The sequence below is a fragment of the Nuphar pumila genome, chromosome 12, assembly GCF_984573655.1.
Source record: "Nuphar pumila chromosome 12, dmNupPumi1.hap1.1, whole genome shotgun sequence".
Taxonomy (NCBI): Eukaryota; Viridiplantae; Streptophyta; class Magnoliopsida; order Nymphaeales; family Nymphaeaceae; genus Nuphar; species Nuphar pumila.
The window spans coordinates 57,080,167-57,368,524 of record NC_143260.1 but is presented as its reverse complement, the minus strand read 5'-3'; the positions used below and the strand labels follow the sequence as shown (position 1 = coordinate 57,368,524).

The window sequence follows — 288,358 nt, the reverse complement described above, 5'->3', positions numbered from 1 at the left end:
CAAAAGGAAGTCTGAGTCGGAACCCGAAACTTCAAACAAAAGATAAAAGGGGAAAACCCGGGTAAGAACTCGGATCTTCAAAATAAAAGATGAAAGGAAAACCCGAGTTTGAAAACTCAATTTTTCAAAGAAACGATTGGTCCAATACGACCATTGGATCCAAAAGAAAGTCCGAGTTGAAACCCAGAACTTCAAACAAAAGATAAAAGAGGAAAACCCGAGTCAAAACTCGGATCTTCAAAATAAAAGATAAAAAGAAAACCCGTGTTTGAAAACTCAAATTTTCAAAGAAACGATTGGTCCAACACGAGCATTGGATCCAAAAGGAAATCCGAGTTGAAACTCGAAACTTCAACAGAAAAGATAAAAAGAAAATTGAATAAAATTGATGAGAATTGAGGAAATTATATAAAAAAATGATTCAGGTTTATTCCTTAACCTAAAAGGGAAGAAGGAGATACCTCGAAGGTCGAGGTTCAGATTTATCCCTTAACCTGAAAGGGAGAAAAAAGAATACCTCAAAAGACGAGGTTCAGGTTTTATCCCTTAACCTGAAAGGGAAAAGAATAAAATTGACAAAATTGATAAAAGGTTGATAAAGAATCAACAGAATTAATAAAAATTGATAAAGAATCAATAAAATTGATAAAAAATAATGAAGAATAAATTTTTTATAAAGAATTGACAAAGATTTGATGAAAATTAGAAAAATTGCTGAAAAATTGATGACACTTGAAAGACGATGAAAGACTTCAGGATTATCCCTTATCCTGAAGGAAGAAGAACCTCGCGGAACAAGGTTCAGATTTATCCTTTAATCTGAAAGGGAAAATTCAGGTTTATCCCTTAACCTGAGTGAGAAACGAATAAAAATTGACAAAATTGACAACATTGATAAAAAGTTGATGAATAAAAAGAATTAATAAAGATTGATATAGAATCAATAAAAATTGATAAAATTGGTAAAAAAAAATGATAAAGAATTGACAAAGATTGACAAAAAAAATCTGGTAAGAAATGATAAAATTTGGTAGAAAATTGATGACGCTTGAAAGATGATGAAAGACTTCAGGACTATCCCTTATCCTAAAGGAAGAAGGACCTCGTAGGACGAGGTTCAGGTTTATCCCTTAACCTGAAAAAGAAATTCAAGTTTATCCCTTAACCTGAGCAGAAAAAAGAATAAGAATTGACAAAAAATGATAAAATTGATGAGAAATCAATAAAAAATGATAGAAATTGACAAAAATTGATAAAACTGGTAAAGATTGACAAAAGATTAATAAAAATGGCAAAATTGAGGAAAAAAAGTTTGTTTGATCCTGCCTGCATACAGGGTTTCTGAAAAATGATTTTTTATGAAATAATAAAAAAATGCTCCAGTATAACGGGGAGGGAAGATAATATTTGAAAAAAGAGCTATTTGAGGAAAATAGGAGAACTTAAAAATGGGATGTTTAGAAAAAGAATTTTGGAAGAAATTTTGACAAAAGAAGGAATCAGGTTGACAATTTAAAAATGATATCCCATCACCAGGGATTGGGTCGTCACAACATTTGCGACAATTGTGTTGTTCCTCCGTGGGAAAGAATAAACAACTAAAATATGAAGAAAAGTGCTATTTTGAAAAGAATATCTCTTGACAAAAAGAGTTTTTTATTGCAAAAAAGCAAAGAATAGAATCATAAGATATACTGAAAGATAGGAAGAAAGAAAAAGTTTGAAAAATAGATGGTAAGATTTAAAATTTTGAAAAATTGCAGACAGGATCAACAAAGAATTTGAAGAAATCAAAAGAAGAAAAAAAAATACACCTGAGTTTTGAAAACAAAGAGGAAATTTCGGATAATATACCCACGGTTTTTAGAAAAGTTAATATGTAGGGAAATACAAGAAGAAAATGAACATCACATAATCATAGTTGTACAAACAAGGATGCACAAACAACACTCCCTAAAAGCTGACTCTAAATGCAATATTTGAAATGACCTGTAGGGCCTTAATCCTAACTCTAAGATTTAGATCATCTGATTCTGATCAAGATACGCCGATATACTCAAGCCGAAGCTCGAAGTACGTGGCATAAAAATTTGTTCAGTTCTAAGGTAATGACTTCCCAACATCCTTGAGCACCTACCGATATATTTCAGACTATGGCCCTTAAGTACGTGATAGGGGGGCATTAACCCAAATAAGTGGTCCAGTTGTGAGGCTCTCTCTCAAAGTATGGTTTAGTGAGACAACCCAGTAACTTGAAGACCGAGACAATATAGGTAGGGACGTTTTTGAAAACATGCTCAACATGAAATAAATCAGATGGCTCTATTGCAGAGTCCTAGAGAGATAGAATTTTAATAATTAAGAAGCATACACTTGCATACATTGTTTTCATTCAATCCCTAGAATTTTAGGAGAGTTATATTTCAGACCTAAGTCTAAGTGAGCATGGATAGATCTCCTCAATATGGTCCTACCAAACAATACTTAAATCCTATATGCATTATGTCAGCTGGGACAGAGTCTACGCGCTTAAGGTTTGCATGGAAATGAAGCTGACATTTGTAGAATAAAGACTTAGATAATATCAAAGCAAAGCAAAGGCACAAATTCGATCGGACAAAGACAAGTCCCATCTCGGTCGCCACTTCTGTGATCATTGCAAAATTTTTCCTCTTTGTTCTCTCTTTTCCTGTTTAGCCTCTATTCCCTTTTTGAAGGGGAATAAAAGATAGAAAAGAAGAGAGAAAGGAAAAGGAAGAAGAGAGAGGAACTCTTTTGCAAGGGTCTCACTTGACCTAAATTTTAAAAATATTTTAAAATTACACGCCTTCATTTGTGAAAATTTGCGAGAAAAATGGAGAGATGAGATTCGCTCGTCGGTACAAGGTTCGACCGTTCCTGGCGCCTTTACCAGGGGTAATCGAACCAAGGATCGAACTTATGCCTTTTGCTTTGCCTAAATATTGTCTAAGAAATTATTCTAAGTCCAAGAATGCACAAAGAATCATGCTTGTGTAATGAAAATGCAGAGATGTATGCCTTTGAGAAGAATAATTCATAAGTTTTAGGATTTTTCAAGTGATTTTGAAAATATTTTGAAGAAATGGTTTTTTGAAAGTTAAAGATTTTGACTTGGAAAAAGTTAGATTTTGAATCTAACTTAAAAATAGATCTAGAAAAAAAGACTTAGAATTCTAAGTCTTGAAATAATAAGAGTTTTGAAAATAGATCTTGAATTGAAGAAACGAAGAGAAAGTGAATTGAAACTAAGATAGATTTGAAGAAAAAATGAATTTTCAAAGTCAAAATGTACTTTGAATTTGAATTTTATTCTCAAGAATCAATTTTGAAAAGGGATCTTTGATCTTGAATTTTGAATTCAAAACCTGAAACAAGAATTTGAATTGAAAATTGAATTTAGACTTAGAAAAATAGATTTGAAAATGGAATTGAGTTTGGAACTTGGAAATCGAATTGGAAATCAAATTGGAAATCAAATTGAAAAATGAAACTGGATTTGAAAATCTGAATCCAAGATAGAATCAGATTTGAAATCTGGAATTCAAGATGAAATTGGATTTGAAATCTGGAATCCTAGATGAAATTGGATTTAAAATCTGAAATCCTAGATGAAATTGGATTTGAAATCTGGAATCCTAGATGAAATTGGATTTGAAACTGGAATCCTAGATGGAATTAGATTTTGAAATCTGGAATCCTAGATTGAATTTGAAGATAGATCTGGATTTTGAAAATCCAGATGAGATTCGAAGATGGGTCTGGGCCTTAAAAATCTAGATGGGATTTAAGAATGAAATTGGATCTTGAGGATCCAGATAGAATTTGGATTTGGATTCAAGAAATCCAGATAGAGCTTGAAGATGGATTTGGATTTGAGAAATCCTGATAGAACTCGAAGATGGATTTGGATTTGAGAAATCCTGATTGAATTTGAAAGTGGACTTGAATTTAGCACTAATCTTAAAATTTTGATCCTTTAATTTCAAAGTGATTTGAAGATTAAAAACTCAGAAGATTTCAAAATAACTTAGGGATTTGGGATTTTGAAGTGAAGAATAGAAGAATAAACTTGATTTAAAACCTGAATTTTTGAAATCAGGTGACGAATATGGGATTTCAAAGTTGAATTGAACTTTGAAATTCGATCTGAAATATTGAATTGAATTTGAAATTGAATCCTGAAAATGAATTTAGAATTTTAAAGTTTGAATTGAACTTTGAAATTTGATTTGAATTGGAAATTGAATTTTGGATCTAGAAATGAATTTGAAATTTCAAAGTCAAACTGGACTTTGAAATTGAATTTTGAATTTTGAAATAAGACAGATTTGAGAATAGAAAGATGAATTTGAATTTATAAATAAGAATTGAAGATTGATCTGAGAAATGAGAAGATATTTGGAAAATTATCTCAAAATCACTTGGGTTTTTGAAACACATTTGAAATGATTTGGAAATAATGATGTAATTCTATCATAAATGATGAATGAATTAAAAAGTATTTAAAATTGGGCTTTGAAGAACATATTTCATTTTTTAGGTGAATTGAAATAAGATTAAAGATATAATACATTTCTGACTATGGTCATAAAATGTATCATAAGATAATTTATATTTAAATTCAGATGAAGAATAAAACACATTTTTGTGCCTTTTTAGAGTTTGAAATGAAATTAACTCTCAATATATCCTGGCTATGGCCATTGATATATATATTTGAGTTAATTTCAAGTTAAACTCTGATAAAGGAAGAAAAATTCAGAAAATATGATGATTTTGAAAGAGATCCAATGTTATTCCATAAAAGATAAAAATCCTAAGCATTGTCCACATTTTGACTATGGCCATCAATGTGGGTCATTTGCTTAGGATTAATTACCTCTTATTAGAATGGTGCACGTGTCATTCGTGTTTCACCATGGTGGATTTTTGAGAAATAAAAAAAAATGAAACAAGTAATATTTACATGCTCATACATTCTATTCTAAGTATGGAAATGTAAAGTTCTCATTAATGTCTAGCTATATTACAAGTTTTGAAAAAGTAAGATTCCTAATCTAAGGGAGAAAATAATACTTTCCACTGATCTCCTGCAAAACATGGTTAGTATAAAGCGAAATGCAAAAGAAAGCACATGAGAAAAATGAAATGTTAGGACCCAACAAATATATAAGAAGACATACATCAAGATATATATGGGAAAAAGTGTATGATATCCTATGCTAATGAAGTTTAAAATGCATATGTGATGCATTGAACTGGTAAGAGAATACATATTGTAATGCATATATTTAGAAGTGCTTACAAAACATGTGGATGCAAGGCTATCATTAATAAGAAATGAGAATGAAAAATCCAATGGCAGGGTGTGTGTGTGTGTGTGAATGTCGTGGTGTATTAAGAAACATGAAAATGTTATGCTAATGAAAAGAGGCAAAGTGGGTAAGATGCCCTATAGTTGGTAAAAAACGAAATGATGTACATGTAATGGCTAATGTAGATAAACAGTAGATGCTCAAATGTACATGACAGTAGGTTAATGGGGCTGCTGCTTGGAGTTTTTACAGGGATTGACTACCGCAGGTGAGTGGAGATATGTACTTTCAATCACTTATGATAATTCAGGTTCAGGAAGAGCCTGTTCTTCCCTTTCTTTCTTGGGATCGAAAGTGAGACAAAGGGGCTCCATCCATTAAATGAATATTAATTCTGGAGGATATAACAACGAAAGGGATTCGCTCGTCGGTACAAGGTTCGACCGTTCCTGGCGCCTTTACCAGGGGTAATCGAACCAAGGATCGAACTTATGCCTTTTGCTTTGCCTAAATATTGTCTAAGAAATTATTCTAAGTCCAAGAATGCACAAAGAATCATGCTTGTGTAATGAAAATGCAGAGATGTATGCCTTTGAGAAGAATAATTCATAAGTTTTAGGATTTTTCAAGTGATTTTGAAAATATTTTGAAGAAATGGTTTTTTGAAAGTTAAAGATTTTGACTTGGAAAAAGTTAGATTTTGAATCTAACTTAAAAATAGATCTAGAAAAAAAGACTTAGAATTCTAAGTCTTGAAATAATAAGAGTTTTGAAAATAGATCTTGAATTGAAGAAAAGAAGAGAAAGTGAATTGAAACTAAGATAGATTTGAAGAAAAAATGAATTTTCAAAGTCAAAATGAACTTTGAATTTGAATTTTATTCTCAAGAATCAATTTTGAAAAGGGATCTTTGATCTTGAATTTTGAATTCAAAACCTGAAACAAGAATTTGAATTGAAAATTGAATTTAGACTTAGAAAAATAGATTTGAAAATGGAATTGAGTTTGGAACTTGGAAATCGAATTGGAAATCAAATTGAAAAATGGAACTGGATTTGAAAATCTGAATCCAAGATAGAATCAGATTTGAAATTTGGAATTCAAGATGAAATTGGATTTGAAATCTGGAATCCTAGATGAAATTGGATTTAAAATCTGAAATCCTAGATGAAATTGGATTTGAAATCTGGAATCCTAGATGAAATTGGATTTGAAACTGGAATCCTAGATGGAATTAAATTTTGAAATCTGGAATCCTAGATGGAATTTGAAGATAGATCTGGATTTTGAAAATCCAGATGAGATCCGAAGATGGGTCTGGACCTTAAAAATCTAGATGGGATTTGAGAATGAAATTGGATCTTGAGGATCCAGATAGAATTTGGATTTGGATATCAGATTTGGGTTCGAGATTGGGTCAGAAATAGAAATTGAATCTGGATTCCAGTGAATCCGAGAAATGAATGGATTTTTGATCAAAAGTTGACCCGATTATTCAGAAGATATGGGTCAGGGGCAAAAAGGGAATTTTTGAATTTTTTGAAAAATTTGGGTTGTTCACACTGTGGTACAATGTCTAGGCTCTTAGGCATGCAGATCAACCTCCCCTGTGCACTCTTAGCTCCAAACGAAGAACAAGAGGGGGTTTGCCGACATAAGTGCGAAGAACACACATAGCACTCTTTTTGTTGATCGAGAAATGATATTACAAGGCCTCACGATAGCAATATGCATGTGTAGCCTATGTGTGTGGCTTGTTTGAGGCTTGGAACATGTACATCTCCAAGTCGTGCATGTCGATACACTATTTTGGTGCTCACAGTAGAGAAGTGATGCCCTTATCTTATTGAGCATAAGTTCAACATATAGACATATTATCAAAGCCTCAAATACTTGTTGGGGCTACAGATTACTTCCATTAGCCAGCAGAGATGGGTTGCGAAGCTCATGGGATATGTCTTCGAAATCCAATACAAAAAAAGCTTGGAGAATAAGACAACTGACTCATTATCTCGACAATTTGAAGATGCATTGACTTTGCACACACTTACCATAGTTGAATGTAATGTTTGGAGTAAGACATGTAATGCCCAATTGGACCATAGTAGAATCCAAAAAGTGGTGTGTGAGTTGAGTAATAACCCAGATAATCACCCTAATTACACAGTTAGAGGTGGGGTCATGTTCTGAAAAGAATAGATCTATTTTTCATCGGAGAGCGATCTGATCTAGGATCTTTTATACGAGGTACATGACATGCCTAATGGTGGACATTGAGGCATGTCCTGATTTGTGGTATGTGTGGCTAACAAGTACGAAGGGATAAAGTCATCCAGGCTGTTGCAGCCTTTGCCAATTCCTGAGCGGGCATGGTTGGATATATCTATGGACTTTATGGAAACCTTACCCTTATGTGAGTGTAAGGAGATTGTTTTGATAGTGGTGGATAGGTTTTAAGTATGCCCATTTTTCCAGATTGCCACGAGAGTATACTACCTAGTTGGTAGCAAAGCAGTTTATGAGTCACGTGGCAAAACTCTATAGATTGCCCAAAAGCATAGTAAGCATTCAAGATTTGATCTTCTTAAGCCAGTTTTGGTACACCTACTATGAGTTGAGAAGGATAAAATTGAACTATAATATCGCCACCAGCCTCAGATGGATGGGCAAACAGAGATCGTGAAGAAGGCTATAGAGACTTACCTTTGTTGCTTCGTTAGAGACCGCCCAAACAAATTATACAACTTTTTGTCATGGGCATATACGCCTACAACACTAGTCATCACTCTTCCAAAGAGATGATTGTTTGAGGCATTATATAGGTTTTCTCCCTCATCGATTGCTACATATGAGCACGGTTGTGTTGCATCTCTCAAGGTGGACCGTGATTTGAAAACGTGAGATGATATTCTTGCCACACTAAGGCAAAATATCGCAAAGACCTAGCAATGCATGAAGTTAATCTATGACAAATATCGTTCTGATTGGTGTTCGAGGTAGGAGATTAGGTGTTGCTAAAATAGAAGCTAGAAGTCAAAAGAGTCTCCTAGGCCTAGAATATCATAAACTCTTACCAAAATACTATGGACCGCACCAGGTTGAAAAGTGGGTAGGTGTGATCATCGCAAAATTTTTCCTCTCTTGTGATTTCTCTCTCTTCCTTCTCTTTTCCTTTCCAACCTTTATTTCCTCCTTTTTGAAGGGAGAAAACAAAAGGGCAGAAAGAAAGAGAGAAGAGAAAAGAAAAAGAAAAAGAAAAAGAAAAGGAGAGAAGAGGAATTCTTTTGCGGGGTCTCACTTGACCTTAATTTTGAAAATATTTAGAAAAGAACTCACCTCCGTTTTCGAAATATTTGCGAGAAAACTGGGAGACGGGATCCGCTCGTCGGTACGAGGTTCGACCGTTCCTAGCGCCTTTACCAGAGGTAATCGAAACAAGGGTCGAATTTATGCCTTTTGCTTTGCCAAGAATTTATCCAAGGATTTATCCTAAGTCTAGATGCACAAAGAATCATGCTTGTGCAATGCAAGGATGTATGCTCCTTTTGAAAATGATTTGAAAAATTCCCAAGTGTTTCTGAGATGAATCTGATAATGGAGTGAAGAAGATGATTTCTAAAGTTCTAAGTTTTTAGAATAATCAGAGCTCAGGAAAGTAAATTTGGATCTTGAGAGAAATGATCTTGAAACTGAGATAAAGAAAGAAGAAAGGAAATTTCAAAGTCATAAATGGACTTTGAATTTAGAAGTTTGAACTTGGATGAATATTTGGAATGGAATTGAATTCTAACTTTGAAGTTTTGAAATCAAAATATGGGAAATCTAAATGGAATTGAGAAAGAGAATTGATTTGAAAGTTGGAATTTCAAGATGAAATCTGAATCCAAAGTCTGGATTCTAAAAATAGAGTTGAAATTCAGGAGGAGATTGAATTCTGGATTTAGAATCCTAAATAGGAATTGGTTTTGAATATTGGGATGAAATGGAATTGGTTTTAAGAATTGGAATTGGGAATAGAAGTTGATTTGAAATCGGGAGTTCAAGATGGAATTTGAATCCAGAGTCTGGATTCTAAATAGAGTTGAGATTTAAATTGGAATTCTGGATTTAGAATCTGAAGTAGGAATTATATCTGAATTCTAGGATCCAAGATGAAATTGGATTCTGATTTTAAAATGGATTTGGATCTAAGATCTGAGATCCAAAGGGGAATTGGGTTCTGGATCCTAGAATGGAATTGGATCTGAAATCTGAGATCCAAAGTAGAATTGGGTTCTGGATCCTAGAATGGATTTGGATCTGAAATCTGAGACCCAAAGTAGAATTGGGATCTGGATCCTAGAATGGATTTGGATCTGAAATCTGAGATCCAAAGTAGAATTGGGTTCTGGATCCTAGAATGGATTTGGATATGAAATCTGAGACCCAAAGTAGAATTGGGATCTGGATCTAACTTTGAATTTTAAAATTGATTTGAGAATTTAAACTTTTGAATCTATAAATGAATTTCAAAGTCAAACTGGACTTTGAAAATGGGATAAAATTGATAATTTGAAATAGAAATTGAAGGAGAGATATTCACAATCACTTGGATTTTTGAAAAAGGAATTTCGAAAATATGATGCCACTCTATCCTAAGTGATGAATGAATTTAAAAGATCTGAAATTGGATTTTGAAAAGCTACTCTATTCTTTAAATAAATTAAAATGAGGTTGAAGATATAATATATCCCTCACTATGGTCATTGAATATATTATATAATAACCACATTTAAATTCAGGTGAAGAATAAAATACATTTTGGTGCTTTTATAGAATTAAAAATGAAATTAACTCTCAATATACCCTGACTATGGCCATTGATATATATATTTAATTAATTTTAGATTAAATTTTGATAAAAGAGGAAAATATTTAAAGAAAATATGATGATTTTGAAAAGGATTCAGTGTGGATCTAAGGTTATTTTGTAAAAGATAAAAATTCTAAGTTTTGTTTACATCCTGACTATGGCCATTTATGTAAATCATCAACTTAGAATTAATTACCTCCTACGAAATGGTGCACGTGCCATTCGTGTTTGCCATTTATGAGAATTTGAGAAATAAAGGCAAAAAATGCATGAAAAATAAGCAATTCATGATATTTACAATGCTCATACACTCTAATATAGTGCAGGAATGTAAATTCTCATCATAATCTGGCTATTACATCATCTAATTGGAATATACGTTAATCTCAAAAAGGGAAATAACACTCTTTATATACTTCCTGCAAAAATCAGAGTTAGTGCAAAACAAGGTTGCTGATATGAGGCGAAATCTAGATATTATGCTCGTGTCGAATAGGAAGTGCATAAAGACATCCATCTACATATATACATGGACACATTAACTGAGGATGAGGATGAACCGAGAAGTAAAGATGAGGATGTAGAGGCTATGAGAGTCACTACTCAACAATAAGCAAAGACGTAGTAAAATTCAGATGTAAGAAACAATTAAACTTAGTTATAAGACTTAGATATAAAACTCAAATGTAGAACAATAACTATAACACACTACCTAACACACTCAGTTATTGCTAATCATACCCTAACTGTTAACATACTAACATAGTGTACTAATATATACTAACTACTAATGTGTATACACTGCTAACAGATACAATACTAACACCCTTTGTTAACTTTCAGCAATATAGACTATTAACTGCTAATGCTAACACCTATTCGCTGCTAATCATGATTTCCACTGATTGCCTTAACTACACACCTACTGATAGCCTAACTGCAGACACTATAACACACTGTCTTGACACTGATAATACCAGCACTCTATGTTACCACAAAACATTTTAACAAATGCTAACACACACACACACACACTATAACACAAACTTACTATTTAACATACTGCTAATACACCCACCTTTACTGCCGATGCTCACTATGCTGGCACTGTACACATTATGCCCTATCAGCATCATGCTGGAAATATAATTATTAATCGCACACATTTATAAAGATCGACACACAATACTAACAATACACACACTACGCAGATTGATGACCTTGTATAATGCTAACACACTCTGCTGACGCAGACTCATTAATACTAACACAGATTAACTGCTAATGCGCCTACTGACTGCCAAAGACTAAACACATTCTGTACTAATGTTCAATACTTAGCACTAAACCACTTAATACTCAGTTATGGCAATCGAATTCTACTTCCAAACTCAAAGGTAGCACAATAAAGCTCATGTGTAAGAAAACAATTCAAATGTAAAACACAAATATAATACATATTAAAATCTACTGCAAAACTTAGATGTATCAATACCAAATGACAATTGGTTGTGAATGCGAAATGGGCCCTGCTGAAGAATTGATCATCAAACTTATTTCTGGGGGGTATGAGAATTCAATGAAGACAGGATATTGAAATCGAGTTGCTGACCAGAGATGTCCCTTGTAAATCTTGAAACCCTTGTAGACACTTCTTTGTAATATAACCAGCCAGTGGCCATTCTGGAATTTTGAACTACCTCATCGATCAGTAGCATGTGGAGAACAAGTTGCTTGATCTGAAGCAACCATTGTCTCCAAAACCAAAAAAAAATTGATCCCGACACATCGTGTAACCTATATGCAATGTTAAATAAAGTCCTCCAAGCCTGTACATTCCTTTGCAGTAAGGCCCATGCTATCTTTTTGATCAGATAAGAGTTCAAGGCCTTTTGACCCAGAAGACATTATCATACTTTTCCTTTTTTTTTTATCATCAGGGAAATAAATTCACACAGAGATATAACAAGAGTTTCAGAGATTCTACAACGTGGAAGACTTCACATACCTGAGTGAATACTTGATATCCTTTCAGAATTTCTAAAATAGTAACTCATCTTTATGATCTCATCAAGATAAGGAGAAGAGTATCCACACAGATTCCATAAAGAGTATACATGTAGCCTTGCTGTGGAGGTTTTGCTTCTTTCAATTGGCGGAGAAGGGATATAACAAAGTATTAACGCAATGTAATGCACGGTTGCAGTAGGTAAATAATAATAATAAAAAAATGCACATAAATGAATTAGTTGGAAGATGTAAATCAACATACCTTAGCAAAACCGATATACAGGCATGAAATTCACGGATTAGCTTGCTGACGTATTTGATTTGTGTGCTCATTTGGACAATAGTCAATTAAAGTTGTAGTGGGTAAAACTTCCACCGTTAAGTCTTTTTCAGAAGAACTCACAGAAAGGAGCATTTTAGGTAATATTGAGCCTCCTCAATACTTCTCTAGGTACTGACTCACCATCATGATGTTCCTGTAAGCAAATACAAGGGACCCAAATCCACTCTTTCATCCTCTTTACCCAATACCTCTCATATCTACACCAGAACTTGGGGATGGCTTCTTCATCGTAATGTGCTGTAGGATCTTTATCAAAATCCCCTTATGATCTTACACATATTTTCCAGATTTTCCCCCTCGTCATGGTCTGTCTCCCCAGGTCCCAACTCCAGTAAGACAGGAATCCAAAACTTTCTCCAAGTGGCTTTTCTATTCATCTGAAGACTTGATCTCTATTTCCCTAAGGTACCTCACATATTCCCACCTCTTGGATTTACTGAGCTTTTCAGGTGGAAAGGGATGCAGGTGAACATATATGTTGATGCTCATGGATTCAAACGCCATAACAGACACAAGGTATAGAACACACATATTTGACATTAATTTAATGTAATTGACATAAATACAATATCAGATCAGAATGCTAATAGACACATGATAAGACAAGAACAAACAAATAAAACATATAGAGATAGTCGTGCTGCTAAGAAAAAAAATTAAGTGATTCGAGCAGAGAATTTGATTGCAGATCAAAATTGGACCTCTTCTTTAAACAAGGGAGTTCACGACCAATGGGACAATTTTCACAGGAAATCGGGGAGCTCCCATCATCAAACTTTTCCAGTGGGGTTAGAGAGAGAGTCTTGGATGACTCAGCTTTAGTGTGTTGTTACTGAGGGATACCGATTTTCCACAATATTGTTTCGGCCATCGCATGGCATGCTGGTCACCTCTTTGATATAAAGGATAAGATGCTACCAGTAAATCAATGGACATAGGTGACACAACCAGACCTGATGCAGAGGCGATTATGATGAGAAATGCGAGTGCTGGTAAGTGTCGAGCTTCACAGAAACCCACAAGGGAGGACCCAAAGCATGGTAGCAGAGGAATAATTTGATAAAATGAATACAAGAATTGTAAAATAGTAAAGGCATAATCCAGTATTAGTAATAATAACAGAGAAATGCAAATCGGAACTGAGTGCTATGATACAGAGAAGTACGAAACTAATAAAACGTATGAATAAAATATTTCATAGGAATCTATGAATGATGCATTTCCACAGTGAATGTAGTGATCGGTCAAGGCTGAACTACCAAGAGAGTTATTTCATAGGAACAACCATTCAAAAGAAAGAAAAAAAAACTTTCATATACCGAAGCAGAATTAGAACAAATAAATTGTGAAAACAAAAGAAGAGAAAATCATGAAATGCCTATTGAACATCAAGAATGCAGGTCATTCAATGACATCAATGCCATGATGTTAACGCAAATATGAAGCTATAAAGCTTGTATATCTGCAGTTTAATGATAATGTTGATTCAGGTAGAAATAGATAATCAAATGCCAGAATCCATAGTGCCAACGAGAAACAGAGCAAAACGACCGGTAAAACAGGAAATTAAACACCAAGAGCAGAAATCGTAATGTATACAGGGCATCCTAAATTCACAAGAGAATTAAAACGAAAGTGAACTGGAAGATTAACAGAAAAATTAGGTTGGGATTCAGATGAAACACATAAGGATATTGAGCTTGACAACATAAGCAAAAACCCAATGAAATTGCAGATCAATGAAATAAACCAAACACAAAAGGTTGTTGAAACGTGATCGTTCCTTTTTGCTTTAGCACAGAGATGGGTTGATGTTGCGCAGGCAACCTCAACACCATCAGAAGTGCGTCAATGGAAGCTTGAAGCAGAAAACCAAGAGAAAAATCAGGAATGTAAAAGGGGAGGAGGGAGATCTATCTTTACCGTAGATAAAGCTGATTCTGGTTGAAAAAGGGAAAAACGGCCTTGCTGGACGCTGTTGTCACTGGGGCTTGGTGATTGCTTGCTGTAATCGGTCTCCTTCAGCCTGCTCTGGTCGTTGGGATCATCGACTTCTTTCAGCTGTCGCAGATGAGAAGGGTGAAACGAGGAAGAGGGGAAAAAGAGGCAGAAAAGGGGCAATGGTGGAGAGTTGAAGATGCGTGAAGAAGAGGGAATGCGGGATCCCTCTTTCTTTCTTCACGCTGAATATTCTTTTGACGATGAAGAAGAAAGGAGAAATGGGGGAAACTGAACGAGAGGTAGAAGTAATGGGGCAAGAGGTCGTCGATTCAGAAGAAAGGAAGAAGATGTAGGGGTAAAAGCAAGTGGAGGGGTGAAAAACGAATGGGATGAAGGAGCTCTGCGTGCCTCCTTTTAAGGAAGGAGAGGAAGGTTCGTGAAGGTCCGTTGGAGATCAAAGGTGGAGGATGATCGGGTTTCGGTGGTTCTGCAGGAAGGGGAAAGAGGTGAGAGTGAGGGGGGGCGGCTTCCTTTCACCCCTTCTTCGCTTACGAAGGGTTTTAAAACCCTAAAAAGAGTTTTTGTAGAGGAGCCCCTCTAATTTTTGATATTTTTCAAAGAGGGGGCTTCTGAGGCTTTTAGCAAAATTAATTTTCAAAAAGACTCAAAATCATTTGCTTTTTCTCAAGTTTTTCCAAATTTTTTGGTTTTTTGTGTTATTTTTCAATTTTTTGCATTTTTAGAATAAAATCCTAAAGTTTTATGAGGAACCAAAGATCAAAACTAATTTTTTGTGTTTTTGTAAAAATATTTACAAAAGGGAATTTTTCTGAGAATTTAAAAGCTATTTTGAGAAAATTTCTTCAGAAATGGGTTTGGATCCGGATTTTGAGGAAATATGGATTTTAAGCACTGGGTTCGGCTCCGAAATCGATTTTGAATGAAATTTGATCCAGAAAATCCGAAGAATAACTGAAATATAGCTTTGATTTTCTCAAAAAATGGGGTCAGGGGTAAAAGGGTCATTTTTGCAAATCTTTGAAAAATTTGGGGTGTTCATAGTAGGGAAGTTAGCCCATTGTCTCACACTCCTTGAAGAAGAAAAAAATCATGTCTTTCATGCATCTTGCCTCAATCAATTCCATGGCAAGTCTCCAACAATTGTGGATGTGCTCCATGAAGATGATTGTGAGCCCCAACCTACCACCATCCCGAAGACCAATAGGCTGTAAAAATATGATTGGTTGATGCAGAAGCATCTAGTTGAGTTAGATCATGACGATAATGATTTGATAATATAAAAATGAGAATTCAACCTGAAAAGGAGGTTTCCCAACTTTGAACCTTAAAGTTGACGTCAAAACCATTATTACAAGATCTAAATGCCACCTCATCAAGTCAAAGGGTCTTCTCAAGTTAAAATGGGGCACAAGGACGTGATATGATTGCTTATATAGCTTATCTCTAAGAAAAAAAGTCAAAGGATACAAGTCTATACCAAAATAAAGGAGAGAAAAGCTAGTGGAGCATAGGAAGGTCAACTTGAAATGATGAGAAGAAATGCAAGTAGGCGACGTCTCCTACTTTCCGAAAAAGGGAGAGATAAAGATAGAGTCCATCAATCATGCTTTCCTTTTTTAGTTCTTTTTTTTATAACAAGGCCAAGATGATAATGCCTAGTTGGGATATGATTAAGGAAGGACTCTTGTTAGTCCAACTGAACCCCTTTCTAGTCTAGTTTTAATTGTCAATTAAGACCTATTTTGGCAGTTAAATAGTGTATGAGTTATATGGGTTAGATTTTAATTTTGAATTGGAGCTGAACCCAAACTCAAGCCAAAATCTATAAATAGAGGCCTGGGGTCCTCTTGTTAGACATGAAAATTTAGAATTAAGAAACCCCTCTCTCTCTCAAACACTCAAGATTTTAAAACCAAAAAAATTAAAATTTAAAAATTTTCTTCTTCCTTTTTTTTTAAAAATCATCAGCCGAAACCTTTTTAACTTTGGTCTAAAACCTTAGGTGGGTTACAGATCATATAATTATGATAATATTGAATTTAAGGTAGATAACATTTTTCAAAATAATTAAATTCCATAAGACAGTAATTTACAATATATGGGATAACAATAATGTTTTCTCAAAATAAGTAATAAAATTTATACAAAACTCAATTCTAAAAAAAAAATGACCGACTCTCGACGCTACCACAACTTCTCGCAACCACTTTAGTAGACTATTCCATACTTGTAATTTTGCAAGGGTCAATATACACAAGCCCCCACTAAGAATACAATGACAAAACATACGTGCATAGAAACAAGTAGACATGAAATATCATTCTTTTCGTGTAAATAAGCAATTATCAGTGCAAATAAATAATTGTAACATAACAATTTAATATCATATGTAATAATCTTACTCATACATGTTTATTCAATTTATGCAGGACTTATTAGTGCAAGTGAAGCGTTAATAGTAAGCATGTATAACTTATAATTCTTTTATTTATATTTTTCTTTATTAGATGATGCATGTCATGCTTTAATATATGCACAATACACTTTTGTTTCTCTTTCATAATACTCTATGGGTACAACAAACACATTATCCAGATTAGAAGCATGACCCAGAGGGTATATTAAATCAATTTGTATCTTATTACTCTGGCCTTACTCATCTTTTCTGGTTCTAGATGAGAGACGATCATGTTGAGAGAGATTTCACACCACCCCAACTTGATATATTAAAATTTCCTTTTAGCTAAAACAATCTCACTACCATTCTACAACACCAGTAACAGTTAAACCCTATCTTTGTAGCTGAGAAAACAACCCTTCGTACTTAATAATATCTCACAGAGTCTAGTGTATCACTTACTCTCTTATTGTAAGCTACAAGAGAATTAACATATGCATTATTTATCATTTAATTTAATTCCCTTAACATACTTCCATCAGAAACAAGCACATATGCTTTCAATTAACCCATCATAAGATTCTCAACTACCATTTGAGGCACTAACACATCATAGTTCAGTTGACGGTACTCAAGGTCATGAGCCACCCGTTTGGGCTCAATCATTAAATTGATCTCATATAAAAAGAAATAGTCACATAATACAATTCTATCATTGTGCAGTTTAACTATTATGCAACACATATGTATCATTCAATATGCATTACACCATTCATCATATATGCATTATTCAATATTCATTACATCATTTATTATGTATGTCATTATACAATTCGCAATTTATAAAATTTTGTTTTTTTACGCTCGTGCATTATCAAAATTTGTTTTTTGATTTATACACAAGCTTAAAACAAATATGATTATACAACAATTCAAAAATATGCATATTCAAAAACCTAAACTACACAAAATACACATACATGAATATGCTCATAAAACTTGAACATATAAGTACGTTTATTTAAAACATATTCAAAATACTCACGTGTGTATATGATCAAACTTCTTGAACACATACATATTTTTTCTCATAAAAATTCAATGCATGCATAAATACATATATTTTATTGGTAAAGAGTGCAACACAAATCAGTTTCTAAATATATATTATCTATACAAAGATGAAATTCTTAGCATGAAAAGACTATCGTTCAAGCACCTTAAGTCTAAACATATACACTAAGTCACCGTAAACCTACCTTGTAATGTAGGATTTTATGAGAAACAAAAATCTCAAAAATACCCTTGAGGATTTTCCTCAATAGGTATGACATGGATCGTGCTTTGTTGACCATCCCAATATGGGCGAGGAAGTGTGTATTTGCCTCAAGTCGAGAGGGTGTTGTGTGTTCTCCCCGGAACACAAATTTGCGTGTTCCGGTGTGTACAGAGACCCACGATAATTCATATGCCAATGTTGCCCACAATGACTTTATAATAAAATAATATATAAAAAAAGGTAGATATGCTTTTGACAGAAATGTCTTCCTGTAAGATAGATATGCGTTGGACAAAAATGTCCTCCCACTACCCGTATATAGATTTGCATGTTTCGCCTTTGTTTTTAGCTTGTGTTACAACACATGGCCGCCTTCTCGTTTCTGCCTTGTGATAGATAGAAAATTTTTCCGATTTCGTTCCTACCTCGTGGAGATAACTATAAATTGAATGACTGGTTCGATCATTGGTGGGCGTCATAGGGGGATTTATTGGCCATCTCTTTCTACAGTCTTCTCTTCTTCTTCGTTTTTGTTAGGCAGTATGGAAAAAAGAAATGACGCATAAACATTCCAACAAGTGCCAGTAAAGCGTGGTGAGTACCTTTCCATTTCATCATGCTATTGTTAAAGAACGTATGTCATCGTCAGTGTCATTAAGGCATTGTTTTGTTATTACAGGTAGATTTTATCATTTCGACGGTTGGAAACTTGAAGATATTTGTAAGGCAGTGGGATATATTGACAAGAATGCTTGGTTACAGATGCGAGCAAGGGCCTCTACCCCATCCAATATCGTTCATTCACTCAGTATATGAAATATAACGCAAATTGCGGTTGTAGTAACATGTATATCGATTTGTGCGATATTGTTTTGTTTGTTAATATCGATTTGTAATATATTATGCTGAATTGTCGTATATCGATTTTTAAGATATTATGTGTTTTCTAGTGTTGATTTGCGAGATATTATTTTGTTTGTTAATATTGATTTGTAATATACTATGTTGAATTGTCGTATATCGATTTGTAAGATATTATGTGTTTTCTAGTGTCGATTTATGAGATATTGTTTTGTTTGTTAATATCGATTTGTAATATATTATGTTGAATTACCGTATATCGATTTGTAAGATGTAATGTGTTTTCTAGTGGCAATTTGTGAGATATTGTTTTGTTTGTTAATATCTATTTGTAATATATTATGCTGAATTGTCGTATATCGATTTGTAAGATATTATGTGTTTTCTAGTGTCGATTTGTGAGATTATTTTGGTCGTTAATATCAATTTGTAATATATTATGTTGAATTGTCGTGTATCAATTTGTAAGATATTATGCTGAATTGTCGTATATCGATTTGTAAGATATTATGTGTTTTCTAGTGTCGATTTGTGAGATATTATTTTGGTCGTTAATATCAATTTGTAATATATTATGTTGAATTGTCGTGTATCAATTTGTAAGATATTATGCTGAATTGTTGTATATCGATTTGTAATATATTATGTTGAATTGTCGTATATCGATTTGTAAGATATTATGTGTTTTCTAGTGTTGATTTGTGAGATATGGGTTTGTTTGTTATTATCGATTTATAAGCTATTATGTTGTTACTTTGATATTGTGATTCATTCAATCATTTCTTTGACTTGCTTAACTAATCGATAGTCGTTGTTATATGCATCTTGAATAAATCGTAGTAAACGTATGCACTGGTTAACGCAAATTGATATTTTGCTCATGACAGTGTTGAGCATATTAACTAGTTGCAGTGAAGATGATGTATCTCAATTATTGGAAAGTCATGGGGCAACGAACATTCGTACTATTGATATATTTGAAGAAGTAAATATGTGCACTAATGATGCACATGATAAGAAGGGTGCAAGCATTGGATTAACTCTTGACTTGAATATTCCAGCAGACGAAATGCAATTCGCAAATGAAGTACACGATCATGACAATGCACTTGACAAAGGTGTAGGCACCTCAAGTCTACATGATAGTACACTTGACTTTGTTCCCGTAGAAGGAATGCAATTTATTAATGAGGAAGCTGCATACAAAATTTACAATGATTATGCCTTAAAACTTAGCTTCAGTGTTAGAAGGTATTCTTGGACAAAAAATGCACAGGGTGTCATGGTGAGAAAGGCATATGTTTGTTCTCAACAAGGTTGGAAGAAGTCAAGTAGAAATCCAACAAGGAGCAAGCCAGATTCAAGATGTGGCTATCCAGCGAGAATGGTGTTAAGAAGACTTTTGAATGAGAAATATGTAGTTCGTACTTTAATCAATGATCATAACCATGAATTAGCCGCTTCATTTATGACTTCTATGTTAAGGTCACATCGTAAAGTAACTGAAGCGCATGCTGCAATTGCTAAAATAGCTGATAGTGCTCGCATTGCACCAAGGAAGACATATAATTTGTGCGCACGTAGATGGTGGTCGCGAGAATGTACCATTCACACCTATGAATCTAAGAAACCACTTGAGAATGAAGAGGTCAGACAACATGAAGAATGGAAGAATATGTTCTTTGGTTGATTACCTACAGAAGCATTCAAGCAATGACCCTAGTTTCTTTAGTGCAATGCAACTAGATAAAGATGGGTATGTTGTGAATATAGTAGATTATGAATGCTTCAATGATGTGCTTGTTTTTTATACGATAATGAAGATTAATACAGAACAATGGCTATTTGCGCAGTTTGTCGGAGTGAACCATCACTCACGGAGTTGCATATTAGGCAACATTTTTTTGTATGACCAGACCAAGGAAACCTTTGAGTGGTTGTTCAGAGTATTTACACAGGCAATGAATGGAAAACACCTTGAAACTGTACTTGCAGATGGTGATCATGAAATTGTAGCTGTAAAACCCACAAAATTTTGATAATTATCAAACTAAATAAATGATAAAATCCTTTGAAATAAATACGATAAAATGATATAGAGTCGATCCAAGTGGATCTTGAAATCCAAACTGGATCAACTGGATCCAGTATCTGGATTCAGATACGATGAATGAATTCGGATCCTGGATGAATCCAAAATCCAATTAGAATCCAATTGGATCTAAAGGGATCCAAATAGGGTCAAACCATAATTAAGATCCATAAATGTAGTTAGAAAGTTCAGAAGATTTAAAATATAATTATTATCCAACTCATATTTGAGATTCATCGAGAATCAATTCGTATATAAGAGAATTTTAGTTGCAAGAATTAGCAACTAAAGCGGAGTTGGTGCAATGGTCAAGATGATGTACTCACAGGGAAGAGAACCCCGATTCAAATCCCCTTGTGCGTCGAGCCATTTTGACAAAAATATTTTTATTACTTTTGCTGAAATTTGAAAAGACCTTAGAACTTCTCATTTAAGAGGGCTTAAATGAGGAATGACGTTTTTCAAGAGGGTGGTGGCTGACCGATTTCCCAAGTTGGAAAATCAATAAAGGACATTGAAGAGGGTGAGAAAAACATTTTGGGAAGACCACCATGCCCACGATTTTAGAATTGGGAGAAGGAGTCTTAAATGAGAATGGCGGTTCCAAGGAAAGAAAAAAAATATAAATGTTATTTTTGGAAAAGCCGCCAAACAACTATAAGAGGTTAAGTAAATTTATATTGCAAGAATTTGCAATGAAATAAGAAATGATATACTGGTGGGGCTCGTTACCCCTTAGGTTGAAGATCCTTGGTTCAAAACCCCCTGTGTGCCAGGGATACCTTTTTACAAAAAAAAAACGTTTTGATTAGATTTTTGAAATCCGAAATAAAAATCAACGTGGAGATAAATGAGAAAAGGTCGACCTTCTAAAAATAGAAGGTCGAACGGGTGGGCTTCATTGGGAGTCCAACCATTCAGTTAGGAAAGGAGCCTTCCTTCCACCATTTCAAAATGGAAGGGAGGAGTTTCAAGAAAATTTTAAGAGGGTGCAAGTTACAAAGCCACAATAATGAGGTGAGTTATTGGAAAAAAAAATGGAAACCCATAAGGGGTTTACAAAAAAATGAGTCTCAAAAAGCCTCTTTTTCTTTCTCTCCCAATGTACCCTTGTCAACCGAGTTGCAGCCTTCTCCTTCACTTTTTTTTTCTCCACCTCCATTACTTCCGGCGAGAAGCTTGCATGAGCTCATTCAACGCACAAACCACCATTGATTCCGACGAGGTGTTAGTGTGGAAAGACCGAACGTCCACCAGGGAACAAACCATTCATCTTCGGATTCACATCTTCGGCAAGGTGAGGGCATTGTATTTTTATGCATGTGTCGGTGCCATGGCATAAGTATGGTGTGGATCACCTTGTTACCGGCCATGCTTAGGGCTGAAGTAGTCCAAACAGAAAAAAAAATTAAAATATATATCATACCACCTTGAGATGATCTAAGGATCGATCCAGCACTTAATGGAATCACATATATTTATATGCTTTATGATTTTTTTTATATAAAAGCATGGGCCTGATCACTTGATCACAACACTTGGAGGAATCATATATGTATTTTCTGCACATATGTATGTTGTTGAACAATGAAATAGTAATTTAAAATGCTGGAATGTTACATTTATATGTGAAATAAATGTATGTCGGTGTGATCATGAGACTACATTTTGTGTGGGCTTATGACTTGATAAATGCAGAGGGTGTACATTTAAATATGCAATTAGCTATGTGAATGTGCTCCCAAAGAAACGACATTTCATGTGCAGCTGACATTAGGCAAAGGTTGGCATATTCATAATATTCACACGAATCTGGATATTTTCTGTGCATACAACGATATACCTATTCACGTGACTATAATCAGTTTTGTTATTGTTTACACCAATGCTTATCTATCAGATTCTAGGGAATGCTAAATTTATGTTCGTCCATCTATCAGATCAGTAGATGCATGATGGCTAATTGGGAAGTCTACAGAATAGTAGACTTTACATGAAATAAGTTTGCATGATTGACAATTTGCATACCTGTGTTTGATAAAACGTTACTCATATGGAATGACCATGTGTAAAGAATTGGTATTTAAACATGTCTTAGTTAATAGCTGATTTTTAAATAACAAAGATGACTCCTTATCAAGTCAATTCATCGTTTTAATCTGTGTGCAAAACCCATTCACATGTTTTGTTCTTGACCAAATAATAAAATCAGATTTAAATAAAAAAAAACTGGGTTTGTTAAGTAGCATGGAGCCAAATGACCCCAATGAAATAACCTAAAACCTTAAGTAATTCCAGATTTTTGCCAAGTCATGAAAATTGCTTATGGATAGTTTCTATGTAAGGTTTGCTTGCCACATTATCGCTTCAAAAACATAGACACGTGGTTAAGGTATGATTGGTTCTGTTTTTCATTTTCACACTATTGAATCAAGTAAAAGGACTTTTGAGTTTGCATAGGTCAAATGCCATTGCGAAATACTCTATATCTTCTTTCCTTGAAAAAAAAAAGGGGGTTTCTTATAGAATTTTCTAAGGTATTCCAATAGCTAGAAGCTCATGCTAATGGTTTCACCGTACAGGTTACATCAGACTCTCTTGCACCCTACGATGTATTTGGTGGCTGGGGATTTATTTTTTGAAGTCGGTGGGTTAAATTAGTTAGCAAAACCACTAGTGCCAACATCAAATCTAGTATGAATACGGTTATTTGGGCTTGCTGACCGAACCGACTGCTAAAGACGGGCAGCCTAGTGTAGTCGTTATGCTGTGTTAAGTAGTGGTAACTAGTGTTTCACCTTAGTGGTGCATCCAACAGGATATGTTGACACGAGTCATCTCATCGAACTCGAGTTACCAATAGGGTACAATGCCTTATTGTTTTGCCATGAGTAGACAAAATAAATATAGAAAATGAAAATAAAAGGAGGGCAGCTAAGTACGAAAACAAGTTCTTGGTTTCATTGAATGAGTTGGTAATATTTGGATTCCTGTAACGGACCGAAGAGATCTATAAAATCAGATATGGGATCTGAGGCTGCCATCTGGTTTGTGACCCTACCCGTCAACGTATGCCGAGTGGCTATGAACACAAATCTACGATTAACAGTTTGCAAAACAAAGACTTAATGCGGCCTTTTAAATGGAAAATGCCGGAATTCGCAAAATCTAAATCTTATGCATGTCCTCGTTTAATTCGATAAGCTATAGAAATATAGAAATACGAATAGTTTTAGAACAATGTTCTTTTCATTTTCTGAGTTTGTGAAATATAAAAAAAAAAAAATAATAATAATAATTTTACATGATGCTTTTCCTTTAAATGATATAAATATTTCATTGGAAGTTCGTGACTATGCTCATACTCACCTTAGGTCTTAAACTCACTAAGGTAGTTAGACATTGGTTATGGCACACCTCACTGCAGTGCACATGTCTCAATATTATAATGATTGTATAATCTATTCAAGGAGAAAATGTTATATGTTGATGATTATGGCAAGTGAACGAGATAGCAATGATATATATATATATTCATATTGTCTACAGTTCGGTATGTGGCCTGTGTTAAATGCAGTTGTTTGTTATAATTGCAATCACAAAAACTACAGTGGCATGGTAGTATAATATTGAAGGTATACATACAAAACAGTTGTGGTGCCATATGGACACCTATGATGCTATGTAAATTGCATATAATTGAATCATGACTGCATGTTATGACACGTTCTGTGCTAATTGATCTTCCTTGCAGAACACACTACTGAAGTTATATGACTCTTCATTCATTTTTATGTCTTCACGTCATTTCACATCCTGCCCATTTTTAAAAATCATGCTCAAAGAATATAATAAAAAAATAAATTACATTGCGCATTAATTAAAAGACGTTGTTTCATTTGCTAGTATCATCGAAACAATGTTAGTTCGTGTAAATGAATGACACGTCGCATAACATCAGTAGTGTGTCAGATGACGTTTCCCTAAACTCTAGACCCTAAACTAATGTTATGCGACGTTCCTTGCTCTTAAAGAAAATGCTATAAATAATAAACCCTAAACGAGTAATCGCTTAACAATTGAGCAAACCTAAGTACAAATTGTAGTAATTTCATAATCGCTATACTGACTAATCGTTATTACATGAATCACTATACATAATAAACTCAAAACTAGTAACCGCTATACGATTTAGCAAATGTAAGTACAAATCGTGGTAACTTCATAATCACTATACCTATGAATAGCTATACTAAGTATTCGCTATCACAGGAATCACTATAAATAATAAACCCTAAGCTAGTAATCGCTATATGATTTAGCAAACGTAAGTGCAAATCAAGGTAACTTCATAATCGCTATACATAGTAATCGCTATCACAGGAATCACGATACATAATAAACCCTCCAGTAAGTGCTATATGATTTAGCAAACGTAAGTACAAATCATGGTAACTTCATAAATCAATGTTGCTTCAAACGTACAAGTCGCTGCTTCGAACATTCAAATCGTTGTAGAAATTGTACCCTACATAGTACATATTGTTGTAACGTTTGGAATACATAAGCAAAGGAAACTTGTACGATTTTTCAAACTTAAGTTTATGTAGTCTTATCGATTTTTCAGTGGCACTTTTGTGTTACACTTTTAATGAAAGAATTATATAATTACAACAAAGAATGATAGAATTACAACATAGAATTATCGGGATACCCAAATCACATAATATGTTTATTCACTGACACTTGACGACTCAGATGGACCTACAAATCATCTCTTTCTTTCCCTTGGTGGAGTCTCTTTATTCGGTGGTCTCTTCGTTCTCTTGATCTCATTAAATCTACTGGTAATCATCTCTACCAGTATATCATATTGTGACCGCATTTGTATCTCCAAATTATTGGTCAGCTTCCATAACTCCTTATTCTCCCTCTCCAGCATCACAAACCTTTTGGCAAACACTACCTTCTCCTTTGTGAGTTGTGTTTGCTCCTTATTGTGTATTGCAATAGAGTGAATCGTGGTATCCGTCAAAGGGACACGATGGACGTTACATCTATGCTGGAAGACGACATACTTGGGGACAAGAGTGACCTTACTTTCAGGTTGCTTCTCCTCAATCTATTGATTTTGACGCATGGGTTGCCAATATTGTTTCGAACAGTTGGGGTCATATTGTCATTCTTTATAATCATATGGTATGGCACGAACACCCCAATTGTTTCAGCTATCCAATTGTTTCCGGAAGCGTTCGTGCCAATTCACGTTCTTGGCCCCACCACTATTCATCTTCCTTCTCAATACCATAGACACTTTTGGTATCAACTGTTCCAAGCCAGCCTGTAAGAGTACTCGACTACCATGCTGTAACTCGGTTTTACATTTGCTAAAAAGCTAAATATCGCAGACAGACAATCTCGCAGCCACAACAACAACCTCTTCTTCCTCCTCCTGCTTATCTCCATACGGTCTTCACACAACCTGTACAATCAAGATTATGATTTAGATATAGACATAATTATCCATGCAAAATGCTGAATGCAATAACAATTTGTACTAAGGAAGACAAAATCCTAAAGCAATGATTACTTAAGAATGCTAAACATTACAACGATTTACGCTAATGAAAGTTAGATGCTAAGGAGATAATAATTTATACTAAGACAAAATTCTAAAGCGATGATTACTTAAGAATGTTAAACATTACAATGATTTTAAACTATTTACCTCATTTAATTGCAAACCATCTAAAATGAACTAAGCATTTTCCTCCTTGATATTTATTGTATTCCATTGGTCAATCTTTAAAAAACCACAAACCGCAGGGCCACACTGAGGATGCAAGGCAACAATATGCTCCCACGTCTAGGCCTAAAAAAACATTATATTAGTAAGACTACAACCTTCAATGAGCTTAGTCTACAAGTACTAAATATGTAATAAACAAATACCTGAACAAATGGCCAAACCCCCCCGACGGTTTTCATACCGTTACTTGCACGGTAAAGTTAATTGTACAAGTGTGCGAGCATAGGAGCACCCCATGCCCAGTTGTCGACTTCATCTAAGTCTTTCAGAAACTGCAGCCACAAGTAACTTATTCTAAAACCAGAACAATCGAAAATAAAGTAAGTCTAAAAAAATAAAGAAGGAAGCCGCGCAACTCTCGGTCAGCTGCTTCAGATGCACGTGCAGCGGACCGGCCTTCCCATTTATTACAGAAAAAATAAACTTTCATCGATGAGGAATTGCTTCCACCAGAAATATACTCACGGCATTCCTTTATCGACATTCCTAGAAGGGTCGTGCACTTGTCCCATGGGTAATAGTTTAAATACCGTGTTAGGACAACACTTTCATGACACTTAAGACCCGTAATCTGTGCCACATCTTCTAGGGTCATGGTGATCTCAAAACCCCTAAACTCGAACATGTTCGTTTTATGGTTCCACTTAGTCAACTTATTGACTAAGTGGGTCATGGTGTTCTAGCAATTTTCAAAATAATGTTGGTCCAGAAGGCCACCGAAGTGCATCTTTCATAATCGGTCTTTCTGATATTCACTCAACTTTCTGTACCACGACAAAACTACAGGCCACTGACACCGGCCTTTCAGCTTTTCACTTGTTGCTCTCCTTCTTTTCTGACCTGCATGTAACATAAAACATCAAATCACAATTAGTCCCATTATACATAGTAATCACTATAAATAGTAATCGCTATACATAATAATACCTATAAGAGTAAATTATGGCCGACTGGAGCGATTTGCATATCAAATCACTTTTAACAAATGTCATTTCATTTGCTCATATTATCGCTATACGATTTAACAAACTTAAGTACAAATCATGGTAATCTCATAATCGCTATAATAGTAATCGCTATACAAAGTAATTACTATACATATTAATCGCTATACAAAGTAATCACTATCGCAGTAATCACTATACATAGTAATCGCTATACATAGTAGTCACTATCACAGTAATCACTATACAGAGTAATCATTATTCATAGTAATCGCTATACAGAGTAATCGCTATACATAATAATACCTACAAAAGTACATCACGACATACAATAGCGATTAACGTACCTTGGTCACACTTTTCTCCTCTTGATCCCCTCCCTTCCTCTGCTTTTGTATTATTTCCTTCCTTCGCTCCTTCACGTCCATCATCTGATTTTTTCTTTCTCTTTTCTTCCCTTCCTCCAACTTCTTCCTTTCTTTTTCCTTCTCTTTCTCATCCTCATTCTCCTTCCTTTGTCATTCCTTCTCTTCCTTGTCGTCTTTCTCCTTCCTTTGCCTTTCCTTCTCTTCCTCATACTGAATCTGCTTCCTTTGCCTTTCCTCTTTCTTCTTCTTCAATTGTATTTGCTTCTCTTCCTCATCCTCCTTCTTTTTCAACTATCTTTGCTTCTCTTCCTCCTCCTTCTTCTTCTTCATTTGCCTTCGCTTCTCTTCCTCCTTCTTCTTAATCTTCTTTTGCTTTTCCCTCTCCTCCTCCTCCTTCTTTTGCCTTCGCTTCTCTTCCTCCTTATTCTTTCTTTGCTTTTCCCTCTCATCCTCCTCCTTCTTCTTTTGCCTTCACTTTTCTTCCTCCTCCTTATTCTTCATTTGCTTTTCCCTCTCATCCTCCTCCTTTTGCCTTCACTTCTCTTTCTCCTTCTCTTGCCTTCACTTTTCTTCCTCCTTCTCTATATGATTTAGCAAATGTAAGTACAAATCATGGTAATTTCATAATTACTATACTGAGTAATCGCTATTACAGGAATCGTTGTACATAACAAACTCAAAACTAGTAATCATTATACGGTTTAGCAAACGTAAGTACAAATCATGGTAACTTCATAATCGCTATACCTATTAATTGTTATACTAAGTAATCGCTATCACAGGAATCACTATAAATAATAAACCCTAAACTAGTAATCACTATACGATTTAGAAAATGTAAGTATAAATCATGGTAACTTCATAATCACTATACATAGTAATTGCTATACAGAGTAATCGCTATCACAAAAATCGCGATACATAATTAACCCTAAGTCAGTAATTGCTATACAATTTAGCAAACGTAAGTACAAATCATGGTAACTTCATAAATCACTATTGCTTCAAACGTACAAATTGCTGCTTTGAACAATCAAATGGTTGTAGAAATTGCACCCTACATAGTACATATCGTTGTAATGTTTAGAATATATAAGGAAACTTGTACGATTTTTCAAACTTAAGTTTATGTAGTCTTGTCGATTTTTCAGTGGCACTTCTGTGTTACACTTATTAATGAAAGAATTATATACTTACAACAAAGAATGATAGAATTACAACATAGAATTATCGAGATACACAAATCATGTAATATGTTTATTCACTGGCACTTGATGACTCAGATGGACATACAAATCGTCTCTTTCTTTGCCTTGGTAGAGTCTCTTTATTCGGTGGCCTCTTTGTTCCCTTGTTCTTATTAAACCCACTGATAATCATCTCAACCAGTGACCCAATTTGTCTCCCTAAATTCAGCACGTCCTTCCATAACTTCTTATTCTCCCTCTACAGTATCACTAATCTTTTGTTGGACAATACCTTGTCCTTTGGGAGTTGTGTTTGCTCATTATCGTGTACTGTAACAGAGGGAATTGTAGTATTTGCCAAAGGGACATGATGGATGTTACATCTATGCTGGAAGACGACATGCTCGGGGATAAGAGTGACCTTACTTTCAGGTTGCTTCTCCTCAATCTATCGATTTCGATGCATGGGTTGTCAATATTGTTTAAAATAGTTGGGGTCATATTGTCGTTCTTTATAATCATATAGTATGACATGAACACCTCCTTTGTTCCAGCTATCCAATTGTTTCCTGAAGCGTTCGTGCCAATTCATGTTCCTAGCCACATCACTATTCATCTTCCTTCTCAATACCACAGGCACTTTTGATATCGACTGACCCAACCTAGCTTGTAGGAGTACTCGACTTCATATTTGCTAAAGAGCCAAATATCGCAGACAGACAGTCTCGTAGCCACAACAACAACCTCTTCGTCCTTGTCCTCCCCATCTCCATACGGTCTTCACACAACTTGTACAATTGAGATTGTGGTTTAAATATAGACATAATTATTCATGCAAAATACTAAATGCGATAACGATTTGTACTAACGAAGATAAAATCCTAAAGCGATGATTACTTTAAGAATGCTAAACATTACAACGATTTACCCTAATGAAAGTTAGATGCAAATACAATAACGATTTGTACTAAGAAAGACAAAATCCTAAAGTGATGATTACAAAAGAATGTTAGACATTACAATGATTTACGCTAATGAAAGTTAGATGCAAATGCGATAATGATTTGTACTAAGGAAAAAAAAATTCTAAAGCGATGATTACTTAAGAATGCTAAACATTACAACGATTTACGCTAATGAAAGTTAGATGCTAGGGAGATAACGATTTGTACTAAGGAATTTTAAAGCGATGACTACTTAAGAATGCTAAACATTACAATAATTTTAAACCATTTACCTCATTTAATTGCAGACCACCTAAAATGAACTGAGCATTTTCCTCCTTGACATTTATTGTAGCCCATTGGCCGATCTTGGGAAAACCATAAACCGCAGGGCCACACTGAGGACGCAAGGCGAGAATATGCTTATATGTCCAGGCCTATAAAAATAATATATTAGTAAGACTACAACCTTCAACGAACTTAGTCTACAAGTACTAAATATGTAATAAATAAATACCTGAACAAATAGCCAAAAACCCCTGAACGTTTTCGTACCCTTACTCGCACGGTAAAGTTGACTGTACAAGTGTGCGAGCATAGCAGTACCCCATGCCCAATTATCAACTTCATCTAAGTCTTCCAGGAACTGCAACCACAAGTAACTTATTCTTAAATCAGAACAATCAAAAAATAAAGTAAGTCCGAAAAAATTAAGAAGGAAGACGCAAAACTCTTTGTCAGCCTCTTCAGATGCATATGCAGCTGACCGACCTTCCCATTTATTATGGAAGAAATGAACTTTCATCGATAAGGAATTGCATCCACCAGAAATACACTCACGCCATTCCTCCATCGACATTCCTAGAAGGACCACGCACTTGTCCCTTGGGTTATAGTTTGAATCTTGTGTTAGGACATCACTTCCATGACAATTAAGACCTGTAATTCGTGCTACATCTTTTAGGGTCATGGTGATCTCAAAACCCCAAAACTGGAACATGTTTGTATTATGGTTCCACTTATTGACCAGGTGGGTCATGGTGTTTCAGCAATTTTCAAAATAATATTGATCTAGAAGGCTGCCGAAGTGCATCTTTCGTAATTGGTCCTTCTGATATTCACTCAACTTTCTGTACCACGACAGAACTACATGCCACTGATACCGCCATTTCATCTTTTCACATGTTGCTCTGCTTCTCTTCTGACATGTCTGTAACACAAAATAACAAATCACAATTAGTCTCATTATACATAGTAATCACTATACATAATAATACCTATCATAGTAAATCGTGGTCGACTGGAGCGATTTGCGTATCAAATCACTTTTAACAAACATCATTTTATTTGCTCGTATCATCGCTATACGATTTAACAAACTTAAGTACAAATCATGGTAACCTCATAATCGCTATACATAGTAATCATTGTCATAGTAATCACTATCATTGTAATTGCTATCATAGTAATCGCTATCACAATAATCACTATATAGAGTAATTGCTATACATAGCAATCGCTATACAAAGTAATCGCTATCGCAGTAATCGCTATACAGAATAATCATTATACATAGTAATCGCTATACATAGTAGTCACTATCACAGTAATCACTATACAGAGTAATCACTATACATAGTAATCGCTATAAACAATAATACCTACAACAGTACATCACGACATACAGTAGCGATTAGCGTACCTTGGTCACACTTTTCTCCTCTTCATCTCTTCCCTTCCTCTGCTTTTGTACTTCTTCCTTCCTTCTCTCCTTCGCATCCATCCTCTGCTTTTTCCTTTCCCTTTCCTTCTCTTCCTCCTCCTGCTTCTTGCTTTCTCTTTCTTCTCTTCCTCGTCCTCCTTCTTTTTCTTTTGTCTTTCCTTCTTTTTCTCGTCCTTCTTCTCCTTCCTTTGCCTTTCCTTCTCTTCCTCGTCCTCCTTCACCTTCCTATGTCTTTTCTTCTCTTTCTCGTCCGCCTTCTCCTTCCTTTGTATTTCCTTCTCTTTCTCGTCCTCCTTTGCCTTTCCTTCTCTTCCTCAACCTAAATCTGCTTCATTTGCCCTTCCTCTTCCTTCTTCTTCAATTATCTTTGTTGCTCTTCCTCATCCTCCTTCTTTTTCAACTGTCTTTGCTTTTCTTCCTCCTCCTTTTTCTTCTTCAATTGCCTTCCCTTATCTTCCTCCTTCTCCTTATTCTTCCTTTGATTTTTCCTCTCCTCCTTATTTTGCCTTCACTTCTCTTCCTCCTCCTTATTCTTCTTTTGCTTTTCCCTCTCCTCATCTTCCTTCTTTTGCCTTTGCTTCTCTTCCTCCTCCATATTCTTCCTTTGCTTTTTTCTCTCCTCCGCCTCCTCCTTTTGCCTTCGCTTATCTTCCTCCTTCTCCTTATTCTTCCTTTGTTTTTCCCTATCCTCCTCCTCCTACTTCTTTTGCCTTGATTTCCTTTGCTTTTTTTTCATTATCCTCCTCCTTCCTTTGCTTTTGCTTCTCTTTGTCATCCTTCTTCTTCTTTTTCATCTTACTTTTTCCTCATCATTCTTCGTTGGATTATCATCTTCAATATCTGACGAATTAGGCTCCGCTCTATACTTTACTAGAAATTTCCTTTTTTTTATCATTCTCAATCATCATTATTCTGTAGTACGCATCTAATTGCTCATACAAAGCATATTGTTCGACAATTTCGTCAAGAGTCATCCCCTCTAACGATGAAGTGTTTCTTTTCTTACGAATGCAAGCCATTGGTAACCTGCACAACACAAAAACATCATTGTAAGATTTAGCAAACCTAAGTACAAATCATGGTAACTTCATAAATCATAAAAACACATGGTTACACGAAACTCACCTTGATGGCAAAGGGTGCTCCGGCGAAAGCAAACGACGGTAAAGATTTTTGTGAAACATTTAGGGGGAAATATTGCGAGGAGCTCCTTTTATAGCAGAGGAGTTTAATGCTTATGGGACCCGCCAAAGATTTTAGAATAAAACAACATATACCTTTAAGTGATTTACGTTTTAGGCGGTTTACGCCAAAGATCAAATATTATACAAATTGATATGAAAATTCTCGTTGATAGCTTATAAATCGATATACAGAATCAACATACAAATTGAAGGTTTAGGGTTTAGGGTTTAGGGTTAAGGGTTAGGGTTTAGGTTTAGGGTTTAAGGTTTACGGTTGGGGTTTAGGGTTTTAGGGCTTAGGATTAGGGTTTGGGGTTTAGGGTTAGGGTTTAGGTTAAGGGTTTAGGGTTTAGGGTTTAGGGTTTAGGGTTTAGGGTTCAGGGTTTAGGGTTCAGGGTTCAGGGTTTAGGGTTTACGGTTAGGGTTTAGAGTTTAGGGTTAAAGGGTTTAGGGTTTAGGGTTTAGTAATATATTAAGGGTTTAGGGTTTATCATTAGGGTTTAGTAAGATATTAAGGGTATAGGGTATAGGGTTTAGGGTTAGGGTTAGGGTTTGGGGTTTAGGGTTTAGGTTTAGGATTTAGGTTTAGGGTTTAGGGTTAAGGTTTAGGGTTAGGGTTTACGGTTTAAGCTTTAGTAATATATTATGGGTTGAGGGTTACGGTTTAGTAAGATATTAAGGGTTTAGGGTTTAGGGTATAGGGTTAGGTATAGTAATATATTATACGATATTTGTACCGATTTATAAAATATTAAGTGCTTTCTAGTATCGATTTGTTAGATATTTGTAGTATGTAATTGAAACTTGTGTGTGAGGAGTTTATATTGTAGCGACATGGGGTGGCCATTTGTGTGTTCAAATCGTTGCTCATTTAGCAATTTCTATGGAAATCGCTTCAAAGAGTCGTACCTATAATTAAATAGTTGTCACATGAATCGCTATCGTCAACAAGTATAAATCGCTATTGCATCAAACGTATAAATTGTTTCTGCCTTAAACGTACAAAATGTTGCTTCAAACATACAAATCGATGTAGAAATCACACCCTTCATAAGTACATATCGTTGTAACGTTTGAGCTTCAACAGTAAACATCATTGTACAATTTAGCAAACTTGAGTACAAATCTTGGTAACTTTATAAATCATAAATAACTACTGCATTAAATATATAAATTGTTGCTGCTTTAAATGTATAAATCATAAATCATAAGTTGCCTCAATGATTTGCCTTGCTTACAAAAATTTGTGTCATTCATTTATAAAAGAAACGTCGTTTCACATCCCGCTCGTTGTCCAAAATCGATATCCTTATGAGACCTGAATTTCGGTTGACGATTTATGCGATTTATGCAATGACGTCTATATCGGCCACAACGATTTGTCTTTGTATAGAAAATATTGGAATAGTAAAACTCAAATCGCGGTTGTAGTAACATACTATCGATTTACAATATATTGTTTTGTTTGTTAATATCGATTTATAAGCTATTATGCTAATTTTTTTTATCGATTTGTAATATATTATGCGATATGTATATCAATTTATAACATATTATGTGTTTACTAGTGTCGATTTGTAAGATATTTGTATTATGATATTGAAACATGTGTGTGCGGCATTTACATTGTTGTGTGATTGCGGTGACGATTTGCGTATTCAAATCGTTGTTCATTTAGCAATTAAAATTAAAATTGCTTCACAACGTCGTAGCTGTCATTAAATCGTTGTCACGTGAATCACTATCATCAACACACATATATGATAAGTCATTTCTTTTATTGGCATGGTAAATAACAACTTGGTGCATAGTATAGTGCGATGCAACTGACGATCATGACAGATAACATGAAGAATGATGTGCATATAGATTTAATTTTGCATGGTCGGCAGGAAGAAATCATTTTGCCTCATAAGTGCGCGTAGTTTTCATTCTCCTTCTCCTTCTTTCTTTGCTTTTCCTTCTCTTCCTCATCCTTCTTCTTCTTTTTCATCTTTAGTTTTCCTCATATTTTTTCGTTTGCTTTTCATCTTCAATATCTGATGGATCAGGCTCCGCATAATAAACATCCAACAATTTGTTATTGTCTTTTTCATTCTCAATGTTCATTATATTTTGGTACTTTATATAACCCTCATATATATCGGATTGGCGGATGATTTCTTTAAGAGTCATCCCCTCCATCGGCGAAGGCTTTCTTGTCTTACGAATTATAGTCATTACTAACCTGCACAACACATAAATTTAACTGCATCATTATATGTTACAACCGCTTCCCCAAGTATATATTATTACAAATTATCATATTCGTTACACAATCACCAACATTATAAGTCATCGCAATATTTAGCTTCATAAGTTAACATCGTAGTACGATTTAGCAAAATTAAGTACAAATCAAGGTAACTTCATAATTACACATCGCTACTGCATCAAATGCATAAATCGTTGTTGCTTCAAACATACAAATCGTTGTACAAATCACACCCTTCATAAGTACATATCGTTGTAACATTTTGGCTTTATAAGTAAACATCGTCGTACGATTTAGAAAACTTAAGTACAAATCATGGTAACTTCATAAATCATAAATACACATGACTACTACTTCAAACGTATAAATAGTTGCTGCATCAAACGTACAAATCGTTGTAGAAATTGAACCCTTCATAAGTACATATCATTGTAAATTATAAATTGCTACTGCATTAAATGTATAAATCGTTACTGCTTTAAATGTATAAATCATGAATCATAAATCATAAATCGCTACTACTTTAAATGTATAAATCGTTGTTGCATCAAACAAATCGCTACTACATTAAATGTATAAATCATTGTTAAATTCAAACTTGCAAATTGTTATAGAAATTTAACATTCATAAGTACATATCGTTGTCGTGCTAACTGTTTTTCGACGCTCAGAAGATGGATAAGTGCAAATCAATTTGTTTCAGTATAAAAATATGTGTTATTTAGCATGAATAGTACAACCAGTTGTAAGATTTAGCATTCAAATTTATAAATCGATTTGTTTACATAACGAAACCATACACAAAACTCACCGAAAGGATACAATTTTTGCTAATCCGATAGTGGAGGAGAAACACCTAGAAGGTAGATGCAGTCGATGGTGGCAACGGTGCTTCGACGACAGACGACGACAAAAAGGGGTACTTCGACGACAGCAGACGGCGACAAAGGGGTGCTCCGACGATAGCAGATGACGACAAATGGTGCTTCTGCGGCAGCAGACGATGTCAAAGGCTACATCATCAAAGGGAGATCCTGTTACAACAGATGGTGCATCGTCAAAGGGTGATCCAGAATGTTTAGGGCAACATATTGCGAGGAGCTTCTGTTAAAGCAGAGGAGTTTACTCCTTAAGGAGAAAATGATGATGATTTTAACCCTTTTTGGCAGAAGAACATTTTTGTCCTTTACTCAAAACATTGTTTTATGGTGCTAATGACGGAAAAGGGTACTTAAATCTTTGCAAACACATCGGACTCCGATGCTAAGTGATCCTGACACATACGGGGAAATGAGCCCCACGTGCTTACATACGTGGCACTCATTCAGACCCAAGAACACTCACCTGCGTGTTCCGAGGGAGAACATATAACCTGCTTCGCCTCAAGGCCATGTTGTGAGTACGAAAATGTGCGGGTGCAGTATCATACTGTGATGCGGGGCCGAAGATGACAGCGGTGTGGGTGGCACCTAAGCTAACACAAGCGGGGGGAGGAGGCAGCTCCTCCGGCACTTGGTTGGGCCTCACTCCATCCGGCTACGAGGGAAGGGAAGGGTCGCTGTAATGGTGGCCCTTCTCATCCGATCAGCTAAAACCGAGGGCCACTCGACTGGGCCGGTCCCGCGGGTCAGGCGAAGTCTGGGCAGCTGAAAAATCAGAGAAAGAGGGGAGTGGTCTGCTGTCAGCAAAAATGAGAGGAAGCCAACGGTCAGGTGCTGCTGCAGCCACCAAAAAACCAGCAGCAACCAATGCTGCTGCTTTCGGTGGCTGAAAAACAAGGAGGAAGAGTGGAAGTCGACGGCCGGTGCTGCTGCTGCTTCTGCCACCACCAGAAAACTAGCAGCAGTCTGGTGCTACTGCTGTCGATAAGAGGGGGCGACATATGGTCTGTCGGAAAACCAAAGGAGAGGAGGGCGATGGCTGAGGGCAGGCATGGGCTGGTGGTGATGGCGGTGTTCGGCCACCTGCAGCACAACAGGTGGTGGTCGCCAAAAAACAGGGAAGAGGGAGGCGAATAGGGTGGTGGCAAGGCATAGGTGCTGGTGGGGGTTAGAGGAAGGGAAAAGAAGAACGGGTTGGTGGGAGCTAGGTTGAGAAAAGGAGAACGGGAGGTGAGAGGAAGCGTGAGAGAGAGAGAGAGAGAGAGAGAGAGAGAGAGAGAGAGAGAGAGAGAGAGTTGAGAGTGAAATAGGGAGGGGTATAAACAGGTGAAAGAGGAGGGGGAGGGGGGGTTGTTCAATTTTTATTTTTAAAATTTTAAACTTTTTGATGGGTTTAGATTTGGTGAAGCTTATTTGGGATCAATTCAATTTTATATATATATATATATATAATGAGATATATATAATGAGATTCATTTAGGTATAGAATGGACTCAAATCTTATGTATTTTAGTAGGATCTATTTGGGTCTCAAATGGTTTCAAATCTTATTTAATTTAGCGAGATTCATTTAGGTATCAAATGGATATAAATCCCTTCTATATCCAATTTAAATTCTAATATGAGTCTAAATCATACCTAAACCATTAACGTTGACTCATTTAATTCGAATCATTTAGAGATCCATATAGTGCTGATCTAAAGTCTCAAAACTTGTAATGGGTTCATTTGAGTTTGGATCCTCTCACAAATCCAAACTTCTAGTGCTAACATTAAGTTTGTGTGGGTTGATCCTCTTAGATCTTCATTGAGATCCGGATCCAAATACCTTGTACAAAACCTCATAAGATTTTTAATTAAATATTAAATAGCTTAAATAATTATAAAAATATTAATTAATAAAAAATATTAATTAATTGACCAATATTAGCTAATTAATTTGCCAAAAATGATAATTAACTAAACTAAATAACATAATAATTCATAAAAAATCCTCTTTTATTTATTTAAAGATTCTAAAAAAAATAATGAATATTACACACACTCTCAATCTTTTCCCTTTCTCTTCTCCCACCGGTTCACGTGAGGACCAAAGCCTAAAGGTTGGTCAGTCACCCTCTCTAAAAAGCCGAAGTACTTTGACGTCAAGGCAAGTGTGGTCTTGATCTCTCGATGAGCCAACAGTTGTTCCTTCATTGTAGATCATGTGACACCACTCTAGAACATGAGAGACTTCTCTCTAACCTCTATGCTACATATGTGTAATTGATCCCTAACATTAGATATCAGCCTTAGCCTAGCTCTTATCTATTTTCTTGGATCATAAACCTGAAACAACCTCGTATTGATAGACCGTCCTACCCATTGGATAAATTTGACAACGCTGGACAGCCATCAATAACATCACAGGCCCCATGGGTGCTGACCCTAACACATGTAACCCTTAAGACCATCATATTCAATTCACTTGAGCCTGTGCTAAAAAAATCTGGTGGATACAACACTATTTCGTTAACATATTCTTGATTTAGACAATTAATTCCACTTTATGATTTTGCTTATTAATCACAACTAAGAGTTTACATGCTCAGGTTGACTGATTTTTGTCCTAACTTTTGACAGTTCGCTCAAACAAGCCCCACAAGCTAATCAGTTTTCGAGTCAGATGGGATTAGTTAAAACTGAAACTAGATCCTATTAACTTGAAATCTGACATTTACACTTATTCAAATTTGGATTTGGGTTCTAATTGGATTCAGATCTTAGCAGGACTTTGACTTGGATTCAGATGCAAAATTAAGTCTGAATCTAGCTATTAATCGAGTTCAACCTCGGCCTCAGGATTCGACCAATCACATTCAGATTTAGGTAGAATGTTGGATAATATCTGATCTGTTGACATCCCTATAATGCCCTAATGATAGGATGACTAATTTTAGCTAAAGGAAGAAAAAGTAGAGATCCATTTGCGAAAAACGCATAAGATATGGACGTTCTTCTCAATTGCCCACAAGGCATGCACCATTTTGCAAAAAACTCAAGAAATGAAAAGATGCCGCAATACTTTTGCTGGTTCCACAAATCATGTAGCAACCAGTTAGAAAACACACACCTATATATATTATATATATATATATATATATATATATATATATATATAAGAGAGAGAGAGAGAGAGAGAGAGAGTATCGTCGAACACACAAAGCGTCCGATAAAATTCAAACACTTTTCTTCTGCTGATTGTGCAAGATCAACGACAAAAATGCTGCTCCTTTTCTGCCCAGACTTTTACTGGTGGTCGTGACCGCTGCTAAAGATCAAAAACTCACAAAAAAAGTGAACGGACGTGTGCCAAGCACGCCCAACCAATGTTTGACGAGAAGGGCGGCTGATGTTACGCCTCTCTCTCTCTCTCTCTCTCTCTCTCTATATATATATATATATATATATATATATATATATATATATATATAGTAGGGCATATCAGTGGATGACATAAGTCGTCCACTATTATCGGAAGCACGTGATCAACAGCAGATACTAATTTTACACAATTATGGCCTTTAACAACGGTTTTCAACCCTAAAGGTCGATTTTCTGTCCAGGTCTTTAGTTGTGGTCTAAGCTAAAGACCCTAAAACACAAAAAATCGATGAATGAGTGTTGTTCGACTTAAGCCATCCAGTATTACACTTTTTCCTGTACATATATTGAAGGTACAAAACTATATGAAACTATTGAGCTGAAATTCATAGGTTTTATAGTTTTTTTAGACTAAATCTTATGGATGCAATCTACCAGGTCTCTTTAATGGCGAATGAGTTTTGAATCATATGTGACACATAAGCAAGTTTTTCAAGTGTTTCAAAATTAATGGTTCACAATGTACTAGAATCTCATGTCTCAAAAAATTATATTTTTGGATCGAAATAACACGATCCAAAATCTGATCCTTAGCAAACAAACCAAGGTATCTATGTGGCCAGATTGAATTGATAAGGCTTGAAATTATGTTTTCCAGCTCAATAGTTCATTATAGTCTTGTGCCTTCAATAACACCAATATATATATATAGAGAGAGAGTAATGTGTTGGCGCTGCCCACTTTCTAGTTCTACCCAGTTCTGTCCCTCTCAAAATTACATTTTTTGGTATTTTTTCTCACATCTAACACTATAGATGTGATCTAGCTATAGGTTTTGTTTAGTGGAAACGGCTTTTGGATCACTGGAATCTTGGAATCTGACTAAAATCAATGGCTATGAAGGTACCAATTTTTCTCCGTTCATAAAAACATGGTTTTTTTCGTCGAAAAAACATGATCCAAGAGTCAATTCCCACTAGATCGAACATGCTAAACACATCTAACAGTTCAGATCTATCATAAAACATTTTAAAACCATAGGGGCAGAACGAGAAATGAGGCTTAATATGTTCACTTCTAATATATATATAATCACTAGAATATGTGAACTAAAAATATAAGAACTAATGTGTGAACCGTGATTTTCATGGATTTTTGTTTTTTTCTCTTGAATCTAACCATACATATGTCATCTGCATGTTTGGTTTTATAAGAACCCACTTTTGAATAATCCGATTTTGATGTATAAAGGAGATTTTTTTAAGGCTTTAAAATCAATAGCTAATAATCTTCATAAATATTTAAGCATTAAAAAATCATCTTTTTATCGAAAATACATGATCTAATGGTTGATTCATAACAAAAAATCGCCATGCCAAGCACATCCACATATTTGGATTTGCAAAAAAGGTGTTGGAAATGTCCATATTTCCAGTTCTCATATTCTGGTGACTCTCTCTCTCTCTCTCTCTCTCTCTCTCTCTCTATATATATATATATATATATATATATATATATATATATATATATATATATATATATATATATATATATATATATATATATATATATATATATCAAGTAATGGGTAATCGATATACGGTAATTCAACATAATATATTACAAATCCATATTAACAACCAAAACAATATCTCGCAAATCGATACTAGAAATCGATAATTCTTTGTTGTAGTTCTATAATTCTTTGTTGTAAATCAATTATTCTTTGTTATAATTCTATAATTCTTTGTTATAATTCTATAATTCTTTGTTGTAAATCGATAATTCTGTGTTGGAATGTTATAATTCTTTGTTGTAATTCTACAATAGAAATCATATTATAAATATCATAAAAATTGACACTAGAAAATACATAATATCTTGCAAATCCATACACGACAATTCATCATAATATATTACAGATATCGATATACGACAATTCAGCAAAATATATTACAAATCGATAGTAACAAACAAAACAATATCTCATAAATCGACACTAGAAAACACATAATATCTTACAAATCGATATACGAAAATTCAACATAATATCTTACAAATCAATATTAACAAACAAAACCATATCTCACAAATCGATACTCGAAAACACATACTATCTTATAAAAGCGATATACGATAATTCAACATAATATATTACAAATCAGTATACGGTAATTCAACATAATATATTATAAATCGATAGTAACAAACAAAACAATATCTCACAAATCGTCACTAGAAAACACATAATAACTTATAAATCGATATACGACAATTCAGCATAATATATTAAAAATCGATATCAATAAAGAAAATAATATCTCACAAATCGACACAAGAAAATACATAATATCTTATAAATCGATATACGATAATTCAACATAATATATTACAAATCGGTATACGACAATTCAACATAATATCCTACATATCGATATATGACAATTCAGTAAAATATATTACAAATCGATAGTAACAAACAAAACAATATCTCCCAAATCGAAAATAGAAAACACATTATATCTTACAAATTGATATACGACAATTCAGCATAATATCTTACAAATCGATATTAACAAACAAAACCATATCTCATATATAGATACTAGAAAACACATATTATTTTACAAATCGATATACGATAATTCAACATAATATATTACAAATCAATATTAAGCAATTTTGCATAATATCTTGCAAATCAATATAAGGCAATTATGTATAATATATTACAAATTGATATACGACAATTCAGCATAATATATTATAAATCGATATTAACAACCAAAACAATATCTCACAAATTGACACTAGAAAACACATGATATCTTATAAATCGATATACGACAATTCAACATAATAATATATTACAAATCGATATTAACAAGCAAAACAATATCTCACAAAAATCGATATAATATCCTATAAATTATAAGATGTGTCAATTTACAAGATATTTGTATTATGATTTTGAAACATGTGCCTACAAAATTTATATTATTGTAATCTGGATGCTTGAGGTGGCGATTTTCGTATTCAACACATGTGTGCCAGGTTCATAATTTTGGTTTATGGATCAATGTGAATTTTGTACACAGTCTTACAAAATTTGTTACAAATGTTTGTATACAAAAAAATTGGAAATTGAAAGTTGAACCAAAAATTGCTCTCTCTCTCTCTCAACAGTATAACATAACCCTCTTCACATTATCCTTGAGAATAGTACATGTTTAAAATGACTTTCTCTTACTCCTAGGGGCCTCGCGTCCTTCGTAGCTTTCTAGGTAATCTTACAGTCTGGGTTTTTGTATCTTCCTTAACTAGAAAATCCTTCAATTTTTTGCATAGTTCTGTGCAGAATCTAGGTATATCTTCCTGAAGAAAAAAAAACCCGAAAGTCAGACCAATATAAAAATGTAGTCACCAATAATATAGGTTAATAAAACATGTTTAAGTGTACTACATACATCGGTGAATTCTGGTGCTCATCCATAGTATATTGCTTCAATATACTTTATTACAAAGATGACATAATCGACACCATTATTTTGTAAAGGAGCATCCTCTGCAACGTGAAGCCTCCACAGGCCAATGTCGACACCCAATGTGACGCCCCAAACCCCGACCTTGTAAAAACCTTTGGTTTTTGAGCAAAAAAGTTTTTTTGATACACAGAGTGAAAACAACCAGCGAAAGTACAGGAGGAAAATAGGGATAAAACAAAGGCCGCAAGTCTGAGCGAGCCACAGTGAGAAAGTTAATCCACAAGTCAAAGCAAAATACATTTCATTACCATGATGTTTACAAATTTATAAAAGGAGACTAAGTACAAAAACGAACAGTCTCTCCAAAAATAGAGGAAAACCCCTCAAAAAATAGAGGAAAAACCCTTCAAACCCCAAACCCAGAAAGAGCTAGGATCTGCTGCGAAGTGTGGGTCTCAAGGCTTTTGTCGTGCGTCGTCGTAGCGCGCTGCATCTACTCATCACCTGTATCCACATACAACAGGGTCAATACTTTTGCGAGTTGGTAAAACGAACCATCCATACATTATCATTTTTATGGAAAAGCAGAAGGTAAACAACATGCTACAAATATGCTAAGTACCAGGCTACAACTAGCATGATGGAATAGTTAGAAACATTTAAATAAAGGTACAAGTGTGTGTCAAGTAGGTGCACGTGCTACAAGACTGTAAAACTACAAAGCAAGTAACAGTGCAACAACTAAAACAGAGCAGAAACTAACCAACAGAGTGTAGCAACTAAACAGAAGTATGAGCAGTGCTAGAATAAAATAAGTAACCAACTATTGTATGCCAGTATGTTTAGTTAGTACTTATGTTCTTCTGATTACTCCTTCGGGTACGCAAAGAAAACCTCTCATTCTGTGAAACATGCACCCGACGTCTGTTATTTAATTTCTAATATGATAACCAGGGATGCTACAGATCGAGTCAAACCACCTGCGGGCAACACACAACTAGGAGAAACCTTTCGCAGGGGCAAAGGATTGTAATCCGTACTACTGCAGTAACAGAGATCCCTAAAGAGGGCAAATCTTGACCTCCCTAACTCTGAGTGACTGGAGGTCAGAGGGCTCTGTGGCTCTTTGTGATCATCGCAAATTTTTTCCTCTTTCGTTGTTTCTCTCTCTTTCTTCTCTTTTCCTTTTCCAACCTCTATTTTCCTCCTTTTTGAAGGGAGAAGAATAAAAGAGACAAAAAGAAAGAGAGAAGAGAAAAGAAAGAAAGAGAGAAGAGGAACTATTTTGCGGGTTTCACTTGACCTTGATTTGAAAATCTTTAGAAAATAACTCGCCTCCGTTTTTGAAAAATTTGCGGGAAAAATGGAGAGACGGGATTCGCTCGTCGGTACGAGGTTCGACCGTTCCTGGCGCCTTTACCAGGGGTAATCAAACCAAGGATCGAATCTATGCCTTTTGCTTTGCCTAAATATAATCTAAGAATTTATTCTAACTCTAAATGCACAAAGAATCATGCTTGTGCAATGCAAAGATGTATGCTTTTTTTGAAAGACATTTTTGAAAATTTCCAAGTTATTCTGAGATGAACTTGGTAAAAGAATGAAGAAATGGTTGAATCTAACTTAGAACTTGAAATAGATCAGAGGAGTTCTAAGTTTTTGAAGTAAATCAGGATTTGGAAGAATAAATGAGAAAGGATGACTTGAAGTTTTGAAATGAAAGGAAATGAAATTTCAAAGTCAGAAATAGACCTTGAATTTGAACTTGAATTTAGGAAAGGAAATGAATACTTGAGATGAAATCGAATTTGGATTTCTGAAGTTTGGAATGGATCTGAGATAATCAAATGGTATTTAAAATAGAAATGGATTTAGGGAATTCAAATGAAATCTGGAAATGGAATTGAAATCTAAAATTGAAATTGGATTCCGGATCCTAAACAGAATGGGATCCGAGATTTAGAATCCAAGATGGACTTGGGTTCTGGATCCTAAAATGGAGTGAATCTGAAGTCTGAGATCCGAATGTAGAATTAGGTTCCGGATCCTAAAATGGATTTGGATCTAAAGTCTGAGATCCAAAGTGTGATTGAATTCTGGATCCTAAGATGGATTTGGATCTGAAGTCTGAGATCCAAATATAGAGTTGGGTTCTGGATCCTAGAATGGTTTTGGATCTGAAGTCTAAGATCCAAAATGAGTTGGACTCTGGATCCTAAGATGGATTTGGATCTGAAGTCTGAGATCCAAGGTGAATTGAATTGATACTTGGAAATCTGGATCCAAGTTGAGACTAGGATTTAACTTTGGATTTGGGTTATGAAAAGTCCAAATAGGACCTTTAAAGATGGATCTGGGTTTTTTAGAAAACCCAAAAATTAAGCTTTGAGATTCAAATCCAAATCTTGATTGAAGATAGAGGAGGTGAACTTGATTTTGAAATCAGAAGATAACTTTGAACTTTGAAATTGAATTTTGAATTGAGCTGGAAATTTGAAGTTTGAATATAAGATGATTTTGAATTTCCAAAGTCAAATTGGACTTTGAAATTGAAGCTTGAATCTGGAGTCAAGAATTTCAAAGTTAAATTGAACTTTGAATTTGATTGGAGTTTTGAATATAGAATGAATTTGGAATTTCAAAGTCAAATTGAACTTTGAAATTTGAATATAAAATGAATTTGAAATCCCAAAGTTAGATTGAACTTTGAGATTTAAAAATGAAATAGAATTTTGAAAATTGAAAGAATGAATTGGATTTGATAAGGATTGAAGATAGATTTGAAGAAAGTATTTACATTACTTGGAGTTTTTGAAGAGGGAATTTCAGAAATATGATGCAGTCCTATCCTAAATGGTGAACAAATTTAAAGAATTTGAAATTGGATTTAAAAAGCTATTTCATTCTTTAAATGAATTTAAAATAAGATTTAAGATATAATACCTCCTTGACTATGGTCATTGAATGTATTATATAATAATCTATATTTAAGTTCAGGTGAAGAATGAAACACATTTGGTGCTTTTATAGAATTTAAAATGAAATTAACTCTCAATATACCCTGACTATGGCCATTGGTATAAATTTTGAGTTAATTTTAAGTTAAATTCTAATAAAAGAAGAAAATATTTAAGGAAAATATGATGAATTTTGAAAACGGGTCCAGTGTGGATCCAATGTTATTTTGTAAAAGATAAAAATATTAAGTTTTGTCCACACCCTGACTATGGCCATTGATGTGGATCATCAACTTAGGATTAATTTACCTCTTACGAAATGATGCACGTGCCATTCGTGTTTCACCAATGTGAGATTTTGAGAAATAAAGGCAAAAAGCATGAAAACAAGTAATTCATGGTATTTACAATGCTCATTCATTTTATCTAAAACTGGAAATGTAGATTCTCATTAAGATCTACATATTACAACACATAAAATTTTTGAATTTACAACTCCAAATAATGATATTCTCCATATATTCCCTACAAAAACACTTGGTTAGTATGGAAAATAGAAGAGTAATGGCATATATCACATGGATTTCGGAGATGAGATACTCATATACCTACCTTGTGCTTAAAACAATATGGATAATCTATGATATGGAAGGATAACCAAATGGGTTTACATATACATATGTATATGTATATATATATATATATATACATGTATATATATATATGTATGTATACATATATATGTATAACATGGAGGTAGAAGAATACTACATATAAACAAGGTGCTGCAGTGTAGCTGCTAATGTCTACAGAATTGTAGCCTGTTGAGGTTAAAACCTTGGGGTATCGGGAACTGTGTGTTGGCTGGGAATTGGGAATGGTGAAGGCAGGTGATAAGACCGTGATGGCTACGGATGCAATAGTATAACGATATTGCATATGTAACAAGGTGTTGTATGTATTATCCACAATAAGAATATATGTAATGGAATTGAGTCAACAAGGAGGGTGTTTGTAGATGGTACAGGGGATAATTGAAGTGGCAAAGTATGGCGGGTGGTAAGTAACCGAAAGAATAGTGACAGCAAGGACTGAAGATAAGTGCGGCAGTGGTGAAACCACCATTACCTTTATAATGACATGATGGTGATATAGTGCAGCAGGGGTTGCTGCAAGCAGGTGGCTGTAAGAAATTACAACACCTGCTATGGAGGGTGGTTGTAGGGCTATGTATGGAGTCATATAGTAACAGGATAGTTGCAGGAGGTATAATAAAAGGGAGAGTGTTGAGACTGATAGGCTGTGAGTGTTTGTGGCAACTGTGCATATGGTGAGAGAATGTGAGCTAATGATGACAGTCATAGGTGAGTTTTAGTGAGATGGTAGTGAATAGTGAGGTCGGGCTATAAGGGGTGGCTGGAGAAAAAGTAAATGCTGGAGATATAGCCAGCTATAGTTGAGACATGTGCTATATAACAGGTGGCTGAAGTATTGGAAGTACCACAGTAGATGCACAGGTGGTAAGGGGAGGTTTAAAAGTAAAAAAAAAAGAGAAATCTATTTATAATGCATGAAATGATTAAAGAAAATATAATAGCTACTGTACCTATAAAACATTTGATATTCCTAACATAACATAAAAAAAATGATAAAACAATAGAGACATAAATATGTGGAATAAATTAGCATAAGGATATGACCATAGAGCATCCTACTGATAAAAGATACCTGGAATTTCAAAGGGGCTGAACACTGTGAACTTCTCCTGGTAAACATTACAAGACACAAGAGTTAGCATTTTTAGGAACAAAGTTTAAAGAATTTCATTGATAAGCTGGTGGATAACTTCAGTTAATGGAAATTCCCTTAGTGAGAATCCGGTCAAATTGGTAGCGCCCATGGTTAAAAGGCCTTATCCCTTTTAGATGAACGATTTTCTGTGTAATCGCTACTCTGATGCTCATGATTTTCCTGTAAAGTGGTTCACAGCCAGAGTGGGCACAATTGTACTCGCTGATGGCGAGATAACTCCTTCAGTTCATCAAGTGGAACATTTTGGGATAGCCTGGACTTACTTGATCAATATTAAGCAGAATTTATCCCTGCAACCTTCAGCTCTTAATCAACTTAATGTCTTACATGAGAATTCAATGTTCTCCCTGCAACCCTCAACTCACCTTTCAAACGAAGGCCTCTAAAGGTTGTATTGTATGTAACAAAGCTGGACATAATGTCCTGATATGAGATGCTGGAAGTTAACATATATGATGGACAATGCAATGAAGAAGGCTGATAGGAGAGCTGAGGCTGAACTTTAAGCAACTGGAAGAATGCAAACAGATGATGGAAGTGGGGAGTGCCAAACAATAGGAATTGTAGTGCAAATCATGATGCAGATGCAAAACGTAGATGATATGTTGATGACACTATGGAAATTGAATCACAAAACATAAATGAATGAACAAGACGATGAAAAATGGATAGTATCATGAAATATAACAGAACTATTATCTACTGTGCAGGGGATACGTTGTGGGTTAATTACCTATTCTCCAATAGTGGCAAGCTGGTATGCAGGGGATGGGACGATGACTGCAAGTGCTGTGACAATAGGGATATTGTGAAGAGATAATATCCCTACTAAGGTGTTTTGGCAGATAGTGTGTGACACGAAAATGGGGGAGAATCGAGTGATGCAGATTCTAGTCATTACTAAACTTATCCAATGGATGAATGAATCTTACAATCATCATCCTCCTTAACAGAATCAGGTGGGGTCGTTGCTTGATATCCTTTGGGCATGGTTGACGCAGTGGTTTGCTCAACACAATTGCTGGAAATAGGAATTCATCGAGTGGATATGACAAATGGGGATAAATTCGAGGCATCAAGGTTCTATAACTGTAGCTGGATATCAACTTCCGTGAGAATTATGAGAGAGCTCAGCACCAAATGAGGGCAAGACGCTCAGTAGTGAAATCCAATGTAAATCTCATTTAGGTTCATCGTGACAAAATACATCATTACAAACGTGAAATCTGGCAAGAGATCGACATACAACCCTTCTTATAAATCAGACTCAATGGGGTTGCAGAGTATTGAATTGCTATTCAATATATCAATATAAGATGAAACGGGATGCAGTAAAAAACACAAATATAACGAAAAAAAAATGAAAGATTAACAAGAATAACTACAACGAGCAAGAGGAAGAATACAGGGATCTAATAAAATACGAGTTTAAAAGTAGAATGAGAGTGAGACACTGATCATAACTACCACATATGAATCTATGATGATACAGATCAATATACGGGATGAAATTTAAAGCAAAAAAAATGCAACAAGATTAAAACCGAAAATGAATATTAATAGCTACTTATCACTAACAAAAAAAAAGGGAAAAAATAAAAAAAAAAATTTGTTGGGACATGGGATCCCATTTTTTTTGTAGCACAAAGATGTATTGGGATTGCCATAGGCAACCCCCCATCATCCAAGGTGCGTTGATGGAGTTCAAAGCAAAAAGGAAATCCAAAACTGTAAAAGGGAAGGGGGTACTTACTTGTGGTTCTGTTACCAGAATAATCGGCTTCCTTCGGCCAGATGGGAGAAAACCAGAGACAGGAGAAGAGGAGGAAGAGGGAGAAGAAAAAATTTTGAAGAAGAAGAAGTGTCGATGGTGGGGTGAAGAAACGGGGGGGGGGGCTTCCATCGACTGCTGTGTGCCCCTTTTAAAATGGGAGAAGGAGGATTCGAGAGGTAGTTGGTTAAAGATGGAGGGAGGAGAACCCAGGCGATGGTTTTGTTGAGAATCAATGGTGGGAGGCGAAGGGAGGCCGTTGCAAATTTCCTCAAATTCCCACTAGAGGATCCCCTTTCAAGATTTTTCTAAAAAGTGGCTTTTGGTTTTTAAAAAAGAGGTTTCTTTTTGAGAAATTTTCTAAAAAAAAAGTTTAAGATGAGGTTTTTAGTAAAGGTTAACTTCAAAATGCTAGAAATTATTTGTTTTTCTCGTAACTTTTTCAAATTTTTGGGTTTTGTGTTATTTTTCTATTTTTTTGTATTTTTGGAATAGAAAACTAAGATTTTAAAAGAAAACTAAGTTTTAAACACTAAATTTTTGTATTTTTCTGAGAGATATTTACAAAGAGTATTTTTCTGAGAGTTTCAGACCATTTTGGAGAAATTTCTTCAGAAAGTGGGTTTGGACCCAGGTTTTGAGAAAATGTTCGAGTTTTGGAACTCGAATCAAGGAATACAACGTAATGGATCCAAACGGATGTCGGATGGACTGTTCGAGCTATTTAAAGGCTATTTTTGGTATTTTCTATAATTTCAATTTAAAATTTAAATAAGGAGACTCAGATTTGGATCTGGATAATGGATCCAGATCCGAAATCAATTTAAACATATGAAAATGAATTTAATTTCAATAAAACTAGAGAAATGAACTGGAATTTAGATTTAAAATGACTCATTTACTCAAAAAATGAATTTAGGGGCAAAAAGGAAATATTTAAAAATTTTGAAAAATTTGGGGTGTTCACACTCTTCGAAGAACGTGTTATAGTAACGACATGTCACTCGGGGCTGTATCATTCACCCTCTCCTTAGGTGACCAAATTGTGAATGGGGCGGGACATGTTTGTCTTATTTAGGCTCATTCTTCAAGTCGTACCTCCTCTCGAGGTAATTGTGCCTCGTGGTCCCCACGGGGTATGTAAATGAGGACTTGGTCTGCCCATTCACGTGTTGAACCCCACACGGCCACCACAAGCACATCGCCTGTGAAGACGATATCATACCATTTTTATTTTATTCCTAGGGTGACACAATACGTGAGCACACTCTCACGAACCCGGGCCATTGCCTGTAGACTCCAATCGAGTCCCAGAACCTCAACAGGTCACAAGTGTTGTACCCTACAGTGTTTTTAGTTCTTTTCAAGTGTATGTCACGTCGAGTGTAAAATGAGCCTCTAGTGCATCGCATACCCATCGATATACAAATATGAGTCAAACAAGAATATACTCGACAACCAAAACCCAGTGACAAATGTGTCAGGATATGCCAACGTGCATGTGCGAAAGCAGGAAAACCACAAAGTCGTAATTTCGCACAAGTATCGTGTTGTGAGCAACGTTACGCCAACCAGTATGTAAAGTGACACAAATCACTATTTTTTAGCACCACGAGGCTCAAAACACATATATAATAGCTATTGTACATGCGAGGGGTGTTTAGAGCCTTGAATACGTATTTTTCCAAATACACATATTCTAAACCTCGCATTACGGCAAATCTCGCGTAACAAAGCCTTCTGTGAAGGTTCTTCGTGAAATCGATAGACGCAAGTGTCGAGAGCGAGATCTAACATAATCCCCTACATGTGGGAATTACGTTAGCATATCCAATTGCGTAGCTACACTTTGCCTGCGCAAATGGGGCCCGAACAAGACTGAGTGTCGGAAGGGTCCGACGAAAATCAGAGAAATACACGCAAGCGTGTAGCGCGACTCATGTCTCGAGCTCAACCACCTCGCTGCCACGATGGGGGCAGCGGGTATGAACAATCGAAGCCCAAAACTGCAATGACCATGTTGCTTGCAAGCGACAATTCTCGCTTTAGGGCTAATTTCTCCGTTTATTGGCTAGCGACACGAAGGGGCGGTTGCTGCCACCAGTGAGTTTCCATGGGAAACTCAATGGGTGTCCCAACAACCCCTTTTGGAGCCCGATAGTGGCTCGGACCAAGTGTCGGGGTTCTGCTCGTGGCTACCCATGGGTAGGCTAGGTGTCGGGTGCCATAGCACTCAGTGCCAACCTTAACGCCAAAGAGGGAAATCAAGGCCCGCTGGGGGCGGCTGCATGGCTGGGCCATTGGGCTCCTGCCAGCCTTGGTCTTCATCCCAGGTGCAGACCAAGTGCAGCCAACAGCCGCACTGGCCCAAGTGGCCAGGATCCAGCCCACCTAGATGCACCAACACCCGGCTTGGACCAAGGCCCCGAAGTGGGCTCGGTTGGGCCAAACGCCTAAATGGGCTGGGGTAAACCATCTCAGCAGGGTCTGGTCCTATCATGGCCAGACACAACTGGGTCAAGGGTAAACCACCCTCCTGGCGTGAGCCCTGTGGGCTCAGCCCGGGGCTAGCAGGCCGAGCCTGCACCCAAATGGGATTGTGATAGCCCCAAGGAGTCACCGAATGAGTCCAGCGAGCTGACCTGGCCTGGACCGTGTGGGTCCAGGCCCTGTCAGGCCAAATGGGCAGGGTAGCACACTGAGGTGTGCTACCCCTTGGTCTGACCCAGTCGGGGTCTAGACCGGCCCATCCAAGCCCCCAATGCGCCACCTAGCTGGTGCGCCCACAACTAGCCATGGTGCTTTGAGCACCCAGTTCCAAAGAGTTGCTCAGCAGCAAAGAGCAAAAAAGGAGAGGGGGGGGGGTGCTATAGACCGTGGGTCTATGTCTCTTTGTCTGACCCAAATTTGGGTCCAGACCAGGTCGGGTTTAGTCGACGCCCCACCAAGTGGGTGCGCCAAACTGAACCCGGGTGCTAAGAGCACCCAGTTTGCCTAAGTGGTACAACAACGGGGAGGGGGTTGACCCTACCCAAAGGAGGTCTCCCAGATGGGTCTGGGTCCCTCCGTGGCTCAGACCAACTGGCCTCCACAGAGAGTTGCAGCAGCAGCCTAGCGCCCAATGTCAAGGTGGCGCCCAATAAGAGCCCGGACTGACCCGCCCATGGTTGGTCAGGGGCTTTGCTGCTTGGGTAGCAGCAAGCCCAAAAGGGCCATGGGGCCCAGCGAAACCACCCAAGGGCCTGGGCTGGCTATGGAAGAGCCCAGCAGCCCCCAGAAATCCAGCCCCCATCAAGGGGCATTGCTAAAAAAAAACCACACTTATATATATATATATATATATATATATATATATATATATATATATATATATATATATATATATATATATATATATTTGAAATGCTACTGAAAGGCTGCCATTTCCCGGCAATTTACAGTTTGTTTCGGCAAAAGTACCAAACATACGACTCGTGGGGCTATTCATTAGCTTTTCACAGAGCCCAAGAAGTCCAAGTTTCGTCAAAGGGTTGAGAAGATACAGAGGAAACACCGGACGTTATCCGGGTCGTTTCCCGACTGCTGACGAAGCAAGCTATCTGAGAATAAAAGGTGATTTTTCATGGCTCTACAAGCCGAATCAGACGAAGTTGTAGAGCTTTGTCTGAACTTTCTGAAATGTCTAAGAACACTCTGATATGACACGTATCCAGGGAGATACACTTGTTTTATCGAAGGGTTCTCTGATGCCTCGAAAAAATGAGAATGTAACGAATTAAAAAGAGAAAATTTGTGAGAGCCAATAACAGTGAAAAACATGGATTCATAAACATGGAAGACGCGAGGGAAAATGAAAAGGAGCATAGGGCCTCCACCCAGCATGTTTATGGCTTGAAGCCATAGCGAATCGATTTGCACCTTACAAGTGCAAATCGATCTTATGCATATGCTTTACCCGCAAAAGATGGAAATGAGATGGGGAGGTAACTCACCTTGAGGTGGAAGGGAACTGGGGCTGGGAGCTTCTCAGCTGGAGCTGTACCACACCTACAACCAAGGTGGAGAAGAAGAGGAACACGGTGGAGGGGAAGAGAGGAGGAGGAGAGAGGGTGTTGACCCTCTTTCTCCTCTCTTTTTCCACTTAAAAAGAAGGAGAAGGTGGACGTAGGGTTGGGAGTAAAGGAGGGGAGATGGAGGGTCCTCCTCAATCCCCTCCCTAATCCCAGCAAGGAGGTCAAAGGTTAGGTCAAGGGGCTGACCCTCCACCCACTCCCCTTGATTTAAGGTGAGTGGTTGGCTTTGACTTTTCAAAGCCAACCCTCCAAGCCAAAACCGAGTTTTTTTTTTTCAAAATTCATTTTTTTTTAATCCATTAAAGGGGGGGGGGGGGGGGGGGGTAGGGGCTACCCCTTAAGGGGAGCCCAGCCCCCAAAAAAAAATCATGGGTCCATGCCCACCCACTTTTATAAATTCCACTTTAAGACCTCTAAGTTTGCATTTTGCAAACTTTTCAAAAATTGCCTTTCCAAAATGAGTTTTTTTGAAAAGTAAATTTGTTTTTATTTTTAAAACCTTGAGCTGAGGTGGGGCACATGCCAACCACCTCTTATAATGCCCAAATCCAACCTCCATTTAAAATATTTTGAAAAACCACCTCTTTGTTCTAATAAATTTACAATCTACTTTATGAAAAAAAACAATTTACTTGTTATTTAAATGGATATGTTTGCATTAATTTTAAAACTAAAATTTTAAATTACATTACATAAATTAAGGTCTAAATTATAATATTATATATTTAAATTTCCAATTTCGATGAATTTAGACCTCGCTATGACTCGTATTTACCGATATACCCCTTTTCGCCAAATTCCAGGAAATAACAAAGATTTTTTCTCGTTTGGGTTCCAAATTAGGATTAAACCTAATTAGATATAATATAAATCTAATTTACAAACATCAAGGTTCAATTCATCGCAGTTTACCCTGAATTGTCTTATAAAGCGAATCTACACGATTCAGAACCTCAGAAAGCCATATATGCCAAATTTACGAGAAATTTTTGCGTAGAAACAAGGAATTTCAACACTGAAACATATATCAAATGAAATTCTTCAGAGATACAGTGGGTCTTACACCCAACATGTCTTTAAAAAATACAACCTGTGGTTTATGCAAAAGCAAGTAAATTCTGGGCCACAATACAAGATACAACAATCTTAAAGATAGAAACTTACCCAATGTACAATGTCACGGTCTACACCAATGTCATAGTCCAAGGAGTTTTATAGCCATATTTTTTATTCTCGTACATCCAACATGTATAAGATTCAATGTTTTTCCGATTGACATAATGTAGGAATCAATATCTGCAAAATCGATTATAAAATATCTTAAAAAATAGATATGAAAATGCGTACTGATACCATAAAAATTGATGTTAAGAATCAGAACAAGATCTTAAATAGATTTAACATCTTACAAATCGATATGGTCACAAACCTTTTCACTTGAACAAAAGTCTGCCATTTGGTCATCGTTATCCCAGTATTGTATTTCGTCTAGAAATCCAGCCGCATATGGCATTCGAGAGACAATACTCTGTCTAACAGAACAGTAATAATAGTAAGTTTAAAACATGAAGGTACATTAGTAAATAAAAAAAGAAAATAAACATATAAGATAACCAATATACCATAAAATAAGGGGTGATGATGTGGACCGACATGGTTGTTCCCTTGCTTTGAATATACATGACAAAATCATGTATAGTCTGTTTATAACAAATATGCACTTGTTAATATATATACCCATGGCATACGTATATGTATAACTGATAGTGGTTTCATACGTACAAAATTATTGATAGTGTGTCCTTCTGCAAATTCATCTTGCATCTGATCGATGTTCTCTTTGAGGACTTTGTTGAGTTTTCTGGCACCTTATTTTGTAGATGTTGCACTGAAATTAGCTGAATATTCAGTAAAATAATTGTAGCATTATATTCAGTAAACGAACTATAAACGACATAAAAAAGACAAAGCATGTTATAGGAATTGAAGGTACCCTTTTTTGTGGACGTTTGACTGAATCGTAGCGTCCTTCTTCGACATCGATACAGCTTTTGCAACGAAGGAGGTTAGAGGAAACATCGGTTTTTCTATTTGTTGCTCACGAAGCAGGTTATAGGAAAGGCTCTTTTTCTTCTTTAAATGAAATGTCACTTGTTCCATGCTCTTAAAGAAAATGTCATGTGTTCCTTGCAGAACACGCCGCTTCATTCATTTATTCTTCATGTCGTTTCACATCCCGCTAGTTTTCAAAAATCATGCAAAAAGAATATTAACTAATAAATAAATTACATTGCGCATTAATTAAAAGACGTCGTTTTATTTGCTAGTATCATCAAAATGATGTTAGTACGTGTAAATGAATAACACGTCGCATAACATCAGTAGCGTGTCAGATGACGTCTCCCTAAACTCTAGACCCTAAACCCTAAACTACTGTTATGTGACATTCCTTGCAACTAAAGGAAACACTATAAATAATAAACCCTAAACCAGTAATCGCTTAACGATTAAAAACCCTAAGTACAAATCGTGGTAACTTCATAATCACTATACATAGTAAGCGCTATTACAGAAATCACTATACAAATTAAAACTCAAAACTAGTAATCGCTATAGGATTTAGCAAATGTAAGTACAAATCATGATAACATCATAATCACTATCACAAGAAACGCTATAAGTAATAAAATCTAAATCGGTAATCGCTATACGTTTTAGCAATAGTAAGTACAAATCATGGTAGCTTCATAGTCGCTATACCGAGTAATCACTATTACAGGAATTGCTATACATAATAAACTCAAAACTAGTAATCGTTATACGATTTAGCAAACGTAAGTACAAATCATGGTAACTTCATAATCGCTATACCTATTAATCTCTAAACTAAGTAATCGCTATCACAGGAAATGCTATAAATAATAAACCCTAAACCAATAATCGCTATACGATTTAACAAACATAAGTACAAATAATGGTATAATCGCTATGCTGAGTAATCGACATATTAAGTAATCGCTATCACAAGAAACACTATAAGTAATAAAACCTAAGCCAGTAATTGTTATACGATTTAGCAAACGTAAGTACAAATCATGGTAACTTCATAATCACTATACATAGTAAGCGCTATACAGAGTAATCGCTATTACAGGGATCACGATACATAATAAACTCTAAGCCAGTAAGCACTATATGTAAGTATAAATCATGAAAGAATTATATAATTATAAACCTAAGTCTATATAGTCTTGTCGATTTTTCAGTGGCACTTCTGTATTACACTTATTAAGGAAAGAATTATATAATTACAACAAAGAATGACAGAATTACAACATATAATTATTGAGATACACAAATCACATATGTTTATTCACTTGCACTTGACAACTCAGATGGACATAGAAATCGTCTCTTTCTTAGACTTGGTGGAGTCTCTTTATTCGGTGGCCTCTTCATTCCCTTGATCTTATAACACCCACTGGTAATCATCTCAACCAGTGACCTAATTTGTTTACTCAAATTCTGTACGTCCTTCTGTAACTCCTTATTCTCACTCTCCAGCATCGCTAACCTTTGGTCGGACAATACCTTCTCAAGTTGTGTTTGCTCCTTATCATGTACTGCAACAAAGGGAATCGTAATATTCACCAAATGGACACGATGGATGTTACGTCTATGCTAGAGGATGACATGCTTGGTGACAAGAGATAACTCACTTTCAGGTTGCTTCTCAATCTGTCGATTTCCATGCATGGGTTGCCAATATTGTTTGAAATAGTTGGGGTTATATTGTCGTTCTTTATAATCATATGGTATGGCATGAACACCTCCTTTGTTTCAACTATCCAATTATTTTCTGAAGCGTTCATGACAATTCACATTTGTGGCCCCACCACTATTCATCTTTCTTTTCAATGCCACAGGCAATTTTGGTATCGACTATCCCAAGCTAGCTCGTAGGAGTACTCGACTAACATGCTGCAACTCGGCTTCACATTTGCTAAAGAGCCAAATATCGCAAACAAATAGTCTCGCAGCCTTGGCAACAACCTCGTCGTCCTTGTCCTCCCCATCCTCATAAGGTCTCCACACAACCTGTATAATATAGATTGTGGTTTAAATATAGATATAATTATTCATGCAAAATGTTGAATGCGACAATGATTTGTACTAAGGAAGACAAAATGTTGAATACGATTATTAATTAAGAATGTTAAACATTACAATGATTTACGGTAAAGAAAGTTAGATGCAAATGCGATAACGATTTGTACTAAGAAAGATTAAATGTTGAATGCAATGATTACATGAGAATGCTAAACATTACAACGATTTATGGTAATGAAAATTAGATGCAAATGCGATGATGATTTATACTAAGGAAGACAAAATCCTAAAGTGATGATTACTTAAGAATGCTAAACATTACAACGATTTACGCTAATGAAGGTTAGATGCAAATGTGATAATGATTTGTACTAAGCAAGACAAAATCCTAAAGCAATGATTACTTAAGAATGTTAAACATTATAACGATTTACGCTAATGAAAGTTAGATGCAAATGAGATAACGATTTGTAATAAGCAAGATAAAATCCTAAAGCAGTGATTACTTAAGAATGTTAAACCATATAACGATTTACGCTAATGAAAGTTAGATGCAAAGGAGATAACAATTTGTACTAAGGAAGACAAAATCCTAAAGTGATGAGTACCTAAGAATGCTAAACATTACAACGATTTTAAATCATTTACCTCATTTAATTGCAGCCCATCTAAAATGAATTGAGCATTTTCATCCTTAACATTTATTGAAGCCCACTCGCCGATCTTGAAAAAATCACAAACTGCAGGGCCATATTGAGGACGCAAGGCGACAATATGCTCCCACATTTAGGCCTACAAAAATAATATATTAGTAAGACTACAACCTTCAACGAGCTTAGTCCACAAGCACTAAATATGTAATAAACAAATACCTGAACAAATGGCCAAAATCCCTCGACGATTTTTGTACCCCTACTTGCACGATAAAGTTGTCTATATAAGTGTGCGATCATAGCAGCACCTCATGCCCAGTTGTCGACTTTATCTAAGTCTTTTAGGAACTGCAGCCACAAGTAACTTATTCTTGAACCAGAACAATCGAAAAATAAAGTAAGTCCAAAAAAATAAAGAAGGAAGCCGCACAACTCTTGGTCAGCTGCTTCAGATGTACATGCAGCGGATCGGCCTTCCCATTTATTACAAAAAAATGAACTTTTATCATTGAGGAATTGTCTCCACCAGAAATACACTTACGTCATTCCTCCATCATCATTCCTAGAAGGGTCGTACAATTGTCCCTTGGGTTATAGTTTGAATCCTGTTTTAGGACCGCACTTCCATGACACTTAGGACCCGTAATCCATGCCACATCTTCTAGAGTCATGGTGATCTCAAAACCCCCAAACTAAAACGTGTTCGTCTTATTGTTCCACTTATTAACCAGGTGGGTCATGGTGTTTCAGCAATTTTTAAAATAATGTTGGTCCAGAAGGCCGCTGAAGTGCATCTTTCGTAATCGGTCCTTCAGATATTCACTCAACTTTTTGAACCATGACAGAAGTACAGGCCACTGACACCGCCCTCTCAGCTTTTCACCTACTGCTCTGCTTCCCTTCTGACCTGCCTGTAACACAAAATATCAAATCACAGTTAATTGCTATATATAGTAATCGCTATCGCAGTAATCGCTATACAAAGTAATCGCTATCACATTAATCGCTATCGTAGTAATCACTATACAGAGTAATTGTTATACATATTAATCGCTATACATGGTAATTATTATACAGAGTAATTGCTATTCATAGTAATCGCTATTAATAGTAATCACTATTAATAGTAATCACTATACATAATAATACCTACAACAGTACACCGTGACATACAGTAGTGATTAACGTACCTTGATCACACTTTTCTCCTCTTCATCCCCTCCCTTCTTCTGCTTTTGTACTTCTTCCTTTCTTCCATCCTTTGTGTTCATCATATGCTTTTTTCTTTCTGTTTCCTTCTCTTTCTCGTCCTGCTTCTTCCTTTCTCTTTCCTTTTCTTCCTCGTCCTTCTTGTCCTTCCTTTGTTTTTCCTTCTCTTCCTTGTCCTCCTTCTCCTTCCTTTGTCTTTCCTTCTCTTCCTCGTCCTCCTTCTCCTTCCTTTGCCTTTCCTTTTGTTCCTCGTCCTCCTTCTCCTTCCTTTATCTTTCCTTCTCTTCCTCGTCTGCCTTCTCCTTCTCCTTTCTTTGCCTTTCCTTCTCTTCTTCATCTTGATGCTTCTTCCTTTGCCTTTCCTCTTTTATCTTCGTCATTTGGCTTTCCTTCTCTTCCTTCTTTAATTGTTTTTCCCTCTCCTTCTTATTCTTTTTTTGCCTTTCCCACTCTTCTGCCTCCTTTTTCATTTGCCTTATCCTCATTTGCTTTTCAAAATATTCATGCTTCATCAGTTGCCTTTTCTTCTCTTCCTCCTCATTCTTCTTCTTCAATTGCCTTTTCCTCTCCTCCTCCTGTTTCTTCCTTTGTCTTTCCTTCTCTTCCTTGTCTTCCTTTTTCTTCCTTTAATTTTCTCTCTCCTCCTCCTCCTTCTCCTCCTTTTACCTTCGCTTCTCCTCCTTCTCCTTATTCTTCCTTTGCTTTTCTCTCTCCTCCTCCTCCTTCTTTTGCCATCGATTCTCTTCCTCCTTCTCCTTATTATTCCTTTGCTTCTCCCTATCCTTCACCTCCTCCTTTCTTTGCCTTGATTTCCTTTTCTTTTTTTCATTATCCTCCTCCTTCCTTTCATTTTGCTTCTCTTCATCATCCTTCTTCTTCTTTATCATCTATACTTCTTCCTTATCATTCTTCGTTGGATTATCATCTTCAGTATCTGACAGATTAGGCTCCACTCTATACTTTACCAGCAATTTCTCCCTTTCTTTATCATTCTCAATCTTCATTATTTTGTAGTACACTTCTAATTGCTCATACAAAGCATATTGTTGGACGATTTCGTCAAGAGTTTTTCTCGCTGATGATGAAGTGTTTCTTCTCTTAGGAATATAAGCTATTGGTAACCTTCACAAAACAAAAACTTACCGAGACGACAAAGTGTGCTCCAACAAAAGAAGATGAAGCATTAGAATTTTTGTGGAACGTTTAGGGGAAAATATTGTGAAGAACTCCTTTTATAGCCGATGAGTTTAATGCTTATGGGACCCGCCAAAGATTTTTGTCAGTTTACATTTTTGGCAGTTCACGTCTTATAATAAAAGATTTTATAATGACGTCGTTGTTGAGCACAAAGATTTGCCTTTGTTACAAAAATATTATCATAGTATAACACAATTCGATCATCAAATATCATATAAATCGATATGAAAATCACTATTGATAGCTTATAAATCAATATACAGAATTAGGATAGAAATCGATATTTAGAATCAAGTCAATATCTTAAATCGATATTAAGAATCAAAACAATATCTTAAATCGATATGAAAATTTCTATTGATCTCTTAAAAATTGATATTTAGGATCAAAACAATGTCTTAAATCGATATTAGGAATCAAAATAATATCTTAAATCGATATTAAGAATCAACATAGAAATCAATATTAAGATTAAAAATAATATCATAAATCAATTTGAAAATTCGTATTGATATCTTAAAGATCGATATTTAGAATCAAAACAATATCTTAAATCAATATTAAGAATCAAAACAACATCTTAAATTGATATGAAAAATTCTATTGATATCTTAAAAATCGATATTTAAAATCAAAACAATATCTTAAATCGATATTAAGAATCAAAACAATATCTTAAATTGATATTAAGAATCAACATAGAAATCGATATTAAGATTTAGAACAATATCTTAAATCAATTTGTAAATTTGTATTGATATGTTAAAAAGTGATATTTAGAATCAAAACAATATCTTAAATCGATATTACGAATCAAAACAACATCTTAAATCGATATGAAAATTCCTATTGATATCTTAAAAATTGATATTTAGAATCAAAACAATATCTTAAATCGATATTAAGAATCAAAACAATATCTTAAATCAATATTAGGAATCAACATAGAAATCGATAGTAAGATTCAAAAAAATATCTTAAATTGATATTTAGAATCAGAGCGATATCTTAAATCGATATTAAGAGTCAAAACAATATCTTAAATTGATATGGAAATTTCTATTGATATCTTAACAAACGATATTTAGAATCAAAACAATATCTTAAATCGATATTAAGAATCAAAACAATATCTTAAATCCATATTAAAAATCAGCATATAGATCAATATTATGATTCAGAACAATATCTTAAATCGATTTGAAAATTCATATTGATATCTTAAAAATCGCTATTTAGAATCAAAACAACATCTTAAATCGATATTAATAATCAAAACAATATCTTAAATCAATATACAGAATCATGATAGAAATTGATATTGCGAATCAAAACAATATCTTAAATCGATATTAAGAATATTATGCTGAATTGTCATATCGATGATTAATATATTATGCAATATGTATATCGATGTGTAAGATATTAGGTATTTTCTAGTATCGATTTATAAGATGGTATACCATGTATTATCCATGATCTACACAATGATGTCTATATCGGCCACAACTGGATAAAAATCGCAATTGGCGTGAGTACAAATCACGATACAATTGCATGGACAAATCGTTGTCTCATCTAGCCTTCAAATTTACACATCGTTATACACATCATTTAGGATTTTGGGTTTAGGTATAATGTTTAGGATTTAGGTTTAGGGTTTAGGGTTTAGGGTTTAGGGTTTAGTAAGACATGACACAATTTGTAATATATTTTTCCATATGTACATCGATTTGTAAGATTTTATGTATTTTGTAGTGTCGATTTGTATGCTATTAGGCTAAAGTTTCATATCGATTTCGTTCACAAAGAAAGAGTTTTGGGATGAATCCATTTTCATGAATCGTGAGCCACAAAAATAGTATTGTTAATATTTTTTTGCATCACCATTCATGAAAATGACTTCATCCAAAAAGCATGTGAAATCTGCTTAATAATGTATCTTTCACATCACATGTATAAATCATTGTCTCATCTAGCCTACAGAGTTACAATTTTGAAAGTCATGTTGATAGCATCATATAAATTGATATGGAAAGTCTTGTTGATAGCTTATAAATCGATATACAGAATCAGCATATAACTCAATATTTAGAATCACAACATATAAATCGATATTAAGAATCAAAACAATAACTTAAATCGATATCAAGAATCAACACAAAAATCGATATTAAGATTCAGAACAATATCTTAAATCGATTTGGAACACTAGTATAGATATATATAAAACCCTACCGACATGACCCGACCCGTTGTCAAGGTGTAAAACACTAGTCTATTTAACCTCAATTCCTTTTTTTTGTGGCAGCGCAGTTTCTTCTTCTTCTTCTTTCTCCTCCGCCTTTGTCTTCTTTTTTTTCTCCTTCTTCGATATTTCCGTCAAACGCATATCTATCTTTTAGAGACTCCCATTTTTACAGAAGAGATCACCAAAACATCCATAGTGTTCATCATCGAGTTCATTTCCTTCTGCAAAGCGATTCTATGTGTAACTGCGGATACATCCTCTCCAAGAAAATAAGCTCGTTAGTAATGGCAGCCCACTGCACCATTTTCCTCGGGCTGAGGCTGATAGAGACTCCAGCAGTGCACTCTTAAGAATATGCTTCACAAACTTCAACTCAGGCACTGAGCCCTTGAAGGAGCCGATGGGCTACATCATAAGTCGCTTTTACGTATTTGTCTTCGATATACTTTATGACAAATATGTAAAAGAGATTTATGATATAGCCCATCGGCTCTTCAAGGGGACAGTGCTTGAGCTAAAGTTTGTGAAGCATATTCTCAACGTGCACCATTGCTCGAGTCTCTATCAGCCTTAGCCCGAGGGAAATGGTGCAGTGGCATGCCATTACTAATGAGCTCATTTTATTGGAGATGATGTATCTACAACTACAAATAGAATCGCTTTGCAGTAGGAAATGAACTCGACGATGAACAATACAGATGTTTTGGTGATAGCTTCTGTAAAAATGGGAGTCTCGTAAAGATCGATATGTGTTTGACAAAAATGTCCTCCCATAAATAGCTTTCCATATTCCCGCACCTGGATTGCATTAGAAGCTCATCACTAATTTGGATGTGGGTTTCATACTTGTGATGATATATGTTTTCTTTCTTGATGATGGTCATGTATTGTATCTAAGCCAAACCATTGGTCATGATGTATTGTATGTAAATTCTAATATTTTTTGTATATGAATGCGGTTTTAAATCATGTGGATTTGTAGTTACAAAATTGCGGCGAGAACAATATGTGTTTGTAAAAGCAAATGCGCGATAGCACGTGGCCTTCATACGTCATTGTGTAAATCGTGATGGTACGTGTCATTCACTTAGACAAAACTGATTGTCTAAAAGACAGTTGTCATTGTGTAAATCACGATGGTATAACGATTTACACAATGACCTTTATGTCGACTACATCTGGATAAAAATTGTGGTGCATGAGTACAAAGCACGTTAGTGCAAATCATTTCAGTTGTGTATCAAAATTTATGCAAAGTGATTCATTACTAGTAGAATGCTTTTACGTTTCATAATTCACTGTTTCAGATGTTTATTAACTCAATTGTGTAAATCGTGATGGGAACAACTCGTAAAAGCAAATCAGTGGCATTTTCACTGTACACAATGTTAAACAATTGTTTGATTTTTATTTACGAACTCCGATCATTATAACGATTTGTTCAGTGACAACGGTTTAGTCCATTTTCCTTTGTTACAAAAATAATGTCATAACATCATACAAATCGATATGAAAATTCTTGTTGATAGCTTATAAATCGATATACAGAATCAACATATAACTCGACATTTAGAATCATAACAATAACATATAAATCGATATTAAGAATCAAAACAATAACTTAAATCGATATAAAAAATCAGCACAAAAATCGATAGTAAGATTCAGAACAATATCTTAAATCGATTTGGAAATTCATTTTCATATCTTAAAAATCGATATTTAGAATCAAAATAATATCTTTAATTGATATAAAGAATCAAAACATTTTCTTAAATTGATATGGCAAATCCTATTGATATCATAAAAATCGTTGTAATGTTTAGTCAATTTGCCTTTGTTACAAAAATATTGTCATAGTATAACGCAAATCAATGATCAAATATCATACAAATCGATATGGAAATTCATGTTTATAGTTTATAAATCGATATAACGAATCATCTTCATAATCAAGGGTTTTGGTATAGGATTTAGTTTATAGGTTTTATATCGCATAATATATTACAAATCGATATGAAATTCAGCATAATAGCTTATAAATCGATATTAACAAACAAAACAATATCTTGCAAATCGATAGTATGTTACTACAACCGCAATTTGCGTTATACTATTCCAATATTTTCTATACAAAGGCAAATCATTGTTGCTTACATAGACGTCATTGCTTAAATCACAAACATCACAACCGAAATTCAGGTCTCACAAGGCATATTGATTTTTGACAACGAGCGAGATGTGAAACGCCGTTTCTTTTACAAATGAATGACACATATTTTCATAACAAAGGCAAATCGTTGTGGCGATTTATGATTCATGATTTATACATTTAAAGCAGCAACAATTTATACATTTAATGCAGTAGAGATTTATAATTTATAAAGTTACCAAGATTTGTAATCAAGTTTGCTAAATCGTACAATGATGTTTAATGTTGAAGTCCAAACGTTACAACTATATGTACTTATGAAGGGTGCGATTTTTACATTGATTTGTACGTTTGTAGCACCAATTTGTACATTTAAAGCAAGAACCCTAAAACCCTTAATGCCTAAACCCTAACCCTAAAACCTAAAACCTAAACCTAAACCCTAAACCCTAAACCCTAACCCATAACATAAACCCTTAATATCTCACTAAATTCTAAACCCTAAACCTTTAATATCTTACTAAACCCTAACCCTAAACCCTTAATATCTTACTAAACTGTAATGTTAAACCATAAACTCTTAATATATTACTAAACCTTAAATCCTAAACCCTAACCCTAAACTCTTAACCTAAACCCTTAATCTAAACCCTAAACCCTTAATATCTTACTAAATCCTAACCCTAAACCCTTAACCTAAACCCTAAACCCTTAATATCTTACTAAACCCTAACTCCAAACCCTAAACCCTTAACCCTAAACCCTAAACTCTTAATATCTTACTAAACCCTAACCCTAAACCCTAAACCCTAAACTCTAAACCCTTAATATCTTACTAAACTGTAATGCTAAACCATAAACCCTTAATATATTACTAAACCCTAAACCCTAAACCCTATCGATTTGTAACATATTATGTGTTTGCTAGTGTCGATTTGTATGATATTGGTATTATGATATTGAAACATGTGTGTGCGGTATTTACATTGTTGCGTGATTGCGATGGCGATGTGCATATTTAAATTGTTGTTTATTTAGCGATTAAAATTGAAATTGCTTCGCAACGTCATAGATATCATTAAATTGTTGTCTCTTGAATTACTATTGTCAACACACATATACGACAAGTTGTTTCTTTTATTGGCACGGTAAATAACAACTCGATGCATAGTATAGTGCAATGCAACTGACTATCATGACAGATAACATGAAGAATGATGTGCATATAGATTTAATTTTGCATGGTCGGCAGGAAGAAATCTTTTTGCCTCATAAGTGCACGTAGTTTTCATTCTCCTCCTCCTTCCTTTGCTTTTCCTTCCCTTTGTCATCCTTCTTCTTCTTCTTCTTCTTCATCATCTTTAGTTCTTCCTCATCTTTCTTCGTTTGCTTTTCATCTTCAATATTTGATGGATCAGGCTCCGCATAATAAATATTCAATTGTTGGCTTTTCATCTTAAATATACATAATCATTATGACAAATTGTTGGATATTTATTATGTGGAGCCTGATCCATCAAATATTGAAGATGAAAATCAAACGAAGAAAGATGAGGAAGAACTAAAGATGAAGAAGAAGAGGAAGGAAAAGCATGACAAAGGGAAGGAAAAGCAAAGGAAGGAGGAGGAGAATGAAAACTACGCGCACTTATGAGGCAAAAGGATTTCTTCCTGCCGACCATGAAAAATAAAATCTATATGCACATCATTCTTCATGTTATCTGTCATGATCGTCAGTTGCATTGCACTATACTATGCATCGAGTTGTTATTTACCGTGCCAATAAAAGAAACGATTTGTCGTATATGTGTGTTGACAATAGTAATTCATGAGACAACCATTTAATGATATCTATGACGCTGCGAAGCAATTTCAATTTTAATCGCTAAATAAATAGCAATTTAACATCACATGTATAAATCATTGTCTCATCTAGCCTACAGAGTTACAATTTTGAAAGTCATGTTGATAGCATCATACAAATCGATATGGAAAGTCCTATTGATAGTATATAAATCGATATACAGGATCAGCATATAACTCAATATTTAGAATCATAACATATAAATCGATATTAAAAATCAAAACAATAACTTAAATTGATATCAAGAATCAGCACAAAAATCGATATTAAGATTGAGAACAATATCTTAAATCAATTTGGAACACTAGTATAGATATATATAAAACCCTACCCGACACGACCTGACCCGTTGTCAAGGTGTGTAACCCTAGTCTATTTAACCTCGCTTCCTCTTTTCTGTGGCAGCGCAGTTTCTTCTTCTTCTTTTTTCTCCTCCGCCTTTGTCTTCTTCTTTTTCTCCTTCTTCGATATTTCCGTCAAACGCATATCTTTTTTTTAGAGACTCCCATTTTTACAGAAGAGATCACCAAAACATCCATAGCGTTCATCGTCGAGTTCATTTCTTGCTGCAAAGCGATTCTATGTGCAACTGCGGATACATCCTCTCCAAGAAAATGAGCTCGTTAGTAATGGCAGCCCACTGCACCATTTTCCTCGGGTTGAGGCTGATAGAGACTCCAACAGTGCACTCTTAAGAATATGCTTCACAAACTTCAACTCAGGCACTGAGCCCTTGAAGGAGCCGATGGGCTACATCATAAGTCGCTTTTACGTATTTGTCTTCGATATACTTTATGACAAATATGTAAAAGAGATTTATAATATAGCCCATCAGCTCTTCAAGGGGACAGTGCCTGAGCTGAAGTTTGTGAAGCATATTCTCAAGGTGCACCATTGCTCGAGTCTCTATCAGCCTCAACCTGAGAGAAATGTCAAAGTGCTATAGGATCGAGGCAATGAGCACTAGAGGGGGGGGGGTGAATAGTGCTTTATATAGCGTCTTTGGAATTTTAACGAATTTTGAGATTCATAAAGCAATCACACAAAGAACACAAGAATTTATCCTGGTTCGGTCTTTCCCGACCTACATCCAGTCCCCAAGCAAAACAGGCTTGAGATTTCCACTATCAACCTTGTGTAACTACAAGATCATACACAGACCAAATCCGGTCCCACTTTCAGTAACAAACCTGAAATTCCACTAGAGGGGGGGTGAATAGTGAAATATGATAAAGATCGATAAAATAAAATAATCAGGCAATAAGGCACAACACATAAAACACAGAATTTATACTGGTTCGGTCAATACCCAGACCTACATCCAGTCCCCAAGCAAACCACTTGAGCTTTCCACTATAACATCCGAGTCACTGGATAAATAGTACAACACCCTCTTCCTCAGAGGTCTTCTTCTCTCAACAGAGAAGGGGCACACCCTCTTCCACAGAGGTCTTCTTCTCTCAACAGATAAGGACAACACCCTCTTTCACAGAGGTCTTCTTCTCTCAACAGAGAAGGGCACACCCTCTTACACAGAGGTCTACTTCTTTCAACAAAGAAGGAATACAGTGAATAACAGAGTTACAATACTTCCTATAGAACCTTCAGAATGATATGAATGCACGAATGAAGGATTCTCAGAATGTTCTGTTTGTCACTCAGAGGATACTCTTTGTCAAAGAGCTGGACTTGACTTTTTCTCTTTTCTTTCTTTTATTTTTCTCTTTCTTTTTCAAGGCTCTCTTTTCAAATACTGAATAGAATTTTTCTCGTTGTAAGCTCACACGTCTATTCCATTCCATGTTGAATAGTTTATTTGAGTGTGTTTATATAGCTTTTAAAAAAGTAGTCGTTACATTTTGAAATCGTAGCCTTTTTGAAATGTGAAATGTTATGTCATTTCAAAAACATCTTTTAGAGAAATTCGAGAATGCCTTTTTCCATAAAAGTAAAATATAGGGTACACTAGTCGTTGTAATATTTTAGGTAATACATATTTTATGTAAAAAGTCTATTTCTTACAATAGTATATTGAACGTTGGATTGTAGTTTTGTCTTTATTCTAATTAATTATTTGAGGTACATAAGTACTTCTTTACTTTAAATGAGTGTAAGTACAATGAGTGCTTTGAGATATTTTATTTGTACATAGTCATGTCAAGTGTTTTCTTTATGTTGTGTTTTTCAAAGTCTTCAGAGAGAATGAGGACTACAAGAAGGTCGACATTCTTGAGAAGGATATTTAACAAGGATTTCTTACAGGAGGTATTTAATGCTTGTACTGAGAGAATGATGACTTCAAGTAAGTCGACATTCTATGGGTTTGTAGAAAGGTAACTAGAGTCTTTATCAAAACCTTTATTATATTTGTTTTCTTTGTGTAGCCGATTTTCTTGTTTTGTCTTTTACCCATATTTAAAATTATTTCTTTAAAGAAAATAACTAGAGTCTTTTCAAGAAACATATTATATTTGTTTTTCTTTATGTAGCCGATTTCATGTTTTGTCTTTTTCCTACATTTCTTTTCATGTTGTCTTGTATATGATGTAAGGTACAATTATTACATTTTGAAATAATGTCAAAATACCTTTTTCATAAATGGTTGTAAGAAGGTACAATTATTAGTTTTCAAAAAGGAGCTTTTTGAAACTATCGTATACTTTTATGATATAGTTTTTATGAATGAGTATGTAATATGCAATATGCATGTTCCTGAAGATTCTGTTACATATGACTCTAAAGAAGAAAAAATCTTCATCTTGAGGTAGCCGATCTCTTCAGTTGATCTTTAGGAATGATGGCTCATCAAGCTTTTTCTTCAAGGAGTATGATTGCACTAGTTGTACTTGAACAAGAAGTCTCCATCCTTTTTGGGTGAGATATCCTTGCATCAAATACTCGTTAGATTTATGACAAAACATATTCAGTCATAATATAACATTTTTCAAGAGGACATATTATCATAAAATCAAATACGACAGTGTATCATATTATGTGACATCAAAACAGAGTTTCTCAACATTCTCCCCCTTTTTTATGATGACAAAATATGCTCCCCCTGTCAAAAAGACATTATGCATAGAAATAATAATATGATAAAATATTGAAAAATGTTTAAAGAGAGTATTTCTCCAATAATGGAGACAGGTTTTCTGACCCTTTGTCATGGACAAAAAGGAAGGGATCAGAGTAAGAGAGTTATTACAGACCAAAAGTAATTAAAAGTTATTACAGACAAAAAAAAAATAAGTTTATCCCGAAGGTGGAGGATATTGATGTGTTCGGTTGACTTGATCCGACTGGAGGGTTCGTAGAGTTTGCTGCAACGAGGCTTGACAGCGAAGAATACGATCCTGAGAGCGCTGGACATCCATCAGAGCAGGGAAGTAATTGAAGGTGGATGTTGGATCTTCTTCATCAGAGTCGGGTATGTGCAGGGACCTTAGATTGAAGGTGGTAGCATCGAGGACCTGAGAGGGATGGAGGATAACTTCGTTGTGAAGGGGTACTTTGAAGTATTTGAGAATGGGAGTTATGAAACACCCGAAAAGAAGAGGCTTGAATTTCTGATAACGAATAAAAAGGTTGAAAAGAATGGAGGACCAGTTTATCGGAGTAGATGAGAAAATGGCGTAGATAAGGAGAGAGATTTTTCATGGAACCAATCCCTTGCGGGGATGCTTGGGATAGATGTTGTGGAGAAGAATCTGGGCAAGTAATTGAGCATGAGGTTGGAGATTCCTCATGTGCCAGGGAAGTTGATGACAGTTGGTGCAGAGGAGAATTTTTCGAAGTACCGATCGTTCGATTGGTACTATGTTGTTGAGGTCGGTGGCGGTGGAAGGTAGGTTTAGAATTCTACCTAGGTCGGAAGCATCGAAAAGCATCAGCTTTCCTCGGACTTTACTGGTGATTTTAGTTTGTTCATGATCAGTGGAGAAGTTTGTATAGAATAGTCGAACTAGTTCAGGAAAATAGGCAGCTTGGGATGAAGATCCTAGTAGATGTTTGAGTTCGGGGAGATAGTTGTCTAGGTCAAATAGCATGAAGTCTTCATAGTGAACTAATTTTCCTTCATGAATGGGTCGAGAACAAAGTAAGTTGTAGTCATGAAAAAGACTTGGATATCTAAGATCTGCAGCAGTGATTGCAGAGGTTGAAGAGGAAGCCATTGCAAAAGGAAGTTGAGAAGGAGTTTGAAAGTATGTAGGAGGATAGAGAGCTACGAGTGGTATTGGTGAGGAATGAACCAAACGGTTAAATAGAAGAGAGAAAATAATTGTGACAATAATTGAATGGCAAAGGAAGTGAAGGATTTTTAGATTGTAGTTTGAATAAGGAAATTCGTGAGTTGTAAGTTAAGGGGCTTGTGAATGACAAATCAAATCAATGGTGGAAGATAGTGTATCATATTGGTATGTAAGTTAAGAAGGACATAGATTTGAACAAATATACTATGGGAGAGTGTATCGAGTAGTGAGAAATGTTATGAATGGAGTATGGAGTGACATATTGAAGAGAGTGAAGAAAATAATGGCCTAATAAAACAAACAACTTTTACTACATGATATTACTTGATATGGAAGCATTCCAAATTTGTGAAGAGTGATTTTGGAATAAGACAAACAAAGATAAGAGAGTGAGAGGCAATAATTTGTTATTTAATAAGTATATAATTTGATATGTGTGAAAAAAGAATGACTAGACATAAAGAAGGGTGATACGGATATGTGGTTTGAAAGATATGACATTTTTGAAGGAAAAGAATGCCTTAAAAAAATGTGTCATGATTAATGTGTCTTCACATTTGTATTGTTTTATGAGTATACGTAAAGATGAGAGGGACATACTTTGACTATAAAAAGTGATGAGACAAAAAGATATTTATGAATGAAGAGTAATAATTGTTTGTATAAGAAATATTTTTATGGATATGCGTGGAAGGAGTGAGAGTAGTCATAGAGAAAAAGTGAGTTGACATATATGGATTTTCGAGTAGGATAAGAAGTAATAAAAAATCATGATTGATAAAGGACATAAAGTTATGATTGATATGAATTATTGTTTATTTGATAAACATATTTTAAAGAAACTCGATTTGAGGAAGTTCATAGTTAAGTTTTAAAAGGAGTCACAAACTCGGTTTGACAAGAATGGAGACTCAATTTGTATGAGAGAGAGAGAAAGTACTAAAGGTACTCAAGAGAATAAACATAAAAGACAAGATTTTAATGGGTCTCGATTGGAGAGAAATATATGAGAGAGTCATGGTCACGGATGAAAAGGAGCTTCGTATAATGTAAAGAGAGAGAGAGATAAAAAGGTGATACAAAACGTACTAATGGGTGGAGTACAAGTGTTTTTACAATACTTTTTGTAAAAGATGTAAAACATGAAGAGATGATAATAGATAGTTCTTTAGGCTATGATATAAAAGATGATATAGTAAAAATGTACGTGAGATATAATAGTGTGTACGTAATATATGAGATATCACATGATATAGTAAAACGTTTATGTGAGAACATAGTAACTAGATCTTTTGGAAGAAGGTAAAAAAATAATCATCCGATTTTAACTAAAAATTTAAAAAGCAAGATTTTTCATCAACTAATTATGTCATTATGTTGAAGGTGAATCAATTTATCGTAAGAGAAGTTTTCACAAAAGGACAAAAATAATAAAGGAGTTATGAGATGAGTGATGTAAACAATGTCATGATAGCTTTTAATATAATTAGTTTTTATGGATATGAGTGAAAGGAGATAGGACAAGAAGTCATAATGGGTGTGTACTTGAAAAGATGACAAGTTGAAAGACATAAAGAATGTGTCTTATAAGATTTTTAAAGTGTACGTGAATATGGAAATCTAGTTTGACTAACAAACATCGACAAGAAGAAGAAAACTTTTTAAAATAAGATTTTAACAAAACTTATTATAATAAGTGTGATTAATTTATAAGTCACTTAGTTTGCATATTCCTAGTTCTCTTCTAATTCGTGTAAAGTCTTCATGTTTCAATGGTTTAGTGAAAATATCTGCTAACTGTTGATTAGTGGGTATGAATTCCAGTTTAATTATTTTGTTTAAGACTTGTTCTCTTAAGAAGTGGTGTCTTATTTGAATGTGCTTAGTTCGTGAGTGTAAAATAGGATTTTTAGATAAGTTTATAGCACTAGTATTATCACAGAAGATAGTTGTATTTTCAAAATTTAAACCAAAATCTTTTAAGGTTTGTTTCATCCAGATAACTTGGGTACAGGCTAGGCTAACAACAATGTATTCAGCTTCAGTAGTTGATAAAGATACACAGTTTTGTTTCTTACTGAACCATGATACTAGTGAGTGCCCTAGCATATGATATGTTCCACTTGTGCTTTTTCTATCAGATTTACTTCCAGCAAAGTCAGCATCGCTGTATGAGATTAGATCAAATGTAGAGGATTTTGAATAGAATAATCCAAAATCAACTGTGTCTTTTAAATATCTCATTATTCTTTTTACAGCTTTAAGATGTGATTCTTTTGGATTTGACTGAAATCTAGCACACAAGCAAACACTAAACATAATATCTAGATGGCTAGCAGTTAAATAGAGAAGTGATCCTATCATACCTCGGTATACCTTTGTATCAACAGACTTACCATCTTCATCTTTGTCCAAAACAGTAGTAGTGCTCATAAGAGTAGATTTTGAAACAGTTGAGTTCATGTTGAACCTCTTCAGAAGTTCACGAGCATACTTAGACTGATTGATGAAAACTCCATCCTTGGTTTGCTTAATATGCAGTCCAAGAAAGTAGGTGAGTTCTCCCATCATACTCATTTCAAATTCTTTCTGCATGGACTTAGAGAATTCTTCACAAAGAGTGTTGTTAGAGGATCCAAAGATGATATCGTCTACATATATTTGAACAATTAGGGTATGATTATTCACTATTTTTACAAATAATGTAGAGTCTGCTTTGCCTACAGAAAAACCAGTTTTTAACAAAAAGGTTTTAAGTCTATCATACCAAGCACGAGGTGCTTGTTTTAAACCATACAAGGCACGTTGGGTTTGAAAACATGATCTGGATATTGTTCATTTTCAAATCCTGGAGGTTGTTTTACATAAACTTCTTCATTTATAAAACCATTTAAAAAAACACTTTTAACATCCATTTGATACCGTTTAAAGTCCCTATAGCTTGCATATGCTAAAAACATTCTAATAGATTCAAGTCTAGCAACAGGAGCAAATGTTTCATCAAAATCAATACCTTCCTCCTGGTTGTATCCTTGAGCTACTAGTCTTGCCTTATTTCTTACAACATTACCTGTTTCATCTAGCTTGTTTCTGAAGATCCATCTTGTCCCAATGATTGGATGATCCTTTGGTCTTGGTACAAGATCCCAAACTTCATTCCTTTGGAATTGATTCAGTTCTTCAGTCATGGCTAGCATCCAGAACTCATCGATGATGGCTTCATCAATCTTCTTTGGTTCAAGTTGAGAAATGAAAGCCATGTTTGCAATCTGTTCTAGCTGAGCTCTAGTTTGAACCCCCTTTGTCAGTTCTCCCAAAATCTGCTTTTGAGGATGATCTTTGATATCGACAAATGTTCTTTGATGATCATCTTCATTAGACTTAGCTGTGTTATCTAAAAATAAATATGTACTTTCAACATCATCATCGTTAGTTTGCTTATGAACAGATTGATCAATAGATTCACAAAAACTAACATGCATAGATTCTTTAATAGTATTATAACTCTTATTGAAAACTCTGTATTCTTTACTATGACTTGAATATCCTAAGAATATGCCTTCAACGGATTTAGCATCAAATTTATCCAGGCTATCTTTTGTGTTTAGGATAAAGCATTTACATCCAAAGACTTTGAAATAGTCTATTCTTGGAGTTCTGTCATAGAATAGTTCATAGGGAGTTTTATTTAATAAGGGTCTAATGAGAACTCTATTTGTTATGTAGCATGCAGTATTAACAGCTTCTGCCCAAAAAGATTTAGCAAGATTATTGTGTTGGAGCATAGTTCTAGCAGATTCCTGAAGGGTTCTATTCTTTCTTTCTACTACACCATTTTGAGGTGCAGCTCTAGGAAAGACAAAGTTATAAAAAATACCATGCAAGTTCCAAAAATTTTCAAAAAGTTCATTTTCAAATTCTCCTCCATGGTCACTACGGATTTTAACAATAGAACAACATTTTTCATTTTGTATTTTTTTACATAAAATTTCAAATTGACAAAACGTATCACTTTTGTTTTTCAAAAATATTACCCAAGTAAATCTTGAGAAGTCATCTACAATGACAAAAACGTATTTATTGTGATTATGACTAGCTACTCTAGAAGGACCAAAAAGATCCAGGTGGAGAAGCTCTAGAGGTCTTTTGCTAGAAATGATATTTTTTGATTTAAAAGATGATTTGGACAGTTTTCCTAATTGACATGTATCACAAAAATAATCCTTTTTAAAAGATATTTTGGGTAACCCACGTACTAACTTATTTTTAGCTAATTTAGACATGTACTTAGAATTTACATGACCCATTCCCATGTGCCATAAATGTTGAGAGTCATTATTAGCTATAAGGCAATGTTCTGTGATGTTTTCTAGGTATAGTTCATATATATTATTTTTTCTTATACCTTTTAAGATGATGTTTTCATTGGTATCTGCTATGAGGCATGCATCATGATTAAAGCTAACATTATAACCTGTGTCACACATTTGACTAATACTTAGTAGGTTATGTTTTAAGCCTTTAACAAGGAGAGCGTCTTTGATAAGAGGTTTATCTATGTTACCAATATCACCAATGCCAATTATCAAACCTTTGTTGTTATCTCCAAAGGTGACGGTTCCTTCTTCTTTATGATGAAGAACAACAAAAAGGTCTGGATGTCCTGTCATGTGCTTTGAACATCCACTATCTAGTATCCATCTGTTCTTCTTGTTTGGAGCCTGCAAAACATTAAGTAAAATTTCTTTTTGGTACCCAATCGGGTCCCTTTTTGTTAGACCTTGGAACCCATATCCATTTGGATTTGGGTTTGTCTACAACCTTAGAGGAGTTAAAAAAATTAACATTATAATACTCCTTATTTGGTTCAGACGAACTTTTCACAAAAGTGGTTTTTTGATTCATACAAAAAGGCTTGTTGAAATGAGAGTAGCCAATACCATTCTTGTAGAAAGAGACTTTTTGAGAAGATAGGAGTTTATCCAAGTTCTCTTTTCCTTTAGTAAACTTAAAAACCGTTTTCATAAGGTTTTCAGTTTTACTTTTTAATTCTGAAATTTCTACTTGCAGATTTTTAGTCTTGAAGCTAGTAGAAAAGATTTCAAAAGCAATAAGAAGATTTTTCTTTTTCAACTCAAAGTTTTCACTGCTGAGTTTTTCATTTTTCTGGGAAAGCTCTAAATTTTCAGATTTTAATGTTTTATTTTTGGAGCTTAATTTTCTAGATTCTTTAAATAGTTCTTGAAAAGCATCTAGAAGTTCTTCAAAGGAAAAATTAGAAATTTCACTTACAGAACTTTCGTTTGCCATGAAGCACATGTTTGCAGTTTCGGCTTCATCATCACTTGACTCTTCACTGGTGGATGGTTCTGAGTCATCCCATTGAGCATGCAGAGCCTTTTTCTTGAAGAACCTCTTTTTTGGTTCCTCGGTCTTGGATTTTCTTTTGAGAAGGGGACAGTCACGCCTTAAGTGACCTGGCTTATTACACTGATAGCACATGGGATCTTCCTTAGGATCTTTTCTTTCCTTGTGCTTGTTTGGAAGCCGGTTCCTTCTCATGAAGCGCTGGAATTTTCTGGTTAGTAGCGCAATTTCGGATTCTTTATCTGAGTCTTCATTCTCAGATAGAGCTGGGAAAGCTAGAGTTTTCTTTATTGGCTGCTCTTCTTCCCTTCTTTCTTTCATGTGGACTTCATAGGCCATAAGATTGCCTATTAAGTCGTTCAAAGTAAGCTTAGATAAATCTTGAGCTTCTTCAATAGCTGTAGTCTTTTTCTCCCAATCAGTTGTGAGAGATTTCAAGTTTTTCTTCACCTTTTCTGTCTGGGAATATGTTACACCCAGAGATTTCAGATCGTTGGTGATGTTGGTGAATCTGGTAAACATCTCTGTGATGGGTTCATCTTTGTTCATTTTGAACAACTCATATTTTCTAACAAGAGATGAGATTTTGGCTTCTTTCACTTTGTTTGTTCCTTCATGAATAACCTCCAAAGAATGCCAAATATCATATGCAGATTCACATATAGATATTCTATTGAATTCGTTCTGATCAATGGCACAATATAAGACATTCATAGCCTTTGCATTTAGGTTTGCCATTTTCTTTTCTTCATCAGACCATAAGTTATAGTCTGCGGATGGAGATGTGTATGGATGCTCAACAATTTTCCATACAGCAAAATCTATGGATTTGAGAAATATAGCCATTCTGCACTTCCAGTATCCATAGTTGGAGCCATTGAAGAAAGGAAGACGAGATGCGTGTTGACCTTCAATATCACGAGCATAAGAGGTAGATGCCATTTGTGCTAGAAGACTTGTTATGTCGAAACCAGCAGACCTGCTCTGATACCAAATGAAATTCCACTAGAGGGGGGGTGAATAGTGAAATATGATAAAGATCGATAAAATAAAATAATCAGGCAATAAGGCACAACACATAAAACACAGAATTTATACTGGTTCGGTCAATACCCAGACCTACATCCAGTCCCCAAGCAAACCACTTGAGCTTTCCACTATAACATCCGAGTCACCGGATAAATAGTACAACACCCTCTTCCTCAGAGGTCTTCTTCTCTCAACAGAGAAGGGGCACACCCTCTTCCACAGAGGTCTTCTTCTCTCAACAGAGAAGGACAACACCCTCTTTCACAGAGGTCTTCTTCTCTCAACAGAGAAGGGCACACCCTCTTACACAGAGGTCTACTTCTTTCAACAAAGAAGGAATACAGTGAATAACAGAGTTACAATACTTCCTATAGAACCTTCAGAATGATATGAATGCACGAATGAAGGATTCTCAGAATGTTCTGTTTGTCACTCAGAGGATACTCTTTGTCAAAGAGCTGGACTTGACTTTTTCTCTTTTCTTTCTTTTCTTTTTCTCTTTCTTTTTCAAGGCTCTCTTTTCAAATACTGAATAGAATTTTTCTCGTTGTAAGCTCACACGTCTATTCCATTCCATGTTGAATAGTTTATTTGAGTGTGTTTATATAGCTTTTAAAAAAGTAGTCGTTACATTTTGAAATCGTAGCCTTTTTGAAATGTGAAATGTTATGTCATTTCAAAAACATCTTTTAGAGAAATTCGAGAATGCCTTTTCCATAAAAGTAAAATATAGGGTACACTAATCGTTGTAATATTTTAGGTAATACATATTTTATGTAAAAAGTCTATTTCTTACAATAGTACATTGAACGTTGGATTGTAGTTTTGTCTTTATTCTAATTAATGATTTGAGGTACATAAGTACTTCTTTACTTTAAATGAGTGTAAGTACAATGAGTGCTTTGAGATATTTTATTTGTACATAGTCATGTCAAGTGTTTTCTTTATGTTGTGTTTTTCAAAGTCTTCAGAGAGAATGAGGACTACAAGAAGGTCGACATTCTTGAGAAGGATATTTAACAAGGATTTCTTACAGGGGGTATTTAATGCTTGTACTGAGAGAATGATGACTTCAAGTAAGTCGACATTCTATGGGTTTGTAGAAAGGTAACTAGAGTCTTTATCAAAACCTTTATTATATTTGTTTTCTTTGTGTAGCCGATTTTCATGTTTTGTCTTTTACCCATATTTAAAATTATTTCTTTAAAGAAGATAACTAGAGTCTTTTCAAGAAACATATTATATTTGTTTTTCTTTATGTAGCCGATTTCATGTTTTGTCTTTTTCCTACATTTCTTTTCATGTTGTCTTGTATATGATGTAAGGTACAATTATTACACTTTGAAATCATGTCAAAATACCTTTTTCATAAATGGTTGTAAGAAGGTACAATTATTAGTTTTAAAAAAGGAGCTTTTTGAAACTATCGTATACTTTTATGATATAGTTTTTATGAATGAGTATGTAATATGCAATATGCATGTTCCTGAAGGTTCTGTTACATATGACTCTAAAGAAGAAAAAATCTTCATCTTGAGGTAGCCGATCTCTTCAGTTGATCTTTAGGAATGCATGGCTCATCAAGCTTTTTCTTCAAGGAGTATGATTGCACTAGTTGTACTTGAACAAGAAGTCTCCATCCTTTTTGGGTGAGATATCCTTGCATCAAATACTCATTAGATTTATGGTAAAACATATTCAGTCATAATATAACATTTTTCAAGAGGACATATTATCATAAAATCAAATACGACAGTGTATCATATTATGTGACATCAAAGCAGAGTTTCTCAATAAAACCTACTGAAAGCAAACAACTCCTTTAAACCAAGAAGTCCTTTCCTTTTACAGAAAAATGAAATAAGTAACAACTTACAAACAACCTATGAGCCCTTCTTATAAATGCAAATGAGATGCAATTGGCTTTTGAGGTTGTTGAAATACTCAACTCACGAATTCACTGTCTCTCAAAGGAATTTGAGTGAAAAAACTGAAGTGAAAAATATCAAGTGAGTAAGAAAATGAATATGAGTGAAAAGCAAAGAGTAATTCGATTGGATTGCATTGCTTTTGAGTGTGGAATGCACTCATATTTATAGTTGAAAGATTTCATACGTTGAGGGTATGAAAGGGTGCCAAAACAGTCTATTTTGAACAATCAAAACGTTTGAAAAATGAAAAGACATGCCTTTTAAAAGTTTTAGGAAAAACGACAAAATTAGTCGACTGGAGAAGTAGTTAGTCGACTGATAATTAACTATTAGTAGACTGACAGTTATCGTCGGTCGACTAATGTGTTTATCAAGCCGTTTGAAAATCTAAAGTTTTGAAACTTAATCGACTAGAGAAAAAATTAGTCGACTGATAATATCATCAGTAGACTGAAAAATCTTTAAGTCGACTGCTGCTAAATTTTTCTGAAAATACATGTTCTGTCCGGTCGACTGATAAAATCATTAGTCGACTGCTGCTAAAGTTTCTAGAAAACAGACATTTTGTCCGGTCGACTGATAAAACCTTCGGTCGACTAATTTGACAAAAATGACATTTTTCTTAGAAAATTTTGGTGCGAAAGGATTAGTCGGCTGGTGAGTCTATTGGTCGACTAATAAACAAGAAAAATTAAATAAAAAGTTTTCTAAAAAGATTTTCATGAAGGGTTCTTTTAGAAAAAAAAAATTAAAGACTTTTTAGGTGAAATGCAATCGAAATATGTACTCTAAGTAAGGCTCTTACAAGAATCTAAGACTTTTAATGAATTTTACATTTGCACACTAGTCTTCAAAGATTCTTTATCGAATTCTTCAATTTTTGTCATCTTTTTTCATTGCCTAAGCTGAAATATAGTTGATTCACTTGTTCATCATCAAAACCTTGTACTTGAAATATCATGTACGACTTCATTGTCGTAACAAAATGGTGTAGTGGCATGCCATTACTAATGAGCTCATTTTCTTGGAGATGATGTATTTGCAGCTATAAATAGAATCGCTTTGCAGTAGGAAATGAACTCGACGATGAACAATACAGATGTTTTGGTGATAGCTTCTGTAAAAATGGGAGTCTCGTAAAGATCGATATGCATTTGACAGAAATGTCCTCCCATAAATAGCTTTCCACATTCCTGCACCTGGATTGCATTAGAAGCTCATCACTAATTTGGACGTGAGTTTCATACTTGTGATGATATATGTTTTCTTTCTTGATGATGGTCATGTATTGTATCTAAGCCAAACCATTGGTCATGATGTATTGTATCTAAATTCTAATATTTTTTGTATATGGATGTGGTTTTAAATCATGTGGATTTGTAGTTACAAAATTGCATCGAGAACGATATGTGTTTGTAAAAGCAAATGCGCGATAGCACGTGGCCTTCATACGTCATTGTGTAAATCGTGATGGTATGTGTCATTCACTTAGACAAAGCTCATTGTCTAAAAGACAGATGTCATTGTGTAAATCGCGATGGTATAACAATTTACACAATGACATTTATGTCGACTACATCTGGATAAAAATTATGGTGCATGAGTACAGAGCACGTTTGTACAAATCATTTCAGTTGTTTATCAAAATTTATGCAAAGTGATTCATTACTAGTAGAATGCTTTTACGTTTCATAATTCACTATTTCAAATGTTTATTAACTCAATTGTGTAAATCACGATAGGAACAACTCGTAAAAGCAAATCAGTGGCATTTTCATTGTACACAATGCTAAACAATTGCTTGATTTTTATTTACGAACGCGGATCATTATAACGATTTGTTCAGTGACAACGGTTTAGTCCATTTTCCTTTGTTACAAAAATATTGTCATAACATCATATAAATCGATATGAAAATTCTTGTTGATAGCTTATAAATCGATATACAGAATCAACATATAACTCGATATTTAGAATCATAACAATAACATATAAATCGATATTAAGAATCAAAACAATAACTTAAATTGATATCAAGAATCAGCATAAAAAATGCTATTAAGATTCAGAACAATATCTTAAATTGATTTGGAAATTCATTTTGATATCTTAAAAATCGATATTTAGAATCAAAATAATATCTTAATTTGATATTAAGAATCAAAATATTTTCTTAAATCGATATGGAAATCCTATTGATATCATAAAAATCGTTGTAATGTTTAGTCAATTTGCCTTTGTTACAAAAATATTGTCATAGTATAACGCAAATAGATGATCAAATATCATACAAATCGATATGGAAATTCATGTTTATAGCTTATAAATCGATAGAACGAATCATCTTCATAATCAAGGGTTTAGGTATAGGATTTAGTTTATAGGTTTTAGGGTTAGGGTTTAAGGTTTAGTAATATATTAAGGGTTTATGGTTTAGCATTACGGTTTAGTAAGATATTAAGGGTTCAGGGTTTAAGGTTTAGTAAGATATTAAGAGTTTAGGGTTTATGTTAAGGGTTTAGGGTTAGGGTTAGGGTTTTAGGGTTTAGGGTTAGGGTTTAGTAAGATATTAAGGGTTTAGGGTTTAGGGTTAGGGTTTAGTAAGATATTAAGGGTTTAGGGTTTAGGTTAAGGGTTTAGGTTAAGAGTTTAGGGTTAGGGTTAGGGTTTAGGATTTAAGGTTTAATAATATATTAAGAGTTTATGGTTTAACATTACGGTTTAGTAAGATATTAAGGGTTTAGGGTTAGGGTTTAGTAAGATATTAAAGGTTTAGGGTTTAGAGTTTAGTGAGATATTAAGGGTTTAGGGTTTAGGTTAAGGGTTTAGGGTTTAGGGTTTTGGGTTAGGGTTTAGTAAGATATTAAGGGTTTATGTTAGGGTTTAGGGTTTAGGGTTTAGGTTTTAGGGTTAGGGTTTATGCATTAAGGGTTTTAGGGTTCTTGCTTTAAACGTACAAATTGGTGCTACAAACGTACAAATCAATGTAGAAATTGCACCCTTTATAAGTACATATAGTTGTAATGTTTGGACTTCAACATTAAACATCATTGTACGATTTAGCAAACTTGATTATAAATCTTGGTAACTTTATAAATTATAAATCTCTACTGCATTAAATGTATAAATTGTTGCTGCTTTAAATGTATAAATCATGAATCATAAATCGCCACAATGATTTGCCTTTGTTATGAAAATATGTGTCATTCATTTGTAAAAGAAACGACGTTTCACATCCCGCTTGTTGTCAAAAATCAATATGCCTTGTGAGACCTAGATTTCGGTTGTGATGTTTGTGATTTAAGCAATGACGTCTATATAAGCAACAACGATTTGCCTTTGTATAGAAAATATTGGAATAGTATAACGCAAATTCCGGTTGTAGTAACATACTATCGATTTGCGAGATATTGTTTTGTTTGTTAATATTGATTTGTCAGCTATTATGCTGAATTTCCATATCGATTTGTAATATATTATGTGATATGTATATCGATTTGTAACATATTATGTGTTTGCTAGTGTTGATTTGTATGATATTTGTATTATGATATTGAAACATGTGTGTGCGGTATTTACATTGTTGCGCGATTGTGATGGCGATGTGCGTATTTAAATTGCTATTTATTTAGCAATTAAAATTGATATTGCTTCGCAGTGTCATAGATATCATTAAATTGTTGTCTCTTGAATTACTATTGTCGACACACATATACGATAAATTGTTTCTTTTATTGGCACGGTAAATAACAACTCGATGCATAGTATAGTGCAATGCAAATGACGATCATGACAGATAACATGAAGAATGATGTGCATATAGATTTAATTTTGCATGGTCGGCAGGAAGAAATCCTTTTGCCTCATAAGTGTGCGTAGTTTTCATTCTCCTCCTCCTTCCTTTGCTTTTCCTTCTCTTTGTCATCCTTCTCCTTCTTCTTCTTCTTCATCTTTAGTTCTTCCTCATCTTTCTTCGTTTGTTTTTCATCTTCGTTTGCTTTTTATTCTCAATGTTCTTTACATAACCCTCATATATATTGGATTGGTGGATGATTTCTTCAAGAGTCATCCCCTCAAACGGCGAAGGCTTTCTTGTCTTACGAATTGTAGTCATGGCTAACCTACACAACACATAAATTTAACTGCATCATTGTATGTTACAACCGCTTTCCCAAGTATATATTATTACAAATTATTACATTCATTGCACAATTACCGACATTACAAGCCATAGTAATATTTGGATTCATAAATAAACATCGTAGTACGATTTAGCAAAATTAAGTACAAATCGAGGTAACTTCATATTTACAAATAGCTACTACATCAAATATATAAATCGATGTTGCTTCAAACGTATAAATCGTTGTACAAATCACACCCTTCATAAGTACATATCGTTGTAACGTTTTTGCTTCCTAAGTAAACATTATAGTACGATTTAGCAAACTTAAGTACAAATCGTGGTTACTTCATAAATCATAAATACACATGACTACTACTTCAAACGTATAAATTGTCTGTGCATCGAACCCACAAAGCGCTTCTTAAAACGTACAAATCGTTGTAGAAATTGAAGCCTTCATAAGTACATATCATTGTAAATCATAAATTGTTGCTGCATTAAATATATAAATTGTTGCTACTTTAAATGTATAAATCATGAATCATAAATCATAAATTGCTACTGATTCAAACGTATAAATCGTTGTTTCATCAAACAAATTGCTACTGTATTAAGTGTATAACTCTTTGTTAATTTCAAACTTACAAATCGTTGTAGAAATTTAGCCTTCATAAGTACATATCATTGCCTTTTACGACTCTTGTTTGAGTATGGAAATAGGTGCTATTTAGAATGTATAGTACAACCACTTGTAAGATTTAGCATTCGGATTTACAAATCGATTTGTTTACATAACGAAAACTTACACAAAAATCACCTTCTAGGACACAAGTTTTGCTAATCCGACAGTGAAGGAGAAACACCTAGAAGGTAGATACAGCCGATGTTGGCAACGGTGCTCCGACTAAACTCCGGTGGCAACCGACGATGGCAAAGGGTGCTTAGGCGGCAACAAACGACGACAAAGGGTGCTCTGGCGGCAGCAGACGACGACAAAGGCTACATCGTCAAAGGGAGCTCCTATTACAGTAAATGGTGTGTCGTCAAAGGGTGATCCGGCACGTTTAGGGTGACATATTGTGAAGAGCTCCTGTTAAAGCAGAGGAGTTTACTCTTTAGGGCGAAAATGATGATGATTTTAACCCTTTTTGGTGGGAGGATATTTTTGTCCTTTAATTGAAACGTCATTTTATGGTGCCAATGGCGGGAAACGGTACTTAAGTATTTGCAAACTCTGGTGGGAGGACATTTTTGTCCTTTACTCAAAACATTGTTTCATGACGCTAATGGCAGGAAAGGGTACTTAAGTCTTTGCAAACGCACCGGACTTTGATGCTAAGTGATGCAGACACACATGGGGAAACAAGCTCCACATGCTTACATACATGGTGCTCATTCAGACCCGAGAACACGCACCTACATGTTCCGTAGGGGAACATATAACCTGCTTTGCATCTACACAATTAAATCCAACGTTAGGTAGCTAGATCCATGCAAATATTACTTCATAATAGTTGCCAAAGCAGAAAGCAGTATGGAAGTCAGAAATGAGAACTAGTCATTTCAAATTTTTAGAGGATTTGGAAAGTGGAAAGTGTGTAGAAAGCAGTATCAGAAATTGTTTAGGAAGCGATATGCAAAATCATGTGAAATATTGATAAATTGATGGAAGAAAGAAACTTTAAGAAATGAATATCATTGTAAAATAACTATCCTATATAAAATCTTTATATCATTTACTTAACAGAGTAACTCACAAATATACATTCAACAAAAGTATAAAATACTCAAAAGGAATAACTTACTACAGTTACTTTGGACACCAAACATTGAAATAATAAGAAAATTTATGAAACAATTTATGCATACTTTGTCACATATATTTACAAATCTAAAAAATTTTCAATTAACCATAAACAACAAAAAAAGAAGACAGCTATGTCACACGGACTCTTCTAATGGATAGAGCTTCCTTTGTGTTAGGTGAAGTCAACCACATTGAGGTCCATTTACATCCAAAAATAGATTCAGTTAACCCTAATCAAGTATATTTTTATCTATATTATATATATAAATACATAAAGACACACAAATACACATAATGTTAACTTAAAACTGTTAATATATATCGTCCCCGCACCCGGCACCCAAGTTTTTTAAAGTACCACATCGCTGCATCCACACCCGTACCCGCACCTGCATCTATGTGATATAGGAAGACAACTATTATGTGATACTTTTGAACAATAAAAATATTATGTTGAGTATAGCATTTTTTATAGATCTATACTTGTCAAATGATGTCTAATGCCAATCTAAAATAAAACATCATGGAAATTAGGATTTCCATGACTGGGAAACAGGACTCCTGATGGCTTCCGTTTCCGCTTCCTAGGAATTAGGGTTCCTACTTACCCTAACACTTTCAGTAACTATGGTACTATTGTATGCTGTCATGGTCTGGACTCTCTCTCTTATATATATATATATATATATATATATATATATATATATATATATATATATATATATATATATATATATATATATATATATATATATATATATATATATGCGTCAGGGGGATGACACACACGTGTCAGGTGTGGTAGCTGCAGGGGCGGGTCCCGACCCAACCCAAATTTTTTTCTAAGTTTCTTACTGTTGTTTTTCCTTTTTTCTATAATTTCCCTCATTTCATTTATTGTGTTTATTATTGCTAGGTGTTTTATATTTTCATTTGACTATATTTTGTGTTTGCATTCCTAACCATTTTTACCATTTCATGACATTATATATATATATAGAGAGAGAGAGAGAGAGACTATTGATAACATGGTCTAAGTGCACGTACTTCCTTTATAGATGTTGAATCTTTTCTGATCTAATAATTGTGCTACTTTAGATGTAGAATAAAAACATGCATTGCATTTATGAAGTACTCATACTTTTACATTTATTATGGAAGGTTTCTAAAGTTTCATGCTAATAATTGCAGTGCATGTTTTTTATACATTATCACAACCATTGGATCAAATAAGTTCCAACAATCTAATCACAGAGTAGGTGTGTCTGGTGCACCGTATCATTACTAATATATACATATATTTATTATATATGCATGCATATATGTATATGTATATTATAGAAAAAATATATGTGCACACACACACTAGTATATATGTGTGTGTGTGTGTGCGTGCATGTGTGTGTATGTATAACTTTATCTTCATGAAAAAAAAATAGTAGATTATGATACTATTGGATATTGGTACACAGGACTGATATGGGACCTTTAATTTCTAAAATGTAAGAAAGAAAATTGCCATTTATAATTGACTGCCCATCTCCTTTGAAGGCTACCTATAATTGGATCAATATTTCGCAAGGCTACGGTGGAAGTTGATGTTACATGTTAAGTAGCCTATGACTTTTATTTTGATCATGAAGCCTTTTTTTGTTGGATGCCAATAATATCACCTGTAAAGGTGCTTAGATGCTTGATTCTCCAAAAACAAATCTCCATAAACTCTTGCTCATCTTGTTTCAGCTAAAATAATTCATGTTTTCATTTATTTAGTAAATTATTTTTCTAAGTACCATATTAGGCATATGCCAGAAATGATACTATTTGTCTTTGTCCATGAGATGATCTATGTAACGACCCCAACTCATACACCTTAAAAGTGCAGATTTTTTTTTTTACAAATACGAAAACAATCACTTAGACCTGGGGCTTTACAGTTGAAACACAACTACTACCACAAGAGATCTTATACTCATCTTTCATACCAAACCAAATCAAACCAAACTTTATTTATTCAAATGTATAGAGTCTAAGACATAAGTAAATAAAAGTAAAGAAAGCAAAAGGAAAGAGTCACACCATCCCAAGAATCTGCCTTGCAGTCATGTAGTCCCCTCATAACTCTTCTCAAAAGTAATTCCTCTCAACTAGGCATCTGAGGTTGTGAAAAATACAAGAAGTAGGGTGTTAGAATCCAAAGAATCTTGTGTACTAATCCCTCTAATGAATCAAATAAGTAAAAGGAACATAACTAAGATTCATGCAATATTTTAGAGGAACACATTTATAACAAATTCATAATTCAATTAACTATTCATGCAATAGGAAACAATTATTAAGTATGAAGGAACATTTAATAACAACAGGGATCACAATTTAAGCATTAAAGACATTTAACATGCATTAAGAAATAACATCATGCATTCACCCATATATTGCAGTTAAGGGAATAAGTAAATATGCATGATCTAATGCATAGCAGAAATATAGATGATTTTAGTGCAATGCATGAATAATTTATTATCTTAAATCAAGTTTTCTTTTATATCCATGTCTCTATTAGGATGCACACACATTTTGTAACGACCCCAACTCATACCCCTTAAAAAGTGTGATTTTGTTTTTAAAACCATTGCAGAAATATTCCCAGAGACCCAAGGCCTTTACAGTTTCACTCTCCATTGGATAACTCAACCAACCATAAGGGGTTTTATATTTATCATCCACACCATAGCAAACCAAAATTTTATTAATTAAGAGATAGTTGTCTCGAGACAATTGCATAAAGAAATTCAGAGTGCATAAACAATTGAATGTAAAGGAAATGTAAAGAAAAGCAGAGCCACGTTGTCCATCTGTAAAGCGATCTAGCAAACGTGTATCACTCGTAGCTCTCTTAGAAGTGAGTCGCTTCATTAATCCCCTGTGGCTGTAAAAACTACAAAAGTAGTGGTGTCAGAATCCAAAGAATCCTGCGTACAAGTCTCTCTAATGAGTCAAATATGAACAAAAAACATAAATAAGATTCATGCAATATTTTAGAAGGACATAAATATAACACATTCATAATTCAACTAATCATTCATGCAATAGAAAATAATTATTAAGCATGAGAGAATAATTAATAACAACATGGATCACATTTTAAGCATTAAAGACATTTATCATGCATTAAGGAACAACATCATGCATTCACCAATATATCACAGTTAACGAAACAAGTATGCATGACCTAATGCATATCAGGAATATGCATGATTTAGTACAATGCATGAATAAATTATTATCCTTTATTAAAGTTTCATTTTTATATGCATATCTCTATTAAATGCACACAATTTAAGTTTCTCTTCTTAATTACTATTACCCGTCGATACTCAAAACGGGTAAGAATTTCTGAGGTTAAGTAGGGTTCCCATGGTAACTTAGCATACAAATTGTATTTTATTACTAGGTTCCAATCTTAGCCATCGACCGATATAAGTAAACAACATCATCCATCAAAATATTAGAAATCAACATCTAATGTCGAGACACCAGGAACATCAGCATCCACAAGTGCCACTTTTCTTGGTATACCAAAACAATAATTGTGTCTACATACCACCCTCAGGCAAAGTGACAGACTCTCCCTAAAACTGTTGCCAAGAGAAAAAACCTCAATATTGGGTTCAAGGGTAATCAATAAAGCACACGAAGTTTTTGTATCATCGTGGTCTCCCAAAACCAAAACTCTAAGATTCTCATTCTTTCGACGAGAGATCTCAGAATGTATATTACATTGTTCCTTTATTTTTATTTGATTGTTATTATTTTGTCTCTTTAATTTGTAATTCAACATGCAAACAAAGACAATAACTCGCATCTACCTCTACGAGAGCCATCACGGGACTCTCGCCCGTGAAAACACATAGAACAGTGCAATGCAGTGCAAAATATTAATGTAATTTTTATGGTGCATTAAAATAAATAAAGGAGCAAACCACAACTCGAGGCCCACCCGGCCCACGATGATTCATTTCAATCAGCGATGCACCATACGCAAAAACCATAATAGTATGCCATAGATGAATAAATTGCATGTTTTCTAAATGCATATTCATATATATAAATTTTTAACTATACACATGATACAAAAATATTCATACGCATGTTTTATTTTATTTCATATGATGGTGACAAGTGCACGCTCTCATTTGATGCACATATTCAAGTCAACTGCATGCTTCCATTCATTATGCATAATTATATCAATAGCATACTTTCCCTCAACACTCATATTCATATCCAATGCATGGTTTCATCTAATGCATGTGTTGAGGTCAAATGCATGCTATCATTCATGAGCTTTCTTAAGGTAAACAAGTGAACAACCATGCGGTGGTACATGTGCCCAAACATAACAATTTAATGTATGCACATGCATAAGATGTAGCCTTGCACTATTGCTTTAATTCAGCGTAATATATCAAGTATAGGAAAGTGAAACATATCATTCTTTACATGCATAAGGCTGAATAGCAAATCTGGAAAATTACAAGCATAACTGCAAGTTACAATGGCTAATTCAACCCTCACTTACGCATAAATTGAGGATACAGTGTATTTATAAGATCCATAAACTAAAATTTTGCATCCAAAGAGTGTTGGATTGGTGTCAAAGTTCACTGGTAATAGACATGGATACAACTGGCTAATAGAAGAACTCAGGAAACACAACTTTCACCTTATCCTTTCAGTAACACATCAGATAAAAGTAGCAACAACAAAAGTAGTTGCAAAAGCTCAGGAAACATCTACCAAGTAATAACAAAATTGAAAATCATAAAGCATCATTGTCTATAGGAGAAAAAGTGAATCATCTGTCACTTATTGATGATGTTAGTGTCAATAGTCCAGAAAAAGTGAATACTTAATTAATTTGATGTTGAAAACAAACACCAAGAAACAAAAAGGCCAGCAAACAATATTCAGAAGTATGCCTCTCATTAAAAACAAATACTGTGAAGAACACAAAACTGGCAGTAGTATTAGCAATAAGTAGTCAGAATAGTTTCCAATGCTCGAAAAACTGAAAGAATCATATGATTCTGATAATATTTACAGGTAGAAGCATAAGGGTGCAAAGTCTGTTAAAAAAAAACACGACTGAATGCACTTTATATATATATTAAACAGATATGGCCTAGCCTGCTGGGGCTAAACCCGAACAATACTCGATCGACTATCAGTCGACTGAGGTTCTTAGAACAAAAATTACATATATATATATATATATATATATATATATATATATATATATATATATATATATTGCAAACAACACCCAATATTACTTTTTCTTTCTTTCTTCTTGAAAGACACCCAGCTGCCCAGCTGAGCCTACTTGGCTGGGACTACAAGGTCCTTCAGGCCTGGGAAATAGGCCTGCCAGCACATGCTTAGGAGTTGCCGAGGTCTGGGCCGGTCTGACCAGACTACCCACTAAGTCTGTTTTAAAAGTACCTTTAAATACCTCATTTTTTTGTATAAAAGATGGTCCCACACACCCATGTGGGGTCTGTGCACCACGTGTCAGGGCCTGGGAGTCCCCTTGACTGGCTACCAGCCAATCCGTACCATATAGAAATTTTATTTTATAATTATATTATTTTTTAATATATAGATGTGCCCAACCAACACATAGTTGGGCTGACATGAATAGCCAAGGCCTGACAGGTCAGCCGACCCCAAGGTAGCGAATAAGTGCCCAGCTGACTGGCAGTCAGCTTTTTTTCTTTTTTGAAAAGAAATCCTGCCCAACCGAACCCACTCGGCTGGACTCTGTTAAGCCTGGCAGGGCGGGCCAGCTGATCTGATTCAACTAAGTTGGCTGCCTTGTCAGGGTGTGGCCAGGTCTGGTCAGACCTGGTCAGCCAAGCTACTCGGTCGGTCGGCCCGCCGACCAGACCTGCCTTGCAGTCCCTATAATATATATATATATATATATAACCTGACAGCTGCCCTGCAGAGGCATTTGTGCTAGTTTGCCCTGCCAAAATAGGCCAACCAAGCCCCTCTCGACTGGGGTGTCAGTGCGCCCACCAATGACAGAAAGAAACATTAATACATATGATTGTCGATAAGCTCACACTACAGAAATTTCTAATATGAGCATGCATGTATAAATGAATCAGGATTCTAAGCGTGCTTTCATATGAACCTAAACCTTCTAACACAAGTAATATGTATATTTAAAAATCACATATGCAGGCATGTCCATACTAACTACTACAAAAATATTCAAATTCACCATTTTAACGCACACATAGGGATCATTCCACCATAAGTTCACATGCATCTAACCGCCCATAGCATGGACCTACCATGGGAATCGATTTTTCATCAAAAGCACCCTCTAAGTAATGTTGTTATCATAAATAAAAATTCTGTTTTTGGATAAAAGAAACTTACACAAAAATTTATTTAAAAAAAAAGGTGAATGAAATCGAAAACTAATCCATGGAGGAGGATCTATGAACCCTCTTTCATGTATTATAGAGTAGGCATGTGGATCTACTCATTTTTTTATGGATTTACATCTAAATCTTGCATGAAAACCCATCCATATTCAGTTTCTCACTTATTTTCAAGAGAGAAGACTCATACCTTTACAAAAATCGAAGAAAAATTGGGACTAAGGTGCAAAAATGTGGGTGGTGAAGAAGATCCTCCTCCTCCTTTACTTCTTCCTCCTTCCTATCTTTTTTTTCTCTTTCTCTCTTTCTTCTTTTTTTTCTTCCCCTTTCCCTTTTTTTTCTTAAATAGAGTGAGAGAGAGGTGACACCCCTGGAGAAGGAGAGTTTCTAATATGTGAAACTCTCTCTCTCTCTCAAGTTTCTAAAATTTTAAAAATTTCCATGTTAACTTTTTTTCAAAACTTTCCAATTCTTTTAAAAGTCTTTCTCAATACTTCTCAAACCTTCTTACGTAAGTAGGAAGACTCCTTTAAGAAGTCTTACTCAGCCCTAAAGTGAAATTCGTAATTAATATAATATAATATAATATAATTAATTATTAAATATTAATTAATTAAAAATTATCTAAATGCTTCCAAAAATAGCCAAATTAACCCAAAAGGCTTTTTAACATTATTAAACCCCAAATTAAAGCTTTTTATTGAATTCAAATCCAGGAAAAAATGTTGGGCTTGGATTTGGATCTAGATCTAGATCCAAAATCCAAACCCATACCAAAACAAAAATGGATCAAAATCTGGATTAAATTCTAGATTAAAGTAGGTCTTAAATAAGATTCAAATCCATAATAATTTGGATCATAAGCATTGGATCCAATCCGATCCAACTCCGAATCTAGTTTGACAAACTGCTCTTTTTAAAAAAAAACATGAATTTCGGGCCAACAGAAACTCGAATTTGAAAAAGTAACCTACAGTTGCGTTCAACATTTAGAAACGCATCCAACGACATATTACACAAATATCAAATTTTTGCCCAAAAATAACTCAAATTTTGCTTGAATTTAAAGGTCAAAAATAAAATTATTTCTTACATTTTAAATAGCTCGTTTAGGCCTAGTTGATAAGACCTGGGCTAAGCCTGAACTCAAAAGCATTGGTTTAATATCAAGGTTCAAACAATTTTTCTTCTATACTTAGCCAAATTTTCAACAAACTCGTAAAATGATTAAGTACAAAAATACGTGACATTACACATTTAAGTTCTGTTTTTTATTATTATCATTGCCCACGGATACTCAAAACAGGTAAGAATTTTCAAGTTCAAGTAGATTTTTCAGGGTAACTTAGTATACAAGTTATATTTTATTATTGAGTTCCAAACTTAGCCATCAACCGATATCATCCATCAGAACATTAGAAATCAACATCTAATGTCAGGACATCAGTGACATCAACATCCACAAGTGTCACCTTCTTGGTATACCAAAATAACAACTGTGTCTACACACCATCCCTAGGCAAAGTGACAGACTTTCCCTAAAACCATGGCCAGGAAAAGAACCTCAATATTGGGTTCAAGGGCAACAACAATGCACAAAGAGTTTTAGTATCCTCACGGTTCTCTAAAACTGCAATATCCAAGATTCTCACACTAAAGAAGGGACATCAAGAAAACGTAGATTACACTATTCTTAAATTCTTTATCTTGTTATCAATTCATCTCTTTTAATTCACAATTCAACATGCAAAATTAATAACATAAGCTTGCAAATTAATATGCCAAACTCTTCACGGGACCACAGTCTGCGACAACATGAAATAGTGCAATAGGAACAATAATATCACATTTGACTTTTGCAATGCATTTAACAAAGAGCAATACATGATCAAGGCTCACACAGCCCAGGATGATCCATTTGATCATCAATGCATTCATATGCAAAAATCATGAATAACATGACAATATGTAATCCTTCCACATGCTTTTCAATGCATACTCATGCATGCAATTTCAGAGATGTGCGTGAAACAATAAAATTCATATGCATATGCATGAATTCACACATATCAGGTTAAATGCATGCTTCTATTCAATACACATATTCATGTCAAATGCATGCCTTCTCTCATGAATCAACAAGTGAACATTCATGTGTTCGTGTATACGTGAATCACACATTAGTTCATGTATATATATACATTTAAAACAAATTTCATATTGCATAATCCTTAAGCACGATACATCAAGTCAAAACATGTGAAAGCTTTTATTCATAACATGTATTAAATCAATCATACATGCACATAACACAAATCTGGAAATTAATATGCATACTCAATTTGCATTCCAGATTTAAGCAACCATTAGGTGTCAAAATGTATTATTATTATTATTATTATTATTATTATTATAAAACCCACCTACCCAACCCAACCCACTCGACTGGGCCTATAAGGCTCGACAGGCCTAGTAACCACTACCAACACCTGTTTGGGTATTGTCCAGGTCTGACCAGAACACCCACAGATTCAGTTAAAAAAAAAAACTTTAAAACTTGTTTTTTTTGTAAAGAGCACACAACCCCAGCCGAGCCCACTCGACTGGGACCCGCAGGCACAAGTCAAGCCTGTCAAAAATCGGCCTGACGAGGCCTGGCTGCAATAGGCAGGTTTGCCCAGGCCTGGCCAGTCGAGCTAGGCTCGGCTGGTTAGCTGGCCCGACCATAGTGCACAGGAAATATTACAATTTTTTTTTGTTACAGATTGTTGCCCAGAACATAAAGCCCTTGTTGGTTAGTGAACCTGCAAAGCACTATGCAGTCCTTCGAGCTAAAATCAACATGTGATAAAAATGAAAAAAAAAGAGGCGCCACTACTTTTGCAGCAGAAGAGCCCTTTGCAATGCTTGCATGGTTTGCTAATATACGAAAAAGTCCTGCAAATAGAGCACATAGGAAAATCATGTGCCTCTAAAAGGATATCAAATACGTTCTCAATAACTCCAGCTTTTACCATGTGAAGTTAGGAAAAAGGCAAGCATACAATTATTATTAAAGAGAAGACCAACAAGAGGAATCACAGCCCCATGGACAATAACAAGTTCTGCTAAGTGTTCATCAACCAGTAGCTTATCTAGGGCTCGGACTACTGCAAGCTAAGCAGGGTTGAACTCAGCAAGAAGAAGGGACATAGGAGGTTCCACACAGTGTGCTACAGCCAGTGCGGATCAAATTCATGTGTTGCCAAAAAGGACACAACCCAAATGAACCTAGTAGGCCTATCATGGCTCTGCCGGGTCTGGCCAAACAAGGCCAAATGAGCTGAGGTCGACTGGTCTGGTTGCCGGACCAAGAACCCTAATGTTAAATGCATGCGACAACACTTTAAGCATACAAAAATTTAGTTCATACAAGCATGTATAGGTTTACATAAATTATATACTTTTCTATGCATAAAAACATACTATGCAACTTAGCTTTTTGCATGCACATACCAACATACACTCCAAGCGTACATGCATGTACTTATTCACAAATTAAGATCATGTGCATATTCAGATTTCTCAAGTGATATGCATGCATATGCAGAATTTAAATCTAACAATAAACCACCATCCAAATACTTCTTCAATAAGATATTCATGACACATCAAAACTATCATAAAACAAGCATGTAACAAGCTATAGTTATCATGAAATAAATTTCAATTTTAACAAATAACAAGCATGTACAAAAAATTTATTTTCGAAAAGATGAAAAGAATCAACAATACAACCATGGAGGAAGATCCATGAATCATCCTCCATGTGTTTTTGAGAAAACATCCATATAAATACTTTGTTCATGGATTTTCATCAAAATATTACATGAAAATCGAATTCATGTTCTTTTTCTCATTCGAAACAAGAAAAAGACATGTACCATGTAAAGAAAAACGATGGTAGATATTGAAAAATGTGGGTGAATGGCTAGAAAAGATCAAATATCCTTCTCTTCTTCCCCTTTTTGCCTCTCTTTTTTTTACTTTATCTCTCCTCCTCTTTCTCTTTTCTCTTTTTTTTTTGAAGTCTTTTTATAGGCCCTATAGGAGAGGACACCCCCCCTTCTCCAACCCATCTAAAAGGGCTGGAGAGAGAGAACTCTCGTGAAAATAAAACTCTTTTATATGAGTTTTTTTGAAAATTTTAAAACTCTTCAAGTTCGACCATTCAAAATTTTGTTAAAAAAGAACTCTTAGTCTCTCAAATCCTCTTGAACTCTTCCATAGGTGTTTAAAGGCTCTTTCAAGAGCCCTAAACAAACTCCAAAATAAATTTTCAGAATTGCACTAAATTAATTAATTAATTAATATTAAATTATAAATAAATTTCCAAAAGTTTCCAAAAATTACCAAAATAATTTGGGAGGCTTATTAACATAAATAAACTCCAATTTAAAGGTTTTTGATGAATTTAAAGTTAGAAAAATCGTTGGGCATGAATTTGGATCTAAGATCCAAATTTATATCCGAAATTCAAATAGGTTCTGAACTGGATCAAATTCAGATTAATATGGGTCTTGGATAGAGTCCAAATCCATATTAATTTGGATCAAATCCAGTCTGATCCAAGTCCGGACCCGAACCGACAAACTGCTCAATTTTTAAAAAAATATAATTTCCGGTCCAACCGTAGCCCGAATCGAGAAAAATAAAATATCGTTGCGCTCAGAATTCTGAGACGCATCCAACAACATATTATACAAATACCAAATTTCGAATTGTTCCCAAAAATAACTTGAAATTTAATCAAATTTTGCTTGAATTTAAATGTCGAAAATAAAAATTTTTCTCACATTTTAAGTGGATCGTTTAGATCTAGTTGATGAGACCTAAGCCAAGCCCAAACTCAAAAGCATCGATTAAAAATCGAGACTCAAACAATTTTTCTTTCAGACTTAGCCAAATTTTTGAAAAAAATCTCAAAATGGCTAAGTAGAAAAATACGCGATATTACAATCTATATTACTTATTTCTGTTAAATTGTCCAATATGTCATGGTTTTGAAAGCTGACAGTATATTATTCTAGATATTACTTGAGATATTTTACGACATGGACACATCCATTGTTCTTTCAGTCGCAATGGTTCCTTTTTGCTCTTTCCCAACTATTACAATTTTTTGTCGAATGTTTGAAAAACTTCTTATGGAATGAATCAAAGTGGCTTAATTTCCTTTGGAGCATTATGCTAAGATACTTTTTGAAACAACAAGAGGAGGTTCTAGCATGTCTAATGCATTTTTCATATGTGGTTTTCATGGCAATTCATTGTGAATACTGACTAAACAGGCAGAGCGCAAATTGTAGAATAAACATGCCCCCGTAGGTATATGAAAAACTCGAGGAAAATATCTGCTCAGCTGTATATGCTGGCAAAATATTTCATGTGTTCTCTCTATGTCAAATTGTGCAAAGTTCATTAATTGGGCAGTAGCTAGGTTGAACATTTAATCTTAAGATGTCTATGACGTGCAAGGAGAAGGCAGTATGTTTCACATCTTTATGAGGATAAAGCTGCTAAGGTTCTAGTTGGCAGTGCAGTTTGTGTAAGATGGTAGACAGATCTGTGTCTTACCAAAGAAATGACTGGTTGTCTTTAGAAAATGAGGATGAGTGCATCCACGGGTCTAACTTTCTTCCGTAGATAAAGGCAATTCATGCTATACCTTTCTATTTTCTAAAGGTAAATAATGGTGATTCATAGGGATATTTGTGGGTTTTTCTTTGTTTTGACAATTGTAAAGAACATTTTTGTCCCATATATATTACGACCACTGAAATGGGTCTTCCCATTTTTTTTCTTGGCAAGCTGGGGCTAGACAGACCCCTACCAGATTACAAGCATCAATTACATATCAATGGGATCTCTCCGGATCCTATTATCTTTAAGGACCACCATCCTTGCCAGACTATGAGCAGAAGTGTTACCTGATTTATCCACCCATCTACATTGACATCTCTTTTTTTTTATAGGCAAGCTGGGGTTAGTCAGACCCCTACCAGTTATACAACTATACCATTGGATTTTGAACCTGCAATGTCCCAACACAAGGTGACGTGCACTAGCTGCTCCTGCCAGAGGGAGCCCCCGTTGGTCTACATTGACATCTCTTGAAACTAAGCAACTTATCTACCAGATGTACCTTGTTCTGTGGTTGAGGGCCCTACCTTCAATTATGTGGTTCACAACATCTACCACATCTTTTCTAGAGGATTACAATAGAAGGAAAAAAGAAAGAGAGAAGGGGGATGCGGATACTGCTTTTAATAATGTTGTAACTGATTTGGTACAATGATTGCATTCCCCCCCTTTCTTTAATACATAATATAAAACATAAGGGAAAAAACTAGAAACAAAAAATGAACATAAAATACATAACATTATGTGGACCTGGATCAAACATAAATCTGGATCTAGAATTCAATATCACATCCTATTAGCTTCCCTCAGGTTGTACATGGAGAGAATCATAGACAACTTACTTTTCAAATACCACAACAATTGTTTGTTTAGCCCCTTTGTGAACAAATCTGCTACTTGACAATTTATGTCTGAACAAACTTAGTTTTAATTTCACCATTTTTTATCTTGCTTTTGATGAAATATTGGTGTATTTTGATATAATTTATTCTTTCACGTTGATGTCATGAAATGACACAAATCCCAATGCACTTTGAAATATGAGCCAATAATACAATGTAGTTAAATATGCATTCACAATAGAAATATTCATAGAACATAAGACTTAAAAATAAATAATTTAATTAAAGATGAAATTCAAATAATAAAAAAAAATAAAAAAATTAAAGAAGTCTTACTATAAACACTCAAAACCTAAAAGTCTACCCATCACTCTCTCACTTACAATGTCACACGCTCACCGATATTTATAGGCCCAACAAAGAGAGAAGAGAGGGATTAAAGGAAAGACAAAGACCCTAGTCCAACGACTAGAACTCAATCAACCTAGGTTGACCAAGGGCTTAGTCAACCTAGCCCTCCATATATATTATATATGATATATGTATAAATATAAATATATATTCATAATTCATATTATATATATAGTATAAACTATGAATATATATATATATATATATATATATATATATATATATATATATATATATACTAATGATATGTTTATCTTAAGACCCTCCCTAAAACTTACAATGACTCACTATAAGTTTGAAATTACAAATGAAGAAACCCATTACATAAGATGTCTCCATGGACTTCATCAAGTTCTTCCATTTGGTGCTTCTTTAAGGGGTTCTTAATCATTCACTCTATAACACAAATGATCGTCAATATCATTAATACTTGAAAAACCTGCAAGACCTAACAAGAGCAATCTAATAAAAAATAATTATACTTATATAAATTATGGAGAAAGGATGGTTAAACGCATAATAGTATTTTTCAAAAATCATTTGAAGTAAGAACTAATTTTGAAAAATCATTAATTTCAAATACAATAGTCATCTAATAGATAATTAATCAAAAGTTCTTAATTCATAAGAGAACATAATAAAATAATATTAAGAGGGATACAAGCAATAGTAACAATAAAGACATCTCATGAAAATCATGCATTCATATATCTATTAATGAATTTTCCAACATCATCAATATCATAAAGAAGCAACTCATAAAAGATGATAAATTATTTTCACATAGCAAAAGATACAAAAAATGATTGTCATTATTACAATGATCAATTTTAGAAGCAATATTAGTCATATAACTAAAGAAAGTTACTAATGGACCAATTTTAAATAAGTAAACTTTCAAGATCACATGTTTAGAAACAGTCAAAAATACAAATAGCAAATCCATAAAGGGATTACACAAAGCAAAAAAATTACACAAATAATAGTCAACTATGGGACAATACAACATTTTAATGAAAATAATCACCAAGGTGCAATATGTACATACAAAAAGCCACAAAGGTCTCAACATATAATAAGCATCATGCCAAATCATTATTTGAACTTATGCATAGTATGCAAGACAATTAATCATGGAACAAATCATGCAACTAAAGCATATTAAATGCAAAAATGCATGAAAATATTTTAATAATTATTTCTCATACAAGAGCAAATTAGTTTAAAAAAATTACGAAGAGATTTAAAAATTCTACAATGAATTATATTAGCAAATGTTAACACTAGTTTGACCACCATAAGCAATCACCTCACTAAATCTCCAATCCTAAAAAATCAAGTGTATCAACGACTAGAACAAAAGCATAATCTCAATACCACTTATGGGCTAAACAAACATAAAAAAAGTGTGAATAAAATCTCTTGTCTACGTATAATGATACTCAACATGAGTGTATCAGCTATTAGAACAATAGTACAATATCACTTATAGGCTAATAACCATCTTTTGTCTACATATAATGACACTCAACATGAGTGTATCAGCTACTAAAACAATAGTGTAATCACAATGCTACTTATGGATTAAACAAACACACAAAAGTATGAATAAACATCTTTTGTCTACATATAATGATACTTAGCATGAGTGTATCAGCTACTATAACAAGAGTATAATCACAATGCCACTTATGAACAAAATAAACACACAAAAGTATGAATAAACATCTCTTGTCTACGTATAATGACATTCAACATGAGTGTATCAGTAACTAAAATAAGAGTATAATCACAATGTCACTTATGGGTTAAACAAATACACAAAAGTATGAATAATCATCTCTTGTTTACCTATAATAACACTTGGATACGAGGCATAACAAGAAGAAACAAGAGAGGTGAGAGATCTTGTAACGAGAAACAAACTAATGCCATCAATAATGATTTTAACAATCTTTCGAAGCTCCATGATTTAAAAAACATAACTATCATAACAAGATATCAAGCATCCAATGGCCATATAAACAAATGAGTGTTAAAACACACTCATAGAAACTGAGGTCAATCACTTGCCTATACTGGCAAGATGACATGAGGTGCACACACTGAAATGAATGTGCACAATCACAATGCCAACAAAGACTACACAAGTACACACACAATATGATCACTAGAGATCAATAACAATCTCACAAAAGAGATATAAAATCACAAAGAACACAAAGAGAATAAGAAGCTTTTGTATATCACAAATATGCTTTGAAAAGCATATATGAAAAGGTTACAAAGTGCTCTATTTATAGAGCTTTTGTATGCAACAAAACAAGGAAGAGAAGAGGCAATCCAACTAGTCGTTGGACTGCCTCCAACTGTAAAAAATATGACCGTTGAGAGCAGTCCAATGACTAGTTGGACTGCTTCCCAACAGTTCTTTACAAAAGACAAAAAACAAAATAAAAATAAAAGGACCTAACTAAATTACTATATAGTCTCTAGTGACCGATATTTTATAAAAAGACCAAAATGCCCTTGATATACATATATATATATAAATAAATATATATATCAGGTATATATATATATAATATTTTAACACTCCTTAAAATTATGGTGAGATCACTGAAAGTTTGTTAATAAGAAATAAAAAACATGGTAGAGGAAGAGCTTTGGTAAAGAAATCCGCAATCTGAAACTCAGATTGAATATACGATAAAGTAATCATTCCCTTCAAGTATTTTTCTTGAACATAATAACAATTCATCTCGATATGTTTTGTTCGTTCATGAAATGTATGATTGTTGGCTATATATATGATACTTTTGTTATCACAACATAACTTTGAAGGTTCTGAAACATCAACACCCATATATGAGAGTAAGGATCTCATCCACACGACCTCGGTTGTTGTTGTAACCATTGCCTTATATTTAACTTTTATGGATGATAAAGACATTTTTTGTTGCTTTTTACAAGTCCAAGAAATGAGAGAATTACCTACAAACACACAAAAACCCATAGTTGAGTGACGGTTATTGGGATCTCTTTCCTAGTCAGAATCAATACAAGCAATAAGATTTAAAGATGATGAAGATGATACAAATAGTCCTTTAGATATAGTTTTCTTGATGTATCAAACTATTCGTAACACAAGACTCATGTAAACTGATATAGGCACATGCTGAAACTGACTTACAGTATGCACAATGTTTGGCCTAGTAGTAGATAAGTACATTAGTGATCTGACAAGTTGCCTATAAGGAGTTGGATCATCTAATAAGACTCCATCTTCAGCTCTCATTTTAGCATGTATCACTTTAGAAGTATCAACATATTTTGTATATGTGATTTCTGATCACGTAACAATATCAGCAACAAACTTAATTTGAGACAAAATGTATCCTCTTGACAAATATGCTACTTTAATACCTAAACAATATCTAAAAAAAATCAAGGTCAGTCATATCAAAAGATTTCTTAAGCATAATTTTAATTTCTTCAATTTCCTTCTAATCATTCCTAGTGATGATCATATCATCAACATATAAAAGCAAAATAATAAGTGAGGTACCTATAGATCTTACAAAAAGAACAATGTCATTATAACAGGACTTGAATCCAAAATCCAGCATAGTTCCACTAAAACGATCATATCATGCTTTAAGAGCTTGTTTAAACCCATATAAAACCTTTCAAAGACAAAGAACCATTCTATTTTCAATAGTTAGACCAGGGAAGGATTCATGTAAACTTCTTCATTTAAATTTTCATTTAAAAAGATATTTTTAACATCTAACTGATATATAGGTCATTTAATAATGGATGCTATTACAACTAGAGTACTAACTGTAGTCATGCAAGCTACTGGAGCAAATGTTTCTTCTTAATCTATTCCATATTCTTGGAAATAGCCTTTTGCAACTAATCTTGCTTTATATCTTTTTAAGGACCCGTCACTTTAAATACCCATCTACATCCTATTGTCTTCTTTTTCTTAAGAAGATGTTGAACTTCTTAAGTATGGACTTTATGTAATGCATTTAATTCTATTTTCATAGCTTCTATTCATTCTTTTATGTCTTTGGCTTATTTATAGTTAGATGGTTCATGATATGAATGAATTGTTAGAAGACATGCCTTCTAGTTTGGAGAGAAGGATTCATAGGAGACAAACCTATTTGAAGGCCTATGTATTCATTCAAATCTTCTAACACTAAATTCTTCAATATTTGTTGGTTGATTATACTTCTCAAAAGCACATGGATGCTCTCCATTATCTCGTCGAGAGTATTGTATAAGATCATGAGTTGATTCTCGTTCTTCACTTAGTCCATTATTTGACTCAACATTATCACTATCATCATTATCAATAATTTCATTATTGGTCTTAGGTAACAAATCAAACAAGAAGGCATACTCAGATTCTTCCTTAGGTTTTTTAAGATCAAATCCATTTTCATTTTCAATAAATGTTACATTTCTAGAGACAAAGTTTATTATTTTTGGGATCATAGCATCGATAACCTTTTTTATTTTCGACATATCCAAGAAAAACACATTTTATAGTTTTAAGAGAGGGTTTGTTATATTTTTCAAGAAGCACAAAACATTTACATCCGAAGACCCTCAATCTTTTCAAATCGAGAGAAATTTTAATACATCCGAAGACATCCTATTTATTAAATAGATCGTGGTGAAAGCGGCATCAACCCAAATATTTTTTGAAATTTCTTTTGAAATAAGTAGAGTCCTAGTAGTTTCAATAATACGACAGTGTTTTATTTTGAAAATACCATTTTATTGGGGGGGGGGGGGGGGGGGGAGGGGTCCTAGGACAAGATTTTTGGTGGGTGCGTTGAGGAGGTCAATGTGGTGGGTACGGGCTTGGGTATCATCCACACAAGAGGTATGTCACTAGGTCGGATTGGACTTGGCTCAAGACATGCTAACTTGAACCTTTTTCCTTAAAAGAGGAGGAGGAGGAGAGGGGAAAAAAGAAGAGGAGGAGGAGGAAGAAATGAAGAAGAAAAAGAAGAGGAAGAAGAGGAGGATGAAGGAGAAGAAGGCAACAATGATAGATTGGAAGTTGGTATTTGCTTGGAAGGAAAAAGAAGACTAATTTCTAGATTAAGATCTTGTAATAGCCCTGATGAAATTGAGAAGATAAAGAAGAGAAACATAGTGACCACCAGCCTCCAAAGAAAAGAAAGAAAGAATAGGTAAGCTAGAATAGAGATGCCTTTCCCAATTAATTTGACTTATTTATAGTTCATACAAGAAATGAGGTAATCTCACATAGCCTGATAATCTACTTAGTAATGGACAACAACTATATATGGCCTCTAATCTAATAGAATCCCAACTAACTACTGATCTGAATTTGTTATTTCAACCGTCTTCAACTAACCAATTCTCTAACTGAACCTCCTACTAACTGACTACCTTCAGCTGCCTTGAACCTGGAGACTTCCCTCAGGTTTTGTCCACCTTGAATATCTTCATCTCTATCAATTCCCTCCCCCTAAGAGTGACCTTGTCCCCAAGGTCAATTGCAGGGAATTCTATTACAAAATCAGCATAATCAGCCTAAGCTGCATCCTCCATTTGATGGCCTTCCCATTGGATGAGAAGTTGAGTGATTGCCCCATTGTTCCTCTTAACCATTCAACTTCAAACTTATAAGGGGGCCTTTCTATAACAGGGATAGGAAGTGGCCAGGGTTGCACCACAAGATCACCATGCTTCCTTTTCGGCTGAGATACATGAAATATAGAGTGATTTTGTGCCTCAGGAGGAAGTTCAAGCTTATATTCAACATCTCCTACCTTCTGTATGATCCTATAAAGCCCATAAAATCTTGCACTCAGCTTGTGATTATAGCTATGAACCACTGGTCCTTGGCAATAAGGTTAGACCCACTCATCTTAAGAAAATTCTTTCTCTAAAATGATGGTTAAATACTATATTTTCATGCAATATTGTGCTCGTTGGAGATGTATTTTGAGCTCTGCTAAGATCTGATTTCTTTCACACAAATCAACTTCCACCTCTTGGATTCTAGCTGTACCTGAAACATAGGATAAGAGAGGTGGAGGAGGGTGACCATAAACAACTTCAAAAGGTGTTATGCCAATGAACATATGGGTTGTTGTCTTATACCAATACTTTGCCCAAGGAATCCACTTAACCCAATGATGTTGCTGCTGATAACAGAAACACTGTAGATATGTTTCTAGGCAACAATTTAATACCTCAAACTGTCCATCAGAGAGGATGATATGTTGGGATCATATTCAATCGGGTACCCATTAAATTAAACAACTCTTGCCAAAAGTGGCTTGTAAAAACAATATCACGGTCTGAGACAATAGATCTTGGAAAACCATGTAATTTGACAACATGAGAAAGGAATTCACTAGCCACAATCGTTGCAGAATACGGGTGTTTTAGTCACATAAAATGACCATATTTAGAAATTCTGTCAACAAGAAGAATAGAGGATTTGGGGTAGGACAGTGGTAGGGAATCGATGAATTCCAGAGCGATTTATGTCCAATTCTTGTCCTGTATAGGTAATCGTTGTAGGAATCCGACAAGAGGCAAAGTTTTATGAAAGCCTGAATGTTCAGCAATTGGAGAGTCATGGGAATTATGTAGGACCTTGGAGCTGAAAGGTGAACTTGAATATAAAAGAATCTGTCCCTTGTAATAAAGAATGCCACCCTTGTACACATAAAGCTCTGAATTTAATAACCCTTACTGTCATTGCAGAATGAGTGTAAGAAAATGAGAATCAAACTGATATACATTTTGCATTTTTGAAAACCAAGCTGATTCTAACAGGCTCAATGCATGTAAAGTGGTAAACTCAAGCATCCTTGATAAAGCATCATCTGCTTGATTGTGATGTCCTGCTATGTACTCAAACTGGAAGTCAAATCCCATTAACTCGATGAGCCACATATGTTGAGCAGGAGTATGAATCTTTCATTGTAACAAGTAACGCAACCCTTGATGGTTGATCTTAATGATAAACTTTCGACCCAGTAGATATGATCTCCATTTAGTCGCTGCAAAATAATGGCTTCCATCTCATTTTCATAAGTAGAATAAGTTGCTTGTCTACTTGAAAAAGCCTTACTAAGGTAGGCTATTGGTCTGCCCTTCTGCATTAAGGCGGCTCCCATGCCAATGCCACTAGCATCATATTCAACAACAAATGTTTTATTAAAGTCGGGAAGAGCCAATAAAGAGGTAAAAGTCATGGCCCTCTTCAAAGTATTAAGAGTATCTTATGCACTACGATCCCATATAAAGTTCTGATCATGCTTAAGGAGCCTAGTTAATGGGGCTGCAACTAGGCCCAAACGATAAATAAATTATCAGTAATAGCTTGTAAGGCCCAAGAAACATTGTAATCCTTTCACTGAGGTAGGCATAGGCCAGGATAACACCGAATTGATCTTTTGTTTGATCCATATAGACCCCTTGAGCAAAAATTATGCACCAAATAATCAACTTGTTGGACTGCAAACTTGCATTTAGAATACTTGGAATAAAATTGATTGTAGGAGAGGACTTGGAGTACTGAATCTAAATGTTGCAAATGTTGTTGAAAATCTTTGCTGCAAACCAATATATCCTTGAAAAAAAAAAGCAAATTTTTTCGTAAGAACGGCTTGAAAATATCATTCACGAGAGATTGAAAGGTAGACGAGGCATTAGTAAGACCACTTTTCATGCATCTAGATCTGATGGTAACCGGATCTTAAATCCAACTTAGAAAAATAAGAAGAACCATCCAGTTTGTCCAATAAGTCATCTATTAATGGGGTCAAAAACTTATATTTAATTGTTTGATTTAATGCCCTATAATCAATGCACATCTGCCATGAACCATCAGTTTTCTTGACAAGGACAAGAGAAGAATAAGAGCAGCAGCTTGGCCGAATTAACCCACTTTGCATGGCTTCTTACGCTAGTCTCAGACACTAGAGGTCCTCGGTTCGAACCCGGTCTCAAACACCAATTTGATAGATTCAAAGTTGGTATTTGCTTGAGAGAAAGAAAAAATTGGTTTCTGGATTGGGATCTTGTAATATTCATGATGGAATTGAGAGGAGAAGGACGAGAAAGATGATTTCGAGGACCACCATCCTCCAAACAAAAAGAAAGAAAGAAAGAATAGGTCATCCAAAACAGAGAGGACGTTCCCAATTAATTTTCACAGCTTATTTGTAGCTCATACAAGAAATGAGGCCATCTCACATAGCCTAAGAATCTACTTGGTAATTGACAACTGTATATGGACTCTAATATAACATGATACCAACTAACTACCTTCAGCTGCTTTGAACCTGGTGACTTCCCATAGTGAGTCCGTCTTCTCCATCTTCTTGAATCTGTTCATCAGAGAGAGAGAGAGAGTTGGGGCAGACAAAGGGTTGTACTTGCGCACCACCGACCCTCTTTTCTTATTGATTAAGAAAAAGAAACTTTTTTTTCATGTAAAAACAATATGGATTGGGTTTAGATTATAACTCAACCCAAATCTACTTAATAAAATATAACATATGGATTTGAATTAGGTTGTAATTTACGCCGAAACCCATATTCTGTATATTTTATTTAATATATATGCGTTTGAATTTTCAATCAATCCATATATATATATTTATATATCACTATAGTTTTAAAATTGCGGTGTCGTACTCTCGTATCCGCCGGTACCAGAACCGGCACCCCTACCCATGTGACAGGCTTGAAATATAAGCTCGGCTCGTTCGCCAGGGGAGAGAAAGAGTGACAGATGTCAAGATATTGAAAATTTTTATTTTCGATTTAACACGGTTGGTGATAACCGAAGTTAATTTGGCGGACATTTATTTTGGAAGTTACCAACCTACCGTTTATCGCCTGGTTGAGTGGTAGACTGCCAAAAGCTAAGTAGCCAACTTGGGCCACCGGGTGACGCCAATTCCATCCACAAACCGCCTTCCCAAACGCAATCCGATTTCTAAGGGTACACACCCAACGTCTTTTGTCTTTTCTCCTCTGTATTCATCCGCTTTCCTTTATTTTTTGGTATAACTCGGAGTTTCCACGCACTCCCTACTCATACCCCTCTCTCTGCCGATGTCTGCTTCTTCTGCCTTCTTCACGAGCCCCACTTCTCGTGCTCGAGCAGTGAAATCGAGAAATGGGTTGTTGGTGAAGCCGTTCCTTGCAGGTGGAAGCCCTAAGAAGTCGTCCTTGTATGATGGATTTCTGAGGAATCCAGTAAGAATTGACAGGAGATGCATTCTCACGGGTTTCAGGCGTAAAACTGTCATGGAATGGCAGGATTGCAGGTACCCACGCTCATTTTTTGGTTTTCTTGCCTACCCATTTCTTTTTTTTCCTTTTAGTTTTTAAATTTTCCATCTTGTCGTGTGAGAGTTTCATGAGGGCCAGTGTGTTTCGTGATCAATTTGTAGGTTTTGGGGTTTATTTTCTTAGTCTGGTTATGTTGGCATACTTCAATCTTCAAGGAACAGCACTAGGGAAACCGATCCGTTCGTCAGCAATCGAAGATAATTGTATACCATTGTAGAGGTGCACTAAAAATGTGTCACGTAGTGTGTTGAAACTTTAAGTTCTGAATGTAATTGATGGCATCTTATTTTCCAATAAATGTGGGACTTGAGTTTAATGTTAGTTTTTTTTTCTATAAATGGATTACATGTAATATGGGTTTATCTGATCGAGAAGGATTGTGGTTTTGGGTCATGCCAGAAATTGGCGGTGTTGAACTGCCTCTCGGTTGTTAGGATTGGACAGACACATTTTGTAGATTTAATCAAGCTCGTTGGTTTTGATAAGATGTAAGAACTTCTATGTTCATTTTCTAGAACTTTTTTTGGCCATTATGTCCAGAAAGTATTAGAAAATTAATTACTTTAGGATTTTGGAGCCCAAAGTATGACCTTTAGGAAAATAGTTACGAACCAATTAATCAAAAGTTTTCGGCCCCAAAATTTAGTTGCTCGCTTCTATTTCCATTTAATTTCCTTTTGTTTAAAATAAGAAGGAATACATGATAAAGGAGAAATTTAAACAATAAAAGAAAGGAGGGAAGTGAGGAAGCACTATTGGATCATGGATGATGTTCATGTCTCTCTTTGTTTTCATTTCCCTTTTTCCCTTTTTAAGCTTTGAAGTTTTACTCCGCCATCATGAAGACCGTAGGTATGGCAGGCTGAGCCAGTACGACCAGGTGTTCATGTTGGGTGCGGTTTCTTCGGGTTATAATTAAAAAAAATGTTAGGAGTTGGAACTTTGTACATATTAGAGTTTTCATTTGGTTTCTTGACAAAAAATAATAAGGTGTGGTAGTTTTTATTCATTCTTTATAGTGAAGCTGGAGGATACCTGAGACCTGCCTGCTAGACTAAAACAGGTTTACATCCAACCATCACAGTTAATCTCATTTACGCTAATTCTGTGTATTAATTTCTTTCTCTTAGACCTTGTACTTACAATAGCTTGTAACAATGGTTCCAAATTGTCACGGATCCAAGAGTGAATCCTTGCACATTCATTTGTCATATGCATCTTTATCCATTTCCATTTGTTGTTGCATGATATATATATATATTTGTCTCCATGAACTTTTCAGTAAATTATGATACTATGAATACAAGGAACTTATCTGTGACCTTTTATTTGTAAAATCTAAGAAATAAAACAGCTGGTTATAGTTGACTGGAAATTTCCTTTGAAGGATACCTATAACTGGATCAACATTTATGCAGGGCTATGGTGGAAGTTCACGTTCCTTGTTCAGTAGCCTATGACTTTTATTCTGATCGTGAATCCTTTCCCCGTTGGATGTCAATGATATCATCTGTAAAGGTGCTTAGATGCTTGATTGTAGAATTATTTCTCTGTAAGCACCTGCTTATCTTGTTTCAGTTAAAATGGCACATGTTTTCAATTAATCAGTAAGTTAAATTTCTATGTACCATATTAGGCATATGCTAGCAATACCAACATTTTTCTTATTTGTCTATGTCCATGAGGTGATCCATCTTCGTTATTTCTAATAACATCTCTAAAATGTCATGGTTTTGAAGCCAGAAACAGTGTATCACGCTAGATTTTGTTGTATTTTGTCTATCCAGAGTTTTAGACAATTCCCTTGATGTATTTTATGTCATGATGTATCTAGTACTAATTTTGATTGTAACGCCCCAAAATCGTGGACTTGAAACCTTTTATGAAAAAGGTTGAAAGCTTTGAAATCGATTATTTATCAGAGTTTGAAAAAGAAGTTCAGCGGAAATCATGTTTAAAATAGCAAGTCCCTAGACCTTGGCCGCATCACAACGCAAACTCCCCTTTATAAACCGATTTGCAATTCAAGTATATATTTTATTGAAATGAAAAGAAGAACGAAGTTTTGATAACAGTTTTAGTAATCCAGAGTTTTAATCAGAAGAGATGCTTTCAAAGAAACTTTTATACCACATTTACCAAAAGTGTCCTCAGGAGCGTAACGTCAGGGAAAGGGCCTTGCCTTGAACGCATCACGTCATCGTGCCATCGCAAGCTGTCTCAACCTGTCCACCACCTGTCCATGAAATGGGTCGGTCTCACAACAGATTAGTAGAGGTGCAAAAGACAAGAAGGTACAAATGCTACAATAAACAAGATATTCGCTAGATCAAGCAGGAAAAAGCAAGACTAGCAGAACTAACCAAACGTGCGTGGAGTAAGCAGTAAGGACCATAGTGTTAAACAAGCAACAATCCAACTGAATAAGACAAGCATTCATAACAATGCTTGCAATAGATACAAGTACCATTGGATGACTTAGTCCATCGGCAAGTAGCTACATTAATTGTGATGCAGGAGTTATTGCATTACAAGTAATTCATAAGCTACACATGATAAACAATCATACGGCAGCGGTTATATCACAATATGTGAGTAGCTTATAAGACAAGTAGTTACATCAGTCCTAGTTGCCACTAATTCGTAGATTATGAGCTGTATGCAATCACATCAATCATAAGAGACGTACGCCAACGAATAAACATTTAACTAGTATGAGAAGCTAGTTATTACTAAGCAAAGAACTACGTAAGCAGTTTAACCAAATAGAGTTACGCTTCGATAGGCGTGCATAGCTCAACGAGTAGCATACTAAACTACTGAGCAAACAAGCAATCAAGTCACATCACAACACACATATCTCATAATCATGTGCATTAGTTATATCTTGTTCTCATTATGACCAGGCCATTGTGGGTACGTGTTAAAATATGTGTACTCATACACATATGTTGAAATATAATCCTTAGATGTACATATATATATATTTATATATATATATATATATAAAGATACGTATACATATATATATGTATATGTATCTCTATTTATATATATAAATATATATATTTTATCTTCCTAAAATACCCTCAAGGGTATTCTTGTAATTTGTTATTTTACGCATATTCCAATTGGAATATACATTGTAATATTTCATTTAATTTTCTGTTTTTTATTTTTTAATTTTCGTATTCGTACCACATTGGGGGCCTCCCAATAGAGACGTTGGGAGCCCCCAACGGTCACAAATGTGACCGTTGGGGGCTCTCCAACGTCTCATTTGGAGCCCCCAAGGTGGTCCCTTTTGTGCTTATAAATAAGGGCTTGCCCCTTTGTATTCTTTACTCCTTGGAGGAGCTTATGCTCCATTGTATAGGGTTTTTACCCTCTTCTTCCTTTTTCTTCAATAATATTCAACTTATGACTTTAAGTCATATTTACCCCTTTTATGGGTTTATGTATTAGCACATGATGTGCTTGTGTTGTTCCCTTGAGTGCGTATATTCGCACTTCATATGCATGTGTATGGGTTCATTATTGAACCTAAAGTATTCAAAGCCACTTTCTAACATGGTATCAGAGCAAGGTCACGATGAGATTGTCTCTTGGTGCAACGGAAAGCGTGGTGCTCAAGAAATGGTGAAGTATTCATTGTTCCTCTCTTTTTTTAGAAGCTTTCGGTATGTATCTCTTTTCTTAACATATTATGCATTATGAAACTATTTTTTGTATATGTAGTGTTTATAATAGTTGAATCACTTCTTTTCACATTTCGCATGTTCAAAATTTTTAAAATATCTCCTTTTAAATTTAGTAAACTTGTTTGCTATTTAAATATATAATTCTTGTTTAGATGTTTATCGATTACTCATCACATATAAATAGTAATTTATGTTTTTTAAAATTGTCTTCAATTATGTGGGATTTATGATGTTTACATAAGTATTTCATGATTGACCTATAAATTAACTTTTAAAAATTATATATGATTTCTTGATTAATGATTTTTGTTTAAAAACTCTTTTCTCTAATATAAAGTCTAATTTGTTTTAAGTTTCTCTCTTGTTTATGGATTTTAGTGCATTCTTTTTGAAAATCTTGATATAATTCTTGTATAAGAATCCCTCACATCTAAATCTTTGTTATGAATCCTAAGTAGTTCTTGTTAATGATAACTATTTATGAGAACTCCTAAAGATGTTTCAATGTTTTTGGTTTATTTAAAGGATTTTTGAAAAATTGTTTGTGATAAATAGGTTGTTCGAACCATTGTAAAAGATCTTTTAAAAGAATTTCCCACACTATATAGAATGCATAGTGTATCTATTGCATCCTTTGGTATAAAAGATTTCATTTATTTTTTATTTTTCTTCTAATGATGCAACTTTATAAACGTATTTGTTTGTATTTTTCATATAAGGTTTCAAAACCTCTTGATTGTATCTCTAAGGATACCTACATTGGCCATAATATGGTACTCTTTGTCTTAAATTGCATTTATCAAGCATTTGCTTTCATTTTATGAAATACATGCATTATTGCATGTTTATTATTGATACGCTTTTTGCGTATTTTGTTCAAGTGTTGTGAGAGTGCTTTCGTGCACTTCTTTTATAAAGTATTTATGCTTGTATGCATATTGTCTATTCATACACATTTTCACATGGTACTATCTTTTCAATAAAGAGATGTTTTTATTTCTTTAGGGCTTGTGTTTGTTTTTTAATGGACTTGTAAGATTGTTTCTTTTATCATTCCGCAATATCTTGGTACATGTCCTAAATTTGCACATTTAAGATTATTGCCATTTTACATCTTGGTATACGTATAATTGCAAATTATAAAGGCTTGATTTGTTTCTTGGATTATTTCTTTCTCACACATGACATAGCTTAAATATTTCATGTTGTGTTTATTAAAGTTTTTTTTTATATAATGATCATGATTGAACATAATTTCGTATATATGCAACATTATTGTTATATGGCATATTGTTGTGATTAATTATGTTGGACCTTTGAATCAACCCTCTTTGTAAAATCACATATTTGGAAAATGTTTTCCCTAAGAGTTCATTGCCTTTTATGGCATTTTATCTTCTATCCATCACATGTTATATGATGCATCAATCCTTTTTTATGGCCTTATTATTATATTAGAGATGGTTGTTGAGGTGAGTTATGGGCACCTTGTGTTATGTCATTTTAGATTGTCCACTTGTCATATTATAGATGGTGATTGAGGTGAGTTATGGGCACCTTAGGATTCTAGAATGATTTGGTATATGATCTCTAATTATGAGTGTGTCACTCGTTTGTTTTTAGCCATTGATTTTATGGATGCTCTTATTTATATATAAATGTGATGGATATATGATGTTTGAAACTTTAAATGTTTTAAGGTATATTAAAATCAAGGTTTTGGGGATTATTACCCAACCTTTTATTGTTTATGAATCTTATGAGTGCATTTGCACATTTGTGTTTTGTGCACAAGTATTCTTGGTGTGTGTATATTCACACGTTTATTCCAAAATATTGTTATTGTGGGTATTCTTTTTGAAGAATATTGTTTTATTGATTCAAGGTTTTATTTATATGTTTGTTATTACAAGTTTTATTGCCTCAAAAGTTTTCTCCTTTTATAACTCTTATTGTAACGACCCCAACTCATCCTCTTTGAAAATGCAGAAATATTTTTTTTTTCTAAGAGTTGCGGAAAACTTCCTAGAGACCTGGGGTCCTTACAGTTCCAATTTCAGTTGGATAACTACACACCACAAACAAACTTACATTTATCATTCATAACCAACCAACTGAACTCTTTTATTCATTAATCAATAAGAGTCTCATATTCAATGTTAAAAGTGAAATAACAACTTGCAGAAAATAAGAACTAAAAGAAAATAACAATATAGCCACTCTGCCCGTAAGTGAAGCAATCTGAAGCAAATGTGACCCTCGTGTCTCCTCAGAGCGAGTCAGTTTCACTGATCACCTGTATCTAGGAAAAACCAATAAAAGAAGAGGGTCAGAAATCCGAAGAATTCTACGTACAGGTTTCCCTAATGAATCAAATAAGAAAAAGAACATAAATAAGATTCATATAATATTTTGAGGAATACGGTTATAATCAATTCATAAGACAATTAACCATTCATACATAATTAAACTAAACATTAAGCATGAGGAAACACGAAATAAGTAACATTGATCACAATTTAATCAATAGGGCAATTAAATGCAAAAGAGATCAACATCATGCAATGATCAACATAAACAACCAAGTGAATAGGTAAACATACATGAACTAATGCATAGCAAGAATATGCAGGATTTATGTGCGATGCATGAACCCTTATTATCTTTCATTTAAGATCCCCTCTTTCTATATGCATGACCTATTAAATGCACACAATCCTTAAGTTACTCTTTTTAACTTATCATTGCCCGCGGATACACCAAACGGGTACAATCCCCGAGGTCAAGTAGGGTTCCCGGGGTAACTTCACACACAATTTGTATTTTATTACCGGGTTCCAAACTTAGCCCTCGACCGATATAAGGAAACAACACCATCCATCGGAACCTTGGAAAACATCATCCAAAGTCGGGGACACCAGGGAAAACAGCATCCACTGGCGCCACTTTCTTGGTATACCAAACAACAACAGCTGTGTCAAAACACACCACCCTCGGGAATAGTGGCAGACTCTCCCTAAAACCGTGGCCAGGAGAAGAACCTCAATATCGGGTTCAGGGGCAACAACACACACGAAGTTTTTTGTATCCTCACGGTTTTTCCCAAACCGCAACATCCAAGATTCTCACGCCAAAGCAGGGACATCAAGGAGAAAGTGAATTACACTGTTCTTTATTCTCTTTTATCTGGTTATTAATTTATCTCTCTTACATTTGCAAATTTACATACATAATTAATAATATAAGCTTGCACATCAGCATGCTAAGCTTTTCACGGGTCCACAACCCGTGACAACATAGAACAGTGCGGTAAAACAATAATATCACATTTGATTTGTTGCAATGCATCAAAATAACTAAAACAGAGAACAACTGGTTCTCAAGGCTCACCCAGCCCCTAATGATCCAATTTGATCATTACTACATTCATAAGCAAAAATCATAAAGAGTATGCCATTTATGCATTCTTTTCACATGCTTTTCATTGCGCATTCATGTATGCAAGTTGTGTATGAAGCAAAAATTTCATAGCATAAGCATAAATTCACACACCCACGTTATATGCATGTTTTCATGACATGCACATACTCATGTCAAATGCAAGAGTTCATTCATGAATCGATCAAATTAAAACATACGAACAACCATGCCATTTTGACCCTGCAAAAGCATCTAAATTCCATATGGGTCTATGCACAAGTACACTCTCTTACAACAATAATTTAGAACAAGCATTTACTTCCCATGTTTCGCGATGCATATTTGTGTATGCAAACTTTTGAGTTATGAACTAGACAAGCTTCATATGCATGTGATCACATAATCATGCCAATTAAATGTCTCTATTCGTGAATCTTCTCAAATAACCAAGTGAACCACGATGCAATGTACACACATGCATAAGATGCAGCCTTGTGATATTAATTTAATTCAACATATTATGTCAAGTAAATGCATCTGAAAATAATCCATTCTTTAGCCTGTAGATGGCTGGTTTAATACAAGAAAGCAAATTCTGGAATTTGCATGCTAAGTGGGTCTTTTGTTTCAGATTCGATCCAACGCAAGGACTATTCCTATTAGACAATTTCCTCCGTAACAGTGCAGCCTGCCATACCCATTACAACAAAAGCAATATGTTAACTGCACCCAACCCAAAATGAAGACACACCGAGCCCAAAAATCATTGTCCAGCCGACATGTAATCAGCTGGGGCTAAGGCCGAAAATGCCCAGCCTAATGCACTCGGCTGAGGCTCCACAACCACCAGGCTCAGCCCCTATTAGCTTCAGGTTTAATTAAATGTCTAAAATGAATAAGCTTTAACAGTTTCTAAACTAAAAATCAAAATTTCAATACATTATTTAGTTAACCAAGACATATCAGAGTTTAAAATGGATGAAATCTCGATTCGTTCTAACAAATCAGGTTCAAATAACTGATTCAGATTGATATAATAAATTTGGAGTAAACTTTATTAACCCCCCCCCCCCCCAAAAAAAAAAAAAAAATCCCCGTCAGTATATATAGCCATAACCAGAAGTTCGAAATCAATTTAATTACATGCTTTGAAATACACCCAGTTAATGAAATCTGGAAATTTAGGAAACACCACATGTATCTTAAAATTTTGAACAACTGCCTCAGCCACAACTGGGTCTAGCACACCGCCAGACCCACCCAGCCGACCCAGTTGGCTGGGTCTAGTACACAGCCCAGCCGACTTAATACCTGGGCCCTATTCATAAAAATTTATTAACTCTGTTTTTTTTTTTCTATTATTGCTGACAGCATACCAAAATCCCAAAAATTTGCAGAACAACAGGTATGCTTGCATAACTCAAACATACTCAGGTTTATAAAGTTCATAACTTACGTTCGCCCATGTTTTTGGCTTTATTTCCAGATTTACAAGCATTAATAATCCCTAATATGGGTTTTTCATAAGGATCAGAACTACTAGCCTGCACATACATAAGAAAGTCAATTTATTTTTATTTTTATTTTTATGGATCCAACCTTCTGTTTTAATGTAAAAACACCACTACACGAGTATTATTCCGCAATAGCATAAAAAAAATGAATACACATGGATTTCATCCATGGATCCTAGAATAAATGCTTGGATTTACTCACCCACATGCTTCCACTCTAAAATACTTCATGGAAATCGAATCCATGTTCGTTTTCCTAACTTAACCCAAAAGAAAAACCCGTACCTTTTTAAGTTTTTCCGGCGATCTTTCCGGCGATTGAAGGCTGCAGTCGCGTGGGTAGGGCTGGTTGGGGTTGCTCCTTGTTGCTGCCGTGACAGGGAGCTCGCTGGAGGTCGGCGATGGTGGGTGTGGGTTGTTGTAGCTCGCCGGCAACCTTCTACCCTCCGGCGCACGCACACAGACAGAAAGAGAGAGGGACGAGGGAGAGACGAGTGAAGAGGGGCCCCTCTCCACTCCCTTTTATTGGCCAAGTCACCCCCCCTCCATGCCGAGATGGGGGGAAGATCGGTTACGCCCTGCGTAACCCCCCCCTGCCCCTTTCCTGATCGTGATCGGGGTTAGGGTTCTCTCAGAACCCTAACGCCTGCTAAAAATATCGGGCAACTCTTATCGGGTTGCCTTAATAAAACCCAATCTTCCCCCCTTTTAATCGAGAGGGTCGGGTCCGGGTCTGCGACCTGCGGCTCGGAATCCAAACCCGACCGTAACTTTGGACCCTTGCCTCCCATTTGGTATGGATCTACAGATTGGATCCACATGGATCCAATTGTGGATCCCCTAAAATTACTTATATAATATATATTTTTATATATATTTAATCTTGTATATGAATATATAGGGTATTTTACCTACATCCATATGGATCCTATATGGGTATTGGATCCGAAATGTGGATCCCAAGCCCATATATACATTATATACGTAGTTATCTCTTGAATAATTCGCCTAATTAAAATTTTTTCACTTATGTAAGTACATATATGTTTTACGAGATAAATATATATATAAAGACCCCTTTATGGGTCCCGGATCCGCGACTTGGATCCCAGGCCCAAATCACATAAGTTTTAAAAAAAACGTGGTTATTACACTTATCTAAGTGTTATCATATGTAGATAAGAATTTTATTACACCTTTGTGTGTTGGTAGCCCTTTGTTGACTTTGTTTATCTTGGTCTAGTAGCTAAACACACTTGTCTTGAGTGTTATCGTATGTAGACAAGGCACGTTGATTCACACCATGGTGTGTGATCTTTAGTCCATGTTGGCATTTGTGTCCTTGTTCTAGTCGCTGAGATGTATGCCCATGGTTGGCTTCTTTCACTCAATTCAAGTGTCATTTTATGTAGACAAGAGATGTATTGTGTTTTTAGCCCATGGTTGGCTTGATACTCTTGTTCTAATAGCTGAACATATTTGGTCTTGAGTGCATTTTTACGTAGACAAGAGATGCTTTTGGTCCATGTTGGCGTGTATTCTCTTGTTCTTATCGTTGATACACTCATTTCAAGTATTATTACATGTAGACAAGAGGTTCTTTTGCACACCTTTGTGTGTGTTATTTGGCCTTTAATGACATTATATTTATATTCTTGATCTAGTAGCTTATACACTTGATTTATGGGTTTTGGAGGACTACTGAGGTAGTTGCTTGTAGTGGATGAACTACTATTGAAAATTGCAAAAATTTCATTCATAACTTGTGTTTTTAAGTAAATCATATCCATGATATGTTTTTAAATCAAATTGATATTGTAGCATTTAATCTATATATTAAGTGCTTATAGTTTTTTGGCGACTTTTTGATACTCAAAATGAGTCTTTTGTCTCAAATGATATTCATTTTTGAATCTAGGGTGAATGTTTTAATATTCTTAGTCAAATCATGCTTCTTATTTATAACATTTGTTTGACATAGATCTTCTCCCTGAAGATGTGAAAAACTCTATTATGCGTGTTAAATATACCTTTATAAAGCCCTTCTTATTGAAGATCATATTCGTCATGCCTTTGGACATTTGTATCCGTGTTCTTTTAAAAACCTTTTGAACTCTTGTGTTCATTTTGACTAAAGTATGTTTGGAGCATGTTCATTAATGATTTCTTTAAGTGTTAATTCATTTTATGATAGTAAATGCATATGCTCATTATAGCCTTTTAGGCCCTCATTTAATAAAGCATATGTAGCTTATGCCTCTTCGTAGGCTTATTGTGGTGTCCCTTAGTGGACCATTTTGTTATTCTCCATTATGGGGTTGTGTTTATCCAATGTTGGACCTTATGAATGCATTATGCATTCTTCCAATTCGTTTCCGCTCACTCTTTGACATGATATTTGTTTTTTGAATCTTTGGTTTTCTAAATTTTCTTTTCATACTAAAGTAATTATCCTATTATGCATAAATTTTGCACCTTGTTAAGAATGTTCCATTTGAGTAAAGTGCAAAGATATTTTTTACTTGTTCTTTGTTGTTATTCCACAGGATCTTGGAGATAGGACAAAGAGAAGTACCCTGGATGGTTCGAGAAATGTGTTCACCATTAAAAGACAATTGGAGGAAGGCATTTTCAAGTTTCAATTGCATCATTGTCGAAGCCTCTTGGAGTCTTCCCTTTTTTTTTTTTCAATCTTTTCGTTTCCCCGCAAAGATTGAGGGGGGGTGTTAAAATATGTGTACTCATACACATATATGTTGAAATATAATCCTTAAATATACATATATATATGTATACGTATCTCTCTCTATATATATATAAATATATATATTTTATCTTCCTAAAATACCCTCAAGGGTATTCTTGTAATTTGTCATTTTACGCATATTCCAATTAGAATATGCATTGTAATATTTCCTTTAATTTTCTGTTTTTTATTTTTTAATTTTCGTATTCGTACCACATTGGGGGCCTCCCAATAGAGACGTTGGGAGCCCTCAACGGTCACAAATGTGACCGTTGGGGGCTCTCCAACGTCTCATTTGGGAGCCCCCAAGGTGGTCCCTTTTGTGCTTATAAATAAGGGCTTGCCCCTTTGTATTCTTTACTCCTTGGAGGAGCTTATGCTCCATTGTATAGGGTTTTTACCCTCTTCTTCCTTTTTCTTCAATAATATTCAACTTATGACTTTAAGTCATATTTACCCCTTTTATGGGTTTATGTATTAGCACATGATGTGCTTGTGTTGTTCCCTTGAGTGCGTATATTCGCACTTCATATGCATGTGTATGAGTTCATTATTGAACCTTAAGTATTCAAAGTCACTTTCTAACAGTACGCACGGGTACGCACAAGGCAAAATGTAGAAACAGTCGAGATTGATTCGGGGGTCCATTATCCTATGTATTTTATTATACCCCGAATGACTGACTGAGTCCGCTCCTAAGGGGACGACCAATAGTCAAGCGAGTAAGTTCCCAAAGGCAAAACTGGGCCTATGGATGCATCCATCTTCTGCAGAAGCGCCAGACAACTACCACCCAGGATAAATATGGTAGCCCAATTTCTCCTAACCTGTGATGACTAGGGAAGCCAGACCTTTGCCCATAATAGCCATTAATGGCCTGTCCATCGGAGTTTTGTACCATCCATCCTCTCTCTTGATGAACCATCCCGAACAGGCACGACGGGGGGTTTCTTAACCGCCGTCCCATTCTACATGCTTTGGTCTTTCAACCCAATCGAGCATCTTGCCTGTGAAGGTGCATAATTATCTTTATGTGAATTAAACGCGCCATTGCGCATTCGAGGCAACCACACACCTCTCATCCCACTCACCACAGTACGCAATGTACCTGTTCAAAAGTACAACCACGATGAGAGGGGTAAGGATCTCTTACAGGAAATCTCCCAATACATCTGCGTTACAGAAGTCCACAGTGAACTCATTCAAGTTTCAACTTATCGTGCTCAGGTCCTTTAGACAATCGCAAGCATTTTGCCTATTAGGCGAATATCAACATAACAGGATTTAGCTTAATTTGTCAATACACGTTTTGAGGTCACTATAGACCTTTCGTCCTGCTCTTCGTAGTTTAAACATATCGTACGTGACTAAGAGTACAACTACAAGAGGAGGAGCATGGATTCCTCATAAGAAATCCAACAACAATAATCTCGTGAAAGTAGGAAGTGCGCCAACTATCTTGGTTTGACCAGAAAGCCTAGAAACTAGGTCTCTCATCAGAGGTGATGTAACGCCAATCTAGCGATGGCGCAAGTACCTCAATAGGATTCTCGCCCTACTCGTGCACAGGCTCCTAAGCAAGGTTATCTGAGTCGTATCAGATAGGCGAACTGAAGTGCATAAGTGTGTGTCGTGGCTTTTAAGACAAGTGGAACAATATACACTATACACTCGAAACTGCACTTAGGGAGTGCAAAATGACAAGGGGCAAACCCGTGCACATGGTAGTGTCGTGACAAATCGAGGAGCAAGACTCGATGTGCAAAGCTGCACCTTAAGCGTGAAACGCACAAGCCACACACGAGGTATGAAATCATACCTCAACCATCGAGACACACAAGCAGACAACTATGTAAGCAACTCACGGGGTATGGGATCCTATCCTGACTAAGCAAGTGCAAAAGATGACTCACGAGGCATGGAGTTGTACCTCGATAAAACGATAACCGTAAGCAAGTAAAAGAGCAATACAACAGAGATAAGAATGCATGCATGAGCAAAGCATATGCACGAAGTGCAACAGCAAAGTAAGGACGCAGCAAAGTAAGGACGAACAACACATACAAGAAGTAAGTGCAAAAGCAAGCACAACAGCAACAGGAAGGTAAGGTACGAACAACAGAAGTAAGTAGTAAGGCCATGACGCATAACGCGCGGGGCAACAAGAGTAAATGCAGAAAGTAAAGATGCGAGAACGTAAAGGAGGACCAGGATTGCATCCTGGAGTAAAAAGGTATACATACTATACAAGTAAATGCCATGGCGTATAAAGCGCGGGGCAACAAAAAAGACAAGACTGAAAGTAAATGCCAAGGTGCATAAAACGCAGGGCAACAAGAAAGTAAAGTACCGAAAGTAAAAAGGACAAGGATCGTGAATCCGCGTCTTTGAATATAAATACATGAATTAAAAGCCTAAGCACATATAGCGCGACGACAATAGAAAAGAAAGTGCAAGAAAAGTAAAGAGGACAAGGATCGCGAAACTGCGTCCTTGAATGTAAAGACATACATATATATTTTATACGTATACATATATCATCCTCTTTTAGTTATCTTTTCTTATTTAGTATTTATCCGTTCATTGTCCTTTTACGCAAGAATCCCCTACCTTAAGGAGTTGCAGGTCCTCGTACGCCTGCGGCATAGGTAAGCGCAAGCTCGAGCCACGAAGGCGAGCTGGATCCACCGTTCAACCTGGAAAACTTAGAACGTTAGTATATCTCGTAATATAAACGAGAAGCAGGTCTGGTAAGACTTGCAGTGGTACCGAACCCCCGAACACGAGAGTAGGCAGAGAGCTCAGCTCACTGCAGAAGAGGGACAAAGGCAACAAAGCCTCCTGCCTGCAGGAGGCAGAGGCAGGTACTCTGCATCCTGCAGATAAGGGTGCCAGAGGCAGGGGCCTCGGCCCTGCTTGGCAACCGCAGCAAAGGCAGGGAGCAGGAGCTCCCTGTCTGCCAGAACAGAGAAAGGCAGGGGAGGGAGCAGAGGCTCCCTGCCACACCTGCCACAACAAGACAAGGGGGGGGGGAACACCCCCTTTCAGAACACGAGACAGGCAGGGGCTCTGCCCGTGCCGACAACAAAAACAAGGCAGGGCAAATCCCCTTGTCAGAGAACAAGCAAGGTGCAGGGGGCAAGCCCCCTGCTCAAAAACATGAAGAGGACAGGGGGATTTCACCCCCCGCTGGGAAACCAAAGGAGGCAGGGGGTAGAACCCCCTGCCGAGAAGCAACAGGAGAGTAGGGGGGCTCCGCCCCCTACCGGGACAACAACTGAAGGCAGGGGTGCCTCGCCCCCTGCCGAGAAACAAAAGAAGGCAAGGGGGGGGGGTGCGAAGCCCCTTGTCGAGAAGCAAAACAAAGGCAGGGGGACCCCTCCCTCTACCGAGAAACACAAAGCAGGGGGGGCGAAGCCCCCTGTCGGAAACAAGATGGGGGGTAGAGGGGCAGAGCCCCCTGACAGAAGACCACAGGAGGCAGGGTGCAGAATCCCCTGCCAAAAACAACAGAAGGTAGGGGGCTTTGTCCCCTGCCGACAAACCAGAAAGAGGCAAGGGCAAAGCCCTTGCCGGAAAACCTACTAGAGGCAGAGGAGCAGAGCCCCCTGCCGGAAAGCTGAGCCGACACAGGGAGCGAAGCTCCCTGCCGACGATAGGAAAGAAAAAGGAGAAGGGGTTTTACCAGAGGGGAGTCACCGGTGTTTCGGGTTACCCAGCAAGGGTCGCCGATGTGAGAACACGAGAGAGGCAAGGAGGCAGTCGGGAAAGGGGGACTGTCGTTGATGCTGTCGCCAACAACAACAAAGGTGGGGGTCGTCGACAACTCTGGCATCGGGGGCTCTGGCGCAGCCGACGAATGAACGAGAGGAGAGCAGCGACAGTGGTGGTGGCGTTGTCGCCTGGCGGCAACGCTCATCGATGACAGCGAGTCGGGGGAGAGGAGAGGCCGACGACTCCGGCGTCGGGGTTCTGGCGCAACCGACAGCTAGACGGGAGGTTGGCGGCAATGTCGCAGGTGGCCGTCAGCCGATGGAGGTTTCTGGAGAGCATGGGAGATGGTCGCCGACAGTCGAAGGTCGTCGACGACAACGATCGTTGACGTTTGCAGCACCCGGGACGAAGGCGGTGGCCGACGTCGGTGGGCGCAGGGAGGGACGGAGATGGGAGAGGAGAGAGAAGGGCGAGGGTTTCTACCCCTCGCCCGAGGCGGTTGCATCTTTTAAATGACGCAGGTTCTCAAGGATTTGAGAACCCGGGTCCAGGTCATGCTCGGGTCCGGGTCGGACTCAGACCCGGACCTGACACGGCGGACCGAACATCGACACATGTCTGACACGTGTCTGACACGAGTCTGACGCGGTTTTTTTTGTTTAACAGTCTTTACATCCTACCTCCCTTAAAAGAATTTCGTCCGCGAAATTTCATAAGAAGGTGATCTGCCGAGACCGCAATCTAAGGGAATAGTATTGATTAGGATGGACGTGCGTGTGAGCTCCAAAACACATAAGCTTCTAAATGGATCAGGACAACACATAATAAGTTTCTGAGAAAGGTTCAAAGCCAACAACTTGATTAAACAAATGTATGTGAGATTTCGTTAATGAACTTGTTTTCGCAAGAGTTTATACGAAGCCACAAAAAGGGGTTTAGCAGAAGACTATAAGAAAGGTTTATTCGTTATCTTTTACTTGATTTGATATGGATGAAGAGACACAACGAGTCATTGCTCTAGCTGGTTTACGTTCCTTGAACGGGGTATCTGAATCATCATCAAGACGTCGTTTGTCGCTCTCACTATTTCTAACAAACTCTTCGTCCTAAATAACCTTGATTTATTCTCATCTCTCAAGGCCTTACGCGGCCAACTGCCACCTATTACGACTTACTTAGGGCGTCATACTTTCTCAGAAAAGCCCGCCCTTCCATAGAAGGTCCAAAACATGATCACGATAAAAAATCAATAAAGATCTGATTCTCACATCTGAGTCCAATATATAATCATGCTAAAACAAAACGACAAATCTATAGATTCATAATTGGCTATAACCCTAACATCAAAAGATCATCACAACTCACCATAACTTTTCATGATAATAAAAAATCACAAGTTCTGCGCCGGATCACTTGGTCAGGGAAATGTACGACCTCACAAGGAATTGCCGCCCTAGATGGTATACCTGGTCTTGGACAATACACTTTCTCACAGGAGTTCACCGTCTTTGTGGTTACCCGCTCTTAGACAGTGTACTTCCTCACAGAGATTCTACCGCTCTAGTCGGATTACCAGATCTTGGCTATACACACCCTTACAGATAATCCTTTGGGAACTCAATCCTCAAAAAATGGCATATTCACTGAAAATCATTGTGATACACACATCAACACAAATGACCGCTCTCAAGGTCGATAGCCACTTCTGATTTACAAGATCCACGTCGGATCACCTGGTCTGAGAAATATACGACCTCACGAGGAATTACCGCCCTAGATGGTATACCTGATCTTGGACCATACACTTCCTCACAGGAGTTCACCGTTTTTGCGGCTACCCGCTCTTGGACAATATACATCCTCACAGAGATCTACCACTCTAGTCGGGTCACCTGATCTTGGTCATACACACCCTCACAAGTAATCCTTTGGAGATCAGGTCCTCAACAGATACCACACAGTGATACATGCATTAATACAATCGACTGCTCAGAATAATTGATTGCTCTTGGGGTCAGTAGCCACCAATATGGGCACAAGTATATATACCAGTAATATGCATCGTATCACTTCACAAGGCAAAACAAAACACAAAATCGCATGTCCTTCCAACATGGTTCCATAAACCATAAACATATATTAAACTTAAACATTCATCGCATGCTCTTGATAATTCTTATCACGTGGCATATCAATCACATCATACAGAAGCATTTTACACTACGCATCGTATCATTGCCACAAGGAACATCGCATTCCTCAAATAGGACTTCAAAGCATGCGTAATCAAAGCATGAGTCTATACACATGAGAACACACATAATATATTATGAATCAACTAAACATCAACATATGTAACTCCTACATAGTTCAATAAATTCACAAGATTCAAGTTATATGTGCATGTAAGATAATTCAAATCATTGCATCTATCATATGCATTCTCAATTCTTACCTCAAAGCACATCGCATCTGACCTTTTTAGCGTGAAACTTACACACATATCATCAAGACATTTTAGTCCAATATCTATGATACTCGTCAATCATGCTATACAGGTATGATAGATTCACACAACCAATCATAATACAACCCTCTGCAACACAATTATGTTGGTGTGATGTATCCTTCAAAAACTATCCGTTTGTAGTCTTGAGGTGTCATTCCTCTAAATAGTCTAAACTAATGATTTATAGGCGTATAAGTCAACCACCTAAGAGTTAATCATTTGTAGACATAGCAAGTCAACTACCTAAAAACTAATCAGTTGTAGGCGTGACATGTCATTCACCTAATAAGCATCATAATCATAAAGATCCCAGGGACACCAAGGTCATACGTAATTTCGTCGATAAGCTTTTACTTAACAAAAATACGTAACAAAACACACAAAAAGTCTTAAACTAAGACTATCAAAATATCTATTCAACGTTTTCTATGTGTTCTTGTTGCTGTTGCTGAGGAGGTTGGGGGTGTGCTGCCCTTTCGCTAGAGGTCATCGACCTTCTTCTTGCGACAATCATGGATAAAGTGGCTCATTTTGCCACAATAAAAACAATCATCAGAGTCTCGAGGGCATGGCTGTCCACGATTGCATCTCACATATTTTGGGTTTAACGGTCGTTGCGACTCATTTTCTCTACCTTATTTCTGTCTTTTAGCAAGTCGACGCTTGTCATCATCACTATCTTCGGTAGACTTTTTGTCGCGACCCTGATTAAAGTGACATTCTTCAGCAGAATGACTCACCTTTCCACAAAAACACAATCGTCGGAGTCCCGAAGGCACATTTGACTCGAGAGAGCATGAGGGTTAACAATTCGCCCTAGGTTGGTGATCTGGCAACTCAACCCATCAACCTTATGATCCAAGTTCTGGACCATTGCTTGGAGTTGTTCAACTGCTTCGGTTAATGCATCTATAGATTTGATCCGTTCATTGAACGACATCTAAGCAGAAACAAATTCTTTAATTAAAATAAATGCAAAAATAATTCAAGAGAAACAATACTCACAGTGCGATGCATATGCCGGATGATCAAGGATTACCGCTTTCCCTGTCGCTCTGATACCAAAAGTTGTAACGCCCCAAAATCGTGGACTTGAAACCTTTTATGAAAAAGGTTGAAAGCTTTGAAATCGATTATTTATCAGAGTTTGAAACATAAGTTCAGCGGAAATCATGTTTAAAATAGCAAGTCCCTGGACCTTGGGCGCATCACATCGCAAACTCCCCTTTACAAACCGATTTACAATTCAAGTATATATTTTATTGAAATGAAAAGAAGAACGAAGTTTTGATAACAATTTTAGTAATCCCGAGTTTTAATCAGAAGAAATGCTTTCAAAGAAACTTTTATACCACATTTACCAAAAGTGTCCTTAGGAACGTAACGTCAGGGAAAGGGCCTTGCCTTGAACGCATCACGTCATCATGCCATCGTAAGTTGTCTCAACCTATCCACCACCTGCCCAAGAAATGGGTCAGTCTCATAACAGATTAGTAGATGTGCAAAAGACAAAAAGGTACAAATGCTACAATAATCAAGATATTCACAGAACTAGCAGAACTAACCAAACGTGCATGGAGTAAGGAAAACTCTAGTAAAGCAAAGCTAAATACAAGAGCAGTAAGGACTATAGTGCTAAACAAACAGCTATATCAGTCCTAGTTGCCACCAGTTCGTAGATTACAAGCTGTATGTAATAACATCAATCATAAGAGACGCACGCCAACGAATAAGCATTTAACTAGTATGAGAAGCTAGTTATTACTAAGCAAAGAACTGCATAAGCAGTTTAACCAACTAGAGTAACGCCTCGACAGGCGTACATAGTTCAACGAGTAGCATACTAAACTACTGAGCAAGCAACCAATCAAGTCACATCACAACACACATATCTCATAATCATGTGCATTAGTTATATCTTGTTCTCATTATGAGTAGGCCATTGTGGGTACACACAAGGCAAAACGTAGAAACAATCGAGATCGATTTGGGGGTCCATTATGTTATGCATTTTATTATACCCCGAATGAATGACTGACTGAGTCCGCTCCTAAGGGGACGACCTGTAGTCAAGAGAGTAAGTCCCCAAAGGCAAAACTGAGCCTATGGATGCATCCATCTTCTGCAGAAGTGTCAGACGACTACCACCTAGGATAAATATGGTAGCCCCATTTCCCTTAACCTCCGATGACTGGGGAAGTCGGACCTTTGCCTGTAATAGTCATTAATGGCCTGTCCATCGGAGTTTTGTACCATCCATCCTCTTTATTGATGAACCATCCCGAACAGGCACGACAGAGGGTTTCTTAACCGTCGTCCCATTCTACATGCTCTGGTCTTTCAACCCAATCGAGCATCTTGCCTGTGAAGGTGCATAATTATCATTATGTGAATTACACGCGTCATTGCGCATTCGAGGCAACCACACACCTCTCATCCTACTCACCGTAGTACGCAATGTACCTGTTCAAAAGTACAACCACGATGAGAGGGGTAAGGATCTCTTGCAGGAAATCTCCCAACACATCTGCTTTACAAAAGTTCACAGTGAACTCATTCAAGTTCCAACTTATCGTGCTCGGGTCCTTTAGACAATCGCAAGCATTTTACCTATTAAGCGAATATCAACATAACAGGATTTAGCTTAACATGTCAATACACGTTTTGAGGTCACTATAGACCTTTCGTCCTGCTCTTCGTAGTTTAAACATATCGGACGTGACTAAGAGTACAACTACAAGAGGAGGAGCATGGATTCCTCATAAGAAATCCAACAACAATAATCTCGTGAAAGTAGGAAGTGTGCCAACTATCTTGGTTTGACCAGAAAGCCTAGAAACTAGGTCTCTCATCGGAGGTGATGTAACGCCAATCTAGCGATGGCGCAAGTACCACAATAGGATTCTCGCCCTACTCTTACACAAGCTCCTAAGCAAGGTTATCTGCGTCGTATCGGATAGGCGAACTGAAGTGCATAAGTGTGTCATGACTTTTAAGACAAGTGGAACGATATACACTATATACTCGAAACTGCACTTAGGGAGTGCAAAATGACAAGGGGCAAACTCGTGCACATGGTAGTGTCATGACAAATCGAGGAGCAAGACTCGATGTGCAAAGTTGCACCTTAAGCGTGAAACGCACAAGCCACACACGAGGTATGAAATCATACCTCGACCATCGAGACACACAAGCAAACAACTATGTAAGCAACTCACGGGGTATGGGATCCTATCCTGACTAAGCAAGTGCAAAAGATGACTCGCGAGGCATGGAGTTGTACATCGATAAAACGATAACCGTAAGCAAGTAAAAGAGCAATACGACAGATATAAGAATGCATGCATGAGCAAAACATATGCACAAAGTGCAACAACAAAGTAAGGACGCAGCAAAGTAAGGACGAACAACACATACAAGAAGTAAGTGCAAAAGCAAGCACAACAACAGGAATACGAACAACAAAAGTAAGTAGTTAGGCCATGGAACATAAAGCGCGGGGCAACAAGAGTAAATGCAGAAAGTAAAGTGCGAGAACATAAATGAGGACCAGGATTGCATCTTGGATTAAAAAGGTATACAAGTAAATGCCATGGCGCATAAAGCGCGGGGCAACAGAAAAAACAAGACAGAAAGTAAATGCCAAGGCGCATAAAGCGCGAGGCAACAAGAAAGTAAATTACCGAAAGTAAAAAGGACAATGATCGCGAAACCGCGTCCTTGAATGTAAAGACATGAATTAAAAGCCTAAGCACATATAGCGCGGTGGCAACAAAAAGGAAAGTGCAAGAAAAGTAAAGAGGACAAGGATCGCGAAACCGCGTCCTTGAATGTAAAGACATACGTATACATATATCATCCTCTTTTAGTTATCTTTTCTTATTTAGTATTTATCCATTCATTATCCTTTTACGCAAGAATCCCCTACCTTAAGGGGTTGTGGGTCCTCGTACGCCTACGACGTAGGTAAGCGCAAGCTCGAGCTGGATTCACCGTTCAACCTGGAAAGCTTAGAACGTTAGTATATGTCGTAATATAAGCGAGAAGCGGATCTGGTAAGACCTGCAGTGGTACCGGACCCCAAACACGAGAGTAGGCAGGGAGCTCAGCTCCCTGCAGAAGAGGGACATAGGCAACAAGGCCTCCTGCCTACTGGAGGCAGAAGCAGGAACTCTGCATCCTGCATACAAGGGTGCCAGAGGCAGGGGCCTCAGCCCTGCTTCGCAACCGCAGCAGAGGCAGGGAGCAGGAGCTCCCTGTCTGCCAGAACAGAGAAAGGCAGGGGAGAGAGCAGAGGCTCCCTGCCACACCTGCCACAACATGACAGGGGGGGAACACCCCCTGTCAGAACACGAGACAGGCAGGGGCTCTGCCCCTGCCGACAACAAAAACAAGGCAGTGGGGCAAAACCCCTTGCCGAAGAACAAGCAAGGTGCAGGGGGAAAGCCCCCTGCTCGAAAACATGAAGAGGACAGGGGGGCCTTGCCCCCTGTCGACCAAACGCAGGAGACAGGGGGACAGAACCCCCTGTCGAGAAGCAACAGGAGAGCAGGGGGGCCTCTGCCCCCTGCCGGGACAACAACTGAAGGTAGGGGTGCCTCGCCCCCTGTCGAGAAACAAAAGAAGGGGGGGGGGGGGGGGGGTAGGGGGGCAGAGCCCCCCTGACAAAAGACCACAAGAGGCAGGGGGCAGAATCCTCTGCCAAAAACAACAGAAGGCAGGGGGCTTTGTCCCCTGCCGACAAACCAGAAAGAGGCAGGGGCAAAGCCCCTGCCGGAAAACCTACTAGAGGCAGGGGAGCATAGCCTCCTGCTGGAAAGCCGAGCCGACATAGGGAGCGAAGCTCCCTGCCGACGATAGGAAAGAAAAAGGAGAAGGGGAGAAGGGGTTTTACCAGAGGGGAGTCACCGGTGTTTCGGGTTACTTGACAAGGGTCGCTGGTGTGAGCACACGAGAGATGCAAGGAGGCAGTCGGGAAAGGGGGACTGTCGTTGATGCTGTCGCCGACAACAACAAAGGTGGAGGGATGTCGACAGCTCTGACATCGGGGGCTCTGGCGCAGCCAACAAACAAACGGGAGGAGAGCAGCGACAGTGGTGGTGGCGTTGTCGCCTGGCGGTAGCGCTCACCGATGACAGCGAGTCGGGGGAGAGGAGAGGCCGACGACTCCGGCGTCGGGGTTCTGGCGCAGCTGACAGCTAGACGGGAGGTTGGCGGCAATGTCGCAGGTGGCCGTCAGGGAAACAGGCTCGTCAGCCGATGGAGGTTTCTGGAGAGCGTGGGAGATGGTTACCGACAGTCGAAGGTCGCCGACGAAAACGATTGTTGACGTCTGCAGCACCCGGGACGAAGGCGGTGGCCGGCGTTGGTGGCCGCAGGGAGGGACAGAGACAGGAGAGGAGAGATAAGGGGCGAGGGTTTCTACCCCTCGCCCGAGGCGCCTGCGTCTTTTAAAAGACGCAGGTTCTCAAGGCTTCGAGAACCCGGGTCCGGGTCAGACTCAGACCCGGGCCCGACACGGCGGACCGAACCTCGACACGTGCCTGGCACGTGTCTGACACGAGTCCGACGTGATTTTTTTTAACGGGCTTTACATTGATGGTACTATCTGATTTTTTTTTGAGATATTTTATGATGTAGACAGATTCATTGTACTTCAGTGGCAAAGGTTCCTCGTGGTTCTTTCCTGGCTAATAAAATTGTTTTATTCAAAGTTTATAATTCTTATGGAATGAATTGAAGAGCCTGCTTCCTTCAAAACATTATGCTAGCTTTCTGTAACAAGACTAGGTCTTCACACATGTATTCGTCATATCTGTGCTTTATTTTAAATACTGATTGAACATGCATATTGTATTTCTTTTAGAACAAATATGACCCTCATAGGCATGTGGAGACTTGTGTAATGAAATGGGATCAACACAAACAAGTGCGTCTTATGAGCAAGAACAACATACACAAATGGAGACCACTTATGGGTCAAGATACAATCATAAACACAATGCCACTTATGGGCATGAGAAACAACATAAAAATATAAGGATTTTATTGGAAGAATGCTTGAGAACAACCTTAAAATATAAGAGGGGTTCTACCCCTTTATATACACAAAGACATGAGAGAGAGCATGAGAGAGAGCCTTGGGACCCTCCCTAACACATAGAAATATAGTTGTTGGAGCCTTGGGACCCTCACCAACAGCTAGAAATAGAGTTGTTGGGGGAGGTCCCAATGACTTATCACAAAGTCTTAAATGCCCTTTAGCTATTAGCCCTAGAAATACCTAAAATACCTAAAATACCTAAACAGTTAACTGTTATGCTGTTACAAAAGTAGGAATTTGGCAATGTTGATATGTTTAACTATTTAGATCCTTTATTTACTTTATATTCCAATATGAATGAGTCTATGTTTCTAAGACTCCAACTTCATAGCCAAGTGCTAAGCTGTTTGGGAAACTCTTACACAGCCATATTCTATAAACTTAAACATCAAAAAGAAACTTTTTTTTCTCTCAAACTATGAAAAATCAAACATACAAATATGTGTTCCAGCCACTAGATTTCTGTGAAGCTTGAAAAGCATCAGTTTGATATTGGAATGGAAAGATATATTCAAGATAATGCTAAATTGCATAGAATAGAACAACTGTGTATAGCCAAACTGGGACAAGCAAAAGGGCATTAAAATCCAGAGTCTCAGTATTTCTGACTTCTAGAACTAGTTTGTTCAACCACTTCACCAACTTCTTGAGAACTCAACCTAAACAAACTTTCTATCATTTTTTTTTACATTATCTTGTGCTAGTACTTCACTATTATTTGTACATTTTTGGAATGGAGAAGGATTAAATTTGGATTAACACTGGAATTTGAAGAAAAAAAAAATAAAGTCCAGGAGAAAAGCATTAATGTCCTAGACATGTTTTATGATAATATCATGTTGTGTCAACAGAAGTACACATAGATAAGTAACATCTCTTCATGACATGGCATTACAACTAAAAGGTACTAATTTGGGGCAATTTTGTTGGTGCATTATTTTAAAGTAAGATAGTATGATATGGATATTGTATTAGAAATGGAATATCATAATAATGCATGCCAACTTAGTCAATTACAAAAAAAAGGGAAAACCGGACTTATATATATGTTAGGAAATATGTACTTGTCTTGTTTATACCTAAGTATACTCTTGTATACTTATGAGTATTGTGTATTATATTTATTGTTTTTCTTTCTGTTCAGTATTCTAGGTATACTAAATGTATACCTATTGCGTGTATTTTGCTCTTAGTCAAGGTATGCACTAGGTATACCTATTTAGTTAGGATAAGTATACTTATTGTATACTTATAAGATAGATTAGGGTTATTTTTCTACTTTTTTTATTTTTCTGTATTTTTTTTTGTTTTTATTATTGTAAGCTGGTCCAACTAGCTGTTGGGTCAAACTAGCCGTTAGAATATCCTAATGGCTAGTATGTGGCTGTTTGTGTATATATATGAGTCTTATGCCTCATTGTGCTTCTTGAGAGAGGATGAGTGCTAAGCTGTGTGCTTGAGTGTTGTAGTGAGATTACTTTGTAATTTTTTATAATTTCTATCATTAATAAAATTATTATTTATTTTATTTATGGTGTTCTTGTACATGTATGAATATGTCACCATTTACTCTTGGCCAAATGTATTATGTTTACGCTTTAGTCCCTTTTTATTTTTCATTTGATTGTGTCTTAGGTTCCATGCCATTTCATGACAATATATATATATATATATATATATATATATATATATATATATATATATATATATATATCACAAAATCTACTTCATGTGTCTAACTTCATGCCATGCAAATTGTTCAAAAGTTGAGGCATAAATTTTAAGAAAAGGTTTTAAAGAAAAAAAGTTCGAGATGTCTATACAGAGTATTTTTTTTCTTTTCATTGTAGACCTCATGCTGCTGCAAATTTTCTTTTTTTATGCACCAATTTTTCACTCAATTATGTAATTTTGCCATGGAATTTGCCTCATGGAAACATGATATTTTATGTTGAGCAGGTCTTAAAAGATAAACCTGAATTATCAAAATGGACTTTATCGTACAATTTTTTTGGCCGTGATTACACATTCTCATGGCTTGCTCGTAATTTACAGGTGAAACAATCATGAACATTTTCCTTCATGTAACTTCTTGAACTGAACTATATTTACCCAAGGCAAGAATTTGTTACCCTAACAATTTGTCTTGTTTCTGAAAGCTGTCATGCTGGTTATTTTGCAGCCAATTCCCAACCAAAAAATTCATTGGCGTGCTCTTGATGGTATCCCTAATAGGTAAAAGTATTACTTTGGTATTGGATGGGAAAGTGTTTGCCCTTTGCCAAGAAACTGATTAACCATCTACATAATTATGTCAGTATGTACACGTGAATTGTGAATACTTTATTATATTGCATTGTTCAACTTCATGATTGATAAGAGTCCTAAGGGTGTCTTGGCTAGGGATGACATTGTGAACATTAAGGCAGATATGTAATGTCCTATATTTTGATCTTCTACTAATATTATTAATCAAGTTTGTGAAGCATTCATGAAGTATAAATTCTTCTCATTTGTCTATCAAACAAAAGTTCTTCTCATCTAATTACTTACCTTTTCTTCTTTCCTTGTTTGTTTTTTCAATCATTCAAGTTTGTCATGTTTGCAAATCTCTGTTTCTTTTTTAACCAGATGTCACCTATAGGGAAGAAACCGTACTTTGTATCCTCTTCAAAGTTTATGTTATAAATGCATGTTTGGAATCACTTGTACGTCTTTTCTTTTTTACTGGCTCAAAGGAATTGCATGTCTTTTGTTGGGAGTGCATTTGCAGCATTCTGCACAAATGCTTTTGCCCACCTACTTGGCTCATTTCGCTGAGATAAAGAAAATCAAGGAAACTTTCTGTTACTTTTTTTTTTCTCAAAAAACAATAAGATGATATATAGTAGTAAAAAAGAAACATTTCTTAAATTCATCTCTTGAAAAACGAAATCAGGATATTCACAAGGAGTTGTCCATATTTTTATATTTTCTGTGATTTGTATCATGTTATTGTGATCATGATATTCTAAAAATGCTGATATTTTTTCAAATGTCAGGAAAAGCTGCTTTTCCAATATCTCAAATATAGGTATATTCAGCATCAAGCGTCACACCATGCCAAACAACTCCCCAAAGTTTCTTGCCTTTTGTGGCTCTCTTATTACATAATATTAGTTGGCTTCATAGAGATAATTTTCAGAATCGTGAGTTTGAAAATCATCTCCCTGAAAATGATTTCAACAAAGATTTTCCCTTGTTTCATATGGCAAGATATGGTGGTGTGTAGAAGGCACTAAACATACAAATAAGGTGCACTATACATAATTCTCTCAAGTAGAATGTGCAATTCTATGTGGAGTGAGTCATTTAATGCCAACTTGGTGCATCATCAGACGACTACCCACTGTGAACAGGACAGTCATTCTCTGGCTTTTTAATATTTGATCACATAACCTATTTGAGTATATTACAAAAATTTTAGCTGCAATGACTACTTTCTAAATTTGCAAGTGATTAGCTACTTCATGTCTTGGATTATAGTGTTTCAAGAGTTTACATTATTATGATTGAAGCACTGAGTGGAAATTGTTGCATGACCATGCTGTTTTCCCGACACTAAGGTCCCACAATTTTCTTCTGCCATGCAATGTATCATATATTTTCAAACAATTCCTTATCTATTTTTCTAATTCCAGGAATGCTCCTAATGTTTAAGTTATGCTCATTTTGTTATGGGATGATTTAGTCCCCATTTGAATGACATCTTTGAAAAATTAGTTTTATTTTTTAAAACAAACTTATTGAAATTTGTTTTTTCAACACCTCATTTTAGTATATAATAAAGAGTTGTGTTTGGATGATGAAAAAGGTTTTCATGTTTATAATTATATAAATAGATTTTTTATTTATCATTTCTCCCTCCCCTCAGCCACCACCACATTATCATGCATCCCTTTTTCTATGACATTGTCACCATAATCTTGTTCTTCAATACCACTGTCCACCAACCCCACTTACATAAGGTGACGTTGTCAGAGTTCTGAATGATGTACCACCATTGCCACTATCACAAATCACACCACAACCACTGTCATTGGAAAAATAAGGGAGTGAATTTTGCCTAATATTATGTAAACTCTCCTTGCATTTCTTTTTTTTTATCATTTTAGCCACAAAATAAGGGAGTGAGTTCTACCAATATTATGGAAACTCTCCCTGCATTTCTTTTTTAATTATTACATGACTAGGAAGCATAGGAAATGCATGCTATTGCTTGTACTTTCTAGTGATATTTCTGGCCGTAGCTAGAGATATGATGTGTTGAGACATGTAATATAGGTGTTTTACCAGTTTTGTACTACCCCTTGGTATTAAACATTCTTTTGTACATTACCTTATTGTTAAGGGGCAGTTTAGTCTTATATTTCTTTTGTTTCCCTTTTAGTTTGTAGCATTGAGCGAGTCGTCACTTATATAAAAGAAGGGACTCTCATTTTCTCAAGTTAATGAAATCTCTCCAAGACGTCTTCTCTTCTCATCTCTCTTGTGTTCTCTTCTCTAAGTTTTATATGGTATAAGAGCCATAATCAAGAGGAGCGAGAGGGCTGTGTGAGGGTGCATTTGGGAGGAGAGAAGTTTCGTTCCTGTTCTGCTACAATATTGTCTTGGTTTGTGTGCCTCTAAAGTCATGTCTGTGTGATTTTATCAGTTTGAGGTATGCATTTGCTAGAGCATGATTTTAGAAGCCATACAAACCAAAAAACATGGAGATCGGTTGAGATTTGGAATTTCTGTGATTTTTTTCGTATTTTCTGGATTTGGGGGTGAACAGTGTCCAGATTTGTTATATCAGCTTATTCTGATCATATCGGTGGAAGTTTCGGTGGAAGTTTAGTGCCTTAAATGTTTGGGTTCAAGTTGATTTTGGTGTATGGAGTTACTGATAGTTTGGGTGCATATTTTGTGGTTTTCATTGAGTTTTGAATCTTTTGACATCATTGGTGGTGGTTTCCTTCTAGCGGTAATCTGTTCGACACTAGAGAAATTGAGTTTTGGGCTGTGGGTGCTCTGATTTTGCTGCATATATTATTGTGCTTGTATTAGTTCAAGAATCGTGCTACTTGACCCTGCTATGTGGTGACTCTTGGATGCTTTGTTTGCCGATTACTTGGTGATTTCCTTTTGGCTGTGGTGTTTCATGTTGAGGCTCCTGTCACATTAGACTTGGTTTTGCTGTAGTTGCTTGTTTGTGCATGGACTTTATATTGTAGTTGGGGTTGTGAGATATGGAGGAGGGGTTTCAGATATCCCAATGAAGCTGGAAATTGTGTATATTGGGCTTATTTTATGACATTTTTAATAGTAGAGAAAGGGTTTCGAGCAGAGTTACCGGAAGCGCCTAGCTAAAAGGGGAAGCGCGCTTCCCCGAAGCGCGCTTCGGAAGCGCGAAACGTCGCGCTTCCGAAGCGTGGGGGGAAGCGTCCCCCTTTTTTGGGAAGCGCGTTTCCCTTTAATGGGGGACGCGTTTCCCTTTAATGGGGGACGCACTTCCCTTTAATGGGAAGTGCGCTTCCCATCACGCTTCCCCCACGCTTCCCCCTCGCTTCCCCCACGCTTCCCCCTCGCTTCTCCTGTTTTTTTCAATTTTTTTGTATTTTTTATTTTTTATTTTTATTTTTTTCGCTTCCCCCTCGCTTCCGAGACGCTTCCTAGGTCGCTTCCGAGACACTTCCCGAATCGCTCCTAAGTGGTCCCACGCTTCCCCGCTTCCTAAAATTTTGAAAGTGCCTCGCTTCCCGCTCCCGCTTCCCGCTCCCGCTTCCTCAACTGGCAACCATGGTTTTGAGGGTACTTGGATGGCTCAAGGGTGAAACCCAAGCCCACTGGTGCTGATTTTGACAAAGCAATAGAAAAATAAGTTGCAAATAATGCGGTCAAGACTTGGATTCTAGGTTCGGTAGAGAAGAGAATAACTATGAATCTCTCCAAGTTTCAAGAGGCCAAAGAAGCTTGAGCGTACCTCATACATGTCTACAAGCAAAAGAATTGGGCAAAACACTATCATCTTACTCAAGAATTGAGGAGTATGCGCTAAGAAAATAAGTCGATTGAAGAATTTTATTTGGATATGCAAAGAACTTGGGATGCTCTTCCACTTATGGAGGGCCATACAAAATTTGAAAAATGTGTAAAGCGTGAGAAGTGTACTTCATGTCAAACTTATATGGAGCTTCTTGACTAGTATAAGAAAATTGATAAGGTTATTGAGTTTATTATGGCGCTCAAACCAATGTTTGATGGAACAAAGAGTGTCATTCTGCATCATTCTCACTTACCCTCAATCACTAGGGTCTTAACAGAGTTGATTGCAGAAGCGACCAAGATGAAGTCTCTTGAAACCTATTCATCCGATGATAATGTCATGACAGTTTCTCGGCAACTGGGTGGCAGATTTGATAGCAGAGGTAGTGAAAGAGCTATGGAAATAAGTGATTTAAGTTTTGCAGGGAGATGTGACCTGAGCTCTATTCAATATCATTACTATAAGAATTTTGGTCATATGAAAAATTATTGTCCAATTCTCAAGAAAAAAAGGTGAAGTCTACGTAACATCTTCAGATAGTGAGGGCATAAAGCCCAAGGATGATCACTCTGATATTGACACTCAATCCATTGGTCTATCAGCTGCAAGAGTTTCAGAATTGTTAAGTGGTGGTCAACTTCAGTTGTTGGAAAACATGCAACAACAAATTCAACAATTACAACTTCTTGCCCAATAAGTCGTAGCATCTCCTTCTGCTACTCCTGTCTCTTCCTCTGGTACTGCTTTCTCAGGTATCTCAGTCTTAGTTGTCATAGGCTCTAAGCGGTGAGCCCTTAAAAGCCTTAGGTGATTCCTAGGCAGTACCCCAAATAAAAAAAACAAAACAAAACATACAAATTTATAAACAAACTACTAAAATTAATAACAAACATGTATAAAACATAAAATTAATCAACAATAAGCGATAGTAGAACAAAATATGTCATTGAACAATATAAAGTTTAGGGTACTACGTACCGAGCCATACGAAAGTCAAAGAACAGCTTGAGACACCAAACTTCTGTCGAGTGTGGATACACACTCAATCAAATATAACTGAATGAAATTGGAAGAAGTAGAAAATCACAACCTGGGAATTATAAATGCTCTCACTTATGGATTCATGCTAAATCAATCCATTCTAGGGTACTGCAGAAACACAAATCTTTTGTGAAAACAAAGACACATCTAAAAAACAGTAAACTTGGAATAAAAATCATTTCAAATTTCAAAGTTAAAATTACAGCAAACCACGCCAATTTCCCATGTGCTACAAACTATAAGTCATAGCTGCAAAATCACTTAAATAGCCAGAAAAAGTAAATTAATAAAAAAACAAGCATATAACCTTATTGAATAGAAAACCCAAGTGCAATAAGTGGAACATTACAGAAAAATTTCACTAGAATTGTACTCGCAAAAGAATTTCAAAGAACAAACTATGTGAATGCCGAATTTACGTTCCATGAAATGCGATGAGAAAGAGAGAGACCGAGCGAGAGAGAGGCGAGTAAGAGAGGGAGAGACCGAGCGAGTGACAGAGAAAGAGCGAGCGAGAGAGAGAGAGAGAGAGAGAGAGAGAGAGAGAGAGAGAGAGGTTGAGAGACCGAGCGAGAGAGAGAGCGTACCTTTTTTTTTAACTTCTTTGTCGTCGTTGTCGTGCCCTAAGAGAGTCGAATGCGAAAAGAAAAGGAAAATGGGCCCCCCTTTTATAGTCGTTGTCGTTGACACTTGGTCAATGACTATAAACCGCCTAGCCTAGGCGGTGCCTAAGCGAAAAGTTAGGGCCCTACTGCCCAAACTTCATCGCTTAGGCGGTGGGGCATGCACAGACCGCTTAGGCGCCGCATTTGACAACCAAGATCTCAGGTTGTTCTTCTAGTTGGTTAATAGACATATGACCTCATGTCATATGATATCTAATGAGCCTATTCTAATCAACTGTCAGCCTTATAGTGACATTTTTCACATTATAGATGGTTTTTGTATGTTTGTCTCAAAAGTAGGTTATATTACTTTTTATTCTTACCTCGAAAGTAAATTTGTAAAAACCGAAAAATTTTGCTAATAAATTTTGTTTATATTACAAAATATTTCAAAAAAATGCAAATTGGGCCTAGATCCACATTTCGGATCTAGGACCCATAAAGGGGTAATTAGGTATAAATGATATCAACCACAAGTTAATAATAATAAAAATAATAAAATAAAAATTTTAATTATAAAGTTAATCCGAGGATCCACAGTTGGATTCATTTGGATCCAACTTGTGGATCCATATCATTTGGGGGCGGGTTGCGGGTCTCGGGTCCGGACCCGAGCCGCGCCCTGTGTATCGAGTTTAAAAAAAAAAAAAAAAGTAGAAGGGGCAACCCGATAAGTCGGGAGCAAAAGAGGGATACAGGGGTTAGGGTTCTGAGAGAGAACCCTAACGGCATCGCATGGGGGAAAAAGGGGAGGAGGCCTTGAAGCGCAACCGCCGGCGGGAGGTTCGGCCCCGACTTTGTCGGGCTATCCCTTTCAAAAGCAGGGGGTTCTTGAGTTGGTTTCCCCCTCTCGCTCTTTTTGTTTCCCCAAAAATCTCTCTCTCTCTCTCTCTCTCTCTCTCTCTCTCTCTCTCTCTCTCTCTCTCTCTCTCTCTCGGTGTGCGCACGCCGGAGGAAGGAGCCCCATTATCGGCGAATCTCCGACCATCCGCAGGCATCAAGGACCCCCCCCCTCGAGCATCTCCTTTCACGAAGGTTAGGACGAACGTCACCAGCCTGCACCCCTATGCGACGGACGTCTTCGGCCACCGGAAAACCACCGTAATAGGTACGACTTCCCTCTTGTGAAAATGGGTGAGAAATCGAATTCAGGTTCGATTTTGTGTGTTTTGTTTTTAAGGGATTTTCCCTGGGTTGGGAAAACTACAAACCCAGCCAACTAGGATCGACTGGGCTTGATGGATATCCCAGTCGACTGGGTCTAATTGAAATCCCAGTCGACTGCGCCTGACTGGGCTTGTTGGAAAACCCCAGCCGACTGGGTCGGCTAGAAAAAAAAAAGGGGGGATTTGACAGTTTATGGGGTAGGGTCCTATTGTGTGGTTGAGGGGTATTGTCCAAGGATATCATGGTTGCAATACAACCCCCATGAATGGACTACGGCTGGGCAGAACCTTGGTTCGGTGTGTTTCCTGATTATCGTGAAAGGGTTTTTACGTATATTGATTTTTTTTTAGAATCCTAAATTTTTATCCTCTGCCCTTCCCATTGGAGTGGGCTGGACCTTGTATGCATAATATGAATTACTCGATAAATTTTTGGTCTTGCATGTTTGGTTGCTTCAAGTAGGTTGTAGTTATGTGTTTCAACACCTATCGGTGAAGAGGTGGATAATAGTGACTTATGATTAGTATGTGCTTGTAAGCTGATTGGTATGCTAATGTTCACTCTTATTGTTGCTCGTTAGGTCTGGAAGTTTATACTACTCATTTTTTTGAACTGTTACATTGAACCATATAACCTGTATATTACATTCCACCGATCTAGTTAAAATATAACATGCTACGTTAATCCCTGTAAGTAGGAACACTGAACACTTTTGTTTTACTTGTAAAGGGCATGTGAGATGTCCATTAGGTGAAAGAAAGATTTACCTGTTTAGTGGTCGGGGTTGGGATAAAAAAATCAGACTCTATGAAATTCTTTGCAAATGTGATAGTTGTGGAAAACAAGTTGCTACACAAGGAAACACCTGCCTAAGTTTGATTGCTTCCTGTGGAAGAGCTGTAAGACATATTAAAGAAATGTCCTTCCTTGGAATCGGTTGTGGCATGTAGTCAAGTCAATTGTTGAATGACCAATGGCTGGTAAATTGCCTAGTAGCCACAGGGGTGTAGGAAACAGAGTGTCATTGACTGTGGTTTTCTTACTTGGATGGGTCGTGTGCGTGGGCATATGATAGGGGTTGTCGGATGCAAAAAAAATAAAAAATAATATATATATATATATATACATATAATAAATACAGAATTTCATAAAGGGGATTTTCTCTATGTTGTTTAGGTCTTGACAGCATACACAGGCCTAGACCGGGCCTGTGCATATGCTGTCAGACCCAGCCGACAAGGTCGGCTGGGCTGGATGTGTTTATTAAAACAAAAAGAAAAAAAAATAATAATATATAATTCCTGCTTTTCTCCTTCAGTGATATATTGTTCGGTTTGACAGGAGGAGTGTGAGTTTTTAATAGATGCACATTTTGATGGAAATGAGCAATGTTATGAGTATACATGTAAAATGTATAGTCATGCTTCTACTAGACTATTGATGTCTCATTTAATATAAGTAAGCGAAATTTGCGGGGTTTGTTCGCGTGCACATACTCGTAGGAGATATGTATTGGTGGATACCTATATGTGATGGAGGTAGTACACGTAGTGAGAGTGTAAAATGACATGCTTATAATTGGGTGTATGGTTGCATGCTTTTGACACTTTGGCCTAGTGTTATAAATAAAACACTACTTTTGCTTTTGTTGTGATGCATTGATGGCCTAATGGATCATTACGGCCTGTAGAGCCGTGGACTTGGTTGTTTTTCTTATATGTTTAATAGCATCACTCAAACCACACAAGTTGGTAGGGCACACTACTACACTGTTCTCGTTGTCCTCACGGGCTGGAGTCCCGTAAGGGTTCCCGCAAAGGAGGATGTGGGTTTTCACTTTACCTTTGCATATGGTGTTGCACACTTAAAGAATTGACTTTAATAAGAACAATGTAACTTATGTTCTGGGATCTTCCATCTGGAGAATGGAGATCTTAGAAGTCCAGTCTTGGGGAGACTGTGAGGATACAAAAACTCTCTATGCTTAAATTTGGTCTCCTGAACCCGATATTGAGGTTCCTTCTCATAGCCACGGTTTTAGGGAGAATCCACCACTTTACCCAGGAGTGGTGTGTCAGTCACAGCTGTGAGGTTATGGTACCAAGGAAGTGACACTTGTGGGCGTGGGGTGTCCTTTGTGTCCCCGACATTAGATGTAGAGGTCTAATGTTCCGAAGGTGATTCGGTCGAGGGCTAAGTTAGAACCCAGTAATAAAATAAAAATTGTATGCTAAGCTACCCTGGGAACCTAACTTGACCTCAGGGATTTTACCCGTTTGGTGTATCTACGGGCGATGAGAATTAAAAAGAGGAACTTAAATTGTATGCATTTAATAGGGCATGCATATGGAAACATGAACTTAAATGAAAGAAAATAAGGTGTTCATACATTACACATATATCATGCATAATTTTGCTATGCATTAGATCATGCATGGTCTGTTTCTCTTCCCTGATATATGTTGTTGGATGAGTGATGATTACTTTTTAATGTATGTGGAATACCCTGCTTACCCAAAGTGAATACCTGTTATTGATTAAAGTTTTTGCATACTTAAAAGATGTTGCATGAATGCTTAAGTGGAATTGAGTAGAGGTAATAATTGTTTTTCCTTAAAGAGAATTGCATAAAATTGTACTTGTGTTCTTTATGCTCATTTATTTTCATTAGAGGGATCTGTACACAGAATCCTTCGGATTTCTCATCCCTCCTTTTTATGGTTTTTCACAGGAGCAGGAACTCCGTGAAGCAACTGGTCTCTGGGCAAGTCACGGGTGTCACACACTCGCTGGATAAATCGCAGAGGGACATTATGGCTCTGCTTTTGTTTTCCCTTTTTGTTCATTTAATCGTTATTGCACTATGAATAATTCATTTATGCAAGTGTCTTTAGACATATTTATTAGTATTTCAATAAATGAATAATAGCTTGTTTTGGTATGGAAGATAAGTGTAAGCTCTATTGTGGTGTGTGGTTATCCAGCGGTGAGTGAAACTGTAAAACCCCAGGTCTCTGGGAATATTTTCACAGTTAGGAAAAAAAAAATCCGCATTTTCGAGGGGCATGGGTTGGGGTCGTTACAGGTTTGGTATCAGAGCCACCACAATATCTTTCACTTTTATCATCATTTTTGCAATAAATTTTAATTTTTGAAAGTGAGCCATGTCCTGAAGTTCCAGGAAGTCGTGTCTCGTACTCCAAAGCAGTCGTCTTCACTGGTAAGATTATTTAAGTAATTTTATCTAAGCATTGACATTTAGTATGCTTGATTGTATGTAGAAGTAAGCTTCATTATAGAATACACTAGAAATCGTATGTAAGAGGTAGTTGTTCGGGATCAACCCAAGAGGGGTAGGATCAGAGAGGGTCTAATTTTGTGAAATGCACGTGTCTTGTAGATGTCGTATGCTCGCAGAGGTGCTTCGTCCTCTACTGCTGCCCTCGCAAACTGGCAAGAGCAAAGAGATTTTATGATGGAAGCCATCCACACCCTAACCGAAACCATGACGGCTCAGGCGGCACAGACAGCACCGGCTGTGCAAGCAGCTCAAGCTATACAGGCGGCACAGGCTGCGTAAGCGGCACAGGCTGCTCAAGCGGCACAAGCTGCCCAGGCAGCTGCACAAGCAGCAGCTCGCGACCCACCTGTCAATGTTGTTCCAAATGCGGGCGGCGCTTTCTTCGAAAGGTTCCTGAAGTTGGATCCGCCAACTTTTTCAGGAAAGGGGGACAGAGGACAAAAAGACATCTTTTGGTACGTACCGTATGAAGGGCGATGCCAAGAAGTGGTGGGATACCCTGCGAAGGGTGAAGTTCGCTGACTGGGACGAGATTCCCTGGGAGACGTTCAGAGAGGAGTTTCTGGATGCATACTTTCCCTCCTATGCCGAGGAACAGATGCAACGAGAGTTCCTCGATTTGACTCAGGGGACCATGAGTCTAGTGGACTATACTACAAGGTTTCGGAACCTCGAGAGGTACTGTCCGAACCTCTTCAAGAGTGAGAAGGCAAGGGCGGGGAAGTATGTGCACGGATTGAAGGATGGGTTGCAAACTCGCGTCCTGACGAGTCGACCTACTACTTTGGCCAATGCGATTGAGTCGGCTACCATTCTGACTAAAGATTGGGAGAAGTCCAGGGCTACAATTAAGAAAGGGGGTGGCAATGGAGATGGTTTTTCGGGCACGTCAAGGAAGAATCCACCAGCAGGCGGAAGGGTTCACGGTGGCAAGAAACAACGGACCCATGATGGGCGACAACACAATCGATTCCAGCAGCAAAGGCAACAGGGTAGGGCCCTGCCAGTGTGTCGCAAGTGCGGCAAGAGCCATCAACCTGGCTTTTGCCCTATGTTTAGGGGGGTCTGTTTCCAGTGTCAACAACCTGGGCACATCGCTCCTTTCTGTCCGAACAAGCCTACAGTTCCGGGAGGACAACAACCACCACAACAACAACAACAAAGGCCTCAATAACAACAAGGTCAGCACAGGACCAATGGGCGAGTCTACGCGGCTACAACAGCTACTCAGGGCCATCAGTCTGATCTGATCGAAGTATATTCTTAGTTGCTGAACACTTTGCATGTGTGATGTTTGATTCTGGTGCAACACAACTTTATTTCTTCTTCGTTTGCAAAGTTGCTTGATTTGGTACCTTCTAGCCTCGAAAGGGCTCTGGATGTGATGTCACCTATGGGTGCATCCTCCTCCTGCGAGAAATATTTCCCAGCAGTTTGTGTGGTGATAGAAGGCCATGATTTGTCTGCCGATTTGGTCATTTTAGATATGACATTTTATGATGTCATTTTGGGCATGGACTGGTTGTCCAAGCATAATGCGACCCTCCAGTGTCGGGGTAAGAAGGTTATCTTGGAGCGTCCCAATTTGTCTACGTTGTTGCGTCGTTCAACGAGACCGACCGACGGGGTGAGGGTCGTCTCAGCTTTGAAGGTTCTCAAGTACCACAAGCAGGGTTGCATGATGTTTTTGGCCAGTGTGTCTGCTCAAGATAGTCAGGCGACACCCTTCGAGCAGTTAGATGTGGTCCGTGAGTTCCCGGATGTCTTTCCAGAGGACTTGTCGGGCTTGCCGCCATATCGGAAAATCGAGTTCTCAATCGAGCTAGTGCCTGGTACAACACCAGTTTCTCGAGCTCCGTATCGCATGGCACCTGCAGAGTTAGTAGAATTGAAGAAGCAATTGCAGGAGCTTCTTGACAAAGGATTTATTAAACCGAGTGTGTCCCCTTGGGGTGCACCAGTCCTCTTTGTTAAGAAAAAGGACGGCTCAATGCAACTTTGTATCGATTACCGTATGCTAAACCAAGTGACGGTGAAGAACAAGTACCCACTGTCGAGGATTGACGATCTGTTTGATCAGCTGAGGAAGGCAAAGGTGTTCTCGAAGATTGACCTTCGTTCTGGGTATCATCAGTTGAGAATCAAGACGGAGGACATTCCAAAAACGGCATTTAGGTCCAGATATGGGCATTATGAGTTTCTAGTGATGTCCTTTGGACTTACAAATGCCCCTGCGGCGTTTATGGACCTGATGAATCGGGTTTTTAGTTTATGGTTTGACTCGTTTGTCATCGTGTTCATAGATGACATTCTGATTTACTCACAGAGTGTGGAAGAACACCGAGAACATCTACGAATCGTATTACAAACACTGAGGGAACATCAACTCTATGCTAAGTTCTCAAAGTGCGAGTTTTGGATTGATAGAGTGATGTTTCTCGGTCACGTAATATCCGAGAGAGGAGTTGAGGTTGACCCAGCCAAGGTAGAGGTTGTTTTGTCATGGGAGCAACCAAAGACGGTGACTGATATCAGAAGTTTCTTGGGATTGGCGGGCTACTACCGTCGATTTATTTAAGACTTCTCGCGTATAGCTGCCCCTATGACTCGACTGTTGCAGAAAGGAGTAAAGTTCGTGTGGTCACCTCGATGTGAGGATAGTTTTCAAGAGCTGAAGAATAGACTGACCACAGCACCCGTTTTGACATTGCCTTCTGGGACAGGTGGTTTCGTCGTGTACAGTGATGCTTCCGGGACCGGACTGAGTTGTGTCCTCATGCAACACGACAAGGTCATAGCGTATGCTTCTAGACAATTGAAGGTACACAAGAAGAATTATCTCACGCATGATCTGGAGTTGGCGGCAGTAGTTTTCGCATTGAAGATTTGGCGCCACTACCTTTATGGAGAACAATTTGAGGTTATGTCCGATCACAAGAGCCTCAAGTATATTTTTACTCAGCGGGATTTGAATCTGAGGCAACGTAGGTGGTTAGAGTTCTTAAAGGACTATGACTTCTCCATCGCTTACCATCCGGGTAAGGCGAATGTGGTGGCAGACGCACTTAGCAGAAAGACGACAGTCACAGTTGCCAGCCTGATCGGACGCAGTTGGAAATTGATCGAGGAGCTGGTCAGATGGCAGTCATTTGCGGGTGATTCTGGACGCATCATTTGTGCGGGGATGCAGGCAAGACCAGAGATCATAGATTGGATCGAGGAGCTCCAGTCAGCCGATTCGGATTTTGAGAAGCTATGTGAGAGTGCCCAAAAACCAGAAGCGCAGTTTCGTCGAGAGGAGGACGGAACCATCATGTTTGGAGACAGATGGTGGGTTCCAAAAGCGTTACGGGAGGAGCTTTTGAGTGAAGCTCACAGGTCGAGATATTTCGTTCACCCTGGTTCCACTAAAATGTTTAAAGATCTTCAGAGGACTTACTGGTGGAATGGGATGAAACGGGACATCGCGGAGTTCGTGTCCCGATGTCTTACCTGTCAGCAGGTGAAGATTGAACACCAGAGACCTGGTGGACTTCTGCAACCACTTGAGATTCCAGAGTGGAAGTGGGATGACATCTCAATAGACTTCATAGTAGGGTTACCTAAGACTCGTCGACAACGAGATGCCATTTGGGTAATAGTAGATCGGTTGACAAAGAGTGCCCATTTTCTTTCAATTAGAATCAGCCAGAGTTTGGAAAGTTTGGCCAACCTTTACGTCGATGAGATTGTTAGACTCCATGGGGTGCCGCGTTCGATAGTGTCAGATCGAGATCCGTGTTTCACTTCTCGATTTTGGCGCCAGCTTCAGAAGGCTTTAGGCACAACGTTGAAGTTTAGCACTGCATTTCACCCACAAACGGATGGACAGTCAGAACGTACGATCCAGACGCTCGAGGATATGCTGAGAGCATGTGCTTTAGATTGGACTGGCGATTGGGACAAACATGTGAAGCTGACAGAGTTTTCGTATAATAACAGTTTTCATGTCAGTATTGGCATGGCCCCGTATGAAGCTTTGTATGGCCGACCATGTAGATCACCATTGTGATGGGATGAGGTTGGAGTGAGAGCAACGGAGTCTCCCAAAATCATCCAGCACTATGCGGACCAGGTGCGTTTAATCCGACAACGATTGATTGCAGCACAGAGCAGGCAGAAAAGCTATGCTGATCAGCGACGCAGGGAGCTCAAGTTTGAGGTAGGCGATCATGTGTTTGTTCGAATTTCGCCTACGAAGAGTGTCTTCAGGTTTGGAAAGAAGGGGAAGCTGAGTCCTCGATATGTTGGACCTTTCGAGGTTCTTGGGCGCGTTGGGGAGACCGCATATCGAGTAACACTCCCTCCTCAATTTTCGCAAATCCACGATGTGTTTCATGTCTCGATGTTGAGAAAATATGTACCTGACCCCTCACATGTGATTCACTATGAGGTGATCGAGGTGCAGCCTGACTTGACTACGGAGGAGAGGCCAGTAGAGATTGTAGACCGTCAAGAAAAGACTGTGAAATAGGACGATTTCATTCGTGAAAGTGCGTTGGCAGCATCACGGGCTGGATGAGTGCACTTGGGAACCTGAGGCGGCTATGTGTCAGCAGTACCCTCATTTATTTGGTACGTTCTAATTTCGAGGACGAAATTCTTTTTAGGGGAAAAGAATGTAAAAACCGAAAAATTTTGCTAATAAATTTTGTTTATATTACAAAATATTTCAAAAAAATGCAAATTGGGCCTAGATCCACATTTCGGATCTAGGACCCATAAAGGGGTAATTAGGTATAAATGATATCAACCACAAGTTAATAATAATAAAAATAATAAAATAAAAATTTTAATTATAAAGTTAATCCGAGGATCCACAGTTGGATTCATTTGGATCCAACTTGTGGATCCATATCATTTGGGGGCGGGTTGCGGGTCTCGGGTCCGGACCCGAGCCGCGCCCTGTGTATCGAGTTTAAAAAAAAAAGTAGAAGGGGCAACCCGATAAGTCGGGAGCAAAAGAGGGATACAGGGGTTAGGGTTCTGAGAGAGAACCCTAACGGTATCGCATGGGGGAAAAAGGGGAGGAGGCCTTGAAGCGCAACCGCCGGCGGGAGGTTCGGCCCCGAGTTTGTCGGGCTATCCCTTTCAAAAGCAGGGGGTTCTTGAGTTGGTTTCCCCCTCTCGCTCTTTTTGTTTCCCCAAAAATCTCTCTCTCTCTCTCTCTCTCTCGGTGTGCGCACGCCGGAGGAAGGAGCCCCATTATCGGCGAATCTCCGACCATCCGCAGGCATCGAGGACCCCCCCTCGAGCATCTCCTTTCACGAAGGTTAGGACGAACGTCACCAGCCTGCACCCCTCTGCGACGGACGTCTTCGGCCACCGGAAAACCACCGTAATATGTACGACTTCCCTCTTGTGAAAATGGGTGAGAAATCGAATTCAGGTTCGATTTTGTGTGTTTTGTTTTTAAGGGATTTTCCCTGGGTTGGGAAAACTACAAACCCAGCCAACTAGGATCGACTGGGCTTGATGGATATCCCAGTCAACTGGGTCTAATTGAAACCCCAGTCGACTGCGCCTGACTGGGCTTGTTGGAAAACCCCAGCCGACTGGGTCGGCTAGAAAAAAAAAAGGGGGGGATTTGACAGTTTATGGGGTAGGGTCCTATTGTGTGGTTGAGGGGTATTGTCCATGTTAGTTTGGATCATGGATCCGACCCAATCCACCTCAAGATACAGTGGTGGCATGTTTGTAATTAGTTCTTATTACCTGTGTAAAGTTATGCCCTTGTATTGTACCACTTTAAATATTAAGTAAAAGGGAAAACCCTATTTGCCGCCGACTACTCTTCTCTCTCTTCTCTTTCTTTACCTCATCTCTAACACCTGCAGGCTGATATTTCTGATATTTCTGACATGGTATCAAAGCACAGGCGCGGAAATTGATCATCTGGAAGGCCTATAAGGACCAGTGCGTGAAAGGACGTAGGCTTTCTCTATTCCTTTTCCTTAAATCTATTTCTGATCTTCTGATCTTTTCTCTGTTTTTTTCTCAAATCAGATTTCTTCAGTTTTCTTTTTAATCTGATTTCACGCATCATCCCAGTTTCACGTATCCCTATTTCTCTGTTTCTTTTCCTTTTCCTAATCTGATTTCACGCATCCCAGTTTTGCGCATCCTTATTTCTATTTCGATTCTTTTTCTTTTCCAATTCTTTTTCTGGCTCACACGTTACACAACATTGCTATTTCTCTGTGCACACAACATTGTTATTCCTGGTTCACACGTTACACAACATTGCAAATTTTTTTTTTTTGAATAACGTGTGTGAAGATTATTTTCTGGGTTACACGTCACTATATTTTTGTGCAATGTGTTGCTGATATCATTTTCAGCACACAGTATTGTTGTTCTTCTTCTCTTAATACACTGTTAAATACAGTTTGTTCTCTCATTCTTCATAAAATCTATGGATTCCAAATTGAACCCTAGTTTTCTTACTCACCTCATGACCCACAAGTTATCACATGATAACTATTTGCTTTGGAAACGCCAAATTGTGCCTTTTATTCGCAGTCATGGTCTTTATGGGCATCTAGATGGGCGATCACCCGCCCCACCTACACATATCATGCAGGAAATAACAGGTGAAGATGGGAAGGTGAGTCAAGTTCGAAGCACCAATCCAGCTTATGACATATGGGTACAACGAGATCAGACATTAGTTGCTTACATAACCTCCACACTTTCTGATCTTGTTTTACAAACTATCTCTGATGACCAATCCGCTGCCGAGTTATGGAATGGACTAGCTCATTCTTTTTCTCAGGTTTCCGAATCTCGGGCTTTGCAACTCAAGTGGAAATTCCAATCCATGCGAAAAGAAAACAAATCCATTACAGAGTTCATGGGGGATGTCAGAGTGATTACAGATCAGTTAGCTGCCATTGGAAGTCCTGTATCAGATAAGGATATGGTACAACAGGTATTAGGTAGTCTTGGACCTGAATATCGCATGTTTTGCACGGCACTTCAGGTTGTCTCAGTCCTTCCATGTTTTGATGATCTTCAATCTAAGCTTTTGCAATATGAGGTTAGTTTAAATCAGGAACACGCGTCAGAGGATGCTCATCCTGTGATGATGACACATACGCCTATTCAAACAGGAGTTTCATTTACTCCCCCTCGCCCCAATGGAACACCTATGAACAAAGGAGGATTACTGCCTACACCAGGTGGAGGAGGTATTGGTTCAAGCAGTGTACCATGAGGCGGACGTGTTCTTACTTGTTATCTATGCAACAAACGGGGACATGTTAAAGCAAACTGCTGGTACAATCCTCAGAACCGGAACAAATCAGGGAGGCCAGATAGTAGGCCAGGGCAGAAGGCAACTCATCAGTTTGCCCGTACTCCTCAGGGACAGGTTCTTCCACAGGACGTACAAAATATCCTTATGACTACTTTCAATCAGATGAATTTGCGCCAAAGTGAGGAAGGTATATGGTATATTGATTCAGGGGCAGCAGCACACGTTACTTCTGATGCAGGTAAATTTTCTCACTTGACTCCTTACACTGGAAATGGCACTATAGTCATAGGAGATGGATCTCACCACCCCATCTCTCACACTGGAAATGTCTCCCTTTCTTTGCCTGAATCTCAACTACCCTTGTCAAATGTCTTACTCACACCTGCTATTCAAAAGAATATTCTATCTGTGTCTAAATTAGTTGATGAAACAAATTCTTCCGTTGAATTTACTCTTTCTTCTGTTTATCTTAAGGATCTTCACACCAAGAAGACGCTCGCTAAAGGTGAACGGCGCTGGAACATGTACGTCTTTGAAGAATCTCATGTGCCTTTGAAGACGTCGTCTTCCGTAGCCGTGGCTTCTTCAGCTCCTTCCTTTCCAACATTTTTGAGTCGATCCACAGATCATAGTTCTTCATCTAAAGTCTTGAAACTTAATAAGCCAAACTTATGGCATCTTCGTTTGGGTCATTGTAGTCAAGTTTTTCTTGACAAATTGTCTGCTAAAGGTCTAATACCCGCAGTCAGTTTAGAGTCAAAATGTCCAAGTTGTCATTTATGCAAAAGTCATGTACTTCATTTTCATAGTATCAATAAAAGAACAACAAAGCCTTTTGAGATTATATGCTCAGATGTTTGGGGTCCTGCGCCCACTGCCTCTCTTTCTGGATCTCGATACTATGTACTCTTTCTTGATTCTTACACTCGTTTTAGTTGGATTTACTTCATGAAAAACAAACATGAAGTTTTCAAGTTGTTCAAACAGTTTCATGCACTAGTCCAAAACCAATTCAATACCAATGTTGTAAATTTCCAGTGTGATGGGGGGAGAATACATATCCCATGATTTTAGTGAATATTTGAAGGAGCATGGCATTACATGTAACATTTCTTGCCCTCATACCCCTCAACAAAATGGAGTTGCTGAGAGAAAGCACAGGCATATTGTTGAAACAGCCTTGAGCATGATGCATACTGTGGGCATTTCTTTTTCCCTTTGGACCGAGGCTTTCCACACAGCTGTTTACGTTATCAACATGTTGCCCATGACCATCCTTGAAGATAATTCTCCGTATTTTGTTCTTTATAATTGTCATCCATCACATGAAGAACTACATCCTTTTGGTTGTGTATGTTATGTTCATATTGATCATTCATTGAGGAATAAGTTTCAAGACAGAGCTGTACAGTGCAAGTTTCTTGGGTATGCAGTTGACTATAAGGGATACAGGTGTTATGATCCTCATACAGGCAAAATTCGGGTATCCAGAAATGTTGTTTTTGATGAAGAAAATTTTGACGCTCTGGGTTCATCTTCCACAGATACACAGGACAGTTATGATCCTTGGCTCAGTGACTCACTTTTATATGACTCGTTGCCTCATGAGGATTCATCTTTATTGACAGACAATGAACCCTATACTTTTGATGTGGAACCACATATGGAAGACATTCCTCCTACAACAACATCCTCACGTTTTTCTGGTCTTGTTTATTCTCGTAGAACTCACCCAGTGAATACTGAGACTCCTCTACGACATTCCACTCGGGTTAGACATCCTATAGATCGTTGGGTAAGTTATAACAATTTCTCTTTGGATTTTCAAACATTTCTAACCAGAGTGTCCAAAGAAATAGAACCTTCCTCCTTTCATGATGCTGTAAATTCTCGTGCCTGGGTAGAGGCGATGAATGAGGAAATGAAAGCATTGCATGAATGCAACACATGGGAAATTGTGCCAAGGCCAGATAACAAGAATGTTGTAGGATCCAAATGGGTGTACAAGATCAAGCACAAACCAGATGGCAGTGTTGAGCGCTATAAGGCTCGTCTGGTTGCAGGAGGCTTCACACAACAATATGGGCAGGACTACGATGAAACGTTCAGCCCAGTAGTAAAACTGGGCACAGTCAGGATTGTCATTGCGTTGGCATTACAACATGGATGGTCACTCAGTCAACTTGATGTTAAAAATGCTTTTCTGCATGGTGAACTAAAGAAAGAAGTTTACATGGAGCAGCCACCTAGATATAGCATGCATGATTCATCAAATTGGGTATGTAAACTTCGACGCTCTCTTTATGGATTAAAACAAGCTTCTCGATCTTGGTTTGAAAGTTTTTCCACAAAGATCCAGCGTCATGGGTTCAATAAATGTGTTCTAGACCATTCATTGTTCATCTTCAAAAGTGGTTCAGCTATTGTTTGGGTGCTTATATATGTTGATGATATCATTATTACCGGGAGTGATGAGGATCACATATCTTGGGTTAAGTCTATGCTGATGGCTAAATTCAAGATGAAAGACTTGGGTTCCTTGAGATATTTTTTGGGTGTGGAAGTTGATAGTCGACATGAGACTATTACATTGAGCCAACATAAGTACACTATTGATATTCTACTCGCTACAGGGATGGAGAATTGTAAACCAATTAGCACACCTTGTCTTCTAAATCATAAGTTAAGTGCTAAAGAAGGCACTACTTATCATGATCCAACTTTGTATCGTCGAGTTGTAGGGATGTTACAATACTTAACATTCACTAGGCCTGACATAGCATACTCTGTCAATCAGGCCTCTCAGTTTATGCATGCTCCTACAGATGCACATATGGAAGCGTTTAAAAGAATCCTTCGGTATTTAAAGGGTACGATTTGAGATGGTTTGATGTATAACAAAGACACAGCTTATACGTCAGGACATCGACTATTCGCCTACACAGATGCGGACTGGGCTGGTGATCCTGATGAGCGCAGATCAGTTTCAGGATATTGCATCCTTATCGGCAATAATGTTGTAACATGGAGTAGCAAGAAGCAAAAGGCAGTGGCGCGATCTAGTACTGAAGCCGAGTATCGTGCAATGGCAGCAGGAACAGCCGATGTTACGTGGGTGAGACATCTACTGCAAGAATTACAAGAACCAATCTCGTCCTCTATGCTTCTTTGTGATAATCAGAGTGCTATTAATATTGCCTTCAATCCCATTCTTCATTGTCGCACGAAGCATATCGAAATCGATCAACACTTTGTTAGACAAAAGGTGGAAGAAAAAGAAATTGAACCTGCATATGTTAGGTCAGATATGCAAGTTGCTGACATTTTTACCAAGAGATTATCCACTCATCAGTTTTGGGCACTAAAAGACAAGTTGAGCATGATCAAAGACCATACTCAACTTGAGGGAGGCTGTTAGTTTGGATCATGGATCCGACCCGATCCACCTCAAGATACAGCGGTGGCATGTTTGTAATTAGTTCTTATTACCTGTGTAAAGTTATGCCCTGTATTGTACCACTTTAAATATTAAGTAAAAGGGAAAACCCTATTTGCCGCCGACTACTCTTCTCTCTCTTCTCTTTCTTTACCTCATATCTAACACCTGCAAGCTGATATTTCTGACAGTCCAAAGATATCATGGTTGCAATACAACCCCCATGAATGGACTACGGCTGGGCAGAACCTTGGTTTGGTGTGTTTCCTGATTATCGTAAAAGGGTTTTTACGTATATTGATTTTTTTTTAGAATCCTAAATTTTTATCCTCTGCCCTTCCCATTGGAGTGGGCTGGACCTTGTATGCATAATATGAATTACTCGATAAATTTTTGGTCTTACGTGTTCGGTTGCTTCAAGTAGGTTGTAGTTATGTGTTTCAACTGCTATCGGTGAAGAGGTGGATAATAGTGACTTATGATTAGTATGTGCTTGTAAGCTGATTGGTATGCTAATGTTCACTCTTATTGTTGCTCGTTAGGTCTGGAAGTTTATACTACTCGTTTTTTTGAACTGTTACATTGAACCATATAACCTGTATATTACATTCCACCGATCTAGTTAAAATATAACATGCTACGTTAATCCCTGTAAGTAGGAACACTGAACACTTTTGTTTTACTTGTAAAGGGCATGTGAGATGTCCATTAGGTGAAAGAAAGATTTACCTGTTTAGTGGTCGGGGTTGGGATAAAAAAATCAGACTATGAAATTCTTTGCAAATGTGATAGTTGTGGAAAACAAGTTGCTACACAAGGAAACACCTGCCTAAGTTTGATTGCTTCCTGTGGAAGAGCTGTAAGACATATTAAAGAAATGTCCTTCCTTGGAATCGGTTGTGGCATGTAGTCAAGTCAATTGTTGAATGACCAATGGCTGGTAAATTGCCTAGTAGCCACAGGGGTGTAGGAAACAGAGTGTCATTGACTGAGGTTTTCTTACTTGGATGGGTCGTGTGCGTGGGCATATGATAGGGGTTGTCGGATGCAAAAAAAATAAAAAATAAAAAATATATATATATATATATATATATAATAAATACAGAATTTCATAAAGGAGATTTTCTCTATGCTGTTTAGGTCTTGACAGCATACACAGGCCTAGACCGGGCCTGTGCATATGCTGTCAGACCCAGCCGACAAGGTCGGCTGGGCTGGATGTGTTTATTAAAACAAAAAGAAAAATAATAATAATATATAATTCCTGCTTTTCTCCTTCAGTGATATATTGTTCGGTTTGACAAGAGGACTGTGAGTTTTTAATAGATGCACATTTTGATGGAAATGAGCAATGTTATGAGTATACATGTAAAATGTATAGTCATGCTTCTACTAGACTATTGATGTCTCATTTAATATAAGTAAGCGAAATTTGCATACTCGTAGGAGATATGTATTGGTGGATACCTATATGTGATGGAGGTAGTACACGTAGTGAGAGTGTAAAATGACATGTTTATAATTGGGTGTATGGTTGCATGCTTTTGACACTTTGGCCTAGTGTTATAAATAAAACACTACTTTTGCTTTTGTTGTGATGCATTGATGGCCTAATGGATCATCACGGCCTGTAGAGCCGTGGACTTGGTTGTTTTTCTTATATGTTTAATAGCATCACTCAAACCACACAAGTTGGTAGGGCACACTACTACACTGTTCTCGTTGTCCTCACGGGCTGGAGTCCCGTAAGGGTTCCCGCAAAGGAGGATGTGGGTTTTCACTTTACCTTTGCATATGGTGTTGCACACTTAAAGAATTAACTTTAATAAGAACAATGTAACTTATGTTCTGGGATCTTCCATCTAGAGAATGGAGATCTTAGAAATCCAGTCTTGGGGAGACTGTGAGGATACAAAAACTCTCTATGCTTAAATTTGGTCCCCTGAACCCGATATTGAGGTTCCTTCTCCTAGCCACGGTTTTAGGGAGAATCCACCACTTTACTCGGGAGTGGTGTGTCAGTCACAGCTGTGAGGTTATGGTACCAAGGAAGTGACACTTGTGGGCGTGGGGTGTCCTTTGTGTCCCCGACATTAGATGTGGAGGTCTAATGTTCCGAAGGTGATTCGGTCGAGGGCTAAGTTAGAACCCAGTAATAAAATAAAAATTGTATGCTAAGCTACCCTGGGAACCTAACTTGACCTCGGAGATTTTACCCGTTTTGTGTATCTACCGGCGATGAGAATTAAAAAGAGGAACTTAAATTGTATGCATTTAATAGGGCATGCATATGGAAACATGAACTTAAATGAAAGAAAATAAGGTGTTCATACATTACACATATATCATGCATAATTTTGTTATGCATTAGATCATGCATGGTCTGTTTCTCTTCCCTGATATATGTTGTTGGATGAGTGATGATTACTTTTTAATGTATGTGGAATACCCTGCTTACCCAAAGTGAATACCTGTTATTGATTAAAGTTTTTGCATACTTAAAAGATGTTGCATGAATGCTTAAGTAGACTTGAGTAGAGGTAATAATTGTTCTTCCTTAAGGAGAATTGCATAAAATTGTACTTATGTTCTTTATGCTCATTTATTTTCATTAGAGGGATCTGTACACAGAATCCTTCGGATTTCTGATCCCTCCTTTTTATGGTTTTTCACAGGAGCAGGAACTCAGTGAAGCAACTGGTGTCTGGGCAAGTCACGGGTGTCACGCACTCGCTGGATAAATCGCAGAGGGACATATGGCTCTGCTTTTGTTTTCCCTTTTTGTTCATTTAATCGTTATTGCACTCTGAATAATTCATTTATGCAAGTGTCTTTAGACATATTTATTAGTATTTCAATAAATGAATAATAGCTTGTTTTGGTATGGAAGATAAGTGTAAGCTCTGTTGTGGTGTGTGGTTATCCAGCGGTGAGTGGAACTGTAAAGACCCCAGAGCTCTGGGAATATTTTCACAGTTAGGAAAAAAAAATTCCGCATTTTCGAGGGGCATGGGTTGGGGTCGTTACAAAATTAATCTTTCTTAAGTTTACCATGTTTCATCTCTTGCTATGAATCTTATTTTTTTTTGTCAAATTACCAAGCTTAATTGTAATGTTAAGTTCTTTCCTTTTCGTTGTGTGGTGGTAATGCCCGCAAATTTTTCAGGATTATAAATAAACTATGTTAGCATAATTAATGATATTAATTATGATATAGTATTATTATGAATTATTTATCAATAAATATTCTGGTATTTATTAGTTTATTTTATCTTAATATATTTAATAATATATATCTCAAAAATTTCAGGGAAATCTGATTATCGAAGAAACCACTAATTAACTAAGGATTTAAATATCGTATTTGTGATCAGATCTATTGAGTGAACCCAATTTAAATTAAAAAGTTAAATTTAGTTTGGATCATACCCAATTTGAAGATAAAACTATAATTTATATTTTTAAAGATCTAATTTATGTTATTCAAGAATACGGTAGTGTCGAAAACTCAAAAGAGAATAGAATTATGATTTCGTCAAAATCATAATTTGCAAGAGCTCAAAGCATGCCCGACAACACCAAAGCAATATCATAATTTTGAAGGTCTATTTTATGAGTTTTGAACACATGATTTCATTCATGTCAAAATTCTAAGAAGAATGATCTTGATTTCGTCAAAATCAGAGATGAAACACATTTGGAACATGGTCATCAACTTTTAGGGGTAAAATGGTAATTTTGGGTTAGATACGGGGATGTTTTTGACCCCTAGGGTCATAGTCATCCAAATCCAGGTTGATTGGCAGTTAACCATGTAGGTGTAAAATCTAATTTTTTTAAAATCGATTTTGAAAATTTCTTTTTAAAAAACCTTGTTTTGAAATACATAAAACTTAGAGGACCTAGTTTCACTAACTAGGTTAAGACCTAGTTAGTGAAACCTAACCAACTAACTTTGAACTGGATCTGGATTGGATCTAGTCAGGATCCAATCCAGACTCATATATCTAACACCCCAAAACCAGCCCACCGTTTTTGCCCCATGTATTTCAAAAGTGAAATATGAATTCACTCCCCCTCCACTCTCTCTCTCTCTCTCTCTCTCTCTCTTTTACACATGTCTCTCCCCCTTTGCCATGTGTCAACACCTAAGTCCCTTCCTCCCCTATAAATAAAGCCTCCCTATGCAATACGTGATTTGAAACTCTCTCTCTCTCTCCTCTCCTCTCGTAAACTCTTTCCCTCTTCACACTCAGTTCTCTCTCTACCCTCCATTCACTTACATATACCACCATCTCAGCCTACCATCTCTGCACTGATATCACTGTTTAACAATATTGCTTTTTGTGTGTGCACCTATTGGTTGTGCGCTGCAACTCTATATGGTGCACATAAAAAGGCTGACAGTATGTGCAGGGTGCAATTTTCTCTTAGTTATTCGCGTTCTCTGATAGGTAAGGTGCGAGTCTTTGATGGTCTTGTGTGCATCACTCTCTATGGCATCGTTGGGATATGTTGTAGCAGTCTTGTGGGGGCTCCTTGTTAGAAAATGGTATTCCACCGTCAATCACAAGAGGAAGAGGAGTAGAGAGAGAGAGAGGCGTCGATGGCTGCAAAAAACCCAATTAGGGTTTGCGGTATTGGCTTCCCATTAAATATATGTTGATACAACTATTAGGGTACGAAAATACCCATTACATAACAACATAAAATTACATTATGCCATTAATGAACATGTGTTAAAATAAAACCGAGTTAGGTCTGGATCCTGAGATCCAAACCCAGTCGTGAATGACATCTTTTCACCCTCCCTCAAGTTGTACATGGTTTTGAACCATGAACAACTTGCCTTTTAACATTCAGAATTTGTCTTTGATAACCCCTTTGTAAACAAGTCAGCAACTTGATCAGTAGTCCGAACGAATTCTGGTTCAATTTCCTTCTCTTCAACCTTCTGTCGTACAAAATGTTGATCAATTTCAATATGCTTGGCACGACTGTGATAGATAGGATTAAATGAAACTTTGGTTGTCACACAATAGAACACATTTAGAATTTGACTCTCCTACTTCTGTCAAAAGGTGTCTCATCCATGTTACTTCGGCTGTAGCAACTGCCATTGACCTATATTCAGCTTATGTGCTCGACCTGGCTATGACCTTTTGTTTCCTACTGCTCCAGGAGACAAGATTTAGGCCAATGAAAACACAGTATCTTGAGACAGACCTATGCTCATCTGGATCTCCTGCCCAATCTGCATCTATGTAAGTAAGAAGTTCATGCATGTGATGGCCATGCATACTCTTTTTGTACACAAGACCATCTCCAATAGTTCTCTTCAAATATCGAAGAATGCGTTTAACAACTTTCATATGCCCAATATGTGGTTTATGCATGAACTGAGATACCTGATTGACGGAATAGACAATATCAGACTGAGTGAAGGTAAGGTACTGAAGCATTCCTACTATCCTGCGATATCCTATAGGGTCCTTATACAAATCTTCATCTTGTGAACTGAGTTTCTGATGTACACTGGGTGTGCTCAGGGGCTTGCAATCTATCATACCTGCCTTGCTAAGAACATCAATGGTATACTTATGTTGGGTAAGTGTCTTGCCTTCAGTAGTCCTATCAACTTCTACTCCAAGAAAATATCGTAGTTTACCAAGATCCTTTGTAAAACCCACAAAAAAATTTTATTTGGAGCCGAGCCGGATCTGGACCCGGACCCGACCCGGATCCATCAAGTGTTAGTCGGCTGCATGCTTATAAAAGCACGCAGTAGAAAGGGGGGGGGGAGGTTTCTCGAAACCTCCTTCCCCTCTATTCTCCTGTTTTCTCTCTGCACCCTCGCCATCGCCTCTCGCTCTCTCATTTCTCTCTCGGTACCCGACCCCCTCTCCCTCTCTCCTTGCATTTGCCAAGCAGCGGCCTTCGACGACAACCTTATCTTCGACAACCCACCTGTAAAACCCCATTTAAAAAAAACATAATAATAAATTTGTTTGGACCCGGGTCGGGTCCGGACCCGGACCCGGGTCGGGTCCGGACCCGGACCCGAGCCCCTTTTTTTATTAGGGTTTAAAAAAAAAACCCGAGCTTTCGGGCGCCGCAACCCCCCTCCTTCTCCCCCTTCGCTTCTGGGCAAATTAGGGAAACCCATTGAGGGTTTCCCATTCGGTTGCCCCCCTGCGCCTTTATGAGAGAGGTTGGAGGGCGAGGGGAGTCACGCCTCCCTCTTGCAGCCCTCGCCCCCATTTGCGCCGAGCTCCTCCCTGCTGCGCACGCCGCCGACGCCGGCCACCACTCCCAGGTACGCCGCTCTCTTCTCCTCTCTTCTCCTCCCTCTTCTCTTCCTCCCCCCCCCCCCCCCCCCCACCCTCTCTGTCACCTCGCCGGGAGGCCGACAGGCGGCGCACGGCCCCTGCCGTGCCCTCCCGCCTCTCCAGTACTCATCGGAGGGCCGACAGGTGGCCTGCAAGGCCCCTGTCGTCCCCTCTTCCCTCTGGGGGTGCGCCGGAGTGTCGGCAGGGGACCAATGGCCCCTGCGACACTCCCTCACCCCTGGGGGTGATAGGGAATCCGACAGGAGGTCGGCTGCCCCCTGTCACCCCCGTCCCGAGCCCTCTCTCTGGCAGGGGATGGTCCCCCTTGCCATCTCTCGATAACCGGTAGGCAGGGGCAATGCCCCTGCCGCTGCATGTTTCCCGGCAACGGGGGCTCGCCCCGCTGCGTCTGGGGTTTTGGCGCGCAGGGGTGGTGCTCCTGCCGCCTGCCTGTCTCGGCTGGCAGGGGCAATGCCCCTGTCACCTTTTTTTTTGTCTTGTTGGGCTGGCAGGGGCTCGCCCCCCTACTGCCTCTTGACTTCTGGGAGGGCAGGGAATACCCCCCTGCCGCTCTTGACCCTAGGCACCCAGTGGGGCGGACACCCCTGCAGCTCCATGATTTTTGCCATTTGTGGGTGTTTCTGGCAAGGGCCGAGGCCCCTTTCGTCCCTTAATTCGTCAGGCAGGGGCTGGGGCCCCTGCCATTCCCCATTTTCGGCAGGCAGGGGCTGGGGGGCCCTGCCATTTCCCCATTTTCGTCAGGTAAGGGCCAAGGCCCTGTTAGAATGGCCCTATGAAGAACGTGAGGGTGAGGCGAGAGAGAGAGAGAGAGAGAGAGAGAGAGAGAGAGAGAGAAAAAGAGCTGCGGCAGTAAAAGAGAGGGCTTCAACATTCAAGTTGTGCCCTATTTCATGTATATATGTATATACAAGATAGTAACTGGGTTGGACCAAATGTCTTGGATCCATACCCAAAACGTCAAGTTATATGTTACATTAGAAAACCCAACATTAAACTGGAAAACCCGATCCAGTTTATAATACAATCTTAATACCCTCCCTCAAGTTGTGCATAGTCTTGTACCATGGACAACTTGCCTTTGAGATACCAAAACCGCGCACTCGTAAGTCCTTTGGTAAGTAGATCAACAACTTGATCTTCTGTTGGTACATAGACTGGAATAACTTCTTTGTCTTCTACCTTCTGCCGGACAAAATGTTGGTCTATCTCTATGTGTTTCGTTCGACCATGGTGGATAGGATTGAAAGCAATTTGAATGGCACTTTGATTATCGCAAGATAGATTTGTAACCTTCACTTTTTCTCCTATCTATGTTAATAAATGTCTTAACCACGTAACTTCGGCAGTGGCAGAGGCCATGGATCGGTATTCAGCTTCTGTACTTGAACGCGCAACAACACGTTGGTTTCGGCTACTCCATGCTATTAAGTTGTCATCAATATACACACAATACCCAGAGACGGACTTTCTATCGTCTGGATCACCTGCCCAATCTGCATCTGCATACACTTCAAGTTGTCTATGTTCTCCTTTTGCCTTTGATTGACGATAAACAAGCCCATCTCCAAGAGTACCCTTCAAGTACCAAAGAATTCTTTTAACTGCATTCATGTGTTCTGTACGTGGGTCATGCATGAATTGAGAGACTTGATTTACTGCATATACAATATCTGGCCTCGTAAAAGTAAGATATTGAAGCATCCCAACCAAGCGTCGATAATGTTTCGGGTCCTCATAGATCTCCCCATCTTGAGCACTGAGTTTATGGTTTAACACGCTAGGAGTATTCAATGGCTTGCAGTTCTTCCTTCCTGATTTCTCCAAAAGATCCAGAGCGTACTTGTGTTGGGTCAACAAGAGGCTAGTATCTTGTCGATCCACTTCAACTCCCAAGAAATATCGTAGGACACCCAGGTCCTTCATCTTGAACTTCTGGCTCAATAGGATCTTTGTAGCCTCTATATGCTTACAAGAACTTCCTGTAATAATAATGTCATCTACATATATGAGAAGTAAGGTGCTGACCTGGTGTTCTCGAAAAATGAACAATGAATGATCGAGTTGAGAACGGACGAATCCATATCGTTGTACTTCAATAGAGAAACTGTCAAACCATGACCGAGATGCTTGTTTTAATCCATAAATAGCTCGTCGCAACCTGCAAACGTGTGTCTCTGGATTGCTTTCTGCATAACCCAGAGGCTGCTCCATATAAACTTCCTCCTTTAGATCACCATGTAAGAATGCATTTTTAACATCAAGTTGGCTTAGAGACCATCCATGTTGAACCGCCAAGGATAACACAAGTCGAATGGTTCCCATTTTTACAACTGGACTAAAAGTCTCGTCATAGTTTTCTTCATATGCTTGTGTGAAGCCTTTAGCAACTAGTCTTGCCTTATATCTTTCAATGGATCCGTCAGGTTTGTACTTGATTTTATATACCCACTTAGACCCTACAACATTCTTATCTGGAGGTCTAGGGACTATTTCCCAGGTCCTACATTCATGCAAGGCTCCCATTTCTTCATTCATAGCATCTACCCATTTTGATGACAAGGAGGCTTGGGGAAAATCAATGGGTTCTTCCTGTTTCTCAATCTGTGCAACAAATAACTGCATTTCTGTTGTAAAATTCTCATAGCTTACCCATCTTTCAATAGGGTGTCTGATCCTTTCCGAACGTCTAGCCTGCTCAGTTATATGGGGTGTATCCCTTCTCCTGGCATATACTGTCCCTTTGAATCTTCTGTCATCTGGACGAACAGTACCAGATGTCAAGGTTTCTTCTGCGATGGTAGGCACAGTAGATCCCTGAGCAACTGTCAACGTGCTCCCACTAGGTTCTGCATTGGTTTCCATGGGCTCACACTCATCTATCACTGTGTGACATGGAGCAGAGTTATCCACCTCTAGCTGATCAAACAATTCATTCGCTAGCCACGGCTGATAGCTTTCTTCCTCCTTAGTAACCCTTGCCTCTTTGTTCAAGATCTGAACATTGCTCTCATCAAAAACAACGTTTCGTGAGATTTTAATGCGTCGAGTGTCTGAATCATAGCATCGATATCCTTTATACTCTTCAGCATACCCAACAAACCTGCATCTACAAGCTTTATCTTGAAATTTGTTACGTTGGGAACTGTCAATGTGAACATAGCATACACATCCAAACACTCGTAGTTGACTGTATTGAGGCTGGATTCCAAATAACACAAAATAAGGAGTCAAATTATTCAACATTTTCATCGGTAAACGATTTATTACATAAACCGCAGAGTGGAAAGCTTCTGTCCAAAGACTTAAAGGAATATGAGTGTCATGCAACATACTTAGGGCACTTTCAACAATATGACGATGTTTTCTTTCCGCAACCCCATTTTGTTGTGGTGTGTGTGGGCAAGATATTTTACGCCTTATCCCGTTGTTTTGAATAAATTCAGTAAATTCCCTTGATAGATATTCTCCCCCTCCGTCACACTGGAATTGTTGAATACTTGTCGAGAATTGATTGACAACAAGAGCATGAAATAAACGAAAGAATTTGAACACCTCAGATTTGTATTTCATAAAATAAATCCAAGTATATCTGGAATAACTATCAATGAACGTGACATAGTAGCGAGTGTCAGACAAAGAGGGTTGGGGAGCAGGTCCCCAAACATCAGAATGAATAAGTTCAAAAGGAAAGGAAGCTCTTTCATTTATTGAATTGAAGGGAAGTACATGACTCTTACACAACTGACAACTAGAACAAAGGAAACCATCAACCTTATTATGCGGACTTAACCTTGAAATAAAACCGCTCGACACCAGTTTCTCAAGAGAAGCATTATTACAATGACCTAAATGATAATGCCAAATATTTGGCTTATTATGTGAAGATAAACTCAAACAATCTTTAGATGAATCCAATTTGAATGGTTGACCAATGGACGATTTCGATCCAGCTCTATGAACAGGTGAAGGAGTCTCTTTGAGGATATACATATTTCCTTTTCGCTCTCCCTCAACGAGCGTCTTCTTCGTGAGTGGATCCTTGACACAGACAAAAGGAGTAAATTCGACGCAAGAATGAATGTCATCAACCAATTTAGAAATAGAAATGATGTTTTTGACAATATTAGGAGAATGAAAAACATTGGACAATTTTAGGGAACCATCAGAAAGAGGAATATTCACGTTTCCAGTGTAAGTTATAGGATGGAGAGCTCCATCTCCGGTTTTAATACTTGCATTTCCATGATAAGGGATAGGTTTCAAAATCTTACCAATGTCACCTGTCACGTGGGCTGCAGCTCCAGAATCAACATACCAAGTTCCCTGATCACCCTGTTTGAAATTCAATCCTGACAAAGCTGATATTAAAAGGCTCTTGACATTGTCTTCATCCCATTGATTTCCTCCAGCTTTTCCCTTGCTCGACGACCCTATGACATTCATTTTCCCTTTGTTTTGCGGGTTGTGCCAACAATTTGCCTTGATATGTCTCTTTTTGTTGCACAAATAGCACGTTGGAACATTTTTGAAATTGTGATTTCCCGCAAAACTACCTGACGGCATGCTAGGCGTGGGCAACAATCCACGCCCCCCTTGATTATTTCTTATTTGTCCATGCCCTCCTCGAAAGTGGTCACGTCCTCTCCCTGCATTTGTCCCTGTAAACAATACCTCTTGGCTTCCTGAATTGTTGCCTACATCTTCTCCTTTAATGGAAATTTCATATTGTAGTAATTTTGCTCGAAGGTCCTCATAGGAAGTGAAGGAAGACACAAGAGAGATGTTACCAACATATGATAATATGATCCAAGCCCGTTTAGCGCTTGTTGAACTTTATCCTTATCAGAAATCACACAACCCACCATAGCCAATTGATCTGCGATGATCTTCACCTTGTTCATATACTCTGTAACAGTCATGCTTTCTTTCTTTAGGAGTTGAAACTCCCTCTTCAAATGCATAATCCTTGCCTCTGAGATCTGAGAATAGGTCTTCGCAAGTTGTTCCCACAACTCCATTGTTGAACACTCATCTGGAATACCTACAAGAACCTCTCGCGAAAGAGTAGAGGTAATGTAGGCTACGACAGCTTGATCTCGTTTTCTCCAAGTAGTGAATTCAAGATTTCGAACCGATCTGTTAGAAGCCTCTCCCTTATCGTTCACAATTTCCTGCACAATAAATTCTGGTGGTGCAGAGATCGTTCCATCTAGGTGTCCATAGAGATCGAGACTCTTAATGAAAGGCAGTATCTGCCTCTTCCAGGTCAAATAGTTGTTGTTGCTCAGTTTGTCTGAGATAAGTTGACCTAGAAAACTAGATGGCAGGGTAGGAGAATCCATGAAAACTGAACGTGAACTGGATGTATCTGACTACTGTCAAACACTTAATGAATGGCTTTAGATCTGAAATAAAATCAGATCAGACTGAATGAAGAATAAAGAATAAGGAAGGAATGACCAGAAATCAAAATCGGAAATAAAGGGATGGATTTGGATCACGAAGAAGTAAAAGAAATGATTTGCTTCAGGTCTGAAGTGATCTCAGATCAAATCGTGACAGGCGAAGAAGACTTAACAACTAAGAAAACAGATCTAAACAGTCGATGACTGTTGTCAACAAAACCTGATATCAGAACATACGTCTCGGCAGATTCGAACTTCAGATAGTTTTTGGTTCCAACTGTCTGAACCAAATCAGACGTGATGAACAAAAAAAATAGGTAGAGAGTGCAACAGTCACGCAGGGGAAGGGATCTACGATCAGATCTGCACCGGTAGTTGAAGAAAACAGAAGGTCGACTAAACAGAAGAGAGCAGCAGCAGTCACGCAGTAGAAGAGATCTACGATCAGATCTGAACCGATAGTTGAAGAAAACAGAAGGTCGACTAAACAGAGAGAAGAAGAGAAGATGTGGACAGAAAATGAGACACGGTAATAGAAAAGAAGACAGATGGGAGAACCTGGAAGAAGCAACACCTGGAACGTTGATCTCGCTAGATAGTCCTGGCCGAATCAGCACCTGCAGTGTCGATCTCGCTGGACATGCAGTTTGGGGTCGACTCACGTTGTAGAAGCCTGCTCTGATACCATGTTAGAATGGCCCTATGAAGAACGTGAGGGTGAGGCGAGAGAGAGAGAGAGAGAGAGAAAAAGAGTTGCGGCAGTAAAAGAGAGGGCTTCAACATTCAAGTCGTGCCCTATTTCATGTATATATATATACAAGATAGTAACTGGGTTGGACCAAATGTCTTGGATCCATACCCAAAACGTCAAGTTATATGTTACATTAGAAAACCCAACATTAAACTGGAAAACCCGATCCAGTTTATAATACAATCTTAATAGGCCCTTACCATTCTTTTTGTGGCAGGCAGGGGCCGAGACCCCTGCCACTTTAACGTTGCTGCAGCCCCTGCCACTTTATGTCGCCAGCAGGGGCTCAGCCCCTGCCACTTTAATGCTGCTGGCAGGGGCTCAGCCCCTGCCACTTGGATGTTGTCGTTGTCGGCAGGGGCTCAGCCCCTGCCGCTTCGTTGTGTTCGGCAGGGGCTGCCCCCCCCCTGCCGCCTTGGTGTTTTTGACAGAGGGCTCAGCCCCTGTCATCCCGCGGCTGTCTGCAGGCAAGGGCTCGCCCCTTGTCGTTTTTCTGATTTCGGCCAGCAGGGGCACACCCCTGCTGCCTCTCTCTTTTTCTATTGGCAGGCTTGTTTTTCTACTTCTCCGCATAATAATTAACGTAGCACTGTTGCAGACCTCGCATCGGACCCCCGCTCTGGCTCCGCGGCCCGAGCCTCGCACGCAGCTGCACGACATCCCGAGGTAGGGGAAAGTCACACGAAAAGTTTGTATGAACAAAATAAAATAAGACTTCTGAGATAGAATAGTTATTTTACATACCTGCTTATCTGAAGAAGTATTGGTTGGTCAGAGTTTTACTCATTTTGATTCTTTTGAAATTGCAATGCTTAATGTAAATTCTGTGGTTGGACTCATTCTAGAAAGAATCACGTAGTTTAATTGGCATACCTGTTTACGTGTAGGATTAATTAACTCGTGATTGTCTGTTCTGCATGCTTATTCTTTGAAACTGCATGCTTAAGGTAGACTTTGTGAGTAGACTCAATTCTGAAGAGAAAACCACTGCCATTGCTATTGTAACTGAACCTTAAGTCATGTACGGTATGAATTTTATTTGAGGTCATGGAGTATCCTGAAGTAGGAACCAACACTTTATTGATTTTGATATGATATTATCGGCCTCCACAGGCCAATTGCTCAGAAAAGCAATACATGTCATGTATGAACCAAAAGAATCATAAAACATTATATGTTGCCCTCTCATCGTAGTCGTACCTCTAAGGAGGTACAACCGTACTTTTGGACAAGTACGTCCCATGTGGGTTACGATGGTTGGAGGATGAGGTTGTAGCAACCTCGATGAATGCAATTAGCATAATGCTGAGATCACATAAATGGTGACCATTCGCCTTCACAGGCAAGATGCTCGAGTGGGTCTAATGGACCAAAGCATGTAGGATGGGGCAGCGGTTAAGAAACCCCCGTCGTACCCATCCGATCTTCACGGTTCATCAAGGGAGAGGATGGATGGTACAAAGACTCCGATGGACAGGTTGTTAACAACCACCCCACGGGCAAAAGACTCGGTTTCCCCAGTCATCGGAGTTAGGGGAATTGGGATTACCATAAATTATCCTAGGTGGTAACTCCCAGGCACTTCTGCAGAAGTTGGATGCATCCATGGGCCATGACTGCCGTTGGGGATTTACTCTCTTGGTCACTGACCGTCCCCTTAGGAGCGGACTCAGTTAGCCATCCGGGTTAATGAAAACACCTGACATAATAAACCCCCGGATCGGTCTCGGCTGTTTCTACGTTTCGCGTCTGTGCGTACCCACAGGCCAGTTAATATCAGAACTTAAAGAATATATTCATGAATAGTTGTAGATGACTGAGACTTACATTGCTTCAACTAACAGCTCTTTGCACTTATTACATTTGTTAGAATAGACTACAATTGCTTTAATTGCTTAAATATCATAACTGCTTATCTCATGAATGTCCTGTTTTATTTTCATCCTACTGATCTGTTCGTGCACCTACTGGTTTGTTATGAAACTGACCCATTTCATGGGCAGGTGAGGAGTAGGACTTCACTGGCGGTCGATGGCATGGTGCAACATGGATTAAGATTCATTTTCTTTCTGCTGGCAGCTTGACTCTGGGTCTTTTTGGAGTTTTCTTTAGATTTATTGAACTTTGGAATAAAATGCTCATTTTGTAATAAACTGCAGATTTTTAATATATTGCCTTATTACTTAAATTCCTTTAAGTTGTTGTACATGTGAATGATGGTTTTTCAGCTAACGTACCCAGGATTGTTGACTTGTGTTCCTTTCTAAATGTCTTTTGCTGTCATTTTTAAATATTAAAACTTTAAATCTTTGAAAGGTTTTTCGATAAGGTTTTTGAAATCACAAGTCGAAATTTTGGGGTGTTACAACTTGGTATCAGAGCCAGATCAGAAAGAGGTGAATCTTGACTATTGAGCATCCCATCGCGCTGTAAGTAAGTCTTTAATATTTCATTGCATGTTTAGACTAAATTATATTCTTGTTTTATTCGTAGTACCGTTGGATAGATGGATCCGTTTACTGGTTCTAATGGTAGTCGCGGTAGGAGCACGCGTAATGTACTTGGGCGTTCCGTAAGGGAGAGGGGCGGACATGAGATGTTCGGGGCTGGTTACTGGGCTAACCGCCCTCCTCTACCCATTTTTACAGATGAGCAAGGCTTCCCACTACCGATCGCCTACCAGATACCCTTGGCAGCAGCGTGGGCTGAGGTGCATGCTCGAGAAGGTGGTTTCGTGCCTTCACACGTTCGGGTGCACCATCAGACACCACAGGAGTCATCGGGAGATTTTGTTCCCCCTGAGTTAGCAGAGGAGTGTGGTTTCTGCGGAGAAACAGGGCACACCATGGATGCTTGCCTCCACAAGGCCGAGCATGACGGCAAGATCGCAATTTCGACTGCAGGCGAGCAACCGCCACTTCCGGCAGACCCAGTGGGCGGTGTATCACCCACATACACACCTGCGACGGATTCTTCAGATTATAGTCTTGGCTCACCGGAATATACTCCGGCAACGCCCCTTTACGGGCAGGAGCCCTCCTACGAGGAGTCACTTCCCTTCACTCCTAAGCGCAGATTCAGGCGCACAGGCAATAAAAGGGAATATCTTAGGAAGTACTCTAGCCGTCCCTAAGGGGAGGTAGCACTTACCCAGTTTTGTTGGAGTCTGTGAACTCATTTATAATTACGGAATAGAACTTTTGCTTATGTAACAGCACAGTTGGATTCTAAATATTTGACTTTCGTAATAAAGATGTATGTTTTTGCCTTTGCTCCTATACTTATGCCTACTTGTACGTCTTCAGTATTTTTTTTTTTTTACCTTAAATCTTGGTTGCTTTTTAAGGATGTCGGGAAACTCAAGCAACAGCATGGCCGATGAGTTGCGTGAGCACAAGGGATTCATGATGGATACCCTGAACTCCTTAGCTTAGGCGATTCGTAACCAGGGTCGCCCCCATCAGGATCCAGGTTCCCTTGTTGGGAATGCACCAACTGCCACCTATAAAAAATTTCTGAAGCTGGACCCTCCTACTTTCTCTGGCAAGGTTGATTCTGACTTGGCGGAGAGTTGGGTTAAAGAGGTGGAACGGGTGTTCCAAGTGTTGTCCGTCCCTGATGATAAGAAGACGATGTTCGGGTCCTTTCGATTGAAGGACGACGCTCGCGAATGGTGGGACACTACGCAGGAGGTGCAGTTTCCGGGTGCTGAGGTGATTCCGTGGGAGGCCTTCCAAAGGGTTTTTCTCGGAAACTATTTCCCTCATGCGAGGGAAAAGAAGGTGGAGTTTCTGGAGTTGTGCCAAGGCAGCTTAAGTTTGAACGAATATATCGCCAAATTTCAACGATTGGAGCGCTATTGTCCTCACCTGTTCGAGGATGATCATGAGCGGGCTGGGAAGTTCATTCGCGGACTGAAGGAAGGACTCAGGCATAGGGTTCTTACCAGCATGCCCGCGACTTTTTCTGCGGCGGTAGCAGCAGCCACCCTACTGAACGAGGATTGGGAGCGTTCAAAAAGTGTGCAAGCCAAAAAGGCACCCCAGACAGGGGGTGATCAGAAGAAGACCTATTCCGGCGGCCCAGGGCAACGACCACCATTCCCAGTGAAGACTGAGGAAGGGAAGAAACAGTTCCCTCCGGCAAAACGCCAGCGACAGCAGGGCCATCCACCGCCCAGGCAGCCGTCTGGTGATAACTGCCCCAGGTGCAAGAGGCCTCACGTGGGACAATCTTGTCCGCGGGACACTGGCGGATGCCTGTACTCTGGCAAGATGGGTCATTTCATACGCGACTGCCGGAAGAAAGCAGCAGATGACCTCAAGCGAACCGGCAACGTATCTCAGCCTCCTCGACCACCTCATCAGTAGCAACAACGAGCACAACCAAGCAGTGGCAGGGAGCCGGGTCGAGTTTATGCAACCACGGTCGAACAATTGACCAAAGGGGATCTCGTTCAAGGTACCATTCTTGTTGCTGATCAAGCAGCTTTTGCACTCTTTGATTGTGGTGCTACACACTCGTTTGTTTCAGAAAAATTCGTAAAACAATTGCATATAACGGTAAAAACACTTGATAATGCTTTAGACGTGTATAACCCCGTTGGGAAGAACACAGTTTGCACCACTTACATACCTGAATTGGATGTAGTGGTGACAGAGCGGCACTTGCCTGCTTGTGCTATCCTGCTGGAGATGACCGAATTTGACGTCATCTTAGGCATGGATTGGTTGCACAAGTATCATGCCAAGATCTTTTGCCGTGATGGCAAGATCGTTTTATCACCTCCAGGCTCTTCGAGAGTAGAATTCAGAATTCCTAGACCTGTTCGAGCAAGCCGGATGATCTCGGCGCTTAAGGCGCAAAACTTTTTGCGGAAGGGATGCACTGCCTTTTTGGTTAGTGTTATCCAGTCAGATCCAATGCCTATTCCCATCAGTGAGCTGGATGTTGTTCGCGATTACCCCGACGTTTTTCCTAAAGAGCTGTCGGGACTTCCCCCGTCTCGTGAGGTAGAATTCAATATTGAATTGCTACAAGGTACGACGCCAATCTCCAAAGCACCCTACAAAATGGCGCCAACTGAGCTTGAGGAGCTGAAGAAGCAGTTGCAGGAGTTGTTGGATCAAGGATTCATTCGCCCCAGCGTTTCTCCTTGGGGAGCTCCTGTGCTCTTCGTGAAGAAGGACGGGACCTTGCGTCTGTGCATCGACTATCGAATGCTCAACCAGGCCACAATAAAAAACAAGTACCCATTGCCGCGTATCGAAGACTTGTTCGATCAATTGCAGAAGGCCAAGGTTTTCTCAAAAATCGATCTTAGGTCTGGATACCATCAGCTCAGAATTAGGAATGAGGATATTCCTAAGACGGCCTTTCAGACGAGATACGGACATTACGAGTTCACAGTCATGCCGTTCAGACTGACCAATGCCCCCGCAGCTTTCATGGACTTAATGAATAGGGTGTTCAAGCCATTTTTGGACACCTTCGTGATCGTGTTCATCGACGACATCTTGGTGTACTCAGAAAGTCGAGAGCAACATCGGGAGCACCTAACAATTGTGTTGGAGACCTTGTGAAAGGAACGTTTGTATGCCAAGTTCTCTAAATGTGAATTCTGGCTCGAGGAAGTTATGTTTTTGGGACACGTTATTTCTAAGGAAGGAGTGTCCGTGGACCCTGCAAAGGTTGAGGTTGTACTTAGTTGGCAGCAAGCAAAGAACGCACGTGATATCAGAAGTTTTCTTAGACTAGCGGGTTACTACAGAAGATTCATTTAGGATTTTTCTAAAATTGTGTTACCCCTGACGAAGTTGTTGAAGAAAGAGGCTAAATTCTTATGGGACGAGAAGTGCGAGGCTAGTTTTCAGTTATTGAAGGAGCGACTTACCAGTGCTCCTATTTTGACCTTACCTTCTGGTAAAGGCGGATTCGTGATTTATACTGATGCCTCTGGGTCAGGCCTAGGGGCTGTGCTGATGCAGAATGGGAAAGTGATCGCTTACGCTTCTCGGCAACTTAAAATTCACGAGAAGAACTACCCAACTCACGATTTAGAGTTAACTGCGGTGGTGTTCGCACTGAAGATTTGGCGACATTACTTGTATGGGGAGCAGTTTGAAGCATTCACCGATCATAAGAGCCTTAAGTATTTATTCTCGCAGAAAGAATTGAACATGAGACAACGGCGTTGGCTTGAATTCCTCAAGGATTACGACTTCACCCTCTCCTACCACCCAGGAAAGGCGAACGTCGTGGCTGACGCTCTCAACCGCAAAGCACCGGAAGTTTCGATTAATGCTTTATTTGCTGGATGGAGGTTGGTCGAAGACCTAGCCTCATGGGAACCTTTCGCGATCACTCAAGGTTCAATCGGCTTATCCCACCTTGTTGCTCAACCTGAGCTACTTGCGAGGATCATCAATGGGCAGAAAACTGATGCACGCTACGAGAAGTTGAAGGCTTAAGCGATATTGGCAGAGACGCCTTTTCGTCTGAAGGAGGATGGAAGTATATGGTTGAAGGAGCGCCTTTGGGTTCCTGACGACCCGATCCTTCGAGATGAAATTTTGGCGGAAGCCCACAAGTCTAGGTACACAATTCACCCTGGTAGCACGAAGATGTTCAAGGACCTACAACGCAGTTACTGGTGGAACGGTATGAAGCGAGACGTGGCTGAGTATGTCTCGAAGTGTTTAACGTGTCAGCAAATCAAGATCGAGCATCAGAGACCCGGTGTGGTCATGCAGCAGATAGAGATCCCTCTATGGAAGTGGGAAGATGTTACCATGGACTTCATAGTCGGTCTTCCGGGGACGCGGAGGAAGCATGACGCGATTTGGGTGATCGTCGATAGACTCACCAAGTCGGCTCACTTCCTACCTATCCGTCTCAACCAATCGTTAGATAGTCTTGCTGATCTCTATGTTAGAGAGATTGTGAGATTGCACGGTGTTCCAGACTCGATTATCTCCGATCGTGATCCTAGATTCACTTCAAGGTTTTAGGGACAACTTCAGTTGGCGTTGGGCACAAAGTTAAAGTTCAGCACTGCGTTTCACCCTCAGACTGACGGGCAGTCGGAACGTACGATTCAGACCTTGGAAGACATGCTTCGAGTCTGTATGATGGACTGGAAGGGAGAGTGGGATTCCCACATCAATTTGGCGGAATTCGCGTATAACAACAGCTATCATGCGAGCATCGGGATGGCCCCATACGAAGCTTTGTATGAGAGACCATGTTGATCACCTGTTTACTGGGACGAGGTTGGCGAACGAAGATTGGAGGCACCAATAGTCTTGCAACACTATACTCAACAAGTGCAGATGATTCGAGAACGACTCCGTACCGCTCAGAGTTGGCAGAAAAGCTATGCAGATAGATGCCGACGAGAGCTTACCTTCGATATTGGCGAGATGGTTTTTGTTAAAGTATCTCCGACGAAGAGCGTATTTCGGTTCGGGAAGAAGGGAAAGCTGAGTCCTAGATACGTCGGACCGTTCGAAATCCTGGAGCGGATTGGAGAAGCAGCTTACCGCGTGGCGTTACCTCCGCAGTATGCTCAGATCCATAATGTTTTTCAAGTATCCAGGTTGAGGAAGTATGTTCACGACCCATCGCACATCATTCATTATGATGATGTGGACATTAGAGGGGACTTGACATTCGAAGAAAGACCAGTGGACATCGTCGACCGTCGTGACCAAGTGCTAAGATAAAAAACCATTTCAGTTGTAAAGGTTCGGTGGCAACATCATGGAATTGACGAATGTACTTGGGAACCTGAGAACGATATTAGGGAAAAATATCCTGACCTGTATTTTGATTCTTCAAAGTAATAAATATTTCGCGGACGAAATTCTTTTAAGAGGGGTAGGATGTAAAACCCCATTTAAAAAAAAAAAATTGTTTGGACCCGGGCCGGGTCGGGTTCGGACCCGACCCGGGCCCCTTTTTTTATTAGGGTTTTAAAAAAAAACCGAGCTTTCGGGCGCCGCAACCCCCCCCCCCCCCCCGCCCTTCTCCCCCTTCGCTTCCGGGCAAATTAGGGAAACCCATCGAGGGTTTCCCATTCGGTTGCCCCCCTGCGCGTTTATAAGAGAGGTTGGAGGGCGAGGGGAGTCACGCCTCCCTCTCGCAGCCCTCGCCCCCATTTGCGTCGAGCTCCTCCCTGCTGCGCACGACGCCGGCCACCACTCCCAGGTACGCCGCTCTCTTCTCCTCTCTCCTCTCTTCTCCTCCCTCTTCTCTTCCTCCCCCCCCTCTCTGTCACCTCGTCGGGAGGCCGACAGGCGGCGCACGGCCCCTACCGTGCCCTCCCGCCTCTCCGGTACTCATCGAAGGGCCGACAGGTGGTCTGCAAGGCCCCTATCGTCCCCTCTTCCCTTTGGGGGTGCGTCGGAGTGCCGGCAGGGGACCAATGGCCCCTACGACACTCCCTCACCCCTGGGGGTGATAGGGAATCCGACAGGAGGTCGGCTGCCCCCTGTCACCCCCGTCCCGAGCCCTCTCTCTGGCAGGGGATGGTCCCCCTTGCCATCTCTCGATAACCGGTAGGCAGGGGCAATACCCCTGCCGCTGCATGTTTCCCGGCAGCGGGGGCTCGCCTCGCTGCCTCTGGGGTTTTGGCGCGCAGGGGTGGTGCTCCTTCCGCCTGCCTGTCTCGGCTGGCAGGGGCAATGCCCCTGTCACCTTTTTTTTTTGTCTTGCTGGGCTGGCAGGGGCTCGCCCCCCTGCTGCCTCTTGACTTCTGGGAGGGCAGGGAATACCCCCCTGCCGCTCTTGACCCTCGGCACCCAGGGGGCCGGACACCCCCTGCAGCTCCATGATTTTTGCCATTTGTGGCTGTTTCTGGCAGGGGCCGAGGCCCCTGCCGTCCCTTAATTCGTCAGGCAGGGGCTGGGGGCCTTGCCATTCCCCATTTTCGCCAGGCAGGGGCTGGGGGGCCCTGCCATTTCCCCATTTTCGTCAGGTAAGGGCCAAGGCACTTACCATTCTTTTTGTGGCAGGCAGGGCCGAGACCCCTGCCACTTTATGTCGCCAGCAGGGGCTCAGCCCCTGCCACTTGGATGTTGCCGGCAGCCGCTTCGTTGTGTTCGGCAGGGGCTGCCCCCCCCCCCCCCCTGCCGCCTTGGTGTTTTTGACAAAGGGCTCAGCCCCTGTCATCCCGCGGCTGTCTGCAGGCAAGGGCTCGCCCCTTGTCGTTTTTCTGATTTCGGCCAGCAGGGGCACACCCCTGCTGCCTCTCTCTTTTTCTATTGGCAGGCTTGTTTTTCTACTTCTCCGCATAATAATTAACGTAGCACTGTTGCAGACCTCGCATCGGACCCCAGCTCTGGCTCCGCAGCCCGAGCCTCGTATCATCTACACGCGTAGACGCACGCAGCTGCACGACATCCCGAGGTTGGGGAAAGTCGCACGAAAAGTTTGTATGAACAAAATAAAATAAGACTTCTGAGATAGAATAGTTATTTTACATACCTGCTTATCTGAAGAAGTATTGGTTGGTCAGAGTTTTACTCATTTTGATTCTTTTGAAATTGCAATGCTTAATGTAAATTCTGTGGTTGGACTCATTCTAGAAAGAATCATGTAGTTTAATTGGCATACCTGTTTACGTGTAGGATTAATTAACTCGTGATTGTTTGTTCTGCATGCTTATTCTTTGAAACTGCATGCTTAAGGTAGACTTTGTGAGTAGACTCAATTCTGAAGAGAAAACCACTGCCATTGCTTTTGTAACTGAACCTTAAGTCATGTACGGTATGAATTTTATTTGAGGTCATGGAGTATCCTGAAGTAGGAACCAACACTTTATTGATTTTGATATGATATTATCGGCCTCCACAGGCCAATTGCTCAGAAAAGCAATACATGTCATGTATGAACCAAAAGAATCATAAAACATTATATGTTGCCCTCTCATCGTAGTCGTACCTCTAAGGAGGTACAACCGTACTTTTGGACAAGTACGTCCCATGTGGGTTACGATGGTTGGAGGATGAGGTTGTAGCAACCTCGATGAATGCAATTAGCATAATGCTGAGATCACATAAATGGTGACCATTCGCCTTCACAGGCAAGATGCTCGAGTGGGTCTAATGGACCAAAGCATGTAGGATGGGGCAGCGGTTAAGAAACCCCCGTCGTACCCATCCGATCTTCACGGTTCATCAAGGGAGAGGATGGATGGTACAAAGACTCCGATGGACAGGTTGTTAACAACCACCCCACGGGCAAAAGACTCGGTTTCCCCAGTCATCGGAGTTAGGGGAATTGGGATTACCATAAATTATCCTAGGTGGTAACTCCCAGGCACTTCTGCAGAAGTTGGATGCATCCATGGGCCATGACTGCCGTTGGGGATTTACTCTCTTGGTCACTGACCGTCCCCTTAGGAGCGGACTCAGTTAGCCATCCGGGTTAATGAAAACACCTGACATAATAAACCCCCGGATCGGTCTCGGCTGTTTCTACGTTTCGCGTCTGTGCGTACCCACAGGCCAGTTAATATCAGAACTTAAAGAATATATTCATGAATAGTTGTAGATGACTGAGACTTACATTGCTTCAACTAACAGCTCTTTGCACTTATTACATTTGTTAGAATAGACTACAATTGCTTTAATTGCTTAAATATCATAACTGCTTATCTCATGAATGTCCTGTTTTATTTTCATCCTACTGATCTGTTCGTGCACCTACTGGTTTGTTATGAAACTGACCCATTTCATGGGCAGGTGAGGAGTAGGACTTCACTGGCGGCCGATGGCATGGTGCAACATGGATTAAGATTCATTTTCTTTCTGCTGGCAGCTTGACTCTGGGTCTTTTTGGAGTTTTCTTTAGATTTATTGAACTTTGGAATAAAATGCTCATTTTGTAATAAACTGCAGATTTTTAATATATTGCCTTATTACTTAAATTCCTTTAAGTTGTTGTACATGTGAATGATGGTTTTTCAGCTAACGTACCCAGGATTGTTGACTTGTGTTCCTTTCTAAATGTCTTTTGCTGTCATTTTTAAATATTAAAACTTTAAATCTTTGAAAGGTTTTTCGATAAGGTTTTTGAAATCACAAGTCGAAATTTTGGGGTGTTACAACTTGGTATCAGAGCCAGATCAGAAAGAGGTGAATCTTGACTATTGAGCATCCCATCGCGCTGTAAGTAAGTCTTTAATATTTCATTGCATGTTTAGACTAAATTATATTCTTGTTTTATTCGTAGTACCGTTGGATAGATGGATCCGTTTACTGGTTCTAATGGTAGTCGCGGTAGGAGCACGCGTAATGTACTTGGGCGTTCCGTAAGGGAGAGGGGCGGACATGAGATGTTCGGGGCTGGTTACTGGGCTAACCGCCCTCCTCTACCCATTTTTACAGATGAGCAAGGCTTCCCACTACCGATCGCCTACCAGATACCCTTGGCAGCAGCGTGGGCTGAGGTGCATGCTCGAGAAGGTGGTTTCGTGCCTTCACACGTTCGGGTGCACCATCAGACACCACAGGAGTCATCGGGAGATTTTGTTCCCCCTGAGTTAGCAGAGGAGTGTGGTTTCTGCGGAGAAACAGGGCACACCATGGATGCTTGCCTCCACAAGGCCGAGCATGACGGCAAGATCGCAATTTCGACTGCAGGCGAGCAACCGCCACTTCCGGCAGACCCAGTGGGCGGTGTATCACCCACATACACACCTGCGACGGATTCTTCAGATTATAGTCTTGGCTCACCGGAATATACTCCGGCAACGCCCCTTTACGGGCAGGAGCCCTCCTACGAGGAGTCACTTCCCTTCACTCCTAAGCGCAGATTCAGGCGCACAGGCAATAAAAGGGAATATCTTAGGAAGTACTCTAGCCGTCCCTAAGGGGAGGTAGCACTTACCCAGTTTTGTTGGAGTCTGTGAACTCATTTATAATTACGGAATAGAACTTTTGCTTATGTAACAGCACAGTTGGATTCTAAATATTTGACTTTCGTAATAAAGATGTATGTTTTTGCCTTTGCTCCTATACTTATGCCTACTTGTACGTCTTCAGTATTTTTTTTTTTTTACCTTAAATCTTGGTTGCTTTTTAAGGATGTCGAGAAACTCAAGCAACAGCATGGCCGATGAGTTGCGTGAGCACAAGGGATTCATGATGGATACCCTGAACTCCTTAGCTTAGGCGATTCGTAACCAGGGTCGCCCCCATCAGGATCCAGGTTCCCTTGTTGGGAATGCACCAACTGCCACCTATAAAAAATTTCTGAAGCTGGACCCTCCTACTTTCTCTGGCAAGGTTGATTCTGACTTGGCGGAGAGTTGGGTTAAAGAGGTGGAACGGGTGTTCCAAGTGTTGTCCGTCCCTGATGATAAGAAGACGATGTTCGGGTCCTTTCGATTGAAGGACGACGCTCGCGAATGGTGGGACACTACGCAGGAGGTGCAGTTTCCGGGTGCTGAGGTGATTCCGTGGGAGGCCTTCCAAAGGGTTTTTCTCGGAAACTATTTCCCTCATGCGAGGGAAAAGAAGGTGGAGTTTCTGGAGTTGTGCCAAGGCAGCTTAAGTTTGAACGAATATATCGCCAAATTTCAACGATTGGAGCGCTATTGTCCTCACCTGTTCGAGGATGATCATGAGCGGGCTGGGAAGTTCATTCGCGGACTGAAGGAAGGACTCAGGCATAGGGTTCTTACCAGCATGCCCGCGACTTTTTCTGCGGCGGTAGCAGCAGCCACCCTACTGAACGAGGATTGGGAGCGTTCAAAAAGTGTGCAAGCCAAAAAGGCACCCCAGACAGGGGGTGATCAGAAGAAGACCTATTCCGGCGGCCCAGGGCAACGACCACCATTCCCAGTGAAGACTGAGGAAGGGAAGAAACAGTTCCCTCCGGCAAAACGCCAGCGACAGCAGGGCCATCCACCGCCCAGGCAGCCGTCTGGTGATAACTGCCCCAGGTGCAAGAGGCCTCACGTGGGACAATCTTGTCCGCGGGACACTGGCGGATGCCTGTACTCTGGCAAGATGGGTCATTTCATACGCGACTGCCGGAAGAAAGCAGCAGATGACCTCAAGCGAACCGGCAACGTATCTCAGCCTCCTCGACCACCTCATCAGTAGCAACAACGAGCACAACCAAGCAGTGGCAGGGAGCCGGGTCGAGTTTATGCAACCACGGTCGAACAATTGACCAAAGGGGATCTCGTTCAAGGTACCATTCTTGTTGCTGATCAAGCAGCTTTTGCACTCTTTGATTGTGGTGCTACACACTCGTTTGTTTCAGAAAAATTCGTAAAACAATTGCATATAACGGTAAAAACACTTGATAATGCTTTAGACGTGTATAACCCCGTTGGGAAGAACACAGTTTGCACCACTTACATACCTGAATTGGATGTAGTGGTGACAGAGCGGCACTTGCCTGCTTGTGCTATCCTGCTGGAGATGACCGAATTTGACGTCATCTTAGGCATGGATTGGTTGCACAAGTATCATGCCAAGATCTTTTGCCGTGATGGCAAGATCGTTTTATCACCTCCAGGCTCTTCGAGAGTAGAATTCAGAATTCCTAGACCTGTTCGAGCAAGCCGGATGATCTCGGCGCTTAAGGCGCAAAACTTTTTGCGGAAGGGATGCACTGCCTTTTTGGTTAGTGTTATCCAGTCAGATCCAATGCCTATTCCCATCAGTGAGCTGGATGTTGTTCGCGATTACCCCGACGTTTTTCCTAAAGAGCTGTCGGGACTTCCCCCGTCTCGTGAGGTAGAATTCAATATTGAATTGCTACAAGGTACGACGCCAATCTCCAAAGCACCCTACAAAATGGCGCCAACTGAGCTTGAGGAGCTGAAGAAGCAGTTGCAGGAGTTGTTGGATCAAGGATTCATTCGCCCCAGCGTTTCTCCTTGGGGAGCTCCTGTGCTCTTCGTGAAGAAGGACGGGACCTTGCGTCTGTGCATCGACTATCGAATGCTCAACCAGGCCACAATAAAAAACAAGTACCCATTGCCGCGTATCGAAGACTTGTTCGATCAATTGCAGAAGGCCAAGGTTTTCTCAAAAATCGATCTTAGGTCTGGATACCATCAGCTCAGAATTAGGAATGAGGATATTCCTAAGACGGCCTTTCAGACGAGATACGGACATTACGAGTTCACAGTCATGCCGTTCAGACTGACCAATGCCCCCGCAGCTTTCATGGACTTAATGAATAGGGTGTTCAAGCCATTTTTGGACACCTTCGTGATCGTGTTCATCGACGACATCTTGGTGTACTCAGAAAGTCGAGAGCAACATCGGGAGCACCTAACAATTGTGTTGGAGACCTTGTGAAAGGAACGTTTGTATGCCAAGTTCTCTAAATGTGAATTCTGGCTCGAGGAAGTTATGTTTTTGGGACACGTTATTTCTAAGGAAGGAGTGTCCGTGGACCCTGCAAAGGTTGAGGTTGTACTTAGTTGGCAGCAAGCAAAGAACGCACGTGATATCAGAAGTTTTCTTAGACTAGCGGGTTACTACAGAAGATTCATTTAGGATTTTTCTAAAATTGTGTTACCCCTGACGAAGTTGTTGAAGAAAGAGGCTAAATTCTTATGGGACGAGAAGTGCGAGGCTAGTTTTCAGTTATTGAAGGAGCGACTTACCAGTGCTCCTATTTTGACCTTACCTTCTGGTAAAGGCGGATTCGTGATTTATACTGATGCCTCTGGGTCAGGCCTAGGGGCTGTGCTGATGCAGAATGGGAAAGTGATCGCTTACGCTTCTCGGCAACTTAAAATTCACGAGAAGAACTACCCAACTCACGATTTAGAGTTAACTGCGGTGGTGTTCGCACTGAAGATTTGGCGACATTACTTGTATGGGGAGCAGTTTGAAGCATTCACCGATCATAAGAGCCTTAAGTATTTATTCTCGCAGAAAGAATTGAACATGAGACAACGGCGTTGGCTTGAATTCCTCAAGGATTACGACTTCACCCTCTCCTACCACCCAGGAAAGGCGAACGTCGTGGCTGACGCTCTCAACCGCAAAGCACCGGAAGTTTCGATTAATGCTTTATTTGCTGGATGGAGGTTGGTCGAAGACCTAGCCTCATGGGAACCTTTCGCGATCACTCAAGGTTCAATCGGCTTATCCCACCTTGTTGCTCAACCTGAGCTACTTGCGAGGATCATCAATGGGCAGAAAACTGATGCACGCTACGAGAAGTTGAAGGCTTAAGCGATATTGGCAGAGACGCCTTTTCGTCTGAAGGAGGATGGAAGTATATGGTTGAAGGAGCGCCTTTGGGTTCCTGACGACCCGATCCTTCGAGATGAAATTTTGGCGGAAGCCCACAAGTCTAGGTACACAATTCACCCTGGTAGCACGAAGATGTTCAAGGACCTACAACGCAGTTACTGGTGGAACGGTATGAAGCGAGACGTGGCTGAGTATGTCTCGAAGTGTTTAACGTGTCAGCAAATCAAGATCGAGCATCAGAGACCCGGTGTGGTCATGCAGCAGATAGAGATCCCTCTATGGAAGTGGGAAGATGTTACCATGGACTTCATAGTCGGTCTTCCGGGGACGCGGAGGAAGCATGACGCGATTTGGGTGATCGTCGATAGACTCACCAAGTCGGCTCACTTCCTACCTATCCGTCTCAACCAATCGTTAGATAGTCTTGCTGATCTCTATGTTAGAGAGATTGTGAGATTGCACGGTGTTCCAGACTCGATTATCTCCGATCGTGATCCTAGATTCACTTCAAGGTTTTAGGGACAACTTCAGTTGGCGTTGGGCACAAAGTTAAAGTTCAGCACTGCGTTTCACCCTCAGACTGACGGGCAGTCGGAACGTACGATTCAGACCTTGGAAGACATGCTTCGAGTCTGTATGATGGACTGGAAGGGAGAGTGGGATTCCCACATCAATTTGGCGGAATTCGCGTATAACAACAGCTATCATGCGAGCATCGGGATGGCCCCATACGAAGCTTTGTATGAGAGACCATGTTGATCACCTGTTTACTGGGACGAGGTTGGCGAACGAAGATTGGAGGCACCAATAGTCTTGCAACACTATACTCAACAAGTGCAGATGATTCGAGAACGACTCCGTACCGCTCAGAGTTGGCAGAAAAGCTATGCAGATAGATGCCGACGAGAGCTTACCTTCGATATTGGCGAGATGGTTTTTGTTAAAGTATCTCCGACGAAGAGCGTATTTCGGTTCGGGAAGAAGGGAAAGCTGAGTCCTAGATACGTCGGACCGTTCGAAATCCTGGAGCGGATTGGAGAAGCAGCTTACCGCGTGGCGTTACCTCCGCAGTATGCTCAGATCCATAATGTTTTTCAAGTATCCAGGTTGAGGAAGTATGTTCACGACCCATCGCACATCATTCATTATGATGATGTGGACATTAGAGGGGACTTGACATTCGAAGAAAGACCAGTGGACATCGTCGACCGTCGTGACCAAGTGCTAAGATAAAAAACCATTTCAGTTGTAAAGGTTCGGTGGCAACATCATGGAATTGACGAATGTACTTGGGAACCTGAGAACGATATTAGGGAAAAATATCCTGACCTGTATTTTGATTCTTCAAAGTAATAAATATTTCGCGGACGAAATTCTTTTAAGAGGGGTAGGATGTAAAACCCCATTTAAAAAAAAAAAATTGTTTGGACCCGGGCCGGGTCGGGTTCGGACCCGACCCGGGCCCCTTTTTTTATTAGGGTTTTAAAAAAAAACCGAGCTTTCGGGCGCCGCAACCCCCCCCCCCCCCCCGCCCTTCTCCCCCTTCGCTTCCGGGCAAATTAGGGAAACCCATCGAGGGTTTCCCATTCGGTTGCCCCCCTGCGCGTTTATAAGAGAGGTTGGAGGGCGAGGGGAGTCACGCCTCCCTCTCGCAGCCCTCGCCCCCATTTGCGTCGAGCTCCTCCCTGCTGCGCACGACGCCGGCCACCACTCCCAGGTACGCCGCTCTCTTCTCCTCTCTCCTCTCTTCTCCTCCCTCTTCTCTTCCTCCCCCCCCTCTCTGTCACCTCGTCGGGAGGCCGACAGGCGGCGCACGGCCCCTACCGTGCCCTCCCGCCTCTCCGGTACTCATCGAAGGGCCGACAGGTGGTCTGCAAGGCCCCTATCGTCCCCTCTTCCCTTTGGGGGTGCGTCGGAGTGCCGGCAGGGGACCAATGGCCCCTACGACACTCCCTCACCCCTGGGGGTGATAGGGAATCCGACAGGAGGTCGGCTGCCCCCTGTCACCCCCGTCCCGAGCCCTCTCTCTGGCAGGGGATGGTCCCCCTTGCCATCTCTCGATAACCGGTAGGCAGGGGCAATACCCCTGCCGCTGCATGTTTCCCGGCAGCGGGGGCTCGCCTCGCTGCCTCTGGGGTTTTGGCGCGCAGGGGTGGTGCTCCTTCCGCCTGCCTGTCTCGGCTGGCAGGGGCAATGCCCCTGTCACCTTTTTTTTTTGTCTTGCTGGGCTGGCAGGGGCTCGCCCCCCTGCTGCCTCTTGACTTCTGGGAGGGCAGGGAATACCCCCCTGCCGCTCTTGACCCTCGGCACCCAGGGGGCCGGACACCCCCTGCAGCTCCATGATTTTTGCCATTTGTGGCTGTTTCTGGCAGGGGCCGAGGCCCCTGCCGTCCCTTAATTCGTCAGGCAGGGGCTGGGGGCCTTGCCATTCCCCATTTTCGCCAGGCAGGGGCTGGGGGGCCCTGCCATTTCCCCATTTTCGTCAGGTAAGGGCCAAGGCACTTACCATTCTTTTTGTGGCAGGCAGGGCCGAGACCCCTGCCACTTTATGTCGCCAGCAGGGGCTCAGCCCCTGCCACTTGGATGTTGCCGGCAGCCGCTTCGTTGTGTTCGGCAGGGGCTGCCCCCCCCCCCCCCCCCTGCCGCCTTGGTGTTTTTGACAAAGGGCTCAGCCCCTGTCATCCCGCGGCTGTCTGCAGGCAAGGGCTCGCCCCTTGTCGTTTTTCTGATTTCGGCCAGCAGGGGCACACCCCTGCTGCCTCTCTCTTTTTCTATTGGCAGGCTTGTTTTTCTACTTCTCCGCATAATAATTAACGTAGCACTGTTGCAGACCTCGCATCGGACCCCAGCTCTGGCTCCGCAGCCCGAGCCTCGTATCATCTACACGCGTAGACGCACGCAGCTGCACGACATCCCGAGGTTGGGGAAAGTCGCACGAAAAGTTTGTATGAACAAAATAAAATAAGACTTCTGAGATAGAATAGTTATTTTACATACCTGCTTATCTGAAGAAGTATTGGTTGGTCAGAGTTTTACTCATTTTGATTCTTTTGAAATTGCAATGCTTAATGTAAATTCTGTGGTTGGACTCATTCTAGAAAGAATCATGTAGTTTAATTGGCATACCTGTTTACGTGTAGGATTAATTAACTCGTGATTGTTTGTTCTGCATGCTTATTCTTTGAAACTGCATGCTTAAGGTAGACTTTGTGAGTAGACTCAATTCTGAAGAGAAAACCACTGCCATTGCTTTTGTAACTGAACCTTAAGTCATGTACGGTATGAATTTTATTTGAGGTCATGGAGTATCCTGAAGTAGGAACCAACACTTTATTGATTTTGATATGATATTATCGGCCTCCACAGGCCAATTGCTCAGAAAAGCAATACATGTCATGTATGAACCAAAAGAATCATAAAACATTATATGTTGCCCTCTCATCGTAGTCGTACCTCTAGGGAGGTACAACCGTACTTTTGGACAAGTACGTCCCATGTGGGTTACGATGCTGAGATCACATAAATGGTGACCATTCGCCTTCACAGGCAAGATGCTCGAGTGGGTCTAATGGACCAGAGCATGTAGGATGGGGCGGCGGTTAAGAAACCCCCGTCGTACCCATCCGATCTTCACGGTTCATCAAGGGAGAGGATGGATGGTACAAAGACTCCGATGGACAGGTTGTTAACAACCACCCCACGGGCAAAAGACTCGGTTTCCCCAATCATCGGAGTTAGGGGAATTGGGATTACCATAAATTATCCTAGGTGGTAACTCCCAGGCACTTCTGCAGAAGTTGGATGCATCCATGGGTCATGACTGCCGTTGGAGATTTACTCTCTTGGTCACTGACCGTCCCCTTAGGAGCGGACTCAGTCAGCCATCCGGGTTAATGAAAACACCTGACATAATAAACCCCCGGATCGGTCTCGGCTGTTTCTACGTTTCGCGTCTGTGCGTACCCACAGGCCAGTTAATATCAGAACTTAAAGAATATATTCATGAATAGTTGTAGATGACTGAGACTTACATTGCTTCAACTAACAGCTCTTTGCACTTATTACATTTGTTAGAATAGACTACAATTGCTTTAATTGCTTAAATATCATAACTGCTTATCTCATGAATGTCCTGTTTTATTTTCATCCTACTGATCTGTTCGTGCACCTACTGGTTTGTTATGAAACTGACCCATTTCATGGGCAGGTGAGGAGTAGGACTTCACTGGCGGCCGATGGCATGGTGCAACATGGATCAAGATTCATTTTCTTTCTGTTGCAGCTTGACTATGGGTCTTTTTGGAGTTTTCTTTAGATTTATTGAACTTTGGAATAAAATGCTCATTTTGTAATAAACTGCAGATTTTTAATATATTGCCTTATTACTTAAATTCCTTTAAGTTGTTGTACATGTGAATGATGGTTTTTTAGCTAACGTACCCAGGATTGTTGACTTGTGTTCCTTTCTAAATGTCTTTCGCTATCGTTTTTAAATATTAAAACTTTAAATCTTTGAAAGGTTTTTCGATAAGGTTTTCGAAATTACAAGTCGAAATTTTGGAGCGTTACACCACCGCCTTTATTTCTCGCTCTCTCTCGCTCGTTTGCCAACGCCGACGACGATGCCGATGACCTCCTGTCCGGCAGCCCTCAGGTGACCACCCCTCACCTCTCCTGTTGACGGGATCGGCACAGGCGACCCTGACCCGATCCCTCCCTGTGCCTTCTTCTAGTAGACAGGGGCGTCGCCCCTGCCTCCACTGACTTCGGCAGGCAGGGGTGAAGGCCCCTGCCTCCCCCTTTGTGATCGACGGGCAGGGGCCTCGCCCCTACCTCCTTGCTCCTTCGGCAGGTAGGGGTGAATCCCCCTGCCTCCCTTGTTTTTGTTAGGCAGGGGCGTTACCCCACCTTGTCAGGCAGGGGCACAACTCTTGCCTACTCTCGCTTTCGGAAGGCAGGGACGTAGCTCCTGCCTCTGTCCATTTTTTTAGAAGGCAGTGGCGCAGCCCCTACCTCTGTATGAACCATCGTTAGGTAGGGGTGCAACACCCATGCCTCCCCGTTTTTCGCGTTCAGCAGGTTCGTCGGGGGCATGCTACCTCTGCTTCTTTCACGTCAGGACAGCGGCAACGCCCCTGTCCTCTGCCTTTCTGATTGAGATAACATATTGACGTCCTGCTTTTACAGCTCGTACGACGGATCCTGCTCGTGCCCCGCAACCCGAGTTGTCCATCGCTTACACCCGCAGACGCTAGCAATCTTGTAACTCTTCAAGGTAGGAGAAGATTGCACGAAGGACTTGGACAACTAAATTGAGTTCAATTAACTAAAAAGGACAATTAAATAAATATATATGTATATATATATATATTTATACGAGTACACATTTAACTCAAGGACGCGGTTTTGTGATCCTTGTCCTTTACTTTCTGTCATGTCTTTTCTTTGTCGTCACGCTTTATGCCTAGGCTCTTGCTTTTGCAAATGTTTCGTTATTGCCTTGCCATTGCAGATGACGCTCAGGTTTTCGCTCATTGCATGTGCTATAAAGGCATCCTCGTGGACGATTTAAGGGGCATTTATCTCTCTCCCTCTTGCGATTAGAGTTTAGTCGGTGGCTTAACGATACATCATCGTCTAAGGAGAGGGATCCTGGCTTTTCGAGTGAGCAGTCCTGCAAAGTAGACTTGAGAATTTAGGGAGCTGCGCAAAAGCATCAAAGACTGCCCAAATTGAAGTATTTGGAAGGGTGTGATTGGCTGGTTCTGTTCGTCTATCCGACATATTTCGGGTAACCCCGAATTGAGGCATGAGCGAACTTCTTAACGGGGGTTTTGTTGAGAAACCCGTATCCCGTTCATCGAGGCCAGTATCAAGTCATGTGAGGCATGCAGATACCACGATAGCGGATGAGATTCTAGAAAATCGCATGTCAAATGTTGGCACAAGTTGTTGGTTGTTTCAAAAGATAAATAATGTCAAAAGTAAAGTTTGAGAAACATTACATCTTTGCGAAACACTTTTGTTGAGCCTCCTATTGAGGAGCTATATCCCTTTCATCTTAAAGTACTTGTAGTCGTGCACTGCACGCTAGTACTGTGATGATCGGATGAGACGGTCATACGACCTCGAACAATGTTAAATGCACAATGCTGTAAACACATAAAAATGGGATCGCCTTCACAGGCAAGATGCTCGAGTAGTTGAAAAACCACATGTAGAATGGGTCGTTAGTTAAGCAACGCCTAACGCACCCATTCGCCCTTTGGTTTCTGTAAAGGGAGAGGATGGATCGGTACAAAAACTCCAATGAATAGGTTGTTAACAACCACCCCACAGGCAAAAATTCAGCCTCCCCCGTCATTGGAGTTAGGGGAAGGGACTACCAGACATTATCCTAGGTGGTAGATCCCATGGACTTCTGTAGAAGTTGGATGCATCCGTTGCCAAGTAATTGCCTTTGGGGAATCCTCTCTTGACTGAAAGTCATCTCCTTAGGAGCGAACTCAAATAGTTATTCGGGTTATTGAAAATACATAAATAACAGACGCCCGAACTAGTCTCAGTTGTTTGTACGATTTGTCTACGCGTATCCGCAGACCAGTAATATCGAAACATAAGTTTGTTCACACTGGTTGATGGGTCATAAGAGTTGCTAGTTGCATGATAGTTTACAGCTTACGATTAAATGAATCATCATGTTGCGTTTGACAGTTGCACTGCTTACTTGCTTTGAACTGCTTACCTGTTTAACTGTTGATATGTTTTAAATTGCTTAGCATGCTGAATTAAATGCTCTTAATTCAATTTCCTGTAGTCTCTCTTGTACACCTACTAGTTTTTCGCGAAACTAACTCATTCTATAGGTATAGGTGATGATTAGGTACACCACAGGCGATAACGCGATGGCAAGATAGCTTCAAGATTTCCTTTCCTGCTCTTAGCGCGCGTCTTGGACGTTTTTGGGTTTTGTCACGATTTTTCCTTTGGATATCCGAATTTTGTACTATTTGAAAAATTCTTTAAATGAAAGTGGTTTTTCCAAGTGTTTTGCAAGTATCATCTATAGTGAGTTTTGGTTCTTTTAGCTAATGTACCCAAAGTTGTCAGCTTACCTTTCTAAATTCAACAAAAGAATTATCTTCCGCTGATTACATAAACAAACTCTGAAAGGAAAGAGATTTTCTTCTAGTCTCTTGCCTGTTTTCTGAAAGGTTCGCAAGTTTAAAATTTTGGGGCGTTACAGATTGGTATCAGAGCTAAGGGAAGCAAGGATTCTTGACCATTGAGCATCTGCATCGCGCTGTGAGTATAAAATTTTTCTTGCTTTGTAGTTGTATTTTGCATTGTTAAACTAAGTGGCTTGACACGTTCTTCTTATGTACCGGTATTACTGGGTTTTTTGTAAACTACTCATGTTACGCATGAATAGTATGGATGTTTTTGGCTTCTATCTCGAGCTTCCTGAAATTTCTGATCTTTGGTATCCCTTGTCTACTTCAAGGATGGTAAGGAACTCGAATGAAGATTCTGCTGACGAATGGTCTGAACAACGGGGTTTCGTGATGGATTTCCTAAGTACCCTCACTTGTATTTTGATCAATAAATGTAATAAAAATTTTGCGGACGAAATTGTTTTAAGGAGGGTAGAATGTAAAACCCACAAAAAAATAAAATAAAAAATTATTTGGACCTGGGTCGGGCCCAGATCCGTTAGGTGTTAGTCGACTACGTGCTTATAAAAGCACGCAGTGGCAAGGGGGGAGGTTTCTCGAAACCTCCTTCCCCTCTGTTCTCCCGTTTTCTCTCTCTCTCTCTGCACCCTCGCCACCGCCTCTCGCTCTCTTATTTCTCTCTTGGTACCCGACCCTCTCTCCTTGCGTTTGCTGAGCAGCGGCCTCCGACAACGACGACAGTGACCTTCCTTTCAACAACCCATCGCCTCTTTCCCTCTCTGTTTCTCGCTCTCTCTCTCTCTCTCGCTCGTCTACCAACGTCGACGTCGGTGACCTCCTATCCGGCAGCCCTCGGGTGACCACCCCTCACCTCTCCTTTTGACATGATCGGCACAAGCGACCCCGACCCGAGCCCTCCCTGTGCTCCCTGCGCCTTCTTCTAGTAGGCAGGGGCGTCGCCCCTGCCTCCTCTAACTTCGGCAGGCAGGGGTGAAGGCCCGTGCCTCCCCCTTTGTGATCGACGGGCAGGGGCCTTGCCCCTACCTCCTTGCTCCTTCGGCAGGCAGGGGTGAAGCTCCCTGCCTCCCTTGTTTTTGTTAGGCAGGGGCGTTACCCTTGCCTCTCTTCCACCTTGTCAGGCAGGGGGATACAACTCCTGCCTACTCTCGCTTTCGAAAGGTAGGGGCGCAACTCCTGCCTCTGTCCAATTTTTCTGAAGGCAGGGGTGTAGCCCTTGCCTTTGTATGAACCATCGTTAGGCAGGGGTGCAACCCCCATGCCTCCCCATTTTTCGTGTTCAGCAGGTTCGCCGGGAGTACGTTGCCCCTGCCTCTGCTTCTTTCACATCAGGACAACGGCAACGCCCCTGTCCTCTCTACCTTTTTTATTGAGATAGCATATTGACGTCTTGCTTTTGCAGTTCGTACGATGGATCCCGCTCGCGCCCCGCGACCCGAGTCGTCCATCGCTTACACCTGCAGACGTTAGCAATCTCGCAACTCCTCAAGGTAGGGAAAGATTGCACGGAGGACTTGGACAATTGAATTGAGTTCAATTAACTAAAAATGATAATTAAATAAATATATATATATGCATATATATATTTATACGAGTACACATTTAACTCAACGACGCGGTTTCACGATCCTTGTCCTTTACTTTCTGTCATGTCTTTCCTTTGTCGTCGCGCTTTGCGCCCAGGCTCTTGCTTTTGCAAATGTTTCGTTACTGCCTTGCCATTGCAGATGACGCTCAGGTTTTTGCTCATTGGATGTGCTATAAAGGCATTCTCATGGAGGATGCAAGGGGCATTTACCACTCTCCCTCTTGCGATTAGAGTTGAGTCGGAGGCTTAACGATACATCATCGTTTAAGGAGAGAGATCACTAGCAGGGATCCTGGCTTTTCGAGTGAGCAGTCCTGCAAAGTAGACTTGAGAATTTAGGTTGCTGCGCAAAAGCATCAAAGACTGCCTAAATCGAAGTATTTGGAAGGATGTGATTGGCTGGTTCTGTTTGTCTATCCGACATATCTCGGGTAACCCTGAATTGGGGCTTGAGCGAACTTCTTAGTGGCGGTTCTTTTGAGAAACTCGTATCTCATTCATCGAGGCAGGTATCGAGTCATGTGAGGCATGTAGATACCACGATAGCGGATGAGATTCTAAAAAATCGCATGCCAAATGTTGGCACAAGTTGTTGGTTGTTTCAAAAGATAAATAATGTCAAAAGTAAAGTTTGAGAAACATTACATCTTTGCGAAACACTTCTGTTGAGGCTTCTATTGAGGAGCTATATCCCTTTCATCCTAGAGTAATTATAGTCGTGCACTGCACGCTAGTACTGCGATGATCGGATGAGACGGTCGTACTGTTAAGAATATAATAATACATCTATATATATATATAAATATAGATGTATTTATAGATGTATTCACCATAATACCCGATAGGGGTATTATGGTCTTTTCACAAGTACCCAATAGGGGTAGTTGTTTTATTTCTTTCTTTTTTCTGTTTTTTATTTTTTTGTTTTTTATTTTCTAAAATTACTTTTTGGGATACCAAAAGGGGCCCACAATGGAGTCGTTGGGGCCCCCAACGGTCACAATTGTGACCGTTGGGGGCTCCCAACGACTCTATTGGGAGCCCCTTTGGTCTCCTTTTCTTATAAATAGGGGGAACCCCCCTTGTATGTTGCATGGCTCTTAGAGAGCTCCTCTTCAATAAAAGAAATATTCTTTTATGTGTGTAGCCTTATTATAAGGCCCTTCGTATATCCCTTGGTGGATTTTCTCTCTTGTGCTTGTTTCATTTGTCCGTGTTGGACATTATGAATGCTTTGGCATTCTTGAATTCTTCCGCATACTTCATTACATGGTATCAGAGCCATACGATCTTCTAAGGTAAAACCGTATCTCTCTCTACTTCCTTTCTTTCTCACATCTTCATTTTGTAGCAATGGAAGTCAAGATCGATCTATCATTCAAACTCAATGGGAAAAATTACATGATGTGGGCATCCGCAATGGAGAATAATCTCAAAGGCAAGAAGCTTTGGGGTTATGTAATGGGAACCGTTCCGGAACCCCAACTTAAGCTCACAAAGATGGAAGGAGATCAAGAGAAAGCACTTGAAGGCGATGCTCGTCTCAAGGCCATTGAAGATTATAATCACCAAATGGAAGATTGGGAGAGCAACCATGAAAAAATCCTAGCATGGTTTATGAATAATGTCGAACTCAAGGTATGTGCAAATATTGTAAAATTCCGCCGGGCAAATGAGGCTTGGTTTTTTATGAAGGGTATGTTTACCCAAAAGGATCTTGCAAGAGCTTATTTTTGCAAGAAAAAGTAAGAACCACAAAACAAGGTGACATGAGCATACAAGATTATTATAGTGCTCTAAATCCTTTGTGGGATGAATTGGCTCTTTTAGAGCCTAAATGGGTGGCTATGGAGGATGTGGTACTAAGACAAAAACAAATGGAACAAGATAGATTGTTTCAATTTTTATTTGGGCTTCGTCCCGAATTTGAACAAGTTAGATCCTCACTTCTCCATAGATCTACGTTTCCTCCCTTAGAAGAGGCTATTGCCGAGATTACTCAAGAAGAGACTAGGCATAGCATGGGTAAAAGCATAGAGGAAGTTCTTGCCGTATCTAAACCCGGCAATCATGTTAAAACCTACAAATCACCTCATTTTGGTAAGCAAGGGAGTGGTGGAAGAAAAATGATTATATGTCATCATTGTTATGAGCCGGGACATATTAAACCCGTTTGCCCAAAGCTAAATGGGGCATTCAAGCCAAAGGTGGCTTCCGTTGAAGAATCATCCACCAAAGAAGATGACGGCAAGAACGGGGATCTCAAAGATACTCTTGGACAAATCTCCTTGGCTCTCCAACAAATTCTAAAGGCTACTTCTTCCACCTCCGGTGCCGCCATTGCCTCATCATCACCTCCCGGTACGTACTCTTGGATTTTAGATTCTGGAGCCTCTTTTCACATGACTCCTTATGAAAATGCATTAACCAATGTGCACACCAATTCAAAAATATCTTGTGTCTCTACGGCTGATGGAACTTTTCTCAAAATAAATGGTATTGGAACTCTTGATTCTAAAAATGTTCAAAATTTTCTTGTTCCAAAAGTGAGAATAGTTCCTAAATTAAATCTTAACCTCTTTTCCGTTTCTCAAATAGCCGACCATGGATGTGAAATATCTTTCTCATCCCAAGGGTGCTTTGTGCAGGATCTCCGGTCCGGGAAGTGGATTGGGTAAGGCCATAGGAAGGGAGACCTTTATTTTATGGATAACTTAATACTTCCAAATACCTCATTTTGTATTTATGTCCAAGACAAAATATTGAAACTTGGCATAAAAGGCTTGGACATCCAAGTTACTCTAAAATGTATCTTTTTCCTTTTGGAAACAAGTTTTGTAAAGAAAAAGATATCAATTGCAAAGATTGCATTTTTGGAAAAATGAAGTCTACTCCTTTTCCTATTAGAACCTTTGTGACAACAAGACCTTTTGAATTGGTGCATTCCGATGTATGGGGACCATCTCCGGTTCTATCCAAAGGTGGTTATTCGTATTATGTTACTTTTATTGATGATTATACTAGATATGTATGGATTTATTTTCTTAACTTTAAATCGGAAGTTTTTAACTTCTTCAAAGAATTTCATGCAAAAGTTCAAAATCAATTTCAAAGTCAAATATCCATTCTTAGATCCGATTCGGGTGGAGAGTACTTATCAAATGATTTTCAATCATATCTAAAACAACATGGCATTTGTCATAAAAAATCTTGCCCAAGAACTCCTCAACAAAACGGTCTAGCGGAAAGAAAACATAGACATATTTTAGAAACCACTAGATCCTTACTCATTTCTAAAAATATTCCTAAAAGTTTTTGGGCCGAAGCCGTGTTAACCTCCACCTATTTAATCAATAGGATGCCATCTTCAAAATTGAACAATATCTCTCCTTATGAAAAACTTTTCAATATGACACCCGACTACAATCGTCTTCGTATTTTTAGGTGTAAATGCTTTGTTCTTTTACATAAAAGAGATAAATTGTCACCTAAAGCAATAGAATGTGTATTTTTAGGATATGGTGAAAATCAAAAGGGCTATAGATGCTTTGACTATAAAAACAATAAATTATTTGTCTTCAAAGATGTGACCTTTTTAGAAGATGAAAATGGATTTGAAATTTTGGAAAAACCAAATGAAATTGATTATATGTTTATCAATGATCTTTTAGAAGACTCAAATGATGACCTTTTGAGTCATCCAGAATTTTTAGAAAATACTCATGATAATGGTGTATCACCAACTAATGGTGACAATCTCCAAGTATACACTCGGCGTGAGGAAGCACAACCTATTAGTGCTTTAGAAAAATTCTTGCGGCTTAATGAACCCCTAGAAGAAACCTCTCTTAGGCGTTCTTCTAGAGAATCAATTCCACCTAATAGGTTTGTCTTATATGAAACTCTCTCACCTAAATATAGAGCTTGTCTAATTGCCTTGCATTCTTACTATGAACCTTCCCACTATAATCAAGCAAAAAATATTCCTCATTGGGTTGAAGCAATGAAAGTTGAACTAGATGCTTTAAATAAGGCTAAAACTTGGGAAATAGTTCACCTTCCTCCAAATAAAAAAGCCATAGGATGTTGATGGGTCTACAAAGTCAAAACAAAAAGTGATGGTTCCCTAGAACGTTATAAAGCTAGATTAGTTGCTAAGGGATATTCACAAGAATATGACATCGATTATGAGGAGACTTTTGCCCCCGTGGCTCGCATGACAAGCGTTAGAACTCTAATAGCGGTAGCATCATCTAAGAAATGGCCTATATTTCAATTAGATGTTAAAAATGTCTTTCTTAATGGTTAGTTGAATGAAGAAGTATATATGGACCCTCCGCCGGGAATTAATGTTAACCAAGGTCAAACTCTTCGGTTATTAAAAGCTTTATATGGTCTTAAACAAGCTCCTAAGGCTTGGTATGATAGATTTAGTGCTATCATGTTAAAATTGGGATTTCGTTCATGTTATACTGACACTTCTCTTTTTGTTAAACGTGCAAGTAATAGTATCATCATCCTTCTGCTTTATGTTGATGATATGATCATCACTGGCAATGATGAAAGTGGTATTCTTAATGTTAAAAATATATTAAAACATAATTTTGATATGTCTGATCTGGGTTTTCTCAGGTACTTTCTTGGTATAGAAGTAGCATACTCTCCTCGAGGGTATATATTGTCACAGATGAAGCTTGCTGCAGACATATGTTCCAAATCTGGGATTTCAGATGACAAAAAGGTGGAGACTCCCGAGGTTATCAATGCTAAACTTCGACTGGAGGATGGAGTTCTGCTGGATGATCCTACGCCCTACAGGCAACTCATTGGCTCCCTCACCTATCTGACTATCACCAGGCTGGATATTGCTTATGATGTGCACTCTGCAAGCCAATTTCAGCATGCTCCTACATCTGTGCATATGAGTGTTGTGCTCCGAATCATTCGATACATCAAAAATACTTTGACTAAAGGGTTATTCCTATCCTCACTCTCTTCCTTAGACTTACTGGCTTACACTGATGCTGACTGGGGAGGAAACCCAAATGATCGAATCTCAACTACTGGCTTTTGTGTTTTCCTAGGAGATTCGCTAATTGCTTGGAGGTGCAAGAAACAGCAGAAAGTCTCATTGTCTTCTACTGAAGCAGAATACAGGGCTATGGCAACTACTACAATGGAGCTTGTGTGGCTTCGAAGTCTTCTTCAAGATATGGGAGTTGAAATCACCGGTGCTTCGAAGCTTTGCTGCGACAACAAAAGTGTCATCTACATTGCCAGCAACCACACCTTTCATGAGAGGACTAAGCATATTGAAATGGACTGTCACTATGTACGTGATGAATATCTTCGTGGGACAGTTACACTGCCATATGTCACTTCAGAATATCAACTTGCAGATTTCTTTACCAAAGCCCTGCCTGCTCCTCGCTTTTGGCAAACTTTCGGTTATCTCTCCATAAAGTTTGAGGGGGGGTGTTAAGAATGTAATAATACATCTATATATATAAATATAGATGTATTTATAGATGTATTCACCATAATACCCGATAGGGGTATTATGGTCTTTTCACAAGTACCCAATAGGGGTATTTGTTTTATTTATTTCTTTTTTCTGTTTTTTATTTTTTTGTTTTTTATTTTCTAAAATTACTTTTTGGGATACCAAAAGGGGCCCCACAATGGAGTCGTTGGGGGCTCCCAACGACTCTATTGGGAGCCCCTTTGGTCTCCTTTTCTTATAAATAGGGGGAACCCCCCTTGTATGTTGCATGGCTCTTAGAGAGCTTCTCTTCAATAAAAGAAATATTCTTTTATGTGTGTAGCCTTATTATAAGGCCCTTCGTATATCCCTTGGTGGATTTTCTCTCTTGTGCTTGTTTCATTTGTCCGTGTTGGACATTGTGAATGCTTTGGCATTCTTGAATTCTTCCGCATACTTCATTACACGTATGACCTCGAACAATGCTAAATGCACAATGTTGTAAACACATAAAAATGAGATCACCTTCACAGGAAAGATGCTCGAGTGGTTGAAAGACTACAACATGTAGAATGGGTCGTTAGTTGAGCAACGCACCCATTCGCCATTTGGTTTCTGTCAAAGGGGATGATGGATCGATACAAAAACTCCAATGGATAAGTTGTTAACAACCACCCCACGGGCAAAAGATCTGACCTTCCCTGTCATTGGAGTTAGGGAAAGGGACTACCAGACATTATCCTAGGTGGTAGATCTCATAGACTTCTGCAGAAGTTGGATGCATCCGTTGCCAAGTAACTGCCTTTGGAGAATCCTCTCTCGGCTGAAAGTCATCTCCTTAGGAGTGAACTCAAATAGCTATTCGGGTTATTAAAAATACATACAATAACAGACGCCCGAACTAGTCTCAGTTGTTTCTACGATTTGTCTACGCATACTCGCAGGCCAGTAATATCGAAACATAAGTCTGTTTACACTGGTTGATGGGTCATAAGACTTGCTAGTTGCGTGATGGTTTACAACTTATGATTAAATGAATCATCATGTTGCGTTTGACAGTTGCACTGCTTACTTGCTTTGAACTGCTTACCTGCTTTGAACTGCTTACCTGTTTAACTGTTGATCTGCTTTAAACTGCTTAGCATGTTGAATTAAATGCTCTTAATTCAGTTTCTTGTAGTCTCTTTTGTGCACCTACTAGTTTTTCGCGAAACAAACCCATTTTATGGGTACAGGCGATGATTAGGTACACCACGGGCGATGAAAAGATGACTTCAAGATTTTCTTTTTCTACTCTTAGCTCGCGTCGTGAATGTTTTTGGGTTTTGTCACAGATTTTCCTTTGGATATCCGAATTTTGTATTATTTGGGAACTTCTTTAAATGAAAGTGGCTTTTTCAAGTATTTTGCAAGTATCATGTGTAGTGAGTTTTGGTTCTTTTAGCTAACGTACTCAAAGTTGTCAGCTTGCCTTTCTAAATTCAACAAAAGAATTATCTTCCGCTGATTACATAAACAAACTCTAAAAGGAAATAGATTTTCTTCTAGTCTCTTGCTTGTTTTCTAAAAGGTTCGCAAGTTTGAAATTTTGGGGCGTTGCATCTTTCATCTTGAATCTATGGTTCAAGAGTTCTTTAACATGTTCAATATGTTCATTAGAGTTACCTGTAATGATAATGTCATCAACATATATCAATAGCAGGGTAACTATGTCTTTACATTTGAATATGAAAAGAGAATGATCAAGAAGAGACTCACTAAAACCATATTTTTTCACTTCAAGAGAGAAATTGTCAAACCAAGATGGAGAAGCCTGCTTCTGACCTTATATAGCTCTCTTTAACCTGCATACGTATTCTTTGGAGTTCCCTTCTGCATACCCAGTGGGCTGCTCTATGTATACTTCCTCCTTCAGAGTTTCATGTAGAAATGCATTTTTCACATCCAGTTGACTGAGAGTCCACTGGTGCTCAACAACGAATGATAGTATGACTTTGATAGTGCCCATTTTCACCACCGGACTGAAGGTCTCGTCATAGTCTTGTCCTTGCTCCTGTGCGAAGCCTTTGGCAACCAGTCTAGCCTTGTATCACTCGGTAGTACCATCCGGCTTATACTTTATCTTATATACCCACTTTGACCCAACCACATTTCGATTGTGTGGTCTAAGAACAATATCCCAAGTGCCACATTCATGAAGAGCCTCCATTTCTTCGTTCATAGCTTCAATCCATCTTTTGGAATTTATTGCTTGATAAAATGTGGTGGGTTGATTTTCCTTGCCCAAAGAGGTTAAAAAAAGTTGAAAATCCATCGTGAAGTTCTCATAACTAACTCACCTATCAATAGGATGTCGAGGCCGGGTAGACCTTCTGTGAACAGGTGATTGAATGAAAACAGAAGGAGAATTCAGCTCCTGATTAGAGCTGGGGAATATCCCCTTCTCACGTCGAGAGTAAACAATGCCTTTATACTTTTCAGGGCCAATGATGGTTCAGAGATCACACTTTCTTGAGTTCTTTGCGCAACAGTAGACACGTTTCCCTCATCTCTTTTATTACAGTCTGAAGAACAAACACCGTCAATACTATAAAAGAGATCTGAGTCCAACCAAGTGTGATAAATTTCAATTTTAGGAGTGTCAACATTATGACCAAAATTTGATTCATCAAACACAACATTTCTGGATATCTTGATGCGCTTGCTCACGGGATCATAGCTTCTGTATCCTTTGTAATCATCAGTGTAACCCCACAAATCTGCACTGTAAGGCCTTATCCTGAAACTTGTATCATATTGAACTGTCAACATGAACATAATATACACACGCAAATCATGATAATTTGGATGCACACCATGTAAAGAGAAATGGGGTGATTTGTTTTCCAAGATATTCATGGGCAATCGATTTATGATATAGACTGTTGTATGAAAAGCCTCTGCCAAAAAGGTAACTGGAAGATTACTATCATGCATCATGCTCATTGTACTCTCGACGATATGGCAATGCTTCCGTTCAGCAATCCCATTCTGTTGAGGTGTATGAGGGCAAGACACCTGCCTACTTATTCCATTTGTTTGGAGGAAATTAATAAAGTCATTTGAAGAGAACTCACCCCCTCCATCACATTGGAAACAAGTAATATTCTCAGAGAATTTATTTTGAACAAAGGAATGAAAATTTTGAAACAACTTGAAGGTTTCAGATTTACTTTTCATGAAGAAGATCCATGTATATCGAGAATAACTATCAACAAAAATGAGATAATATCTAGTGCCAGACATGGAAGGAACTGGAGCCGAACCCCAAACATCAGAACATATAATTTCAAATGGTCTTGAAGCTCTTTTATTAATGGAATGAAATGGAAGAACATGACTCTTACATTGAAGACAACTAGAACATTTTTTATTATCGACTCTTAAATTCAGACTTGACTTGGAAATAAGACTGCTTGAAACAAGCTTATCAATAAAGCAACTACTACAATGACCCAGACGATCATGCCAAAGATTCGGCTCAATATATTCAGAAATATTAAGAGCACTCTCAGGAGGAACTGAAGATGATGATGTGTGCTTCAAGATGGAATCAACAGATTGAACACGAGAGGAAGGATTCTCTTGGAACATGTACATATTCCCTTGTCGTTTTCCTTCAGCGAATGTTTCCCTCATGTGAAGGTCCTTAACATGAACAAAAAAAGGAGTAAACTCAACTAAAGCATTAATGTCAACTACAAGCTTAGAGACAAAAACAATATTTTTCTTGATATTAAGAGCATGAATGACATTTGAAAGAACAAGGAAAGAGTTGGACATAGGAATTACAGAATTTCCAATGTGCGAAATATGGTGATGAGACCCATCTCCAGTGACAATACTATTTCTACCAACATAAGGAACAGAGCTTACCAGCATCACCAGTGACATGAGTGGCTGCACCAGAATCAACATACCAAGTACCTTGATCATTCTGTTTGATGTTCAATTCGACCAAGACAGATAATAACAACTCTTTGACTTCTCCAGTATTCTTCAATGTATTTGTTCTCTTTCTTGTCTCCAATTGTTTTCTTCTATTTTGCAGGTTAAACCAACAATTTGCTTTGACGTGCTCTTTTTTGTTGCAGAGAAAGCAGGTAGGTATTGTCCTTTGCCTTTGCAGATTAGGAGGCATACTAGGAGTAGGTAATATTCCACGGTCTCCTTGTCCATTCTTCTCTTGACCTCCCCTTTCTCGAGATTCATACCTGTCACGTCCTCGACCATAGGTAACTCCTGTGGCAAGAACATTATGTGCTTCAATGGGGTTGTGAATACCTTCAGAGAATCCCTTCAAGGTCATCTCATACTGTAAGAGCTTAGCACAAAGGTCTTCAAATGTAGGTAAGTCTGGCAAACACAGCGAAGAAGTAACCATCATGTGATAATCGGGTCCCAACCCGCTCAAAGTCTGTTGTACCATATGTTTGTCACTGACCAAACAACCCACGATGGCCAACTGTTCTGTGATAGTCTTCATTTTGTTTAAATACTCTATGACAGTCATGGGGTCCTTCCTCAGCATTTGAAACTCTTTCTTTAAAAATAAAATTCTAGCCTAAGAAACTTGAGAGTATGTCTGAAAAAGACGATGCCATAACTGCATAGTTGAGCAGTCATTTGGGATTGTCACAAGCACCTCCTGTGACAGAGTGGAAGTGATGTAGGCAACCAAAGCCTGATTTCGCTTCATCCAGGATATATACTCTGGATTTCTAACAAAAGTAATTGAAGCGTCACCCTCCCCATTCTTTCCTTCTTGTGATATGAACTCTGGAGGATCAGGAACAGAGTCATCCAAATGTCCAGAAAGATCCTGACTCCTTATGAATGGGATGATTTGTCTCTTCTAGGTTAGAAAATTGGAATTGTTCAGTTTCTCAAACACAAGCTGACTGAGAAAGTTGGAAGAAAGACCAGATTGAGAAGAAGAAAATGAATCCGTAGTTGGTGGAAAGTGAAAAACGAGGAAGATTAAGAAACCGAAAAGAGAAGTCACTTTAGAGCAAACAAAATAAAAATTTAGAACAGATAATTGAATTTCAGAGAACTTGGCTGCCTTTTCCTCTTTTTTATTTTTTTAATAATAATAATAACTTGCAGACCGAGGCAGAAAAAATAGAATATGCAGTAAAGAAAAATTGTTCTGAAGAAGAAAAATAAGTATTCAATCAGTAAGAAAACACGTTAATATGAAAATAACATGTTTTCTTTCTAAAAGGGAAAATACCAAAGTAGAGAGAAAGATAAATTCAGAGTGATATTAATCAATCAAGGAAGAACAAAGATCGTGTTCATATCAGATTTTGTTCTGACGTCAATATGGGAAAAAGGAAAGAAAGAGTTTAACGTGATTTCAATCTTTGAAATCACGCAAACATGAATTCTGATATTGCGTGGTTAGGTAAGATTATTTTATGGGTGAAATAAGATGCAACAATATGAAAGAAAGAACAGGGAGAGAAGAAACAAGCAGGAGAAGAAGATAATGCAAGGTTAATGAGCAAATCAGATATTTTGGATTGTGAAGGAAAAGAAGAAACGATATGAACAAAGAGAGAAATACCTTCGAAGAGGACAAAGAGGCTGGACTGAATGCTCATAGGAGAACACGATCTTCAAGGAAGGATCTCTTGCTCTGATACTGTAATAACCTTGATTTTTTTCATCAATTGTTTACATTTATCTAAAAATAATAGGTATTTTTCTAAAGATGGGCGTGAGATCCGTATTTCGGATCCAAGATCCATAAAGGATCCATATATATGCGTATAATAACATATATATATATATATATATATATTTAGAAAAATGACTAAGGATAATATAAATAATATTAAACATAATATATACATGTACATAACTAGTTAATACACGGTTCTGCAGGTGGATCCATTTGGATCCAACGGGCGGATCCACACTGCGAGACGTACGGATCCAAACTGCGAGCAAACCACGGATTCACACTACAACTGGGACTCGGACCCTGACCCGGGCCATGCCCCGTTAATGTTAAGTGGTTTAAAAAAAAACAAGAGAAGCTCTTGGACCCGGGTCGGACCCGACCCAGATCCGTAACCCGATAAGGTTTTTAAAACCCGATATCGGGCTGCAGCTTTTTAAAGAAGGGGAAAAGCAAGAATCGTGCCTAGGGCACGATTCCTGCTATTACCAAAAGGGAGAAGAAGGGGGTCGGTTACAGCAGGCGTAACCGAACCCCGCGCCTCTCGGCAAGAGGGGGTTTCGGCGATAAAAGGGAAGTGGAAGAGGGGGGTCTCACCCTCTTCCCTCGTCTCTCTCTCTCTCTCTCTCTCTCTCTCTCTCTCTCTCTCTCTCTCTCTCTCTCTCTCGTCGGCAAGGAGGTGCTGCCAGTCTCATCTCCGATGGAAGCACTCTCCTCGCAACATCCGTAGCCCCCAAGCGTTGGATTTTTGAGGTACGGGTTTTTCTTTTGAGTTAAGTGAGGAAAACGAACATGGATTCGATTTCCATGAAGTATTTTAGTGTAAAAGCATGTGGGTGAGTAAAGCCAAGCATTTACTCTAGGATCCATGGATGAAATCCATGTGTATTCATTTTTTTTGTATGTTATTGCGGAATAATACTCGTGTAGTGGTGTTTTTACATTAAAACAGAAGGTTTGATCCATAAAAAAAAAATTGATTTTCTTATGTATGTGCAGGCTAGTATTTCCGATCCTTATGAAAAACCCATATTAGGGATTATTAGTGCTTGTAAATCTGGAAATAAAGCCAAAAACATGGTTGAACGTATGTTATGACTAATATTTGTTTCATGACCCGGTTATGAACTTTATAAACCTGAGTATGTTTGAGTTATGCAAGCATACATGCTGTTCTGAATTTTTTTTAGGGATTTTGGTATGTTGTCAGCATTAAAAGAAAAAAAAAATCATATTTATAATGTGGGCTGTTGGCCGCAGCGGGGTGCCTGGCAGCCCAACCGAGCTGGGCTCGGTTGGGGCAGCTGTCGGCCCTGCCAGGCCAACCATGGGCAGGCAGGTCTGCCAGGCCTGCCAATCAGCTGGTAAGCTTGGCAGCCTATGGCAGACATTTTACACAAGGCATTTTCTAGGCATATTCGTTGACATGTTAAACTAGAATTTTATCCTAATGTTTTTCTTATTGTTTATACGATAATAGCACATACCGTTGAATGCTTCATGTCAATTTATTCTTGAAAGACTCAGCAAATTTGGGATGCCCAGAATCAGTATATACATGCCTGTAACTGAGTGTTCATGTGTGTATACATGAACATGACATCTGACCTTGTAAGAAACCAACCATATACATTTGTATTTAGGTATACCAGGTATAGAATAAACCATGGTTCGTCCCTGCACATTTGAATCTGTTCGAGTTATTTATGTGCTACGTTGCTGGGTTGGCTGGCAGCTCGGCTCGGCTCGACTGGGCCAGTTGCCTGTAACTGGATGTAAGTTCTGCAAAGGAAAAGGATTTTTTTTTTGAAGTATGAAATATAAATTTTTGAAACAAGAGTTACAGATTTAAAAAGAAAAAAGACTTGTTTGACCGGTGGGTGCCTATTTGGTTTCGGTTGGATCGAGGCTGAACCCTACTCAATTAAGTCGGCTAAGCTTGAATAGCCAATTTCAAGGAAAATCTTATATAACACTTGATGTTAGTTTAAATCTGGAATTTGACTTATAGTGTGTGTTCTAAATTCTCAGACCCTAGTTGTGGGTAGGTAAGTTGTCTTTCAATACATGTTACGAATGAAAAGTCTCATGTTTTGGCTATGTATACCTCTACTTGTGTTATGTATGTTCCATATGCCTATGGGTTGTGTTATGCTTATTCAGGGTGTTATCCTAAAATATATGGCACGTGCTCACCAAGAGTTTGTATGCGTCTCAGAGGGGCGTTATTGCATGAATATTCATATGTTTCAAGTGGAGATGATATATGTTTTGCAGATATATGCATGTTCGCATTTTTAAAAATTTAAAGCTCATGAATGAAAGCCTAATGGTGAATAACTACACATAAGCACATGCATATGACAGGAAAAAAATTGCACATGTTTTATGAACTTATTGTTTCATGCACATCTCAAAGTTTGCATACATGAGGCATATAGAAAATAATGCATAGAAGCATGTGATTGATGATTTTTTTCTTATGAGTGCATCGATGGCCAAATGGATCATCAGGAGGCTGGGTGAGCCTCGAGAACAAGTTGTTCTATGTTTTAGTTGTTTTAATGCATTGCAACAAATCAAATGTGATATTGTTGTTTTACCGCACTGTTCTCTATTGCTACGGGTTATGGTCCAATGAAGAGCTTGGCATGCTGTTTTGCAAGCTTATGTTATTAAAAATTTTACATGTTGATTTGCAAATGTAAAAGAGATGAATTAATAACAAGATAAAAGAAAGTAAAGAACAGTGTAACTCATGCCTCCTTGATGTCCCTGCTTTGGTGTGGGAATCTTGGACGTTGCGGTTTGGGGAAACCGTGAGGATAAAAAACTTCGTGAGCGTTGTTGTTGCCCCTGAACCCGATATTGAGGTTCTTCTCCTGGCCACGGTTTTAGGGAGAGGCCGCCACTTTTCCTGGGGGTGGTGTGTTTTGACACAGCTGTTGTTGTTTTGGTATACCAATAAAGTGGCGTTAGTGGATGATGTTTTTCATGGTGTCCCCGACTTTGGATGTTGTTTTCCAAGGTTCCGATGGATGGTGTTGTTTCATGATATCGGTCGAGGGTTAAGTTTGGAACCCGGTAATAAGATACAAATTGTGTGTTAAGCTACCCCGGGAACCCTACTTGACCTCGAGGATTGTACCCGTTTGGTGTATCTGCGGGCAATGGAAATTTAAAAGAATAACTTAAAGATTGTGTGCATTTAATAGGACATGCATATGGAAAGAGGAGAGCTTAAATGAAAGATAATAAGGGTTCATGCATTGCACATAAATCATGCATATTCTTGTTATGCATTAGTTTATGCATGTTTACCTGTTCACTTGGTTGTTATATGTTGATCATTGCATGATGTTGATCTCTTTTGCATTTAATTGTCTTATTGATTAAATTATGATCATTGTTACTTACTTCGTGTTCCCTCATGTTCAATGTTTAATTCTGCATGAATGGTTAATTGTCTTATGAATTAATTATAACCGTATTCCTCAAAATATTACATGGATCTTATTTATGCTCTTTTTCTTATTTGATTCATTAGGGAAACCTGTACGCAGAATTCTTCGGATTTCTGACCCTCTTCATTTATTGGTTTTTCCCAGACACAGGTGATCAGTGAAATCGACTCGCTTCTGAGGGGATACGAGGGTCACATTTGCTTCAGACGGCTGCACTTACGGACAAAGTGACTCTATTTTTGTTTTCTTTTAGTTCTTATTTCCTGCAAGTTGTTATTTCACTTTTGACATTGAGTATGAGACTCTTATTGATTCATTAATAAAAGAGTTTAGTTGGTTGGTTATGAATGATAAATGTAAGTTTGTTTGTGGTGTGTGGTTATCCAACTGAAATTGGAACTGTAGGCACCCAAGGTCTCTGGGAAGTTTCCCGCAACTCTTAGAAAAAAAAAATCCGCATTTTTCAAATGTATAAGTTGGGGTCGTTACAGGTTTGGTATCAGAGCCACCACAAAGACTTACACTTTTATCATTTTTTTGTGTTAAATTTCTAATTTTTGGTATGTGAGCCCTGTTCGAAAGCGTCGACAAGTGTGACTCGTCCTCCAGAGCAGTCTTCTTCACTGGTATGGTTATTTAATACTTTTACTTAAAGTATGTGAATTTTGTGTGATTGATTGAAATTATATTTCAATATTCTTGGTGTAGATTTAAAAGTCTTGGTGTGTTTACATGAACGATTTTGGTTCATGATTAACCCTAAGGGGGTAGGATAAGTAAGAGTCTAATTTGTAGAAAGGATGTGCGTTGTAGATGTCGCACTATACTCGCAGAGGTGCTTCGTCCTCTACTGCTGCTCCCGCGAACTGGCAGGAACAGAGAGACTTTATGATGGAGGTCATTCACACCCTGACCGAGACTATGACAGCTCAGGCGGCACAAACAGCACAGGCGGTGCAAGCGGCTCAGTTTATACAGGCGGCCCAGGTTGCGCAAGCGGCCCAGGCTGCCCAGGCAGCTGTGCAGGCAGCCGCACAAGCAGCAGCTCGTGACCCTCCTGTCAATGTTGTTTCAAACGCGAGCGGCGTCTCCTTCGAAAAGTTCCTGAAGTTGGATCCGCCAACTTTTTCAGGAAAGGCAGACCCAGAGGCAGCGGAGAACTGGGTTGAGGAGTTGGAGCGGGCGTTCGACGTCCTGTCTGTTCCTGAGGACAAAAAGACATCTTTTGGTACGTACCGCCTGAAGGGCGATGCCAAGAAGTGGTGGGACACCCTGCGAAGGGTGAAGTTCGCCGATTGGGACGAGATCCCCTAGGAGACGTTTAGGGAGGAGTTTCTGGACACGTATTTCCCCGCGTACGCTAAGGAACAGATGCAACGAGAGTTCCTTGATTTGACTCAGGGAACCATGAGTTTGGTGGATTACACTACAAAGTTTCGGAATCTCGAGAGGTACTGCCCGACCCTCTTCAAGAATGAGAAGGCAAGGGCAGCGAAGTTCGTGCACGGACTAAAGGATGAGTTGCGGACTCGCGTACTGTCAGGTCGGCCTCCTATCTTGGTTGATGCGATTAAGTCAGCCACTGTTCTGACCAAGGATTGGGAGAGGTCTAGGAATGTATCACAAAAGGGAGGCACAAATGGAGGGGATGCTTCAGGCGGAAAGAGGAAGGACCCACCGATAGGCGAAAAGACTCAGGGTGGCAAGAGGCAGCGAACCCAGGAGGGACGTCAGCAGGGTGCGCATCAGGGACAACCTCAACAGAGGCAACAACAGGGGAAAGCCCAATCAATGTGTCGTAGATGTAATGAAAGTCATCCTCAGGGTTTTTGTTCGATGTTTAAGGGAGTTTGCTACCGGTGCCAGCAGCCTGAACACATCGCTCCCTACTGTCCAAACCCGCCAGCAGCTCAGGGAGGACAACAACAGCAACTACAACAACAACAACAACAACAGAGACCTCGGCAACCACAAGGCCAACGAAAGACCAACGGGAGAGTTTATGCCGTTACGACTACTACACAGGACGATCAGACTGATCTGGTCTAAGGTATCTTCTTTGTTGTCAATCGTTAGGAATCGTGTGATAATTGATTTTTGGTACTACTCACATTTAGTACGTTTTAATTTCGAGGACGAAATTCTTTTAAGGGGGTAGGGATGTTATAACCTCGATTTTTTTTCATCAATTGTTTACATTTATCTGAAAATAATAGGTATTTTTCTAAAGATGGGCGTGAGATCCGTATTTCGGATCCAAGATCCATAAAGGATCCATATATATGTGTATAATAACATATATATATAGAGAGAAAAATGACTAAGGATAATATAAATAATATTAAACATAATATATACATGTAGATAACTAGTTAATACGCGGTTCTGCAGGTGTAACAGCAAAAAAACAATTGTTTTGATTCGGGCCGGATCCGGACCCGACCCGGACCACCGCCTCTCGCTGTCTTTTAAGACAGCGAGGCAGGCGGGAGGAGGGTTACGAAACCCTCCTCACCGCCCTTCCACCTCGACTCTCTCATCTGTCTCCCCGACACCCACTGCCTCTCGTCACCCTCGATTCGTCGGAGACCAGCGTCAGCCGATCGCCGCCGGCGACTCTCTCTGACGCCGCCGCCGACCACCAGGTACGCTCTTCCTCCCCTTCTTCTCCCTCGCTCGTCTGTCTCTCTCTCTTTCCCCCCTCATTTCTTCGTTGCGCAGGGGGGGGCAGGCCGCCTCTCTGCCCCATTGAATCACAAGGGAGGGGCAAAGCCCCCCTCCCTGCGATTCTTTTTAGCGAGGGAGGGGCGGAGCCCTCCCTGTGCTGTGGTGGGTAAGGGAGGGACTGAGCCCTCCCGATACCCTCACGTTGCAGGGGCGGGACCCAGCTCCTCCCTGCACCCTTGTAAGTAGGGGAGGGGCTGAGTCCCCTCCCTGCTACTTATTACGACAGGGGAGGGGGTCGGCCCCCTCCCTGCTACTTATTACGACAGGGGAGGGGGTTGGCCCCCTCCCTGCTACTTATTACGGCAGGGGAGGGGGTCGGCCCCCTCCCTGCTTCTTATTATGGCAGGGCAGGGGAGGGGCCGAGCCCCCTCCCTGTGCCTCTTCACTCTTTAGGCGGGGGCATCACCCCTGCCTCCGTTAGTTTTCGACAGGAAGGGGATAGCCCCCTCGCCTTGTTCTTCCTTGGCATCAGGCAGGGGCTTCGCCCCCTGCCTGTTCGCATTTCATTAGGCAGGGGCCAAGCCCCTACCTCTGTGCATGTTCGTCAGGCAGGGGTGAAGCCCCCTGCCTCTCTTTTTTTTTCGTCAGGCAGGGGCTCAGCCCTGCCTTTCCTCGCTCTTTGAGGGCAGGGGTACAACCCCCTGTTTCCTCGTACTTTGCCGAAAGCAGGTCAACAAGGGCTCGCTGCCCCTGCTTCTGCTTCCTTCGCGTTAGGTCAGTGGCAATGACTCCGACCTTCTGGTTTGCTGTTAGCGTGCTAAGATTGTCGCATATTTGCAGCTACAACAGATCTCACTCGCGCTCCGCGACTCGAGCCGTCAGTCGTGTACATCCGCAGACGCCAGCAAGCTTGTAACCCTCCAAGGTAGGGGAAGATTGTACGGAAGACTTGGATAATTGAATTAAGTTCAATTAAACTAAAAACGATCATTAAATGAATATATATATATATATATATATATATATATATATATATACAAGTATATATATATTTATACGAGTATGCACTTACCTCAAGGATGCGGTTTCGCGATCCTTGCCCTTTACCTTATGTCAGTCTATACTTGCCATCGTGTATCGCGTCGAGATCTCGTGTTGCATTCCTGCTTATGGTTTTTATGTGCCGTCACGCATCGTGGTGAGGTTCAACGTTGCACTTTTGCTTACCGCCTTTACCTTGCCGTCGCGCTTTGCGCCTAGGCTCTTGTTTTTGTATGCATTATTACTGCTTTGCTATTGCAGATGCCGCACAGGTTTTTGCTCTTTGCATATGCCTTAAAGGCATCCTCAGACATTCACCTCTCTCTCTTGCGACGAGAGTTGAGATAGGAGCTAGCGTTACATCCTCGTCTAAGGAGGGGGATATGCAGTCCTGCAGACGAGTTGGAGGTTCTGTTGAGAAACCTGTATCCCGTCTATCGAGGCCGGTGTCGAGTCATGCGAGGCATGTAGATACCCCGATAGCGGATGAGGTTCTAGAAAATCGCAGGCATAATGTTGGCACAAGGTACTGTTGTTTCAAAGGATATAGTAAAGTTGATAAATTTTACATCTTTGTGAAACACTCTTGTTGAGGCTTCTATTGAGGAGCTATACCCCCTTCATCCTAGAGTACTTGTAGTCGTGCACGACACGTCTAGTACTGCGATGATCGGATAAGACGGTCGTGCAACCTCGAACAGTGCGAAATGCACAATGCTGTAATCACATAAATGACCTCACATTCGCCTTCACAGGCAAGATGCTCGAGTGGTTTAAAGACCACAGCATAGAATAGGTCGTTAGTTAAGCAACCCCTAACGTACCTATTCGTTTCTAGTGGTCTGTCAAGGGAGAGGACAGAGCGGTACAAACTCCAATGGACAGGTTGTTAACAACCACCCTACGGGCAATGATCCGGCCTCCCCAGTCATTGGAGTTAGGGGAAAGGGGCTACAATAGTTAGCTCAACACTTCTGCAGAAGTTGGATGCATCCGTGGCACTGCCTCCTTTTGGGGAATCATCTCTCGGCTAAAGTCGTCCCTTTGGAGCGGACTCAACTAGCTATTCGGGTTATTCAAAATACATAGAATAACAGACGCCCGAACTAGTCTCAGTTGTTTCTACGTTTTGCCTGCGCGTACCCGCCGGCCAGTAATATCGAAACATAAAGTCTGTTCACACTGGTTGTTGAGTAGTGAGACTCACTTGCACTCGCTTGCACTACTGACTCCCTTGCACTCGCTTGCACTACTGACTCTCTTGCACTCGCTTGCACCACTGACTTGCTTGCATTCGTTTGCACTATTGATTCGCTTGCACTGCTTACGCATTTGCACTATTTACCTGCTTGCATTGCTTACCTGTTTAACTGCATATCTGCTTTAAACTGCGTAACCTACTGAATTAAATGTACATAATTCAGTTTCCTTGTAGTCTCTCTTGTGCACCTACTAGTTTTTCGCGAAACTAACCCATTCTATGGGTACAGGTGATGAATAGGTACTCCACGGGCGATGGCAAGATGGCTTCAAGACTTTCTTCTTCCTGCTCTTAGCTCGCGTCCTGATGTTTTTGGGTCTTGTAACGGATTTTCCTTGGGACATCCGAATTTTGTACTTTTGGAACCTTCTTTTAATGGAAGTGCCTTTTTCAAGTAGCATGGTTTGTTTGTTTTGGTTCTTCAGCTAACGCGCCCAAAGTGGTCAGCTTGCCTTTCTAAAATTAACAAAATGATGGTCTTTCGCTGATTTCATAAACCAACTCTGTAATAAAGAGATTTCTTTTAGTCTCTTGCCTGTTTTCTGAAAGGTTCGAAAGTTTGAAATTTTAGGGCGTTACAACTTGGTATCAGAGCTAAGGGAAGCAAGGATTCTTGACCATTGAGCATCCGCATCGCGCTGTGAGTATACCTTTCTTTTTGCTTAGTAGGTGTATTTTGCATTGTTAAGCTAAGAGGCTTGACGCGTTCTGCTTATGTACCAGCATTGCTGGGTTTTCCTAAACTACTCATGTTAAACATGAATAGTACTTATGTTTCTGGCCTATTTCGAGCTTCCTGAAAATTCTAATTATTGGTATTCCTTGTTTACTCCAAGGATGACAAGGAACTCGAATGAAGGGTCTGCTGACGATTGGTCAGATCAGCGGGGATTCGTGTTGGATTTCATAAGTTCTCTAGCAGCGGCTATGCAAGACCAGATTCGTTCTCAAAGGGAACCAGCGCCCGTTCCTGAACCGAAGCCGCATACCGCAGTGACGTATGAGAAATTCCTGAAGCTTGACCCCCCGACCTTCGACGGCAAGCCCGACCCAAACATGGCCGATAACTGGGTGAAGGAGGTGGAACGAGTGTTTGAGGTCTTGTCAGTGCCCGATGACAAGAAGACGTTATTCAGGACCTTTAGGCTGAAGGAGAATGCCCGCAGTTGGTGGGACATGGCCCGGAGTGTGCAGTTTTCGGGAATTTCGTCAATTCCTTGGGAAGCTTTTAGAAAGTCTTTCTTGGAGAACTACTTCCCTCCTCATGCGAGGGAGAAGAAGAAGGTGGAGTTCTTAGAGCTCAGCCAGGGCAATTCGAGTTCTTGGAGCTCAGCCTCTCTCTATTTAATATAGAGAGAAGCCCTAATCCAAGTTAACGAGTTTTTCTATTGTGCAACCGACTCTCTCTCTCTCTCTCTCTCTCTCTCTACACAGGTGGTTGTGCATCGATCTTCCTTCTACAAAGAGCAATCCCTTCAAGATAAAAATTGTTTACAATACCCTAGGAGGGACATTAACCTACCATGTACAGACATTAACCAACCATGTGCATTAGAAAAATATTCCAACACTGAAAGTCAACCTAAAGTTTCAACTAGAAGGTCATCCAAAATCTCAAAGCCTCCTGAAAAATTTGTATCCTATGACTTCTCATCTAAAAATAAAACATATGTAGCTTTAATTCATTCATATATAGAACCATCTACTTATGCTCGGGCCAGAGAATATCCTCAATGGATAGAAGCCAAGAGAATTTAACTAGAAGCCGAGAGAGTGAGAGAGAGAGAGAGAGAGAGAGAGAGAAATGAATGAAACACAACACAAACCCTACTCGATTTGGGGGGTTTTCCATGAAATTTTGAAAATGATCATTTTGCCCTTTTAAAAACATGCTTCTATTGTTTTTGGTAAAAAAATTATAAGGGGCAAAACTGTCCAATACCAAAAATAACAGGAATCTCGCTTCCCTTAAATTGGAATGTTGTTCCCTTGGGAAACTCGGTGCTTGGAGTTCGGACATTGTGCTTTTGTCTGTAAGGTCATGCATAATTTTACTTTTACTCTTGATATCTTTCAAAGTGCTCCAGTTTGCTTTTCTCGGTTATGGATTTGATTGAGTGTATCATCGTTTTTAACTCTTTAAGGTCTATCCAACCTTTTTTTCATCTCTTTTCATCCTTATTATCTTTCAGTTGGTATCATGGTATCAGATGGTAAGAATTTCGTTGTCTACTCTCTTGTCATATTTTCATATCATTGACGGAGATCATCTACCAATCTATTATTCTGATTTGACAATAGTAAATTAGATTTATCTTATTGAATGCAGGGGAGCTGTTCGATTTTTCCCAAAAGGTTCATCTTCCTGCACAGTTGAAGTGAGTATTAGTTTAATGTTATTGTATTCCTTCTTATCACACACGAAGGGCTCTTTCCTTCTTGTGTCATACGAAGAAAAATGACATAATGAACCCCATTGCATGTGAATGATGTGAAATGCCATTTCCATAAAATGATCATTGGCATTTTGCTCATTTTGTCTACTGCATGTGGCTGCCACCTCTAGAAACTGTCTTGGCATCAGGTAGAAGTCTTCTTGCCTACTTCGAGTGTCTGTATGTGTGCATGTGTTGCACAGTCCTTTTAGCATCAGATAGAAGCCTTGTTATTTAGGTTTGCATGTACACGCGTATTTTTAACACACGCATCTGCTTGTCCCCATGCGTGTGTTTGTGTGTTTAGCAGATGCATCTGCTTGTCTCCATCCTTCTGTCCAGGATGATGACACAGATGAAAGTCCAGTGCCCATATTGTGTGATGTCATCGTTGCAAGTTGTGAGTCTTGCAAGGAAGGGCTAGTTAAAATTGATCACATAAAATGCCAGAATCTGGAAAAAGTGACATCCTGATGTTAATTGCTGTTCGCTTGTGCCTTATCTGCAGTGGTAACAGCCATACCTTCTAAAAGGATCACGGAGGTATATTTATTGTGCTTTGTGCCATTGTGCTTCCCATGATCATGCAGAGTCTTCCTAGTGGAGACTTGCATCTTATATTAGGATGTTTCTGTTCAGTTTCAGGATTGCACACCAAAGAGTATCTTTCATCCTCTTAAATTGGTCCTTGACTGCTTTAGTTTTTTTACTTCCAGCTTACTGTTTCATATGAAGTTCCTCAAGTTCTCTCTCCTGTAGCAGCGGTAAGAGTCCTGAATCTTGCTGTAATTATCTTCGCTAGAAGATTTTTCTTGTGATGTTGGTTTTGAAATCCGAGAGTAGAATTCTTATAACACAATGATATGCTTCTCCTAGAATTGTCCATGTTTCACTTCCAGGAAATGTCACTTTTGTTTCCCTAAGAATTGTATGTCCTGTGGATTTCCAGGCGCTTAGACCATTTGTGGAAAGCTTACTTCAGAGTGGTCTGGACAATTTTGCAGTGCAAGTGAAAGGTTACACGGCAGATTCTCCAAAGGGTTGATCTATTTTCGGTATATGTAATAAAATCATATAATTAAAAAGTGGTATTTTTATGTTATTATCATTCTTTAGTATAATTCAGAGTCATGATAAGCCGACTCCAAAGATGCTTACAGTTAAGCACACATTGTGTTGTTTTTTTAAGGCAAGCTGGGGTTAGGCAGACCCCCCACCAGAATTCATTGAATTATAAAGATAATATATTACAAGGTGTTTCACTATGGTCTTCGCTTTAAAGCGAGCATGCTGTATATAGAACCTTTTAAAACTGTACATAACTGAAATGAGTTCCACCGAAAAAGGAGACTGGTGCGTACCTTGTGAAATTTGCTTGGTGCTTGCAATCAAATCTAACAGTCCACTCTCCAAAACCACCCACGATTTAGGATCTTTCTGGTTGAGAATGCGCTGCCAGCCGCACCACTCTAGGTAGCGGGCTCAATGAAGACACCGGAGTGACTCATTATGAATTCAAAGTGCCATTCCATGTGGAAAGTACCACACACTGATTTAGGTCCACCCTACTGGGGGAGGCGTCCAACAACATAGGCTCCATCAGATGAGTAGTGTCTACAGAGTTGTGTAGTATTCGTATAATGTGTTCTCTAATGGCATGAAGGCCTTCCTTTTGGAGTTGAGTTAGTGTTTTCTTTGCTTCTTCAAAAAGTTGTAGATTACACAATTTTCAAATTGGCCAGATTATGATTTGGAAGGATGTCTCCCAACTCCATCAAATGTGTGTTCTTGAAAGTAATGGAGAACCATGAGTGAAGATTTCTTATCAAAATTCCGGAGGGCCTCCATCGAACACCATATAGGTTAGCTATCATTTTTCATAGTACAACTGACACCGGGCAAAAGAGGCAAAGGGGGTTTGCATCTTCCAAAGCACCTTCATATAATGGACAGCGGCTTGGGAGGTGGAAACCCAATTTGTGTAGATGCACCTGTGTGAGAAGACGCTCCTCAATCGCTTGCCTAAGCATGATGTGTAATAACCTTGATTTTTGACATTAATTGTTTAAATTTATCTGAAAATAATAGGTATTTTTTTCTAAAGTTGGGCGTGGGATCTGCATTTCGGATTCAGGATTCATAAAGGATCTATATATATATATATATATATATATATATATATATATATATATATATATATATATATATATATATATATATATATAACCTGTTAATACGCGGACCCGCAGGTGGATCTATTTGGATCCACACTGCGAGACCTACGGATCCAAATCGCAGATCCACGCTACAGCTGGGACCCGAACCCGGACCCAAGCCGCGCCTTGTGTAATGAGGCGAGTTAAAAAAAAGTATAAAATTATCGAACTTGGGTTTGAACCCGACCTGTACCCGAAACCCATTAGGGTTATGAAATGCGAATGCGAGGGTTAAAACCCTCGCACGTTTCAAACCTCTGTCGCCTCCCCTTACGCTGAGAAAGGAAACCCCTTTGGGGTTTCTTGAATCGGGCTCCCCCGAGCCTTCAAGTAGTCACAAGAGGGGAGGAGGGACCCTCACGCCTGCGACTCCCTCCTTCTCACTCATCTCCCTCTTGATCCTCCTCCTTCCTTGCTTGCGATAAGGCCTCGACACCGGCTCTCTCTGGTACACCCTCTGTCTCCTCCTCTTTGACCTCTCCTCTGCGTGCGGCGGCGTTGACGACGCCGACCTCCTCTCGCAGTGATGAAGGGAGCACGACTGCATCCAAATCGTGACAGCCACCTTCAGAACGTCGGACGAGGTAGGTGGTATTGTCTTTTTCATTAGGGTGTAGCGTGAGTTGAGTGCGCAATGTGCATTCATGAAAAAAAAGGGAGAAAAAGGGTTTCTATTAACCCTAAACTGAAAACCCCAAATCTACAATTAGGGGTTTCAATTTTTTTTTATGAAAGGGGTTTGCATATGGATACAAAGGGGGTATTTTTATCGGGTGAAGCTAGTTGGTAATATTTTTTTATAAACTTAATGGAATGTGATTTCTCTGCTACTGTTTAGTCCCTGTTAAGAAGCATGATCTGTAGGTTCATATAGTGGTTTTATGGTGTATCTCGTTTCGAGTACGCTAGTTAGGACTGCTCAACCCAATTACATAGGTTTAATCGGTGTAAAGGTGGTTTGCACGCATGCACAGATTTCTGGTTCAACTAGTAATTGAAATTTGAAACCTCTGAGGTGTTAATTTGTTAGTTGTATGATCGCAAGTTAGTATTGAGAAGATATGGAGTTGCGTTGCTGCATGAATCGTTATCATCAGGACCTACTTAATACATTTAAGCTAGAGTTTCTTACTCGTACATTACTATCATTCTTCTGTTGAACTGTATTTCAGTTTAAACAGGTGAATCTTGTGATTCTTAAATATAGCTCAGCAAGTTAAGAATATGTATCTAAGTGTGGTAACAGACGGGAGACTAGTTGGAGACATAACTAATCCCTTGTGTTGGATATAACTTTCATTATGAATGTTGCTCACATGAATCCTTGTTGCTGTTTTTTTTTATCTCTGAAAATTTCATAATCGGGGTTATGCACCGTACGAGTTTCTGAAATATTCCACGACCAATGTGTCTTGAAAATAATAAGATTCAAACACATATTGTACGTATGCTCAAAGGAATATTTAGTTGCATATTCTCTTATATTCATGGGCAATAATATAATGACTGAATTAGTTTTATATGTTGAGAGAAACGAATCGGACGCTGCATGTGCTATGAGCTGAAAGGAAGGAGAGGAAGAAAAAGGCCATCTTCTTCTATCATCCAACGATTTTCCACCATCAATCTTGTCCTTTTTTTTCTCAATCCACGCAAAGGTACGGGTTCTTTCTTTTGAATCATGTGAGAAATCGAATACCAATTCGATTACCATACAATATTTAGTGCAAATCCATGGTTATAGAGTGATTCTATGTGTTCACTCTAAATTACATGGATGAGGATCCATAGATCCTCTTTTATATGGGTGTTTTCGGTTCTTTATACATAAAAATTTTATACAAAAACGGACTCATATTGGGTTATGATCGATCTTTATTTTTGTTTGTTATGATCAAGATTTATGTTGTATATATATATATATATATACCTTAATCTGCATTTTCTGTTCTTGAATTGGGTTCATGCTGGATATAGTTTGAATGACTTGATTGATGCTTATAAAACTGATTTTTTTTTTAGGTACAGTTAAGATCAATGCTTAAGTGATGATTAGGTTTGCAAAATTGTTTTCAAGTTCATTGACTCAGCAAATTGCATATGACTATGTACAGATTCTCATATGAAAAGTGCTCATGTTATCCCCTGGTTTACATGTGTTAAAGATTTAGTTTTTCTTTCTACGCATGTGAATATATGGACATGTGCTTGTATTGAAAACATGGATCATGAAAGTTTATTGTTATTACACTTGCATGCTTATATACTTGTATGCATGTTTTGCTAGAGGTGAATCAAGGAAAGAATGATTTTTCTCTTGTACTTAGAATCGACATGTTATGCTTGATTAAGACATTAATGCAAGGTTGCTTGCATATGTATGTGCATACATGGAATTGATGTATTTTGGCACGTACCTCATGGCGTGCATGTTCACATATTGTAATTGGAACTGGTTCATGAATAAAAGTATGCATTTGACTTGAGTATGCATCTGAATTGAACAAAGACATGCTTATTAATATTTTTGTGGCATACACATGATACATGTTTGCATTTCTGAATGTGCATATAAATTTCCAGAAGGTGTGCTGTACATGTCAAGATTTGGAATTATTTATATGCTTTGACTTGATGTGACGTGCTTACGCATCATACTATATGAAGTTTGTTTCAAATGCATGTGCATACATGCATTGATGTGTGTTTCACATGTAAATAAATGCATGAGTTGTTCACTTGTCCCAATTGAGATGATTCATGAGTGAATGCATGTATGTGGAATGATTTCGTAAAGGCACATGCACATGAATGACAAACACATGCATATGAATGTGATATATCATGCACATGGTTAAATTGACATATATAAATATGCATTTGGAAGCATGTTGACATCATTGCATACATTGCAAGTTGTTGTGATTTTTGCGTATGATGCATCGATGGTCTAAATGAACCATCACAAGCCTGGAGAGCCTTGAGCTTTGGTTTGCTCTTTCTTTAATTGTTTAAATACATCAAAAAATTATATTTATTTTTATTGCACTATATTGCACTGTTCTATGTGTTTCCACGGGTAGGAGTCCCGTGATGGTTCTTGCAGGGGTAAATGCGAGTTTTTGCCTTGTTTCTGCATGCTAAATTGCAAAACTCAATAATTGGCTTTTAATAAAAATATAATAAATAAGAATAGTGTAATATATGTTCTGGGATCTCCTATTTAGAGAATGGGAATCCTAGAGATCCGATCTTCGGGAGACTGTGAGGATACAAAAAACTCTATGGGCTTTACTTTTGTCCCCTGAACCCGATATTGAGGTTTCTTCTCCTGGCCACGATTTTAGGAAGAGTCTTGGGGGTGGTGTGTTTTGACACAGCTGTTGTTTTGATACCAAGAAAGTGGCACTTGTGGGCGTAGGGTGTCTCTGGTGTCCTCGACATTAGATGTGAAGGTCTAATATTTTGATGGATGGTGTTGTTTCCTGATATCGATCGATGGCTAAGTTTGGAACCCAGTAATAAAATACAAATTGTGTGTTGAGCTACTCTGAGAACCTAACTTGACCTCAGAGATTTTACTCGTTTGGTGTATCCGTCGGCAACGATAATTAAAAAGAGAAACTTAAATTGTATGCATTTAATAGGGCATGTATATGGATAGGAAAAACTTTAAGGAAAGATAATAAAGTTTTCATGCATTCCATATAAATCATGCATATTCCTGCTATGCATTAGAACATGCATATTGTACTTGTTCCTTTAATTATTACATGATGGTGAATGCATGATGTTTAATTTCTAATGCATGTTAAATGTCTTGCTTACTTAAATTGTGATCCCTGATATTGCTTAATGTTCTCTCATGCTTATAAATTATTTTATGTCGCATGAAAGCTTAATTGAAATTATGAAGTTGTCATAATTGCTTTCCTCTAAATGATTGCATGAAATCTTATTTATATTCGTTATGCTCACTTGTTTAATTAAAAGTAATTGTGCTCAGGATTTTATTTCTGACATCCTACTTTTATGATTTTTCGCAGTTGCAGGTGATCAGTGAAGCGACTGGTTTTTGGAAGAGTTACGAGTGTCACATTCTTGTTGGACGGTTCACAAAGGGACAATGTGGCTCAGTTTTTCATTATTTACTTTTATGTCACTTAAATAACTCTGATGTCTCTTGCAATTATTGCTTAAACATTCTTTCTTTCAAATAAATGAATAATTGTTTGGTTTGGTATGGGTGATAAGTGTAAGCTCTATTGTGATGTGTTTGGTTATCCAATTAGGAGTGAAACTGTAAAGACCCCGGATCTCTGGAAATATTTTCACAATGTTTTAAAAAAAAGAAAAATTTGCATTTTCAAGGGGTATGAGTTGGGGTCGTTACATGATGGCAGCTCCAAGGCCCTCTTTGATTAGATCATGCAATAGATTTTGTTCTTGGGGCCCTTCTCTCATATGACCTCCCATGCCCCCCTTGAGGAGAACGGTTGCGATGGCAGCCAAGTGAAATGGTCTGGGGCATTGGGGTCACATGTTTGTATATGAACTTGTCTTTTCACCTCTTCTGGATTCTTGAGAATAGATTCTATATAGCAACATTGTGAAAAATGATCCCTATCAATGCAATCATTGAGTTTCAGTGTTCTCAAACTGTGGTACATCACTTCTTGTGTGCTTGAAGGAGGTAGGAGGAGCATTGGACCTCGTGAGATCCAAGGGTCATACCAAAAATCTTATATTGATCCTTCCCTTTATCTCCCACCTCACATGTAGTATGGCCTCTTGAGCAAGTGTCTTGGGATCCACAAGGATTCCTCTCTAAGGTAAGTATGTTTGACCAGTTGTACCCATGGGATAGATGTGGTGATTAGCAACCTTCCATGCTACATTCGTCAAGAAAACTACATTTGTTTTTTTTAAATTTTATACTCCCAATCCCCCCTCTTTTAGGGGTTTGTAGATTTTGTGCCAACTTAGCAGGTGTGGATGCTTTTGGCTTTTCGTGTCATTCAACAGAAACTTGCTTATGATGGATTCAATGTAGGAAATGACATTGGCTGGCAACCGAAAGGAACCCATCCAAAAAATAGGAAAAGATAGTAGTATGGACATGATCAGAATTGTCCTCCTTGCCATGGATAGTAGATGTCCACTCCATAAGGCAAATCTGAAACGAAATTTTCCAATGAGAGGTTCACATAATGCCTTTGTAACCCTGCCTTTGAACATCAAGAGGCCCAAATAAGTGGGGTGGGTTCTTCCTTTGCCATTCGCTCCAATGGGATATGGTATCAGCTCTCCTGCTAGGAAGGTTGCAAGGAACAAAAATGGATTTCTCCTTGCTTATCGATAGACCTGACATTGTCTCAAATGCCACCATGATCCTAAGGAAATGCCTGATTGAGCTACTATGATCGCAAAGGAAGAATAAAAGCATCGTCAACAAAGAAAGAATGGTGCTAGAGAAGTCATTTTATGGAGATGGGGTGGAGGAATCCCCTGGAAACCGAGAGGTTGAGTTGTCGGGTGAGATGCTCCATAACCAAAAGGAATAGGAAGGGGGGTAGGGTCAACCTAGCAGAGATACCCTTGCTGCCCCAAAATTATTGGCTTTCTTCTCCATTGATCACCATTGCAAAAGTGAGGGATTTAAAGCATCTCATTACTCTGTCGGTTCAGGATGGTTTAAATTGTTCATCCCAACCACTTTCCAAATTAGAGCTACGTGGGTGCAGTTAATCTTTTTTAAGATTTTCCTTGTTTGAAAGAAGTTTTTCACTGCTCTGATAACATCTTTCTCCACTATGTGCTAATATTTCTTAAAGAAGAAGCCTGAAAATCTGTGTGGACCTGGTGCACTCTAGCCATCTAATTCAAACATCGCTCCTTTGATTTTCCCATTCTTCACCTCTCTCCCTAGGCTCTGGTTTTCTTTCGGTTAGACTCTTGGTTTGGCTTCCCCTAGGAAGGCCCTTCTCTCCACCATTGTTTTCTGAAAGAGCCTTGAGAAGTAGCCTATAGTTTCTCCTTTGATGTCCTCGTTTGATGTGATGGTAGATCTGTCATCCAATACAAGGGGCGTGATGCAGTTCCTCAAGATATTTCAATTGTAGAGAGATTGAAAATAGGTAGCATTATGATCCTCCTTATTCAGCCATCTACATCTAGTTTTTTGCTTTCATCTTGCTTCTTTCATCTCCTGAGGAATTTTGAGCTCAACTCTCAGGTGAAATTCTTTAGAGATACCAACATAATCATTGTTATTGATGTTTGTGTGGCATTATGCAAGCTCAATTTGAATACTTTTAGGGATATCCCCCATGGTCTATTTGGCCTATCTAGCCAGGTTACACTTTTCTCAGTCTAACTGGGAAGTGAGCACAAACATAGGACACCCCTGCACCTCCATTTCTCAGTTTGATTTAATGATGATGCTTTCACATTTTGAGTTGAGAGCCCATATATTTAAAGAAATTGAAAGAAAGAGATGGATGAACGAGGGGGGCAGAGTTAATTAGGATTTCATTGTGGACCCATATCAACTTAGGAATGAGTTTTCTTTTAGAGTTGGAGAATTCATGGATCCAGTGATTATCGATTAGGCATCTGTTTAGTTGACCCGCCTGATGCTTGTCTCCTTGTTGTGGAAGCAGATCAGGTCATGTTGAACATGAGCGTTTTTTATCATGCTGACATCGTGACCATCTGTTTGCATTTTGGATGAATGACACGTGGTTTTATTGACTTTTGAGCTTTTTAAAATGCAAATCGAATGGCCACGATATCGGCATGAGCAAAAACACTCATGTTCAGCATGACCTGATCTGCTTCCCCTTGTTGTTGGTTGTGCCATGTGTATCGGGAGTTAGGAATTGGCAGTTATGATAACCCACACTTTTCAATTGTATCATTAAATAAGTCGTTCACAACATGTCCAAATCATGAGCCCCTCCTTTCCCGGGTGATCACGTAGCGTTCCAGTCTCCAAAAACAACTGATGGGGACTCACGAGGGTGTTGGGCAAGTTATTCACATAATTCTCGTCTTTTGGAAGCCTTGTTTCGATCATACACTCCTAACACAACTATCACATCATATGAGTTGTCCAATATAAATGATATCATCTTATCTGAAATCAATATCAACTCCATTGAAACAAAAAAATTATCCCACATGCATATGATTATGCTGTGTTCGATCACTTCAAAATTCCCTGTCAGTCCAAAGTCCAAAAATTCTTTCTCCAGTTGGGGCAGCTGGTCCCTAGTGATTTTGGTCTCTAGTGGGGAGAAGTCCACCTTATTGGTTCTCAGTACTTCAAAAATTTATCAGCAGGCCCACCTTTTCTCCAGCCCTCTAACATTCTAGGTTATTATCTTCATTAGATGGGAAAGGGTTGGAGATGCAATCCTATGAGGTCCCTGTTGTGCCATCCTTGAGGAGAGAGTCAACCCCAATGCTTTGAGAAACAATTCTCCTGAACAAAGGTCAATACCGAGATTGTAAGGGATGACTCGTAAAATTGAGAGAGTCAACTCCTAAGTTGCAAAGACCCTGGTTACGGGTTTATGATGATATAACCCCGAGTAAAATATGTTGAGTCTGAGATACAAATATGTTAAGTTGTGAAAACCAGAATGCATGTACATAATGAAATAAGAGGTTAACCTTTGTAATATACATAAACTGTTTTGACTCATGTGGAGCCCGTGGTTCAAGGAACTCGACTGAAGTCCTAATAACTATAGAGTATAGCATGTACTTTGATACCATAAGGCATGCATGTACTATTGGTAGCTTTGCAATGAGCTTGGAGTTATGAAGAACCTGTATGAGTGCAAAGATGCATATATTGAACATGCACACCTAAATAATAATGGCACTATCAGTGGCGAGACGCTTGAATGGTTCAAGGCACTAGAACAAAAATGGATGTTATGCAATAGACAACCCTCATAACCATTATGTTTGCATGCATTATCATGGAAAGGATATACGATACAAACCTCGAATGACCCTGATAGATTCATCTACTTTCTTGACAATTTTTTAGAGCAACATCCCAATGGGTCTCCATTCACTCGAAAGATTCACTCGAAAGTTAGGAGGTTGTGGTTATCAATGTGTCTTAGGTGATAGTGTTCAACTACTGCAATTAGTTTAGGATGCATCCTAATTCGTTTTGTTTATCTTCTGCGACAGTTATCTCTCGACCACTCTGGATTGTTTAAACCTTGTATTATATTCATTTTGGAATGATATATGTTTTTGTAAATTGGCCTTGTTTTATTTATAAGCTTTTAAATACTATGATTTGTTTGAAAAATGAAAAAGGGGTTGAAATTCAAAATAGAATCCTTGTTGGTAGACCGGGATCCAATCTTTATTGGGGGAATTGGATCCAAGCCTATGCAATTCACCTTACTCCTGTAACCCACTCGAGGCTTGCTAATTTAGGCCAACTAAAGGATTTTTCATTGTGCTATAAACATCATTTTTCATCAACAAAGAAAATTTCAAAAAAAAAAATTTGAAATTTTTCAAGTTAGAAATCTGGAGGCATTACAGATTCGGTGTCAGAACCTAAAGATAGAAGTATTGGTTCCCAACATCACTATAAGTATGTTTTAAATTATGATTAAGCATTCTTTTGGGTAGATGTTGCACCACAAATTAGTCAAGGCACTCAAAACCCTTGATGAGTTCATTAAGGTGGTGATTCTGTTAGTCAAAGACTAGGCCGAGGGACAGAGGTCTCATTTGAATAGGTCTAGCAAGGAAGGAAGCAACAACAAGGGAAATTTCTATATATGGCCAAATAAAAAGCAAAGACAGCATAAATGGACAGGGTCCCAACAAAAGCAAGATCTATGGTGCCCAAAGTGCTATCGTCACCACGTCAGAGGACCATGCCCTCGAGATACGGGCGCCTGCTCTTACTGTGAAAAAGTGGGTCATGTTATCAATCACTACTGTAAGAAGAAGCCATAGTGGCAGAAGCAAACTGTTGGAAAAGGCCAAACATTAGTAGCAGCAACCATGACAATAGAGGATTGTATGAAGGAGGGCAACTTTTGCGTTAGTCAATAGTCACACAGTTTTTTGGGTTTTTGTATAGTCATGAATATATATATATATATATAGTTTTCATCTTCATAAAAAAACTTCCCAGCCTTACTATTTACTTCATATGTCATGATATCACTTGTTTTCACACTATGTTTTCTATGTGCTTCCTTTCAAGCTTTCTACTCACTTTTCATGTATTTTCTTTAAATTGGTAACCATCATTTTTAAATTGTGAGAAGAATTTAATTCTTACATTACAAAATCATATAATTTAAGAACAATCATTTTTATTTTAGTTTTTATTTCTTTCTCTTTTGATTTGTATTTTATTTTTCATTTTATCCCATATCACTTCGTCTTTTATTTATATTTTGCTTTTAAATTAATTCCTTGTTTACCACTTATAAATTTTAAAATATCTTGCTTCTCGTTTAGTTTTTGCCTCCACTTTCTAGTCTGGTAAACTTGGTGTGAAACCACCTAGTGAAAACCTAAAATTTTTTCTTTTCTTTTTTGCATTTTTGACCCTTCAGATGTGATCGACATATTTTGTTTGGTAGAATGAGCCTTTAGATCATGTTTTTCTGTTGTGTATATTGGATTTTTCAAGAGTTGAAAAATAAAAATCAACAGCTTATAATTAACTAAATTTTCAAACCTCAAAAAATCATAATTTTAGATGGAAAAGAAGAAATCAAAGGGTCAATTCATGCTAACTTGACCATGTTGAACACATTGATGGGTTAAGATTTGGTGAAAGCAACCTCCTCTTATGGGTTCCAACTAGAGGTTCCTTACCCATGAGGGTAGCAAATACTTTCCCTATATTATGTGCTAAATATTTGCATGAATTTGTGTTTGCAATAGGTATGTTATATATGTAGTGGCATGTATATTTATGTTGAAGTTTCTTCAGTCATCCATTTTGATCATCTATATTATCTTTATTTGCATTGGCATTTATATACATTTTCTAGTATGTATGTAATGTGCATTATATTGGCGTGTATGCACTTTCTGAGCAGAATTATTGGATGAAACCGTGACAACAAAGCACAGGGAAATATACTTTCTCCTCCTTTGGAAATGTTCTGATCAGACTGTAATTTCATAGTGATAGAGTTTCAACAATTTCAGCTCTGGATGAGGTCATTTCCTGAAAGATTGCCATGAAAAAGTATTAAGACAAGAATGTGTGTGTGTGTGTGTGTGCGCGTATGCATGCTTATCTCATATCAGCCTTGCAGTATGTTACTATGCAATTGAAGATTGAAAGGAAAAAAAGAACGATAAAACAGAGTGATTAGTAGACGAGTTCAGGTGCAACATGAACTAAGGTTCTTGGATATAAACTTTATTGCTCATATTGTGGTAACTGGATAACATGAATCTGATTGTCATGCATATCCAGAAGTAGCCCTTTTACTGGTTGGTCTGGGGCAAGGCCATTTCTTATCTAGCTCAGGCTGCAAATGGCAGCCCAAACCTGGCCCATTTCGGCCTGTTGCCCACCCAGAAATTTTCAGACTTCACACAACGCAAAAAGTCTAGGCAATTACCAACCGGGGGCTCCGCTTGTTTGGTAGGAGCTGTTAGTGCAGGTCACCATGTGTTGGGACGTTGCAAGTTCAAAACCCAATGGTATGTTGTGTAACTGGTGGGGGTCTGCCTAACCCCAGCTTGCCTTTCAAAAAATAAAAATAAAAAGTCTAGGCAATGACATGGCTGCTAGTAATTTTGAAGAGCATAGCCCCTTCGGTATCATGCTGCTTGTTTACCTAAACATACAACACTTAATCTGATGGCTGCTAAATATCTAACAGGTTCAATAGATTTAGTTCAGTTAAAGCAGAAAGAGAGCTCTTACTGACATGACATGTTCAAACAGCATGTCATCACAAGTTTCTAGAACAGGAATGACTGCATAAGATAAAAACAACATAGAACCCAACCCATACTGCACAAAAGCTACTCATAATGGTTCATCAGATGAATCATTTTATCATAAAGTCACAGTAAACAGAAATCCTTTGCAGGACGCCTTAAAAAAAGCACCGATCTAGGAGCATTTTGGTCAAGTCTCATTTTCTTTCATTAATTATATTATAAGGCTTCAAGAGATTACAAAAAGGAAAAACTGGAACATGAGATTATTGCAAATCGAAAACAGAACTTCAGATAAAATTATTCCAAAATCTGCAGAAGCACCAACATAACCGTCCAACAGTAATGCAACAACCACTTTAAATGTGAATGGGTTTATCATATGTAGCCATTGCTGCCTCCTTCAAAGCCTCACTTAGGGTTGGGTGTGCATGGCAGGTGTGTGCAATGTCCTCACTCGATGCACCATACTGCAGCGCAATCACAGCTTCGTGAATGAGCTCGCCAGCATTTGGTGCCATGATATGCACCCCAAGAATCTTGTCGCTTTCCTTCTCGGACAACATTTTGACAACACCTTCTGCTGAATCAATTGCCTTTGCTCGGCTGTTTGCCAAGAAAGGAAACTTACCGACTCGGTACTCAATCCCTGCTGCCTTCACCTGCTCTTCTGTTTTACCAACTGAAGCTACCTCTGGGTGTGTGTACACAACCCCTGGCACTGTGTCATAATCAACGTGCCCGATTTTCCCTGCTATGAACTCCACACATGCTACACCATCCTCTTCTGCCTTGTGAGCTAGCATCGGTCCTGGTATAACATCACCAATCGCATATACCCCTGGGACGCTTGTGGTAAACCGCTCATCAACCTCAATGCGTCCAATCTTATCAGTCTTCAAGCCCAAACTTTCTATCCCAAGTCCTTTAGTGTATGGAGTCCTGCCAGCTGAGACAAGCACCACATCAGCCTCCAGGATACTCTGCTCACCACCAGCAGACGGCTCCACTGTGAGTTTGACACCAGGGCCTGACGTGTCAACACTAACAACCTTGGTCTTGAGCATGAACTTCATCTTCTGCTTCTCGAGTGAGCGTTGGAACATCTTGCGAATCTCACCATCCATGGATGGGACAATGTCAGGTGCAAACTCAATGACAGTGACTTCAGAACCAAGTCGGCCCCAGACAGAGCCCATCTCAAGGCCAATGTAACCAGCACCAATGACCACAAGCCTTTTAGGGACCTCAGAAAGTGCTAGTGCACCAGTAGATGAAACAATTGTCTTCTCATCAATAACAACTCCAGGGAGTGATTTCACATCAGAGCCAGTGGCAATGATGATGTTCTTGCCTTTCACAACGGAGCTTGAGCCATCAAGACCATCAACAGCAACTTCACTAGGAGAGATGAGTTTCCCTGTACCCTTCACGTAGGTAACCTTGTTCTTCTTGAAAAGTCCTTCGATTCCCTTGGTAAGGTTGGAAACAGCTTTATCTTTCTGGGCCATCATAGCTGGGACATCAACTTCTAGCTGAGAAAACTTGACTCCATGTGAGGGAAATGCATGCTTGGCTTCATGGTACATGTGAGACGAATGGAGTAGAGCCTGGAATTAAAAATAACCACTACCATGGCATTACTTTCGCATGAAGTATACAACACAGCATAAAATTAATCCCATGCACTATGAAAGGATTGAAGCATCCATCTTAGGCAAAATTTGGTTTATGCATACAACAAAACTGAGAACATGTGATCTGAATCCAGGACCATCTACAAAGTGCAGAAGGTTGCTAGATGTTGCCGAGTGACAGGAACATCTTCAAAGTTTTGTACTTGAATAACCATCACAATAGATAATGTATGATGTATGATTCATTGATAATACAAAAATCTGTTTTTTTTTTCGTTTATTTATCAAACGCTACAACAGATCTCATTGACATTATTTGAACTATATAGAGATGTTACACAAAGACAGCTGACGCTTATGTACATCAATGTTGTACCAGAGTTGTCAGTCGAGGAAGCGGGAGCGGGAAGCGATACGGGAAGTGGAAGCGGGAAGCGAGGCACTTTCAAAATTTTAGGAAGCGGGAAGCGTGGGACCACTTAGGAGCGAACCGGGAAGCGTCTCGGAAGCGACATAGGAAGCGTCTCGGAAGCGACATAGGAAGCGAACCGGAAGCGACCTAAGAAGCTATAAATTTCTAAATTGTAAATTATAAGCTACAAAGTTCTAAACTCTAAGTCTAACCTTAAAATTAACATAATTCACTACTTCACTTCATCATGCAAGATTCAAAATAAAAGTATACCAAAAAAATATTATAAGACCATGACAAAAAAGTAACATAAAAGTTTTTAAGTTGGACTACTCCAACTACATCATCAAAAAAACAATTAATAATTCAAGAGTTCATTAATCTGTCATCTTTCTCTTCCCCTTCAAGTCAGCAATAGATCGTAAACTTTCTGCATCATCACGTGCTTCTTGTCCTTCACGACCATGTCTTCTGCTCCTTCCTTCATTTCCTATAATAAATGCCTTAAAAAATTAAAATGTTCAAAAACCATAATTTAAAATATAAAAAACACAATATCAACATATCTTGCCTAGGTCTCCTGCTAAAGAAACGATCAATCCGACCTTGAGGAACTGATGGTCGCTCTTGTATATCTGCAGTTCTACTAGCTCTGATGGATTGATTTGTATCCTCTTCAACTTCATTTGTACGTATGATTATTGGAGGTAATGGAGCTCTTGGTTGTGCATCTTTATGTTTGGATTTGGAAATAGTGCTTGATTGTTGTGCACTATCATCCAAATCTCTCCATCGCATATCCTCTAATCTCAACGTATTTTCTTCTACAATAGGAAGTTCTGGATTGATATCCCATTTTCGACTAGGCCCCTCTTTGTAGCGATCGTTGCACATTTTATAACAAGAATATAAAATATGAATGCTAATAAACAATCAATGATAGAAAAAGAGAAAAAAAAATACCAAAACAAAAGTACAACACAGTTTAATTATACTTGTCAATCAATCGAAGATTGGAATGAATATACACTAAGGTATCAGCACGATCTTCATTGAGTCTATTTCTTTTAACATTGTGAATGTAACTATAGGTGCTCCACACTCTTTCTGCAGAAGATGTGCTAATAGGTTGAGATAAAACTTTAATGGCTAATGCTCTCAACTCAGGTGTATCACCACCATAAAAACGCCACCAATTAAGCACCGACATTGTAGGATTCAGTGCATCTATTCTTGCTGCATTTCGGCTAAATCTTCCACTTCTTGATGCAAAAGTCATAAGTTGTGACCTATAAAGTGTAGATAGCTCTTCATTTCCAGAAGATATGACTTCAAGCGCGAGCATTGCACCGTCTAAGATGTCATTATCTTTTTCTGCAAAAAAAATGTTTAGTAACTATAACAAGAAAATGCAAATGAAATAATAAAATAATTAAATCATTAAACTTTAAACTTTATTAAATAGATAGAATAAAATTTTTACCAGGAGAAACTCGTTTGACCCCTCCTGCTACTGGGATTTTAAGATACTCCGACTCGTAATATTTTGGAGTAAGCATGTGGGCTAGATTATGGAGAGGCACATTCATTCTATCCCATCTATTTGAGACAATCTTATGAATCTTTTCATATAAATTTGGTTGTCCTTTTAGATTGTCTTTGATTTCCCCCAACATGTTGTCCATGCCTTCATACACTTCACCAATTATAGGGTCTTCCTGATCACAAAATTTAATCATCTTATAGATGGGTTTTGTAATCAATAATGCTAAACGTACAGAATCCCAATATTCTTTATCAAGAACAGTTGTTTCTGTTGTAACAGCCCTTTTTTCATAGTGTCATCCGTGCATGATTGCTTCCAATCGCTCCATCTATCTGAAATTACTGTGAGCCTTAAGCTCTCCCTCACATCAAGCAAGCGTTTCAAAGTAGTATAATGTGAAGCAAACCTTGTTTTTGCAATCTTTATTAATTCTAATTTTTCATTACTTCTAAAGATTGCTAGTGCTTTTGAATGATTTGTGATATACTTCACAATTTCTTTACTCTGCAAATATGTTTCTCCCAACCAATGAAACTCATGTGCCAAATCCTTGAAGATCAAATTAAGTGTGTGCACAACACAAGGTGACCAAAAAATATACTTGTACGTTTGTTTTAATTCTTCACCTGCTAACTTGCAATTTGCTGCATTGTCTGTAATCACTTGCACTACATTAGAAGGCCCCACAAGTTTAAATCCCGTCTTCAAAAACTCGGCAATGTTTGCAGCTGACTGTTGCACATTAGAAAAATCGCTAACCGTCTGAGACAATGGAAACTCCAAACTCAAACTTTTCTCGAAATTCATTTAACTCCCTGTGAACACACTCTTTCTCACTGTCAAGCAACGTTGTTCGCGCTTTTTCATATGATGGGGGTTTATATCCAGACACTTTACTAACTGCAGATATCATCTCTTCCCAATATGGTGATCGAAGCACATTGAAAGGTATGCCATTTGCATACAAAAATCTGATAATTTTGTGATCTACATCATCTCTTTCTACCTTTTTAAAGGTATCACGAATATCAACTGTTTTTCGGCTTCCACTAGATGATGTAGTCATACTAATAGGCTTCTTCGGAGTATCAATTCTTGATCTCCTCAACTCAAATGCACTTGATGAAACCTCCACTCGACGAACTTGCCTCTTAATTTTTTTTGCCAATTCTACATTTTTTGCAACTATAGGGCAAAAGGCAATCCCAACACTTTGTCCCTTTGGAGATCCCATGAGATGTGCAAAAACTCAAGTATATGACCCATGATAAAAAAAAATTGCAGTGCTTGCACATAAAAGCTTGGGTTCCACCTTGCTTTCCTTGCCCACTCTTCTTTTGTTTCAATACATGGCGCCATAGCACTGTTGTTTTATGCATGCTAGGTGGTTCATCATCTTGGTCATCTTCAGAATAGTAGTCATATTCTTCTTCATCTTCCTCATCAAAACAATTTTCATTTCTGTCCTCAAACTCATATGGACAATCAGAAGACCTCTTGGTCTTGCCCTTTCTTGCATTATCCTTCCCAACACCACTAGACGATTCATGCTCCAAATTGTAAAAAGAATCATCATCGTCATCATAATTATCGTGATCATAGCTTGTGATGGTCATTAATGAAGCAAAGAACAGGCAAATATACCTGCATCATAAAAGTATAAGAATCATTTTAGAACACTTTAAAAAAACTATTATTAACAACAAAAGATGGAGAGTGGAATGTGAAAACAAAAGGAAAAAAAAAAGACTCAAAGTGAACCATGAACGCCCCTTGCAATCGAATTCCCGTAAAATACCGTGGGGTTTACTAAACAACTTCAGTGTCAGCGCACATAAACTAATCATGCTCATTTCTTAAAATAATCCAGACAATATGTATCACACAGCTTCGCAGTCACAATCTAAATTTCAGAACTATGAAACCAATCAGATTTCCTTTTTCTAATAGCATTAACACCCGTAATGAATACAGAGGAAAGCATCAAGCCTTAAAATTCAAGTTTAATCAAACTAAATCTCAAACAAACATGACAGTTGAAACTTGAAACACCACAGATTTAATTTAACCCAGGAAATCACAAATAGGTAAAAGCTTGATAAATCCAATCTAAAAAGAATTGCAGACTAGTTCTATTTATTCTTATCAGAATATGCCCATCAAATCAAATTTAACGAATCAGTACATGAATCAGCCAAGAGTCCAAGACTCAATGAATATAGCAAAATTTGTGAATCAGACAAATTTTTTTTTTGAGATAAAATAAAAAATGGCTACAATTATTAATAAAAATCTATTTCATATGGACAAATCGAACTATTTGCTGCAGTCAGGGCTGGGTACTGGGCTGGGCTACAAAAATGGATAAAAATCTATTTCATATGGAATCAGGGCTTGGCTAGGACTGGGCTTTTAAAAAATAAAAAATAAATAACTGTTTCGGGAGGCTACCGTAACAGTTATTTATTTATTTTTTTTAAAAGCCCAGTCCTAGCCGGCTAGCCCAGCCCTGATTCCATATGAAATAGATTTTTATTCATTTTTGTAGCCCAGCCCTGACTGCAGCAAATAGTTCGATTTGTCCATATGAAATAGATTTTTATTAATAATTGTAGCCATTTTTTTTGTCAAAAAAAAATCGGGGACGTTGCCCCCGAAGTTAGGGGGCAGTGTTGTGAGAGGCGTACACCTCATTACCTACCTGAGGCGTACGCCTCAGAGGCGAAGCGAGGAGTTGAGCCTGCGCATTTACAACCTTGCTAAGCAATGGAGGAGGTCGCCGGACGTCAGTGGAAGAGAGAGGAACATACCTGAACAGAGACATTGCTCGATCGAGGTCTTCGGATGTCAACAAAGGAGGAGGTCGCCGATCGTCAGAGGTAGCAGATCGACGTAGGTAGCAAATCGTCGGAGGTCGCCGATCGTTGGAGGTCGCAGATCGTCGGAGGCCGCCGGTCGTCGGAGGTCGCCGGTGGCCGAAAATGAGAGAGAGAGAGAGAGAGAGAGAGAGGAGTCGGGTGAAAAAGAAAAACCCTGCCTTCGCCCTTAAGTTTTCACGATTTTTTTTAAAATGTTTGTTTTACCCTTATTCAGTTTTTTTTTCTTGTTTTTCAAGTGTCAATTTCGTTTTAAAAAAGGGTAAAATTGGTATTTCGTAAAGGCGTCCCCCTTTAAAGGGGGACGCGATTCCCTTTAAAGGGGGACGCGTTTTCCTTTAAAGGGAAACGCGTCCCTTTTTAAAGAGGGACGCGTCCCCCGCGTCCCTTTTTAAAGAGGGACGCGTCCCCCTTTAAAGGGGGACGCGTCCCCCATAAAGAGAAGTGCGTCCCCCTTTAAAGGGGGACGCGCTTCCCTTTAAAGGGGGACGCACTTCTTTTTTACGTGCGCTTCCCTGTGCGTTTCGGAAGCGTCGCGTTTCGCGCTTCCGAAGCGCGTCTCGGGGAAGCGCGCTTCCCCTTTTAGCTAGGCGCTTCCGGTAACCCTGTGTTGTACTATCATTACTATGGGGTATTTCGATACGATACACCCCTATATCTTACGATATGCCCCTATATTTTATGATACGGGGCGTATCTTAAGATACGCTATAAATGTAGTTTAAATGCTTATTTGAATTTTTTTTTTCGATTTGAAACATATAAGGCCCCTTGGGGCTAGTTCATATTCATTCCTAAAGAGCTTAAGAGTGATCTAGAGAGATTTTTTTCCAAAAAAAAGAAAATGATGTTGATGATACTCGATGATTGATGTTATCTAATTTATTTTTGTTTGAAGTTTAAAAAAAATAATTAGTTATGTAAAAATTTTAAGAATTAAAAAACCCTGTATGTTTTTTTGTTTATGTAAACACACACTATTATGAATCTTGTGATTTATTAGCTTAGATTTGTTATTTAATATGCTTATTATTTCATAGTTTGCATTTTTCTTGTGAGATTGACATTTATAGCATATTATCTTGATTATTTAATGTTCGATGTCTTATCCATGTCATTCATAGCACATAATTGTTTTGATATATAATATTATAGGTTTATCTAATGCAATTCATCATTGTTTGTTGATGTCTTATGCAACTCATAGAGACATAAATGCTTTATATGTGATTTTGTGGTTGTATTTTGTGAAATTCATCATTGTTTCATGTGTTAGAATTTTTTAAAAATTTTTTCAAGTTTTTCCTGATTTTTCTTGATTTTTTTATTATTGAAAAATTTTTATTAAAACTTTATGATTTTTTACGATATTATCTAACTTTGAGCCCGATACGAGTTACAATACGATACTTACAACCTTGATGTGCATAGCCTATTTACAAAAACTCCAATCTGTAAAAATATAAAGTCAATGTCAACCCCCAAAGTAGGGATGGCAGTGGATCGAGGGAAATGGGGCCCCGCCCCGCCTCGCCCCGTTTAGACCAGGGATTGAGGACATGAAATGGGAGATGGACTGAGGATGGAGGTTAAAATCAAAACCCGTGCAGGGATGGACTTACTCTTGCCTCCGCCCTGCCTCGTCCCCGATCCCCGTTAAGAAAATTACTATTATACCCTTATAAATATTATAAAATCCTATATATATATATATATATATTCCTAACCCTAACATAAAACCCTTTCTTGAATCTCTCATCTCTCCTTCCTCGAAAAAGTTGGGTGAGCTCCCATTTCTCTCCTCTCCTTCCATTAACGGCAGAAGGCCGCAACGGCGGAAGGACTGGAGAAACGGGGCCCCGCCTCTCCCAGTTTGGACCGAGGATCCGAGGATGGAGGACATGAAACAGGGAATGGACAGGAGATGGAGGTTAAAATCAAAACTCGTGCGTGGATAGAGGCGGGGATAGAGGGCAAATTTTTGAGATGGGGCAGAGGTGGAGACCTTGTCCCCCGCCCCGCCCTTGGTCCACTGCCATCCCTACCCCAAAGTCCATTCGACAAGTTTATAGAACTATGAACTCCTAGCAATGTAATGTGAACTCTTCTAAAAGGTCAACGCACCTGTGTGGCACCCACGTCCATGCAGGTGCAACACTTGGACACGGCTTCCAGAGTGTCAGGTATGGTCAACCACCCACATCAGGGGGTCTATTTCTGTCCAAAACTAGACTCAATTAACCATAGCCAAGTCCAGTTTTATCTAATAGTATATACTTAAATAGGTATTTGTACACACACACACACACACACACACACACACATATATATATATATATATATATATATATATATATATATATATATATATATATATATATATATATACGCACTCCCGCACCCAAGTTTTTTTAAACTGCCACGTCGCGCCCGCACTTATGTCACATAGGCTCCTAGAGATATGCACAGCCCAGATATAGAAACAGGCAGCCTACATATAATGTTTCATCCACACCATTTACAATAATAACCAAAGAATAGAGGAACAGAACATAAAAATGTGCATTTAGTCTTTTCACAAGACCAATCAACAGCAGCAACATTTAACACTAAAAAACACCAAACCAAATACAAACACAGAAAGAAGCAGCTGATTCCCTATTAATGTCAATGTAGTGAAAAAAAATGCTGTTACAAGGAACTAGTAAAATAGATCTCAAATCATTTGCCAAAGAGTAGGATCAACAAGGCACTGCACAAAGTTTCCCTAATATAGAAGTATAAGACTTTAAGCCAGGCTCCACGGGAGAACTTTGAAGCTCCATGTATGGATTACTTCAGAAGACAAATATACCAATAAAACCAAGGATCTCAGAAGCCTGATGATACTTAATGTATGCATACTCATTCAGATTTCCACATAAGAATGCAGACAAAGGACATCAATCAATTTGGTTCCAAATATGATAATCCACATCTTTAATTCATAAGTTCTTTTAATATAGTTTGAGATCTATTAAACCTACAGATTATTTGATATGTGAATTAAGAAAATTGCTAACAAAATCTTTTAGATAACAAGACCCTCCAATCTCAATGGCTTCACTGCCGCCTGTTGGTGATTCACCCTAAATTAGCACGTTCCATGGAAGCATCATAGTCACCTGTATGGTTCAAGGCAACTTCTAGCTGAGGGTTTTTTTCTCAGATTTTTTTCAATAAGTAGTTTTCTAGAGAAAATCTCGGAAGTTGAAAAATTGAAAATATAAATAATAATAATAAAGATAAAAAAATAATAAGTCTTGCATTATTTTTCTTGCAAAAATATAAAGAAAGAAGTTTTAAAAGGTGTTCAAATATAAAAGAAAAAAAACTTGGCTTAAAATATTAAAATAAGGTTTTTTTTCGAAAATATCACGAAACTGTCGGGTGACATTATTGTGAAATTTTGGATTCGGGAAACATTTTGAAAATACCACGATATATTGCTGATAATTTCAATTTGCCCTAAAATGCTGATATTATCATGATAGTTTGAAAATATCAACAATATCGGTAACTATGAGAAGCATTTTACGAGTGCTTATTAAGAGTACAGAAGAAAGACATCATGTTGCAAGAGAAATTCCAGGAAAATCTCATTCTTCAAGGCAGAAAGCAGTAGTAGCACTGAATTCCAAAGAAACATCTGTGTAGTGCAGGTTCCCCAGGTCAGCCTTTCCTTTATTTGTTCCACATAGTTTATCCTCAAGCTAAATAATTGGATTTTAGTTTCAAAAAGGTAGACATAATATAAAAGGCCAAGAGATACTGTCCATGGTCTAGTAAAGCACAAAACCATATTCTTGATGGTATCCTTTTAGTAGGAAGCAAGCATCAATTTTCACACCGACCTAGATTTCTTTTGCATTCTCAATTTGCTCTAACATTGACTTTGTTAGAAGGAAAGCAGACATTTTGCTGCTTCTTGGTCGTCATTGGCACACCCATCTTTTTGTCCACATTAATCTTTAGCAGTTTATTAAAGGTACCCATGAAGGTGAGAAGTGACCTGGGGCTTAACCTTAGAGATAGACGATGAAATGGATTGCAATGGCGATCGTAAGTAAATAGGCCAAGGATCAGAATGAACATGATAAAAATGATTCCCCTAAACAGACATTTTAACCAGAACAACTCGCCATACATAATAGTGGATAAATGTGAAGATTGATGACTCAAAAAATCCCTATCTTGATTCATAAGGGAAACTTGTATTCGTAACTGACATATCCATCAGAAAAATGCTCTCTCATTACAGTGACAATCAACGAATGACATTCCTAAAGATACTTTCTTTATTTAATCATGTAAGCAAGGATTGGTACATGCTCTACAACATGTATGATGTACCCTACTTTTGAGCACCTCCGATGATCATTTCCCCAACTTCTAGCCCTCAACGACAAAATAGATTCAACATTGTTCAAACTTACAGTCCATATCAGAAAAAACAGACCAAAGGATCAAGAAAACAGACAAGAAAAGCAAAAGCATATATTGGTTCAATATAAGAAGGTAAAGGAGATCCATCATGGTGGAGTTGCCTTCTTTCTGGCCATGTCATAAAGAAAATAGCAATAACACTATATGACACATGGCTTCTACACTGCTTTCCAAATAGGTCAATCATAAAATTGAGAATACAAGAAGCTACTTGTTTGGTGAGAGGATTTTCTCATAAAGCTTTGCCAACATGAATGAAACACCTAGTGAACTTTTCCCATAGAGTTAAGCAGTAAACCTTCATGTATACATAACAGGACATATAATCATATTTTCCTCCCTACTTGTATTCTATTGAAAAAACTTCATCATCCTAAAAGTTGACATTTGCTCAGGAAGTCTAAACATTAGAATGGTATTGGGAAAATTAGACAAATAGCAGTTTTTCATGGTCCATTACAGCACATCAAAAGCAGAATGTAAGAGTTGAGAGATGGTTAGGGTTCAGCAACGGGTGGAGATGGCCCAACATCTTAGACAACCCAATGGGTTAGGCCCAGTCAAGTTTAGCGAGTCACAGACCATTTCAGGTTTAACCCAGGTTCAGGTCGGGCCAGGGCTAAAATCATACCCAGACCCTGCCCAAAAGGGTTCGGGCCATGGGAAGCCCCATTTTTCAATGAAGAAAGGGCTGGGCCAAGCCAGGCCTAATTTTGACTGAGCCCATGTGCCTGCTCATGGGTCGCAGGTTGTTTGATTAGCCGGTGGCCCATCATCGAGGGACAAGCCAAAGTCTAACTTAGGCCAGGTTGAGTATAAAAATGAGGTCCAAGCCCCCATCCTTAGATGTGAACAAGAGAGGCTACCGTCGTATATTGACACCTAAGTTATTGCGAGTGCACATGACTTTATTCTTACTTGCAAAAGGATGTTATATAACAAGAACAATCATAACTGAAATTACTGAGTGTAATAAAGCATAAATGGAGCCCGGCATTTTTGGTTTTCAGCTCACATTGCAATTGCCTCTTTAGATTGCTATTGCTAAGCAACTACAACTTCTAGACTTTTCCAAACCTCACATGTACGAGAAAGTATCCTATAAAGGGGAGTATCTACAGATATTGGGCAACTGAAAATGGCCATAAAAAAGCCACAGGTCTGCGATCAGTAAGAAATCATGTCATCCAAAGGAGTACCCTTGACAATGCGGAATCGCAAGAGAAGCAACATTTCCATCTAAATAACTCAATTATGTACTTGTCACAATCCATAGCTATCACAGCCATCTTTGGGAATATCTAAGATTCTCAGCAAAGATATTTTAATAAATTTCTAAAACTTTAAATAAAAACTCATAAAATCAATATAAAAAAAAACAGATCTCGATTGCTTATGGAAAATCTCCTGGAAACATCCCTAGATTAATGTGATAAGCTCAATTTAAGCAACACTTTGAAATTATTACCATTTATTCAAACTTTAGCAATCCTAATAATCCATAATCTACTAAAAAGTAGGGGCTTGAGCGGGTTGGGTAAACCTGATACAATACAAGGAACGGGTTTCTATTTCTAACTATCAAATCCTCAACCCAGAATCAAGTAATACATAAAACAATGTACAAGTGATTCTACAAAATGCACTGACTTCAATTCATACATTGAGTAGATGTGAGAAAAAGAAAAACTAAAACTTGAAATTACTAGGAAAAAAATAAAAAATCAATTTCATGAACAAATATGTGCTTCTAGATAAATATGTGCTAACCATCAGTGAGAAAGAAATGGACAACCTAAGCGCACATAGAACAGAACACTTTTTAAGATACGAGCATAACAGATAACAAGCTTTAGCTGGTCTTCCAGTTGTTTTTTGTTATAGAAAGCTTTTCATCATCTTTAGGGGATTTCACAGTTATTTATTCGCATACTAAATCAACAAATCACTTTATAAAAAAATTGTAAAAAACTTTTGACAACAAATATAGTTACCCAGACCCATCTCCTTGAAGTTAATCAGATAACTGAAATGCAACTAAAAGAGGAAAACTGAACTTCATATTAGATAAAAAGGAAAAAAGAAAAGAAATTTTCCATTATTTCCTTGTCCGAGTCCGAGGATCGACAAATCAAACAATATTTCTCTAATGATTTCTGCCCCTTTTTCCCCCTCTGGACCAAACACCAAAATCATCGTTCCATCCCGTAGGCAAGCAATAAAATAGAAAACTCCATTGAATTAGTGGCGCGGATAATAATACCAAGTAAACTTCTTGTGAGTTCATCTGTCTAAATTCAATCAGTATCACTCGAAAGCCTATAAAGACTAACCAACAAATCGAATTACGTCGCAGAACATCTCAAAAACTCGAGAAATCGGAAGGCAGACTGACGAAATCGTAATCGATCTCGGGATCTGATATATGAATCTAGTAACGGAAACAATGGGGGGGGAGGGTTTACTTTGGAAGGGATGCAGCCGACGTTGAGGCAAGTTCCGCCGAGGGCTCCCCTCTTCTCTATGCACGTCGTCTTCAGGCCGAGCTGCGCGGCCTTGATCGCCGCCACGTACCCGCCAGGGCCGCCGCCGATCACCACGACGTCGTTCTCCTCCGACGCCGACGAGAAGGTTCTAGAAGCAACGAATGAGTGCCTCAGAAGGTTCGGCCCCGCAAAATTTCTGCCCAGAAGAAGTAGCGCCCTCCGCCTGCCGCCGCTGCACCCCGCCATCGCCATTCTCTCTCTCTCTCTCTCTCTCTCTCTCTCTCTCTCTCTGCGTAAAGGAGTAGGGCATTAATCGATTCCCTGTTTGTCGGCGGGCTCGTGGACATTTGAAAAGGCATTACATTTATTTCTTGAGAGGGATTTGGACGTGAAGGTATAGACAGATCTTGGCTTCTATCAATGCAGGAGTTTTTCAAGTTTAGTGTTAATCCCCAAAAATGCTTTATTGGCAAAGGGACCATGTTAAAGGACGATGACTTGGTTGATTCTTCATGACCTAATACAAATACAAACTCATAACAATACTAAGAGGATGGGGTTTCACTTTCTCAGTTGATGTGTGCTTTGTCAACAGGCTGAAGAAACTACACATCTTTTTTTATGGTGTGAAGTGTTTCTAGAATTGTTTTCTAAAACTTGGAGAGCTCCATCAATTGTTGTGCAGGAGGGCTGCTTTGCGTTAGATCTTATCCTCAACCCTGCTATAATTAGACGCAAAAAGAAGTGAAGGACTATTTAAAGAGTTTGGTTATTTACAGGATGGCCAAAAATGATGCTACTTTTCAGGATGTCTCGTTCAGCCTTAACTATTTGACTCATAGGGTATTGCCTGATGTGTATGCTATCTTCCACATATATCTCAAAGACCTGCCTCTGCCACCAACTGATCCCCCACCCATCACCACGATGTCGTTCTCCTCCGACGTCGACGAGAAGGTTCTAGAAGCAACGAATGAGTGCCTCAAAAGGTTTGGCCCGACAAAATTTTTGCCCAGAAGAAGTAGTGTTCTCTGTCTGCCACCGCTGCACCCCGCCATCACCATTCTCTCTCTCTCTCTCTCTCTCTCTCTCTCTCTCTATATATATATATATATATATATATATATGCATAAAAGGAGTATGGCATTGGCTGTAGTATTGGTTGGTTCATACTTTACAGGATGCATGTGCAAACTTCCTCCGACTGAAACATGGTCTAATTGATTCGCTTGCTGTTAGTCGGGAGGCTCGTGGACCATACACATCGCATTTAAGGAAAATGTGGTTTAGGGCATTACGTTTATTTCTTGACAGGGATTTGGACGTGGAGGTAGACAGATCTTGGCTTCAATGAGCAGTCTCAAATGCGGGAGTTTTTCAAGTCCACAAGGTCTATCATTCTCTTTTACCTCCAGGTTCGGGTTGAATCCCCAAAAATGCTTTATGGGCGAAGGGACCATCTCCGAGGACCAAGGTATTGACTTGGTTGATTCTTCATGACCGAATACAAACCCATAACAATATCAAGAGGATGGGGTTTCAGTTTCCTAGTTGGTGTGTGCTTTGTCGACAGGCTGAAGAAACTACACATCTTTTTTGGTCGTGTGAAGTGTTTCGAGAATTATTTTCTAAAACTTGGAGGCCTCCATCAGTTGTTGTGCGGGAGGGTTGCTTTGTGTTAGATCTTATCCTCAGCCCTGCTATAATTTGACGCGAAAAGAAGTGAAAGACTATTTGGAGAGTTTGGTTATTTACAGTGTGGTGGTTCATATGGATGGCCAGAAATGATGCTACTTTTCGAGATGTCTAGTTCAACCTTAACTGTTTGACTCATAGGGTCTTGGTTGATGTGTATGCTATCTTCCACATATATCTCAAAGACCTGCCTCTGCCACCAACTGATCCTTCGCTAGATGTTTGTGGTCCTTGATGAGTTTTTTGTTTTGTGTTCGGGTTTTTTCTGTTTTTTGTGTAAATGGTGTTTTCATGTTTTGCTATTGTGTAAATTTATGAAATCATGGTCCGCCATGGTGGCTCGTATTTACTCAAAAGCCGAACTTAGCTTTGGCTTAGACTTGACTTGTGAACCACTAGTTTTGTTTCACTCATCTCCATCTTCAACCTTTCTTAAATTTTATGATGTACGTTTTTTTTATCAAATCTGACTTTATAGCGATTTAATAAGAATTCATATTTTTTCAACGAAAAAATATGAGTTTTTTAAATCACAAAATTTTATGTTTTGTCAATTGTTAATTTTTGAATCGCCAAAAATTCATGCACATAATTCAACTTTAGGAGATCCAAATATTGATCTTCACTAAATGAATGATGTAGATCATATTTATGGAATCCGAGTTGATCAAAATAACTTGCATCAATGAAATCTCAAAGGTATGAGTATAGGGATGAAGGGATTAGTGGAAACCAATTTGGTTAATCAAAACGAGCTTGTCGGGTTAAACTTATGCCAGTCTTACATGCAATGTTTTAAAAAACGGGTCGGGTCTGCAGATTTTTACCGATCTCACTCAACTTATGCCCAAGCCGACCTGGTAATTCTGTTAAAATCTGGGTTTAAACAAAAACTATTAAAACCGGTAAAGGCCAGTCTTTTTACAAATTTATACGGATTTTATCATTTTCTAAATAAGTTCAGACCTGACTGGAAAGGTTAGTTGTTATTGTTCTGGAAGAGATCTTTGTAGAGCCCCAGTGCTTCAAAATTTTCTAAAATATAGAATAGAATGTGGGAAGAAAAGAAACGATGAGAACTAGAATATGTAAACTTGTATGAATGGAGATTTTCATAGGGTTTTTTGAAAATCTAGCCTGACAAAAGCATTTGGTGTGGTCAATTTGCTTGGAATCGACTATTAGATCATTGTAACCAGATTAAGAAATGTGATTTTGTGTGCTTGAATATTTATGAAAATTATGACTCATTGATTTTTGAGCTTTAAAAGATCCTTCTTATGCATCATAATATGATGATCAAAGAGTTTGTTTTTATAAAACTAAGCATTTAGATCGCATTGGTACGATGAAATTTTAGGAAAAATAAAAAAACCTATAAAAATCTTTGTGCATACCAGTTTATACATTTTGTTGTTTTACATATTTCAGTTGCCATGTTGTTGAATACTTGAATTTTGAACAAAAAGTGACCTATTTCCAAAAATGCCCCATAATTTACCAAATCAACAATATATCCCAGGTTTCAGATTTTTTTTAGTGATTTTATTCTTTGCAAATGCAAATTTTTTATTTTCGCGTATCATGACACTGAAATAATACACTCACGAAACTTGTCAAAAAAATCGCATCGGAGGTTGTGATATTCTAAAAAAGATTATGAAATTACAAACAAATTGTGAAACTCGTGAAGAGTTTCGTGCGATCACCAGTGAAAATCATAAAAGTTGCAGAAGTTCGATAATTACAAAATTATGAAAGAGTATAGCATTAAGTATTGCAGAACTCTGAAATATTTGTGAAAGTCCGATACTTTCATAATTTGCAAAATTCTGAAAGAGTATCACACGACATATTGTGAAATTCTTTTTTTTTGCAAAATTTCATCTCATATAAATGACATTTTGTTTCTCAATCTCTTTTTTTGCGTTCGGATGCCATATTTTCGCAACCCTAAGGTTTTTGTGGTCCTCAACCGGTGGTCCTTAATCATTTTGGTGATTTTTCGATGACATTCATGAGAATATTTCGACGGACGACGAGTTTGGGAAAATTCTTCATCGATAGCGGTTTAACGATGGTGGAAAACCTCAAATTTTGGCCCCCTTTTGGCAAATCTCCTTAGAAAAAATTGGTAAAATCATCAGTGACCCTCAATCGAGTTTTTTTTGGTAAGGTTATTGATGACTAAGTTTTCCGATGAATAGTTTTCCACTATTGTTTTTATGGTAAAATATTTTTTTAAAATTAGTTGTATGTGTCAGTTGCGTCCCTCGACTGGCTTTTTTTGCATGTATATTATCCAATTTAATCAAGTTTTTTCGGTGTATATAACATTCCATGTGAGTTTCTTTATTTTTTTTAGTTTTTTATTTATTTTTTGCATGCATATTATCCAGTTTACTGTTGTTTGAAATATGATTGTACCCTTCTTGTTACCATAGAAGTTAAGTTTTTTATTATGAGATGACAACAAAGAAGAGAAAAAATACATAATTTACATCTATCATCACAAGGAAGAAAAGTAACACTGAGCCTAAAGGACTTATAGGATTTGACAATTACGTGATGATTCATGAGACACTTTTTAACAAATATTATAGGCTTGCCACTTTGATAGAGAAGGATCTTGCTCTAATACTAAAAAACTAGTTGTCGGGTCTTGTTCACCAAAAATATAGTCTCAACGATCTTGTTTTTTGAGTAGAATGAATTATTTATATAATACATGATTGATTTGTTTATATATTGTGTATGTAATAGGTGATTGATTTGTTTATGAGAATGAATTATGTATATAACAGGTAATGAAGTTGTTTGATCTTTTTTTTTGTTTGATATGTGTTGTTTATGTAAAAGGTGATTGATTATTTTATGATAATCAATTGTGTATAATATGTACATAATAGAGAATAAACATGTGTTTGCAACTGATAATTTTTTGCATTAGAAAATTTTTTTGTAAAGTATATGCAAATTTTTGTTTATCCTTTTTAAATCAAGAAAGAATTTGCAAAGTACGTGTGAATCTTTGTTCATTCTTTTTAAATTAGAAAAGAATTTTGCATAGCCAACCACATTTATAGTAAAAAATATGCATAGTCATCCACATAAATTTAAAATTTTATGTGCAATATCATAGAAGATTCAAGTCAATTCATAAAAAAAAATTGACATGAAATTGAATTAAAATTGATGAGATCTTTTATTTTCACAATTAAATTCTTGTTGGTTGTGCTAAATTTCAGTATATCAAATATATTTTGATGAAAATAGTGTATATTCCTGATTTGGAATGCATTTGAAGTGAATTGGAGACATTTTCAAGGATTCAAAGTCATGAGATACACCTATTTGCTTTCGGGCATCATTTTTTTTGGCTATTTTCTGATTTTTTTAGTGATTTTGCATTATCAAATTGCACTAGGTTTTCATTATTAAAAGATGTTCAAATTTGGTATATAGATTCTTGAGAGTGTCTAGATACTTTCATAATAAAAAAAATTCAAATTAGAGTTTATAAGAAAATTCACTAGATCTTTGCAAATTGCTTAGTTTTTTGGTAGAACATAACTACATAAATGCACTAGAAAGAATGAATTTCTAGGATAAATCAGTGCATATTTTGAAGCTAAAATTTTCTAGAGTTGTAGTAAATTCTGTTTTGCGTAAATTAGAATTTTGGTGAGTGAAAGAAATGCGAGCAAAGTTAAAAAAATTATATTCAGAATTATGTTGTTCTGTTAATAAATTTAATTTGAAATTAGAAAATTTGTTCTAAGGGAAAATTGATTCAGAAAAATTATGAAAAATTTTTGGTAGATTTTTTTAGTTTCATCTGCTAGCTAAAATTTGTTGGAGTGATTTGGATTCATGTAGCCTCGGAAGCACTATTTTTCTATTGCTCTGTCTTGAGTAAAATACTATGTTGAGAAGAATCTTGTCTTGAAAAAACAAAAAATTGTGAACTTATGAACTCCCAAACCATACCATAGACAGATTTACAACCATTTAGCCCTATGTGTCTAGTTTTCAACCTAATAAACTTAGGCATCGTCTAATTTTTCAATAGTGAAAGATAATTCAAGAGTGAAAGATAAGAATGAAAAAGATAAGAAAGTAGAGGTTCATGCTAAAACAAGATATCTACTTGAACCAATGGGGGGCTCTGCTTGTATGGCAAGAGCAGTTAGTGCACGTCACCTTGTGTTGAGACGTTGCAAGTTTGAATCCCAACGATACAGTTATATCACTGGTAGGGGTCAGCCTAACCCCAGCTTTCTCTGTCAAAAAGAAGAAAAAAACATCTACTTAAAAGAAGTACAAAGCAAACAAATGAACAAACCTGCTAAGCATGCTTTCATATTTCTTCCATTGAGAGATTTAAAAGGGACTCAAATAGCTTCATATCACCTTAAAACAATTAAAGATAAATATGGCTATAAGCCAAATGTGAAGACATGTATTTTCTCATGCTTTTTGTGCCTTAAAGGCATGTGATGCTTAGAGAAGGAGGAAATACTACATTCTCAATTTCGAGGCAGATTGCAAGTAGTATATTAGTATAGTAGATATGAATCTTATATGAATAGGTGGATTCCAAGTTTTGCCTCAAGGACTAGGCAAAAATTAAGGGGGTGGATTGATACATACACACACACTCTACTTACTCCAAGGATTGGTTCTTGCACTTGATTTTGGGCATGCAATGTAATTTTGGTCAAAGTCTTGTAATTTGGCTTGTATTAGTTTGGATCATTGCTTGCAATGGAGTTGGATCATACTTATAATGAGTTAGTTCGAGTTTGACACTTGTGGATTATATTCATTAGGAGACTTGAGATCCAAATCTCATGCACTTAGCTACCATATTCTATAAATAGGTGGTGGTTCTTGTATGATTCATATATTTGGAATCATAATCAAATAAAGTTCTTTTTTTAGATTAGCTTTGGGAGGATCTTTACCTCTAATTAAAGAAAATTAAACTCTTAATCCCTAGTCGTCCACTACTGAAGATTAGAAGAATAAACTTTATTAGCCTCTACTCTATCTCAATTAACCATTCTTAGCTAGCCAACTCTTTTTTCCCTGCAATTTCCATAAAATTCCTTCTTAAATTCATTCATCTAAGCCTCTAGATCTTAACAATGCATTAGCAAGTCTTCACTTGGTAAAACCCTTTGAGGTCCCTCTGCCTACTCAAGAGTATACCTAGTTTTGTCCTTGTGTGTAGGAATGCTTCTCATGAGTTTTAAGCTTGTAATATTCACAAGTCGCATCTAGCAGACGAGGTGATCCCTTATAGGTCGAGCACCCCATCTTGGAGATATTATTTGGATTAACCTAAACCTCACTAAGTAATTTGAAAGTCTAGTTTGAGCGATGATTTTTGTTAGATATTAAGCTCAACTTAATTTGACATTATGTATGTACTAATAAAAGTGCATAGATTAGATCTTAGAAAAAAAAAACAATTAATAATGAATACAACAATTGAACTTGAATCAGATACGCTTAGAGGCACTCATTATGTATGCTATCTTTCAATCAATAGTTTCCTCACTTAGGATAAATCCTTGGTGCAATGAGTATTCATGCAACTTTGCTTGCAGGATACAATTGAGCTTTTGCATATTCACGAAGGTCGACTCACACCCGGCACTAGGTAAGACCAAACAACTTGACATGGATCATCTTGAATAGCCTTTTGACTAGGTTATGTAGACCTATGCACTTTGGGCTCGACCCTAAGCTCGACTTAGGTAAAACTTTGACTAAGTCAAGGTCCAAACCCACTAGAGGGGAATAATAAGAGCAGTAGGGCGGGAGAGCTCGTATAAGCTGGATAGCACAGAAGAGCAAGGAGCTTGTGTGAGAGAGGAGAGAGTAAGAAGATCTAGAGAGAGGAAAGAGGTGAGAGCTTGAAGACTGATAGAGAAGAATGAGGGTTGAGGTATATACTGGCCTCAACCCAACAACTATCAATAAAAAAGCTAAAGCTGGCTAAATGGCTAGCAATGAATGACTAAGGAGGGCCATGCATGAACTAGGGATAAAAAAATGGTCAATAGAACAAAAATAACCCAACCAAAGTAAAAAAACATCCAAGAATCAGGGTGCAGTCAACAATCAACAAGACTAAAGTAAAGCGAGCGGTTTTGGGAACGTAAGACCATAAAATCACTATGCAAAAGGACGTTAGACATGTCTAGGTCAAAGCCGAAGGGATCCCAACAGGTAGAAAGATTGGGTCAAGGTCTAAATTGGTTTGGTCAAAACTTAGTTTTGACCTTGAGGATAAAATCATGCATGGACCAAGGGTAAAAAATCTGGTAAACAGGACAAAAATGACTCAATTGAGGTCAAGAACATCTAAGAACCTGGGTGCGGTCAATGGTTAAAAGGACTGAAGTAAAGAGGACAGTTTTTAGAACGTAGCCATGCAAAAGGATGTTGGATAAGTCCATGTCAAAGTCAAAGGGGTCCCAACGGGTAGGAAGATTGGGTAAAGGGCTAAACCGGTTTGTTCAAAGCACAAATTTGGCCTTGGGGACAAAACCATAGAAAGTATCCATACCTAAACCTATAAGCAAAACCCATTTTCAAAGTTCAATTGATATACCCAATGGGCCTTGCTTATCACAATATAAACACAAGTGAAGTTTTGTTGCTAGATTAAACTATATAACAACAAATGAAACATACTAACTTAGGTAAATGTTAGGTAATGGGTAGGCAAACTTAGGTTCTAAGTCAATAGTTTTGAGACAAAACCCAAACATTAGACACTTGTTAAATTATACAATTTGGATTTGAATTTTTGTTTTTTCTTGATCCGTCAACTCATTGGCAACCTTAGGACTAAGGGTGTCAACACGTCGGCAGGGGCGTAGCTAGGATTCATGCGAGGGGGGGGGGGCAAACAGGGGTGTAGAAAAAAAAATTGTGTGATAGTCGGGGGGTTTGGGGGCAGCGCCCCCAAAAATTTTTTTTTGATATAAAATAAAAAATGTCTACGATTATTAATAAAAATCTATTTCATATGGACAAATCAAACTATTTGCTGCAGTCAGGGCTGGGCTAAAAAATGGATAAAAAACTATTTCATATGGAATCAGGGCTGGGCTAGGACTGGGCTTTCAAAAAAAAAAAATTAACTGTTTCGGGAGGCAGGACTGGGCTGTACACGTCGGGTTTGGTTCGAACCTAGGTAAAACTAGACCTAAATATGATTTGAGATGTTGTCACCATGTCCCATCAAACCCATCATAAGAGAAACCATACACAAATTCTATAAGGATTACATCAACCAGACCGGGACAATACCCGATAAATTTATATATTTTTCATCTTTTTTTACATTGAAAAATTGCAGATCTTAGTTGAAACTTGGTTGGGCTCGAGTCTGGTATGAAATTTCACAAACCATACCCGGCTCCATATATTCCCTTGGGGTCTAACCTAGATTCTATTGGAACCTTCTTATTTGTCACTAAACCCTGTCCCTATAGGGCTCGGTGCAGGTCAGGTACAGGTCTTGGGACCATAGTGACACATATCACCAACGTTTTGAAAGCATTACGATAAAATCAGAAATCAGAATATCTTCAAAGGATGACATTATCCGGAAGAAAACACACAGTATTTTCAAACTATTTCTTGTTTTGAAAAGATTATGTTTTTAACTCAATATTAACACGGTGAAAACACATTTTGCCTATTTTTATATTATTTATTGTATTCATATACTGTTGCATCTCATATATTTATATAGACCAATGTTTTCTCTAGATTCTCCAAAGAAAACCTGCTTTTTCAAGTCATCACCAGATTTTATATCGCCGATAATTTCCGTGAGATTTGCTACTATGCTCAGGACACATCGCACTTGGGCCCAAATCCGACCCAATCAATATTCTCCCGGACCCCTCAAACCCAAACCCGGAACATATGGTCCGCTCTACACCTATAAATATTACCGCCCGTCTCTCTCTGTCTCTCTCTGTGGCGTCGGCATTGCCATCCGCCTCTCTCGCTCGTTCTCCGAGCGATTGGTATCGCGCGCTAGGGCCTAGGGTTATGTAACTTTTTCGTCACGCTCTTCCTCTTCTGAAAAGAACACTCTAGAAATTTCCTTTCGGTAGCAGGGAAGGCGAAATCCCTAAGATGGGGAAGCCCTCTCCCTCCATCAGTGACTATGCAGACGCGATCTATAGAGTCCAACTCGCCCTCCTCGACGGGATCTCCAGAGAGAGCAATCTCCTCGCCGCAGGCTCCCTCCTCTCTCGCGGAGACTACGAAGACGTCGTCACCGAGAGGACGATCACCAATCTCTGCGGGTACCCCCTCTGCGACAACCCTCTGCAGACGGATCGCCCGAAGAAAGGGCGATACCGCGTCTCGTTGAGGGAGCACAAGGTCTACGATCTCAGGGAGACGTTTCTCTACTGCTCTCCCGGATGCCTTCTGAACAGCCGGGCTTTCGCCGGGACCCTGAACCCCGAACGGTGCACTGATTTGGACCATCAGAAGATCTCACGGGTGTTGAGCCTGTTCGGAGAAGGCGGCTCGGAAGAGGAAGAGAAAGATGGGCTGGGGATGCGCGAACTGAAGATATTGGAGAAGTTGGATTTGAACGACAAGGGACAGGTTCCTGCGGAAGAGTGGATTGGTCCCTCCGATGCAATTGAAGGTTATGTTCCTCAGAGGGATCGGAGTAAGGCTTCCTCGTCACGCACGAAGAAGGGTGGTGAAGGTATTTACCAACTCTATTTTAGTTGGGCATAAGTTGCTTGAAATGTTGTAGATTTTTACTGTGGTTGTAGAATTCTGTTTTCCATGAAAGATCTAGAATCCTGCTTATTGGGGCCTCTTGTTCTTTTTGGTCTGATTAGTGTTAAAAAATGTAATATTTATATGTAATATATTTGTAGACTAGTTATCCTTTTTTAGTTTAGTTAGAAACCAGTTAGAATTAGGTTTAGGATTTTAAAAAAAGCAACATGTACTTTTAGAGCTGTTGGGCTTCCAACAGCTCTAATTAGAGCTGTTGGGAGCCCAACAACTCCCTCCCCCTATATGCTTTATGCTCTATAAATATGGGGCTATTCCCCCTTGTAAGATATACTCTTGAGTGTGGGTTTTCCCACTTGAATGATATAGAATCCTCTCTTCTCTTGTGTACACTCTTTTTATTTATTTCGGTTATTGTGTATGTTGAATGAACCATTGTGTTCATTGAGAGAGATCTTTTGTGATCTTCATTTGAAGCTTTAGTTGTGGGCTTCATCTTCTTACAAGGTATCAGAGCGAGGTTGTGATCAAGCTATTTATCTTAGTGCATTGGGAAGCATGCCACTCTTGTTTTGGAGAAGAAGATACATTCTTTCTCAAGTATATATAAAAGTGTGTTCAAGCAAAGCGTGGAGGTGTGCTTGCATCTACCATTCGTGGTAGAGTATATCCCTCTTCTCTAGTCTTGGTATTTTCTTCTTTTTTTTTTCTCCTTATTAAGCTTTGTAAAATGAGTGACAATGATAACGTCACCATTAAACCCATCAAGCTTAATGATTCGAACTACGTCACATGGGCTTCAATCATGAAACACCTAATATGTGGAAAGGGGTTGTGGGGATTAGTAGATGGAACCGACTTGAAACCTAAACTAATCCTTACAAAGATCGATGGTGAGAAAGAAATACCTCTCACGGAGGTAGAAAAGATTAAAGCTATTACCACTTACGAGAAAAAGTGGAAAGAATAAAGGATGGGACACGCCAAGATTATGTCTTGGCTCATAAGTAGCGTGGACATAAAAAAATGTTCAAATCTTGCAAAATTTGAACATGCAAATGATGCGTGAGACTATTTTAAGAGAATGTCCTCTCTTAAAGACATTGCACATGTGTGCAATTTGCAACATCAAGTTCGAAATATGGTTCAAGGAGACAAAAGCATTAGAGAATACTATAATAGTTTGTTCGAATTGTGGGAAGAGTTGGCTCTTCTCGAACCAAAGTGACATTGCTCACAAGACATTGAACTCTGCCAAAATCAAATGAATGCGGAACACTTCTTTCAATTTGTCAATGGTCTAAGATCGGATTTTGAAGCTACTAAATCCATTCTTTTTCGTCGGGGAAAGGTTTCCTCAATAGAGGATACTATAGAAGAATTGAGCATAGAGGAAAATCGGCTCAAAAGTAGAGTTGCCAAAAATGACGATGACTCGGTTCTAGCCGTATCTAGACCAGGGAATCATGTTCGCACCTACAAACCTCTAAACTATGTAAGAACGAATGACATGATTTTGAGAAGAGAAAAGTGATTTTTTACTATTGTCGTGAGCCAGGACATGTAAAAACTTACTGTCCAAAACTGAAGAAACCATATGAAAAGAAAGTTGCTTATGTCGAACCTCTGCAATAATCCAATGAATCTTCCATTGGAAGCATGTCTCTAGCACAACTAGTGGAGGCACTTCAACCACTGTTCAAGAGAACGTTGTTCTCGACTGGAGCCTCTTCCATTAGCACCTCAGATCCAAGTAAATCTCTTTGGCTTTTTGACTCAGGTGCTTTTTTTTCATATGACCCCAAACATTAATATCTTATTTAAATGTCATAACTCAAATGGGTCAAATGTATTTACTGCTGATGGGACAAATTAAAGGAATTGGGAATTTCGAAAACTCAAAAAGGTTTTGTATTTCACAAGATAGATATATTCCTAAACTAAATTTAAATCTTTTCTCTGTTTCACAATTAATTGATCATGGATGTAATATTTCCTTCTCCTTTCGTGAATGTCGAGTGCAGGATCACCAGTCACTGTAGCTGATTGGGAAAAGCCATAGATAAGGAGGCTTATACTACATGGATTTTTTGGATATACCTAAGAATACATTGTGTTGTAATGTTCAAAAGATTGACTTAGACTTATGGCACAAGAGACTTGGACATCCTAGTGTATCCAAGCTCCAGTTATTTCCAAAGATGGAAATTTTTTGTAATTTTGAAACTTTTAAATGTAAAAAAATGTATTTTGGGAAAAATGAAAAGACGACCGTTTCAAGAAAGAAATTTTGTCTCTTCTCGACCACTATAATTAATATACTCAGATGTATGGGGCACCACATCTATTAGCTCCGAAGGTGACTTTATTTACTATGTAATCTTTATAGATGATTTCACGAGACATACTTGGATCTATTTTCTTAAACACAAATCTGAAGTCTTTTCACACTTTCAAATATTTCATCAGTTAGTCAAAAATCAATTCAACGATGACATTTTAATTTTTTGCACTGATTCAGGGGGAGAATTTTTATCTAAAGAATTTAAGGATTACTTAAACTTGCATGGCATTATACATAAAAAATCATGCCCTTATACCGCTCAACAAAACGAGTTAGTAGAAAGAAAGCATATGCACATTATAGAAATGACAAGAACCTTACTTATTACACATCAAGTATCAAAGTTTTTTTGGGCCGAAGCCACATTAATATTTGTTTATCTTATCAACAGGATGCCATCATCTTCCTTAAACCACATATCTCCTATTGAAAAGCTTTTTAAACAAATCCCAGATTACTCTAGGTTAATAGTTTTTGGGTGTAAATGCTTTGTTTTTTTAAACAAAAATGATAAGTTCTCTCATCGTGCTATTTCATGTGCTTTTTTAGGGTATGCAAGTAATCAAAAAAGGCTATAGATGCTTCAATATCAAAACAAGAAAATTATACGTTTCAAGGAATGTATCCTTCTTGGAAAAAAAGTTTTTTTGAAAATATAAATTCTAAGGAAATAGATGAATATTCTTTTCTATTAGATCTAGTTCCAAAAATTGTTGAAGATGTTGTAGAAACAAATCCCAAAGAACCACTTGATATGACAAATTCAAAAATTTTTAGTGACCCTTTTGATTGCATTCGGTACTCTAGGCAAGGTAATTTAGAGAAACCTTGTGCTCTCGAAAAATACACTAAAGAACAGGAACACGTATCCACTAGGAAGTCATCGAGAGTCTCTAAAGCTCCCAAAAAATTTGTGTCATGCGAGTCTTTTTCACCAAAGCATCAAGCCTATATTGCTTTAATACACTCCTATGTAGAACCCTCTAACTATGATATAGCAAAAGAACAATCTGAATGGGTCGAAGCAATGATAGTAGAATTAAGAGTCTTAGAAAAAGCAAATACTTGGACTATCTAGGATCTTCCAGCAGGAAAAAAACCTATCAGATGTAGATGAGTGTTTAAAGTGAAAACCAAGAATGATGACACTCTTGAAAGGTTTAAGGCTCGTTTAGTTGCCAAAGGCTATTCTCAAGAATATAGAATAGACTATGAAGAAACGTTTGCTCCGATTGCTAGAATGACCACAATTAGGATCTTGATAGCTCTGGCATCTTCAAAGAAATGACATATATACCAAATAGATGTTAAAAATCATTTCTTAATGGAAATCTAGTAGAAGAAGTATATATGAAACCACCGCCTGGTATTAACATTTTTGAAGGAAAGGCTCTTCGATCAAACAAAGCTTTATATGAGCTTAAGCAAGCCCCAAAACTTGTTATGATAGATTTAGCGAAGTTATGATTGATTTTGGTTTTCAATTTTGTCTTATTGACACAACGTTGTTTGTTAAGAATTCTAATGCATGTATCATCATTCTTCTTCTCTACGTAGATGACATGATCATCACTGGAAGTGACAACCAGGGAGTTGATAACATTAAAAAATTTCACAAAACACATTTCGAAATGAGTGATTTGGGTTTTCTAAATTTTTTTCTTGGTATAGAAGTTGTTTATTCTTTTAGAGGCTATTTGCTAACTCAATCTAAATTTGCCTTGGAAATTGTTGATAGGTTTGGTATCACGGACGACAAGCAGGTTGGCACTCCTGAAGTTGTAAACATCAAAATGAATATCGATGATGGAGAATTACTTGAAAATCCAACACCGTACAAACAACTTGTTGGAGCATTGTCTTACCTCTCTATTACCAGACCCGATATTGCACATGCCGTTCACACATTGAGTCAATTTCAATATGCTCCTACCACTATTCATATGGGAGCCATTTTGTGCATTATTCGATATATCAAAACTTTAATTTTTCGAGGATTTTTTTGTCTCCTTCTTTCTCTTTCGATTTGACTGCTTATACTGATGCAAATTGGGGAGGTGATCCTAATGATCGACACTCAACTACTGGGTTTTGTGTATTTTTAGGTGAATCATTGATTTCATGGAGGTGTAAGAAGCAACAAAAAGTCTCTCTCTTGTCAATTAAAGCCGAATACAGTAGCAATGATTACAATTACTGTGGAAGTAGACTGGCTAAGGCGTTTGCTTCATGACATGGGTGTTGAAAGTACAGGAGCTTCAAGACTATGTTGCGACAACAAAAATTCTATTTATATTGCCAGCAACCGGACATTCCATGAACGCACCAAGCATATTGAAATGGATTATCACTACGTGCGAGAGGAGTTCCTACATGACACCATTGATCTACCATATGTTTCATCAGAATATCAAGTGGCAAATTTATTCACCAAACCTCTCGCTGCTCCTAGAAGTCACTTTCTCTTGGACAAACTTTCGGTTATCCAACCGTAAGTTTGAGGGGGAGTGTTAAAAAATGTAATATTTATATGTAATATATTTGTAGTTTAGTTATCCTTTTTTAGTTTAGTTAGAAACTAGGTAGAATTAGGTTTAGGATTTTAGTTTGGACATTTTTAGACTTTTGGACATGTTACTTTTTGACCATAGTAAAAAAGCAACATGTACTTTTAGAGCTGTTGGGCTTCCAACGGCTCTAATTAGAGCCGTTGGAAGCCCAACAACTCCCTCCAGCTCTATGCTTTATGCTCTATAAATATGGGGCTATTCCCCCTTGTAAGATATACTCTTGAGTGTGGGTTTTCCCACTTGAATGATATATAATTTTTCCTCTCTTCTTGTGTACACTATTTTTATTTATTTTGGTTATTGTGTATGTTGAATGAACCATTGTCTTCATTGAGAGAGATCTTTTGTGATCTTCATTTGAAGCTTTAGTTGTGGGCTTCATCTTCTTACAATTAGTTATTGCAAACCCTACTCTCCTTTATTTATCGTCTTGATAATTTCAAAAGTTTGGATGCAATGCAGAATTTCGTGGTATGTGTTATCTTTAATGGCTTTTTGTTGATTGGTTAAATTTGAGAAAGAATGATAAACACGAGGGAAATAATTATTTATTATGTAGAAATTGCTATTTTTAGCTTGGTATTATATCCTCTCGCTCTATGCTTCGAAAAATTGTGTTTTTTTCCCTCAAGAAGAAAATCATTTTATTTTCAATGTGGGTTCATGTCCTGGAGTCTGAACACCCTTGAATTGCTTCTCTTGTGCGGATCAAAAGTCTTAAATCATTTTATTTCAACGAGGGATACTGTCTTAGAGTCTGAACATGCTTGTATTGCTTCTCTTTTGCCTATCAAAAATCTTTGTTTTACTTGAAAACTGTAGGCTGCAATATAAATGAGGCTAACGTGGGCCTAAGGCAACTTAGAAACCACATATCCTTATTACTTTAGGAAATTAGGCTAATATGGTAGCTTGGTTTACTACCTTTAACACCACAATTGACCACTTTTTTGAGTCCTTTAAGCTTGGGTTGTATGTGCTACAGGCCATCGTGACTAGATATCTCTAATTTTAATAGGCTAGTAAACATGGACTGAGAAAGTTAGCTGCATCATTAGTTAGATGCTTGCACATAGAAGGTTTGGAATTTGATGCGTTAGCAAGACTGAGACATGAAAGGGGGACATGCTCAACAACAAGCAAACAGGAAGTTGGTGTTCCCTTTCATATTCACAGAATGTGGCTTATCAAAGGAAACTAGAAAATCTACCCTTCTTGCCACTTGCCATTGCCTCCTCTTGGAATTATAGCTGCTACCAGTCATTGGCAAATGCCCCTTATTTTGATCCTAGGGAGATGCTAGTCAACAAAGATGGAACATGTCATGAAGGTTTTTTCCCATTCTTAAAAGAACTCTTGTTATCCTCCTTAATCCAGCAGTTCTTAATGACAGGACCATATTATTTTCCTGCTCTCCTGATTTTTTCAAGAGATGAAGCTGATCTGTCACCTTAAGCACTATATCTTCTATTCTTTTACTTTGTGCTTTCTATCTTTGTTTGCTCATTAGGTATTGCAATGCCTAAGACTATGTCATATGAACTTGGAGATGAATACAAACATGCCATTGCTTGAGTCTAAATTTAGGATACGGAGACACACATGATTCTGAAAAATAGGCGTTGTGCCAAAATCCCAGGTTAAGCATAATGAAGAGTTTCAGTACTTCACTCCACTGAGTTTTAGCTTCTCCTAATAACACTGGGTTTATCAATAGCATTATCTACAAGTTTCAAGAAATATGTAGTACTTTTTGAGGATATGGGGATCTTGCTTAAAGTTGTATGGCATAACAATATGATACGAGGTAAATTATATTCCTTTTTATTGGAACATGGAAACATGGGCCAATACTCCGTTTTGACTCTCGTTCTGGAAACTTCATAAAAATGGTGGTATCCCCATATCTGCATCCATATCCATGTGATATAGCTAGGTAGTGGACCCCTAGAAGGACCAGTGGGCGGAGGGGCTAGGCGGGACTAGTTGGGACCTTGAAAAAGGGAAAAACAAAAAAAAATCACAAAATTATAATGGATCTTAAAATTTAATAAAAAACACATATTCTCCACAATTTATAAAGTTAAACTGGAACAAAAAAAAAACAAAATTCATGGGTGAAGCTAAACAATTAAAAGATAATTACATGTCTTAACAATTGACATTTCAAATGTCAAAGTACAGATGCAAGATATATAGAGACAACAACTACGCCTTCATCCCAAAACAATTGGGGTCAGCGATATGAACCAAAAAAGAAATTCATTTTGGGTCTTCCACATGAATCCTTTTCCTCCAATCATTTCTATCCAACGCCATGTCCTCGGTGAGGTTCAAAGCATTCATATCCTTTCCTATCATCTCCATCCAAGTCTTCCTAGGCCTACCCCTACCTCTTTTAACTAATATATTTTCCCATTTCTCCAACCTTCTAACTGGAGCATCATTAGGCCTTCGCCGAATATGTCCAAACCACCGTAAACGATTCTCTCGCATCTTATTCTCAATGGGTGCAACACCTACCTTCTTACGTATCTCTTCGTTCCGAATCTTATCTTTTATTGTATTTCCACACATCCATCTAAGCATCCGCATCTCAGCTACACTCATTTTTTGAATATGATGTCTCTTGGCAGCCCAACATTCCGTACCATATAGTAAAGCGGGTCTAATAGTCGTCCTATAAAACTTTCCCTTCAACCGCAATGGCATTCTACGATCGCACAGCACTCCAGTAGCACTTTTCCATTTCATCCACCCAACCTTTATCCTATGATTTACATCTCCATCAATTTCTCCATACTTTTGAATGATAGATCCCAAATATTTGAAATAATCATTCACCGGTATATCTTGCTCACCAAGCTTCACTACACTCCCATCACTACTTCGTTGCTTACTAAACCGACATTCCATATATTCAGTCTTACTCTTACTCAACTTAAAACCTCTAGCTTCCAATGTCTGTCTCCATAATTCTAACTTAGCATTAACCCCAGCTCTAGACTCATCAATCAAAACAATATCATCAGCAAACAACATACACCACGGTACATTTTCTTGAATTGATCTCGTAAGCTCATCCATCACTATCGCAAATAGGAAAGGGCTTAAAGCAGATCCTTGATGTAACCCAACCGTTATCGGAAAATTGGTTGTCACCCCTCCACAAGTGCGGACATTGGTTACTACTCCTTCATACATATCTTTAATTATACTAATGTACTTGAGAGAAACACCTTTCTTCATCATTGTCCACCAGAGAACGTCCCTAGGTACTCTATCGTATGCCTTCTCTAAATCAATAAAAACCATATGCAAATCTTTGTTCCTCTCTCTATATCTTTCAATAAGTTGTCTAAGAAGATGTATAGCTTCCATAGTTGATCTTCCAGGCATAAAACCAAATTGATTCTCCGATATCATGACAACCTTCCTCAACCTAGACTCAATCACCCTCTCCCAAAGTTTCATAGTATGACTCATGAGTTTTATACCACGATAGTTTGTGCAATCTTGTATATCACCCTTATTCTTATATAAAGGCACCAAAGTACTCTTCCTCCACTTTTCTCCTAGTATTCTGTCATATAAACTCTAAATGCTACACCCTAAAAGCTAAGAGCATAAGACTGACCAATGCTGTATGTATTGTATTGTATTGTATTGTATCATACGATACAATATGATACATATCGTTACTATAAGAAACATCGATACGATACACACTCGTATGTGTATCTGGGTCATTGCACTTAAAAAAGGGTCAAATCGTAATTTTTCAGTTTTGGATTTTAAAGACCTCTTGATGACCGACTCCCTCATTTATGTATAAGCTATTAGAGAGGTATCCATGCACCCTAGAACTCGTGAGAGCGATTTGAGGGCCGATTTGTGAGCAAAGAAGAGGCATTTTGCGATTTGCTAAAGTAAAAGTGCATTTTCACCATTTTTTCACTCAAGGAAGTGAGTTAAGGTAAAATATCTTTATTAATCGTAAAATTACAAAGCTACCCTACACAAAAATTTTGCCTTTGGGGGGTGGGAGCGGTGTCCCCCCTTCAACCCCTTGCCAACTTACCGTGAAGTTGGATCTGCGAAAATTAGAGATTTATATTAAGGTAGAAAATCAGATTCCACACTTTTCCAACAAAAATGACATCAGATGATCCAGCATGACAATGGGACACTCAAGTAATGAGTGAAAGCTGATTGAAAATCGAGTGCAACTATTGCCATAATATTTTTGTTTATGTAATATGAAAGTATGGGTCTTGTGACATGTTCTTAATTGCAAGATATTTAATATTTTGCATTGTTTTTGTGAGATAGTTGATGTTTGATGATGTCTTATGTAGTTCATAGAGACATAAATGCTTCATATGTGATTTTATGGTTGTATTTTGTGCAATTCATCATTGTTTCATGTGTTATGATTTTTTTTAGATTTTTTTATTTTTTATTAAAAAATTATGATTTTTTGCGATACAATACATATCTTATTTTGGGCCTGACCGATACGGGTAACGACACGATACTTACAACCTTGAGACTGACCTACTTTTAAAATATGATGGGCAATACATTTTTATTAATTTATTTGCAACTGCTAAAGCTGATGGCGGTAGGAAAAATGAGTCATCATTATCCGACTCAAGAAATGATCAAAACTAATATGCAGGTACCTTATCCCCTAGTAAATGACAGGAAACATAAAGATACCCTAGACCAAAAGCAGGATTGCTGACATCAAACAAAACAGAGCGACTTATGTAGGAAGCTGGAAAAAAAAATCAGCACCAATTCAAATTTCTACAAACAAGCAACAAAACAAGTTGTCCACCACATATATTCAGAAATTCAAGAATCTCTGTGACGGACACAAACAAAGGGAAGTGCTCTTGCATAGAGTCAGAATCGATTCATGGAGATGAGAACGATCAACGTGGGCTGTAAATCATATAGCTGTAATTCACATTACGTAACCATATGTTCTTCCAGACATGCTTGCTATGTTTGTTTTGAAATGTTTAATTAAAACAATTGAAGATGCAAACCCAAGTAATTTTAATTGTTTGTTCAATGTTTAATGTCATTCACTCTTATGTTTTGACTCTTTAATATTAATTGTTATGTTTCATACATGCTTTATTTATCTCAATATTGTGTAGTTTATCTTTTTCTGCATTGTTTGTTCTTAATTTTTTTTGCCCACCTGCCTAGGCCCCGCCTAGTCGGCTGCCTAAGCCTTTTAGAAGGTCCACCGACTAGCCCCGCTTAGCGCTTTTGACAACATAGCATGCTAGAAGTATAACTCTAAGTGGGTCTCTGGTTTTCGTATTCGTACTGGAGCGTGTTATGTTTTCTGTTACTATGCATATGGTTCACCTCATCGCATGAAATATGTTTTGTTGACCCCCCCCAAAACACTATGATCTTGATTGGGCCAAACAAATGACTCTTTTTTTACCTTGTTTCCAAGTACCTTCAAATTCTCTTGATGGTTTCTGTTACCATCCGTATGAGTTTGACAGAGAATTCTGAAATAATTGGTTGTCATTAAAGGTAATTTGCATCCACTTTATGTAATTGTCACTGGACATGCCATGCCATTGTCTGATCCAGTCTTTGACTTGACTGGAAAACTCTGATTCTGGGGTCTATAATCACTACAAAGCAGAGGAGCGTCCTTTTTAAAGACTTCCCTCCGCAAGTGCAAAATTATAGACCAAGAATACTAAGTAGCATCATGGTTATTCCATTTACCATGAGATTGTTAATGTCTTTTGTGCATGAACTGAATGAAGAAGAGCGAGTGTTACTAGAGTGATTTATTTTGTTACAAAACATGGGTTTTCTTCTATGCTTACATATTAGTTCATGTTGAGTGGAAGTCTTATCATGAACTATATATTGCAGGGAACAAGAATGAGATGACAATGAGTGTTGACAAAGAAAAGAAAAAAAAGAACGTTGCTACAAATATGCAGCAGAATGCAATGGGAATTTCAAATGATTTCACTAGTACTATAATCATTGGGCAGCATCCCAACAATGATGTTCGGAGTTTGTCTCTTGCTTCTTCTAGTTGTCCTGTAAATCCTGGGGTTGTCGGCAATTTGAAAGAGGATCAGGTTATACAGAGAAAAACTGACCCCAAGAAAATGAAGATGAGGTCTTGCTTGAAGTCAACAGGGGTGAAATCCATGACTTCCACAGTTACATGGGCTGACGAGAAGAATGGGGTTTCTCTGTGCAGTGAAACAATTTCTAGTTCACTGAAGGTTGAAACTAACTCTGTTGCCACTGTGCTATTGGACCTTCACAAACGAGAGGTTGAAGGTACTGAGAGCAATGAGATAGCAGAGTTTCCTATGCGGGATGATGTTGAGAGCTCCTCACTTCTAGTATCAGCAGAAGCTTGTGCTGCAGCACTAAGCGAGGCAGCAGAAGCTGTTGTTTCTGGCAAGTGTGATGCCAATGATGCTGGTAACTGTTCTGCCTGTTTTCTAGAATTTGTTCTTATTCAAAGAAAAAGTTTTCATTACCTTCATATTTTTTTGCCATACCACAGTTTCTAAAGCAGGAATTGTCATCCTTCCTCATGATCATGGTATCAGTGAGGAAAGCTTCCAAACAGTTACAGAGGATATATTACCTGCCCATGATCATTCAGAGTGGCCCAAGATATCCTCTTTATTTCATTCTGATGCATTTGACCCTGATAACTCTTGGTATGATTCACCACCAGAGGGATTCAGTTTGATGGTAAGCAATTACTTACCCATTGGAAACTGCGACTTTGATATCCTGCCTACCTTGTAATAGAGTTTCATGTTTCTTGAAAAGGAAAAGTTATCCCAAGAGAAATCTGTAAGTGTGCTTATATCTTTTGTAATATGTAACTTGTAGTTATCACCATTTGCAACTATGTGGATGGCACTCTTTGGATGGATAACAGCATCTTCTTTGGTGTATATATATGGAAGAGAGGAAAGTGCTGTGACTGAATTTTTGCTTGTCAATGGAAGGGAATATCCACTAAAGATTGTTGTTGGTGATGGTTTATCTTCTGAGATCAAGGAAACTCTTGCTGGTTGCCTCTCACGTGCTTTACCAAGTCTGACAACAAATCTTAGATTGGCAACACCCATCTCTACTCTGGAGCTAGCTATGGTAAGCAAACTAAGTGCGAACCTTTATTTTCTATTGTTTGACATTTGGGGTTACTTAGAATCCCTAGGTGACGTGATTGGGGCAGACAACAGCAGGATGGGGCCTCATCAGTCCTTGATCAAGTTATATACCAAACAAAGTTTTGTTTTCTGGTTCCAACGGTCACCATCTTGCGTTGTGCTCCTTTTACTATGGGGTAATGTGCAATGAAGATTTCTTACTGTAGATACATTCTCTAACGAGTTACTGGTATTGTGGGGATTTTTATGCATCTCTGTGCAGATGAGTATTCATATTGCTTGTATATATTGGTACACACGAAGGTAATAATTTGGTGCCACTGCAGGGCCGTTTGCTGGAAACCATGTCATTCGTTGACCCACTACCTGCTTTTAGAATGAAACAATGGCTTGTGATTATCCTGCTCTTCATAGAAGCTCTATCGGTGCATAGAATTCCATCTCTTGCTCCATGCATGACAAGCCGGACAATGTTGGTTCACAAGGTAAAGGAGACGTATCACATTTTCAGTTAACACGCACTGGTTTATTCCATAGCTGCCCATTTGTGAACTTTATCTGATAATTGTAATCTTATACCCATGTTCTTCACTTGGTCTTTATTCCTGAGTAGACGTCTGCTTTGACCAATTCAGGTTCTGGATGCTGCCCAAGTAAGCATTGAGGAGTATGACGTGATGAAAGATCTGATCATGCCATTGGGATATGATCCCGGATTCTCTGCACAAAGTGGTGGTTAATTTATGTAGTCAAGAGAGGTGGCATGTTGCATCTGTTATCATCGAGGGTTCGCTGAGATTTATAAGGTCGAGTGATTGTTTTCCGGCATTGATGGGATCCCTTGAAGAGTACCATGAACTTCATGTATAATAGTGGGTACTCCCATTTTGTAGTTGCTCAGGAATCTGGATGCAACTGAGGCGTGAAAAAGGGCTCCTCCTCATGGGGCAGCGTGAACATTGCACACATTTGAGATCTTCTTTGCTTGGTCCAGATACTCTCCAATTAACAACCAATTCTGATTCCTTTGCAAAATCGAGTGCTTGATTAGAGGCTTGGGGGGGGGGGGGGGTGCTTCACCCGAACCCTGGGCCCCTTAACGATAATCAATCTGAATGCAAGTGTAAACCATAGTGAGCTATCGTAGCGGTTCAAGTCTAACTCTTCTAGCCATGATAAATTTCTGCATTAAGATCACGCAAGCATTCCAGACAATACCAGCAGGGCCAACCTTGCAACTTCATACCCTTTGGTTTGTGTTATTTCGTCAATTATGCCGCAAGAATCATAAATCATAAACTTTAAAAATTAGTTTAGTTAATTCCGAGATTTTCTTTTTCGATAAAAAAATAACACATGCAACAAGATTTATTGGCGATGGAAATCAATTAAATTGATGATCCTTTGTCCCTACATTATCTACAAAAGGACAAAAAAAAAATCTACAAAACTGCAGGCCACAATTTCCCATCACCTATCCTACTGAAAGCCATCATCAGCCCATAATTTCACAGCTACGATCAAGAAAAAAAGGAAAAAAATTTAAGAAAGAGGAGCGTAAGCAAAAAACGGAGAGCTCGCTCTTCTGTATGGACATCACCCTTGTCAAGCCACCCAAAGCTAGAAGCCACGTTTATCATTCGAGCAAACTCTTGAGGTTGCAAAGAGCTTCAGCAGAAATGCTGCAACACCTTAGTCTAGGCCTCTCGTTCTGAGTCTTCTGACTGAAGCCCCTGTCGCTGGAGAAACAGACAACGATAACTGTGAGGTTGTCAAATGTGTTCTTCCTCAGAGCCTCCATCACCAATTCCTTTGCACATCGCTCGGGGTCATCGTGACGGCGAAGACCTCGCCGCACTGCGGCCACAGCATCCTGGCTTGACATAACATCCCAGATCCCATCACAGCCAATGATCAAGAACTCGTCATCTTCTGTCAATATAACTTGACTAAATTCAGGGTCTGCGATCAACGGCGAAACAGATCCTTTAGGCAGCTTCATATCCCAGTCACCCAGTGCACGACTGACTGCCAACAGCCCATTTAGGTAACCATCATCCACAAACCCGCCAGAATCCTCAATACGCCTCCGCTCAGAAGCATAAACCGGTCTGTGATCTTGAGACATGTCGATGGCTTCTCCGTTCCGGCATAAGACTGCTCTACAGTCACCGGCATTTGCAACCAGAAGCAACCTGAAAAATAAGAGGGTCGCTTGAATTAGCAGAGTGGTCATCTAGCATCAAAGCGACAAACAGATTCATTCAAAGCAACAATTTCGCAGATAAACTCAGATTCCACGTGAAGGTTCCAGCTCATGACTACTCAGATCCCTGACTCACTGGCCCCGAAGAGTCAAATCACATACATGGCACACGTCACAAGTCCACAAACCAGACTTGATCCACAGGTCAGCATTTTTAGTCAAACATGAAAAAACTATGGGCGAGTTGGTTTGGCCACTTTTGCTAAAGTTCAGTGACTTTTTCTCCAACCATGGTATCAGGATTTAAAATGACTAACACAAGTTCAGTGACTTTTTCTCCAACCATGGTATCAGGATTTAAAATGACTCACACAAGTTCAGTGACTTTTTCTCCAACCATGGTAGACTCATCATACTATCAGGTGAAGCTACCAGTGCATTTTTTCTAAAACGAAACATAACAGCGGGTGAGATCTACACCCTCCACTCCCAAGCATCCCCAGCCACAAAACTGCAATTGGTGATTGTATTATAATGCTCTACTAACCTAGTTCAAATTTTGAGAACGTGGTGAGCAAACCTACCTTCCAAAGATAAGCGCTGTAAGCACGGTGCTGCCCGAGGAGGCACTGATGCTGCAGTCATCTGCTAGTGCAAGATCAGCTTAAAGGAACGCATCATGGAGGGAGTTCTCAACTCCTTCAAGGAAGGCATCATCAGCAAGATCTGACTGTGGGAAATACCCATCTTCAAAGAAAAATCTGAGAGCGTTCTTTCTTAAGTAGGCAGCTGCATCGGCACCACCGTGCCCATCAAACACCTGCAGGGGAAATTAACTCAGTGCCTCTCCCTGTTCATACCAAATCCAAACTGAGAACAAAAAGTAATACAACTAATAATTTAAAGGAGAAACAAGACATCAAGAAACACAAGGGTGCTGAGGAGGGAAAAAAGATTCGTACCCCATAGAAAGCACTAGGTGTAGGAAATCTGAACATTGATCCAAAGTGAGCAGACAAATCATCAACTCGGATGTGCTCATCTTCCATGAACCTTCGAGGCCCAATGTCAGAGAAGCTTCCTGATCTTATATATGGGAACGCCTGCAGAATCTCAGAGTCAACGGAAGCATCTAGTGCAGGCTTTGGAGATAACAGGCACTGATATCAAACACAATCATGGTTAGTGAACGTTTAGAAATCTAATCATTTCTCGTCAGAGAAGTCTAATCAGAGAAGACTAAAATCGTGTACATCTATCGTATGCTTTAAGATATTCAATATCAGCGTCATTTTGACAAATGACAGTACATGACACATTTTAATGGCCTGAAGAACAGCTTGGCAGTAAGAGCAGCGTGACAACTTGTCTTGCAGAAATTAAAAGGCTTTCACATTTAGACAATGAATTTCTCCCTTATCACATATTAAAAAAGACAATTAATCGTAGAAGATATTACACAGAAGAAAAGCAAAATTGAGATAGATTTCCAAACGAACTGGAATAATGTGACAAATTCCATAACATTGTGAAATCAAGAAAGCTTTAGTTTCACAACAATATACAACAAACTTCACTTATTGTCATGCATGTACATGCACATGGTGCACACACACACACACACACACACACACACACACACACACACACCATGTTAAAGCAGATTGGATGTGAACATTCCAAGATTGATTTACTATAGCAAAATGAAAGAGCAAATAGTTAATTAATTATCCCATGTTATCTTATAAACCAAAACTGAAGAAAGATATCATTTCAAGTGTTTTATGTCAAACATGGAAGCAAATCTAATTTAGATCTGAGGCATTCAACAATTTCCTCACTATAAGGCCAAAAATTGTATTGTTCAAACATCCATTAAACGGCAAAGGCCCGATACTATTTCCAATCTAATGTATGAAAAAGGGCAAACAAAAATCTACAACATCAAAGCAAAAAAATTAGAAGGGGCGACACAATTTTCACTCAGACTCATCTCGATGGCAAATTTGCCTAAAGAAGGTTTTGCCCAAAAAATCTTACAAAAGAAAAGGAAGAAAGAAATATCATCATAAATATGCACCAAAAGATTGAAGAAACTAGAGTAGAACCACAAATGTCAGTTTCACCCTCCCAAGTCCCCAGACGAGGCCAAAAAATTAAAGATGAGTGAGAGAAACGCAAACGCATGAAGATATGAAGAAAAGTCAAATGAATATGCAAAACAGAAGGAGAAAACATAAACAGCTATTAAATCCAGAGCAGGTTCCCAAACAAGAAAACAGAACCCTGTAATTCTTCCACTTTTAGACAACCAAATAATTTACAAAGGAAATACCATTATTCCCCATGCTTTAATCTACAAAGGAGTGGAATAAAATAACTACTTATTCTATGCTTCTATATTTTCTTGCTGAGATTTGTGCTGGCAAGTAATATATTTAGTACTTCCAATAATGTCTACTGTAATCTAGCCGGTAATGCATCTAACTCAGCTTTTATAGCGGCTTCATTATCAAGCTCCAAAATTTACATATAGAAACAATAAGATGGTGATTCGCTATCGTCTTTCAAACTCATAAATCCTAGTTTCTAAATTCAATAGTGACCTGCCCACAAGGGCTCCGCTCATCTGGTAGGTGTGTCTTGTCAATATCACCAAGTTGATGGGACGTCACAAGTTAGAAACCCACGGGTGGCGCCCCTTGCCGCAAGATCGAAGCTGGGTGTACTCTCCGGTGGGGATGGGGGACCTCAAGGGTTTTATCAACCAGAGGCCAGACAATGTGCGGTCGGTGATAGGGTTTTTTTCCCTTGGATTAACCCAAATTCAGTAGTGACCTTAATTTCAACCCTCAAAACTTTCAACGCCATAAACTAAAACTACCCAAGCGCCTAAACCCTGAAACAGGGAATGCCAACAAAGAACAGCATGATTTTTCCACCAATTTTCCAACCCTAGACATTTGCCAAAACCAAGAGGGAAATTGCCCAATTTTCATTAAGAAGAGATTACGTTTCAGGTGTCCAACTCCAGAATTTCGGAAACCCTTACAAAGCAAACAAAAACGTAGTGAAAATAAATAAATTCAAACTGGACAAAATTTCACAGAAACAGAAACCGGAAAATCCACAAATCAGCAAGAACCCTAATTCTCCAAACAAATCAAATCACACCAGCGATTTGATTAAGTAATATCATTTAACAGCTACTCACACTTCATCATAACGGAAAAAAAGCCAATAAAAAGAATAAAGTAAAAGAAAAAAGAAACAGAGACAAGGAGAGCTTTTACAAAAATCATCAACCAAATCAAACAAGTATTTCTATCAACGGATCTTCACTACAACCAGAAAACTTCCACTAAAACTCGCCCTAGTTCATCTTCCTGTAATCGAATCTCTAGCAAGCGCCAGCACAAGCCTCTCTTTCTCTCTCTCTCTCTCTCTCTCTCTCCAGAACATCAAATTCTAGCCAAAAGACAGAACAAAAAAAGGCAGAGAAGCCGTGGGATCTCACCAATTCGTTCAGCGAAGCCGCTGAAGGGATCGATACCGAGTCGTTGGCGCAGATTTGATGGAAAACAGGGCCTGACGGCATCGGAGTCTCGATGATCTCTTCGATCTTCTGGATGCCACCCGACTTAGAGATGCACCGGTACTCAACATCCAGCAGAGGGATGTTCTGGTGACACAATTCCGCTCCCACGACCATCTCTCGAGGATCAAACGCAGGACACGAACTGAACCCTGGAGACCGAGTCTTTCCGCGAGAACAAGGCGGAGTTTTCCAAGATCCCTAGGCGTCTCGGAGAAGGAAAGCGAGAATCCGTCGAAGATATGCTCACAGAAGGACGCTAGACACAGCAGAGATCGCCTTCTTTCTTCTTCGAGAGACAACTAGATTCTGAGGAGGAAGAATTAGAGGGAGGAAGAAATTGCAAGGAAGGAAAAACGTCTTCGCAGCAGGGAAACGAACCAGCGAGTCGCGGGGCAAGCGAGATTTTATAGGTCATAATGTTCCATAATTACCCGATTGCCCTCATAGAAGCGTTAAAATTACGTAATTGAAGAAGGATTAGCTAGTTTAAAGAGAGACGGAAAACCTAATAGGTTTAGGAAACCACCGACGGGGCCTCCGCTTGTCTGGTACAAGCAGATGGTGCACGTCACCTTGAGTTCGGACGTTGCAGGTTCAAAACCAAATGGTATGGTGTAACTGTTTGGGGGTCTGCCTGTCTCCAGCTTGGCTTTAAAAATAATAATAATAATAATTTTAGGAAAACCATGCGTGCTTTATGTAAGAAATTACAAGAGTTTGGTGAGGTGTTCCTCCAGCATCATCGGGTATTGGATCCACTTGGCCCGGTACAGTGTGGGTTTGGCCTTGTTCCTCAGCCTGAACCGTATCTCAGACACGGAGCTTCTCGTATAAATGGTTCAGGGCGCGTTTATCTTGAGGGTCTTCTTATTTATCATCCCCCCCCCCCCTAGGTGAGAGTCTTAACCTCAGAGGTTTGTACTTGTCTGATATTGGTACCGGATGTGGTTTCTTGGAGTAATAAATGGAAAAAGTTACGAATATACCAATTCAAAGACTATTTTTTACTAAACAAACTGTATAGAGTATGTCCATGAGGCTTAATCAATTAAAAAAAATTATAAAAATGTGAAGGGACAAGCTGTTTCTACTAGAGTGTATGGTACACTCAAGAGTAGAAAACATTTGTTCCATATCGATATATCTTTTGAAAAGAAAATCCTCAAATGAATTAACTTAATCCAAACACTGGAATTGAAAGGTAGGCTAGAATTCCGACTCTGAAATCCAGTCGTCCCACTTGTTTCAAGGGATTTGAGACGAACCGGATCAAGAAAAAATAATGGTCCTTTTGACTGAGTAGATTCCACACGGCAGTTGTTATGGTAGGTTATTAGGTCTTCTACATGAAAAAGCACCCACTTATGCATCCAATATACCAAATCAAGATCAAGAGAGTATAGATTCCACACGTCTGTTGTTAGGGTAGGTTATTAGGTCTTCTGCATGAAAAAGCACCGACTTATTCATCCAATATACCAAATCAACCAAACAGAATGTCATACTTTTTTAGAGGATAAATATAAAATGAAAAATGCACTAATACCTGCCTGACTTCTAACATATTTATGAACACCACCCACCTAACCTTTGAGTTTTTACAAATACCCGTTCGAGTTAGCAAATTAATCCCCAACTGCCAGCCTCTTTTAATTCAACTAGGTTTACCAACCAGTCGCGGTAAAATGCCACATTACCCCTCTTTTTTTTTTTGGCTTTTGAGAGATCAACGGTTTACCGCTGGTGAGAGGCCTTCCATTGACTGTGAAACTCGTGTCTCCCATATCCCATCTCCCCCTTTCCCCGTCTCTCTCTCTAACTCGACCTTAACAGCCCTTCGAATCTTCCTTCTTTTCCTTTTTCCATCTTCCATTGTTCTCTCCTTCCCTCAATTATTCTCCTATCTGCCCCCCCAAACTACCCACCCTATGTATCACCTAAGAAGAGCTTCTTATTTTATGTATTCAATCATTACAAATTACATAATATATACATTGCAATAAAAAACAGTAACCATGCCACAACCGACCTCTATCATATCCCTAATTCAATAGATTAATGATAACCCCTCTTAACTTTTCTCCTTGAATTAAGCAACTTGAAAAACTGAAACATACCAAGTTTAGCGAATGGTAGTCGACCGGGGCGGGGGACAAGGTCTCGACTCCCGCCTCGTTTCAAAATTCGGACCTCCATCCCTGCACGACTTTGGATTTTAACCTCCATCCCCGGTCCAAATAGGGCGAGGTGCCCCGTTTTCCCTCGGTCCATTGCCATCCTTAGAAGGATTGGGAACTGGACTGGGCGGGGCAAGGCGAGGATCGGGACGGGGATGGGGCGGGCGGAGAAAAACATAAGTCCATCTCCGCCTCCATCCCTGCTCGGGTTTTGATTTTAACCTTCCATCCCCGCTTAATGTCCTCCATCTTCGGTCCAAACGGGCCCGGGCCCCGTTTCCCCCCAATTCACTGCCATCCCTACCTAAGTTACAAAAGAGAAAATACTTTTTTCCATGTTTACCACACAGTAAATAGGAAATAAGATAAAATCTAAAAAATCTAACTCTCCCTCAAGTTAGAGCATGTGGATTTATCACGCCCAACTTGTCTTTTAGTCGAATAATTTGATCTTGACATAGAGCCTTGGTGAAGATACCAACACATTGATTTTTGGTGTGAATATATTGGATCTGGATCATTCCATTCTAGATCGTTTTGTGAACCATAGGAAAATCCACCTCTAAATGTTTTAAACGTTCATGGTAAACAAGGTTTGATAGAGCCATTGGTTTGGATGATTGACACCGAAAAGATGAAGGAGATGTCTTATCCATGTCATCTCGCATACGACTATTGCCATAGATCTATACTTTGTTTATGATGAAGATAAAGACATAATACTTTGTTTCTTTATTTTTCCATGATATTGGGTTATCTCCCATCATAATGCAATAACCTGACATTGGCTGCCCAGTCTAAATCACATTAACCTCTCACTTAGACCTCACTTGACGTTGACATTAAAATGGGTTGTTCGAGAGTGTATTTGATATACCTTAATAAACGTAAAAGTCTCTAAATATGGTTTATATGGTTGACTCATAAACTGACTGAGATAAACGATATCTAGGCGAGTGATAGTAAGGTATACAAGATGCCCAATAGGCCTTCGATATAATGTCCCATCATTTATAATTTTTTTGTCCTCATTATTTAACTTCAACTATTGCCTCATTGAAAAATCACATGGGCATACTTCTAGATATCACATGTCATTTAAGATATCAAGAACGTACTTTCTTTAGAATAAAAATATTCTTTGTTTGGATCTATCCACCTCTATCCCAAGAAAGTATTTGAGCTGACCTAAGTCCTTCAATTTGAATTTGACATTGAGATTTTCCTTCAACTGTTCAATATTATCAATATCGTTTCTTGCTATGATAATGTTATCGACATAGACTAACAAGAATTCACATGAAGCTCATGATATCTTTGAAAATAAAGAATAATCTGCCTTTGACTGCACATACCCTAATTCTATTAAATATAAGGTTAACTTAAAAAACTAATTTCATGAAGATTGTTTTAGGCCATAAATGGACTTATTAGCCGACAAATGGTACGCTTTCCTTGATTATCGAGACATGGGTGTAAATGCATGTATACTTCATCTAAATTCCCATGAAGGAAGGCATTGTTTACATCAATTTGTTAAAGATGTCAATTTTGAATAGTTGCGATGACCAAACGACATCTAATTGTGACAAGTTTGATAACATGAGAAAATATTTCATTATAATCAAGCTCTTCAACTTGTGTATATCCTTTCGCAATAAGGTGAGCTTTGTGCCTCTCAATAGATCCATAAGATTTGTACTTGGTCTTAAAGACTCATTTAAACCTAATAGCTTTTTTTCTTTTTAGGAGGTTCGTAATCCTCCAAGTGCTATTTTCTTCTAGTGCTTGAATTTTTGCAATCATGGCATCTTGCCAATGCTTGTGCTTCATGGCTTGATTGAAACACTGAGGTTTATGAACTTGGGTAATGGTAGTGAGAAAGTCACTATATAGTACTGAAAAAACTCAGAATTCAAATATTGAGTCAGAGGATACTTTGATCTCTTGATCTCAACACTCGAATCGTCCAATTGGAGAATGAGGGCTATAATGTAGCATTAATAATCTCGAAGATAAGATGGCTAGATGTGAATCTGTTGGGATTTTCTTATAGGTATGGAGTAATTTTGAGACTCTTGGCTTGGCTGAATTTGATTTTCATGTTCCTGATTTTTAAAATTTAGGATTTCTGGGATGTGTTGATTCTCAAGATTTGGAACAAGATTTTGAACTAGTTCTACATTTAGATTTGTTTCAACCATTTTATTGATGACCATGAGAATGACACCATTTTCATCATGGCCCTTGTCGCATTGACTTTAAAAATGAAATTGATTTTCAGAAAAATACGTTTCTACTAGAAAACATTTCTTATTTTTCAATGTCAAAAACTTTGTAGGCAGCTTGACCATGGGAGTATCCAATGAAAATATATTTTCAAGCCTTGCTATCAAACTTGTGCAAATGATGCATATTATGAGTATAGCAAAGACACCCTAATCCCTCATGTGATTATACAAGGATTTTTTGTTGTAGAAAACCTCAAAAGAAGTTTTTCCAAATAACAATTTGAAGGGAAGACAATTTATGAGATAAGCAAATGTAAGGACACATCCCCTCCAAAAACGTATAGACAAGTGGCTTGAAATCGAAAAGCATGAGCAGTATTGAGGAGGTCTTTGTGTTTGTGTTTGACACCAATTTGTTGTAGCGTTCCAACACAAATATGTTGATGATTTATCCATTTTTTCACTAAGATATGATTGCATTTTATATGAAAAAAATCAGATCCATTATCATATTTGATACTCAAAACATAAAAGTTAAATTGGTTATGAACCAGAGCAATAAAAATCTGAAGAACATTTTGAGTTTCAGATTAATATCACATTAAGCACACCCATGTGCAACTTCTATAATCATCAACAATGATGAGAAAATAATATGCCCCAAATAATAAAGAGGTTTAGTATCCGACCCATATATCACAGTGAATTAATTGAAACGTAGCATATATGAATATGCAACTATTCAGAAATGAGGATATTGTTTGTTTGACTATATGACAAATGGAACACTCATCATGAAATAAATGACAATGAATCATCTTGGAGTTTATCAATGTTTCAAGCATAGCAATGAATAAATGTTCTAGTCAAGAATTACATAAAGAAGAAAAAGATTTAAAAAATGCACTGAGTGTAGAAATATCATTCATCTCGAGAAAATATAGGCTGTTATGCAACCAATCTGCTCCAATCTTCATCTTGAAACCAATAGTAATCATTGTTAAAAATAACTTCATAATTTAAATCTTAAACAAGTTTGTTTACATATATGAGATTGAATATAAAATCAAGAACACACAAGACATCCTTCAAGATGAAATTGGGAGAAATATTGACATTTTTTGTGGGTCACATGAGTGAAAGCTCTATTTGGTATGCTGATGGGTGAACAAGAAACCATAGACGGATCTTATAGATTTGACAAATCATTGGTCATATGATTGTCTAATGTTTAAAAGAAGATAAAAGTGTAGAATGAGAGGAGATTATCTGCTAAGTTAACTTGTGGGTTACCTTGGTAGATGAATGACCTTAGCTTTTCATACTCGTCATGGGTAAATTGGGGTACCATATTTGTGGAATTAGTAATACCAAAAATAGCAGAAGCATCAACGACATTGGCATTAACTTGACCACTTGTTCGAGAACTAGAGGAGGCCCCACGACGACTTAGAATATTGTAAATATAGAAACACTTTGCCTTGATCTGACCAAACTTCCCATAATGCTCAAACTTAGAGCGAATGAGAGCCTAATATCCCCTTAAGAAATCTCTCTTGGATTGGGGTTAAATTTTGCAGACATGTTATTTTGCAATTAATTAGAGTTTTCATCGAACGACATGATTGATGACAAAAAAAACACCACCATAAAAAGATGTTGTAGCTTTGGTCACGTTGGGAATATAAATCAGGATCACGTGATGATGGTAGCGGAAGAAGAATGAATGCAGCTACGTCAGATAGTCGTTCATTTGCAACACTCCCTATAGATCGCTTTGCTTTGATATCATGTTAAGAGATATCACAGTGGAGAAGAAGAACTTATTTTCTGTATTCAAACTTTACAAATTATAGAATATATAAAATACAGTAAAAAATAGTAACCAGGTCACAATTGACCTCTATCATATCCTTAATTCAAGGGATTCATGATAACCCCTCTTCTATTTGCTTCACGAATTAAGCAATTCGCAAAATTGAAACTTAGCTAAGTTATAAAAGCATAAATATATTTTTCATATTTACCACACAATAAATAGGAAACAAGATAAAATCTAACAAATCCAACACCTTCCCCTATAGTCAAGCGAAGACCAATAATCTCATCTTCACCCAATGGTGCTAGTTGTTGGGTGAGTATATACCCCATGCCATAAACACAAAGAGAGAGAGAGGAGAGCACTAAGTCTTTAAACAATTCATTCCAAATGTCTAGCAAGCACCACCACAACCTTCACACATGAAGATCATCTCTTAATTGAAAACTTTAAATACCTAATTCATAACCATTTAGATACCATCAATATATAATTCTTTATCGCCAAAACATCATGTATATAAAAAGATAGGGGTCTTGCAGTGGCTGGAAAAGAGCCTACCCTTTTCCATCAGAGAGAGAGAGAGAGAGAGAGAGAGAGAGAGAGAGAGAGAGAGAGAGAGAGAGAGAGCAACAACTAGTGCTTGGTGACCTGCAACCCACAAGGAACAATCTCAAATGATTGGTGATGATGCATGAAATGCACATTATTTTCATATAAAATTCATGATTTTCACATGTTTTGAAGGTTTAGAACCCATGTATTGATGTATTTAGATACAAAGAGGTCTTGGTTCAAATTTCACTCGAATCAGAGTTAAAACGAGGAAAATAATGTAATTTTAGAATTTTAGACTAGTTTTCGAGGCAAAACGGATCCATATCTGATTCAAGAGCTCAAGTTTGGATCTTGAACTGGACCAAAACCTTATAGATCCATAAATCCACATGATCCAATGACTTTTTCAATAATATTTTATGAAACCCCCTTCTTTCTAATTCAATTAGGTAGTTAGTTGCAAACAAGACATAGTTTAGCATTTAGTTAAAAGTAACTTTTTACTTAGGTGGTTTTTAGAATTAGGTTAGACTTTAGAATATAAATAGTGTGATTTTTCAATGGGTCAACATTTTTGGAGCTCTGGAAAACTCGCCCCTCTCTCTCTCTCCTCTCCTCTCTTTCTCTTCTCTCTTTCCCTCTCTCACATGCCCCTCACTTCGAGCGTGTGCCTTCCCTTCTTCTTCAATTCATCCATTGTTTTCATATTCGTTGAGGTGTTGTATTTTCTCTTTTGCAGGGCTGCAGACCACGTGGGAGCTTCGCCTCGATGGTGTGCCGTCTACACCAACGTGGCTGGCCGTCTCTCTCCATACGACTCTCCTCCTCTCATCTTCGAACCCTCTTCAAATAGACTTTCAAGTGGTTGTAGCAATGCAAAATGGAGCTGCAACACATCGAAGGATGTACTGGGTGTGTGGACCATCTCCATCAACCATTCTTCCTCCCCTCTCAGTCGTCGGATTGCCCTTGAGGTTAGTCTTCTTCACCCCTTTCTTTTAGCATAGATAGAGTCAACTTGTGTGAGTCAAGTCCTACCTGAGTGTGTTTTTATTTTCTGATTTTTATGACAGTAAGTAAGCATATTGAAATTGTATTTAGTGTAGCTTTTAAGATAGAGTTTCATGTGAATTTAGAGTGTTCATGCATTGCATTATTCATTTTTTGCCAAATTGCAAAATCGACTAGACAAAGTGTAGCCAATTTTGATGTTTTTCAAGTTTTAATATTCTAATTTTTTTAGCAGGTAACAATAGGTTACATAGGTTATTTTAACAGTCTAGAGTCATGTTTAGTCGTGGGCTAGTTCAAATAAAATTAGAATTTTGATTGGTTTTGTTTTGCTAGTTAAAAAATATTTTTCTTTGTAATGGTAGAAATCAGGTTTTTGGTGTTTTAATGGTTGTCGTCTTCCTCATAGTGGAAGGCATCCATTGCTGAAGGTTTCAACTTTAGGTTATTTTAGGAAGGTGTCTTGAGTAGTCTAGATTCAATGTATGTCAGTTTTGGTAGGTTCTAAAATTTAGTTAGTTAATTTAGCTTTGTGATTATAGCCATAATAGCATTTCATGATTTTTTTATTGCATTCCCAATTAGTCAATGCATTTAGTTAGTCATTAGGTAGGTTTAGTATATGGGTAATTAGTTTAAATTAGTTTAGGTTAATTTAAGATTAGTATTTTAGATTGTTGAAAGGGGGGCATTGTGGTAATTGTATAACAAATGACGAGTTTAGCAACTGGTGGGCTTTTCTAAAATTTGTGAAATCCACTTTGAGAAAGTCTTTGGTCTCATCCCCAAGTTCAGCCAAGAGGATCTCTTCCTCTTTTCAATTTAGGTAACAGACTTAAATTTTAAATTTCTTCATAAAGCCTTCTTGAACCATTTTAGAAAGAATATCATAATTCTTTATCAAGTAAAAAATGTGTGGGCCCATTTGGGGCTGACGTTTTTGATTTTGAAAAGGCAAGGCTCTTTCTTAAAAAAGGTTGAATGGGGCCCACTTGATTCCAAAATTCACCACTTAGCTTTAATACCTTCTTTTAATTAATTACATAGCTTAGTATAATTAATTGCATTTATTTTTTAGGAAACAATTGAATTAGACATGTGGAGTAGTGCATGCATGCATTGATTAACATTGCATTCTTTGCATTTCATTTGTTTAGTATGTGTTGACCTTGCCTTAGATGTCAAAATCGTGTAGGTGCTTTAGGTAAGTCCATTAATTGCTTTCTTTAAACCTTAGGCTGATTGTGTACTTTGAAAAATTAGCTTAATTATCAGATTGTGAGTCTTTGTCAATTTAGGTAAGTAAGTGTGTCTTTCCTTGGGTCTTTAATTTAGTTTCCAACTTTATATTAGGTTAGATTCTTAGTTTGAATTGTTTTCTTAAATTTTCATAGTCTAATTGATTTGTTTTCATTTATTGTAGTATTTTATGAGTAAGTCAAAATTCGTGTAGGGTGTCCAGTTAGGTAAGTCTAATCCTCGTTAATTAGTGATTAACCCTAGTGGAGTCCACTAGGGGGCATGAATGCCAAAGTCAAAGTAAATCTAAAATTGCCCCCTTAGTGTTATAATTAAGTAATTAACATTAGTTAGGTTAAAGTTAGTTTTTAAGTTTAAGTTAATTAGTTCTAAAATTAATCTTTTCTTTCGAGTTAAGTAGTTAGTTTATGTTGAATTAAGTATATTAGGTTAGTACTCTCATTAATATTGATATTCAAATTTGTATGTGGATTTTAGTTAAGAGTATAGTTAATGGTGTACTCTAGTTGTGATTTAGCATTGATTTATCATTAACAATTTTCTAAGTACTTAGATTGATTGTTAGGTTTTATTAGTTAACGTAATTTAATTTGTATTTACTGTCTTTAGAAGCACTTAGGTCTGCTAGGTATGTTCTTGCATGTGTTTAAAGCTAATGGTGCATAAATTGAATGCGTTTAGTTGAATAGTGCATTGAACTTTTGAAACAGATTTTCTAGTCTGTGGCTGTCGTCATTTTATGTGAAAAGTTTTAAAGTTTTTCTAAAAAAGCACTTCTGTACTTTTTATTTGTGTGTTGACTGCTTGTAGACCAAAAATCATCCCAATCGGAGCTGGTTTGGTCGCATTTTAAAGCATTTTTCAAAAACAATTTTTTGGGTTTTTAAATTTCGGGGCAGGCGATTTCCAAAATTTTATTAGATTTGAAATGCTTATATCCTGAGCTTTCAGATGAATTTTTCAGTTCTGTAAAATCTGACAGATTCTTGAATGTGTCAGAAATAGAACAAAATAAATTTTAGCAATTTTGGACTTTGTTTGCTCCTCCAAACTGTCTATTTTTGAAAACTTATCAGAATTCAATTTTGCACTATATTGAGGGCAAAATAGTCATTTCCTTAATTAGTTAGTTTTCTGTTATTTTTTATATTTTTCTGTATAGTAATTACAGTAGTTCATGTAGTTAGTTTTAATATACATCAATTAGTTTAATTAGAATTTATATTTTGGCTTAATTTTAGTTTAATTACAAATTAATTTTCAGTAGTTGTTTTCAAAAATAGAATTAGTTGTAATTTAGAATTAATTGTATTTGTTTTAATACTGACTTTTTATTTTATTTTTTTTAGGTTGATAAGTTCACTACAAGTCAAAAGGTGTATTCATACTGAGAGCGTAAATGCAGATGTGGTGAAAAGATGAAAATACCCCTGTGATCTGGAGAAGGCTTTAACAACCTAATTTAGGATTTGTTTTTAGTTAATTTTTATTTTTAGTCTGTAACTTAATTATAGATGTAGTATTTTATTTCATTGTAAACATTTGCAATATTATTTTTAGATTTGAAATTGAATATCATCCTATTCCTTGAGGATTTGACCTGTACTCGCCACGAAAGTGGAAAGTTGGTTTTTATACTTTTGGTTGACAATTTTCAAAAGCTTTTATTGAAAAATATGTGTTAAAAATATCATTGCAAAAAGTTCAACCAAATTTTGGCACTGTTGCCGGGAACAACGATTGATATTCTGTTATTTCTAATATTTTAATCTATTAATATTTATTTATTATTTTGTTCTTTTTAGTTAGTAGGATTGGTAAGTAAATATAAGATTTAACATTGTTAATAAATATAGGATTCACATATTGTTTTTCTAGGATTCACTGAACTGCATGATTCAAGGAGCGAATAGACAAGTGAGTTTTAGAGAACATAGTTTGTGATTTCTTGTATTTACTAAATTTTGTGATTTAGAGTAGATTTTGTTATTTTAATTTCATAGAATAGTTAAATATTTCTGACATAGTTTTGATTAGTTTTATGCTTTTACTTTATGTTTTTGTGATTTTATTTTGTATTTAGTTTTGTGTAGATAGATTAAGTTCATTTCCATACATCTGGTCTTAGCACTAGTGTATGCAGGGGCAAAGAACTTTATGTACTATGTTGCATCCTTTTGTCGATGACCTACAGAGAATTTTACATTCTCCTCGAAGTCCAAAAGAAATGGGTGACATGGATCCTCCAGCTCCTACCCATCAATTGATGGAGTATTTCATTCCTACGAAGTACATTCAGGCATCCTGCATTCGGAGACCCAATGTAGGAGCACCCCAGTTCGAGATTAAGGCTCGTGTCATTCAGATGCTTCCATCTTTTTACAACCTTAGTCACAAGGATCCTTATAGGCACTTAAATGAGTTTCTCGAAATCTATTCTACAGTGAAGATATAGAATTTCGAGGATGATGCTTTTGAGATTGACCATTTTCCCGTTCTCATTGAAGGACAAGGCCAAGTACTGACTAAAGTCCTTAGATACTACAGAAATAGGGTCATAGGATCATATGCAACAGGAGTTCCTTAAGAAATACTTTTCCATCGGTAGGACGAACCCGTTTAGCCGAGTCATTACTAGCTTCTCAGAGCTAGTTGGTGAGCAATTTCATGAGACCTGTGAGAGGATGAAGAAACTCTTTAGGAATTGTTTTCATCATCAGATGTCGAGATGACAACTGGTGCAAAGTTTTTACAATGAATTGTCTGACAGGATTCATCAAATGATCGATTCTTCATGCGGGGGCACATTCATGTTGAAGAGTGAATAAGTGGCATAGAGATTGGTTGATACTTTAGCAGGAAATTTATTACATCATGCCTCCAGCTCTCGTACTGAGAGACCCACACCCAACATTCTCAAGAAAGGTGGTGTTCTTGAGATTGGTCCAACTACTGCGCTGCAAAGCAAAGTGGATATGCTTTCGCAGAAGCTAGATCAACTTCTCGTGAGCCCACCCCCCATTCATCAAGTGTGTGCTCTTTGTGCCAGTCCGGCACATTCTGTCACTGAGTGTCATTCGGCAACTCAGTACCCTAAATTTATTCATGAACAAGTTCAGGCTGCTCAGGGTTTCGCCAATTACTCGAATGAACCATTTTCATCTTTATACAATCCGGGTTAGCGAAACCACCCTAATTTTTTATGAAAAAACCAACAAGCCCCAGTCCTTGTCCCTCTGTCTCACCAAGTTAGGCCTAGTACATTCACTCAGTCATTTCATAGGCCAAATTTACCCCCAGCCCTCTCTTACCTTTCCCATGGTTACCCCTCAGGAGATAGTTTCACAGTTGTCTTTTGAGGAGAAGATTCTTCAAGCATTACAGGAGGTGAAAACCTCTAGTCACAATGCTATGGAGAAGTGTAACCAGATGCTTAACTCCCATACCCAGTCTATAGCCAAGCTTGAAACGCAGGTGGGCTAGTTAGCAGATGCATTGACGAGGAGAACCGAGGGTAGTCTACCAAACCAACCTATTTTGAATCTCAAGGGCAAGGAACTTTAGACTTTCAAACTGATTATGCCAGAATTTCATTGAAGAATAGGACAAAAGCTGAGCAAAGACAGTGTAATATGTAGATAGTAGGGATAGGATTTTATTTATTTTGATTTTATTTTGACTGGATTTCTTTTTGTCATGCAGGTATGCGTATTATTTGATGCTTCAGTGTATAAGTTGCAGGTTACCAGACACAGGACATGACTTCAAGAGCATATCATTGGCCAGATCAGTAGAAAACTATGCATTCATATATGCATAGTGGTGGTGTGAAGTCAAGTCAATTATCAACTCAAGCAGCCCTGCACATAATCATGTTATATCTTTCTTTTCTCTCATAAGCAGCTCTGCACATAATCATGTTATATCTTTCTTTTCTCTCATATTTAATTTATTGTTCTGTAGTGTGCACCTGCATTTGCATGTTGTATTTTTTTATGCCACTAAGGATAATGTCATTCAAGCATGGGGGGATGGTTTAGATGCACACTCAAAAAAATTTTCTGTTCAGGTAGCTAAAACTCATAAAATTAGGTATTTAAGAAACACGTTTTTAGCATATATGAATATTTTTGACATAATCTAACAATTTAGAAAATTTTAAGCCCCATTGTGATTTTTTTTCTTAACTAATCTAAAAAAAATGGTTATTTATGTAAATTTTAAAGAAAAGATAGTATTTAAATGTTAGAATTGTTTTAAATCACTAAAGTATAAGTATGCACAGTATGTTTTTGAAAAACTAAGCAACTGAAAATTATATAGAAAATGAGCTTAAAAGAAAAAGAGCTTACGTTTAGTCGTTGATGTCTTCACGATTCCTAGTAGCTGAGCTTAGACATGAGTTAAAGTGTTTGAGTCTCATGACAAAAAGGATAATGAAGGAGATCACCTTCTTGTCTAGTCAATATTTGTGGTCTATTTGGTTCATTCAAGTAGAGTCTGAATGGTGTTTTATACTTGGTGCCCTAAAGCCACCTGGTTTGGTATCCACCTGCCTGAAAGCTCGTTATATGGACTTCATTAAAAGCCTAATAGATATAGACATTGCACATGACAAGAAAAAGACTATACGTAAACTATTAAAATGGAAGGTCTAGTAACTCAAACAATTAAGTCTGAGGCATACTTTGTATCTGGTGCCCTAAGGTCATCTGGTCTAGGAGTCACTGACCTAAAGCTCGCTACACGGGTCATGAAACTAGATATTTGAAGTAATGCTTGACTAAAAAATTGGAAAATATGAAAATTGAAAATCAAAAGAAAAAAAATGAGCTTAATAAAAAATTCATTGCTTAGAAGTAATTATGAAATACTATGCAGAAAACATACAAGTGATGATAAATGAGAAATAACATGATAATACTTAATTTTCTGAGAAAAAATTATAGATAATTACAAATTTTAGAAAAATGAAAGGAAACAGTTTTTACTATGGAGGCATGAAAATTCTAAACCTGTTATGAGAATGTAAATTATATGTAATATTTGCTTAAATTAATTTCTTAATTGCCTAATACTTTTTGAAAAAAGAATTGTTATTTCCTACATAACATCGATGTTTGTGGGTAGCATCACTGCAAACTCTCACGAGGCCTTACTTGTCCACTAGGGTAACCCAGGGGTTTAAAGGGCTTGTTGCATGAGCTAAATGCAATCGTGATTCCTACGAAAGTGAGTTTGGTCATTTAAGATTTGTATTTTATTTATTTTTATTTGCATTTTTGTTTATTTTCTACTTTCATAACTTAGGTAGTTTACTTTAGTTTGTTAAGGGACTAACAAACGTTCAATCATGGGGGTATTTGATGATGCATGGAATATACATCATTTTTATATAAAATTCATGCATTTTTACATGTTTTGAAGGTTTAGAACCCATGTATTGCTGTATTTAGATACAAAGAGGTCTCAGTTCAAATTCCACTTAAATCAGAGTTAAAATGAGGAAAATCATGCAATTTTAGGGTTTTAGACCAGTTTTTGATGCAAAACGGATCTAGATTCGACCCAAGAGCTCAAGTTTGGATCTTGGACTAGACCCAAACCTTGTAGATCTATAAACCCACATGATCCAATGAGTTTTTCAATAATATTTTTTGAAATCTCCCTCTTTCTAATTCAATTAGATAGTTGCAAATAAGACATAATTTAGCATTTAGTTAAAAGTAACTTTTTACTTAGGTGATTTTTAGAATTAGGTTAGACTTTAGAATATAAACAGTGTGATTTTTCAAGGGGTCAACATTTTTGGAGCTCTAGAAAACTCACCCCTCTCTTTCTCTTCTCTCTTTCCCTTTCTCACACGCCCCTCACTTTGAGCGTGTGTCTTCCCTTCTTCAAATCATCCATTGTTTTTGTATTCGTTGAGGTGCTGTGTTTTCTCTTTTGCAGAGCTGCAGACCACGTGGGAGCTTTGCCTCGATGGTGTGCCATTTACACCAACGTGGCTGGCCGTCTCTCTCCCCATACGGCTCTCCTCCTCTTTTCTTTGAACCCTCTTCAAATCAGCTTCCAAGTGGGTGTAGCAATGCAAAGAGGAGCTGCAGCACATCGAAGGACGTGCTGGGTGTATAGAACACCTCCATCAACCATTCTTCCTCTCCCCTCAGTCGTCGGATCTCCCTTGAGGTTGGTCTTCTTCAACCCTTTCTTTCAGCATAGATAGAGTCAACCTGTGTGAGTCAAGTCCTAACCGAGTGTGTTTTCATTTTTTAATTTTTATTACAGTAAGTAAGCATATTGAAATCATGTTTAGTATAGCTTCTAAGATCGAGTTTCATGTGAATTTAGAGTGTCCATGCATTGCATTATTCATTTTTTTCCAAATTGCAAAATCGACTAGACAAAGTGTAGCCAATTTTGACATTTTTCAAGTTTTAATATTCTGATTTTTTTTAGCAAGTAACAATAAGTTACATAGGTTATTTTAACCGTCTAGAGTCATGTTTAGTCGTGGGCTAGTTCAAATAAAATTAGAATTTTGATTGGTTTTGTTTTGCTAGTTAAAAATTATTTTTTCTTTGTAATTGTAGAAATCGAGTTTTTGGTGTTTTAATGGCTGTCGTCTTCCTCATAGGGGAAGGCAGCCATTGCTGAAGGTTACAACTTTAGGTTAGTTTAGAAAGGTGTCTTGAGTAGTCTAGATTCAATGTATGTCGGTTTTGATAGGTTCAAAAATATAGTTAGTTAATTTAGCTTTGTGATTTTAGCCATAATAGCATTTCACGATTTTTTTTATTGCATTCCCAATTAGTCCATGCATTTAGTTAGTCATTATGTAGGTTTAGTATAGGGGTAATTAGTTTAAATTAGTTTAGGTTAATTTAAGATTAGTATTTTCGATTGTTGAAAGGGGGGCATTGTGGTAATTGTATAACAAATGGCAAGTTTAGCAAGTGGTAGGCTTTTCTAAAATACGTAAAATCCACTTTGAGAAAGTCTTTGGTCTCATCCCCAAGTTCAACCAAGAGGATCTTTTCCTCTTTTCAATTTAGGTAACAAACGTAAATTTTAAAATTCTTCCTAAAGCCTTATTGAACCGTTTTAGAAAGAATATCATAATTCTTTATCAAGTAAAAAACGTGTGGGCCCATTTGGGGCTGACGTTTTTGACTTTGAAAAGGCAAGGCTCTTTCTTAAGAAAGGTTGAATGAGGCCCACTTGATTCCAAAATTCGCCACTTAGCTTTAATACCTTCTTTCAATTAATTACATAGCTTAGTATAATTAATTGCTTTTATTTTTTTAGGAAACAATTGAATTAGGCGTGTGGAGTAGTGCATGCATTCATTGATTAACATTGCATTCTTTGCATTTCACTTGTTTAGTATGTGTTGACCTTGCCTTAGATGTCAAAATCGTGTAAGTGCTTTAGGTAAGTCCATTAATTGCTTTCTTTAAACCTTAGGCTGATTGTGTACTTTGAAAATTTAGCTTAATTATCAGATTGTCTTTGTCAATTTAGGTAAGTAAGTAAGTGTGTCTTTCCTTGATCGAAGAGCCACTAAGTTAACACAATCTTCAAAGGATGTTGAGCAATTGAACACTGATCTAAAGAAGTTGCGTATAAAAGATGCATTTTGTTGATTATCCAAATAAAGAGAGAGGCGGGTGCATAACACCCCCAAACAGATTCACTTATAACGTATGATCCAAAGTAGCAAGAGGTTCCATAACACACTAACTATTGTTTTAAAGTTACTATTTTTCCCTTGCACCAACTGCTCGTCTCGGCTTTTCTTAATAACCCAAGCCTAATTTATATCCAAATTGATTTTATCCGCATTAGATGGTGCAACGGCCGGGCCATAGATAAATGAGGTTTAAATTAAAACTTTGATTATGACAAAAATAAAAATCAACGAAGACATAAAATTCAGCATATATTAAAAAAAAAAGATGCTTGTTTGAAAAAAGTGCATAAGAAAATATAACCACCTAAACTATAAACCAAATCCAATGGCAAAAAAAAAACTGCTTGCTATTACGGATGTCAACGGGTCGACAAATCCAAATACGATTAGTCGGATTCAGCAACCAAATCTTTTTCTTTTAAGTCGGATTGAGTTAAGCATAAGCTTGTTTGAAGAAAAACCCAGACGTACAGTTCAATTGCTGCAAGGGCAAAATAATAACTTTAAAACAATAGTTAGCCCTAACTGAAGGGCAAGCTGGCCTGGCCAGCAGTTTAGGAATGGCAACCTTAATTAGACAGTGCTTCATGCTCTAGCGTCATCTCTCGAAAAGTTGGATGACGATCACGTGGTGATACCGGGTGCCAACGGGTTGAATTTGACTCGGAACCGAACCTATTGAACCTTACAGGGTCAGGGTTTGATGATAAAGAATGGGGTCTAATTACAATCTAGGTCAGACAAAAAAGGTCCAATTAGTATTTACTAAAAAGCCGGGCATGATTTGTAAAATCTCATATTAGAGACTTAATTCCGATCACGACTTCTAACTTTTTATTGTTTGTAAAAAACTGGGGTTAGAAGGCGGACCCCTACCAGAACAACAAAAGGCAGGCACCCCATGCAAGCAGAGGGATTCGATCTTGGGCCTGCCTTCAAGCTTGATACAGGACCACGGTTACCACATGGGATACGACTTTGGAGGTGATCATAGCTACCTTTTTATTATCTAAAAAGTTAGATGCCTTCGTTAAACCACTTGTCTAAGTTGTTGCATGTAAAATTCAAGCGCCACTAAAATTGTAGCATAAAAAAATCACTGTCATGCAAGTTGTCACTTGGAAAAAAATAAGCACCATGATTTTGGCCAACAAAAAGAGCAAAATGAATAAGAAAACATTAAAATAATTATATTTATTGTATTTTCTAGCTTGTGGTCAGTTATGGTATTTGTAATAAAAATTAGTTGCATTTACTTCAAAATCCGTTACTTTTATCTAAAAACAAGAAATATTATTTTACCGGGTAATGACCAGGTCTAGTTCATGCAAGTCTGGTAGAACTCAGCCATGCATGGTTTTTCTTATAGTGGGTCTGACTGAACCCAGTATCAGCACCTCAAAGTTAGATCCAGATTTGGACCTATCACGTCCAAACCAGGTCCAACCGTTGCCCCACCCCCTGGGTAGTTGGCCTACTTAAATAACCTTAAGGGAGTTCCATATCATTAATTGTTCATTGGTGGGGGGCTGAAAAGAAAAGAGTTCAGATCAGGTTGGATGCCAAACCAAATCCAAATCCAAGTAATCAGATTCGGTATATGCAGCTACATCTGATTTATTAACAACCAGATATAGATATAGGTTTTTCTCTGAGACTGTACATCCAAATACAAGTGTACGTTCATGACTTATTCGTATTATGTGTAAAAGTATAACCAAATTAGCTAGTTTGAGCTAGCCGGATCTGGATTTGTTACTACTAGTTTCCACATGAATGTTATTAGGCAGTATCCAATTAAGCTGAGTTTAGTAAATCCTATATCTAGGGGTGTCAACGGGTTTACCAAGACCCGACCCATACCAAACCCTATAGAGTCTGGGTATGGTGATAAATAAGAAGACCCAATTAAGATCTGGGTCTGGACCCAAAAGTCCGATTAATACATGGACCCGAGTATAGTTTGTGAAATTGTATACCAGACCCGGGCCTGACCCAAGTTCTGATTAAGACCAGCAATTTTTCAATATAAAAATGATAAAAAATATTGCTTTACCGGGTATGACCCGGGTCAGATTCATGTAGTTCTTATTGGGTCCGAGTATGGTTTCTCTTATAGTGGGTCCGATTAGACCTGGGTCCAGACAGACCCAATACCATACCAGAAAATTGGGGCCTGGTCCGGTACCCGACCCGTTGACACCCATACCTATATCCAAGCTGACCCTGTGTTGGATCAAGAAGGCCATCTTTATGGAATGCTTGCCCTTAACATTTTGTTAAAAAGAGACCCTCAATTTAATTTGCAAAGCAATTATTGCTATACAAAAATTATAAGCTATGTTTATATGAAAACCTGATTTTTGACTGCGTTTTACTTTTTAAACCTTTTTGTTAGTTGTTTGGGTGTCACCAAACTAGGTTTAGATAAACTTTACTTTTTTTAATTAAGTTAAAACTCAGTTTAAATACATATTCATAAGGAAAACTTGGTTTTGGAAATTGTTTGGACAGTAACATCATGCCTAACAGTACTACTCCAGCCATCTTTCAGTCGGTAGTAGGCTTTAAATTTTATTTTACTTTTTGGAGAGCTTCATCGTCCGGTCATTTTTCTAGCCAGTTGCTGGTCTAAATTTTAAAAGTAAATATATGAATTTTTTTCAAATAACCACCAAATCTTCTAGTCTAAATTACATTCACAC

General features: G+C 38.3%; 5 protein-coding genes across 6 annotated transcripts; 2 read left to right on the top strand and 3 right to left on the bottom strand.

Annotated features, from left to right (window-relative positions):
* The first annotated feature begins 108,217 nt into the window (after positions 1-108,217).
* Positions 108,218-215,144, top strand: LOC149820927 (uncharacterized). 2 transcript variants are annotated; one of them, XM_089983779.1, is made up of 7 exons: positions 108,241-108,575; positions 110,019-110,118; positions 134,267-134,362; positions 134,490-134,542; positions 213,774-213,822; positions 214,596-214,643; positions 214,829-215,046. In XM_089983779.1, the coding sequence occupies exons 1-7, from the start codon at positions 108,361-108,363 to the stop codon at positions 214,922-214,924; spliced, it is 657 nt and encodes a 218-aa protein (XP_089839905.1). In that variant the 5' UTR covers positions 108,241-108,360; the 3' UTR covers positions 214,925-215,046. The 2 variants fall into 2 exon arrangements, with proteins under 2 accessions (XP_089839906.1, XP_089839905.1); XM_089983780.1 differs by lacking the exons at positions 213,774-213,822; positions 214,596-214,643 and having other exon boundaries at positions 108,218-108,575; positions 214,829-215,144.
* Positions 215,145-227,241: 12,097 nt separating this feature from the next.
* Positions 227,242-240,859, bottom strand: LOC149820926 (dihydrolipoyl dehydrogenase, mitochondrial-like). The gene is made up of 2 exons (XM_089983778.1): positions 240,479-240,859; positions 227,242-228,667 (listed from the first exon to the last, which is right to left on the bottom strand). Exons 1-2 carry the CDS (start codon positions 240,749-240,751, stop codon positions 227,417-227,419), a joined length of 1,524 nt encoding a protein of 507 aa, XP_089839904.1. The 5' UTR covers positions 240,752-240,859; the 3' UTR covers positions 227,242-227,416.
* A 9,344-nt stretch (positions 240,860-250,203) lies between these two features.
* LOC149820925 (RNA polymerase II subunit B1 CTD phosphatase RPAP2-like protein) lies at positions 250,204-264,206 on the top strand. The gene is made up of 6 exons (XM_089983207.1): positions 250,204-250,952; positions 261,824-262,393; positions 262,479-262,672; positions 262,817-263,080; positions 263,427-263,585; positions 263,736-264,206. The coding sequence occupies exons 1-6, from the start codon at positions 250,364-250,366 to the stop codon at positions 263,838-263,840; spliced, it is 1,881 nt and encodes a 626-aa protein (XP_089839333.1). The 5' UTR covers positions 250,204-250,363; the 3' UTR covers positions 263,841-264,206.
* Positions 264,207-264,412: 206 nt separating this feature from the next.
* LOC149820923 (putative protein phosphatase 2C 47) lies at positions 264,413-269,277 on the bottom strand. The gene is made up of 4 exons (XM_089983208.1): positions 268,824-269,277; positions 266,269-266,466; positions 265,891-266,126; positions 264,413-265,295 (listed from the first exon to the last, which is right to left on the bottom strand). Exons 1-3 carry the CDS (start codon positions 269,016-269,018, stop codon positions 265,971-265,973), a joined length of 549 nt encoding a protein of 182 aa, XP_089839334.1. The 5' UTR covers positions 269,019-269,277; the 3' UTR covers positions 264,413-265,295; positions 265,891-265,970.
* LOC149820924 (putative protein phosphatase 2C 2) lies at positions 264,737-265,336 on the bottom strand. The gene has a single exon (XM_089981864.1). The coding sequence runs from the start codon at positions 265,334-265,336 to the stop codon at positions 264,737-264,739; it is 600 nt and encodes a 199-aa protein (XP_089837990.1).
* Positions 269,278-288,358: the final 19,081 nt, after the last annotated feature.

Bases quoted from the DNA above. Each gene is read 5' to 3' on its own strand.
- LOC149820926 (XM_089983778.1), bottom strand. From the start codon at position 240,751: ATGGCGATGGCGGGGTGCAGCGGCGGCAGGCGGAGGGCGCTACTTCTT. The intron at 228,668-240,478 runs GTAAACCCTCCC...TTTTAATTCCAG, and splicing joins TCGGCTGCATCCCTTCCAAA to GCTCTACTCCATTCGTCTCA.
- LOC149820924 (XM_089981864.1), bottom strand. From the start codon at position 265,336: ATGACCACTCTGCTAATTCAAGCGACCCTCTTATTTTTCAGGTTGCTT.
- LOC149820927 (XM_089983779.1), top strand. From the start codon at position 108,361: ATGTCTGCTTCTTCTGCCTTCTTCACGAGCCCCACTTCTCGTGCTCGA. The intron at 134,543-213,773 runs GTAAAAGTATTA...TATTGAATGCAG, and splicing joins CTTGATGGTATCCCTAATAG to GGGAGCTGTTCGATTTTTCC. The intron at 214,644-214,828 runs GTAAGAGTCCTG...GTGGATTTCCAG, and splicing joins TTCTCTCTCCTGTAGCAGCG to GCGCTTAGACCATTTGTGGA.
- LOC149820923 (XM_089983208.1), bottom strand. From the start codon at position 269,018: ATGGTCGTGGGAGCGGAATTGTGTCACCAGAACATCCCTCTGCTGGAT. The intron at 266,467-268,823 runs GTGAGATCCCAC...GTTTGATATCAG, and splicing joins CGGCTTCGCTGAACGAATTG to TGCCTGTTATCTCCAAAGCC. The intron at 266,127-266,268 runs GTACGAATCTTT...TTTCCCCTGCAG, and splicing joins CACCTAGTGCTTTCTATGGG to GTGTTTGATGGGCACGGTGG.
- LOC149820925 (XM_089983207.1), top strand. From the start codon at position 250,364: ATGGGGAAGCCCTCTCCCTCCATCAGTGACTATGCAGACGCGATCTAT. The intron at 262,673-262,816 runs GTAAGCAATTAC...TGTAACTTGTAG, and splicing joins CAGAGGGATTCAGTTTGATG to TTATCACCATTTGCAACTAT. The intron at 263,586-263,735 runs GTAAAGGAGACG...TGACCAATTCAG, and splicing joins GGACAATGTTGGTTCACAAG to GTTCTGGATGCTGCCCAAGT.